This window comes from Candoia aspera, chromosome 6 (assembly GCF_035149785.1).
Source record: "Candoia aspera isolate rCanAsp1 chromosome 6, rCanAsp1.hap2, whole genome shotgun sequence".
NCBI classification, from domain to species: Eukaryota; Metazoa; Chordata; class Lepidosauria; order Squamata; family Boidae; genus Candoia; species Candoia aspera.
In genome coordinates this window covers 45,693,777-45,982,134 of record NC_086158.1, presented here as the reverse complement: position 1 = coordinate 45,982,134, position 288,358 = coordinate 45,693,777, and the positions used below count along the sequence as shown (strand labels likewise).

The 288,358-nt window shown below is 41.6% G+C and overlaps 10 protein-coding genes and 1 long non-coding RNA gene across 17 annotated transcripts; 4 read left to right on the top strand and 7 right to left on the bottom strand.

Annotated features, from left to right (window-relative positions):
• Positions 1-22,915: 22,915 nt before the first annotated feature.
• Positions 22,916-30,266, bottom strand: LOC134500006 (uncharacterized). Its single transcript, XR_010068189.1, has 3 exons — positions 29,854-30,266; positions 25,040-25,098; positions 22,916-23,372 (listed from the first exon to the last, which is right to left on the bottom strand). It is a non-coding gene; the product is annotated as an uncharacterized LOC134500006 (long non-coding RNA).
• Positions 30,267-32,498: 2,232 nt separating this feature from the next.
• NKX2-3 (NK2 homeobox 3) lies at positions 32,499-35,685 on the top strand. Its single transcript, XM_063306984.1, has 2 exons — positions 32,499-33,062; positions 34,952-35,685. Exons 1-2 carry the CDS (start codon positions 32,576-32,578, stop codon positions 35,578-35,580), a joined length of 1,116 nt encoding a protein of 371 aa, XP_063163054.1. The 5' UTR covers positions 32,499-32,575; the 3' UTR covers positions 35,581-35,685.
• Positions 35,686-46,226: 10,541 nt separating this feature from the next.
• Positions 46,227-50,138, bottom strand: SLC25A28 (solute carrier family 25 member 28). The gene is made up of 4 exons (XM_063306982.1): positions 49,759-50,138; positions 48,770-48,998; positions 47,675-47,731; positions 46,227-47,152 (listed from the first exon to the last, which is right to left on the bottom strand). The coding sequence occupies exons 1-4, from the start codon at positions 50,047-50,049 to the stop codon at positions 46,635-46,637; spliced, it is 1,095 nt and encodes a 364-aa protein (XP_063163052.1). The 5' UTR covers positions 50,050-50,138; the 3' UTR covers positions 46,227-46,634.
• A 402-nt stretch (positions 50,139-50,540) lies between these two features.
• ENTPD7 (ectonucleoside triphosphate diphosphohydrolase 7) lies at positions 50,541-62,525 on the top strand. Of its 2 annotated transcripts, XM_063306980.1 has the most exons (13): positions 50,541-50,931; positions 51,102-51,200; positions 52,812-52,991; positions 55,904-56,109; positions 56,550-56,700; positions 57,210-57,313; positions 57,656-57,712; positions 57,993-58,141; positions 58,224-58,390; positions 59,452-59,776; positions 59,858-59,943; positions 60,096-60,257; positions 61,264-62,525. In XM_063306980.1, exons 2-13 carry the CDS (start codon positions 51,193-51,195, stop codon positions 61,490-61,492), a joined length of 1,824 nt encoding a protein of 607 aa, XP_063163050.1. In that variant the 5' UTR covers positions 50,541-50,931; positions 51,102-51,192; the 3' UTR covers positions 61,493-62,525. The 2 variants fall into 2 exon arrangements, with proteins under 2 accessions (XP_063163050.1, XP_063163051.1); XM_063306981.1 differs by lacking the exon at positions 57,656-57,712 and having other exon boundaries at positions 50,542-50,931.
• A 178-nt stretch (positions 62,526-62,703) lies between these two features.
• ATP6V0E2 (ATPase H+ transporting V0 subunit e2) lies at positions 62,704-66,969 on the bottom strand. Its single transcript, XM_063306983.1, has 4 exons — positions 66,720-66,969; positions 65,692-65,739; positions 63,503-63,624; positions 62,704-63,160 (listed from the first exon to the last, which is right to left on the bottom strand). Exons 1-3 carry the CDS (start codon positions 66,821-66,823, stop codon positions 63,531-63,533), a joined length of 246 nt encoding a protein of 81 aa, XP_063163053.1. The 5' UTR covers positions 66,824-66,969; the 3' UTR covers positions 62,704-63,160; positions 63,503-63,530.
• Positions 66,970-71,396: 4,427 nt separating this feature from the next.
• LOC134499999 (cytochrome c oxidase assembly protein COX15 homolog) lies at positions 71,397-78,221 on the bottom strand. The gene is made up of 9 exons (XM_063306977.1): positions 78,124-78,221; positions 76,391-76,578; positions 75,659-75,781; positions 75,252-75,438; positions 74,130-74,297; positions 73,810-73,891; positions 73,374-73,528; positions 72,674-72,787; positions 71,397-72,077 (listed from the first exon to the last, which is right to left on the bottom strand). Exons 1-9 carry the CDS (start codon positions 78,193-78,195, stop codon positions 71,946-71,948), a joined length of 1,221 nt encoding a protein of 406 aa, XP_063163047.1. The 5' UTR covers positions 78,196-78,221; the 3' UTR covers positions 71,397-71,945.
• A 145-nt stretch (positions 78,222-78,366) lies between these two features.
• CUTC (cutC copper transporter) lies at positions 78,367-86,279 on the top strand. Of its 2 annotated transcripts, none has more exons than XM_063306978.1 (9): positions 78,367-78,461; positions 80,397-80,468; positions 80,969-81,028; positions 81,450-81,659; positions 82,882-82,917; positions 84,391-84,524; positions 84,705-84,732; positions 85,461-85,566; positions 85,885-86,279. In XM_063306978.1, exons 1-9 carry the CDS (start codon positions 78,416-78,418, stop codon positions 85,994-85,996), a joined length of 804 nt encoding a protein of 267 aa, XP_063163048.1. In that variant the 5' UTR covers positions 78,367-78,415; the 3' UTR covers positions 85,997-86,279. The 2 variants fall into 2 exon arrangements, with proteins under 2 accessions (XP_063163048.1, XP_063163049.1); XM_063306979.1 differs by lacking the exon at positions 78,367-78,461 and adding an exon at positions 78,577-78,776.
• Positions 86,280-88,597: 2,318 nt separating this feature from the next.
• ABCC2 (ATP binding cassette subfamily C member 2) lies at positions 88,598-127,734 on the top strand. 2 transcript variants are annotated; one of them, XM_063306972.1, is made up of 32 exons: positions 88,598-88,708; positions 92,254-92,427; positions 95,176-95,322; positions 96,086-96,220; positions 96,541-96,663; positions 96,946-97,001; positions 97,399-97,630; positions 97,853-98,019; positions 99,604-99,781; positions 100,252-100,506; positions 103,022-103,087; positions 103,845-103,982; positions 105,615-105,761; positions 106,873-106,957; positions 107,452-107,518; positions 107,748-107,874; positions 108,328-108,504; positions 109,631-109,798; positions 111,759-111,945; positions 112,127-112,253; positions 116,920-117,043; positions 117,281-117,500; positions 117,889-118,043; positions 119,477-119,632; positions 120,687-120,886; positions 121,528-121,654; positions 122,739-122,840; positions 122,964-123,107; positions 123,459-123,617; positions 124,485-124,651; positions 124,911-125,105; positions 127,078-127,734. In XM_063306972.1, exons 1-32 carry the CDS (start codon positions 88,664-88,666, stop codon positions 127,205-127,207), a joined length of 4,680 nt encoding a protein of 1,559 aa, XP_063163042.1. In that variant the 5' UTR covers positions 88,598-88,663; the 3' UTR covers positions 127,208-127,734. The 2 variants fall into 2 exon arrangements, with proteins under 2 accessions (XP_063163042.1, XP_063163041.1); XM_063306971.1 differs by having other exon boundaries at positions 97,844-98,019.
• Positions 127,735-127,927: 193 nt separating this feature from the next.
• Positions 127,928-190,867, bottom strand: DNMBP (dynamin binding protein). 3 transcript variants are annotated; one of them, XM_063306973.1, is made up of 17 exons: positions 190,778-190,867; positions 170,725-170,878; positions 161,341-161,463; positions 158,217-160,079; positions 138,394-138,587; positions 137,679-137,778; positions 135,540-135,687; positions 135,257-135,274; positions 134,531-134,730; positions 133,785-133,915; positions 133,566-133,670; positions 133,192-133,320; positions 131,763-132,095; positions 131,226-131,408; positions 130,508-130,706; positions 129,752-130,185; positions 127,928-129,262 (listed from the first exon to the last, which is right to left on the bottom strand). In XM_063306973.1, exons 2-17 carry the CDS (start codon positions 170,867-170,869, stop codon positions 129,077-129,079), a joined length of 4,491 nt encoding a protein of 1,496 aa, XP_063163043.1. In that variant the 5' UTR covers positions 170,870-170,878; positions 190,778-190,867; the 3' UTR covers positions 127,928-129,076. The 3 variants fall into 3 exon arrangements, with proteins under 3 accessions (XP_063163043.1, XP_063163044.1, XP_063163046.1); XM_063306974.1 differs by lacking the exon at positions 135,257-135,274; XM_063306976.1 differs by lacking the exon at positions 127,928-129,262 and having other exon boundaries at positions 130,090-130,225; positions 130,440-130,706.
• Positions 190,868-199,331: 8,464 nt separating this feature from the next.
• Positions 199,332-213,580, bottom strand: CPN1 (carboxypeptidase N subunit 1). The gene is made up of 9 exons (XM_063306970.1): positions 213,171-213,580; positions 210,788-210,984; positions 209,297-209,452; positions 207,541-207,720; positions 204,074-204,185; positions 203,381-203,520; positions 202,080-202,179; positions 200,641-200,759; positions 199,332-199,627 (listed from the first exon to the last, which is right to left on the bottom strand). The coding sequence occupies exons 1-9, from the start codon at positions 213,391-213,393 to the stop codon at positions 199,514-199,516; spliced, it is 1,341 nt and encodes a 446-aa protein (XP_063163040.1). The 5' UTR covers positions 213,394-213,580; the 3' UTR covers positions 199,332-199,513.
• Positions 213,581-217,216: 3,636 nt separating this feature from the next.
• On the bottom strand, positions 217,217-267,852 carry ENTPD1 (ectonucleoside triphosphate diphosphohydrolase 1). 2 transcript variants are annotated; one of them, XM_063306968.1, is made up of 10 exons: positions 267,672-267,852; positions 231,486-231,610; positions 229,842-229,959; positions 227,571-227,721; positions 226,578-226,737; positions 225,831-226,067; positions 223,784-224,041; positions 221,835-221,942; positions 221,394-221,531; positions 217,217-220,659 (listed from the first exon to the last, which is right to left on the bottom strand). In XM_063306968.1, the coding sequence occupies exons 1-10, from the start codon at positions 267,685-267,687 to the stop codon at positions 220,453-220,455; spliced, it is 1,518 nt and encodes a 505-aa protein (XP_063163038.1). In that variant the 5' UTR covers positions 267,688-267,852; the 3' UTR covers positions 217,217-220,452. The 2 variants fall into 2 exon arrangements, with proteins under 2 accessions (XP_063163038.1, XP_063163039.1); XM_063306969.1 differs by lacking the exon at positions 267,672-267,852 and having other exon boundaries at positions 229,842-230,006; positions 231,486-231,569.
• Between the last annotated feature and the right edge of the window lie 20,506 nt (positions 267,853-288,358).

Sequence of the window (288,358 nt, the reverse complement as noted above, 5' to 3'; positions counted from 1 at the left end):
AATGGGTGTAATTCTGGTATTTTATGTTAGTTTATGATCAAAATAAAGGATTGATTGATTGACTGATTGATTCAAGTGACATTATCTTTCTTTGGCCATGTACAAAACTCATTACTGTATGCCCAAAATAGGAAAAGAAATGATTTACAGTATATTCCGATGTGCCTATTACAAGTCGGATACATTATTTTGTAGATTTTAAGATGTCAAGGAAATGGGAGATGATGATGCTGAAACTCCCCCTTAGGTTCCTTCCTTGATCTTTTCACCTTTATCCAACCCTACCCATTACCATAAAGTCGTTTCCACTGGCCTTTCAGTAAATACACATGTACAAATGTGCAGGTAAGTATGCAGTACTGAGCCCCTCTTAATGCAATGACCAATCTCTCTTTTGCCACAACTTTATGGCATACCTTATGGGTGGTACTTAACATTAGAACAGTCAGATGATGGGCAGGAGGTGAGGGAAAAACATTGACCAGAGAAAGAATTTTTGGGAGAAGCTGTAATTTCCTAATTTATGTTCTCTTTGCTCATTGAATCTCTGATTCATAATCTGGGAATGTTTGAAGTACAGTTTACATTAAACATTACGGGACAGGCAGGGGGAATCTGTGCATGCAAAAGAAGAGAACAGAAATGATTCAGAAGTTCAGATGAAGATTAGAAAACTGCCACCAAGTCAGAAGCTGAAGAAAGAGATTTCTAGGATCAGTTGAAGCTGAGACAAGATGCAGCCTATTTAATATTTGTTAAAAATGTTCCTCTTGTTTAGGCAGAATCATCCCAAGTATTTAGTCATCTAGGAATTCAAACAAAAGCAGTTTTGCCCCAGCTAGGGGGTCAAGCAGTGGGTGGCCATTCCATTTTAAGCATTGGGATTTGTGTCACGGCATCACCAGTTATTTACTAGAAATGCTGAAGCAGGAAACGAGATAGAGTTAAGCTCGCAGCAGTGCCTGCCTCATTGAGGACATTTCTTTTTTAAAAATCTGAGGATAAAGATGGTTGATGCAGATAAGCAGTAAAAGAGTCTGTTGGAGCAAGCCTCTGGCAACAGCTGAAACCAGCCCCCATTTCCACTCAAGATTTGGGATAAAGTTGTTGCTACTTTTTAGTTAAGGATTCTTAATTGGTTGGGGGAGCCATGAAAGGGCAGCAAATGATTAAATATTACTGTACTATAGTATTTTTATCACCCAAAGTATGAGAAGAGGTGCTTGGAGAATGTTCTCCTTCAGGTATCAAATAGCTTGTACAAACTTGACCAAGGAAGGAGAGGACTTCAGGTTTTGCCCCAATTCTAGCAGCATGAGGGGTTGGGTGAATTCCAGCTGGCAGGATCCCTAACTGTGGGTTTCAAGGGCATGCATAGCAGTGCTAGTCAGGTGGATGCCTGGTCTCAAGTGAAATGCTTTGTGCTTGACATGTTCTGCAACCTTCCCTAATATACTACAGTGACATATGCTGCTCAGAAGTAATGGGAATAAGAAAGCCCAGTGCAACTGCAGGTTTCCAAGAGAATTGTCCTCCAGAATAAAGCTGAGGGTCATTCTCCACTGAGTGAGAATATTGCCTCCTGAAAAATTAAGAAACCCAGTGAGCAAGAGAGTGCAAACTCAGGATTGGGAAGGAATGAAGGAAACAGGCTAATCTGTGCGATGACATTGGTCTTCATTCAACTCCTCACACTTCCCTTTTGGGCGGGGTGGGGGGAAGTAACTACAGTGTGCCTCTGCCATTGCATGGAAGTTGAGTGTTTTGAGTGCAGGTTGGCTTCTTAGAGGTCTGTTCCTGTGTTTGCGAAAAACAAAGAGGTGTTCTCTGACCCAGGAAACCTGGTGAGATCCCTAGAGATAAACTCCAGCTTGGACACAAAAGCCCTGGCATTGTTCTTCCCCTAAGGCTGCCATATTCCCACGAGGGCAGCTCGGCTTTTCTGGCAAGAAAATATTACCCATGTCCCTGAAAGCCAAGGACTATTCATCCCCACAGCCCCTTTGCCACACGTATCCTGCTTCTGCTGGTCTCATTTTTATGTTAACGTTGGTTTAAAAAAAAATGCCAGCAGGAGCCACATGTCTCAGAACAGATGCAAGCCTGTTTATTGCTGAGGAGATTATTATTCTATTCCTTGGATGCTTGTCTGGAAGAGAGAAGTGCTGAACTGTTTCTTTATCAAATCCATTCCATGATGCTTCTTTGGAGATGAAGTCAGATAAGCAAGGGGAGGAGCTGGGCAGCGGGGGTGACAACGGGGCCAATTTGGATCAGAGTGAGGATGTGCAATGAGGTTTCTCGGTTGAGGGCAAAAGGTGCAAAACAGGAAACAGTTTAGAGACGAGGACTACAATTATATGGTCAGCTTAAATGTACCTGCTGCAAAGTGTGTAATTTGATTCAGAGTATTTTTAAAAATTACTGATTGTGGCCTGCCGCTCAATCCTTCAGCCACATTAAAAGTATATTTAAATGTAGTAGGAAATGTTCAGGTACAATGTTAGCATTTTTAAAATTCCCATTGGTTTCAATGAGTAAATCAAACACATGCTAAAATCCTGTTTAAATACATGGGCTTACAAAGTGCTTATCTTTGATTAGGTTGTGCTCAGATATGGAAAACTAAGTTATGAACAAAGCTATAATTATGATAGTCAAATTGGAAAAGGAAGGAACTTCTGCAAGTCAAGGATTTGTTATATAACTTTTAAGAGAACTGCATGCATGGCAAAGTGATGGGAAGCGTGAAAGAAAACAAGTTGCCAACATTTGTTTGGGAATACTGGTCTTCTAAAGTACCCTGTAATCATTCTTTTGCAATACCTCTAATGGGGAGTGGTAATATATTACAAGTAACCATACTTTCTGTTTCCCATCACAGTTATCACCATCTGTCAAGGAGAAATAGAATCAAAATACTGAAAATCTGCATCCAGAGAAGTGACATTAGGCAAAATTCAGATTAAATACAAAAACTGGCCATTCCTTCCTTGAAACAGATGGTCTGTCTTGGTTCCTTTTTCAAAACAGCATCCCTAAAGTTTAGGCTGGCTAGTTGGGAACGATTGGTGCTCCAGACACATTTATGGTCAGAGGGTAGAGTAGTCTTTTTTGTCTGTTTCAGCTACCATGCCAAATACATGTTTTTAAAAGGAGGGGTGAAACTGTTGCTTGATTGTAAAAAATGCTAAGAGAATTTTAATCTATCAATGTCATGTGTTCAACTGCTAGATCGATGACTCAACATTGTTTCAATCACAGAGTAAAGTTCATCACTATTTTAGTTTTATCACTGCCCATCTCCCTCCCAAGGAGGGACTCTGGGTGGGTTACAATATCATCCCTTAGGGAAATACTGTAAGAAGGTTATAGGGTTACAGGAGTTTCTCACAGATCCTTAACTATCTTTGCAGAACTTTGACCATAGAATTGAATTGCTTGGAAGATCCAAACATATAGATCTCTCAAACATAATTACTGAGCACAGGAATCTTGTCTTTTTTGCATGCCAGTCCAATCTAGGTGCTGCCAGGAGAGGCAGATTTATACTTCTAAAAGCCAGTCATCACTTGGTGAAAAGTCTGGATTCAAAATTATCAAATTAATCAATTTCATCTCTCTTACTTTCTATAAGAAAATTTAAATGGCAGTTAACTGTCTTTACTGACAATAAAGAACCTCAACTTTAGTTGAATCACACATTTTATTTTCAGCAAAAATGCAGTTAAAGAGAAGCTTAAAATTGAGGCACATGAGTCCAGGGCTTTTTCAGTGGATTTGTGACTTACAAGAGCAGAATTGCAACTCTGGTTCTCTGACGCACAGAATGACAGTGGAGATGTTCCAAACTCTCAGATACAGTATAAAACGTAAGGGGAAATATTCTTGTTGTTGTTGTTGTTGTTGTTGTTTTTGCTTTCTCTGCATCTGGGGAGGTGGGAATCGATTACTCATGTTTATTTATACATGAAAACCACAGTAATATGCAACAATAGCAATAAGATGCCAATTTAATCAAACACTATACAGTGCTTAATGAAATTTAGAGCTGAAAGGGTGATTAGCCTTTTGAATCTCAGCCAAAGAATACAGATCTGTACAAATGGCCTTTTGAAATTCTCTACCCTACTTGTAGGCAGAGAAATCAAGGAGAATATTAAACTGAAAAAGTTATCACACAGTATTTCAGGGTTATGACTTGCCTTAGCACCTTTCTTTTTCCTAAAGTTATTTTTTCCATCTTTTTTTCTATGTTTGCAAGCAACAGACATGTATTAGAAGCCTAGTTGCTGTTTTGTGTCTTCTGTGAAACTTTAGAGCTAGTATTAGTTTCAGGCATTTTGGGATGATGGTGGGGGTAGTTATCATTACCATTATCCCCCCCATAGTGCTAAATATTAGGATGCAATTCTACAAAGAGAGCTTTTTCTACAAAGATAGAAAAAAAATCAACAATTTTCTCTAGAATTTCCCTTCCCTTCCCTTCCCTTCCCTTCCCTTCCCTTCCCTTCCCTTCCCTTCCCTTCCCTTCCCTTCCCTTCCCTTCCCTTCCCTTCCCTTTGGCATATGGATGATAACTGGGAATCTGAAGAGAAAGTGACACTCTGCCAGCTGATAGGATCAGTTTGAATGCACATAGGCAAGAGAACCGTAGGGAATTGACAGAGTCTATCCGTATAGAGAGAGTTCTGTTGTTTTATAAAAGTATATTTTGCTTCTGCTTATGTTCTGTCTGAATATTTGAAAGTAAAGAAAATATTACATAAGATGTGTGAATCCCACCTAATTCTCTTGTTCAAAGGAAACTAAATTCCAAAACCTTCCTCCTAGAAATTTTTCTGAATGAAATGGCCAGTATGAAACCATACGAATCTTAACAGAAAGTAAGTAGAAGCCAAATCCCCATCAGACCAAGATTCAAGCATGTTCTACAAGGCTGATAGTTGTGGGAGATGGTGAGCCAGATGGTGACTGTCTGAATTTTCTTTGTGTCCCCTAATAAAATCACGTCACAAATATTTGGGAAGGATCTCTGTAAACATCAAGAGAAAAATGAAACCATGAACCATAAGCAGGATGGGGACTGTAAATAAGATGCCTGGCCAAAGAAAACAAGTGGTGACTGTTTGGGAGATAATGTCAAGATTAGTGAGGAAAGGGGACCCACCAGATGCCTGGGACAAGGCCCAGTTCATACTGAACATACACCCCAGCTCCAAGTTCTGTCTGCTCAATAGCCTGCATTGGCTCCAAAGATGATTTATTGGTTGGTGGTAAATATAACAGAATTACATTTCCAATAGCACATATCTTTCACAGAGCATAAAGGTAGCTCTGAATAATTAGCCAACTTTTCCCTTAACATTACACATATGGGTTTAATGGAACAACAAAGGTAAAACACGATTCTTCCACAATTCTCCAGTTTTAAGATTGCAATCCATATACAAGTTTTGTGTGTGATTTTAAGCCAGAACACATTTTAAAATCTATCCTTAGGGCCTTTCCTCACTGTTGAGTTGAAGTGCTATCTACCCATTTTTCACTGAAAATAATAGCTGAAAATAATACCGGCATGAAATCTGCTGTCCCCATAGATGATCCTTATCTTGCCTCTGTTGCCTCTTTTCCCAGTCCCTCCTGGTCACTTGACTTTCCTTGGAGCTAATCTTGAGCTGCCCTTGAATGATGCTGGAAGGAGGGGGAAAATACTACCTTAATAGCAGTACAGCTAAGAACAATTTGAGCCTGTCTCATTCATATGATTATCCTATGTTCATTATAGGTTTTCTGCCTATCTGAAGACTGACAAACCTTGAACTGAGCTTTTTAAACAACCACCACCATCCCCCATTAAAGGTAGCTATTATGTCCATTTTATAGGTTAATCCTATCCCACAATTGTATCCCTCTCCAGAAATACAGCCTATAGAGACAGAGATAGAGTGGAGGCCTTTTTACCTAGGATTTTGTACAGCACATGTAGTTTGAACGTTGCACTTAAGGTATCTTGCACCAAGCTTATTACAGTAAATCTGTCTAAGTGTACTTGGAATTTATCTATAGTTGAACAGTGTATTTTTTTAATGTTATTTTCTTCCATCTGCCATCCTCTTCTATTGCTTGTCTTCCATGCATTTACAGCGTTTCTCAACCTCAGCAACTTTAAGATGTGTGGACTTCAGCTCCTAGAAATCCCCAGCCAGCATACATTAATGGGTTGGAAATGAAGCCAGCTTAAATTATCCCCTTCCAATTTTCAACCCCTTACCTGGCAACCCAGCACTCCAGGATGACATGGTCCTACAGGATGGGAGGATTCATTCCCCTTGGATGGGAGGGGCATTCCCACTCCAGCACACAGTAGCGAATCAGAGTGGAAGATGGCCCAGAATGGAAGACAGGTCATGGGCAGAGGGTAGAGTACAATGTCATCTGTTCCTCCCCTCATGGGTGGCCTCTGTTGGCAGTGGGGCAGACAGAAAATGCAGATGTGGCCTAAGCATAAGAAAAACTCTGATATGAGATCCCTTAATCTAATCAGAATATTAAAAACATGTTTTGTTGCTTTGTGACTGTTTATTTATTTATCACATTTGTATAGCGGCACACATAATAAAACAAAGTACATAAAAAACCATTAAAAACTGCAGTTTAAATTAAAATAAAATAAAAATAAGGTAAAAAATGATAAAAGACAGAATGGGGGCAAAGCATACAAAGAATGCATCCGGTTAATTATCACACAGCCATCTAACAGGCTCCACTCTATCATGGGATCCCCAAACTTGTTGGCAAAACCATGTTTTGAGGGCCTTCCAGAAGGCCAGCAGGGTTGGGGCCAGCCTCACCTCTGGGGGGGGGGATGATGTTCCATGGCGTGGGGGACTTTTTTTCCTTTTTTTTTTTTTGCTGCTGCTGCTACATTTGTTTAAAACCAGTCCAGTTGGAAGCTTGCCTTTACAGACAACAAACCTGACACTATTTCCAGTGATATAAATTTTACTATTTAACTCCTCCATACAAATTAATGCAAACTTCTCACCAAAAGTTCACGAAAAAAAGCAGATTATTCTGATTACAGCAACAGAGATAGGTTGTTTCTATATCATATTCTACTCCAGAAAAAATACTGGGAAAGGAAAGCATTTTAGGAGCATCATCAGAGAAGCTCTGCCAGGATTAGCATGCTGTTGTAACTTCAAGAGGCAGGGAAAGGCTATTAGTGTACCATCGGCAGGCAAAACTCTGTCTATCCAGTTAACTTTACAGTTCAACCTAACTGCTACAGGATCCACTTTCAAAAGCCTCTCTTGCAGGTGGAGCTGAGGCTCTACTACAGTGCCTGCGCCTACATCAGTCAAGTGACTCAGTCTCATACCTAGAGCTTCACTCAGCATGCCTCATCCTTGTGAAGGAAACACCCATGTCTTCTCTTTGTCTACCGAAACAAGCGGCTGCTTTGGGCCAATCACTGGCAGAGATTGACAGGAGAATGTGAGCAAGCCCAACATCTCATTCCACCACAGGAGAGCAACCTCCGGGCTATCATCCCAGACAAGCAGAGTCATGCCCCACTGTTACTACTAAAGTTTGTTCACTGATATCTACCATGTTCCTGGGGAACATCTGCAGGCGAGTAATATTTACCACTGAGTGGGGGAAATAAAGAAGCACATCTATTTTCATTGGCAACCAAAACAACTTACAGGGGAAAACCTGTGTACTGCTAACTGTCATAGTAAGTCCCTCTGTCAGTATAGCACATACTGTTGCCAAGAAAACAACATGGACATGGATATGGAGTCACCAGGACTCAAACTTGATTCAAAGGAGACTGTATCTTTAAGTTAGCTTCTGACAGGACAGTAGAAGTGCAGAAGGTCTCCAAAACTGCTATCTGAGACTTTAGCAGGGGAAATGGAATAACAGAGGTTATACTAGCTAAATGAAATAATCCTGGTCAGAATGCCTAGAGTGTGCAAACATTACCCATTTGCAGTATGATCTTCTGTTCACTGCATCTCTATTTTTGTTAAAATGGGATAGGGGGAACCAGGGTTCTGAATTCAAAGAAGTTGATGTAAGGGAACTGTCCAGAAGTCCACATCAGTGAAAGACTTGTGGTAGGAGTAGCTATGAGTAGTAAGATGATGTGGACAGATTTGGGGGCAGGGAGAATATTACAGCTCTGATACAAAATACTACTGTGACCCACAGTAGTAGTTAATTCCATTACTAACAAAACAGTTGAATACTATATCTAGGCTTGAATCTCAAGAAGGCGGAATCACTATATGATAAACGTTTTAAAATAACAAAGGTAGCTTAAAAGCCTAACACAAATTCTAGAATACACATTTGTGGATTACAATCACTTTATCGAATGCACGGAATATATTCTGAGATGAGGTCAGATGTATATGCACGCACTCACATACACACACCCACACACACACCCTTGGAAGGAAGCAGAGATGATAGTGAATTTAGAAATAAAAGATAGTGACAATGATAATTACTTTATTGATAGTGACAGTTCACAACCATTTTTAAAATGTTAATTGCTCCGTTTTATAAATGGCCACTATCAGTAAAGTTGTTTTTTTTTTAATCCATTCAATTGTGTCTGATTGAATGGATTAAATTCAGAGACTGCCTGGACAAGTCCCTGCAGTTTTCTTGTAAAGATTTTCAGAAGTGGTTTGCCATTGCCTTCTTCCTAGGGCTGAGAGAGAGTGACTGGCCCAAGGTCACCCTGCTGGCTTCGTGCCTAAGATAAGACTAGAACTCATGGCCTTGAGGTTTCCAGCCTGGTGCCTTAACCACTACACCAAACTGGCTCTCTATCAGTAAAGTAAGTATCTTTTAATGCGGCTTCTCTGTAAACTGTTCTAAAATATAGGGTTAGAAAAACATTCAAGAATAAAACCATACAATTGTATTAAACAAATCAAGATGATCCTTGCTCAAATATTATGGTACTATAGGATGGGAGGATTGAGTCAATTCTGCCAACAAGGCATTGTGACATGAGGTTGAATTTGATACCCAGATGACTATCTTCCTGAGGTGCTACACTAACAGCAGAAAGGTAGATAGATAGATAGATAGATAGATAGATAGATAGATAGATAGATAGATAGATAGATAGATAGATAGATAGAGATAGAACTACTTGCTTGGAAATTTCTAGCCAATCAATGGAAATTCAGATAGGATCTCATATGCAAAACTCACAGTGGAATAGCACAGTGATTTCTCATCCCACTGAGTTGCAGAAAATCACAAGATGAGCCACAAGACAATTTAGGGAGCAGGGTGGATATCCTAAATTCAGGACTACAATCCTATGCTTACGCTTTTCAGAAATAAGACCAACTAAACAAAGATGGGACATCCAATTAGATATGCACAAAATCAGGCTATTCAGCAGGTACAATTATCAGTAACAGTAGTTACTGCACTTCCTCTCAAAGGAAATTCTATAAATTCAGTGAATGAACATTAGCCTTAATGATATTACAGTAGTGCTTCCTGATAACTATTTGCTGGGCTTGGTTCTGTTTTATACATACTGTGCTTGAATATAGTTGTATTATTACTGCAAGCCCCTTTGGGGAAGTGGAGGAGGAAGCAGATATATTGTTTTAAGATAAGTCAAAATCTGGATGTGCAGTTTACAGTTAGTAGTAAAACTGACACAAAGACTCAGAGTAAAGTGAAGCGCTGGTCAGGCCCCATAAAACTTTCCTCCTTAAAAGGCTGGAGTAAAGTGGCTAGAGGGAGAGAAGACATCACCTGGATTCTACCTAGAGACTTGAGTAACTGCTCTGAGTGTCTTTTAACTACTAGAACAGTCTCCTTTCACTTGGAGGAGGAGATGGAAGATGGAGTTAGGGCAATGGATTGAAGCTCTAGCAGATGTGCAGAGCCCGGTAATTGCACTCCTTCCTCCTCACCATTCCCAACCCAAACAAAAACAAAATCTCAGCAGAAATTCTAGCTTCATTCAGTTCTCTAAACGTAGATGCCAAATAGCATCAAATGCAGCTTGTAGCAGAATGATTGGAGAAAGCAAGTTAATAAATGTAAAAGATAATTGAGCACCAGCAAAATGTATAAGGATTGAGACAATTAATTTATAGCAAAAACATTTGCATTGTAGAACTATGAATTACCGAGGCTCTATTAGGGAAACAAGTAAGTAAACTACGGTCTAAGGCAACAAATTAACCATGCTAATACTGTACAAAGAATTCTAGACAGAATAGGGAAAGCAAAAAAGGAAATCCAGCCTCAAGTCAGAAGTGGGGCATCTCCTGGGACAATTTAATCTCATTGCAGCGGCTTGCTTTATAAATTATAGCAATGATGTAGTAACTGGGAAAAATAATCTTTTGTGTTATGGGAGTCTCCCACAGTAGCCCTTAATGTGTTTCCTGAAATGCCCCCAAATCTCCAAACTTGCCAAGAGATCAAGTCCTCTATGAAATGGGATGGGGTTTAATTGAAGTCAGTTTATTCTGGGATGGTAAACTTATTGTTAGCTGCTCTAGCTGAAGTCCGAGGGTGCCCTCAAAGGATCTACCAGAACCAGTTCTTAGAAATCTTTATAGTATTTAGATTTAGGAAGGAAATGGTGAATTAATTAGTTGTTCTGTGGTCTCAGATAACAGTGGTTTATGTGTGCTCTGTGCTTTCATAATTAAGAGTGTGTGGAAAGATACTTGATATAATGCACTGCTATAAGATGCACAGCAGTTGCTGTTCTTGCCTGCTGAGCAGGCTCAGCCTAGGTTAGGACAGAGGAGGAGAAGGGCAGGGCAATGCAATGTCTGCCCCCTTCAAGGCAAAATCCATCTTCTGGTTTCCTTGACAGTTGAACTCTGTCCACTATATCAGGTCTCAGGTTCTCCATTTGCAATGGGATAAGACAGAAGAGCAATACACTGGGGAGGTATTGTCACCAACAAGCATTAAACAATAGACATTATTGGTTATTTATCTTCTAAATAAATCAGCCAGCCCTGGAAAGAGGCAGTTTAGAAGAGGCCCTCCCTGAATCCTGGCTCAGCCTTCAGCTGCCATCAGGGAGGCAGAAACAGGGAGAAACAGCAGCAAACTCTCACGCAAACAGCCTATTAAGAAGGCCTGTCAGAGGCACCTTGACCTGAAGGTTTGCTCTCGTCTTCAGCTCCCAAGCAGCCCTCCCCTCACATGATGTATTTCCCCTGCCATTTTTAGAGCTGCATTATGTTCACTCCAGGAAACAGCCTCTTCCTTCTTATAAACACAGGCCTGGCTAACTGACCAGCAGCCCTGCCACTCTGCAGCCATGTTCAGTCCATCCATCACAACTTGCTGTCACCCTAGCAACATTTCCCTCAAACTGGTCCAGCTCCAGGAATGGTGGGGAGGGGGAAGCAGCCCGATTCCAGCCTGCTGACTAATTCTTTGGAAACTCCTAGACAACACAATGAGAAATTCTTTCCAATGGCTTCCAGAATGTCCCTGAAAGGTCACCCAAAGGTTGGTACAAGGACACAGCATTTCTTCTTTCCATGTTGTCAGCAGGATTGGGTGAAGTGCATACGTGTGTAAGCTGTCTTGATCTTGTGGTGAACATCAGTCCCTTTTCTATAAAAATAGCCAGGGGTAGGACTCTCAGGGAGAGTGAACAAAAAGGTCAGAGGAAAAAAAGTTTATTCTACTATACACTTATTGATAGAGTGTATGTACTGCAATACCAATAGCAGTACTCCATATATTGCTTATTTTGTAGAATGAAAATATGCTTTTGCTGTACGATAAAATATGGACCATTTCAAAATAGGTCATACTCAGCAATGAAAGTTTTAATTATGATTTTGATGAGGTATATTACTTAAAATAGATATTTAAAATTTAATTTATTAAATATAATGTATTTAATATAAATAATTAATAATACCTAATTTTATTATGGCGGTATTGCTGCGTATGTTCCTCTCACATGGACTGGTATTTTCTAACTCTTTCCCTCCTGATATGTTGGACTACAATTCCCAGCATTCCCTGCTGATTGTCTAGCACATCTGCAGGGCATCATGTTGGAAATGCTAGCCTAGGTGGTAGAGTGACTCAGAAGTTTAATAAGTAAACTTAAATCAATTTACAAACACATGTTTCCCCTTACCTTTACTGTTTATATTGCCTGTGGAATGCTTTCTTGAAAAGATTCCCAAGAAGTGATACATAAAGTTAGTCTATTTATATTCTAAATTAAAGTGAGCTACCGACCCATTCTAGCCTGACAAACTATTCGGCATGTTTTGAAATCTAACAGACTGAGAGCCAAACTGTACTCAGGATCTCCCAATCTTCATCATTTAAAATAAACATATTAATAACAGCTGCCCAGTGCCTCAGTTTGGACTGGGGCTGTGCACCAGGGATCTGGGCTTAATGTTTCGTCCCTGCGCTATTTCCTCCTAGGAATCCCCTCCTGCCACAACAAAATGCTTTGCTTGGGGAAACTTGTACAGTTTTCTCCATATGGTAAAGGAATTTGGATCATGAAAATGGCACATAGGAACACTTCTCTCCAAATCCCAGCATCTGAGGCTGCTATTAGTTTATCCATACAGATCTCTCTACAGATCTCTTAATCTTAGTCCCTGGCCCAAGTAGAATGCTAGTAGCTTTTAGCAATTCAAACTTATAGCAATTTCTGAATTCTCCCCATGTAAAAAAACAACACAAAATCCATGCACACACATACACACGCACACACTCAAGCACATAGGAAACTACCACATCTGGAAAGAGAGATGTTTTAGCTCAGTCTTTTGGCCTTTTAAATTCTTTCTCTTATGTTTCTTTGAGCACTAAATAATGTTACTCCTTTCTCTAGGATCTGAAGCCCTTCTACAATCTCAATATATTCAAGCCCAAGTTAAGCAACCTGTGGTCTCCAGATGTTGCTAAACTGCAATTCCCAATACTCCTTAACATTGGCTGGTCATTGTTTGGGGATGTTTAGAATTGTAGTTCAGCGACTACAAGCGTAGGACAAGTTTATAATGCTAAGAGAAACTGGTCCAACAAAATATATCATTTCTAATGTAATTTATTTTTTCCTCCTGGGCCAAGAAAACAGCAGCCCTAGGTACCAAAGTGTTGATTTTTACAAGACCAAATATATTAGACAGAGTATTGTAAAAGCCTCAATGGAAGCTTATGCCTGTGAGGCAGTCAATGTTTTTTTCTGATCCAAGCAACTAATATAATTAGGAAAAATTCTCCACCTGAAAAAGCATGATTTCAAAAATGTCCTCACTCATCCTGGTCTATATCTAATAATTTCTAAAATAGGGGGACTCTATAATGTCAAAGTTCTGCTGTTTGCCACCGAATCAAGCACCAGTCTCTATATATTTCACATTCAGGTCCACTATTTATCTCAATTATCTCAAACTTTCTGTACTTTGATATGGAGAAAAAGAAATTTCATTCAAAAATATAATTATTGTTTCAAGCCATGCTTGCACATAAAATTATCTTCTTGTTTTTGAAAGGGCTTTGAGTCATGTATAAGTATACACAAGGCATACTTCACTGGGTGCAGACCTCATCATCACTATTCTTTTCAAAGGCAGGATCCTCATTAATGATTGTACATTTCCTAGAGCCATCCAACAATTGCTTTGCCAAGGTAAGAGTAATTCTATTGCCTCAGTGATGGTTAGCTGGTACTATACTGTATGTCTTCGGTGGGGAAAGGGCCTAAGTACCTTATGTTCAGGAGGCTAAAGCACAACTGCTTGCCCAGAAACAAAAGACCCATGTATGATTCATAATGTAGCAGGAACATTCAGTGGTATATTGTTTATTTTATCATATATTCGGATCTTCAAAAACCTAGGAGTGACTACAATGTACGCTATCCCAGGTTGCCTTCACAACAGTCAGATGAGGTATGTACAGCTTAAAACACATAAAAAACAAGTGGAGCTTCGATCACATCATAGTGGCTGCCGTTTGACTTTTTTGATAAAAAGTCAGGATGATAAACTGGATGATAAATTGATTAGGGAACAAATAATGAGCTTTATGCCTGAATGCTTAAACCAACACTTCTCGATAGCTGTATTACACTGTGAATAGATCATAGCTAAGGTTACAATACTGTATGTTTTGCTTAAACTAAATTTTGATTGGTAAACATTTAGGACCAGGCAATTTCTGTTAAATTAAATCTATTTATATTAACCTGATCAAAATGTTTTGTTGTTTCTGCTGCAAAAAATCAATACAACTATCTCTTTGGAGGATATGGGTATACACACAGGCACATATACCTATTAAACCCTGTTCATTTTAGTTATTCTAACTGGGAGCGGATCTGTGTCTCCAATCTGTGTTTGCATATGCACAATTCATAATAATGTCTTTTAGAAGTGGTTATGTGGTGAATAATATCTGTATATTTTGATCAGTTAAGAAATATATTCTAGATAATTTCCTAAACAATATCTTAACTGATTGTGTTGTTATTCTGAGGCAAGCTTATTCTTACCCATGAACATTTTCCAATGTCTGCTTTCACTTACATGTGTGTGTGTGTGTGTTTGTTTTAATAGCACAAGAATAGAGCTGGTATATAGTCGGTAAATCTTTTCTGCTGCAATCTGACCTAATCAGTATAATGCACATAATGGCTTGAAATTTTCTGGCATATATTAGATTAATGTACTGTGCTCTGTGTGGGACTGCCTTTGAAAGAGACCCAAAACTATAACATCCAGCAACAACATAATCTAAGTGGTGCTACAGCTATTAGCATGAACAATAATATGTGGTTAACTGCACTGACTCTCACACACTACTGCTCAAATGGGAAAGCAACATCCATGGATGAGGGCAAGAGAGTACATTATAAAATTCACAACATTTTGCGTTGTGATGTCATCATGTCATGGGCATCTGTTGGACTATTGAGCATCTTCTGCTGCCTCATTTCAGTAATCAGTAGAAATCCTTTCCTTCATTCCCACCCACAGAAATAAGTGAGTATATAGGATAGGTTCTTTCCTCCCTCCCTCCCTCCCTCCCTCCTCCTCCTCCTCCTCCTCCTCCTCCAGCTTTGGAACTCTGAATCCTGGAGAAGTTTTTGGCTTTCTGATATTTCTAAGACTACCTCAGGTTGAGCTTGATTCCTGATAATTAATGGGGATGTTTACATTGTTTCCTTGGCAACAATACAAATCACATTAACATTTTCCAGGACATTTTTTAAACTTCCAAGCCTAGATCATAGTTCTGGACTGTTTGGTAGTCTCCAATCCTAGGATTAAGAGCCAACTCTGCTTAGCTTTTTCAAGATCAGCTAGATACTGCCACCTGCTAAGGACACCTGGTCTTTCTACTTTATGACAAATATGTCATCGTTTAAGAAGGCTTTGGGAACAAAAGTTTAATTTTACCTTGCTGCACAATCTCTTATTTTTGTTACTGCTTCTTTATCAATTCTATTTTTCTTACCTAGAAAATTTGTAAGGTGCTTTGGATATGTATTTTATAAACAGAAAACAAGTTAAAAATATTTTAAAAATAAAAATAAAGAAATAAAAACCTAATCTGGTGCTTGTTTTTTCACATGCTCCCCTAGAGAACTTGCATTTAAAAGCTCAGAGTCAATTTTAGAAAATTACTATGTTCTTGATATACTTACCAATGGTTAACTTAATCACAGTTTGTTAAAGGGTAAAGATCCCCCTGAGCTGAGTTTGGCTCCTGCTAACTATGTTTCCATATAATTTTCTTGGCAGCAATATGGAAGTGGTTTGCCATTGCCTTCCTCCAGCATGTTTTTTCAGCTTTTCAATCTAGCCCACAGCCCTGGTAATTCTCAGTGGTTTCCCAAGATACATACATAACACACACTAATCAGATTTACTTCATATCAGTGAAAGATGACTTTATCATCTGCTGTAGTTCCAAACCCCAAGCCAATTTTCTTGGTTTGTACAACACAGGAACTTTGTCTGTATAATGCACTGAACCACAAAGCAGTCAACATTTTAGCATACCATTTTGTGCAACTCCAGAATATCTGATTAGTTCAGTGTATCAGATAGAACCAGAAGTTGGGTTAACTAAATAAATTATGATTAAATTAACCATGGTTGCACATACCTTGCTAATGTAGTCACCAAATTATAAGCTAACCACACTGACTGGGTTTGAATAATATACTGGTTAACCAACCACATTTAGGATGATGTGCTGTGCAAACCTAGACACAATTACCTCTCACACTTTCTAGTTGCACTGTAGGAAAGAGGGATGGACAGAGGGATCAAGTGGGTAGCAAAGTACCATTGCTCTATAATCCAGCTTCAAGCTTCTTAAAAAGAGCATGGGCAAATTCTCTCAAGCGCTACCTTGCAATGAGTTGTTATTGTTTATTTGTTTGCTTCCGACTCTTCGTGACTTCATGGACCAGCCCATGCCAGAGCTTCCTGTCGGTCGTCAACACCCCCAGCTCCCCCAGGGACGAATCCATCACCTCTCGAATATCATCTATCCATCTTGCCCTTGGTCGGCCCCTCTTCCTTTTGCCTTCCACTCTCCCTAGCATCAGCATCTTCTCCAGGGTGTCCTGTCTTCTCATTATGTGGCCAAAGTATTTCAGTTTTGCCTTTAATATCATTCCCTCAAGTGAACACTCTGGCTTTATTTCCTGGAGGATGGACTGGTTTGATCTTCTTGCAGTCCAAGGCACTCTCAGAACTTTCCTCCAACACCACAGTTCCAAAGCATCTATCTTCCTTCTCTCAGCCTTCCTTATGGTCCAGCTCTCGCATCCATATGTTACTACTGGGAATACCATTGCTTTAACTTTGCGTACCTTTGTTGTCAGTGTGATGTCTCTGCTCTTAACTATTTTATTGAGATTTGTCATTGCTCTTCTCCCAAGGATTAAATGTCTTCTATTTCCTGACTGCAGTCAGCATCTGCAGTAATCTTTGCACCTAGAAATACAAAGTCTTTCACTGCTTCTATGTTTTCTCCCTCTATTTGCCAGTTATCAATCAAGCTGGTTGCCATAATCTTGGTTTTTTTGAGGTTTAGCTGCAAGCCAGCTTTTGCACTTTTGCAATGAGTAGGATTCCGTTATCTAATGCATGTGTAACAAACCATGTTTTACTGGACACTAAAACATGCATCAGGACAATTTGGTTTTTATTGGTTGAAATGCTATTTTCCCTCCATCTTTTCCTTTAACACATGCCACCTCTGTTTCCCCAATAGCATTCGTTTCATTAATTCTGCACTAGCCAATCTCATGGGTATGGTACAATTCAGGCTATAATACTGTGGGTCGGCATGTAATGAGAGAAGCAGGCTGACACCTTTATCCAGTCTATGTAGGTTGCAGGGCACCTTTGGCTCACTGGGACATCTCCACTATAGGATGCATGCACAGTTACATGAATGGTGTAGGTCAAGAAGATGTTTTTTGTTGTACTTTATTTGTTTTAAAAATTTCTATACTGCTTCACTTTAAAAGACCCTTGAAATTTACAATTAAAAATTATATTTATAATTTAAAACAATAGGTTCAAGCAATGACTTAAACATACATTAAGACAATTTATTTGAAAAACAATGCAGTGCAAAATATAAAATAAAATCAGCAAGATAATAATTAAAACAATTAACAGAAAGTAAAAGCAACAATTAAAAAATAAGTGTCACAGCAATGTTAACACAGTATTAAAAAATGTGAGGTGAAAGGTCCCCTGTGCAAGCACCGAGTCATGTCTGACCCTTTGGGGGGATGCTGCCGCTTTTGCAACGTTTTCTTGGCAGACTATAGCGGGGTGGTTTGCCATTGCCTTCCCCAGTCGTCACCTTCCCCAGCAAGCTGGGTACTCATTTTACTGACCTTGGAAGGATGGAAGGCTGAGTTGACCTGAGCTGGCTACCTGAGAATCCAGCTTCTGCTGGGATCGAACTCGGGTCATGGGGAGAGTTTTGGTTGCAATGCTGCCGCCTACCACTCTGCGCCACACAAGGCTCTTATTAAAAAAATAGGGGAGAATAAAAATGTCTTTGCCTGGCACTGAAAGAAGGAAGAAAAGTGTAACATATACTTCATCGGGGAGAGTATTTCAGAGTTCGGGAACTACCGCTGAAGGATCTGCTCTCAGGATCTGCTAAAACCAAGCCTAAACCACATTTGAAATGTATCTAGAAAATCCATTCATCTAAGAGTGTCTGAATCTGATTAGCCAGTATATGCTCAGGCATCTTACCAAAGAAAGGAATACTTATTTATTTATTTATTTTTCAAATTTGTATTACTGTCCATCTCTCCCAAAAGGGGGACTCTGGGCAGTTTACAATAAAATCAAAATTAAAAGCATATAAATTACATTTAAGAGACCAATAAATAAAGATAAATAACTAAATATAATTTATTATCTTCTGGGTCCAATGAAGTTTTTTTCAGGAGTGGTCTCACTACATTGTCCCTTAAAGATCCTGAGACTTCTCATTGAAAGGAGCAATTTATAACATCCTGGACTCAGCTGAACACCTCATTTCTACAAGATATAATAAGCCATGAGGAGCAAGTGAGAACCAAGCACCTCATTCACTTCATCAAATCTTAAAAAATGCTGAATTCCATCCAAAAGAAGAATCTGGTTAGACAGGGCCCTGAGCACTAGCACAAGCTGAACTGCCCAAACTTAGACTTAGAGTCTAAGTCATTACAAATTTGATTGCCTTTGCCCTCAAAGTGCCTAGCCTGCACATCACTGAAAACTACTTTTTGCCTATACAGACCAATGTGGAAAGCTGACTCAATTTTCTGCATGTAACAAATGCCAGATTATGTTGACAACTATATCTTGTCCTGCATCAGTGATTTGGCCATCTGTATATCAGTTTATGGGCAGCCCAATGGATGGCTAATCAGATTGTTAGTTGAACTGTTCACCTGTTATAGGTGATGATAACCCAGGGAATTACATCCTTCCTTCTCTTACTAAGCTCCTCACTAATGCAGAAGCATTAAATCTGAAGTTCAAGAAGGTGATTTCAGCTGTTACTTTTTTTTCCTAGAGAGAGACTGTGTTTTTCTGAGCTATGTGGTCAGAAAATGTTTAACCAAGGGAGCTTCTTCATGGTGGAAAAGAATTATGGTTGTTGAATTTCTGCCAACCATGAAGTTCTAAAAGGTACAGACTCCCTCCATCAGTGAAATGACAGCAGCATTAATATACCGTAAATATGCCCATTACCTAGTTCTGACTTTTCTCACCTGCCATAACTACAGCATAGTGATCTCTGTTAAAAGTTCATATGATTCATAATTTACCATTGCAAGAATGGATGGGGCATACAGTTGTGTCACAGTTTGGGGTATCACACATTGTATCTCACAAACCTTTCAAATGCAACCCTATAGCAAAGGCAAGGAGCTTGTAGGTAACTCAGTATGAACAGCAGTTGGGTCCCTACCCTAAGTTGAGCTGGGCCTCAGACACTGGAAAGCTGTGGTCTAACACGCTGTTCAGATGTGATTTATGAGCAATACTAGTTCAGAAGAGGAACAGTTTAACTGTCTCCTTTAACAGCCTGTAGCTTGATGGCTCTGTGCAGCTTAAATACACAACTGGCATGAAATATTCCATATAAAATCAGCCAGCAGCGGCTCTGTGTTGAAGCATTTCCTACCCTGCTCTGACTCAGTGACAATATGACCTTTTCACACTCCTGCAATTTGATTCTGTGCATTGCTTTTACACATTAGATCTACCCACTGCTCCTAAAACGACTGCAACCATTAAGAGCTCCCAGCTTAAAACCTCTTTAAAAAGGTCTAAAAATAAACAATTAAAAGTAAGGACTATTGCAAAATTGGATTCAATTTGGGATGAATTACATCTCCTACAAATTGGCTATTACAAATTAAATTTTTGCTTAGCCAGTGAGAACTTTTGTGCTGCTGAAAGGCTGATTACAAAAATCCCTTGCTTGACCCTCCAAATGAAGAGTTGGCAGATTTTATCTTTGAACAGGTTTTCTTCCCATAATTCCTCTCTATTTTTCATTATCCCATTCTTCTTTCTTGTTCTTTTTTTTCTGTTGCTTTTTGCAGGGTGGAAAAGAGATAGTTACCTTAGATTTATGTCTGCACTGAATAAATAGTACAGGTCCCACAAATGGTTTCTGCTTGGAAGAAAACAGTTTAGAGTATGGTAAGGCAAATGGATAAGATAATGTTTTTTTTATTTATTTATTTATTTATTTATTTATTTATTTATTTATTTTTCAAATTTAATTACTGCCCATCTTCCCCAAAAGAGTTTCTGGTATTTGTACTAAAACCATTATTCCCCCTTCAATAAACATTAATTTTTAAATATAAGGTTATCTAGGAAGCATAGTGAATGACTTTTGCACAGTCTATCTCTCACTATCTTGTTGTGAATATATGTGTGTCATCCATAACACATTGGGATAGGTTGAGAGATGCATGTAAATCACCATCCTCATCTTCTCTGACAGCTGAATGGCCCATTTCATTGCTTCATATTATTCCATTATAATATTATATCAGCTGTACATCACAATCCAATGCATGGTTGCCTAGGAGTAATGTCCTTTTAATACAATAGGGATTACTTCTGAATCAACACACATACAACTTTATTTATTTATTTATTATTCAAATTTCTACTACCGCCCATCTCCCCACAAAGACAATCACCCAAGAAGCTGAAAGCAGCTTAAGAAATTGGGCAGAACTACTGTGTTTTACTTTGCTTTGTCTATAGATGATCACATCTTGGTTGGTGGTGGGGAAATCCGTGTATTAAAGTATGTGTATGAATAAGTCTGTATGTATGTGCACCTGCAGAATAGAGTGGACACATAAATGGGTCCAAAATTGCATGGATTGACAGTTTGTATGTGGATGTGTCCCTGATAGCAATTGCAGAACAGTACAAGAATGCTTATAGGTACACATGCAGGTACAGCACAGATGAATCCTGAGTACTACTCTTTTGGGATCTACAGTCCCTCTTTCAAGTGGGGGTGCACTCATCAGGGGCATAAGGAAAGAATTCACACTGTTAACAAAGGATTGCTTGAGAATGTATGTACCTTAATTCAATCCTTGCCTGTATTAGTCTTGAGGTATATTTTACTCTCTGCCAGTCAAAGTCTTACAGTCTAGCAATTCTTGAATCTGGCCTTAAGTTCTTCACAATCAGATCAGCCCTAACACCTAATTTTGCATAGCAAAAACCATGATGGAGATGCACCATCATCCTCAGTGAAGAAGATCCACTGAGCCCTCTACAAGACAATGCAGTGGGTTCAGTTTTAAGTTACTTGATGTTGCCCAGTTGGGAGTAGATAAGAAGAATTAGATTTTCCTACCAGTGTACACAACTCTGAGGCATTTTAATTTGGCATTGCTTGTCCTAATCATTACAAGCACACAACACACACACATTTCTTGAACAAATCATAAATAAATCTTATTTATTAATTTTATTAATGTGCTCAAAAGCTGTATGGACAGCAACAGTTATCTGAGAATGAGCTTTCTCCCCCAGCTGTATTTCTCCCAACAGTTGCATTGTGTTGCAGCTTCTTAGAGTGTAGTCCCCCAGAAAGGGGAATTCTTCCAAAAATTAAGCAAAGATGATATTAAAACAGTAGGCAGATTTAGGCATGTGGTAACTGCTGCTAATCCTTTTTTATATATAATTTTTATTATATATATATATATATATATATGAAGAAAAGTTAAGAAAAGGAAAAAAGAAAAAAGAAAAAGTACAAGGAACAATATTCTCTTTCAGATAGAAAGAGAAAAAAAGAAAAAGTTATTTAAAGAAGTGATTTCCAATCTTCTTTACAGCAGTTACAAATTTATTATATCTCCTCCCTCTTTAAGATTACATTACTGTACATGATTCCATTCTTCCCATATTCAACCCTTTTTAATCAGCAGATCCAAAAATTACCATTTCATTTTTTTTCCATTTTCAGCAAAAAGTTCATAAAAGATCTTTTAAAGTCTTTTATAAAGTACCTGCTGCTAATCCTAAAGACTGAAAAATCATTCATCTCACTTCACTCATTGTACTTCTCTAATTATTTTCTTTAAAAAATGCAGGAACCAGTTTGGTGATTTTTCTAAGTAGTGATCTTTAATTAGCCAGATCACACATGCAGCCAATGTGTCATAGTGGTCAAAGCATCAGACTAGATTTTTGTGAAAGTAAGTAGAAATGAAAGACCCATATGTACCTTTTTGAGTTTTTGCAGCAAAATTAAGATATTACTCAAATGTACGTGCTCCAGGCCACTTTTTTACATCTCCCAAGAAGATTTGTTTCATTGATACAGCCTGTCAATTAATTCCAGAAACCTTGAGGGTGATGTTCTAGCTCTGCTGTTTCTTCAATTAAAATACATATCTGATTTATTCCTAGGGGCAGGATGAGAGCATGGTGTGTTTAGGGGAGTCTCAATTTGCAAACCACGAGCCCCTCTAAGCAATTTAGAGATTACTGTGATACCAGACTAGTCTCTCTCTCTCTCTCTCTCTCTCTCTCACACACACACACACACACAGATAAATACACTAGATGAGCAAAAAAATCTGTAGGATTACTAAGGTAAGGCTTTTTTATCATTTCCTCCCTTAGTATTACAGTTCTTCTGTCTTAAATCCAGCAGATTGGACCATTATAGTGATAAATACATTTCCTTAAATAAATTAACTTTTAATGAAATTCAAAAGTTAAAAAAATAGATTGCCCATTTTAGCTTGGTCTTCACTTCAAGCTAACAAGCAGCTTATGGAGACTGCATAAAAGCATTCATAAGCTCAGTGGTAGAGCCCATGCTTTGCATGCAGAAGGTGTCCATCACCAGGTAAGGCTGGGAAACTCCTGCATGGGAGCATCGATAATACTGAGGGACATGGAGAAATGCTTTGCTGCACTTTCTTAGCTTCTTCTCCATGGTATGCTGACAGACAACCTGTTACACAATTTAAGGACATTTTCACTGGTAGAGCTCAAATAATGATTCCAATAAGTCCAATAAACTCTCTCTTAGTCCGAATGTTCATTGACATCTGCACGCAAACTCGAGAGGGTCAAGAAGGTTTAAAGAGTTTTAAAGATATAAAAAGAGCCCTCGCTGAGAAGCGTCGTGGGGTAGAGACTGTAAGGCCAAGATGGACGAGACCAACTTTTGAATCGCCACGTAATCAGAAAGCTGAGAGGGTGGACGACGGCGATTCAGTGACTAAGTCTTCGTGGTGCAGTACTCGCCTTGCAAGACTGTAGGGAACATAAAACGGTAGGGAGGGGCTTGCCATAAAGACGATTCCCTTGAGACAAGTAGTCCCTAATGCTCCACACCAGTGTGGATAAAAGGGGGAAGATGATGTGCATCAGTTTTCCCCAACCTGGTGCCCCCCAGAAGCCCAGGACTTCAACACCAAAGGTTATGCTGATTGGGAAAAGGCGTGGGTGGGGTGGGGTGGGGTGGGGGCCAAAGCATCTGCAGAGCACTAGGTTAGGGACCATTCATAAGCATTCGACTGAGGTTTCGGGGGTGGGGACGAACTTAAAGAGGAATCAATAAAATAGCCCCCGGGGTGCCAGCCCTCTCCGTGGGGAAACGCCCAGGAGTCCTTCCCAGAGCTAAGACAGCCCCCTCCTCATTTGGACAGGCCAGACTCAGCCTGGCAGCCCAAGTGAAAGGCGCCCTTCGGCCGAGAAGGCAACCCCGGAGACCAGCAGGCGCCGATCGCCCAACGGGAGCCTTCCCGGGTTTTGCTCCTGCTCCAGCCTCCCGTAGGCGCATCCGCCCGGCAGCTCCGCATTCCCTCCGTGCGGTGGTTCCCACATAAATCAGTGCGGGCGATTCGCCGGGAAGGGCAGTTTCTCATCGGGCGTTGCTGACAGCCAACGACAAACAGACCCGGCCTGAGAATAACCACGGCCCGGGCTGAGTTTACACAAGGGCAGGCGCTATATAAATATGGAGCAAAGCGGGAAGGGAAACGGGGGGAGAGAACACCCGAGCTCCGGCTCCCCCTGCACCCCACTGACTTGGAAGGGGTGCGGCCCGGCCTGGTGAAAGCCCTTCGCTCGCCACGAAGAGAATGGAAAGAGAGGCGCATTAGAAGGGCAAGGTGGCCCCCGCTTTAGCATCTACAGACGCCCGGGCAAGAGTCCATTCTGTAAATAGCCAGTGAGACTCGTCCAACCAAAGGATGCGGTCCAACCTGCGCCTAGCTGGGGAAAATCGAAGGGCGGGAGCGTGACTCATTTTCCCTTACGCCTGTTTGAAGCGGCCCTTGAATTCCACCACCACCATCCTCAATTGAAATTAATTGCGGGGGTGGTGGTGGTGGAATTCAAGGGCCACTTAATTTCAATAGGCCGGGTTTCACTTGAATTGCCCCACAGAAATCAAAGGTAGGCTCCATCAAGCTCTGCGCGGGCGACGCGGCTTCCAGGGGTGAGTGAGTTTCAATTATTTGGCATCAACCTGGAATGAGGGAGCCCACCAAGCCTGCCTTCCTCCGCCAGGGCCAGGTAATTCCCGGCCAAGATGGCCGAAAATGGAGAGTGATGCTGCCCCAACACATCTAGAGCACCAGTTGGGGAACGCTGATTTAAGGCAAGGGGTCCAGAGACGCGGAAGCACTTGCTACGGCCCCTTTGCGAGGAAGTGGCTCAAGGAGAGGGGAGGCTCCGGCAAGCCGAGGCAAACAGAATCGTGATCCAGTAACTGGACCGGTTCAGCTTGGGAGTCCAAAATCAGGAGGTAGGGCCACGGAAATAGCAGACAGCTAGTGTTCGGATTTCCTTCAAAATGCCCCCCTCCCCTTCTGTCTATTCGTTTGTCTCGTCACAATATTCACACGTGCAGAGAAACTGCAGGCAAAGGAAGCTATCCCTGACCATTGGGCATCCCTTTTCCAGCGTAAGCTTACTCTCAAGTAGGATCGCATTGATTCCAGTGGGAGGCGTCTGGACATCTTCTTAAGGTTCGCTTTGAAATCAAGAAGAAATAAAAATGATTAATTTTGTTCAGGTCATGATCAGTGTTATATTTTTATTCGTTTTAAGGTTTAAAACGTATCAAGAAAGCAGCAAAATACCACAATAGCTCAAGAAATTCGTGGACCTAATTGCAAAGGGGAAGGTGCCATTCCCGCAGGTGGCCCCGACTGTGTCAGATGCCCAGGCCTTCGGGCAAAGAAGCTGATGAACTATCCTTGTCTGGGATCAACCAGCACTCAGCGGGCAACAGCCAGTGACTGAGCAGTTGGGTCGTTTAGTCCCCTGTTCATTCAATATCACAACCAGCGCGCCATTAGCGAACGCTACTATCGCGCAAGCGCACTTCGAACTTCTCAAAAGAATTCGGCCGAATTAATCTGCAGAGGCGAAGCTGTGCAAGTAATTTCTCCGCTCCTTCAAGCATGGACAAAGTCCCGATTCCCGTCAATAATTGACCAGAGATGGGCGTGTAACTATTGCTAATTTATTACATACATAGAATTAGAAATCTAGGAGACACTCCTTTCAGAAGTTGCCACAATTAAAAAAAAACCCGGCATACTTGCATTATTATACTTTTAAAAATCATATATATTAATGCAAGTAGGCCGTTTTTGAAAGATACATTCCTGCGGAGAAGAGGAGGTAATCCTTCTTTGAAATAAAACCTACTCAACACATTTTTCCTTTAGAATGATTACGTTTCGTAAGAGACAATTTTATGCAGGTAGGAATAGCTTGCTTACTCAGCTCACTGACAGAGCAATTGGCTAAGATTAAACAGATTAAGAACGGGGGGCTCGACGTCGGTCTCTTGGAGGAAAGTTGGAAACGCCCGCGCTCCAGCCTTGCTGCCCTCCTTGAGAAGCAAGACGAGGGAGACAAGCGGAAATCGGCCTACGGAGCCCTTTCGGCTGAGGATCGGCTCCCCTTCCGAGCTTCTGCCACGGAGACCGGCCAAGGCCTTCCTGGGTGGATTGCCGGGGTCCAGCTGGGACTAAGGTGGAGGCGTTTGCAGGTTTCCTTGGGTCTGTTCGCGACTCTAGCCGCCAGGCCTGGAGGCTGCGTGGTCTCACCTTGGACCGCGGGCTCATGGAGCTATTAGAGGCCATAAGAGGGGTGCCTTCTGCGGTGAAGGGGCTTCCTGCTCCGGTCACTCCTCGGATTCCCATCCCCCTCGTTCAGAAGGGCTCCGGCCCCATCCATTACCTTAATCCCTTGTCTAAACAGTGTGCGGGGCGGCTGCGACAACAAGGCAGCGCTAAAACCCGAGAGGTCGGGTGGGCAACAAAAGAGGCTAATGGGCCCTGCGAGACAATAACCATTAACAACAGCAGCGCCTTTCGCCCTCCGGAGCGCGGGGTGGGTTAGAAAAGCCGAGAAGAGGGAACGGACGCGCAGTCACGCAAGGAGAGAGAGCTTCAGCTGGCGCCTGCGAAACGAACTCAGGGCTGTAACTTTGAAAGCTTTGTCTACCCCAAATCCGAGAGCTGCGGGCTTGGAAGCGGTCTCTTTCGGGTGCACTCGAGAACCATTCCAATCAATGGGAAGAATGGGCTCGCCCCACAATCAGCCGCTTAGGCGGCCGGGCGGTTAGGCAAACTTTTTTTTCAGTCGATATTAAACCCTGCTTCTGTATCTTTCCTCCTATGCAGAAAGCGCGCGTGTAACCTTCCTCTGGCTCTCCAAATGGTTCATATCTTCTAAATATGTCCCTCCTCCCCTCTTGTTTTAAATCCTAAGGCTGCTTTCCTAAGCGAACCTTTCTGGAAGTAAGTATGATAGTCTCCAGTTTGCATCCAGATCAACCAAACTTTACCCGGGAAAGTAAAGTAAAGATGGTTTCGATCAAGGTGGGAAAAGTAGACAGAGGTTCTTGGGCTAGCCAGTAGGGCGCAGTCTGGGCAGAAAGATTTCAACCACAGTTTAAAAAAAATTGCGATAGTAAACAGCAACCCGTTTTTCAAAGCGTGCAATCCTTAATGAGGATATGAGTGCAAGCGATGTTCAACCCTTTTGAAACGCTGTTTTCCTGCATTTCTTGCTAAAAGACCAAGGTTAGCAACCCCATTTTGCAGCCCTGAAGCTGAAGATGGAATAAAAGAGGCTTGCCAAGGATAACCTCAATTCAGGTGAGATTTACAAGAAACATTTTTCTGGTAATTTAAAGAGCAGAAGTGCCAAAAAAGCGCCGCTTTTCAGTTTCTGGAAGGGGAGAAAAGTCTTCTTCAGATGTCTCGGAGGTACTTACCACGTTTTCCGTTTCTCTTGGTTTATTTGAAACCACAGAAGAAGCTCTAGACAAGCCAGCCAGAGAAGAATCCCGGGAGTGGGACTTCGGGGAGGGGGGGGGGAGGGAGGGAGGAAGGAGCCTGCGACCAACCCTGGAATGGAAGACAGTTTGTGCTCGAGAGGCAGTTCACTTTGATTCGACCGAGGCAGACGGAAGTAACTTCGCTCCATTGCCAGAGATCGCGGCAGGTTTTGGAGAGAAGGGATTTATACGCCGCAGTTTTTGTCCCAAGTCCGCGCGACTGGAGGAGTGGGAAGAGGGAAGGGTCGTGGCCTCACGGAGCCCCGCGGTTCCTGCGGCCTTTCGTGCGGTTCTCTCATGAATCTGTTCTAAATCTCCTTGCTCCTCAGAAATGCACAGCTTGATGCAATGCGTGGTTGCATCGAGGAAGCGCAGTCGGAACGGGAAGCCCGCTCGCTGGGCTAGATTCCGCACCGGCTCGGTTTGCTGAGCGTTCTAGCCTTTCCTTTCTAGAAACACTGTAACGCTTTGGTTTCGGGAGGGTGAAGGTGGTCAGGCATAGCGCAGTCTATCCGGCGGCCGACTGGCAAATTCCCCAATCCGAAAGAATCTACGTTGCAGTGTTTCCGAAAAATTGCATTTCAAGGTGGCCCAGCGAAAGATCCCAATCCTCGTACTTTTAGCCTCCTGGACTACGAGGTAGCCGATTCCCGCTTGCTCCGTTCTGAGAGAATCGTCTGTTTTCCCCCACGGCGGAATACCTTGCACTGCGCAGTCCGTAGATCTACGGAGGCATAGGCCCGGCTGTAAAAATGTGGCCACCGAGAGCCCGCAGTTCCGAAAAGTTGGCCTACAATTACGGGAAGAGGCAGGCTCCTCTTTGCGACTGCTGCGCTTCCCACTCGGCGGTCGTACCTTCTCAAGATTGCTGGCTTCCCCCCTGGACTCAGCCAGCCCGTCTTGCCAATGCAGGATCAGTAACCGGCCCCGGAGCTGGTCGAGCAGGGTCAGAAAGTCTGAGCAGGAGGCTAGCCGAGACTGAGAAAGGGCCCTATTCGGCGTCTCAGGCAGAGCAAAATAGCCGTGGAGGCCTTTGGTGGGATATATGAGGGCTGTCTTACAGTCAAGTAGAAACAGCGAATCTCCTGCTCTCTGATTAAACAGATATTTATTGAGGCACGCATTTTCCTGGGTCTGAATCCTTTTCCTAAAGGGCCACCTAAAATTAGTAAATTCGTATGTCTTGAGAGAGAAAGGGCAAATAAGCGGATTTTTCTTCATGTTAGAAAACAAATTGAGGCCTATAGATTGCGAGCCAGAAGGAGCAGTAAATTTCGCCCTGTAATATTCAGAGCACGATCTTGTTTCCTATTTATTGGGGAACCAAAGCCATGAAAAAGCAATCGCAACTCCTTCTTTGGCACATCTTTTAATCTATCAGAAAGTATGCCATGGTGCAAAACACAGAACTCCATGTGCAAGATCACTACATCGACACAAGTAAAAAAAGCTAACACTGGCAAACCAGCAGAGGCCAAACAAAACAAAACCCCACCACCCCAAACCTGACCGGAAAGGCCCAATCCACAGTTGGGCCAATAGCTTCATTAAGTCAGGCAAAATGTGTCCCCCCCCCAAAAGAGTAAACTTTCGAATTCTTCAGATAAAGGGGTAAAACATGGATGTGAGACTTTCAAAATTAGGTCACCGGGAAGCTTTGAAAACATTTCCATGCTCGGAAAAAAATCACAACAAAAGTTTCAACGCGAGATACCAGAGTGAAATCCGGCCCAAACCTGATAGCGACTGGCTTGGTTTACTTAAGGACAGTCCTCGGCTCTCGCCACTCCGAAAAAAGCCTTTTTACACGGTTGCTGGTGCTGAGTCTTTTCCTGCCTGTCCTAAATCGTCGGCTTTGCACTCCTCCTTCGATTAAAGTCCATCTCGGCAGGCTGCTCTGTGTGTGTGTGTGTGTGTGAGAGAGAGAGAGAGAGAGAGAGATGCGCCTACTGCCATTTCCTTTAAAAATTAAGTAAAAACCTCGCACAAACAAGCGTTGCCTCCATATTCCTAAACCCGCACCTACCCAGTAAGGTACCGACCTTTCCTGCAGCCGACAAAAAGAGCTTTACTCCAAAGTAGTAGGAAAACTTTTTTGACTTTTCCGAAGCAGGCTAATTTCTCTGGAGGTTGTCATTTAAAACAGCCTCTGGTCTCTCGGCTGTAACAAATTTTCAGCCCGATCCCAGACATGTTTACTGAAAAGGAAATCGCTCTGTTGTTTGCAGCGCCTGAGCTACCCTTCGGATTGCTATCCGAAGCAAAGTCGGCAGGAAATATTTCTCTTGAGGGTTGCTCGCCTGCAGATGGGACCATCTCCTTCCGAAAATGTGCTAGGAGTCTGGGGTTCGGGAGAAGATCGCCAGGCCCTACACTCTTCTCCCGACCAGCTCATTTACAAGACCAAGACCATTTACAAGCAGGCCTCACCGGGCTTTAGGGGAACGGATAAGTGCAGCGTATTGCAGACTCCGCTCCATCAGGATCTCAGTGTGTTCCCAAGCCCCTCCGACATGAGAGTGCTTCTATTCCTGATCGCAAAGAGAAAGCAACATGCAGTGTAAAAATCCGTAATGGGTGTCCGGGATGTTTGCGGCTAAGCCTGGCGAGTCTGCATGAAATGGTTTCGTGGCCATGCCGTGGGGACCGGGTTTTGTTTTTCGTTTTTAGCCTGCACCGCACCTTCCATGCCTCTCTGCTCGCCTGTTTATTTTTAATCTCTCTAGATTACCAGAAGAGTCTTCTGCAGTCCATTTGCTCTGTGAAATTACCGATATTACTGTTGACAAAATGGAGGTGCTGCTAAATGTCATATTTATATTGCACAGAGCCATAAGAAAGTGTTATAACGGCAAAGAATTGTTGCGAACTCCAGAATGAGTGGTTACGTCCATTTCCTATCGAGTTCACCTACCCCGACGGGGAAGTCCTCAGTATGGGACTTCCTCCTCCTGTCCCCTACTGAGGGTCCCGCAACCTAGTTATAAAGGACGTTTAAAATCTCAGCACCGTCAATTTCAAGGGGAAAGTTATGTCTATTGAACTCTGTGGATCCATTTTAAGTAATGGCTGACGCAAAGAATGCAGGAAGTCGTCAGTATAGTCGCCCCTCGTACATGTCAACTCGTTGGGTAGTCTTTGGGCATCTAGGAGGCTGTTATCTCCAATAAACTGACATTGCAATTTGGGGGCGGAGAACCCTGCTTTAACCTGTATTTACAGAGAACTGGTACAGGAACTTTGCGACTTTCTACGTTTGGGATTCTCTCCGTTGCTGCCCCCCCCCCCGCCTCCCAAAGAAGGGAAGGGAAGGGAAGGGAAGGGAAGGGAAGGGAAGGGAAGGGAAGGGAAGGGAGGGGAAGAGAAGGGAAGTGGGGAAGGAAGGAAGGAAGGAAGGAAGGAAGGAAGGAAGGAAGGAAGGAAGGAAGGAAGGAAGGAAGGAAGGAAGGAAGGAAGGAAGGGCAAGCTAGCTGTCCTGGCTGTGGAAAGGGGCCGGCTGGGCGGAGCTGTGAAGGAGTAGTTAGGAATAGAGCCTGGGAAGAGTTTTCGCTACCAAGCACTCACCGGGCCAGGCTGCAGAGCCTCCCATTCCTTCCCTTCCCTTCTTCTCGCGAATTCTGCAGCGGCAAGAACTCCCAGGAGAGAACAGCAGAGCCAACAAGAAGGAAATTAAGAAGCTTCGCACGAATTTCTCCCATCGGTAGTGACGTCATTGAATAGCCACACAAAATCATCCTAATAAGTTGATTTGAAAATAGTCCTCATGAATAAGGTGACTTTCAGAATTGTCTACATACTCCGGACACCTTCCTCCCATCTCTCTCATAGACTCGCCCTCCCCCACCCATCCGAGGCAAAGGAAAGGAAAGGAAAGGAAAGGAAAAAGAAACTTGGAGCTTTTTACTCATTTTGGGCAGACAATAGGATAAATTCTGATCATCACGGCTTATTGTGGAACACAAGATTACAACAGCTATCATGACTTGTTTTCCTTACATATCTTATAAATAATAATATTATTATTACGAATAATAAAAATATAGCATTCCGGTTCCTCAATCGGGCAGACAACCAGAGTAAAAAACTCGTAGCTCTTGCCAATCGCTTTATATCAGCCTTATTCACATACCCACAGGTACACTGCTTCTGAGACAGGAGATGCATTTGATCATGCTGAAGAGCCGTCTCTGCAATTACGTTCTGATCTTTTAAAAAACCGTCCAACGAGCCAAGCGACCCCTTTTAAGAACCATACATACACTGACTATACAGTATAGTGTTGCCAGCTATTGCCGTCGTTGTTGTGACTACGATTATTATGCTGTCATCATTCTTTTTAGTGTATTGCTTAAAATGATGAGGAAGAAGAGCCGCGACTCAGGTGACAAAGAGCAGAAGGCCGCTGCCCTCCTTCCTTAAGAAAACTGCTAGGAAATCTGCCTTTCCTCTTTCCGGAATAATCCTTAATGGCTATCAAGGTTCAGAGGCGCAGGCTGTTCGCTCCTCCGCCCACCGCCGCAGCAGCCCCTTGACTCGCCAAGAGAGCCCCCGCTTACCCAGCCGAGGAGGGGGAAAGCGCCGGCGGGGCCCCTCCTCGCCCTTTTCTTCCGCGAGTCCCCTTTTGGTCTTCTCGGAAAAGCAAAGCAAAGCGATTCCAAGCAAATTCCCGAGGGACGAGCGGGAGTTCTCCGGACTCGAGCCTCAGGACAGGAAGGGAGTGGCGGCGTGGCCGGCCAAGAAGGGGTGCAGCTGGGCCAGGTCGGGCCGGCGCGGGAGTTCTTCATTTCAGCCGTCCCTACCCGCTCTCCATTAAGCCTGGCCCAGGCGGCGGCCTTGGTGGTGCCAAGCCTCCCGCGCCCGGGCGCAAGGCTTCTCGCCCCTGGCCTCGAGGCGCCCGCTGGGCCACCCTCTGACCCGAAGCCTTGGCGGCCCGGCCCGTCCAGCCTCTTCCTCGCCGCCGGTTCACCTTTGGGCAGGTTCCCTCAGAGGGCCGGCTCCCGCTCCAGCTCCCGCTCCCCGCCTTCCAATGGGGGCCCGGCCCGGCCCCTCCTCGCTGTGACGCGCCCTGCCCGGCCGAAGAGGCGGCTCCGAGTCCAGAGCGGGCTGCTGGTCCGCGCCGAGGCGGGACTGGCAGAGGCGGCGCCGCGTTCGCATGGACGCCACTTCGCCTGGCTTCGCTCCCGGGCGCGGCCCTTCTGTCCCAACCGGGCCAGCCGTCTCCCTCTCTCCCTCCTCCCTGCCCAGGATGCTCCCCAGCCCCGCCACCTCCACCCCGTTCTCCGTCAAGGACATCCTGAAACTGGAGCAGCAGCAGCAGCAGCAGCGGCGGCGGCGGCAGCAGCAGCAGCAGCAGCAGCAGCAGCAACGTCTTGGGGGCCCCCTCGAGCCTCCTTTCCCCCCGGCCGCCGCCGCCGCCGCCGCCACGGGTTCCTCCTGCCTGCTGAGTTGCCGCTTCTCAGACGGGGAGGACGACGAAGAGAACGAGGAGCAGCAGCCCTTCCTCACCTCCATGGCGGCGGCAAAGAGCCAAGGGGACGGGGGCTTCTCCCCCGGCAGCTACGTGCAGGCGGTGCTGCGGGGCACCTGCGAGCCCAAAGGCCTGGTGGAGGAGGCAGAGCCGGAGCGGGACTCGGTAACCGGTGAGTTCAGGGAGAACGTGGCCAGGGCGCCGAGCCTCCGGAGCCTGGGAGGCTTTGGAGCTCTAGCAGACCCCGCCTAAACCCCGTGGAGGGCTTCGGCCAAGTCCCTCCAGCAGAGCTTGCCCTCCCCTGGAGTGGGCCGGACAATTTCTCTGTCACCCGGCGCAGACCGGGATGCTTGAGCGGGGATCGCACCTTCCTGGCAGACTTTTTCCGAGCTGTTCGTTCTCGCTCTGCAGGCCCGCTTCAGTCCGCTCTAAACCTCTTTCCTTGGGCCCTCAAGGCGGTCTCCGCTTTATCACCCCCATCGTTTAGCTTGCACGGTCTGGTGGGTATGGTGGGAAAGTGATGGAGGCTGCTCTGGAGAGTAAATTGCCTTCGTTCCGCTGGAAAAGGCTGACTGCTGAGGAAGCACTCTGAGTTATGATCTCCATCGTCGAAATAATGAGACCACATGCATCGAACTGTGTCCCTAAAAGGCCGTCCATCCGTCTCTTGTTGTGGGGCAGGGGTGATTTTTAATTATGAAGTAAGATTGGTTTATTTGAATGGGAAAGCATCCCAGGCTAACTTTGCAACCCTGTAACCGTCATTTGGGGAGTCAGTCCTATTACAGTTACTTGCCAGAAAACCGGGCTGTAAGCTAAGCAGAACAGCAACTTCTATTTTCCGTCAGGCCGATCCAGCCCCTCTTCCTTGCGTCGGGGATAGGTCAGCTTTAGAGGCGGCGGCGCTCTCCCAGGCCCTCATGGAAAGGCATCCAAAGGGGAGAGAATCTGGCAGCCAGACTTGACTCGGGAGTGCACAAAGCAGTTTATCCCTTTGGGGTCTAGAACGGGCCAGCCGGGCCTGGAATTGGCGATGGGGAAGAGAAGAGCGCTGTTGGATTTGCAGAGGAGTGGCGGGGCGTATTGCAACTGCCCTTGCCTTATCCCACGGGCAAGGGTCCTTCTTCCAGCTCCCACTTCTTTCGAGCAGCCAACCCCTTTATATGCCGAGGAGTAATCCGTCCCCGGAGTGTTGATCTCGGTTCAGTTCGACTCCAGGCGCCCTGAGGGCTGCTCTCTCATTTCCAAGCCCGGGAGCTAGAGCTGCCTGCAGTCAGAGACCCAGCGTGTGGACCTGGCTGGTCTCCTAATTCGAAAGCGGTGGGTCTTCTTGTTGCACTTCCCATCAAATCAAGATACTATTCTGCTCGCAGCTTGTTTTTGCATAGTAAAACAAAAACAAAAAACCCCAGAAGTTATTTTGAGCCTCTTGCTTCTTGTGGCATCTTCAGGCTGTAATCATTGAGACTTGACTGTAAGTCCTATAAAATAGAGTCTAACCCAGAAGGTGGTTTGTTTCAGATTGGTGTATTATGTAAATTCAACCACAGTGGTTTGTAGTTTGTAGTTAGTTGGAAGCATGATCTCAGTCAGATTTGGATTCTTCATGGGATTTACACTAAAACCTGCACAGCAACTCACTATAGGGATTTACTGCATTGTGGCCTGACTGCATCAATAGGGACTTTGGCTGCATCAATAGGGACTTTGGGACAAATCCAAAGCCCCACTCAGTAGAAGAAACGGGAGGCTTCCCAACGAGGGAGATTCCTTCCATGCCCATTCATTCCAGAGGACAGTTGATGCCCCATTCCCATTATCTTCATCGTGCTGGCAGGGATTGTAGGCATTCGTGTCCCAAAACATGGAAAGGGCGTCAGACTGGGCAGGTGTGCAGAAGTCCGGAAAGGGCCTCCCATACAGTAAGGCGTTTCCCCAGGCGCTGGCTGCACCGAAATCGATGGCTTCAGGGCAACCACAGCGGGCAGAGGCGGCTGCCTCCCCCTTAATCCCAGCGGGTTCTTGCTCGATCACTCCTCTCCCCTTTCGCTCTTTCTGCAGGCAAGGAGCCCGCGGAGGAGGCGTCGGAGCGTCCCAAGGCGCGCAGCCGGAGGAAGCCGCGGGTGCTCTTCTCGCAGGCGCAGGTATTTGAGCTGGAGAGGCGCTTCCAGCAGCAGCGCTACCTTTCCGCTCCTGAGCGGGAGCTCCTGGCCAGCAGCCTCAAGCTCACCTCCACGCAGGTCAAGATCTGGTTCCAGAACCGGCGCTACAAGTGCAAGCGGCAGCGGCAGGACAAGGCCCTGGAACTGGGCGGCCCGGCGTCTGGGGCGGCCCAGCAGCCTTCAGCGCCGCCACCGCCACCGCCCCCGCCACGCAGGGTGGCGGTGCCGGTGCTGGTGAGGGACGGCAAGCCATGCCTCGGTGGCTCGCAGGCCTACAGCGCACCCTACAACGCTTCCGCCGCCTCCTACACGTACAACGGCTTCCCCAATTATGCCTACAGCAGTTCCTCCGTTGCAGCCTACGGCACCAGCTACAGCTGCAGCTATCCCGCGGGCAACAGCGTGAGCCCCTCGGTGCAGCCGCCGGCGGGGCCATACATGAACATGGGCGCCTTCCCCAGCGGAGCTCAGCCCTTGCACCAGGGGGCCGCCGGCTCTTCCTGCACTCAGGGCATCCGGGCCTGGTAGGCAGCGCAGCTCCTGGAATGTCGCGGGCCGGAGGGCCGCTGATCCTCCGCAGCCACTCGGCGGCCTGGCTGGGACCCTTTGGGGAGAAAGTGAGCGACGCCTGGGGAAGCGGCCTCCCAGAGAAGTGGGAGGTTGGCCTTCGTCTGCGGCTGGTCTCCAGCACCTCGTTCGCTCTCGAGGCGTAGCCGGTTGCCGGGATCGCCGCGACCGACAAGGACAGATCCTCTACTTGGACTCCCCCAGGGGAGAGAGCCCACCGGCCTCCACAAGGGCCCGAAGCTCTCCGACGGAGCGGGGTCAGGTGCAGCCCCCGGAGACCCCACGCTCCGCACCTGGGCGGTAGTGGGGAAACGGAGGTCAGGCGCCGCCAAAAGCTGCTTCGCTTGTACAAAGCAAAGGCCGCCTCCCTCGACCCACTCCCCCTATCAGTTTATTAAGTGTATCGATGTAGCCACCACTGCGAGGAGTTAAAGGATCCAATAATAAACCAGGTGCAATATCGAGATCTGGCGATCTCTGCTGGCGCGGGCGGATGGAGGAGACGCGAGTGCGCGTGAGGTCTGGCCCGGTTCCACCCCAGGCAGAACGATTAAGTCGGTGCCAGCCCCTGTCCCGTGCGCAAGCTTAGCCACCCGCCCAACCCCCATGACTAATTGTGACACGCCCATTGCACCTCGCTGCCCAGACCGGGGATGATATGGGGAAGCGGGTACTGTATAGGGAGATGCTTCGGCAACGCGGACCCCTCCAAGTGTATTCGACCCCTACAATTCCGTGAGTCTCTCCTGCTGGGAACTGTAGTTCCACACCTTTCGGGGGCGCCGTGTTGGCGAAGGCAACCAGCCTATCCCCTCCACCTCATCCTTTCCGCTTTGCTCGAAGAGACCTTCTGCCTTCAACCCCTAACGAGCTAGGGGCAGGTTTAGTCCACGAGTCTATAGCATTTTCCTGGGGGTGAATTCACCTGCATGAGCCTCATGTTAATTATTGTTTTTTTTATCCATTCAATCCTGTCCGATTCTCGGAGACTGCCAGGATAAGTCCCTGCAGTTTTCTTGGCAAAGTTTTTCAGAAGTGGTTTGACTTTGCCTCCTTCCTAGGGCTGAGAGAGAGTGACTGGCCCAAGTTGATCCAGCTGGCTTGTGCCTAAGGCGGGACTAGAACTCACCGTCTCCCGGTTTCTAGCCTGGTGCCCTAACTGCTACACCAGACTGGCTCACTAACTAATCTTAAGCCAGGGGAAATCAGCCTTGCATTACATCGAGCAGAACCTCAGAAAGGCTACTGAAGGGAAGGAACCCGCATTAAAGCGTCGCCTTAGAAGCCCACTGGCTTTGGCGAGCAGCGGTCGAAGTCGCTCGAGCCAACGCCCGCTAGTACGCTTAACCAAATGAGGCTGTGCTTTGTCGCTGCTGCTGGTGCGGATGCCGACCCTCTGGAGCCAAAAGTTCCCCCTTCGGCAGCCGGCCACTGTAATCCCCTTGTCCCGGGCAAGGAGAGGGTGCCAAGGCACTGAATGGAGGGCGCGCTGCGCAGAGCTGCCCATTGTGGCGGCAGGGCCGGCTCTGAAAGGAACCGTCGGGAAGGGGGCTGAGAAGCGGCATTTATTGGATTGGGGAACAAAAAGGGGGGCCGGGACAAAGGCGTGAGATTGACGGCCCGCGCTGCCCCCACGCTGGGCTCGGACGGGCAAACGAGAGGCGTTTTTGTTTCCCCCGTTTTTAAGCCTGCAGGCCGAGAGCGAGGATTGGGGGGGGGGAGCGGGGGACGCAGCTCAGTGCCGGACCCGCCTTAGTTGGGGTCTGAAATGGAAAGGGTACCGAAGGACAGAGAGGAGCGATGGGGAAGCTATCGAAGCAAACACGTTATCTACCTATTCCGCCTCCCTCCCCAATCCCCTGATTGACTTAACACATTTTCAGAAGGATAAAAAGCGGTTGTGCACGTGCTATAACAAGAGAGACCCTCTTACGTACATTCTAAGGTTGAGCCTCGGCGCTACAAATCACGAGTATGAAGTTCTCATCTCTCCCCGTGGCCTTGAGATCTCCGCGTAGCACTGCCCCGATGTCGCCAGCGGGAGACACGGAAGAATTGAGCAGAGGCAACAACGGCCCGCTGGTTGAGAAGCAGACGGACAGGCTTCTGAAAACCTTTCGCCTGGATCTGACTACAAAGGGCTCTGAAAGCTCCACCTGAAAAATCTCTGAATGCAGACCAGTAATTGAATACAGGCATTGCTACCACTTTTTAAATGTGGAGCTAAAATACATGTGAATGAATTATGGTGGAGTTGGCAAGATTCATTGTGCCATGTCCATTGCAGGTGTTAATCTTTTTGGGGGGAGGCTGGGGGGGGAACCAACTTCTTAAGCATATCTGTTCTTAAATATTGCTCTGCCTCTTCATACAAGAACCCACTGCAGCACATAAACTACAAACAACAACTACAATGATCAAACAATGCAATTTAAAAGGCGAGGAGGAGGAGGAGGAGGAACTCATGCTAGCTTCTGAGATACAGGGGTGGCTCTCTGTCACTGGCCTGCAGTCTAGTGGTTTTGCCCCCAGGCCCAAGGGCTTGATCTCTACCTGCAGTGGAATGAGGCTGCACAACAAACTACAGTATAGTAATTTAAGGACAGATTGCAGTTGTATTAGGTAAAGTAAAGGTTTCCCTTGACATTAAGTGCAGTCGTGTCCAACTCTAGGGGGCGGTGCTCATCTCCGTTTCAAGGCCGAAGAGCCGGCGTTTGTCGGTAGACACTTCCGTGGTCATGTAGCCGGCATGACTACACGGAATGCCATTATCTGCCCGCCGAAGCGGTACCTATTAATCTATTCACATTTGCATGTTTTCGAACTGCTAGGTTGGCAGGAGCTGGGACTAGCAACGGGAGCTCACCCTGTCATGCGGATTCGAACCGCCAACCTTCTGATCGGTGAGCTCAGCAGCTCAGCGGTTTAACCTGCAGCGTTACTCCTCCACAATATCCCCACCCCACCCCGAAAATAGAAACCTTTTCAGGATGGGACCATACAGAAGTTAACATGTTGTCTTTCCATTTGCATGGAGTTATTTCTTTTAACTAGAGCAGTCAACCTGGTGATTTCCAGATGTGTTTCACTGCAGCTCTGAGTCAGTACCCCCTAATTCCAGCAGTCAGGGTTGTAGACTCAGCTGGAGAAGTGCAGACATCGTGAGAAAAACTGTAATGTTTCAAACCCAGATTAACTTCTGAGTGGAGATGTTACACAACCCCACATAGGATCATGAATCAGAAATCGGAGAATAGTAGCTGTTCTAGGTCCCTTAATTCTGAAAGGCTGTGATTGCAACTTCTCTGAATATTTAAAAATAAATTCCTAGCAGAAGAAACTACCACTCTAAATGAATGAAAAGACTGTGGGAGAGTCAAATAATTAATATTTAATAATCCCATGTGCTTGTCACTTGTGGGAAAAGTTCATTACAAATTAAGCTGCCCTCCACTGCCGAATGGATCTGGGAGGCTCCACAAATTATAAATATTTACATTCAAATGTTAAGGCAGCCTAGTTCCCTCCAAATCCTTTGAATCTGTAACCCCTCTGGAGAAGATGGCCTTAAGGGAACCTTTGGGGATGCCAGTAACTGTAGGAGTGTCAAATCCTTGAGGTCCTCAGAGATTTAGGAGAAGGGAAAGATTCTCCACTGATGAACATCTCATTCTGCGAGCTAGATGGCAGGCAACCTGACTCTGGCCCACCTTTATGGCACCTGATGCCAATGAATTGGTTTGTGTAGAATCATTATTGATTCTCTCAGTCCACATTGACCTGTTATTTAGAATCATAATAATTAGAATATAGGGTCATACCAAAAGCCTATCTGGTCCAGTTTTCTCTTCTTTTCCCAAGTCTTCTAGGAAATCATAGCATCCTGCCACTCAGGTTCTCAAAGAGCTACTGTTCAGAGCACAGTAACACTTTTCGCAGAAATGTTTTCAAGCTATACCCAGCTTTTGCTAGAGTAGATTATCAAGCAAATATTTGGAGGAGAATCCTAGAAATTGGAAGACCCTAAGTTCTAGTCTCACTTTAGGCACAAAGCCATCTGCGTGACCTTGGGCCAGTCACTCTCTCTCAGCCCTAGGAAGGAGGCAATGGCAAACCACTTCTGAAATCTTGCCAAGAAAACTGCCGGGACTTGTCCAGGCAGTCACAGGAATCAAAACTGACTCAAAGGCACACACACATACAATTGGCCTGCACTATCATTACTATCTGAAATCTGTTGTCTTTTGTTGCATTAGGGGCAGTGGTCTTATGCTCGCAAAGTTCAGATCATGATTGGTCAAAACTATAAAGTCATGGAACTCCAACCTCTTTCCCTTCTGGTCACTTCTTTTGGAGCTGAGCAAGCCAAGAGAAGAAGTGACTAACGCTAGCAGTTTTCCCTTCCCACTCCCACTCCCTCTTTAGAACTTGGCTTGATATTTTACAATTGATCTTGTAAAGATCTGGAACAGGAAGAGAAGGTAATTGACACAGCAAAGCAATCTTGTGAAAGATGGACATAGAGCCGAGGACTAGCAAAGTTATAGCTAAAATCTGAGGGCCGGGGAAACATTAATCCACCGGACCCTAACAGAAGACCCACCCTTCAGGAAAGGAGAAAGGTTAGGGTATTTGGAAAATGCCACAAGTGGATTTCTTGTTTCATGAGCAGGAGGAAAAGCAACAGAGGTTTTAATCACAGGTAAGGCATGACTTGGAGGCTGCCTTAGACAGATGGTGTAAAATGGGGCTAAGGAAGCACCTGCCACAATAACCCACTTGTGTGGAAAGGCTTGCTGTCTTTGAAACTGGGGGCAGGATGTATTTGCACAGACTCCTAGAAGGATAGCCTTGCTCACCATGAAACTGTTCAATCCTCATTTACAGTAAAGTCTTCATAGTTGGTAGCCATCACTATACCTTTTGGCAATGAATCTCACAGCTGGACGAGGAACTGTAGGAAGACAGACTATGTTAGCTGTGCTGAATTTCCCTCCATTCAGCTTCATTAGATGGTCCCGATTCCCAGCATTGTGGCGCGCAGGGGTGGGAGACCTTCGGACTCTCATTGTAGTGAAAGCGCCTATATAGAGAGCAAAGGGAAGGACAGCTATCTGCGTTACGCACTCCTGGATTTAAAGGGAATAATTGCATCCAAAGCATTTCTAGTTTTAACAAAGAAGAGGAGGAGCACCTCAGCCCAGGATGACTGTGCTGTCACCTGCCACTGCCCTTTCCCACGGAGCCATGATAAACACCCTTTTAATGAATAACACACCGAAATCGTCTATTTCCATAGGGTTCCGCTTTTCGCCTGACACATGGAAGTAATTTACAGAAAGTTGTTTTCATTCTACGTCCTTGCACCCCTATCCTTTACTCCCCCGAGGAAGGGATCCTTATTTGAAGATAATTCCATATGGTGTCACACGACCTCCCTCCAGCTTCTCACTTCCCTTCCGGAAGCAATTTGATTCACCTATTTTTCGTCATCTATTAGAAGATTGATTCATCTATAATATCACCTGTTAGAGGTGTGCACCATTCTTGATGGAGCCAAAATGACAGCATGCACCCGGAGAAGCCCAGAGATATGTAAAAACTATGCAAACAAATACATGGGAGGGCGGAGCGGGGCGCTAAGGGGAAGCCTTTTAATAGCCCGTGGAGGATTCTGGTTAGCACTCGCGATTACTTGGAGTAGCCTGAATGCAAGCAGTGCAACGTTTTGTTGAAGATCCCGTTTGTGGAACCAGAGAATGATCACCTCCTCCCACCCATCCACGGGGAATACAGTAGCGAGAATTCCACAAGTGATCTTGTGTTCGGCGTGCTAAGGCAAGCCAAGAATAACTTTACTGCCACAAGACAGCGGTACTAAGGCCAGCTTCCTTTCAAGCCAGCTCAGTGGTTTCCTTAGCAACGCATAGATAGATGCCAGATAATGGAGCAGCAACAGCAACTCGGACTTTTCTTGGCGTGCAATCCACCGGCACGCGCGTGCTGCGCATCGAAAGGGCGGCTCTGTCGCGATTCCACCAACCCAAGCAGTCGCCATATAGGACAGCGCTGTATTCTCCAGGCAGCAGCAGCACAAAGGCAGAACGACCGGAGCGGCGCCTTTGGCAGCATCCCCACCTATTGGCCGGCATGATAAATTGCACCTTTGATGGCTTTACTGCTATAGTAGATTTGTTCAGGCTTAGTATCGAAGTTGTTCCGTGCTTTTCTGTGGGGAAATTAAGCGTTGTAGCCGGGAATATTCATGTTTGGATTTAATCGTTTTTATGCTCTCTCCTTAAGCAGAGGAGACTGTTGTTTCGATTCGTCCTGTAGCACACAACTACCATTTCCCTTTTCTGCCCCACCATCACTGAAACCTTTAGGGGTGGTTTTACGTTTAGGCTATCTTTGTACAAAACCAACCAACCAACCAAATTAGCAGTAACGGAAACATAGTATCCAGCAGGTAACATTTTGTATTTTATACAAAATATTAAGAAGCCTAGCACCATAATTATTACAGCAGGAATGATTCTCCTGATGCTAAATATATATATCAAACAGTTCCAACAGAAGAGAGTATCTGTAGCTCAGGGTTGAACTGTGCATCCTTGGTGCTCTCTGAGCTTGGTGGTTTGCTTGCAGATGTTTCGTTGCCCAGCCAGGTAATATCATCAGGGCACTGAAGGTGTTACCTTGTCTGGTAATGAAATGTCTGCAAGCAAACCACCAAGCTCAGAGAGCACCAAGGACTCCACATATCAAACAGTAGTGAGAAAAGGTAATACTCATTTCAAGAGTAAATAGAATAAAATCAGCACCAGTTGACTATTGATACCCAGCTGGCTTCTCTCCAGCTATAACATTTCTTTAAAAATATAAAAAGATATTACAGTTACCAGCTTCAGTCCTGGGGGCCTCCCAATATCCATCTGGGAAGGCCTTCATGTTCCTCTGCCAGCTAGCTGCTGATACCAAAACTGCCTGCTGCTACTTCCATAACCCTCCATTCTCTGAGCACACCAGGCCAGAATATTCATACACTTTGGTTTCAAGATCCAGCCTAACTCCATCACTGCTGTGAATATTCCCATACCTGAAATCAGGGAAGTGGGGAAGAGAGAGAGGTGGGAAACTACCCTGACCTTGGGATTCTGAGGAAAAGCTAAAAAGTATGCTGCTGAATTGGAACACTTCCATCCCACACTTGGGCAGAGACCAAGCAGACAGGATGCCTACAGAATGTATAGCTGGGGGAAATATCTAAAAAGATTTAGTCTCATTCTTCCAAAACTTCTCACCGGAATATAAACTGGCTGAACCTGTGAACAACCAAGCAAAAAGTTCTGGACTTGGAGTGCATCTGGCAGCTGCATGCATGGGACCTCCCTTTAACTTCTAAAGATTCATATCCTTGTTTAGAGAGACCTCTGATAAGGAGTCATTTTACCCAGGCTTTATGAGAGGAAGAGGGAACTCCTATCCCCATCCCTATTAATCTGTTCAGATGATGCTGGCAGGGAGTGTGGCTAAAGCCAACTGTGGATGAGATCAGTAATTTCCAGGTTTTTTCCCCCTGCCCCTCCTAATCTTTTCTCCCTACCTAGTAAAACTACTCATGCCAGTGGGATTTGCTCATCTCCAATGTAGATAGAAGCATGGAATTTATATGATTTGAGGAAGATCATCTAAAATCTAACTTTTTCTGATCTGATGTCATCCAGATGTGCTGTGATTGCAATTCACAGATATCCCAAACTGCTATAGAATCATCTTAAGATTCTCAAGGAAAGGCTAGAAAGATGTTGTTAGAAAAGTTTAGATACATACAGCAAGCAAGCAGCTTCCACAAAAGTTGAAAAAAAGTGGAGGGATTCAGTGATCTCATCCCAACATGTGGTTATTTCCCTATAAAGCAAGTTATTTCTTTCTAAATTGTCTTTCTGGTGAGCTGCTTATGGAAATATATCCATAGCTGGCAATGAGTAATTCCCCAAAGTTGTGCTGATATCACAAAAATGTGGTTCAGATAGCAGAAGCTACCAAGAGTTTCTCCTATCTAATACAGAGCAACATGCTCAAAATCCACCCCAAATACTTTATCTACAGCAGCCCTCCTCAAAGTGGTAAGGTAAAGGTAAAGGTTTCCCTTGACATTAAGTCCAGTCGTGTCCGACTCTAGGGGCGGTGCTCATCTCCGTTTCAAAGCCGAAGAGCCGGCGTTTGTCCGTAGACACTTCCGTGGTCATGTGGCCAGCATGACAGTCACAGAACGCCATTACCTGCCTGCCGAAGCGGTACCTATTCATCTACTCACATTTGCATGTTTTCGAACTGCTAGGTTGGCAGGCCTCAAAGTGGTATGTTCCAAATATTAAACTGCAGTTCCTAGAATATCCAGTCAGCATGATAAGGAGACACTGAGGCATCTGCCACTAGATCTAGCTCTACTTTGGACTAGAAGTAGAGTTCCATTTGGACTAGAAGTGTCTGTTCCACAACTGATATTACAAGAAACTCAGAAAAAAAAATCAAAACAAATGAGACTTCCAGGGGATTTCCTGTATGTTCTGATCACTTCTCTCTCTCTCTCTCTCTCTCTAGCTAATGGAGGTGAATCAACAAAGTTCTCTAGCCCACACATTTGTGTGTTTCTGTGTGGGTGGACATTTATGACTAAGAGGGGACAGGAATGAAAATGTTCATTTAGATCCTAAAAATTATCTTTAAAAAAATCTGAATCAGCACAGATGTTGTGAAACTGGTTGATATGTGCAAATAACTGTATTTTTTGCAGGGACATATGAAAGATCCTAAGATTAATTTCTATGAGGGAGGGTGACACCAAAGTAAAGCTGAAGCTGAGAACAAATGCAAAATGCACTTTCCTAACAATGGACATTGCTATAGTAAGAATGGACATATGATTGCATTGGTGTTCCCAAGTGGTGAAATTTTTCCTACATTTCTGTAAGAGAATTCCATCTGGCGGGGTCCAGGAAGCAGGCCTTCTCTGCAGTGGCTCCCGCCCTCTGGAACATCCTTCCCCCAGAGATAAAACAGATTCCATCTCTTGTGGCCTTCCAAAAAATAAATAAATGAAGACCTGGTTTTGCCACCTCATTTGGGGCGGGAAGGGAAGTAATTACTCCTGGAGATGGCTGGTGCCCTAAAATGGCCCTTTAGATATACATGAGTGGTACCACAACTATCATCGGCATCTGGATTTTATACCATATTTGTGCTTTACATTATATTTGTATCTGATATCTATTTATGTTTATGATATTTTAAGGCTTTTATCTTTATTGTAAACCACCCAGAGTCCACCCTTTGGGGGGAGATGGGCAGTGGCAAAATTTAGTAAAATAAATAATTTTCTAGGAGGACAAGGCTTTCTAGCAAAGGCTAAAAGATAAGTCAGTAGAAGATAAATTAAGATGCAGCAAGGCAGCTATGCATGAACAAAAGGGCACTTCGAAGAGAAAATATTTTACTTCCTATTTTGGTTCAGCTTATGGCTGAGGAATGTGTTTTCTCTCTTCCCCCACCCTGTCTCTTATCACCTACTGATGCATTACTAGGAATGTAAAACTGGGGCATACTCACCTGAAGCAAAGACAGAGAGCCATACTGTACAAAGATTTACTGTATGCAATGTTGCATTTTGATAGATGTGTTAACAGCATACTAAAAAAGACTGGCTTAACTGCATTGCTATATTTATTGCCCCTATATATTCCCCCTCTTCTAAAATGTCAGCTTTGAAGCCTTGAGATGAAGAAAGAAAGCTAATCACAACTCATTCCTAATAATGGCAAATCCATTATCAATGTCAAAAGTTCTGTATCTCTGAAGTTAAGCCTGTTCTTATTAGGCCACTCCTTGTTAAATGCTAACAATTACAGAATGACTATCCCTCTTTTAAATTTGTATTTCATTGGCTGAGACTGAAAAAAGGCCTTATTGTTACAAATACAAGCTAATGCAGAGCTGCATATTTTACAAGTGTTAATGGAGAAATATGTTCTACAAAAGCACCTGTCCCTGATCTTCAATTGCAGTTTGGCATGCACATGTCTATTCTTCCCTATCAGCTTTGTGTATATGCTATGTGAACAAATTATACCATGTGCACAGATGTTATATAACATTTTCCATCACAGTATATTTTAATATAAGGCCTCGCAAGCCAGCCGAAGGATACAAGTTAAAACAGTGTCACTTCTCACTATTCCCATACACGTTGGGATTAAGTAGAATGGCAAGAATAGTGCTGAATAGACTGTGCTAGGCTGTTGAAAAGACACAAATGCTTTATCAGTGGCATCCAACAAAAAACAGACCTTTCATGGATCTCAATATACATCATACAACATTCAGCATTATGTAAGTCAGTCTTACTTTTCTTCCATCTCTTCAAATCAGAAAACAAAACAAATCTTGTCATACAAGTACAATGAATCTATCTTATCTGTAAGAAGGAAAGGACTGCTGGGACTAATGAATGTTGGAATCCAACCCCATCAGGAAAGCTACAAGTTCCCTACCCTCTTCCATAGAGAGATGCTTAGAATCATCTGGCAAGAAAGAGACAAGGCCTATGACAATAAAGCAGACTTTATTGGAGGTGCCAAGGGCCACAACAATCAAAGCCTTCTCAAAGAGCATGAGGTCTGTGTGAGTGCTAATAGACAACAGCTTAGCTAACACTTCTTCTGCCTCTACTCACTCTTACCTGCAATCGTTTCTGAGAATGCAGGCTATCACCCCAATTTCCAATATGCTCACAGTAATTCCTGGTAGCCACCCTGATCTTTATAGGTATCCAACAACTGGGGCATGCTTGTTAGGTGATAAGCTAAAAGCAGGTGAAGTTGCTGTTTGCTGTATACTTTCCATTAAGAGAACAATGGGCTGTGCAAAATGCAGCAGCAGGCAAGAGGCGGCATCAGTATTCCAAAGTCTTGTTTGTCATCTGAGTTTGGCACCAGCCAGTCTGAAAACGCATTTCACTTCCCAGACAACCGTTCCTCCTTTCGCTTTGTTAAGATGTACTTGAAGAACTCATACACAGACCATGCAATAGCTGTGGAGGGCATCTGGTAAATGACACGTGCCTGAACTCCACGGAAATAGGCAGTTAGCCCGCCCACGCGGTACACCGTCCTGAATGCGTGAGCCATGCCTGTAATGTGCCCACTGATGTTGGTATTCAGTGCCAAGGCTTCCTGGGTATTCAGCAATGTTTTGCAAACGTCCAAAGGTGTGGTGGCAGCAGCAGCAATGGCACCTGCACAGGCACCTGCCACCATGTGGGAACTAGGGTTGTACTGTCTATGGGGATTGAGGTGTTCCTGTAGGGATTCATATGCCATGAAATGGATAGCCTGAAAGGGGATGTTCATGGTCAGTTGAGTGGTATAGCTTCGGTAGAAAGCTCCTGCCCCTTCGTTGCACCACACAGCACGCACACAGTCTGTTACTCGCTGGTACGGAGAGTTGTACATCTGCATTCTTTGTTTTACCACTGGAAATGGATAACAGCAGTCCAGCCATAATGAAAGTGGGGAAAGAAAGGAAAAAACCCTAATGAATAAAGATATATAAACAGTATGCATTCAGTGTAGACACACACATGGACTCTTATGCCTCTGTATTCCGTGCAGCCCTCATACATGCCTCAGTACTGGAATATACTATCAATCCAGCAAGCCTTACATAATTGCATAAATCAGCAGACCCGGATGCCCTCTTCCTAGATTGTGGGAAAAATTGGGGTCCACTGAAATGTGTTTTGATTTTCCTACAAAAAGCAGGGAACATGAAAGCCATGTTACAATATGATTTTCATTCACTTTTTCACATTTATAACAGGACAAGAGCACAAGGCTCTTCTTCACTCCAGCCAATGCAATCCATCATTCAAATAAAATTTGTAGGAATAATTGCTCTGTCTCCCTTTCTTCTCACAAGCATGAGAGCGTTTCCTGGTGATAAGAAAAGAGCAATGATCTTCATGAAAGATGGAGCATATAAGAAAGAGTATTACCTTCTGCTGGATTCATGGCTGCATCGTGAAGCAATGTTGCCACACAGCCTGCTGCACCTGCAAGACAAGGACTATTACATGCGAAGAAAAGTTGAGATGAGACCCATGAGGGTCCTAGAGAGATCCCAGACTATGCCATCAAAGTATTATATATGTGAAAATAGGGACATAAGCCATTCCTCCCAAGAGACAAGTAGTTTATGCAGAAGCAAGCCTCAATTTTCAATAACAGCAGCAGAAATAAGCAAGGTTCTGATACAGTGTTTTCTCCAAATTAATTTCAATCACATCCTGGAAAAAGGAGGAAACAAAGTATCTTCCAGATATTTTAAACAAGGTCTTTATAATATCTGAAGCAGAGAAAAACTAAGACTATTCCGCACCTATTTAGTAGGCTGTGCAGCATTTCCAATTTGATCTTCTACAAGTGTTTCAGAGAGTGCAGGAGCACAAACAGCACCTTTCTGCTGCACTTTGAAGCACCAAACCCTTTCCCAGTATCACATGGGCAGGAAGGGTATGAACCCAGAAAAAAGAAACAGCTATTTTACAATGTTGCAGGCAGGTGCTAATTTCACACTCCTTCTCCTTCTGATGCACCTTTTGGATCCTGAATCTGAAGTGTTGCATAAACCTACTATATACATCTTTCTGCTAAAAAACTCAACCAGCTCCAGGGGATGATGAGTTATGTCTTAGAGTTTAGGAGATAGAATGATGTATCTTTAGGACATCCCTCTGTAAAGAACACTTTTTAAAAACAGAACTACATGCAAACAGAATCACAGCCATTCTTCTACTATATCACATTCTTACATCATAATAAGAAGCAAAAACACATGCCAGAAACCTTATTTGCTCAGCCCATTTTATTCCCTTAATCCCCTCCAGGCCACATATTGCTCAAAAAGACTGCTAACATACTGTTTTGCTGTAAGCAGAACACAGCATTATGAAAGAATCTCCATAACCACGAGGGTTCAGAGAATACTAATGCCAGAACAATAGGAACAAATCTGGCATCCTCTCACTCTGAGCCCCAACTGGTGCAACTGGAACCCCAGGATGGGGTTAGAAGGCAGGAAGGGATAATACCGTTGGCCACGTGACTATTGCCCCCAGCATGGATAAGGTTGGTAAGTGTCTTTTTCAATTTTTCGTAGGAGGCGAAATACAAGGCATGGGCAGGACCAGCCCCTGTAGCTGTGATGTTCAATCCACGCATAGGTCGCCAGATCCCTTCAGTCCGCACAATCCGCCACAAGGCCTCCAGCACATTCCGGTAACGAGCAGCAGGTTCTGGTTGCAGGCTTTGCATCCTTGTCTAACAGCACGGGGGGCGGGGGGGGGAGGGAGCAGGTTAGATATTACTCAAATAAGTTTTCCCAGCCAAGCTCTCTCCACCACTTTCTTTTTACAAACCTTCAGCATTTGAGTCTCTGTTACAGTTCTGCTGTACACCCTCTCCCTACTTACATGTGATTTTTGCAGACCATATGGTTCAGTGAGAGGTGTCTGGCAGTATAAAAAACTTCCAATCTACCCAAGGCCACCTAACATCTCCTATGCAATGGCTGAGCCCAATCTGTTTTGCTGGCAAAAGTAACGGACTAGTCTGAGGTGGAAGAAACAGATCCCACTTCTCAGCCCCTGGCAGCAAATGCTTAACTGTCATTTATTTGTCAAATTTCTCTGCCGCCCATCTCGTACACAACGACTCTGGGCTGCTCAAGATCAGGATCATCTCAAGTTCAGGACTCAGGAGACTGCACGTTGCCACTTCCGCTGCCAACCGCAAATGGCACAAGCACTTGTTGCTCCCTCTTCTTCTTGGCCTAATTCGTAATAACCACCCCGAGACATACATCCCTTTGACCTTCTGTCAAATTACTTTTCGCTTATCTGGACACTTCGGATCGAACAGAATGATCCCCCGCCAACGATACCAACGTCCAACATTACGGAGCAACGTGTAGCCGTGCGTGATCCTGCTCCAGCCCTGCTCGAGGACATCACCCGGCAGCGTTCCTAGCCCACCCGGCCGCCCCTCTGAGGCACGAACACAGCTCCCCGCCTGTCCTCACCTTGACACAGTCCACCGGGTACATGAGGCTGTGCTCCAGCACCCCAGCCACAGCCCCTGCGAGCATGTGGGTGGAGGCGGCGGAGCCGCGGGGCAGGGCCTCGTAGTCCGGCTCCGGGCCGGCTTCCGTGTCTGTTCCTGTCCCCCGCTCCCCGCCGCCCCCCGAGGGCCACGGCCACACCCAACCCGACCCTCCCCCGCCATCCCCACCCAGCAGCAAGAGGAGCAGGCGGCCCGGCGCCGCCGCGCCCCGCTGACCGGGCCCCGTCGCGCCGCCTGCCCCCAGCTCCATGGCGCCTCCGTCGAGTCCGTTACGGGATACCCCACTCGGTGCTGCGGCTCCCGCTCAGTCCATCCCGCCTACTGGCACTGCTGATTGGTCGCGGTCCATATTCGCGCCGCCCTAGGCCAACGTGAATTGGTCGATTGGCAAAGGCCGGCCTTGAGCCCCGCCTATCAAGAAAAGATATTTAGCAATGCCTCTTTGACCTTTTGTTCTATCATCACTCCATTGGACACCTTTCCGTTGTACGCGCTGTACGTGGCAGAAAGGAAATAGTCATTGGCTACACTGCCTGTCAGGCTGGTAGTCAGCCTGGTAATACGGGATCGGAGCTTTCTATGGCGCGTGTGGTTTGTTTGGAGAAGCTGGTTGGTTTGACTTTAACGGTGACGTTGCCGTGGGTAGCATGTGTCTTTGTGGCTCGCGAGGGAGGGCCGTGGAATGCGGGATCCTTGGAAATGCCGTGGTGTTGCCATCTTCTGGCTTACAGAGAAACCAATCAAGTTGAACTTTTTAAAGTCTCTCCTTCAGGCCCACGAATTGGGCAATGTTCTCGTGACGTAATTCCATGAAACTGGAACATCCGCCCTCAGCCGGGACCGGCCCTGCATTGGCCCAGACCTCGTGACGTTTCAGATACCAGAATTGCTTAACGACGTTTCGGAATTGTGTCCCGGGAACTAAAAATCTCCTCTGAATTGCGAGCTGATTGGATACAAGGTCAGAAGGCGGGGCCATGACTGCCGAGCTGCTCAAAGTAGCCGCACTGGGTCCGCTACGTCAACCCCATCCTGGTCCTCATTGGCTGTCTCTTCCGAGCTCGATCGTCCTGGGGACGTGGCTGGAAAGCGATCTCTTGACAGGCTCGGACAGAGAAAAAGAGCGGCAGCGGTAGGTCCCTCCTGTGAGTGCCGGTGAAGAGGGATGCCCTGGGAGCGCGGGGGAGACGCGGGGGCCCTCCCAGTTTGGAGGCGCGAAGTGGCCGGAGAGTCTTGTGGCCGTTTCGGGAGAGGGGGGTCGGGACTCACTGGCGATCTCTTACTCGCTTTGTCCCTTATAAGCTTCGGGATCCTGTTACGGAGGAAAAGAGATGCAACTCCCTTCTGGAGACCGTAGACGGCGCTAACAGAATCTGGGCAGTGGGGTGACCATATGGCCAGGTGAGGTGATGGGAATGCGAAGTCTCGCCAGTGATCCTCTTACATTTCTTCCTTGTGCTTGGCCCTTCCCTCCCTCCCGATTCAGATATGCTAGACTGCATCATCCCCAGACTGCATGGCTGTTGGGAGCTGTGATTGAGCATGTTAAACGGTGATATCACAGCTGCTGCTAGGTTAGAGTGGGAAATGGTCTTATGTCTGAAGTTTCACAGAAAATATGCTTGTTTTTCCACCCCACCCCTCCTGGTTCTGCTTACTCCGTGCCTGTGTGTTCTTAAAAACTGGCACAGCAGAGTCTGGCTAGCAGCCAGGGCAGTTCAAGGATCACACTCAGTGCCAGCTAAGCAGAGAAGAAGGGTGACTATGATTCCTGTGGGTATGGAAAGTGGGAGAAGAGCTTCCTCCTTGGTATTCAGTTCTGAAAGACATAGCTGGCACAGAGGGACGGTGAGACTTCCCTGAGAAAGGGCCCAGGAAAGAGATATGGAAAAGGCCCAGGAAAGAGATATGATATAATGCAGCATTACATAGATATATCAAAACAAAATTCTTATTATCTGTATGCTGGTGGGGATTCTGAAAGCTGTTGTTCAGTCCACTGGAGGGAATTGGGCTGAGGGAGGCAGATGGAAGTCATTGATTGCAGTTGTATGCATAGAAGTTTTTGTTTATTTGTTTAGTCCCTTCTGACTCTTCGTGACTTCATGGATCAGCTCACGCCAGAGCTTCCTGTCAGTCGTCAACACCCCCAGCTCCCCCAGCGATGAGTCCGTCACCTCTAGAATATCATCCATCCATCTTGCCCTTGGTCGGCCCCTCTTCCTTTTGCCCTCCACTGTCCCTAGCATCATCATCTTCTCCAGGGTGTCCTGTCTTCTCATTATGTGGCCATAGAAGTAAGCCCCAATAAATACAAGATGAGGAACTGCAGTATAATAATGCACAGGGCTGTAGTATAGGTGAAAACGTTGAAGTCTTGCTCATTTATTTAAAGGATTTATACGCCATATTTCAGGTGGCAGGTTTAAGATTTACTAATCAATGCAATCCTTCTTCTCCTCTGTTCTCTTGCTCCCAATGTAAAAAGACTTGACCCCAAAAGAAAACAGGGGTGGAAACAAGAATATTCAGGTACCAATTCTTACTATTATAAGAATTTTAATCTCTCTTTCTGCCATAGTCTGATGGAATGACTCTTGGCTCACAGCTGGGGAGAGTCCAGACCCTGTGAGTGGGCTTCCTAGGATATCTGAAAGTGGTTCTGCTTTTGTTGTCTTTCTCTTCTGTCATGTGGGAGAATGGCTGTCATAAGACCACTGAGGAGTGGGTGAAGAAGCTTCCCAGGGCTGCCGATGGCAAAAGAACCAGTGCTGCAGACCTAAACGTTCTTACTTATCTGTGAAGCACATATGTTCCCTGTTACATTCTATGTTATTTCCGAGCCTTCTTGGAAGATTTCTTCGTATTCCAAGCTTTGAGCTGCACTGATTTTTCTGTGGCTACTAGAAACATCTGCACTTGGCTCTGTACTGCACAGTCATTGTACTGATAAACAGCAGGGGCTGAGGCTACGTCCCAGTCTTTAAAAAGCCACTCCTTTTCTTTTTCCAGGATCAGTTTTTCCTGCCTGTGTCCAACATCTTGGCACTTCACTTTGCCTTCCGTGAGCCTTTGTCTCCGTCAGCGTTTGGCCCTGATCCTCCTGTTATTTGCAGTCTCTTTACTGCTACTTGTGGCAAATACGAATCTGTTGCATTGGAAAACCGATTCTCAGGATAGACAGTTTGAAAGGTAGGTAAGTGGGACATTGGGTTGAAATGAGGTGTGCTAAGATAAAACAAATAACGCCTTCCAATCTTGTTGTGGAGGTTACATTGAGAAGGGGCAGGAAGCTGCAGCCTTGGGCCTAATTCCAAAAGCTCTCTGCAAGCCAAAGGTTTTGATTTATAAGAATGACCTATCTGTTTCTTCTCCAGCTGCTTGCTGAACAGAGAGAAAAAAATGGGATGGTGGTCATAGGAGTGGGGCTTTGACCATTATTCCCTTCATCTCTTCTTGCCATTGGCAAGTTATCACAAACAGATTACTTCTGAGAAAATACAGTTCTCCACAGGAAAAAAAAAACATTCCCTGCCCTTAGAGAGAACTTTTATGGTTTTAAATCCAAATCACATGGATTTATTTGTTATAGAAGATCTCTATTCATTGTACACAGCAATTCTATATCTATGCAGAAGTAAGTCCTGTTGTAGTCAATGCAATTTATTTCCTAGTAGGTATGCTTAGGACTAAAGTCAGATCTGAGTGCAAAGCCTATTTGAGAGAAAAGGAGTTGGGCCCAATCAATTTATTGTCTCCGTTTACAAATTAGCTGATCATCAAAATACATTGTAAAAGGAGTTTAAGAGGAAAAAAACTAAGCACAATATTGCTCTAATGGAGCACAAGACCTCCAGAAAGGAGATATAAACAATAAGCCCTAAAACAAAAGGTTATCATACTGAGCACAGAAGCTACTGCATGCTTGTAACCAAATTCTGAAGATCATATGTACAGTATGCACAAGATAGATTCAGAATTGTAGATTCTACCTTAGAGAATAGAATCTGATTTCCTATAAAAATTAACGGGGGAAGAAAATGATCACAACTTGTGTCATATAAAATCCTTCTGCCTGATCTTTGTCTAATCTTATCAGGCAGAAAGTTATCCTAATGTAAACAGTAATTGAAATCTAAAAAAATCAGAAGAGATTGCAGTGCTTTTTTGCCAGTCCACATTCCCCTATTGATAGAAGTTAGCATTTGTTCTCTCCCAGATGATGGGAAGGAGCTGTCTGGACTGAATTCTGCTTGTATTTTCCCACTAGCAAAAGTGATCATGCTCTAATAATGCTGCTTTTTTGGGGGGAGGAATGTGGCTGTGTTGGTTCTTCAGTTAATGGAATGTGGGAAAGAGCATCAGCATTAAGGGCACAAGGTATGTGCTGGAATTTCTGCAATGCAATACAGTACAGCACTAGTGTTTATCTTCTGTACAGGCCATGGGAAGTATGTTATTTATAAGATGTAGTGTATTTGTTTCATAATAAAAATAAATGAAATGTTATATATCTTTATACAAGGTCTTGTGCATTCTGATAAAATCTCTTTTTTTTTGTCTTGTGCTTCCAAAGTTCTATATCTACTGCAAGATATTTTATGCCATGTTTATATGCTCCTATAGAGAAAGTGACAATGATGTGTTTTGATGTAGATATATTCCTGATGAAATGTTGCTGGCTTCCCTCCAGTCTTACTATACTCTGTTACCCCATGTTTTCCTATACTAAAAATGTCACTAGCAGCAACATACATAAGAGATGTACAATGAACAACACATATTAAAATTAGTCATTTTGACATTAAATTTTAACTCCCTGTGGTAAAGTAATCAACAAATTCAACAATAAATGAAACTCCTATCAAAATTTCAAGCAATGCTTTTATCAATATAAGCATCAAGCACGAAAGGCTCTGGAGAACAATTCTGTCTTCATTTAAGTCTTGTTCCGATATCTAGAGGCTCTTAGGGTCTGGATGGAATAAAACAGGCTGAAACTGAACCTTAGCAAGATGGAGCTGCTGTTTGTTCATTATGATTCCAGTCAGTCTCAGTGTTGTCTCTTGGAGTAGCACTGCCTTTAAGAGAACAGCTATTGCTAAATGGACAGGTGGAGGCCAGGACGTTTGCCAAACTCTGGCTGATGTGCCAGATGCAGCTGTTCCTGGAACAGGAGGACCTGCCTAGAGTGATTCATGCCCTTATTACCACATCCTTAGATTTCTGCAGTGAGGTTGTCTTTGAAGACCAGTCAGAAACTACAGTTAGTACAGAACACAGTACCCTCTGTATTGACTGGTACCAGTTGTTTTGGTCATATTACATCCATTTTGCAGCCCCTCCATAAGTTACCAATTAGTTTTGGGATACAATTCCAAGTGATAGTTTTAACATATAAAGCCCTACACAGTTAGGCATTTAGATACTTTCAGGTCTGGTTAATTCCAATAACATTGACCTCCTAGGAGAATCTGTTCATGATTCCCTGTTTTTTTGAGGTCAGGGTAGTGGGAGCCAGAAAACACAATTTTTCATCATGGTTCCATAATCTGGAACAGCCTCCCTCCAGAAACTAGGTCGATCCCCTCAGTGATGATCTTCTGGAAGGTAGTGAAGACTATACTCTTCCAGAAAGTCTTTGGGGATTGATTGAGTGCCATTTGATTTAGGTATTATTTATTATTTCATCAATATTGTGTTTTATTTATTGTAATTTGTTTATTTTGGTCTGCTGGTATTATAGCAGTTTTACTTTATTTTGTTGTTAGCTGCTGGGAATTTGTTATGATTTGATGGCATAGAAATTTGATAAATATATAGTCCAGGGACAACAGGAATAAAGAAAGATGGTTTCTAGCGAGAATATTCTGTATGCTACTTTTTTGCTAACAAATGTAATGAAATAGGCTTTGCTAGCTACACTGTTCAGATAGATGGTCCTCTTACAACTAAGGATATTCCAGTCCCTGGATAATTGTCTTTTGAGGATATCTAGAACCATAGAAAAATCTTCTATGAAAAGTCAGCTTGTCTTCTGTGCTGCAGATTCAGTGTTTACTCTTACATCATCACACAATGCTAAATCACCTTTCTACTTGCAGGTACTTAGCACGATACCGAGCCTTGGAGGCAACAGACACAAAGAATCCAGCTCTGAGTTATGGAGTGGTTATTGACTGTGGGAGCAGTGGGTCCCGGGTCTTTGTATATTATTGGCCACCACACAATGGAAATCCCCATGACCTGCTGGACATCCAGCAAATGCGAGATCACAGCAGTGAACCTGTGGTCAAGAAGATCAAACCAGGTTGGGAATTTTCTGATTACCTTCTGTTACGGTAGGCATGTGTCCATGGAAAGCAAATGGGAGATCCCATAGTTGTCCTTGAGGCACTGGTGTACATCTGTACTTTGGCAAGGAATGGTGTTGATATTACCCTGGCCAGTCACTTTTTATCTGTTTCTTAATTATATTTTTTTAGATTTTCACATACCTTAAGAAACTGGTATTAGAAACTCTGTTTTATAAAATTCTCTTCTAAAACCATCTGGTGCAGGGGCTTGACCTTTTCTCAAAGAAGAACATTTGCCAATTCATATTCTGTAACAGGAGCAATTGACAATGCTCTGTCCTCATCAGTCAACTGTGGAAATTTGAAATGAGATACATGATTATAATTTTTCAGTATGTCTAAATTATTTGATCTATGTAAAGGAGACTAAAGAGCCAATTCTTTTCTTGAACAGGGATCTCTACACTGGCAAAAACTCCAGAGAAAGCTAATGAATATATGAAGCCACTGCTTGCCTTTGCTGCCACCTATGTGCCCAAGGTCAAGCACAAGGAGACACCACTCTACATTATGTGTACTGCAGGCATGAGGCTGTTGCCTGACAAGTGGGTGATCAACAACATTCTTAGACTTGAACCAAGCTGGCTTGGGGCTTAGAAGCAGGAAGTACCGGGCTATTAGAAACCAGAGCGGGGAGTGGAAAGGGAAAGACTTCTCAAACCACAGGACTCTTGTATGACAAAATTTCAGTAGGGTTTTAGCTATTCCTTCTTTCTTTGGCTGGATGGATATTTTAAAGACAACATGATTTCCCAATTTTGTGTACTGTGAAGCAATTCTTGTTTTCTTCATTTAGCTATAGTCAGTGGAACTCCGTTTCCACCACTACCCCTGACCCAACTTCCCTGTAGCTATATGTTAAAGCTTAAAGGTTTGCAAATTCATAACTGAAAAGAGTCCCAACAGAAAAAGATGGGACTCCTGCACCAAGGAGAAAACAGACAGGTTTTCAAATTGGGGGAGAGCCTGCTATGCTCCCTGGGAAGGTAAATAGAGCAGGGTGGGTGAATATATTAGGGGGAGATATTCCTCATTTGCTTGTGGATCTTTGCAGGCAGCAGGAGGCTATCCTGAAGGACTTGATGAGGGACATACCCTTGGAATTTGATTTCCTCTTCTCGGAATCTCAGGCAGAAGTGATTTCAGGGAAACAAGAAGGTGCGGATATGAGTTTAATCTCTTCATGTTTCAGAGTGATTCAACATAAAGGACAGATCGAAGGTGTATGTAGTGAAAGCAAATTTGGCTGGAATTTTTTGAGTGGGTGGATTTGGCCTTGGCTAATTGCTTTCTGGCCCATTGTGAACTGTCCTTTGACTTGCATTATGTTGGGGACTTGTAGATAGTTGCAGTCAGTACGCTGCTCCACCTGCTGTTGATGAACCTGCCCCTATGAGGGGGTCCCCTTTTTTAAGCCTTACAGAAATGTTGCTGGGGCACCAAAGCTTCTCTGCCTCTTCAGTGGGACTAACGGTGCATTTCGTGTTCTTTCTCTTCCAGGTGTCTATGCTTGGATAGGCATCAACTTTGTCCTAGGGAGGTTTGATCATGAGGAAGGTGAGGCTTAGAGAAAGGTCTGTTGGAATATGGGCCCCAGTTAGTGGGTAGTTATTTTCTTACTGATGCATGAAATGGGGAATGTCCTATGCAGTTCTTCATTCCTAGCAGGAGCAAAGAATTGGCTGTCGCATCTCATTTATTCCCTTATGTCTCCTCGATTGAGCAGGAACAGAAATAAAGTGTAAGAGGCATAAGCTCCCTTTCCCTTTCCCTGTTTTCCCTTTTTCTACAAGTAGTAATTCATTCTCTCTCTCTTCTCTTTCTGTCTGTGCTACAGAGGAAGATGCGCTGATTTCTGTGACCCTGTCAGGTCAGGAAGAGCCTCTGGTACGAAAAAGGACAGTTGGGATCCTCGATATGGGAGGTGCTTCCCTGCAGATAGCCTATGAGGTGCCTAGCTTGACCTCCTTTTCTTCCCCCCAGCAGGTATGGCTCTTGAATAGGGAGCTGTCTGGGGGCGCTGGGCTGGGTTTAGCTTTTTACCACTTCTCTCTCCCTTCTACTGTAGGAGGAAGCGGCCAAAAGTTTCCTTGCTGACTTCAACTTGGGATGTGATGTGCAACACACAAAACATGTGTATCGGGTCTATGTCAATACTTACTTGGGCTTTGGAGGCAACTTTGCCCGGCAACGGTATGAAGAACTGATGATGAATCAGACCATCGCTCACAACAGGTAGCTTGCCCTTGTTTTGCTGAGTCTGAAATGACTTTCCAAGGCAATTCTAGGTCATAATAAGGTCTTCTAGGGCTAGCAGATCCTCTTGCTTTTCCCCACACAAAGGAGAGCCCAAAATGGGGTTGAGAAACTACAAGGTGTCAATGAAGACAAGGTGGAAACTGCCTAGAATCCAATTACATACACAGAAAAAGGTGCCTCTGGCATGCGGGATAGTGGTTAATCAGAAGACCTATTCTGTCTTCCTCTGTGAAGTCAAAGATTTAAAAATTATTACTGCCCCATGTTAACAATTCCACCTTTTCTTGCTAAACTATTCCAGTTTAGTCCCACACCAAAGTTGGAATCAGAGACTGCAAGAAATGATTCAAAAAGAGTCCAGGGTATTTGATATATAAAATGTAAATTGAGGAGAGGTGTTCTGGCATGTGTGATTCTAAGGTTTGGTGACTAAATCTCATTTTTTAAAAACACCCTGTAATCCATCCAGTCTTCCAGGGAAGTTTGTTTGCATAAAAGCCTTTAATACAAAAATCACAATATACAGTTTATGCACAGTAGTGGATATGCCAAAAATCAGTCCATGTTATTCTTCAATCTGCAATTGAGGATCTGATCTTTGCTGTTTCTCTCCTTGCCAGATCATAATGATTGATTGATTGTGTTTCTCTACTACTGAACTTAAAGTAATGACTCCCAGTAGTGTATGTCATAAAGAATAAAAACCAAGGAAAGCACAAAAGTGCCATTTTACCCCCTTGTGCTCAATAGCAAGCCAACTCTGGAGATAGTACTCCTATTGCAGCCACAGTTGGTCATGTCTCTGAAGGTCAGGTTGCATGCTGTTGTTGATCGTTGTTGTTACATATCGCATTAATAGGGTACCCCTATTAAAGTGTGTGTGTGTGTTTGTTTTAGGGAAAATCTGGGAAGTAATGAGCTAGGCACCTGAATGAGGACATGGAAAAAGGTTGTGTTCTGACTTGGTTGGTGCCATGAATTGGGAATGCTGTCTTAATTTTTCCAGATTTATTCATTTATACACTTATTTATTGTAGGTTGCATAGTGTACAGATGGGCATGAATCCTGAGGTGCCAGTCTTAGACCCATGCTTGCCAATGGGTCTAGAGGATGTTGTGGATAAAGGTGGCCAGGCAATACATGTCAGGGGCCAGGGAGATTGGCAGAGCTGTGCAGAACAACTGCACCCCCTGTTGGCTGGAGACAACAGTAGCAGAAAGTCTTTGAGCAATGCCTATCAGGCACCTATTGATTTTACTAACAGTGAATTCTATGGGTTCTCTGAATTCTACTACTGCACTGACGATGTGCTGCGTCTCGGAGGAGCATATCAAAGCAGTACCTTCACACGTGCTGCCCAAGTGAGTACGACTTTTGCCTTGATAATTTTCCTGGTGTGTCTTTTTTCTACGCTAATCTCCCTTTGCTTTACTGCCTTCCAGGATTATTGTAGCCTGAACTGGCCAGTATTGCTACAGAGATTCCAGGACAAGCTTTACTCACTGCATGCAGACCTGCACCGTGTTAAGTAAGAAGCCATTCTTGTCTTTTGTAGGAGAAGAACTGGGGGTAGAAGATGTACTGCTTTTGCAGTGTTGGGGCAAGAGCCTTAGAAATCACTGAGTAAGGTGAGTCCCAGGTTTGCATCTTTGTAATGAAACTGATATGTTCTACTTGCAGGTACCAGTGCTTCAAATCAGCTTGGATGCACGAGGTTCTGCATGAAGGGTTCCATTTCCCCAAGGATTACAGTAGCCTGCATACAGTCCAGTTGGTATATGACCGAGAAGTGCAATGGACATTGGGAGCCATTCTTTATAAAACCCGCTTCTTACCTCTCAGGTATTATAAGCTGCTATTTCCTGGGTCTTCTCTAGGAGTAAAGTCTTCTTGGGAACTCCAACATCAGCCTTTTTGGAAAAAAGTGTTTCTCCAGAAAAATTGGTCTTCCAGGATTGTGGCCTTCAGACATTGTGTTTTGTGACAGTCCATACCTCCTCACACTCAGTTCTGTGTTGTAGAATTTTTTTTAAAGCTGAAGGTTAAAGCAATTTTTTTGACAGAAAACATGAAACTAGAGCCAAAAACCCCTAGGATGTGTTGAATCTTTAAAAAGAAGGTGAGAGATATAATGTATTCTCCACAAATTTGATGGATAAAAGTAAAATACTAATTTTAGGAGATATTTCCCTTCCATTCATAAATTGTGTGGGACTTGAACTAACACAAGCCAAAACCTTTAGGTATCGAGGACTTAAATGTTCTTCCTGCATTTGAAGGTTTGCTTATCTTCCATTTTCAGTAGCTGAAGTCTTGTCACTTGACTTTCAGGCCAAATTCAGGATATATAAACTGATGTGGAGGTTAGATAGGAGTGCACTCGTCTCCCACTGAATGGGTCCCTAAAGGGTATGAGTCTATGGGAAGGCAGGTGATGCAATACGGGGAAGCATTGAGAAGGGGGGCCTCAACACAAGGTAGATGAGTGGGAGCTGTACATCACAGTCCTTGCACCTCTCAGGAAGTAAAAGACACTATAAGGAATAAGTACAGAGTGTCAAAATCCCCATTAAACAGCATCACACAGTAGAGGGTACAGGATAATGTATGATTAAATAGGCTATTAAGACTCAATTTCAAATCCCTGCTCAGTTGTAAACCATAGGAGAAGACTTTGGACCAACTGCTTCCTAACCTCTCTCAAGGCTATTGTAATGATAACATTGGAGGGGAGTGGGTGGGTTGCAGGGTTTAGGGCAAGGACTTTACATATAACACTCTGAGCTCTATGGAGAATGTGATATACATGAAATGTGTGTAACAGTAGCCAGTTTCTGTTCTGTTTCAGGGACATCCGCCGGGAGAGCTTCCATCAGTCACACAGCTCTTGGTTCCATCTCTCCTTTGTCTACAATCACTACCTGTTCTTCGGATGTATTCTTGTGGTGACGCTTGCAATCGGGCTGTACCTCCTCCATCTGCGCCATATCCACCGGCAGCCGTTGCAGTCGGCCCCCCTTGATCTGCTGTGGCTAGCAGAAGTTGTACCACTGCCAGCCCAGGAACAAGGCTCCTGACAAAAGGATGCTCTCAGGACTATCTCAGTGACTGTCCAGCACTTCCCTGTTGGCACTGGTTTTTAATGGACCAAAAGCTGTGATTCCCTGTTTTTTTTCAGTCCAGAATACTGTAGTACTCCTCATTAGCCTCAGGATGGCTGCTCAATGTTACTCTACCCCAAGGGTGATGGCTGCTAGGGCACTTCAGGCTGTTGTTGGTGTCTGAGGTTCCTAGCTAGGGTAGGACAATCATGTTGCAGGTGTTACAGGGTAAGGACCAAAGGTGTTCGCTCCCATTCCCTATTGGTGATGGAAACAGTATCAATGCAAATGACCAAAGAAAACTATTTGCTCAGGAAAAGGTGGGTGGGAGATATTTTTAGGACTGAGCAGCTCTTCTGAGACATCCTCTGCAAAGGAAAGTGAAGAGTTCATACTGGTGCTTCAACTCTGTTTTGAATAGAGGCTTGTCCTTGTACCATTGGCTGTGAGAGGACAACATTTTAAAAGGTAGGATCCATTGGGTAAAGAAACACTCTTTTAAAACAAGAAGAAAATGAAGATATCATTAGCTGCTGTTTCCTGCCTCCTTTTTCCACTTGTGGTTTTCGAGGAATTGAATTTTGCACATACAGAGTATGGGGATTTCTGTCAGATTCCCTATTACGTACATCGTGAAGGATGGCTCATTGGTGATGCTCCTTCCTTGGGAGTTTCATCTATTTTTAGTATTGCAGAAGACTGTCTTGAAATATAAACCATTCTGGACAACTCAATTTGTTTTAACACTGACTATCTGAATCAACTGTGGGCTACATTTCATAATGTATTTGTTATAATACTTGAAATCCAGTAACTGTAACAATAAATCACATTAAGCTATGTAACCAGAGTTTCTTGAAACATCCTTGATGCTTATTTTCTATAGCCCAAGGGGCTGTGCAAGCCATTATTCCTCACGTGCCTTCCTACTTGGTCATAGATCTAAAGGGAAAAAAATGTCTTCTAAAGTTTGAATGCTTGCACAGAATAAACTTCTGCATGGCTTGTATTGTCCCATTTCTATTTTTGGAAGGGAGGGAGTTCTTTATTGGCTTCAATCATCTGGGTAGCTATACTGAAATCTCCCTTGGCAACAAAATCTCCATCCAAAATTTGATTTTGGTAAAGCTGTTATTTAAAATGATACAACTGATATCAGCAGTTTCATTGCAGATAAGCTCTTCTGAGCCTGACAATAGGACCCTACCAACAGTAAGTCACAAAGAGTAATTTTATTTTCACAATACAAGTTTATACCATATTTACATTTACAACTGGTAGTTAACATGGACAACTAGAGATGTCTAGGCAAATGTACTCTGACAGAAGAGCCTTTATATGCAAAGATCAAGATGTGGAGAGACCTACAAATCTAGCACACCATTTGAAATGGAGAAAAGTTCTTTGTCTTACTAAGAAGGATGTTGCAAAACTCTGTCAACAGTGATTTAATCTTCAGGCTACAACTACTTACTGTATTTTCTGCAGCTCTCAAGGGAGGGTCATTAATAAAAACATTACATTAAGATGATATATGCCAACGTATCAATTAAAATCAGGAGGTAGGGGATGGTCACCGCAGTGGAAACATCAGGCTGTAAAAGATCCATCACATTCCCAACTGGAAAGGGCATGGGGTGAAGCCTGAAGGAGAAAGATGATCAGCATAAACTTTCCCAAGACAGAGAGAACCTGTACCAATCAAAGCGAGAACCTGTCCTGGAACTATAAAACTGCTTGCTCACCCCACCCACCACCCACCCTTACACAGACAGAAAGAATAACAGCTGTTTTATGGATTCATAAATTCTGGTCCTATCCATGCAGGCCTAGGACAAGTAAAGGGCCAAACCCAGGATCTTTTGCAAATAATAATGAAAGTCTTTTTTCTTTCCAGTTGTTAGTTGGTCACAACCAACAGAGTACATGTGGGTAAGAGGCTAGTCACCTCTGCGCTTTTATTAGTAAGGATAGGTGGGTATATACCTGTTTAATTGGTCTGTAACAGCCCAGGTCACTCCCACTGAAAGAGCACATACCAGATGGTATCATTCTTCAGCTGAGGTCCAAAGAGAGGATTGACTTGAGCCAGAATTGCTATAAGCCAACTGCAAGAAAAAGGATAAAATCACATTGGCTGAGTCACAACTCAGAGCAAAGAAATTAATCTAAAAGCATGATTTGTAAAATTGTTTGTGATGAAAGATAAGAATTAGTGAAGGATACAAGGGTGATACGAGAGTCTGAATGTAAGACAAATTACTTGGTACTGTGAAGAAGGGAAATTAGGAAAAAATAGACATAGATGAAGTGAAAGAAACTAATGAAAGCAAAACAAACTTATGAAATGAAAGTACAAATCTTTTGTGTGAAAAAGTATTAGAAAACAGATTAATCTCCCAACAGAATTAATGGGAAGAAGACATAAGTAAAGAAGATACGGAAGCTCTCTGAAATAAGGTGAAAGGAATTATGTTACAAGAGCTACGCTTATGAGAAAAGATGCTAGGTGGAATGATGTTGAAAGAAGCTGTGGATGACAAAAAGTGCCTACAATAAAATGAATAAATGAATAAAAAATACTCAATGAAGTTTTCATCATTGAGCAAGGAATAGGAGAAGGATGTGTAATGCCCCATTGATCGTTTGATGTATTTAGAGAAAAGCATATGAGGAATGCATCTGAAAACAACAGAACTGTGTTAGTTGGGGACATGAATGTGCATGCACTTTTGTATGATTATATTGACACCTTGTTGCCTGAGAAGCCAAATGATGTCACAAATATAAAATTGCATAATGCAACAAGGAGTATGGATCTGAAAAATAATGTATCAAAGAGCAAGGTAGTTGTGCTTGACAAAGAAACCAGAAAGAACATTTGCAATCTGTAAATAAATGGTGACATATTATAGTTTGTAGAATGGTTACTGAAAGTGGGAAAACACATGAAGAAATTTCATAACATGCAAATGCTGGGAAGTAAAGGGAATCACATGGTCAGTTGGGAGGAAGTTAACATGGACAACTAGAGAACAGTTTGCCAACAGAAGCAAAATGGGTTTGTGTAAGACTCTGCTTCTGCCTACTTCATTTTATGGAAGTACATGTCGATGTGTCAAAAGAAACATAAAAAGTAAGTTGAATGCATTGAGAATGAGATATTTAAGAAGTGAGTGGTAACGTCAGAGTTATGAGCGGGTGATGAATGAATTGAAATTGAATACAAAAGTGAGTGATCAATATGAAAGAAGTGAGGTGATTTGGTCATGCAGAGAGAATGAGTAAGGACTGACTTACAAAACACCTATATGAAGAAAAGTGAAAGTGTTAAAATAAATGGAAAAACCAAGAAAGTTGTGATTGGATGGAGTTGATGAGAAAAAAAAGCCAGTGAGAAGTTTAAAGAACAGACAGCAATGTATGAATCAGTTTGTAGATGTGGTGGAAGCAATTGTGGTTTGTAGCAAGGACAGAACGGTATGGAGAAGTATAATTAATAATGTTGGTTAAACTCAATTTCAATAGATTTTCTGCTTTTTCTCTTTTTGCTTTTAATTTCTTTTGGTTATCACCTCTTAGGCTTTTCCCTTGCATAACTGTACTGCCAGATTAGGATAGTACAAAGGTATGTGATTGGGATATAAGAGTGTAGATATTCAGTGGAACAAATGCCTTAAATGTCATGTTAAAACAAAACTTTAAGCCAAAACATATGCTTATAACATGTTAGTTAGGTTCACATATTAGACTTGAATTTACCAATTTTTTAGATACACACAATACACTGAACCATAAACTACTGAAAGAGGTTGGGTTTTCACAACACATTAAGTGCTAAAAAACAAGCTATAATACAAACTAACCAGGTTTGGCATGTTATACACCCACAGTTGTTAGGTTTTTACCAACCTAGTTAAGCATGTTGTGTGACTGCAGCCTAACAGAGGAAATGTCCAGTGGCATTGCAGAGTGAGATCATCCTACCAGCAAGATAAGAATGAAGTATCTTAATATAGCCTCTTCTCTCCTGGATTACCATTTATTTTCCCAGTATCCAGGAAGGATGAATTGGGATCATACTGCTACAGTATATCATCCTCAGTTACAAAAGCACACATCTTTTCTAGAAACAGCCCCAGCTATCTCCTTCTTATTATGCATGATTTACTTACAAAAGATAGCAACAAACAGCAGTAGTCACCAGCATGGTAATAATTACTCTAAAGAAAAAAGAAGAAAAAGTTGGAGGAGAATATAAGGGAATGTAAGGATAACAGATGCAAGAGTTATAGCCTAGACTGCTGTACAAGTAAAGTAACTGTACTATAAGCTATTATTCTTTTGAATGTCCCTCACGTAAATAATTTCCTGCCAACAGAATCCTAATAGATGATCTAGCTCAGCCTTTTGGTAGCTATATTTTATTTATTTGTTTGTTTGTTTTCTATCCTGCCTTTATTATTATTATAAATAACTCAAGGTGGCGAACATGCCAAATACTCCTTCCTCCTCCTATTTTCCTCACAACAACCCTGTGAGGTGGGTTGGGCCAAGAGAAAGTGACTGGCCCAAGGTCACCCAGCCAGCTTTCATGCCTCAGGCAGGACTAGAACTCTCAGTCTCCTGGTTTCTAGCCCGTTGACTTAACCACTACACCAAACTGGCTCTATTGATTATATCTATTGATTATCTATTGATTAGCTCTACTGATTTTCTATTTACAGGGTTTTTTAAAGAAACCAGCAAAATAACAAAGCAAAGCATAAATTAACATTCCCCCCTCCCCCTTGGTGAACTGATAACCCTATTCTACACCAAGCATTGATCTGTGTTGGCGCAGCCTCGGAAAAAGGATGCATCACCTACATCTCCTGCCCTCCTACTGGCTGGAGATTCTGGGAGTTTCAACACAGCTGGAGGGCACTGGAGGGAGCACGCTAAATCAGTGTTTTGCAACCTTGGCGGCTTGAAGATGTGTGGACTTCAACTCCCAGAATTCCCCAGCCAGCATGCTAGTTGGGGAATTCTAGGAGTTGAAATCCACACATCTTCAGGTTGCCAGGGTAGAGAAACACCGGGCTAGATTAAGGACTAAGGTCTTGAACACATCCTGGGTGTCAATACCCTGGAATGACAGACCGGGTGAATTGAGATTGTGTGAAAAGGAAGGGGAGGAGAGAGAGGGAGGAAAGAACCTTACCCGCGGTTGGGCCCCTTCGGCACAAGCCACGGCCCGGCGAATCCCACGAGCCCCCAGAAGATGGAGAAGAGTACCATCGGCAACGCGAAGCCGTGCGCGGTCATAGCGAAGCCGCTTTGAATCGACGAGAGGAGCTGTCCACTGCTGCAAGAGCAAGGCTCCGCCCCCTCTCCCTGGTTCCCGTATTCATTGGTCCCCTGGACAACCTCTCCAGCTTGCTTCCGGATCAATTCAGCAGGCGTCGCGGTGATTGGCTGGCGCCTGGTCTTTCATTGCCCCTTCTTTTGGAATTTGGGCTCAGCGCAAAGATTATCCAGTACCGGCCTAATGGCCTCTGCCCAAATCCCCTCTAAAGAGGCTTGACACTTGCAGCATAGAATAGACCAAGGGTGCCAAACCTGTAGCTTTCTGGATGGGCCAAAATACAGTCTCTACAGTATTTGGGTGAATGCTGGCTGGCAGTATATTATCAACAACGTCAGTAAGGAACCTATTTTTGCAGGAACTGGATGAAATTGGTGTTATTTAGGGATTTCTGAAATAATGAGAGTCGATGTCCTGTTCTGATAATTACAAGAACCACCCACTGGTTTAAATAAAATTAGTTTCCTTTTATCTTAGAACGAGGTTCATACAACAACAAAAATGTATACAGCTTAGTGGATGCCTCAGAGAATGTTTAATAAGGGTTGGTTACAACTGCTTTGATTTTGGAGGTGCTATTTAAAAGATATCTTTAACTCTCATGATCTGGACTTGTATTATGGCCACTTTGGGGATTGAAATCAATAGGAATGCTAATGGCTCTGGATCCATGGCTGTGTTAAGATGCATGAAATGTATAAAGATATTTAAGGCTTAACTTTCTGAACAAAGGGACTACCTAAAAATAGAAGGAGAAATCTCTATCTGGTCTTCAGCGATAGATTGTCATATGTATTGTTGATATCTGAATTAGGGTTTTTGCAATAAACGAGTAAGGAAGACTTTCACACAAAATGATTGAATTTGGGGGATTGCTCTGTTTATAATACTAAAAAAAGAAAAAGCTCAGATAATTGTATTAGGAATATTGATCTTGATATTGCATTATATTATTAATGCTGTTATATTGTTACTATAACAAGTATTTTTGTTAATGTGAAATAGTAAAATATATATTTTTAAAAATCTGGAATGATACAGGTTACCTGCTCCTTTCAACTGAGGGGGTTCTTTTGAGAAATGGTACAGACCATCAACAATCCAACGGTTATCTTCCCTCCATTTCCAGGGAGGCTTTTATTACGTAAAAGTTTATCAAACATATTTTCCTAACTTCTGCCTTAACACTTATCAGTCAGCCTATGCTGTATTATACTATACTTATACTAGCATCTACTGTATGTCTAGGCCTATGTATAGATTTTATTCCTAAACAGTCTTATGAACAATTCTATTCTCCTTTGTTGCCTGAGCTTATAACGAAGTCTTTAGCCACCTTCAAGTTAGTTCTATTGTGGTCAGCTGCTGTTCTGAACTGCTGCTGAAGAGTTGGCTGTGTAGTTTCTCAGCCTGTGCTGGGGTGGGAAAAGCAGCTTTACCACCTGCCGCTGCTGGCAGCTAGCTGTAACTCTCAGCATCTCTGTTGGGGTGGTGAGGCTACCTCTCTGCTCTTCCACACACACAACACAAACCTTCCTCCAAAACACACCTACACACCCACACTCTGGAGCTATCAGCATTTTCTTTTTATAATATTATAAGGTATGGCCCAGTGGGTCTTCAGGCTCCCTCAAAGTCCCAGGGGAGAAAACAAAGTGAAGGAAGAGCTTCTGCTGGCCGTTGCAAGGCTTTTCTTCCACATTTCACCATCGATTTATCAAGTCCATTCAACCACGATAAAGAGTATCTCCTACTAGCAGAAATCGGCCCCATGCATTTACTCTTCCCATAATATAGTTGGAATAATTCTCTGGCATATGTAAATTGGGCTCAGTGGAACAGAGTCCAGGCAGCTAACTGCAAGGGGCGAGAAGTGCTGTGTTCTACAGCATGAACCCATTGCATAGAAATGGGAAACTGAAGTATGCAAGCTAGTAGCAAGATGAAGTGTGCAAAGTAAAATTTTGGAGATGGCTATTTGACACATCTAACCAAAAACATTCATATTTTCTCTGCTCTGGTTATGTTATTATGAGAGCAAAGCAAAATTTTGGATTGTTCAGAAGAAATAGCAAAGGATTCTCTTTAAAAGCAAGATTTTCCAGTCCAGTAAGGACCATTATAAAGTGAAAAAATGGGGAAATATCTAAAGTAATGGACTTAATAAAGCTTTCCCCCCCCCCAAAACAAATTGCTGAAATCCCATTCTAGATTTTTCCCACTCACGCAACTGTCGGTTAAAAAAATAATTTCCCATATTAAAAAGCAAGGGTATTCTGGGTTTTCTGTCTAGTCTTTGTATTCTGAACTGTCTAAAGCACAAAAAGTTAAATTCATTCTGATTCGTTGGCACTCTTAACTTATTGAGCAGCATGGATTGGAAGTATCAGTAATCAGAGAAATGTAAGGAGGCCAAGGCTGTCCATTTGTATGTTGACAACCCACCCAAGATGTGAACCAAAGAGTGAAAGACTCTTCCTTTAACAGTCTAGGCCAGCCTTTCTCAACTTTTTGACCCTGGAGGAACCCTTGAAATAGTTTTCAGGCCTTGGAGAACCCCTGCACTTTCAAGCTCAAATATAAGCCTGAAGTTACAAAATTATTATTTTTGTTTCATGTGTAGGTCTGTATATACACATTAACAGTGTTCTTAAACTAAAAATAAAGAATGAAACTTAACTCTTCAATGTGAAGTTGCCTGAATTTGAAATAATTTTTTAAATGAATCATGATCTCCTAGGGAACTCCTAATGACCTCTTGCAGAACTCTAGGGTTCCACGAAACCCTGGTTGAGAAACCCTGATCTAGGCTATAGGCTCAATATAGTAATGGTACATGATGAGGGGCAGTGAACTTTTTAAAGTTTATATTCTCAAACTGTGTTTGGCTTCTTTATTGATTTATGATAGCAAGCAATAAACAAACAAATAAATCAGCAGTTACAATTCTCAGCATGAACAAATAACTAAACAGATTGCAGATTAAAAATCTGCAAGTAAAAAACAGATGATCTGTTTCATATCAACGTGCGCAGGAGATGAGTAGCGTGAATATGAACTTAATGCAACAAGTATAGTAAATGAGTCAATGGAGTAAAACTGACTATGGTATATTCCTGACTCAATGGCAGCATCTAAACAAACACAGAAAGGCATTAGAGCTTGCTAGTATGAGTGATTGTATTGTGGCAAAGTAATGCTATAGAGATAGTTGGAGGTCTCAAAAGGGCTTTGAAAAAGGTTGAGGGACTAGGTGGGAATTTTAGATGTATTGCTCTGTACAGTATATCCAAATCAAGGACCCTCTGTTTGATTTCCTGTATACAAATCCAAATGTTATTAAGTGTGGCCAAAAAAGTGTGGCCTCAAATCCAAATGTTATTAAGTGTGGCCAAAAAAGAAAAAGTATTTGACAATAATCACAAATAAGATTAGGCAGTGACTCACCTCAAGAAGAAGTTTTTCTTAGCCAATTTCAGGCAGCGGATTATAATTCAAGCTGCTACAGAAGAGACATCATAATCCTAACCAAAGGAAGGTGTTTGTAGTGGAGCAAGGGACTTGAAATAGATTACTAGTAAAGTTTGACTGAGTGGCTTTAACATGTGGTAGATCAGAGTAAGCATAAAACTGGGCATAAAAGATTCAAAATATTTGCATTGAATAGTTTGATTGCAGTAGAAACTGATAGGTTCCTGTTGCAGCTGGGAAATTTAATAATTGCTTAATAATCGCAGCTGTTTGAGCCTGGGCTGTGACCGTATGAATTCGATGTGTCCAGGGAATGCAGATTGGAAGAAAATACCGAAATATTTGAACACCTTTACCTGCACAAGTTGAAAACAATTAATTTCCTACTAATACTGACAGTATCTCTTACTAGAGAAGAGCACCTTTGTTTTGGAGTAATTTCTCTCCAAAACCTGCTCTAGGTTTTGCATAGGACAGCATTTAAAAGGCAGACAAATCAACTACGATCACATACTGTATCACATCAAGCAATTGTTTGTTGAGTAGGGATATAGTGACCCAGTTCACACATAATACTAAAACATAAATCAGGATTTACAGGCCACAATGGCTGAGATCACACATCATTTTAAGACAAAAGCAATAAAAGTATATGATAGTTTACCAAAGCTAAACTATTAGTGTTTTCAGATGACTTGGCTACACATCTGCTAAATGTATGGGTTAGAAGTGGTTGCTGAATGTATACAATTGCCGTTCAGATAGGAAACATGCACCCAGAATGCCTAATAATTAAAGCAAACAATGGTGAGGATGACTTGCTCTTGGAAGACCAAATAAATTGGATGGTGAATATATAACTTAGCTTTTGTTTTCCCACTGTAGAGGGCATTGCCCTGCTTACATAATTCCCTGAGTTTCATTGTTTACTACTATTTTAGGAGTTTACGCTTAATCCTGTACAATTTCAAGTCATAAAATATAATATGGCTTTCTCTTTTAACATCATATTAAAAAATAGGTTGTATAAGGACATAAGAACACCAGTGGATGAAAAAAGCTATGATTATCATGTTTATTTAGAAATCTGATAATACACTATATGTTATTATTTAAAAAATGAACAAGATTCCATTCAAAGAAACATGAGAACACACAGTTACATACAATTCAGGATATACACTTTGCATTTTCCCATCCATCACATAATACAAATGCTTCCAAATTTCCAAGGCCATTCATTCCATAATCCTTTGCTGTATCCTGTCTTGTCATTTTTATACACAGAATTTAAGGGCAGAGACTACTGACATTGTTTGTGGTTATAGCTTCGATAAATTGTGTTGCAGGACATGAGGAACAGCTAAAACAATCCTTCATTCTTGCCACAGATACTGTCTCAGTAATTTTATACCATGAAAAAAGGCCAGCAAAAAAGATGATGATTTGTATTCATTTTGAAGCAATGTACTCCACATCAATGAAGCTAAGGTACCTCTCTATACAGTCCTTTTCTTCAATTCGAATTTAGACCTCAGGCAGAGGATCTCATGGTACTTACTGCAAAGGCATGAATTCTGAACCTTCAGTGCTTGGGCTAAGAGAGTAAGACTATTTAGGAATCCCTCTGAGTTCATGAATCAGCCACACAGCCATACTGAGCAACATCAAAGAACCTGATTGATGAGCAGCTGCTAAAGGAGTTGGGACATACAGAAGTAGTGTGCTGATACCCAGGGTGACCTGCAAAGGAGCAATGTATCAGTGCTATATCAGAAATAACCTGAATGCACAGCACACTTCAGAAGTGTTCAGAAGACCTCTACATCTGTTGATCTTACCTCTGTACACTATATAGACAGCATTACAAAACAACCTTATAACTAATTAGGTGTTAATTAGTTTCTGTGATTCATTCTCTTATACTTTTTAACCCACATGCAAGTAAAAGGGACAACTGCAATAGTAATTTACCCTGTTCTTCATGAAGTAATGCTTATATAGCTTTACCTTCTCTGGCAGTTTCTCCCAATTATGACATGGCACAGTCTCATTGCAGCTCCATCCATCCATCCATCCATCCATCCATCCATCCATCCATCCATCCATCCATCCATCCATCCAAACTTTTAGCTCAAAGTTATATGAAAAAAGCTGGGCTGTATAGGGTCATGGTTGCTATAACTCTACTTTAAAGTCCCTGATTCAATTATCCAAGATAAATCAGTTTGCTATAAGTGCAAGTTCTCTGGAAGAAGGGCAGTTTATCATTCAGCTCAGAGAACACTACTTCCCTGCTAGCTGGAATTTAAATGGGTGTATTAATGAGAAAACAATACCTGAAGATATGCTACCGTCAGTAAGGAAGCAAAGGCCATTCTAGTTCTACGTGGGAGTGCGATCTTCCTGGAAAGTAGGTAGACAGTTGTGATGGCTGCAACTGAGGCAATGCCCTAAAGGAAGAAAAAAACATATTAAAACATCTTCCAACAACCCCACAAAAGCCTCGGAAAGGTCCCATTTTGCAAGGCAAGCAGTCCTGCTTTCAATGGGAAGCAAATGGGTAGGAGAACAAGCATTAGATACACTGATCCATTCTGAGCAACTTTCAAGCCCTGTCTTCTCCTATACCTTTTACTAGGTCAACAGCAGTTCTTCAGGCTCAGGTTATAGTCTCCACTAGGCTCTTCTCTTATAGCCTTATTAACTCTTTCATAATTTTTATATTCAAATCCTCCTAATGGGTGAGTTTTCCAAAGATCATGGTGGTATTTGTAATAATGTCGTTTTAAGGGATCATGCAAGCCATACAACTGAGCCATCAGTTTTACTATCTTTGCAAAGATGGTCTTTCCAAGAATTATACCTGATATTTTTTTAATTACAGATGGCAGGAACTGAAATTAGTATTGTTGGTATGTAAAAGCTAATGCTCCATCCAGACTGGTACAATTCATTCCCATAACCCCAGTTTGTCATTTAAAAAACTAATCAGCTAATAGAACTATTAGTTCATAGCATAAAGGCCGTGAAGCATACCAGGATTCTATGATCAAATTGCACTGTTGTGGGATTCTCAAATATGTTCTTTGCCATTGGGGAAAAAGCAAGGAGATCATCAGGAATCCAGCGTTCTCCCATCTTAGGAAAGGAATTATATACAAGACCAGCATCCAGTCCAGCCACAAATGCTCCTACAGTTTCAGAGAAGAGAGGTTGATATACCTGAAGGCAGATTTTCAGTAAGACTAACTATATGAGATTTAAAGTCCTCGAGATGATAAGTTTTTATCCCTAGACCATGTAACATTTCCCAGCTCTGTAATACTGTCCTTCAGGAGAAGGCATTTAAGGACTTTTGTGTCAGAGAAAGTGCAAATCTTATCATGGACCTGAAGAAAGTCCTCACAGTAGATGCTTTTCCCTATCTCTCCCCCTTCCCCCCAAATTTAGTGTATCAGTAACAGAGATTTACCTGAGAGCGCAGTGAGAAAGATGAGTCCTGATGTTCCATAAGCAAATCTTCTCAGGCGTAGCAGTTGATGGATTTTAGGTAGCTATCAAAACACAAGTACTGTAGGTATACGGAGTAATCCTTTCATATATTCTACAGAAAAGATCTTACAAAAGCCACTTACCTTCTGATTACATTCCCCACATCTGCCTCCTGGCTAAGCCTGTATAGGACATACTTGCCATATCTCTTCCCCATTCCAGGTACAACTGTTGCTTAGGATTATGATGCCCAACCAGTATTCAAGATACAAGCCTTTTCCAGTCCCATATTTTACACACCTTGTATTGCGGTAGCAACAATGATAGCCCAGTCCACAAGCTGTAGCAGTAAAGAACAAGAGCAGATCCCAGATGCGCAGTTAGACGGTACTGACTGACCCGAGGGATATCGTAAGAATCTGGCTTTTCCTCTAATCCACTTTTGACCATGTACCAGCCCAAAAGACCCTGCAAAAATAACAAAATAATTAAACTGAAACAAAATTCATTTCTTTTCCTGCTAGTATCATATATGTTACATGCAAAGGAACATCATCTGACAATTTCAAAACAGAGATCCAGGTAATTAACCATCTCATCTTTCCCCATACTAATCAGGAAAGGAAGTCCTTCAACTTATAGCAAGAAGCTACAGCTGGTCCAGAATGTGGTGGCACAGCCAGAGATGACAGTGTCACAGTATATGCACATGTCCCCACTGCTTCATGAGTTGCACTGGTTACCAGCTGGCTTACTACCGGTAAAACCCTTCATGGCACAGGGCCTCCTACATGAGGGACTGCTTGTCTCCAAAATTTTTATGCCCATCTGGTGAAATCAGGCAGAGTGGGCATGCTTTGGATCATGTTGATTAAACAATGTCATCTTGTGCAACCCAGGAAATGTGCTTTCTCTGTTGCCTGCCCTCTGAAATGACCTTCCATCAGAGATCCATACAGCTCCTACCTTAATGATTTTCAGGAAAGTATTAAAAACTTGGCTGTTCTCCCAGCCCTTGAGATAGGATGGTTGTGGAGTCCCTAATTTTTTGAGGTTTTGCTATTGAGTTAGCCTTCCAGTCAGTTGTGTTTTCTTGATATATGTTATTGTTCTCTTTTGATTGTAAGCTACCCAGAGTCATAAAGGAGTTGGGCAAGTTTCAAAATCTTCGAATTTAAATAAGTAAATAACAGGAGAAAGAATCATCTTCACAGCCTGACTCCTTTCTTCCTTTACAGCATAATCATCTCAAGCACAACTGTCTCAAGCTTCTGCAAGGCTACCATACATCACAGTCCTTGGCTCACATAGAGATCAGCACCAGCTCTTCGAATGTTCAGATATAACTACTTTTCATTGCCTGTCTCAGTTATTTTAAGAACACCCACAATCATTTATTTCTAAATAAATGGCTATTCCTACCTGAAAGCAGACAAGCCCACAGAGAGCTACGACATGACCCTTCAAGGATTGGCTCAAGTAGCCCTTTCTCCAGAAGTAGGCTGCTGGAAGGATGTAAACCAACCCCACCAGTCGCCCCCACATACGATGTGAGTACTCCATGTACCAGATGAATTTGAACTCCGTCAGCGTCATGTCATGGTTCAGGCTGTTGCATCAAGGATTTTTTTTTCAAAAATAGGGGGAAAAAACAGCAACAAAGTTTAATACTTTATCTCTAATTTTCAGCTCAACTTCCCTCAAAAAACAGCTGCCAAAGTCCCCCTTGCCCCCCAACTTGTCTGTTGCTGAAAGAGAGCCAAGCTAATGGTAGAATTCCTCTTAATTGAAATTTAGTTTATAGGAACCTTAACACAAATCATACTTACATTTTAAACTCTGGAAATTGCTGGTATTTTTGGAATTCTGCTTCCCATTCTTCCTGTGTTTGAGGAGGCTTCATCTCCCGCACTAAGTGCCAGTCAACCATTGAAAGCCCAGATTCTGTCAACCTTAGAAAGAGAGCAACTCTTTTATTTCCCCTGATAAAACTATTTATCACGGAAGAAGCTCCTTTCAAGTTGAAATATAATAGACGTGCCTACCTAGAAAAGCAGAGTTAGAACATAACACAACAACTTAGAAATTGATGCAGAGACACGGATAGATGCAATGCAGATGGGGGAATGTACACACACATATTAGTGATTAAAAAAAATGGGTAAGATATGTATACGTATCAAAAAAATAATGAACATACTTCACAGGTTTTCCAGGGAAAAAAGAAACAAGAATACTACTTTAAACTCTCTGGAGGAAGGGTGATATAAAAATGCAGTACATTTAGTTTGCATTTATAAATGACATGTTCAGCTCAAACACTATGACAAAGAACTCCTATCTCAATAAGCAAAGACATAAAAAGAATGACACAAGGACCCAAAGGGCAGGGATTTTTTTTAACACTCACTAAAAGACACTTAGAGTACATAGCAAAGCTACGAGGAAGTACCAAACAGATATTTTGTTGGATGTAGAAAGATCCATTGAATGTGGTGCATATATTGTGAGAAAAAGATGGGGAGGGGGAGGGTTGAGGATGAGAAATTAAGTCTCCTCACCTAGTTATGCCACCAAGCACCACAGCTCCAGCCACAGCACCGCTGCAGATTATGAGCCAACGCCCTATTGTTCGGTCTGTCACAGCATTGGGTACAGGTGGTACTGCCACTCTGGAATGTGAAGCTGCTTTTGAAACTGCACTGTGTTTTGCCCGTCTCTGCAAGAGCTGCCACCACCTGAGACATTGCTAAAGACAAAGAAATGAGACACATATTAACAATTCAAGCAACCCTTAATACAAATACTTGGTATGTAATATTCCATTACTGGACTGAAAGGATTACTGTTCATATAAGAATGAGAACCACTGCCATTGGAAAGATGTACTTCACAGTAAGAAATTCATTAATCTTTGCTGTATCACTAAAGGTGTCCTTAATGGAGAAACTATTGTACTTTTAAAAAAGCTCAAGAAAAAACACATTCACAAGAATTCTAACAAAAAAAGGGACACTAGAATGTCAATTGATATTAACAAAGAAGCTTAGTGCAACTTCTTATATTTTTATTGTAGAAGCTCAGTTGAGCAGCTTTTTCACAAAGAGTAGCATCCACAGCAAACAATGATGATGGCAAATTAGCAACACAAGTGCAGTAATGTCATCATGCAAATGTAAAACTTAACCATTGTGTCCCAACATCTGATCAAGTATGTAAGTCAGGGCATTTGTATAATGATATATGTACACGTGTGTTATCATTTGTCCCCTCTGGGGATGACCAAATTCACAAGTCCCTCAAGAAGAAAAGAAGCTGACAGCAAGGAACTATCATCTCTATCAGCTTCCCCAGGGGTCTTGTTGTTTTCTGAGCTTGCTTCTTGCAGACGCTTCATTACAGGGCACTGATGAGGTTGCCTTGCCTGGTAATGAAATGTCTGTAAGAAGAAAAGCAAATTCAGAGAAAAACAATAACCCAGCAATTCAATCATGAGCTACATATATTCTCGACTATCTGCCTCTCCTATTAGCAGCTGGCCAGGCGAGTCCTTCTCCTTCAAGATGGTCTACATTATAAGGCAGATCAGCTAAACCATCTATTTTGGAGATGCTGATGTTATCCAGGTTTCCTAAGCATCCTATTTCTATCACAGCCAGCCATTTTAGGAATTATAAAATGCTAAGAACTGGTAAATTTTCTTTTTCATTCGTACTCCATTTCAGCTCCGTGTTGTACCTTTTTGGATCAAAAACCTAAGACCAGGTTCTGTCTTGTTTTTGCTATCTGATAAGCTGCTTTCAGTGTTGAAGAGCAGAGAAATAAACACTTTAAATAAGTAAAAAAAATTTTGGTTTACTGAAGTAAAGCTTTTTCTCTTGTTTTTTTACAACAGTGAAAACCCAGTGACAAAGGAAGTGCAGGTCCCATCCAAAGGATGTGTTTGAATAAATCAAGGCTGTCTATTCTCCTGGGAAACAGCAGTACATGAACTGTAACAGCAAGCAAGCCTCCCTGCATTCCCTTAGTCTACTTACATTGAACAATATATTAAGGACCCGTATGTCACCCTAAGTATCATAGAATCGTGAGCCCATGCTGCTTTACAAATTATTAATTTTACTAGAGCTACCATATCTGGGTGTAAGACTCCATATGACCACAAAATTGCAGGACAGAGAATTTTCTCTTTGCTATTATTTAATTTTCGTCCGGATGTTTGCAGCCCAGATGTGACAGCCCTAGATTATCACATTTTAAGAGATCAGGAAATCATATTCTATTGTGCAAGTACCTGGCCAGAAGAATTTCCTTTACGAGGTGCCAGCAAAAATCGAGTGCCTCCTAGTACCGTCCGTAAAAGCATTGCTTCAAGTTACGAGGAAGTGGCTTTCCTCTACCCGGAAATAATACAACTTTCCCCGGAAACAGTGAAGTACGTTGCATTGTATCACGTGACAGTTAGTACGCGCTTCCCCGCGTGCACGACCGGGACAGGTGAGAAATGGGGGCGTGGCTTTCTTCCTTTCCCATCAGTCCCGTCAACCTCGAAATCGCCTCCGGAGCTCCCGTGTGTCGGACGTGGAATGAGGAAATGGGACCGGAAGCGGGACCCGGTGGGAGGGTGCGAGGGTGAGTGGGTGGAGGCGAAACCAGGAACGGAGGCTGGAAGGGATCATACGGGCTTGGGAAGGCGGAGTTAAAAACAGATACCGCGCATACACGCCCTTTAGTTTCTGAGTCGAAAGAAGCGAATAATGAGGTGGAGAGGTTTTGCTGGTGTCCCACTTCCGCCTGGATTTTGCTCGCTGCACTTAGTTACATCCACTCAAGAAAATTAAACGGAAAAGGCGCAGCAGATAAGGGGGCTGATGGTTTTTTTTAGAATAATCCGTTGTGTGTCTACTCAGGAATAAGTTCACTGAATTCAGTGGTTTTTGATCCCAGGTACACGCGTAACTGTGAGCAAGTTCTGCCGGGCTTGGTGGGATTTACGTATATAGGATATTACTCTATTTGAAATGATCCTTAGATGTAGAAGAGCATGATGTAGAGTAGATCAGGTTAAGTCTTTCTGCTTGGCATACTTTAAATCTTCGGAAGTGGGTATGTATCCGCACAGGTAAACCGGCATCAGCACACGTGCTGTGGGATCAGAGTTGCAAAGTGATGGAGTTGGGCGCTTCTTTCCCCCATCGCGGCTGTAGTGAAAACCACCCTCCCAATCTGCTTTCATTGAGAAAACTCACACATAGTAAAGACCTTCACTATTTTTCTACTGAATAAATAAATTGGTCTCCAGTTTCCCCGTCTGTTAAAATAATACGGTAACAATAAGGTCATATAAATAATGTTATATTTAGTTCAGGCTTGAGGTTTAGCCATGTAACTTCTAAATTACTTTTGTTTTGTCCTACAACTATTAGTATATTTCAGAGATTTTTTACCTTTTCCATAATGCAAGGCATTGCAGCATATTGTTTATGTAAAATAGTATAAATAATTAACGATATAATGCCAGAATAGTGTAGTTAAATGGCATTATATATTTCAGATGAACACAGGGATCCTAGTGCTCCAAGATTAAGAGCAGTTGTAAAATAAGCATGATTCCTATGCATCCTAAGTACATATCCTTAGACTATTGTATACTTCTTTAAAATTGAAAGAGATTTATTTTGGACTAAGCATCGAATGATCTACACAGGAAGTTAGAGATGTCTTGTGGATCACCAAGCTCATGTGGGAATTTTTCCTTACCAGTCAAAAAGTTGATCATAGACAACTTTGTGAGAAACACAAAATACTTCATCAAAGTCTTGGTTGATGTTGTTGCATCACTTGTTAGCAGTCAGAGGTCAGTCTTTATGGATCTAAAATCTTTCTGCATCAGCCAAGGATGCTATGTTCATAACTTCTGTAGATGTCGGGTCTTTCCTCAACTTTGCAATTCCTGTAAAACAGCCACAATACTTCCAATTATCTGAAAAAAAAGTGAGAGAGGAACCAAAATTAGTTTTGCTTATTGTAGTAAAAACTTCTTACATGGAGAAAAATGTGGATCTTTAATAAGCAAATTATTATTGGTATTCGCTGCCCCCCGGCGCCCCCATCCTAATTCTTTTTTTTGTGCTTTAGGAAAATCTTTCAGCATTACCTTTCTATATGTAATTATCTTAATTATTACATGTAATCACTTACATGAGCATGTTGAGGTATTTTCTTCAGAGGTTCATATTCATTCTACCTTCAGAAGTGAGGTGGCTGAAGATAGAGTCTTCTATTAAACTTTTAGCTTTTCAGTAATAATCTCAGTCTGTTGTTCTAACTAATAATGTGGACAGAATTTGACTAGTAAATGGAAATCTAGGAACCTTCTCGTTCTGAGTTAATGCCTGGGTTAATTACATAGATTATATGCCTGGATTAATTACATGGAAGAAACACTGAAACCTACAGCAAGGACTGGATCTTGAGATATATCATCTTTTTCATAAATAGTCTTACCCTTTTCTCAAAGGCAGAGTCCAGTTGCCCCATAACTCCTGCTTTATATTTCTCTTCTAGGAATGGCCAATGGTTTTCTCATGGAAGTATGTGTTGATTCAGTGGAATCTGCCATTAATGCTGAAAGAGGAGGTAATCCCATAAAAATAGAAGTTGAAGATACTGAAGAGTCAAAGAGGAGACCTACCTCTGGGGGACATTGGCTAAATGCATTGCAAAAAGCTGTAGGAAGCTGTTTTGGAAATCCTTTTGGAGAGAAGGGCAAGATGTGTAATATTTTAAAGTGTGAAGCTATGTATTCTTTTTAATATCTTCAATTCGTTTATGTGCTCTATAAGACAGGCAAGATGCAAATTTATATGAATTGATGACAATTCATATATGGCTATTTTACAGTTTCTGACTTGTTCTGCTTTAATGTGTTGAATCAGTTCCACAGCAAATCATATAGAATACATATTCACTTTTTGAAATTACACATTAATACTTAGAAGTCCAAATGTGGAAATTAAATAGGGTCTTTCCTTCTAACTGCTGGTTTAGGAATGCCCAGAAACACCCCTATCTGTTATAGCAAACAATGTATTGCTCTTAACATCTGCTTTCAAACAGTAGATCTGTATCTTTTGCAGGTGCTGGTCGCCTTGAATTATGTGCCAATCTGATGGAGGGAGGAACTACACCAAGTATAGGTGAGTTGGCAAGCTGAATCTAGTCCCTCAGACTTTACAGTGATGAAAATTGATCAGTGCTATAAAATGTTGTAAACTAGACCTTGGTCTATAGCTCTCCAACCCTCAGATAAAAAGACAGAGATTACTTTTGTAACTGAAACAGGATTGTTACAACATTAGCGGTGTTTTACCTTTTTCAAGGCAGGCTAACACTTTTTTATTTTTGTTTGTATACTGTTCTTCAACATCCCTTTTACTTCTCAACCTCTTCAGGAAAAGGTCAGAACTTCCTTTTTTTCTTCTGAAGCAGAATTGAGGATCTAGCTCTGTCGGGTTGGCATAATTCTTTTTGTGATACTGTGGTTTACTTTTTTGTCATATTCATAGACTGCCCCAGCTCTTAACTGATATTGTACCTTACATCTTTTACCGCTTATAGGTCTTTTGCAAGTAGTGAAGCAGTGCACAAGGGTCCCCATATTTGTGATGATCCGCCCCCGTGGTGGGGATTTCCTCTATTCTGACCGGGAAACTGAGGTCATGAAAGCTGACATCCAGCTTGCCAAGCAGCATGGCGCCGATGGGCTGGTATTTGGAGCGTTGACTGAGGATGGGTATGTGGACACAGAACTCTGCACAGCATTGCTTGGTGAGAGTCTTGCTTTCCTTAGGATTTAAATCCTTAGGATTTGATTGCTGTGACCATAACTGTAGTAAATCCAAGGCTCAGACAGGAAAAAACAATTGTCTCTTATAGGTACAGTAGATGTTATGACCCCCATACCTTATTGCTTGGTAGAAGCAGCCTCTTCTTTTGAGCTGTGATGGATGTATAGTTGAAGTATGATTATAGGAAAATGAGAATAATGTACTTAATAACCTCCCTGTTCACTTTGGGAAGGGGGTATCCTTTATTATTGGAATTAACCCATTTTTCAATTCTTTCTCATCTTCTTTATTGTACAAGATGGATTGCACTATTGTGTTTTTTCTATTGTTGTTTAATCCAAGGTCTCATATTTTCAGAGAAAAATAAGTATTGTATATTTCCCAATTGCTCATAGCCCTGAAAGACTTTTCAGCTGGCAGCTTTCAACACCTTTAATGAACTCTGCTTATTTCATTTAGTTTTATGTTCATAATTTCTAGACTGCTCTGCATCAAAATGGATTCTGCAAATTTATACAGAACAAAAGTTCAAATATAGTACTTAAGCATAGTACCAATAAAAATAAACATCATATTAACTATAAAACAGAGAGAGTATGAACAATGAAGCAAAAGCAAGGCAGTTAGTTACAATGCATGGATGAATTAAAATATATTGATCTGACACTGAAAATTTGGTAATGTCATATAGTAAAGTATAGTAAAGTAATATAGTAATCCTTTAGGGGGAGTGTCACAGAATTGGTTTGATACAAAGAAGAGGCCTCTTTTTTGTGTCTAAAATTATACTGTATCTACTGTAAGAGGCAGTCCTTCAGTTATTTGGTTCTAAAGTCATTTCAAGTACTAAAACAAATGCTGATTTAATTCTGTGAATGATTAATTTACATGCTAAGGAGAAGAGTAGATGCTTCTTTGAAAATAAGATTGCTTTTCAATAGGTACATAAGCAAAATAGTTGTAAGGGATTTGATATACAAAAACTAGAGAGAAGTCTGCTATGAAAAGATGTCTTGGTAGATAAAATTAGGTACTAAAATGAAGAGTGAATACAGATTGTAGAAACAGTCTCAGGGTAGCATCAGGGTAGCATGGCTGAACTATCTGTAGGACTTGCCTTTTTAAGAAGTGTCTTTTGTGAGAACAGGGCATGTTTTCACCTCAGCATGAGAATGTTAACTATATGAGTCTTTCCTTTGCAGCTGCTTCTCGCCCTTTGCCAGTCACCTTCCACAGAGGTGAGTTTCATAGCTCAGAATGAGGACTGGGAAAGTGTAGGCACAGGCATTGTGGCCATGCCAGTTGGGATTTGTGAGGATGTGGTCTGGGGTTGCATGTCAGTGCTGTCTCCTTTCAGCCTTGCTTTGAGCCTCTAATACCTAGATCATAAATCATTTATTTATTTATTTATTTAGTCATATTCATTCATTCATTCCAAAAATGGTTGTGCTTCCTAAGTGGTTAGACTTTTCTTATTAGATGATTTTTCTATACAGACTGATATGTTCCAATGCAGCTTTTTTTCTTTTGAACATTAAAGTAATTATTTTAAAACGTTTAAGGAATAAAATAAATGACTACATAAATTAAAAAGGAAGAAAGTGAAAAAGGACCTAATGGATGGAAAATAAAATATCAGTAAATAAACAGAAAATGTATAATTGTTATAAAATTTAAAATTCATTATTTCATTGCTTAAATAATTAATTGAATATATAAAACTAGACTCATTATATCGAGAAATAATTGAAAATCACTACAAAACTCTAAACATTAATTATATGATTTATCTGTCTTTGCAATTATGGACAGAGTTGTATATCATCTGTAATTCTGTACCAATTTTCTCTTATAGTTTGGGGTAAAATTTATTGAATTTTTCCATAAGTTCTCCCATTGTAATGTAATTTTTGTTTTAAAATTTTGCAACCACTTTGTCATGCAGTCTTTTACTTATCCTGTCTCCATGTCATATTTTAATTGCAATTTATATATATACATCCTGATAGATGGTCTTGGTTCTGTATATGTGTTTCAGATTCTGTCATTTATTTTAAAACCTTCTTTCTTGAGGTTGTTTGTTGTTCTTCCACCAATCTGTAAATACATCAGCCACGCTAAATTTTGGCCTTCACCAAATAATTCTCGCCGTGTCTTTAGTCTTTCTAGAGTCTTGATACACCATATCCCCATACATAATTATACTTTTTGTACAGTAATTATCTCCAGAATAAAAGACATTTCAGAATAAGGCTAAAGGCAAGATCGTTGGACTTATTATTGGACTTATTATTGTGTTTCTGGAATTCCATGTTTTTATCAAGTTCTCTCTGATTATATGTCCTTTCAAGTTTTTATTTTTTTATATCCTTATACCTAATATCTGTGAAGTTCGTTGGCTAAACCAGCACCTTCTGATATGCTATTCAGGGATGTTACCCATTTGACTATCCATGACAAACAGCTTGCATGGTAAAATTTGGGAGAGCAGGTCCACCTCTATCTTTTGAATCTTATAAAAAAATTTATTTTACTCTAGGTTTTTTTTTCCCTTTCCAGATACATTTGTTCAGTGTTCTTTGTTAACCTTGCATTTTTTTATTCTGGAATTAAGATTGGCACCATTCAAAATTAAAAAGTTACCTTAGCTAATACATTCATTTTAACAGCGGCATTTGATCTTTACTGGGAGAGTTTTAATTCCCCTGCAGCTTTTGACATGGTCTGTGATCCTGTAAGAGCCATGGAAACACTGATATCAATAGGTTTTGAGCGGGTGCTGACCAGTGGTTGTGACAGCTCTGCCCTGGAGGGGCTGCCCTTGATAAAGCGGCTGATAGAACAGGTGAGCTTTCATTTCTCCCATTTTGTAATTCTGCTGATAATTTATCCTTGTTTTCTGGTAGTCCAGAATAGAGAAAATGCCAGTCAGCTGTCAGTCTGGCCTCAGATATCCGAGGATTCTATGGAAGTGGGTTATATTTTCTTTTACAAGTAAGGTTACTAATCCTCTTTTTCTTTACAGGCAAAAGGCAGGATTGTTATTGTACCAGGTAAGGTCTGTTGTGAATACCATTAGCTGATACAGGCTCAGCTTCAAGAATATATCTCCCCCATTGGGGGAGATGGGCGGTGATATAAATTTAATAAATAAATAAATAAGTAAATATGTCAATAGGACTATATTAGTTTTTGGATGAGAGTCTACTGGACTTCATTTTTTAATGAAATGCTAATTTCTTTGGAATGAGAATCTACTGGAGACATATGGTATCTTTTAAATAGCCATTTTATTTGCAAATATTCAAACAGCATAAATGGTCTTCTACAAACAAGCAACACAGCAGTTAAAGTAGCATCAGATTCCCAAAGCATCTAATAATGCAACCTCTTTCTTCTGTCTGCTTTAACTAAACTGATCGCTTGGATTCCTTCCCTCTCTTTCAATGGGAATTCTACTGGAAACTGCTTTCTATTCCTTCTCTAAACACTGGTAGGCATGGTGTATTGAATATTTCAAGCATTATTATTCTATTGTATCTCTATCATCAAGAAAAACAACAGCGATTGGTCCTTGAGGAAGAATGCTATCTAGAAGGTTTACTTGCTGGCGAGTTGCAAGTGCATCATCCATTGACATTGGTACCTGAGGTGTTCTTGAGAAATAATCCCAGGTTCAGAGCAGAGATGCCCTCTAATGCCTATAGAAAATTGGCTCTGTTTTGTGAACAGTTATGCTTAACTTCACATTTGTGACTCAGAAATGGATTATCTTGTACAGGGGGAGGCATAACTGAGAGAAACCTACAAAGAATTTTAGAAGGCTCTGGTGCTTCTGAGTTTCACTGCTCAGCTCGCTCAGCCAAGGACTCAGGCATGAAGTTCAGGTAATAGAGCAAGATCTTCCCTGCCTTAATCTCGTTTGTACTACTTAGTGTAACTTTACAGTTTGTGATCTGAATAAAAGCATCAGGAGTGTTGGACTAAGATTCATCTGTGGTTCCTAACTTCAAGTACTGTAACAAGGTAGTGTCCATTAAGCAACCATTGGCATTTTTGATATTTCAATAATGTAGCAACAGGTGGTGTTCTGATAAATACTGTGCATTGACCAAAATAAGAATAGGTTTGATGCTGTTCTTTTCCTGACTTCTTCTGGGTACACTTTCTAGATAGCATTTAATGACTTGTTGCTTTTCTTTTAGAAACTCCAGTGTTAAGATGGGAACCTCCCTCTCTACACCTGAGCATTCTATCATGGTGGCAGATGTGACTAAAGTGAGGACCCTGAATGCAATTGCAAAGAATATCCTGTAGAAGAAGAGCATATAGGACAGGAAGACCTACTGTCCTCTGACTTCCCCATTCCTTAACTATAGACATTTCAGTACTGTTTGGGTCAGTCAAACGAAGATGCCAGCGTGTGTTTTTCTCTTCTTCCCACTGCCTAGTCTTCATTCAAGGAGTCTTTTCTTTAAATATTGTGACACCATTTGTGAGCAAACTCTAGGGAGGCATGATATTAGGTAAAGATGCATTCACCACTGGGTAAAACTCCTTTTGACTTCTACTTTTCAAATAAATGCTGAAGCTGATCCACCTCACTGTAGCTCTTCTTCACGCCATGCATTTTGTCCAGCTTGGGTAGGGACTCTGGTGTTTGTTCCAGGCAGGCAAGAGAGGTGAGTATATTACGCTTCCCTTCTTAGTTCACTTTGACAGAAATTGGGATCTCTGCTTCTGTGGAATACAGGACTCAGATGGAATGTAGCAGTGGGTGAGAGATCATTCTCTTCATTTAGGGAATGGATGGATAAAGAAGCAAGAACAGCATGGGAAAACAGTGCAGTGCCTTGTAACCGACTGCAGGTTGTGATGATTTAAAGGGCTTAGATTGGTAGGGGGTTTAACTGTGTCCCATCCTTTGGGGAGGGTAGCAAAGAACCAGGAAGGCAGGAGCTAGTAGTACAACGTATACCATGTCCAGTTTCACGGGCACATTGACTTCATCTGTCACAAATGAGGAGGAAATTGGTAGGAGTCAATATCTCCATTCTAGCATGGCACTGGGAAGAGTGCAGAATTTTTTATGAAGTTTGTCTCCATTTTTCCTTGAAATGTTAGTTACAAGGGTAAACTGCCCAATAACTATATTCTCTACATGGTATAGAAATATTTTAGAAAAATACAAAATAAAAGAAAGTCAATCATAGTGAATACTGGACTAAAAAAATGAAATGGCCAAGAAAACAAAAACATCTTCTCTTGCTTCTGTAAAGACCACAGTGTGTGCCAAGCAAAGAATTCAAGGAGGAACATTCCATAAGTGAGGAGTTATCACTGAAAAGACTGTCTTTCCTACAGCCACTAGATTTGCCTTATTTAGCTAGGGAAACTGAAGGAGGGTTTGATACAATGGTCATAGGACCCAGGTTGGTAATATGGGAGATGGTCCTGTCAAATAACCTGGCCTTAAGTCATGTTGAACTTTCAAATATGAATGGACATTTTTTTTAATCTGAAGGGTTATTGATGTTTGTATTTTGATGTGTATATGTTGCCCACTAACTCCATATGCACATACATCCCATTAAAATTATTTTATCAGTTGGGTCTAGAAATGAACTGTCAGCTTGTGCAGATGCCCAAATACCAATATAATAGCATAATATAAATAAAACACAGCAAACAGTGTTCTGCAAGAATAATACTTGGAGCAAAACAAAGTCAGAAAAGTTCAATTAATAATTGTGTTTTCGTTTAACCAAGGTCACAAGAGTTTAGGAGACTCTGAGCCAAATGCTAGATTGTGCAAGTCATGCACTGTAAAAGATGTTGATAGGCTACTTGGTGCATAAAATCAACTCCTCCCTTCCCTTCAAACACAGAAGAATACATGGGGAAAGGATCATCCTCAGTGCAATGGCTTCACATTCATAGGAAATTGTCTCAAAGGAATTACACTCCACTGGACAGCCAGTTACTGATTGTGCCTTATGTCTCACCCTGAAACTGAATGCCAGCCTGTAGAATAGACATTTTTCAAAAAGATGTTGACTTTTATTTAACTAATAATTAACCAAGGGATATATTGCCTGTCCTGTGAACTCTGAACGCTTTCTTAAGAATTAAATAATGGTTTGCTCTAGGTTTAGTGATTTTATACAGAAAGAAAATCTATTTCACTGTGTTTAGTTTTTTCTGTGGTTTCTGGAGAGTGGAGAACACTGAAGTCAGTATCGCCACTGCTGGCTAGAAATAAATGCGGGGAGGGAGTGGGTAAGGAGAGAAAGAGAGCCAGTTTGGTGTAGTGGTTAAGGGCACCAGGCTAGGAACTGGAAGACTGTGAGTTTTAGTCCTGCCTTAGGCACAAAGCCAGCTGGGTGACTGTGGGCCAGTCAATTTCTCTCAGCCCTAGGAAGGAGGCAGTTGCAAACCACTTCCAAAAATCTTGCCAAGGAAACTGCAGGGACTTGTCCAGGGAGTCGCCAGGAGTCAACACTGACTCAAAGGCACAACAACAAGGAAAGAAAAAAATCCATTGCAAGTTTTTGTCTTTTTACTCTCACAGCCCCCACTCCCCATCTAATTTCCTTTGTCTTGGTCTTGAAGACATAACAGTCTTCAAACTGGATTCCCAGTGCAGAACTAATCTGCTAAAAGAGTTGTCTTTCTGTGTACATTTCAACCATATTGTCATTGGAGAAGGGGGATTTAAAAAAAAAATTATATATCTTGAGGAATTTCATCTGGGACACTTGGTTACTCTCCACTCAGATCCATTCATTTTCTGTCTCCCAAGTCTTAGGAAAATGCCAGCCAGCTCTTTTCCATAGTTCATGAGTTTGATTATAGAGTTAAAGATTAATGGCCTTTTGTTAGGTTCCTAACACTGCTTAGTTGAACATTTGGGACTTTTGTCCTGCCTGGTTTCCTGGGTTGGACAGAATAGTTGGGCAACAGTTGGAAGAGAGAACGTCAGTCATGGCAGCAGCAGCTTTGGAACGTTTCTGTGGCTCTGTTTTCTGGGTAAGTGGCAGCAGCTTCTCCCAGAGTTATTTGCTCATCAATTAGCCAGGGTGACACTGAATGACGGAATGTAGTCATGAATTGTGAGAAGATGGTTAGATAATGATAAAGCAGTTTAACTTGTGGTTTGGGATGGTGTGTATAAATTACTGATGTATAGACATAGTAAAAGACAAATGGGCACAAATGAGAGTACAGTTGAGGCATCAACAAACTCACCATATTTCCATTTTGAAACATTCATTGACCTTTCCTTATCAGTTGTTTTAATTTACAGTCTTAGATGGTGGGGGCTTCAAAACCTAGTTGCAGAAAATGTTTACACTATTCTCAACGCACATTGTAACAGTCTTTTATAAATAAGTTCATTCTAAAGAAGAGAAATTCTTTATACTTTTATTAAAATTAAAATGCTTTTGAGTACACAAAGAGGAAGAAAATGGGTGATCTATTTGAGCAGAAATACAGGTGCACGTGGATGGTTGAATGTTTGATTACACACACAAAAATTCACTCTTGTAAAGATAGCATTTCAGAAAAGAGGGTTTTGCTTAACTCCAAGACGTGCTAGCTTCCTAAAGCATTTTTGATGGAGGCTGTGTTCAGATATGTTGTTCTCCTTTTATATTCTGAAATGTTATATCACACGATTGTTATGGAAGCTGCTGTGAGTTACTTTTGTGACTGAGGTAGCATACATAAATAAATGGATAATTCTGATTATTTCATGTAACTCTCAGCTTCAGGAATATTGGGAGGAGTATACCACTGTTGTATTTTGTAGTCATCCAGATTTATAGTTCAGTTTTACAAGCCCAGACTAAGTAACAAAAAATCTCCTCTGATTTACTGCATTGGGATTGGCATAAAGTTGCCTCTATATAAAATCCCCCCCCCCCCCAGTATTTTTAAGACATTGCTAGGATATAGTGTACATCACAACCCAGTCATGGACATTTCAACTAAGGTTGTTTGCACCATTCCCAGATCAATTCTACATTTTTATGATTCCACACAATCTGGCCTCTTCAGTAGAGCCAATTTACGGATCAGCTGTCAGGCAAGAGGAATGGCTGTTTGTTTTCTTGTCTAGGAACCTGAATGTGATCTTGAAAGGAGCTGTAAGGACAATGCTGCCCTGCCAACTTTGGCAGCTTTGCCCCTATCCCCTACCCCCAGCTTAGACAAGGAAGCTGGGATGCAATTTACAAGTTTTTATTAGTTTTGTGCTTAGGACTTCTGTTGCTGCAGATTTGCAGCAGCTTATGCAGAGCAGTGATTTTCAGTTCTTATTCTCAACATATCTGAGTTAGCTAAATTGAAGATGAACAATCTCAGATAATTTTCAAATTGTTTTTGAGGGGCTGGGAAGTGGTAAACAGTAATGATGTAGAAGTGCTACATCATGGAGGTCAACCCTCAGATGTTCAATATTGGGCTGTCTCTCTTTGTCCCTATGTTGTGAACATTCACATCCTTCCCTCTGCTGAGCCTTGGAGCACTTGTCTATGCTTTCCAATGCTGTACTGCTGCTGTGAATGTGTAATGGTGGTTCCTCTTGTAATGTCTTGGTGAGTCTGTCTGTCTTGGGATGAGTCTTGATCTCTTGTCCCAACTGAAAGCAATGTAAATGCTATGTTATATGAGGACATTACTTTGTGTGCATCCCAAGGTTTTAACTCTTGCCTGGGGAAATGGCTGAGGACTCAAAGGAGTAGAGTTGCTGTGTCAGAGAGGATGCTGTGGAATTATTCTGATGTTTTACATTATGAGGTAGGCTGTGTATGCTGAGGTGACCAGTTATTATCATACATATTTGTTTATATTTCAAATTTTGTCACCACCCATCTCACTCAAAGGCAAATATACCTTGCCTTTCTGTATAAACGCTCAAGGTAGCTTAAAACAATAACACATATCCTATTGTAGTGAATTCATTCTCTCTCTAGTAATGTGAGTGGCTTGTCTTCATCACAAGGAGTAATCGTATGTGAATTATAATATTGTTCTGGGGGCATGTCTGCCATTTTTATGGCTCCTTTTTATAGTTCTATGTCTCTCCCCCCACCCAAAATAGTTATTTTGCTCACATTATTAATGGCTTCCCCCACACCATAATTGGACCAGGAAGATTTGTGATCCCATGCAATATGATTGTTTGTTGGTCTGCCTTGTTGGAATTATTGTATTCATTTTTATCATAGTTTATAGTTTGTGTTTGTTCTCTCTGCGTTTTAGTTGTACTCTTCCCTGAGTTGTTTTGAGAGGGTGGCTATACAAGCCAATTAAATAAATAAATAAATAAATTATAATTTTTGTACCAGATTGCTTTGATAATCTAAACCACATGGTGAAAACAAACAAAAAAGACAAATATAAGGCTTTCCCCTCTAGCATTAGGATGAGATTGGCATGGGATGAATGTGGTATGGGCTGCATGGGAAAGTTTAACTGTGGTGCCAGGTCTTTTTTGTTTTAATGTTTTTATTTTATGGTTGATATATATTGTTTTTATTTTGGGGTTGTGAGCCGCCCAGAGTTTGGTTCAAGATGGGAGGCAATATAAATGTAGGTGGGTAGGTAGGTAGGTAGGGTTCCCACTTTATTTTGAAGATGTCTTTTATTCTGAATATGTTTTATATTTTGATTATTTTTAAGGAAGAGAATTTTACTTGGATAAAAATTATCTCCTTAAAATAATTAAAATGTAAAATAAAATATTGCCAGTGTCACAATCTTATAAACTCTAGTAGATCTTTTGCTTTAGATACTGATTTAGAAATGGTTGTGATAGACTTCCTGAATTCATCACATGGAATGCTATTTTGGACTGCTGCTGGCTATAGCAAATACTGCTATCTTCTGCCCATTTACATGCCACAGTGCCATTTAAGGAAAAAAATAAAGTCAGGTTTAGTTCAGGAGTTAAGCATAATGGATTGGATCCAATCTAAAGTTATTGAATTTTGGCCCAATTAAAATCAGTGGGACTTGACAAATGAGTTCCACTGATTTTAATGATATTTAAATATTGTCAGTTACTGTAAATTATTACCTTAATAATCATTGTATAGTAATGTCTAATTGATAAATAAGAATGAGAACTGCTGTTAGCTGCTATTTGCCAAATAAGTCCAACCCAGTGTCAGTAATGGTGTTAAGCATCTATGTTTAGAAAAGTACAAACTTAAAAAGTTCTCCAGTGTTACTTCCGAACATGAGTTTACAATTCAGTCATACTGTTTGATATAAAGGGCAAATACAAGAGGATGTGAACCAGTGAAGAATTCTGAAAAGATGTTGTAGGAAATGGAAATCAATGTTGAAATATTGTTCAGCTACATTATGCTGAGTTGTAAATCCTTATTGTTATTGACTTATTACCTGAATAGCCAAATCTAGACTGCAGTAATTGCCATATTTATTGTCAGAGCAGAGACATAATGGAACCTTGGGAAGAGGTGCAAGGGACAGACTTTTTTAATACATTGCCTAACAATGTATAATAGCATCAACTTACTTTGCTTCTCTCTTGTTACTCCCAGAATTCCTCTTTCCTGGACCACAATGACGCTGATCTGCCCCTTTGCTTTGAGCAGACAGTTCTTGTCTGGATCCCTCTGGGCTTCCTTTGGCTCTTTGGCCCGTGGAAACTTCTTCCCATGTGCAAATCTCAGCTGAAGAAATCATCTGTCACAAGGCTGTATCTCATAAAGCAGGTAGGAGAGAAGATCATTTCCCAGAGTTTTTCAAACAGTAGAAGGGAAGCAGACTCAATTTAAAGAGCACCGTAATTCCCCTGAAATAGATGAGGTGTTAGAGATATGAGAAAACTCCAAAAGATCACTTAAAATGTTATATGTCTCTCTAACATTATAGTTGTATGTATATATGTTGCCAAATTATTGTTCTTGTTTTAAAAATGTCTTCTATATAGGTAATTGATCTACTGCATGTGTATGGATGTCTGTGATGATGAAATATAGATCTAAATGTAACTGGAAAAAAAAAGGAGGAAGAACAAAAAAAAATTAGAGATGTGATATATCTAGAGTTGCCCTTAAACCAGCATTCTTTGATTTGCTAATTAATGTTAAGTGTTTTCACAAAAAAATGTTACTAAAATGTATCTTATTGAAATGACTTGTTCTATGGCTTTACTTAATTCAGTTTTGTAACAGCCTTGACTGTAATGGAATACAGCTGTAATTACATGTTTTTGAGTGGTTTTTAAAAAGCAAAAGCAATGAAAGGTTAATTTATACATTGCGCTTAACTGTGTCTGATGGAATGAAACCTAGTTACTGGAAGCTAGCCAAAAGTACAAGTTGTATAGTATTTTTAAAAATTGCTGTCTATAATAACGAATGACATTTGCTGAAACTGAAGTCTAGTAACTGCCTTTCTAAGGATTGGCTCTATTATATTCACATTCAACTTTAGCTTTATTAAGTGCATTCCAAGGGGCAATGTTATTTTGTGTGGCTTTAGAAAGATTTCTTTGAGTAAAACATCTCAAATCCTGTTCTTAAAAAGCTAGGGTTAGGGTTCAATTTAACTCTAACATTATTACATTTGCTGCTTGCTGAAAATTTTTGGACCCTGTTTTGAAGAGGAAATCTCTCTGGCCTGATTCCCATAAAATTTAATATTTAATTAGTTTACCTAAGGAGAAAACATTGTGGAAGCTGACAAGCTTTGCTTGAGCAGCTACTAAACAGAAAAAGGAGGCTGTGTGGACCTGGATGGGGAAGAACCATTTGCAGTTCAATACTACCAATACTGAGTAGCTATGAATGTTAGGGCCTCCTGCATCTGAGGACTTTCCACCTATAGTCTTTGATGGAGTAGTGCTTCCCCATTCAAGAGTCTTGTACAATCTGAGGATTCTCTTGGACTCACAGCTCCTACTCAAAGAGCAGGTGGAAGCTGTGGCCAAGGGGGCCTCTGCAGTCCATCTGGTGTGCCAGTTGCACCTCTTGCTGAATTGGAAGGCCCTTTAGACAGTCATTCATGCCCTGGTCACCTCACTACCACAATGTGCTTTACTTGGGGCTGCCCTTGAAAAGCACTCAGAAGCTTCAGTTGGTCCATAATGCAGCAATGCAGGCAGTGATGTGACACCTCTGCTTCACAAGCTGCACTGGTTGCCAGTATGCTTTTGGGTGCAATTCAAGGTGCTAGTCATCACCTACAAAGCCTTACATAGCATAGGACCAGGTTATTTGAGGAACTGCCTATCTCCCATGGTTTCTGCCTGACTGGCATGTGCCAGCAGAGTTGGTGTGCTTCAGGTTCCTTCGATCAAACAGTGCCATCTATTGGGACCCAAGACACATGCCTTCCCTGTTATGACACCTACTCTCTGGAATGAGATCTGTATGGCTTCCACCCTGTTGGCCTTCCATAAAGCCTTGAAGACCTGCTTGTTCTCCCAGGCCTTGGGTTAGGATGGATGGACCCCCTTGTTGGATATGTTTTTGTATAGAACAAGTAGATCCCATCTTGTTTTGTTTTGTTGTTGGGTTTTTATGGTTTAATATATTGTGGTTTAATATATTGTGAGTTGCTCAGAGTCAGTTTGAAGTAGGGTGGTGCCTAAATAGAAATAAATAAATATTTACACAGCTGCTGTATTAGGCTGTTTAACTTTCATTTTAATTACGTTTGACTACCATCTTACCTAGAATTTGTATTGTTAGTCATGACTTATAGTTGGAACAAAACAGACTGACTGACTGACTAAAGCCTAATTGGCTGGCTTCATGCAACATTAAGCAAAACCAGACAAAATCACATTGTGGCTTAGTTTGATGTATAGACACACCAAGTCTTGTGTTAGTTTTCACCAACCAGGTGTCATATTGAGCTTTTACTGCCCAGCATCTCTATCTATATAGTCAGTAGATAAGACTGTTGAGGATGTTGGTGAACTTACTCTCATGCATCTGAAGATACAAGTTGGAGTTTTTGTCGGAGCAATTATAGAACATGTTATACAAATAAGCTAATTAACTCTCCAGTGGACAAGACACATTGAGGTACTGCTGGAAAAACCAGTGGGCCGTAATATACTTTCTGGTTTGTACTAGCTGTCCAGTTTTGGTTGCAGTTAGCAGATTTTTGACTAATCTCAGAAAAGCTACATAGGGTTGGACCTGGTTAGTATTGGATTTCTTGGACCACCGTGAATTCTCAGGACTGTAGGTTAGACTGGGAAGTTTTTTAAAAAAAATATAGAAAAAGGCAATTGCAATACAAAGCTGTTTTGTTGTCAGCTATCTGAACATGCCTGTGGTAGTCACCAAGAACCAAGCTCAACACACAGCAATCTTTAAGTTTGCTTTTATGTAGCAACTTCCTCTCTTTGATGCTTTGTAAACTTTTTGAAAACTTGTTCCTTTGCAACCTAATGGGCAGCAATCATTAATGAGTAGTAATTTGTGTCACTCTTTTCCTTTAATCAGGTGCTGACTCTGCTGCTCTTACTTACTGCATTAACTGAAGTGGTTTTCATCATTGTTGAAGACTCAGGGAAGCTGCAGTACTCGACCTTTAGTAATGGAAGACCTGCTGTCCAGTACACAAATCCTGTACTCTATTCCATCACTTGGGTGAGAGTCACTTCTTGCCAAACCTTTACTCTCTGTGAGGACAAAAGCGTTCTTTATTTAGTTTTCTCCCCAAGTTGCCAACTCCAGACTGACAAATTCAGCCCCAGTCTATTTCCATTGTCTTAGACTTGTACTCATTAAAAGTTTTGGGAGTGGATTTTCATTAGGCCAATGTTCCCCAGTGTGGTCATTTGTATCATGATGGAAGTTTTGATCCAGCACATTTAATGGCATGACATTAGACAAGACTGCATTAGAGGAAAGGGCAGGGGAGGAAGAGTCAAACACTTTTCCCCAAAGTATTGCATTTGAAATTCTCAATCAGTTTTCTGGGTCTGGTCATTTTCCTTTACGATATTTAATAAAAAGACACCTCTGATTAAGAACGCATAAATAAGGTTTCACTTGCCCTTGAAGATGCTACTTTTATATTTTCACCTGTAGATCAAATAACAGCTTTGGGGTTTGCCCTGAATATATTTAAAAGGAAACAGAATAATGGGGGCAAAGCTTATTCTCCCTTCATCATTAACTTCATCAAGTCTGCCCTTTGCTTCACCCTCCTTGCAATTTCTGTTAAATGCTACTAATTAGGCATTGTACTGCTGAGCTTGTCTCAATGGAGTGTGTTTGGTGGCCCAAGAAAGTTAATCTTCAACCTGCTCTACATTAACAAGCTCCTGAGTTTATGGGGCATTTCTTTCTACTGAAGGGCTTAAGTCAATTTAGACTGATAATCTTCCTGCTTTTCTCTACACTGCAGATCCTTCTTTTGCTGATCCATGATAGCCGTCGCTTCACTGTGTGCAGAGATTCAGGGATTCTTTTCCTTTTCCTCATCTTTTCTTTGATCTGTGGTGTGTTTCAGCTCCAGACTCTTGTCCGACAAGCAGTGCAGGTGAGAAGCACAGGTAAAGAGAGAGAAAGAAAAATGGGGCAATAAAGCCTCTTTGGCAGCAGTTTTTCCTTTAGCCATGTTTCCACTGCAAGTGAATAAAATTAGTAGTCACAATCAGTTCAGCTATCCATCTATCAACTGTAGCTTATCCCATCACATGCACAGATGCTGCAGGGGTAGAGATTGGGGAAATAACATCTGTGTGAAAAAAAGGCCCAACTTGTGTTTTTCCAAGTTCTCTAGTTACCAGGAAAGATGCAAGGCAGTTTCCTTTTTTGGCACTTCCACACATAATTCCCATTTGCTTTCCTCTCTTGCAGGGCTCCATTACAGATGTTCCACATTTCAGCTTCCTCCTTGTGTCCTATGGGCTTCAACTCCTCTTACTGTCTATTTCGGTTATTTCTGACATTGCCCCTGAAATGAAGGAAGCTGCAAAGAAAGTGAGCAACATTAGTCAAATGTTTCAATTTGCAGAGTAATTGTCAAGGTGGGGAATAGTCATGGAAATTCTACAGAGGATACCTGCTTTGATGCAGCTTCCAGGAGAATAGAAATCATTTCTCCTCCAGTTCTACTGGAGCCTTAATTGCAGTTTGCCATATAACCCACCTGATGCATTGCAGGGTGGAAGTGACTTTGAAGTTCTTCTTTGGAAAATCAGTCTGCATCACTTTGTTCCCTGAATGTTTAACCTTGAGAGTTCTGCCTCCCTTACTTCACAGAACCCAGAGATCACAGCCTCCTTCCTGAGTTCCATCACTTTCCATTGGTATAACAGGTATGCAGCTCTGCTTGGAAAAAGACATGAGATGGACAGCAACAATAGGCCTGGGTGTGTGTTTTGATCTGAGGCACTGGGCAGTTCATGTCATTACAGTGTTACCCATGGTTGCAGAGACAAGGGGGTGAGTATGGATGCTGCCATTGATCAGCTACGTAGTGACTGTGGTGAAGAGTGGAGAACAATACAGTATTTCTCAAACCTCTTATCAGTTGTATGATCATGGTGGGGATGTGGATGCAGAACTTTAGCAAGATGGAAAATAGGGAAGATTCTTATTATTGCTTAGGACTGACATCCCTTGTGCCTCATAGTTGCTTGCTAAAGCTATGCAGAGTAAGCAAGATCTGCAAAGGCTGGATTTTACAGTCACAGAATTTGCTATATCTTTCAGAATGGTGGTAAAAGGATATCAGAAACCATTAGAGATTGATGACCTCTGGGACATGAGGGATTCAGATAAGACACAGCAGGTTTTTAGCACATTTGAGAAAAATATGAAGGCTGGAGTCAGAAAGGCTCAGCGAGAACTGGAGATCTGGCATCGGAAGAGGAAACTGCATTTAGCAGCCACTGACCTCACAAATGGCTTGAGCAAGGCCCAGATTCAAGATGCGTTAGTTCTGGTAAATATTACTACTCTGTGGGAAGTCTTACATTGTACTTCTGAAAAACAGCAGTGATGGAAGTGGGAGAAATCTAGCACATGAAATTTTGTACTATTTGCTGTATCTCAGTTTTAGAGGGCCTGGTGACAATAAGATTGGTTCTGCATGGGTGGTCTGGCTGGGGGACTGGAGTAGGTAGGTGCTTGATACCAAATTTTGCTTGGAACTTAGGAAGAGAAGGAGAAAAAGCACAAGAAAATGGTGATCACCGGAGAATCCAAAGACAACTCTGTTAAGCACTGGTTAATTGTTGCTATGATTCAAACCTATGCTGGAAACCTTCTGAAATCTGTGGCACTGAAGGTGGTACATGATCTTCTGGAGTTTGTGAATCCACAACTGGTGAAGTAAGTCCTTATTACAGATTTTATTTTAAGCCTCACTGATCCCATGGATGAATGGAGACTGAAGATTACTGGGATGGCACTAACAAAGTTGTGGTGTAAGATTATTGTGTCAAATACTGCTAAAGAAGGTAGATAAAAATTAGAAAATAAAATACCTTAAATATTTCCATAGTTTTTAAGGCATATCTTTATGTTGCCATTATCTTACTATTGTCAAATTCATTAGACAAAGACTAAGTGTTATTCTACGATGTCTCTTCTGCTTTTTCCAGTATTTTTGCTAAAGTATGTGATATGCTGACTAGCTCTTTCTAATACTACCCCAAGCCACCAAGCTCATATCCAATATTCCCTTTCCACCTAGGAGGTGAATTGTCATGTATTCATCATATGTTAAATAGTTCTGCCAGTAGGTGGCAAGGAGGGGCAACCTTGTAGCCCTTCAGTCTCCTTTTTAGTGCCCTCAGAGTCCCCCCTTTGCCATGACTGCTGAAAACCTAATAGCACAATTTCTCCTACCGTGATGTAGAAAACACATGAAAACTATGGGGTAAGCCCTGAAATACACACACTATAGGTATGAAAAGGAGATAAAACAAAACTTGACCCAATCCATTTCACAGCCTTCAGCCCCCAATTAACTGCAACTTTCAGCCATTAAAAAGTTGCCAATGCCTGTTACAGACTTTAAGCCTACAAAACAAATAATTTGGACACATTCCTGCTTTAAAATGTGTTCTAGGATAGCTTTGTAAGTAAGTGATTATTTCTCAGTATGTTGCTTATCTATGGTTGGAATTTGAAAACAAGTTTGTCCCAAGTTTTATAATGCAGCAATCCCATATTAATTATTTGTAGGGAATGTTTTGGGTAAGCAACCCAAGGCCATAGGGCTCCTTGTGGGCCCTACCAGCATGACTCACCTGCCTACTCTCCCTCTCTTCCTAGAAACCTCTCTGTGTTCCTGAATTTTGGTGTCAGGGTTTCTGTATGTAGGGGCCTGATTTCTCACCATTCTGAGTCAGGAAACATAGGCTTAACAAAGTTTAGAAAACAAAGAAACAACCCAACCTCTTTAAATCTCAGAAAAATAAAAAATAAAAATTGCACCTTCATCCATGTAAGTGATGTAATCTGACCCACTTTGAGTCATCACCTCGCAACACCTACTGAGGGTGTGGCCTCAGTCACTAAAAGGCTAGCCACCTTTGGTAATAGACCATGTTCCCAGAAGAAATTAAATTGGTTCCTGTATGATTTTCAGCATTAATGGGTTAATCTTTAAACTGTTTCCTGTATTAGCTAATTTGTAAGGAGGTCCCTCTGAGCTTAATGGAGTCTGTTTCTGAGCACCATGGAATATATAGTGTAGAATCAGAGATGAAGGAGTCTTGTGGGCCATTTAACCCAAAACCTTCCTTGATGCAGTTCTATGTGGGATGCTCATTGCTTGCCCTGCACAAGCCTGATTGAGGACTCCATGAAGGACAAAGCTGGCGTAGAGTCAGTAGGAAGCATTCTTGGAATGTGATCTCTGGAAGTGTATGGCATTTGGGGTGATGCTCAGGTTATCTTTTCTCACAGGCTGATGATCAACTTTGTATCTGATCCAAAGGCCTACCTTTGGCAGGGCTATGTGTTTGCAGTGCTGCTTTTTGTGACTGCATTGGTGAAGTCTTTCTGCCTGCAGCAGTATTTCCAGCTGTGTTTTGAACTTGGAATGAATTTACGCACTTCCCTTATGGCTGCCATCTACAAAAAGGTCAGCTGGGTTCTTGAATTGGTGGTGGTGGTTGATTTTCCTAATGCTGGCCAATCTCTGCTAATAGGATGCTTCCTTCTCATTGGGTCTGTGTGTAGAAAGCTGGGTTTGTTCCGCACTGCTGTAGAACTGCTGCTTGTGGCTCTTTATTCTGACTTGCCAGTCTACTTTGAGATCGGCTGAGTAAAATATGTTCCCATCTCATACATTAAAATAGCCTCCTCCAACCTTGTAACTTTCAAATGTTTTATGCTTCAATTTCCCTTCATTCCCAGCTCTCCTGGCCAATGACTTGTCTGGTTAGGGATGGTAAGAGTTTTGATCAAAGCAATTTGGAAAGCATCAGGATGCAGATTAATGCATTTGAACAACATTCTGTTTCAAAATGTCTTTGCCTCCAGAGTAAATGCTGTGCGCCCTGGTTTCTCATGGTCCCTGCATTGTCTATTAATTATTGATTTTGCCCTCAGGCACTTATGGTCTCCAATGTTACACGGAAGGAATCAACAGTGGGCGAGACAGTGAATCTGATGTCAGTAGATGCCCAGCGCTTCATGGATTTCACAGTCTATATGCATCAACTGTGGTCATCTCCGCTGCAGATTATTCTATCTCTTGTCTTTCTATGGGCTGAGCTGGGACCCTCTGTGCTTGCTGGGATTGGTGTGATGGTGCTACTTATCCCCATAAATGGTGTGCTGGTTGCTAAGTCCAGGGTTATTCAGGTAAGTACAGGTTTGCTTTTTCAGATGCTGTCATGAAGGGTCACTATAATTTGGAATTTGCCAAGGGCCCATGTTTCACCAGGGCCCATCCGAGAAATGCCTCCCAGGGAAGCTCTTCCTTTTCATCACTGCAGTTTGCTTATTCAGCTTTCTGGCTCAGAAAACAATGCTAGTCTGAAGGAGGAGCAGTAAATGCAACTGTTTACGTGTTCCTTGGCTTTTCAACTGGAAGTAAGCAGATGGTAGCCCTGAAAGGGGGGTGTGTGGGGAAACCAGCAAAGTTGGCAGCAGTGCTGATAAGAAGGAGAAGAGTTATAGAGGCTGTATTTCCTGGGAACCTTCCAGTTCCTGGAGGCAGCACTGCAAATCCAGATCCTGGTTGAAATTTCAGAATCTTCCTCCCTTCACTCTAGACTTTGAATCTTATGGAGGTAGTCCCCAAAATAAGGGCAGATTGCATCCTAGGATATTGAAGGTACCAGTTGATGTCTGGCTGAATTGTTTCAGAAATCCTGGAGAAATCAATATCTAGGAAGAGTATAGAATAGGTCACAAAGAGATTATTTGTAAACATCTTGGAAATAATATGGTAATTACCAGAACTCAACATGGATTTATTTAGAACTTAACTTTATTTAGAATTTATTTGCCAGACTAATTATATCTCATTTCTTGAATAGATTGAGGGATTGCTGTAACTTGACATCAGCAGTACATTTCACAAAGTACCCCATGACATGCTGATTTGCAGACTAGTTAAGTGTGAGATGGATGTCATGACAATTTAGTGAATTGGCTAGAAAAATCATGCTCAAACACCAATATCTCTTCATCAGATTGGAAAGATGTATCACATAGGGTGCTATAAGGATAAGTCCTCTATTCTTCAATATTTTCATTAATTTGGATGATAAAGTGGATGCAATGTTTATCAAACTAGCAGATGATTAATTAAACTATACAGAAAAGTAGATTTCAATTGAATGTTAGAAAAAACTTCCCCAAAGAGCAATTTGATAGTGGAATCAATTGCCAAGCGAAGTGATGGGCTTTCCTTCATTGGATGTGTTCAAGAGGAAGCTAGGCACCCATTTTGTTTGGGATGCTTTAATGTGGATTTTGCTCTGAGCGGGGGTGGGTGGGTTGACTCACTGAACTAAGTGGCCTCTTCCATTTCAGTGATTCTAGGCCATATCTGCTGCTGCATCTTCGTTTTTATTATCCCATGATAAAATAATCATTTTTATTTGTGGGACAGAGGGGTGAGGTAGAAATCTGTAATTTCTCCTCTTGCCTAGTTAGTTTCCTAATTTCTTCTCTGCCTGGATATTAAGTTTGACTGAACTGGTCACCCTCAGTTTACAATTCTAATTCACAATTAACTGATAGGCAGTTCAGTTTTTACTGGAATCAATTTGGATAAGAGTCAAAACTTTTACCTGTGGGCAGACAGCAGCATAACATTCCTTGCTTTGCATCCCATCCCACCGCCTATGAAGTTTCTCTGCTTCTTCCACAAATCATTTAACTGAAACAGAAGAAGCTGGAGTCAATCTCCTCTTCCAGCATGGGCCCTGATCAGCATTTTTCTTATGAAAATCCCACTTACTTTTACTGAAAAGGAGAAATAAAGCAAGCCTTTTCACTGTCCCTGAAATAATGCTGTTAGTTAACAGTGCAGGTTTTAAAAATTGTTTTTCTGTAACTGTTTTAAAGTCTTAATACTATTATACTAATGTTATTTGTCTTATATGAAATTTTGTTAGAACAAAAATTGTGCTTTTTTTTTTTAAACAAAGGCAAAATTAGTGGTGAGTGCCATTGGTATATGCCATAGATATATGGCATCAGTATACAATTGACATGTTAATGACAATTCCCCCCCTGTATTGGTCTCACCCAGTGCCTGGCTGGAAATAACAAAGAGTTGTAGTCCCAACATATCTAAAGGCTCCTGCTTGAGAAAGGCCAAGTTAGATGATAAAAAGTATAGGAAATGAATAATCATCCAGAACCTGTTACTGTCAACATGTGTAACCCTACTATTTGCATCATTTTCAACCAGCACAGTTGGAATTACAGTATAATGCCTTTGGAAGTTGCTGCCCCCAGAACCATTGCTATGCAATATGCTCCGTAGGACAAAGCTACAGTCCCTCATTTTCCTTTCAGAAATAGCAGCAAATCCCTTTGATTGTCTAACGCAGTGGTTGTTAAACTGGTGGTAATTTGGGCCTATCCTGGGGATAATGGAGCATTTGTAATTGCTTGTTTGTGAGTCAAGGATTTAGTTTGGGACTGCCACTGCTGAGATGCTTGTGTAAAACATCAAAGTCTGAGGTTTTGGGTTTTTTTTTTCTGAGACTGGGAAAAGGAATAATTGGGCCAAATAGTTTAAGAACTGCTGGTCTAAGGCAAAACAAGACTAATCAACCAGTGAAGGTGTCCTCATATGTCGCAATATTTTATATGATTCTGTTCTTGGCTCTGATATGTACTTCATTTATTTTATCAGGTGAAAAACATGAAGAACAAGGATGAACGCATGAAAATAATGAATGAAATTCTTAATGGCATCAAGGTGAGCAATAAGCTGGTTGCCATCAATGAGGTGTTATTGCTATATCTTGCATTGATCAGAATAGGGGTTAGACTAGGATTCTTTTTCCTGTTGGGGTACACATTTCCTCACTTGCTGTCTGGTCTGTAACCATCACTGGATAGGGCCAAAGGCAAAAGTGGTGGAGCTCAAAATAAAAATAAGCCTAAAGCCACAGTAGGCCCAAGATTGTAGATTTTTCCAGTCATGGTGTAAATCAGAGTGGACAACCTTCTGAAGGCCAGAGATCATAGGTTTTTTATTCCTCTGTATATTTGGGACGGGTGATCTGAGGCTGCAGTGGACGGGGTGGGGTTTTTAGGATTGGGATATTGGGGAATTTGAAAATGTTTTAAGTCTGTTTCAAGGCTTGAACAACTTTTGTGTGTGTGTGTTCTGCCTAAAACAGCAGAAAACCACAGTACTGATTTGCAGTTAGGGGGGTTCCAGGGGCCACAAAAAAGTGTCTTAAGATTTGTGAATTGTCTGTCTCAGCTTAGACAGGCAAGTTATGTGGCAGTTGTGATTTACCTAAAGTCTCTCTTAGATGCCATGCTGAAGCAAACGTGTGATAGCATCTATGTTTCCTTTGAGTGTTATCAATGTACATATTGGTCCAATGGGCTGGGTGTTGCCCACCTTAAAATTGGAAACAGCGTGGAATGAAGCCATCCCGTTTGTTTTGAATTGTTGGAGACCTCTAGATGACTGAGCCCCATATTTGATTAATATCTTTCAGATCCTGAAGCTCTTTGCTTGGGAGCCCTCATTTCAGAAGCAAGTTCAAAAGATCCGGGCCTGGGAACTGAAGGGGCTGCTGCATTTTTTCCATCTACAATCAGTTGCCATTTTCATCTTCGCCTGTGCACCTTTTCTAGTAAGACAATCCAGGGAATGGGAGGGGCATTAAGAACAGGCAAGCAAGTAAATGAAATGGCAGACACAAATAGAAATTTTGGAATATCTCTCAGTATGATTCTGATCATACTGATAGATATTAGTGAGGATGAGCCCTGCAGCAACTTAGCAATTTCCCACATGGCCTTGACATTCTGGGTTCTGGTCTGAACACATCTGGAGGGCAGCAGGTTAGGGAAGGCTGGCCTATGGCTTGGCTAATTTTAATTAAGATGGATGGCCAAAGTCTTGGTGATTTAGAGCAAGGCAAAACTATGAAGATGCCTGTCTTGAGTTAAAACATTGGCTTAAAACAAAACACTACATTATGTGCTTGGATTGAAGACTGCAGAAGCTGGATGTACTCAGTGCAAGTCCATGAGCATCCTAGCTACAAAAAAAAGGAAGGCTCAAGGACTGAAGGTTAGCTGTATGTCTGACTCAGAAAGCAGCACAGCTGAAGTCATTTTAGAGATTACTCAGTTCAAGCTTCCCATATTTGTTGTACTCTAGCTACCCCTGTCAGCACTGGAATCAGACATGAATGGAGTTTCATATAAACATAATAAAAATGAATAAAATATATTCTCAAGCCAATGCTAGCTATAAATAATGAGTTTGATAGGCAGCTGGAGAGCCAGATTGAGAAAGGCTGATTTAGACTAAAGAGTCTAAAACGCAAGCAGGAGTAGACTGCCAGTTATAGCTGTACAGTTGACGCATTTCTTTTGAGTTAAGCCTATAAAAACAGGCTGATCATTTTCAGAAATAATTATTTTTCTGTTGTATCTAGCTTAGTTATAACTATGTGGAAGTAATTAGCAAAGGATTAATTTGTAGTTGTTTTAGAGAAGAACACTAAATAACTTCATAACTTTATTTGCAATCATTTTTAATGACCAACAATATCTATATGTTTAAGCATGGATTAGAGAAAGAAGCCATTTTAGGTTTTATTGCTGGTGAGGCTTGATATATTTGGTGTAGAAGGATAATCCTCATGGCACAAAATCAGAGATGGATGGGAAAATTCTTCATTAAGATGTTTAAATAAATATTCCTGTTTGGATCTACTGAATATATAGGATGACTCAGAACATATGCACATACTGAAACGTGTACTTTCCTGAATTCTGCAATGCAGTTTACAGCATAAAAGCTAGGTACCAAAATGCATAGAATAAATCAACATATGCATAAATATACAGTATGTTGCAGAAAAGTCTAAATATCCTAATACATGTATTATAGAAATATATGAATAGGCATTTCCTATGGAAAGATTTGTTTGCAAGTAATGTGCACACTAAGAAAAGTATGTACAAAAACGTATTTATTAGAAATGCCCACCAATTGAGTTCAGATATTTGTGCAATTAAAAAAAAAACCCAGAGCAGAACAGATCTTTGTATGGGGGAAAAAGTAGAAAAATTTGCTTGGCAGAATCTCTCCCTCATATTCTAAATCTCTTTCTAGCTTGCATTCTTTCCTAGGTAGGCATTTCTCCAAACTCTGATGCTTGGATGCTGAATCACCCCAACTCAACCATTTTTAATTCCCCTTTTTCACTTCTCTTGCTGTACATATCACCACTTGCCTCTTTAACTCCTAGGTCTCTGTAGCTACCTTTGCCGTATATGTGATGGTGGATGAGAACAACATCTTGGATGCACAGAAGGCCTTTACTTCTATAGCACTCTTCAATATCCTGCGCTTCCCACTTAGCATGTTTCCACTGACACTGTCCTCCTTGGTGCAGGTGAGAAGCCTTACAAGGAATATATATCAGGGGAGAAAGAGCCTGACTTACAGAATTAGTGCTGAGCTCTTTCCCAAATTTATTTTGTACCATTAGCAAAGTAGTTCCATTAGAACGTGTGGAGGGGGTGAGATGTTACAAATTTAAGTTCAGTCATCTGTATGATTGATGTTCCTCAATCAGATTTGGAACATGTTAAATAAATAAATCAAATAAAAATTAAATAAAGGCCTGCATAGTTTTGCACAAGTCTAGATTTGTGCATGTGTCACCTCTTGTGGGAGCTGCATGGGTTGCTGATTTGCTTCCAGGTCCAATTCAAGGTGCTGGTTATCACCTTTAAAGTCCTATATGTCTTGGAGCCTGGTTATGTGAAGGACCGCCTTTCCCCAGTTACATCTACCCAGCCCACCAGAGCAGGGAGGCAGGGCTTGTTGTGGGTCCCATCTGTGAGGGAAGTACATCCAATTGGACCACGAAAAAGGGCCTTCTCTGTGGTGGCTCCCTCCTTATGGAATATGCCCTTGGAGAAAAGATTGGCCCCCACCTTGATACTTTTCTGGAAGGCCCTGAGGACCCTGGGTTGATATGCAGCCGATCAAGTGACTGATTTGATTGTGTTTGTAGCTGCTGTGGCGGGTGGGGGGTTGATGGGTATTGTGGATTTTCATTCTGTAAGCTGCCTGGAGTCATAGTGTGTGAGTTGGGCGGCCATATAAATTCGTTTAATAAATAAAATAAAATAAACATTAAATGCTATCAAGTAGTTCCTTGCCTTAAAGCCAGCTCCAGATTTCAGCAGATACTCTGGTGACTGCTGAATATCTAAAGTTTCCTTTGAAGCCTTATTAGCACTATCACTGTCTGGGAGTCAACATTTTAATTTCCTGCAGTAGTCCAGTGTGACTTTAAATTAGAGCCATTGTAGAAAATTTTAATGGTGGGTTCTACATCCAGCAACCTGTAATTGATTGGAACCATAACAAATGTTCAAAGTAAGATCCAGGACAAACACTGATGTTGTGCTTTACTGGGATTCTAAGAACTATCCAACAATCCTGCCTGGTGGCTCTGGGGCTGCCATGCCTGACTTTGCCTTTAAATTTTACAGATGAAAGTATCTGCTGAGCGGCTAGAACGGTACCTGAGTAGTGAAGACCTGAACACTTCAGCTATATGGCATAACCCCATCCCTGGTAAATTAAGTTTAGGGTTCAGGCTTGGGTGATCAGAGCAGGCAGAGTTCTGGAGAAAATGTGCAAGAAGACAGGTATGCCTGTGTACTAACTGGGCTGAGCAGTTCCTAGGTAAAGGTAAAGGTTTCCCTTGACGTAAAGTCCAGTTGTATCCGACTCTAGGGGGTGGTGCTCATCTCCGTTTCTAAGCCGCTGAGCCGGCGTTGTCCGTAGACCCCTCCGTGGTCATGTGGCCAGCATGACTACACGGAACGCTGTTACCTTCCCGCCGAAGCGGTACCTATTAATCTACTCACATTTGCATGTTTTTGAACTGCTAGGTGAGCAGGAGCTGGGACTAGCAACGGGAGCTCACCCCGTCACGCGGATTCGAGCCGCCGACCTTCCGATCGGCAAGCTCAACAGCTCAGCGGTTTAACCCGCAGAGCCACCGCGTCCCTGAGCAGTTCCTACTCTGCCTTTAATGTTGATGCTTCCCTTTCTTTCTCTTCCAGGTTGTGCTGTGAAATTCCATGAGGCCTCTTTTGCCTGGGAACAGGATTTTGATGCCACTGTGAAAGAGTGAGTCACCATGAGCAGCACCAGTTGTGTTGTGGGTGGAATGGGGGTCCTTTTTATTCAGTGACAATGAAAAGTTGGGCAAGGAAAAATAAACAAATTCCCTTGTTCTTGGAGGACATCTGGCACTGCTTCATTGGAGACCATTCTCTTTAGGGACTGACAACAACCATTTTTTAAACTGCCTCCAGGCATTACTTCTCATCTGTTTATATGGCACTCTTCTCTACAGCATCAACTTGGAAATTCCACATGGAAACCTCGTAGCTGTAGTGGGGTCTGTGGGATCAGGAAAATCCTCACTGATATCTGCCATGTTGGGTGAGATGGAGAACATCAAGGGACACATCAATATTCAGGTGATAGAGGAAAAGCCTTTTTCCTATATTCAAGTATAGACTATGTAATAAATAGAACAAAGCAGTAGCATCCTGAAGTGAGGCCACTGTTCTGAAGTTCACCTCTGTTTAAAAAAAAAGAATAAAACATCCCACTCCATTCCCAGTAAATAAAGGAATAGTTCTACCAGGGAAATAGTTATATGCCAGCTTATTCCCTCACAGAGATTTTCCACATAGCTGAGCCTTCAAAAATGTGATTTGCTGCTTGCAGTCTGAAGTGATCCAGTCCAATCTGTCACCTGATTGCTTTAAACATGCTACTCTGCCACATATGTGGGCCAGACTTAAGTCCTCTCCTCCATGGATATCATTTGCTTTTCCCTACACTCCTCCTTGATCCAGATCACTGACTTAAGATAATAGTTCTTTTCAGCTATTATCTTAAGTAGTTGGATTTTTTTTCTCCTTCAGGGCTCTATGGCCTATGTGCCTCAGCAAGCATGGATACAAAATGCCACTTTGAAAGACAACATCCTTTTTGGGTCACCCCTTGATGAAGCTCGATATCAACAAGTCCTAGAGGCCTGTGCTTTGCTTCCAGACCTACAACTGCTTCCAGGAGGAGACCTAACTGAGATTGGAGAGAAGGTACCGACTATGAGCTCAGTGGTCAAAGAAGCAGTGAGGGGTAGATGAGATAGAGCCAGTGTGTCAGTTCAATAAAATGTAATGTCTGCCAAATTTATCAGGAAAATTATGTTCATGCCTTAACCAGTCTTTCTTATTACAAGAGGTAAGAAGTAGCAATTAAAAGGCTGTTCAGCAACAGGGAGACAGTTACTAGCTTGTCAACCATAGTTTCCAACTTTTCCTTGCCATCTGCTTATACAAATGCTGTGTTCTAGCATCCCTGGGAGAAGAACAGTGATGTTTAGTTCTGAGAGGACATGCATAGATCTGACTTTCTGGTTTTTACTGACATTCTGGTTCAACTCTGCTTCTGTTTTTCCTGAAGCAGTATTTGGATCCAAATTAGGAATCACTAAGCTGTTATAAATGACCCTGCTTCTCTGGATTGTTTTCTTTTTATTCCCATGAGAATTAGAAATAGTTGTGTTCCTATTTTTTATGTTTAGTCCTACTTCCTAGCCGTTCAAATTAGTGAGAAATCTGAAATATTAAAAGAGAGGGACTGTATAAGCCTCCGAAATCTACAGTATATCAGAGCAATACCTTCATTTGGCAAGTCAGAGGTCATAAAATAGTATGTAAGCTTTTATCAAACTATACAGTAAGCAAAGGAAGAAGGAAGGAAGTACCTCAGCCTTCCAGATCTGTTGAACTTCAGTTCTGATGGAGTTTGTCATCTGTAGATCTATCCCGTTTCATTTATTTAGCCACAATCTTAAGATGGAATATAGAAGAAGATGTAGACATTCCCATCAAGCAAAAGGCTGCAAACAGATAGAAAAGATTAAACTTGATCCTTCACTTCCCCAATACCCAGAATTGTTTTTCAAAATCATAGTCCTTCAGTTGATTAGCAAGTATTCTCCTATCTTGAATGACTGGCTTGCTGGATTTGTCTGTCTCCATCTCTCTAATTGTACCAACAACAAAATCTAAGTCTAGCAAACAAACAAGTACTTTAGGATGCATGATTTAATCATCCTTGATCTAAATAGTCCTGCAATTAGGCTCCTGTGCAAACTATGCCACTGGTGTGGATCATAGAGAGGGTTCGAGTGGTCTTGCCATCTACTTTCTTCTGTAGGGAATTAACCTGAGTGGAGGTCAGAAACAACGCATTAGCCTGGCTAGAGCTGTATACAGCAATGCTGATATCTACTTATTAGATGATCCCCTCTCAGCTGTGGATTCCCATGTAGGACGGCATATTTTTGAAAAAGTGCTTGGGCCAGAAGGACTGCTACAGAATAAGGTAAATTTGCACTATGGTTCTTATTTTGTGTATAATATGTAGATACTTTTACTTGTTATTGCTATAAAATTAACATACGTTTCTTCCAAAGAAAATTATAAACAGACCAGAACCTAGCCAGAGACTAATATTACTGATCCCCATCCTTAAAATATATTGGCTGATTTGACTGCAAAGATTTTTTAGGATCTGCTTTTTCAGCTGGTTTAAAAAAATCAGACTATTCAAAATGGCAGTTCACTAACCCTTACCCTAACCCTGCAAGAAGATCCAACCAGTCCATCCTCCAGGAAATAAAGCCAGACTGCTCACTTGAGGGAATGATATTCAAGGCAAAACTGAAATACTGTGGCCACATAATGAGAAGACAGGACACCCTGGAGAAGATGCTGATGCTAGGGAGAGTGGAGGGCAAAAGGAAGAGGGGCCGACCAAGGGCAAGATGGATGGATGATATTCTAGAGGTGACGGACTCATCCCTGGGGGAGCTGGGGGTGTTGACCGACAGGAAGCTCTGGCGTGGGCTGGTCCATGAAGTCACGAAGAGTCGGAAGTGACTAAACAAATAAACAACAACAAACCCTAACCCTAACCTTTTCCTCAGCTTGTACTCCTAAGAAGAGTGCTTGCTAGTGAATGACATGAGGCTCTGGTAGATGGCTCCTGTCCCTTGCAACAAAGGGCAGGAAAAAGAGTGGACTTGATGGCCTAAATCATCAGTTCTCAGCAGGGGGCCCTAGGGTATTTCAAGATGGCCACTGGTGAAAAACATAAGAGGGAGATCATGGTATGTGCTGAGGGGGCCACAGAAAAGCAAAGTGTATTATACTGCAAAGACTGGTTTGGGGATGCCAGAAAACTCACAAGTTACTGTCCCATGTCCACATCTGGTAATGCAGGGTTGCTCAGCCAGGGATCCATGGAACCCTAGGGTTCTGTAAGAGGTCACTAGGGGTTCCCTGGGAGATCACAAACAGAATCCTGTTCCACAAGCAAAAAGTAGTTGAGAAACACTGGCCTAAATGGCCCTTTCCAAATACATAATTATAAGAAGGTCCACCGGTAACATTACCAGTTCTCCAGTGCCTCTCTAAAAAAACACATTTTAACAATATAGTAAAAGATAAATCGTGAAGATGCCTTAAGAGGACATTCCATAACAAAAGTGTAATATTTAAAAATTTTGCATACTGAAATTCAGATGGTTGAAGAATGTAGGGGAGGGGTAAAGAGTTCAGAAGCAGAACACATCTAATCATGAAAGGAGTTAAATATCTGAGAAATTTAGTAGGACTGCTTTGGCAAAAATGCCCTATTTTTGAGGAGCCATGGTTATATCGGGCCTAGGAATTGTTTTGAGAAATGGAAAAGTAGTAGCATTTCTGGTATTAAGGATTTGATTCAAGAGATGTGTAATTTATCTGTTTTTGAAAAGGCAATTTTATTCACTGATCAGAAAATAACACAATACGTTCTCCTTTTCATCGTCATGGAGAAAATCTATCTATGTGGTTGCTTGGAGTCCAAAACATCTTGATGGCACATAAACAATCAGAAAATGTTCTCCTTTGGTATTGATTTTATGACACTTTGTAACAATGGAGAACTATAATTTATTTTCTTTACTTTAGATTTAGAAGTGTTTTAGTATTGTTTGATATATGATGGATACGTGATATGTATAGCTTTCCCCTTTTTATTGTTTGTTACTATTTTCTTTTGTTGTTTTTATATATTTTCCTTTTTTCCCATTTCTGTATATTTCTTCACATAACATTTGTTAAGATAAATAAATAAACTCTATTTAAAAAATGTCCTTTGAAAAGAGAAAAAGAAAAAAAATACTAAGGGCATTGAATGCTTTGTAGAATCACTGTTAATTTAATGACATAAATCCAGGGTAGTGTGACTAGGAATACTAAACTGTTCTTTGAATTTGTTACACTTGTTTGTGCTACAGACACGGATCCTAGTGACTCATAGCTTAAGCTTCCTTGCACAAGTTGATGATATTGTAGTAGTAGAGGCTGGAACTGTCATGGAACGTGGTTCCTACAGCACCTTACTGGCGAATAGTGGGTCATTTGCTCAGTTGCTCAACACGTATGGGAACCAGCAGGATAATATACATGAAGAAGAAGCTACAGGTAAGGAGATAAAAATAAAGAGACAGCATCTAGAATTAATCTTGTTTTGAGATATATTCACTAAGATGAAGCTATAGTAAAATATGGCAATAAGATGTAATATGATGAACCCCAGATCTGCTCACTCTAGAGTTGTTTCCATCCTGCTGTTCAAATATCCTATGTTCTTGGTTATTTTTAGTGAGTATAGGTGAGGAGCTGGAACTGGATGAATATCCTGAACTTGTAACTGAAGAGGTTCCAGCTGACGTTGTGACTATGGCACAGAAGAATGAGGCCAGTGTCCACCAAAAAATCTTCAACCACAGGTCAGTTCTTTTACCAGCCTACTGTTCCTTCTCTGTCCCCTCTCTGTCTCCCTATTCTCTATTTGTTCTCTTCTGCTCTTTTCAGTCACTGGTTTTTCCACTTCTTTTTCTTCTTCCTCTGGTTCTTTTGTGATTTTTGCAGATCTCCTGACCCTTGTCTGGTTATCTTTCTTCATAAATTATTGAAGTGTCACTGGAACAGCTCAGCAACCTAAATTTTATCTTTGTCCTCATGATGCTGGTTTTGTGTCATCCACAGACCATAATTTACAGAGCTTTATTCTATTGTTTTCCATGCTGCAAAACATCCACTAGCCACAAATACAAAGGATAGAAAAGGGATTTGGGGCAATTTATTATTATAGTGCCAACTCTTTCTATAACCATATAGCAGTGCCTGGTTTCCACTAAAGTTTGCAGGTAAGGAAAAGTTCTCAAAATGAAGCAGTAGGAAACTCTCCAAAGTATGCAGTTTCAAGGAACTGTTCCTTTCTAATGTGTTGTCCCCCAGAAACAACTAATAATGACACTCAGCCCCAGTGTACCCAGTATATAATTGTCTTCACGCTCGTCCTATAGCTTACCCTAATCTGGGCATCTTTTAGGTATATGGAATATTTATTTATTTTTCCTACCTTGATCCTAACATGCTGTGTGTGAGTAACAAGATAAAACATACAACACAAAAAACAGAGAAAAAAAGTAAAACACATAACAAGGCACCAAATACAGCTAAGGACCAAAGCAAATTCAATCAAACCTTTTGCAAAGTAGGGTTGGGGCCATCCATCCATCGACACATCTTGATAGCACCCAGATTTGAGAAGACTTCCCTTTCAACTTGCTTGGATGCATTCAGAGCTCAGAACATTTTTCACTCACCCATTTTTGCAAAGCTGATCTTTGTGGAATTCTCCACCACCTTTGCTCTGGTGCTATACCTTGTTATATTGTGGACCACAGCTTCACTATGGCACACTACATAGCCTAGTTCATCTCAGCCACATCTATTGCTAAGCAAAGCCAAGTTGGATGCTCCAGGACAAGGTGATGAAATGTAGTTATTTGCAAAGGTATATACCATTAACCAAATTTATGAAGAAAAATTATGTGGATAGCTGCACTTTCAAAATTGGACAGGACCAAGACAAAAAGTGGGTGAAGCCCAGTCTAAAACTGTTGTTGTTTATTCGTTTAGTCACTTCCGACTCTTCATGACTTCATGGACCAGCCCACACCAGAGCTTCCTGTCGGTCATCAACACCCCCAGCTCCCCCAGGGACGAGTCCATCACCTCTAGAATATCATCCATCCACCTTGCCCTTGGTTGGCCCCTCTTCCTTTTGCCCTCCACTCTCCCTAGCATCAGCATCTTCTCCAGGGTGTCCTGTCTTCTCATTATGTGGCCAAAGTATTTCAGTTTTGCCTTTAATATTGTTCCCTCAAGTGAGCAATCTGGCTTTATTTCCTGGAGGATGGACTGGTTTGATCTTCTTGCAGTCCAAGGCACTCTCAGAATTTTCCTCCAACACCACAGTTCAAAAGCATCTATCTTCCTTCTCTCAGCCTTCTTTATGGTCCAGCTCTCGCAGCCATATGTTACTACAGGGAACACCATTGCTTTAACTATGCGGATCTTTGTTGTCAGTGTGATGTCTCTGCTCTTAACTATTTTATCAAGATTTGTGATTGCTCTTCTCCCAAGGATTAAGCGTCTTCTGATTTCCGGACTGCAGTCAGCATCTGCAGTAATCTTCGCACCTAGGAATACAAAGTCTTTCACTGCTTCTACATATTCTCCCTCTATTTGCCAGTTATCAATCAAGCTGGTTGCCATAATCTTGGTTTTTTTGAGGTTTAGCTGCAAGCCAGCTTTTGCACTTTCTTCTTTCACCTTCATCATTAGGCTCCTCAGTTCCTCTTCGCTTTCAGCCATCAAAGTGGTATCATCTGCATATCTGAGATCGTTAATGTTTCTTCCAGTGATTTTAACTCCAGCCTTGGATTCCTCAAGCCCAGCATGTCGCATGATGTGTTCTGCGTATGAGGTGAATAGGTAGGGTGAGAGTATATAGCCCTGCCGTACTCCTTTCCCAATCTTAAACCAGTCCATTCCGTGGTCTGTTCTTACTGTTGCTACTTGGTCGTTATACAGATTCTTCAGGAGGCAGACAAGATGACTTGGTATCCCCATACCACTAAGAACTTGCCACAATTTGTTATGGTCCACCCAGTCAAAGGCTTTAGAATAGTCAATAAAACAGAAATAGATGTTTTTCTGAAACTCCCTGGCTTTTTCCATTATCCAGCGGATATTGGCAATTTGGTCCCTAGTTCCTCTGCCTTTTCTAAACCCAGCTTGTACATCTGGCAATTCTCGCTCCATGAATTGCTGAAGTCTACCTTGCAGGATCTTGAGCATTACCTTACTGGCATGTGAAATGAGTGCCACTGTTCGATAGTTCGAACATTCTTTAGTGTTTCCCTTTTTTGGTATGGGGATATAAGTTGATTTTTTCCAATCTGATGGCCATTCTTGTGTTTTCCAAATTTGCTGGCATATAGCATGCATTACCTTGACAGCATCATCTTGCAAGATTTTGAACAGTTCAGCTGGGATGCCGTCGTCTCCTGCTGCCTTGTTATTAGCAATGCTTCTTAAGGCCCACTCAACCTCACTCTTCAGGATGTCTGGCTCTAGCTCACTGACCACACTGTCAAAGCTATCCCTGATAATGTTATCCTTCCTATACAGGTCTTCTGTATATTCTTGCCACCTTTTCTTGATCTCTTCTTCTGTTAGGTCCTTGCCATCTTTGTTTTTGATCATGCCCATTTTTGCCTGGAATTTACCTCCGATGCTTCTAATTTTCTGGAAGAGGTCTCTTGTCCTTCCTATTCTATTGTCTTCTTCCACTTCCACACATTGTTTGGTCCTTATCTCTTCTGGCTAACCTCTGGAATTTTGCATTTAATTGGGCATATCTCCCCCTATCACTGTTGCCTTTTGCTTTCCTTCTTTCTTGGGCTACTTCTGGTATCTCAGCAGACAGCCATTTTGCCTTCTTGGTTTTCTCTTTCTTTGGGATGTATTTTGTTGCCGTCTCCTGAACAATGTTGTGAACTTCTGTCCATAGTTCTTCCGGGACCCTATCTACTAAGTCCAGTCCCTTAAATCTATTCTTCACCTCCACTGCATATTCCTTAGGAATATTAGTGAGCTCCTATCTAGCTGATCTGTGGGTCTTCCCTAATCTCTTTAGTTTGATCCTAAATTGTGCAATAAGAAGTTCGTGATCTGAACTACAGTCAGCTCCAGGTCTTGTTTTTACCGACTGTATAGATGTCCGCCACCTTTGGCTGCAAAGGATGTCAATCTGATTTCAGTGTTGTCCATCTGGTGAAGTCCATGTATAAATCCGTCTCTTAGGTTGTTGGAAGAGAGTGTTTGTTATGCAGAGTGAGTTGTCTTGGCAAAACTCTATCAGCCTATGTCCTGCTTCGTTTTGTTCTCCCAGGCCATGCTTACCTGTAATTCCAGGTGTCATTTGACTGCCCACCTTAGCATTCCAGTCTCCCGTGATGAAAATAACATCTCTTTTAGGCGTGTTGTCCAGTAGGTGATGCAGATCCTCATAGAACTGCTCTACTTCAGTATTTGGTTTAATTTAATTTAATTCAAATTTTAATTGAAATTAAGTTAAATACTATTAATATAATTCTCCCAACTTTCTCCCATATTAGTTCCCAATATGTCATATTAAAACTTCGTAGTGGTAACTTATAATGAGCTTCTTGGAACTAAATCCAAGACTTGGAATAAAGGTGCTCATGTCATTCTCTGGCCTTGTATTATGAGCCCAACAACATTATGGATCAATTTCTTGAATACCTGCATTCCTTACACTCTATTCCCCTGGTTGCATATCACAGCCTGGTTTTGGGCTGGGTAGAACATGAAAAACACCATCAAGCAAGTAGGATCTTCCATACAACATTGTAGTCGGTACTACTTCCAACCATGCTGGCAAGGAATTCTGAGAGTTACAGTCCCACTATATCTACACAATAAAATGTTAGAGCCCCCCCCTCGAATTTGGTGTTGTCCATCTCTGGGCAGCTCACCATATAATAAAAACACAATACAAAATAGATAAACAAGATGGGAATCTGACCACTTAGCACAAAAAGCATGTACAAAACATCCAATAAGGGGGTCCATCCATCCTAACCTGGGAGAACATTCAGGTCTTTTAGGCATTCCAGAATGACATCAGGGTGGGAGCCACCCATATTTCAGGGGGGGGGTCTCATTCCAGAGGACAGGTGCTGCAATAGAGAAGGGGTGTGTCCTGAGTCCTGATATTAAGCATTGTTTAATTGAAGGGACCCCAAGCACACCAACTCCATTAGCAAATATTGGCTGGGCAGAAACTATGGGAGATAGGCATCAAATAACCTGGCCCTATTTATCTCTATTAGCCAACTTAGAATTCCATGGCTGGGGTCCTTTCTGAGCTAGGAAGGGTACACAGGAAGTGGCATTCTGAACCCTTTAGGAGGATTATTCTTTTTCAGAAACGGTTTTAAAGAGCAGGGCAGTGTAGTGCCAGAGCAGCCAAGTTCTAGAAACTCTGCCTTTCACCACCAACACTTCCTATTCTAGCTGCAGTACCAGCAGTAACATATCTGTCAAGAAGGCTCATCAAGGGCATTTGAATGAGAAGAAACCAATGCCAGAGTTTAAAGGACAGAGACTGATTGATAAGGAAGCCATGGAAACTGGCAAGGTAAGATATGAAGACATGGGAATTTTTGCATCCTTCTCAAAGAGCTAGATGGAGATTATATATGGGGGTTAGTGAAGGAGTAAAGCCTTGTGGGGGATTCTTTTTGTGATGACTGGACACACTATGATAACTTTACTCAACGGTTTACTGGAATGTAAGGAGTCTGCAGGATCTGATATTGTATAAGCGCAAAACCATTATGCAGTGTATGGTTGATAACAATGTTGTACTATGCAGGTGAAACTAGTCATGTATCTGCGATACTTTCATGCTGTTGGTTGGGGCCTCTCATTAAGCATCCTCATCAGCCATATTGGACAAGCTGCATCTTTACTTGGTTCCAACCTTTGGCTTAGTGACTGGACAAATGATGCTTCACTCTATCAGAATAAGACTTATCCAGCTGCCCAACGTGATTTGCGTGTTGGAATCTATGGAACACTGGGTGCAAGCCACAGTAAGTCTCCCCAGAATAGAACCACTTGCTATTATCTGCCTCCCTTCCCCGCTCCTCAGGCTGGAAGAGAGCTTACTTTGTCTCTGGAGGGACAGAGAATTATCACAATTATCACCAGCACAGAAAACTAGTTAGACCACCCAAGTCCGATCATCAGCATGATAACTTAGGCTATACAAGAACATTGGTAGATTCTTTCAGGAGGTTTGAATTCTGTGTGTCAGAACAGAATGAATTGGGAGAACATAGCAGAGGACTGAATTGCCTGTGTATGATGTCATCAGGGCGCAACACCAAGACAGAAGAAGCCAAATGTATTTTATCTAGAGTATCCTCACCAACGTCCCCACCTGCACCAGGGTCTCAACAGTGCCTGTATTTGTTCTAGGTCTCTTCCTGCTGAGTTCAACTGTTCTTGTTTCTTTCGGTGCTATCCGAGCTTCCCGGGTCCTGCATGAACAGCTCCTCAGTAACATCCTGCGGGTGCCTATGAGTTTCTTTGACTCAACGCCAACCGGCCGCATATTGAACAGATTTGCCAAGGTCAAAACTCAGGTTTTATGGGGACCTTATAATTGATACAGCCTAAGGACTGATCATGAGGAATGGACCTTGAATTTGGGGGTCCTTCTGGTTATAGTACAGCTAATTCTAATGTGCCAGTTATAGCCATTTCTGGATCAGGAAGCCCTGCTCACAGTCTCTCATGCCCTAGTCATTTCCCGTTTGGATTACTGTAATGTAGTCTACATGAGGTGGTCCTTGAAAAGCATTTGGAAGCTACAGCTAGTACAAAATGGAGCAGCCCAGGTGGTATTGGTGTTTCCTATTATACTTGTGTGACCAGTTGCTCAGGAGCTGCATTGGTTGCTGGTTGGCTTCTGGATGTGATTCAAGGTGCTGATTGTTACTTTTAAGGCCCTATGTGGCTCTGACCTGGTTATCTTCAGGACTGCCTTCTCCCATAGTGATCTGCTTGTCTGATCAAATCAAATAGGGTAAGCTCCCTTCAAGTCCTGTCTCTTTGATAATGCCAACTGACAGGACCTAGGAAACAGGCATTTTTGTCACTGCCCCTAGGCTTTGGGCCTCCCTCCATGCAGATACCTTGTTTCCACTTTCCCTCCTGGTTCCCTTCTCTGCTAGGCCTCCCTCTCTGCAGAGATCTGGCTTCCACCTTCCCTGGTTTCAGAAGAGTCTTTCCTATATATTTTCTCTTAGGCTATCTGGTCCATGAAGTCATGAAGAGTCGGAAGCGACTGAACTAATAAACAACAAAATGCACTTTGCCTTACTTTGATCTGTTTCCTATCACCAGTCAAGGATTTGGGAATTATACTTTCACACATGTTCTTTGCTCAGTCATATCAACACTTGTTTCTAATATCCTTCATTCTGGGCCAATTTGTGTTTCATGCTAAGCTGTTTTCGTGCACCCCCAGTTGCTCCATTTTCAAGAGAGTATAGTAATGAACCATCTATAACTTAGTTAGCCAACCTTCCTCCATCTGAAGAAACCAAAAAGTAAAGCCATCACTAAAAAGAAAATTAGCCATGGATGCATTTTATGGTATCTTCTACATGGATGAAGCTGGATTCCTGAGTTTGCACATTGCATATCTGCTTTAAATTAGTCCTTTTGTAAGCTCACTGACCAGCCCTGATGCCTAATAGTGCCTTTAATGTTTTGTATTGTGAGATCCATCAACTTAATGCAGAAAACTATTTTTTATAACCCAAGAACAGTTATGAGATATCCTCACCACTGCAACAGAGTTATTTTAAAACACTAACATCATGGGAAAGAGGGCATACAGTGTGAAAAGTTAAGACAAGATAATTAATATTTTAAAAGTTGACTAAAGACAGGGCACTACTTGAATTCAGTATAAAAGTACAGTAGCTTTACATCACATGATGGTTCCTACTGACTATTCTTAACTTATTAATGTTTATTTTCATCCTCATTTCTACAGGATATTTTCACCGTGGATGAGACTATCCCAATGTCATTTCGCTCCTGGATAAGCTGCTTCTTTATGATTCTCAGTACTCTGGTGATAATTTGCTTAGCTACTCCTTATTTTGCAATTATCATCCTGCCTCTGGGGATCCTCTACTACTTCATTCTAGTGAGTTGTCAATAGTGCTGGGAGTGGATGTTCTTACAACGAAGCATTCAGAGTTCTTACTAATACCCAGAGATTCATTTTCAAGATTGCTGCTGCCCATTTAGACCTACTTCTGTGATGGCTTGTAGAATGTGAATGGGAAACAGAAGATAGCGAACGCCCTGTATATTCGGCTCAAAAAATTTCATATGGAATGTCATTGACTGGAAAAAACTACGTCCCCTGATATCTCCAAAAAATGACAAGAGGAAGAATTAATCATACTCAACATTTTTATTAATGCTGTTCATTTCTTAAGAACTTCCTTTCTTTTCTATAGTACCAATATTTTTTAAAATTATTTTTGTAATGATATAAAACTGACAGCATAAAATTAATAGTTATATATTAAGGTCTCTTTAGAAAATGATATTTAGCAGGCTTCAAAACAAGGCAGATGCAAGAATATTCAATATCAGTATTCTTAAGTACATTTGACTCTTGAATTTGTCAGAAAATTTTGATCCCCACAAATCTTAGAAAAAAACCCCCTAACCTTAACCCTGTTATGGATTTTCTGATGAATTTTGATGATCATGAAAATGCTGTAGATGGAATAATTAGTTGTTTGAGCCGTGGTAGAAAACAAAACATAAATTAAAACACACATTCCTAAAATTGGATAGTCCTCTTTTCCTCTCATAATGCAGACTTGTTCTAGTGTTTGCTTTATTAGTTTCTAAAGTGATATTCCCCTATAGCTATAACATCTTCTGGAGTGATAAGATAGCAAAGAAGTTGATAGAGCATGGCCAGATTCTGAGGTGGCTTGTATGCAAACACACACAACTGTGCTGTGGGGAAGTAGATTTTTGCTTTAGGAACACTAATTGGAAAAAAAAATGCTCAAATACAAGAACTATGTGCCAGAATAATGTGCATTTGAAGCTACAAAATGTCACAACTTTGCTTTATCCTTGTAAGAACGTTAGCTAAAACTGAGAAAAGCAAGCTCCTAGATGATGTGGCTTAATATAGTTTCATGGATCTTACTGAGCTATTTCCGTCTTCCTAGCAATTCTATGTAGCCACATCCCGCCAGCTACGACGTTTGGACGCTGTCACCCGGTCTCCCATCTATTCCCATTTTGGTGAGACAGTATCAGGTCTCTCTGTCATCCGGGCCTTTGGGCACCAGGAGCGCTTCCTGCAACACAATGAGAAGATTGTGGATATCAATCAGAAGTCTGTATACTCTTGGATTGTTTCCAACAGGTGAGTCTCTCCTGTAGAAGAGAGAACTCTATGACATAGGCTGCCAGTTTTTTTCCAGTGCCATCATGAAAGATGGTCAAACTCCCCCACCCCACAATTGCTGAATTCTCCCCTTATCTTACGACATTTCAGAATATTCTAGTGCAGATGGGAGCATGGTCTGATAGGCACATCTAGCCAATTTCTGGCCTTTACTCTAATATGGGTCATTCCTCCTCAGGTAACGTTAGTAGACAGTCTTCCTTAGGTTAGCCTTCCTTAGGTTAGCCTTCTCAACCTGGTGTCTTCCTGATGAATCGGACCATCTTGAATTTCCAGATAGCATCTGGGAGGACATGAAATTGGGAAGGCTGGCTTTAGTGTTGTTGTAAAGATTGAAACAATACACAGTTTCGGTTGGCTATTTAGCAGGAACTTATCTGGTATTTAAAAGTAACTTACCTTCCCTCTTGAATGACTGAGTGATACAGTATGAACCAGGTGTTTAGGAGGTCAAGAAAAGGTATATAGGGGCCATCTCTGTGGCAAGCCAGTAATAGATTAAGTGGAAATCAGTTGTTCTGAAATAACCTCTCCTTTACAAAGCAGTACAGATTGCTTATGAGATGTCATAGACTCCCATTATCTCTCCCTTTCTATAGGTGGCTTGCTGTGCGACTAGAATTGGTAGGGAATTTGATAGTTTTCTTTGCAGCAATTCTGGCCGTCTTTGCTAAAGATTCTTTGGACAATGGCATTGTGGGACTCTCAATCTCCTCAGCTCTGAATGTGAGTGACTGTGGCTCATACTCGCAGACAAAGAGGCGGCTGAATTGGGGCTTGCTGTGTATGTGCACTGACAAGCCTGATGTATCAGTTCTGGCTGTAAATCTATCTGGCTGCAATCCTCCAGCACTGGCCTTACGGCACCATTTTTATTGCAAGTATATTGTAATAGTGTGGTAGTACTAACAATAAGAGAAATATCAGGGAGATAAATTTTAAATGAATTACTAAATTGACTATATGATTAATTCTGATTGTGAAATTCATAGATTAGAAATTATACATTCTCAGATGAAATCAGTGGATTTACAAACCAGTTCATAATCACGTTAATGTGGAATTCAGATTGGATGCCATCTTTTGGTTCTGTGCTATAAATATTTTTGAAAACACTGCATTTATTTTGTTTTACATGCACACAAAGCAAAAAGGTGCTGAGAATAATCCAGTTTGAAAAGTTGAGACAATGGAATGCATGAGAGGCATTGGAAAGCGATGTGACAATACTGCTTGCATGATTATGTCATGCGCTTTGTGTGGACAGAACATAATGGGATGCACATTCTAAAAAAGCATTAAATACCTGTAGTATAGGCAGACTATTTTAGTTCTACTGTAGTTTACAGTGGAACAGTAGTGACTAGGAGTACCAGCAGACTCATTTGGAATATATTCAATCTGTTCAAAAGAAAGTGGAGTGAGATGAATAAGACCTTTTCTTGGGAAGTTTGGTAACCAACCCTGACTGGTATGCAACTGAGGCCCTCCAGATGTTCTGAATTTGAATTCCCAGCAGCCCAATCTAACCCAATCACTGAATAGTGAAAAGTGCTGAGAATTCTAGTTCAGGAACATTTGGAAAGTCACAGATTCCCCATCCTTGCATTGCCCAGTAAGTTATCCTGTGTGGAGCCTTAGAAGAAGGAATTATGATGCTCATAGTAAAGTAAGTGTATATGGAAATTGCCATCTTGTTGTGGCCTGTACATTGCATCCAAATGGAATATATTCAATGTAAGTATTTGATCAGAGAGAGTGGACTGAAGAAGCAGGATGATTATAGTGATACTTCCATTAATTCATTCAGGTAACTCAAACTCTGAACTGGTTGGTGCGGATGACTTCAGAGCTGGAGACAAACATTGTGGCTGTAGAGAGAGTGCACGAATACATAGAGGTGGCAAATGAGGTACCGGAAGTGGAGCTGTGGCAAATAATAAAAATATACTTATATGCTGTTCGTATGTGAGATGAAGAGATGTATGAAATTGTTCTAAGCAACTTCTTCTAATGGCCATCTCCCCTTGTATAGGCACCATGGGTGACAACACAGAGACCACCCTCTCAATGGCCCAACAATGGAGAGATCACTTTTATGGACTACAAGGTTCGGTATCGGCCTGAGCTAGGGCTAGTTCTAGATGGGATCAGGTGTGATATCAAGGGCACTGAGAAGGTGAGATGTCTTGGAAAAGTTAATGAAGCTTTCAAGGTTTTATTGAGAATGGGTATGGTCCAGAAGAGAAAACAAGAGTGGAGTCGAGTGGGGATAAAATGGGAAAAGGCATGGCCTTCTTTCAGTGGGCCAACGTTCTATATACTCGAAACTGCTGAACTGCTCTGACCCCAAGAATGACCTTGTTTGCTGAAAGCAAAGTTAACAATTAATGATCAATCCACCATGGAGTTGCTTGACAAGAGCAGGAAAGGAGGTTGTAAACTGAATTGGATCACAGAAGCAGGCCACAAGAAGAAGGAAACGAAAGCTTTGTTAAAACACTTAATTCTTGGAATACTGCCTCCTCAGGTTGGTGTGGTGGGCCGAACAGGAGCTGGAAAATCGTCTCTCACAAATTGCCTCTTTCGCATCCTGGAAGCAGCCGGAGGAAAGATCTTAATTGATGGGCTTGATATAGCAACGCTTGGCCTTCATGACCTGCGTCAGAAACTCACTATCATCCCACAGGTAAAAGCAACCCTACTGCATCAGACTGAAAATGCTGAGGTACAGAATTTGGCTGTTTGGTTGCATGAATACTGTACCAAACTCCATCTGGAGAATACAGTAACAGGCAGAGGGAACAAGGAGGGATTCCTTTCTTACCAACTTGCTATTCCTACTTCCTTTGGAGTAGGTGCTGACATTGGATCTAGGCAACTTAAAACTATGCTTTTGAATTCCAGAAGTGGGTGAAGAGGTCTGAAGGGCTGAAGAAACTTAACAGTTTCATCCTTTAAGCTAAAACTATTGCTATCTCTTCTACCTATAGGCTAGGTTTACACAAGATGGCTTATCAGGGCAGTTAAAGACCTAGCACGTGTGTCTATGTGATAGTTTGTTCTGCAAACCCAGGCCATTTGGTTAACTTATGGTACAATGTATTGTGAAAAGAATCACAAAATAGGCTAATTTAATACTGTAAATTATATTATCTGAATCCAGCCTTGCAAAATAGTCCAGACAAGGAGTACTGTACTTACAGTATCTTTACTGTAAGGTTACATTAACAGAATCTTGCAAGCCTTGCAAAGTACATCTCACCCCACTTGTCTTTACAGTCCAAGAAACTAGGGAGGGTTCCTTCTGAGATATTTGCCACCCCTCCCATTCCTTCTTTGGGCTCAGCTGCCTCTTATCTGACCGTTGCCTAATCTGCAGCTCTTCCTCCTGTCTCCCAAGGTCATTCCTACATAGCATTACAGTAGCTGAAAGCAAGTTCAGCTGGTTGAATGCTAATACTTCGCTACCTCTACTCTCTCACCTCAACCTATCTCAGCCACAGTTCTCTATCCAACTAGCCCTGATTAAATTGTCTTGTATCCACATCTTCAGGATCCTGTTCTCTTTTCGGGGAGCTTGCGTATGAATCTGGATCCATTTGATCAGTATTCAGATGAAGACATCTGGCATGTTCTAGAATTGGCACACCTGAAGACTTACGTGCATGCTCTGCCTGAAGGGTTGTCTTCTCCAGTGAGTGAAGCAGGAGAGAACTTGAGGTATAGGAAATTAATGGAAACTGCCAAAGGCTGGTGTCATCTTAAGATACCATACATGCATGCTTGAGCTATTCAAGTATCTCCTATTTGACTGAACTCTAGTTCAGTCACAGCCTGGCTTGACTGATGGAGAATATTACCTGGGCTAATGTTCACTTCAGTCCCCTGCAATTAATTGCATTTATTTTGGGAGTAGCATCAATAATCAATTTTGTATGTATGTGTGTCCCTCCCTCCCTCCCTCCCTCCCACCCTGAAGTGTGGGGCAGAGGCAGCTTGTATGTCTGGCACGGGCCCTGCTTCGTAAAACCAAAATCTTGATTCTGGATGAAGCAACAGCTGCTGTGGATATGGAAACGGATCACCTAATCCAAGAGACAATCCGGAGTGAGTTTGCCAACTGCACCGTACTCACCATTGCCCATCGGTTACACACCATCATGGACAGCCATAGGTAAAAGTGTGTGTGTCTGTGTGTCAGTGAGTGAACAGGAACACAGTCAGGAGTGAGGTATTTCTATAATGCACAACCAAAAGTCCAAACCTTCATGCAGATCAGCAGTGAGAGGCAGCAAAGCAATCCATCATAGAGGAAATACAGGGAGGAAAGTTCTGCAAGAACAGGACTGTGTGGAGTATACCAAAACATTCTGTAGCAAAATCAGTTAAAATATACCTTTCCATATGCATGCTCCTAAAATAAATAAAAATATAATATAGAGATCTAAAAATAACACTAAAATCCAAGGAATTGTAATCCATTTCAAATGTACATATATTGAAGTAGGACCCAAAACAAAAACAGGATTTGAGCTCCATTAGTGTGATTTTTTTAAGCTGGATAGCTTTCTGAGATAAGCCAGCAGAGAAACACTTTGGCAGGCAGAATATACATTATGATCTTTTAGAAAAAGAGTCTATACCGTTAGCAGGACAACAAAAAAGTACTTGACAGCCTGCTCAAACCAGGTATTTTTCCTCCTTGAGGAAAGCTCTTCAGGTTGGCTTCTTGCCACAAATTCACAAAAAATAAAAGAATTATGGATTTCTCTGAAGCAGTTTAACTCTATTTTGTATTCAAGGCAAGATGCTGCTACAAAAGAAGTATTGGAAAACACGCTATTATCTCATTAAATCTATTTTACAACAACCAGTGCTCATAAGTAGAATGCAATAAAGAAGGCAAACAGAAGCCTTCAGAGCTCCATCAACTCAACAGTTCACCACCACCACTGAGCTGGTGCCTCCCACTTAGTCATTATTCCTCAACTAAGATAGATGGATGATTAGATAGATACATGATAGATAGATGATAAATAAAAAAGTAATGCCTTTGTATATTCCTGACCTTATAAATTAACATAAATCAATGTATAAAATCTTGCATGCAAGTCAATACTCATATTCACTGACATGATGAAGTATAAATCAACTATAGAAATGTCTGTTCCATTGCAAACAAAAACTTTTAAAAAACAGGAAGGAAATGGCCAGCTTAAGACGCCTGGAAAGACATTAAGAAATGTGTAGGCCAAGAGACTACATAAAATTTTACATCATATGGATACTGTTGGTTCTCAGTAATAAAAAGACCCAAGAACATCCAAAGAAATTGAATGGTGGAAGATTCAGTGTAGATTAAAAAAAAAAACTAGTTGAGCTATGCAGTTTTCTACCATCTGATGCAACAATGGCCATCAAATAACTTTAAAAGGGGATTAGACAGACTCTTAGGGGATAAAGCTATCACTGGTAATCAGTCATGATAATTACACAACGTCCCAGATAGTATGCCTCTCAGTGCCACTTGTTGAAGAACATCAGCAAGAGAGTAGTAGGTTGGCTTTCCATAGGCATCTGCTGGGCAACCTGGTGAATGTTTGCTCTGATCCAAAACAGTTCTACATTTTAAAATTTTGCTGGCTCTTAGGCTATGTAGGGATAATTTAGAAGAAAGGAAATAAACTACTTCCCACTTTCTATTTAATTGTGTCCTCTTCTTTCTTTCCTTCCTGCTATTATCTAACAAAACCAATCTGGGGACTGGCATCTAGTGAAAGAAAGATCAACACAATACTTTGGAGAGTTCCCAAAACTATTCCAGTGTTGTTGACTTCACCACAAAGCTCCAGTTTCTTGCTGGGACTGTGAGCAGGAGCAGTTAGATGGCTAGAATACTCTACAATGTCTTGTTGCACACTTCACTTGGTTCTTCTTTATCATTTTGGTTCATAAATCTATACTTTCCTGCTGAAACTGGATTGACAGTATCCAATTAACTCCTCTGGTTACCCTTCTAAAAGTTATATGAATTATAGTAGATGATGCATGTTAGTATTTAAAAATTCTCAAATTCATATTGTTCTTTCTGTTCTAGAGTGATGGTACTTCAAATTCTCAAATTCATATTGTTCTTTCTGTTCTAGAGTGATGGTACTTCAGGCAGGAAAGATTGTGGAATTTGACAGCCCTGAACAGCTACTTCAACAGCAAGGCATCTTTGCAAGGATGGCCAGGGAAGCTGGCATAACAAGAATTCAGAACACTGCACTTTAGAGTTGGAAGCTCAAGACAGAAAGATCACAGGCAACTTCCATGGCATTGCAATTTTCCTTGATCTGCCACTTGCACTGTATGAAAAACGTTACCAGTGTGCTAGTGCCATTTACACTTGGGACACAATAGTTTTACTGAGCATTTCCTGGTAATTAATGGCAGCTTAGTTCCTTTTTGGTCATTAAGCCAAAATACCAGCTATAACACAAGCTTGGTTATGTTAAGTTGGTGCAGTTTTACTGATACCCCTCAAGCCTGTTCCTTGGTTTCAAGATCCAGCTCAAAAGACTCTCTTGGATCATTTTCACATAATTCCCTACACTCTGAAGAGGTTGAAGGGATCATGACTGTTTTTTGTTTTTGGTATTTAGTCTATAACGTACACAGCCCTCTAATTAATGATAATTTTACACTACTAGATCAGCATGTGTTTACCTGGAAAGAACCTGAGTTTAGGCATCATGCTAAAATGTTACCACAGGTCACTGTTAAAATAAGTAATAAATGTGGGAAACCATTCTAAGCAATCCAGGTTTCATACCCTTCTTGTATGTATGGTGTGTATAGTTTTTGAAGGATGGGTTTTATTCTTAGAGGCACCCTACTCCAATCTGGTGTCTTCAAGATGTGCTGAGTTATTGTCCTCCATGCTGGCTGAAAATCTAGGAGATGCAACCCAACAGTGGGAAATACCATAGTGAAGCAGGCTACTAAGAGATTATTTTCAACCTTTTGGTCTTTCTTTAAAAAATGGTCATAAAGGTTCCGGAATTATTTTGGACTTATCAAAATGCCTAGAGTCTTTGTCAGATAAGTTTCTTTTGTTTAGTTTTTGATATATACTGTTACCAGTCATCACTGGACCTATAAGTAAACTTTTATAATCATTCCCAATAGCCTCGAGTAAAATTTCCTGAACACGGAAAATAAATTTGTATACGAGGAGAAGGAGCATTGTTTCTGTCCAAAATAAATACAAGTAATTTGAGAAATATGTTTTATTTACACAACAGCAACTCAAGCATGTTACTCAGGAATCAAGATGCAGCCTTTACACTCTGCTGTTTCTCCCAGAACAGAAATGCTCCCCCTCCAGTTCTGACCTGAGACAGGGGACAAAAGAACGGCAGATTCTTGCCCTTGCTCAGATACTGCAGCATACAAGATGAGCACCAAACCTGTCTAAGGCTGAGCAAAAGAACTATTTTGCCCAACAGCAAACAATGTCAACTAATATTGAGACAGGGAAATAACTCATGGAATACTTGCTTCTTGGTGGTCAATATCCAGCAGGCTTCTCTGGAGAAAAGCAAATGTGAAGCCTGACTTTCTGTTAGGCTCACTCCTTACAGGACTGAAGATACATGGTTTCACAAAGGGCAGAAATACCAACAGCTATTTGCTGTAACTATTAGTAGGTTCAGCTGTACTACACCTTTGAACACCAGCTGCTGGGGGATAACAGTAAGGCTGGGCCTTAAGGGCCTACTGGTAAGCCTCCTGAAATACTGGACTAATAAGACTCCCATTATCTTAATTGGCTCCCTTTGCATGCTCTTGTACCACTTGTCAGATTCCTCTCTCGGTTGCATGGTCTCCAGCTAGTTTACAATCCAGTTAGTCAAAGTGGACTAAATGTCTACCTCAAATGGAAATGAGCTCCACACAGCACTGCTAAGAGGAAGACGGCTGTCGCTCGGGCTGCACAATGAGAGCATGGGAGTGTTACATTTCAACTTTGTTAGAAACCAGATCCAACTCCCCACAGAAATATATCGAAATCTAAACCTTCAGAGGAATGCAGTGGACGCAATAGTATGCCCTTGCATGGTAGTGATAAAAGCACCAGTTTATGACATATCCAGCATCTCACGTGTACTCAGTCTTGCGAATGTAACTGGATGGTACATAGCCCCGTTTCCCATGTGCCTCTGCTAGCCACCATTCCTGATTGCCAGTTATGTCTTCAAATTGCAGGATCTTTAGTCTTTGATTGGCTGTTACACTCAGTTCATTTGAATTGCGGCCCTTAAAGGTATAAAGAGCATAATAGACCTGGAAGCAGAAAGTATAGGAAGGAAGTGAGAAAGAACACAGGACAAAATCAATCGCAATCTTCACTCTGTACCAATCAGAGCCACCATACATCTCCCAAATTATTGTTTTCATTTTGCTTACAAAATGCTTTGGGATCTCTTTTTTTTAAAGAAGTGGAATATCTGTTTCTAGAGGAAATACATATATATATAAATTTGCATTTCTTTAAGCAAAGTATTGGGCTATGTTAAATTCTTCCTAGTCATCCAAAACACTGAATTTCTGAGATGTTAGCTATAGAAACTAGCTAGCCAATTCAGAACTGACAAACCGGTCTTGTTCAAACTCTAAAGCAGAATGTGGTTTGTCTTGTTTTGGCTTTGTCCAATGTGTGAATCCAGTCAATTCTGGCTTTTGGTCAGCCATGATTAAACAAAGTTTAAAATACATGAATGAGGCCATTAAGAGCAAAAAGCATGTGTCTACACATACTTCTGTCCCACTCACCTGATTTCCCATGCACTCACTGCTCTTCAGCCTAGAGTTACCATTGTCCACTGATGGGGTTGGCCTTGCCTTGTACTGGGCTTGGTGCCCATTTTGTGCATCTGGATTACTATATCGCCGGGATGATGGAGGATTGCGGGATGGTTGTGCAGATTCCACAGTGGGACCCATCTGGAGCTGGCAAACAGCATCCACCTCTGAGAGAGTCTGAACAGAATTAATGAAATTGCTTTGGAAGCCAGAGTCCTGTGGAGCTTTCTGTGAGCTATTAACAGATGTGCTCAGGATGCTGTTGGGTGTACTGATTCCATAGGATGAGGAAGAACCACTGTGTTCAGATTCACCAGATGAATGACTGCCCACAGAGACATCTGAGTGGCTGCATCGTGGATTGTAAGGTTTCAGAAAGGAGCTGTACACAAAGCCCTTGGTCACTGTAGAAATGGGGCAAGGAAGAAAACATTTATTTATTTGCTTATTTTTATCCCTTTATTATTTTTATAAATAACTTAAGGCAGGGAACATACCTTCCTTCTCCGCTTTTCCCAACAACAACAACAACCCTGTGAGGTGAGTTGGGCTGAGAGTGACTGGCCCAAGGTCACCCATCCAGCTTTCATGCCTAAGGTGGGACTAGAACTTTCAGTCTCCTAGTTTCTAGCCCAGCACCTTAACCACTAGACCAAACAAGCATAATGAAGTTGGGAACGGGTCCTAGGTAAGAGATGGCTGAGGCTCAGGCAGATTTCCACTCACCTCCATTGTCAATAAGCCAGCGATTCTGACTGCCCATAGGATCCTTTTTCTTGAGAACACCCACAAGATCCCCTTCCAATAGTGACACATCCAGCTCTTGAGCTGCATTGAAGTTACGCTCAGCCTGAAATAGCTTTTCAGGAGGATAATGGGCCAGGAGGGCTGCACGCAGTTCATCTGATTGTAGCATGTAGCCGGGCTATAAGGGAAACAACAGCTCCAATGAAGGGGAAGGGAATGCACCCAGGTATCTGTAGTTCTTCGCTGAGACTCATCTTTAAAACATGACAGCCATGTTAAATCAGACAAAGAGCTTCATGTAGTCCAATATACAGCTGGAGCATTGCATTTTGAAAGCTCACAGACTGAAGGGCTGGGATGACAGAACTTTCTGCTGTTGCTCCCAACAGTGAGTTTTTAAAGTATACTACTTGTGATTTGAAAGGTATTGGGCAGCCAGTGACTAACCACTGATAGCCTGAACCTCCATGAATTTATCTAACCCTCTTTTAAAACCTTCTACATTGGTGGCTATTATCATATCTGATGGCAATGAATTCCACAGATTCTCTGCTTATTACGTACATTCAAGAGCAGGAAGAATCCATGAATGCATCAAGCCCCCAACCAGTCTCTACTCTGATCAAACTGAAGTTAATGATATAATTCCACCTCTAGAGGACAGCCTTCCACCTCTTGTTACTCCCACAGAGCTCACCATGCCCAGAAGGGGTTGCTTTCGCACTGACTGCCGCTCCAGGCTTTTTCTTTCAAAAGGTTTTTTAGTAGCAGCAACACTCTCTGGAAAGAAGGTGAAGACCTGCAGTTGCTGAAGGACTCTGCTATGCTCTTCCTGGAAGATGGCAACAAGATTCCCTTCCCTACCAACCACTTGCAGCAGCTGAGACAGAGGAAAGTGATATTAGCCACAAGCCAGAAAAGGACAACCTTAGGTACATTCTGCTCAAGAACAACCCGCTATATTCAAGGTAATCATGAAGATGACGCTACCGTTCCAAATCAGCAAGGACTACTTTTCCTCCCTTCCATGCTAGTGAGAGGTAATCGGTATTAGTAATTGTAGCATGGATCTCCCCCAAGGAGCATTTCATTTTAGAGGTCTGTATGCTCAGAGAAAACGTGCCATACATCTGAAAGAGCTGGGGAAGGAAACCAGGAAGCATCACGCGCTTTCCTTCCATCCTCATGGAAAGCACCAGCGATGCTGAGCTACTCACAGCTTCTGTGTACTTACTGAGAGCAAAGGCTGCAGCTCCTGCAGCGCTAGGTGTACAAAGTCACAGTGGGCCTCAGCATAGCTGCGCAGGCAGCTAGTGAAAAGTTCCTTGGCACAGCATTGAAATTTGGGCAGCTCATCCAGCAGCTGGGTGTTCAAGGCCTCGTAATTGTTGCGTGCGGACTGTAATTCTTCCAAGGTCCGTTTGTCCTTCAGCCTCTCAGCACGCTCTGTGCACGTGTGGAAATCCAGGAGCTTATCGAAGCGTTTCTGCACCAGTTTGTGAGGCCCAGCAAACATGTTCAGCAGCTGATTCAGAGGAGTAATCACTAGACGCTCAGCGCGCTTCTTCTGCAAGGCAGAGAGCAACAATCATACCTATGTATCATACTGCAGCCTTTCCCACCCTGCCAGATTACTTTGCTTGCTTCAGTATAAGTTACACCAAGAGTAGGATGATGAGCAAGGGTTTATCCATCCTGCTGCAGAAAAATCCTTCCATTAACAAAAGTAAGCCCTTTCATTTATACTGTCATTATGACCAAAGGCATCTGCATTTCCCATATCGTTTTTAACGGGAAATATTTCTTCCCATGTCCTTTCTATCCTTAATCCCTAAATGCAAGATCTCCTACATTTACCAGAAATGTTGTCACCATGAAATATTTTCTCCTCCCCACTTTCCACCGTATCACTTGTCCCAGTAAACTGTGAGCCAGCCGCTGTCAAAAGTGTTTTATTTATTTATTTGATTTTTCTCCCGCCTTTGCTATTTTTATAAATAACTCAAGGCAGTGAACTCCTTCCTCCTCCTATTTTCCCCACAACAGCAACCCTGTGAGGTGAGTTGGGCTGAGAGAGAGTGACTGGCCCAAGGTCACCCAGCCGGCTTTCATGCCCGAGGCGGGACTAGAGCTCTCATACCACGCCTGATTGGCTCTTGGGCTGAGAGAGAGGGACTGGCCCAAGGTCACCCAGCCGGCTTTCATGCCTAAGGCGACACTAGAACTCACAGACTCCTGGTTTCTAGCCTGTTGCCTTAACCACTAGACCAAACTGGCTCTTAGGGATTTTATGTTTTTTTTTAAGGAACATTTAAATATTTCTAGGAATTCTGTAATCTGCCTGTAGTGGTGGTGGTGGTGGTAGTAGTAGTAACTTAGTGCCCTCCAGATGTTTTGGATTATAACTCCCATCAGTCCCAACCAAAATGACCAGGGAATTGGGAAAAGGGGGCCTGTCATCTAAAGACTTCGGAGGGCAGCAGTAGGCTGAGGAAGGATGATTAGATGACACTTTATTACAGCCAAAGGCCAGTTAGGTCAACTGCTTAACGAAAGAAGAATGTTTAATCTCTTCCAAACAGAACTCGCTTCCAAATGTCTCTTGATAGTAGATATTTTACCTAAGTATTCATGTGGAAGAAAGGAAGAAATATCTTACTCACAAAATCAGAGAACAGCTGATCACTGATGAAACGATGAACCTTGTGGAACTGCTCCAACTCAGCACCACCCTTCTCCATGCACAGGTCCCACATACTCAATGCTGCTGTCACTTTGACACAAGCTGACTCCTGAGGGCCAAGAAATATAAGCATAAGCTGGTTTGAGGCATGCTCCATAGCAACCAGCTCTAGAAGCAGACGGTCTTGAACTGTGGCCCTGGTACTATTACACAAGCCTAGCCAAGGCAGGGTCTTCCAATCCATTACTTTGCCAGTCCTCAGCCTTTTCAGATGGCTGATATCACAATCCTTCTCAAGGTATTCTTTCCCCTCCACACAGACACATAGATACGCATGCACAAAGACTTATTTACCCGGACATGTTGAAGGTAAAGGGAAAGATCCCGGATGAAAGATTTAATCAGACGCTCCTGCATCCTGAAATTCTTTTCAGTCTCCTCAAAAGCCTCATCTTTGAGCTGTCAAACAGAGGTGAGGGGAGGGAGAGAGGTTATGAACACTGCAAAGGTTCCTACAGTGCCAAATCCTTGCCATAACCATAAGGCATGTGAGCAGAGTCAACTCTTATTCACCTGGGGAGCAAAGCCTGTGAGATGTTTGAGGTGGCTGCTGACCCGATTGGATTTCTTGATGATAGAGTGGAAGTTAAGTTTGGAGATCTTCTCAATTAGGCTGTCATCATCAGTCTTCCTGTACTTCAGCACTGAAAAATAATGAGGTAGGAGACAGAATTAGCCCCATGCTGGGCAGTTGCTAGCTGGCCTTAGGACTGTGCTTTCCTGGGTTTTTTCCTACAGATCCCAGGTACTAATTCCTGGTTAACTCATTCTAATTCCTCCCGAGCACTACTTCTAAACCAGAACATAATCAAAGCTAGTGAGCACAACTTCTTCCTGACAGTTAAGAGCACCTATCTCTCTTTCACAGGACACAGTTGCATTAACAACTCTGCTAATTAAGCATAGTTATATTAAAGTTTAGTGGACTTTCTGTTTTACTCCCAACACCCACAGGAATAGCCTTTCCCAACCCAGGCACCCTTTAGATGTGTGGACTTCAATGCACACAAGTCTCAGTTTGACCCAGCCTTCCCAACTTGGTGCCCATTTCATGTCTGCTAAAAATGCAACTCAAAGCTACAATCCCAGGCTGGCTGAGAACTGCTGTGGGGAAAGCAAGTCTTTTTTCACAGCAGCCACACCTTGTGCAGACAATCTTCAAACGCAGCGTCGCACAGCGATGATGATCCCTTCCCACTTTTCCACATTGATTGTATTACCCCTCCCATTCCTCCTGTGCTGGCTGCCCTGCAGCTCACCTAGATCCTTCCGACGCTTGTACTCATTGAGGTTACCATTTATCTCCTTGACAGCTAAGACAGCAGCTGCCAAAGGAGCACGATCAGGGTGAGACTCAGGAGTAGCACTCAGGAGTTCCATCAGCAGCAATGGATAGCGCATCACGCGCTGAACAGGCTTGATCAGGAAGGAGCCCAGGTCGATATAGTTGGTGCCACCCCTGACAGTATCCGAATACAAAGGATCACACAGAATCAGGTGACATCCAGACTCCATTGCTAAAAATACCACTCTCTCGTAATCACCCACTTTCAAAATCAACTTCTGTCTATATTCTAAACTGTTGCATCCAAGTCATTCCACATCTATCAAGCTATTTTCTTGCTAAAAAAACCCAAAAAACAAACAGTCCTTCCCAGCAACAATGTGGCACCAGCAATCCCATCCACACCAAATTCCGAAAATCTTTACATGCATCTTCCTTCAGCTAAAGTAACAATACCCACTTGTTGACTAGTTGCATCCGCTCAACAGCTACACTATTCATCTTGCCACCCCCAACCCTATCTCACTGTCCTCAGTCTAAGCAGGCTAATATGGCTGCAGCTTTGAATCCCGAGTGTGCAAATGATTCCTGCAGTTCTTTCCTGCTCCTGCAAATGGCTCACCCCCATTACATTTCCAAATCCCTTGCTGCTGCTTCAAACACATAAACAAGTAAGCCAATAGTATAAAAAGCTGCTTACCATTGAGTGTATAGACTCCTGGCAGGCCCACAGCAGGAAGAAAAAGCAAGAAAGAGTAGATGATGAGAGTGCAGTTATTCTCTTATTGTCCTGCAGCTACTAAATTACAGTCAAATGAACGGATGAAATCCCAAGCAGCCACTGTATGCACCCCCCCCCTTCAATCCATAGAGTCACAATCATGCCAGGAGGAAGTATACTCATGAGGCAGAGTCTCAAATACCACACAAGCACAAATCAGTAGTTTGTCTAAGCAGCTCAGAAGCCCACATTGCTCTTTTACCTGAGGATTTCCAGAGATTCCAGGAGAAGTTTCTGCACCCTTTCATCCTTTTCATAGGCTTCCAGAAGTGCAATAGCTTCATCGTGGTTCTGGCAGTATACCTTATACACAGCCTCTAGCTCTGCCCGCAGCTCCAGAAAGACTGGTCCTTAGGGACAGAAGTAAATTGTTAATATAGGCTGTACCACATGGCTTATATTAAAGAACCAAAAGGCTTATATTTATAAAACACTGATTTAAAGACTTATCTAAGCTTCAAACATTAAATTCAGTGATAAAACAATAAAAATCTTTTAAAAACAGTAAAGCAAAATATTGCAATATATAAACAGATGTACAAGCCAGTATAAATATCAGCTAAATATAAATCCAGTAATCCAGGAAATCATAAAACATTATGAACCAGGCCATATCTAAAATGCAAGTTGGTCTGTCTTGAGATTGTTCCTGTTTCAAAAAGATTGTTGTGTGGAGTTCTTCATCACACACAATTTCAGTTGCAAAATTTGCATTCCAAGCTATACAGATTTGTAAGCAATTTCTACAAAAATGTTAAGAAGTGTTGATTATTTTAGTACTCTTCTTCAAAACATTATAAGGAAAATGTATTCTTGATGGGTTGTTTTCTACCTTTAGTGCCCCCATTGTACTGTATGAATCATACTTGTTTTCAGAATTTTAGGGACTATGGATTATTAGTAAATATAAATGCTGATTTCTTTGGAAGAAAAATGCAGAAAGCCAATCTTTTGTTTCTTGATGTAACAGACATGGTAGGAAACAACCCGAAAGGTCAATGAAGAGCACTATTAATATTGTCTAAGAACATTGTACCAGGCAACACATTCTTTAATTATGGGCCACCAGAATCAGGATGGGACTTTAGATGGGATTTCTCCTATCTCAAAATATGCTGCTTTCCCCTCCTCATCTTGGACATGACAAAATACAACTCAGATGAAGCCTGGACAACTGCCATATATAAAGTCAAGAATTATTCTAGCTTGATTTATTTTCTCAAGTCATCTGAAGTTACCCAATTCACAGGCAGTTCCTTATAAAAAGAAACAAGTTCTGTGCCTATTATTTGCTCTGTAATGCAGCTTCCACTCAAATTAATGGAGGGGGAAGCCAAACACTGACATAAGAAAAGCCCTGTTGGAAGAAACTAAGAATCCCTCCAGTTCAGAATTCTTTTTACAACAAATAAAATTTTTGAAAAAGAAGTCCTGCTTGACAGATGGATTAGAATTAGCAACACTATGCCAGTTCAAGGATGTTAAACCCCACTGACGTCAGCAGGCTGGACCAGCCTTTCCCAGCCCAGTCCTATGTGGAATTTAGGGGGTGCCATTCAGAGGTGTAAACTTGAACTCCCAGAGGTCTTAGCAGGGACCTTTGATGGCTGGATGTTCTGGTAACTGGAAACCACACATCTAGAGCAGTTTCTGAACCTGAGGAACTCTAAGGTGGGTGGACTTCAACTCCCATGGCTGGCTGGGAGAATTCTGGGAGTTGATGTCCACCCATCTTGAAGTTCCTGAGGTTAAGAAACACTGATCTAGAGGATTCCAGGTTAGGGAAGACTGGCTTAGGCACCCCCTAAATTCCACATATGACTAGGCTGCAGGTGATGGCTTTTTTCTAGCCCAATCATATAGAAGCTTACAAAGCATCTCAGAGAAGGTATCTGGCTACTACTTTCCAAAATAAAGGCAGGCAACTGGGGCCTGAACCTTTATTTTTTTTCCTGATGGCTTCAAATGGATCTACTCCAAAGGACTGAAGGTAAAATATTCTATCCTTCTGGAAGGGCTTGGGAGCAGTGTTAAGTGAAACAGGTGTGTTAAGTCTACTTATTTTGCTCTGTGTTATGGGAAGAGATGTTCCAGGGCCACAGAAAAGGAATTGGCCCTGTGCACAGCATATCCCTGCTCTAGAAGGAAGAAACAAAGAAGTGCAACTCAAGCCTGGGCAGTGTTAGAAACTTGATTCAATACCCATGGTACCTGGGGAGTGTTGGAAGTCGATGTCCCACACACCTGGTAGGAAGGCTTGTCTTTGCCTCTGCTAATCACTCTCCTTCCTTCCAGTCTAGTGTTCAGATATCCCACAAATACCAACAGGTAAAACACATACCAACAGCATCTGCAGCTTCCAGGGAGCTCAGCAACTGCTTTGAGAAAGCAATTACCCCACAGATGTTCCCAAACAGCAGTTCACAATCTACATGTGGCACCTAGGAGGAAGCAAAGGGCTATTTGTCCTGGGGCACACTGTTTTCTTCTGAAAGTTCATCTTGGTGACTTTTCCCCCATGAACATAAAGCAGTGCCACAGAACAGTAATAAATCCTGCTTGAGCACCAAGAATAACACCCCTAAAAAATACACAGACTGGTACCATCATTGCTGGTATAGATACTTAGAACAGCTGAAAATGGCCCTTCCAACTCTGTACCAAAGTATTTCCTTTCGCAGAAGTACTGCTATCTGGACCTCTGTTTCTATACAATATTATACAAATACAATTAATTCAGTTCCAGTTAGCATACTTATGCCCTTTGTCTCTTCCCCAAACCTGCAAATGATCTGGTTCAGGATTACCCAATAAGCTTTGATTAAAGTTTTTAACGTTTGTCTCTTTTTATGGTTTGTTTTTTATTGTACGCCACCCAGAGTCATATTCATGAGATGGGCGGCTATATAAATAGGATGGATGGATGGAGCAAGCTTGGGTTTCGTCTTATGTATTCCCCAAAAAAGTGCTGCCTAGTGCTCTAACCACTATACTCAATGGCTCAGTAAGATTCAGTTATGTTCTGTTCCTGGTAAAATGCAACACATCACTCTCACCTGTGCCTCCTGTAATGGCACCAGGACCTTCTGGACACACATATCAAGATCTCGAATATAATCCCGTTCAGTCTGCAACAGTTCTTTAATGACTTTTGCTCTCTTCTCCAGCATTCTTTGTTCTGGGTTTGGTGTGGTGGCTGCAGGAGCTGCTGACTCCAGTGATGCTGGCTGGGAAGTCAGCAGGGTCATTTCTGAAAGAGAGGGAGGGCCATCAGGACAGAGACTCAGAACCAGCAGCTCAATATAAAGCAGCAATAGGTAAATGGAAGGCTCTCAGCCAAATCCAACTCACACAAGACCATCAGCTGGCATTTAGCAGATAAAAGGGTCTTTTAGTCCTGCACAGCCTCTTCACACAGGCTGCACCACCCACATATTTCCTGCATTCTCCCTCTTGTGATTAGTCTGAGGATTTCGGTAAGTGATGATTGTGCTAGTAGAAGCAATTAAATAGGAAAGAAAAAGGAAGTTGTCCTCTAGTTCTTGAAATTGGCAAAGAGCCAAGTATCAGAGACAGTTTGACAAGATTTATGCCTGGAAGGTGGTACAAGGTTTTCTAAGGTCTGTAGATAACAAATATATTTTAAATCAAGAGTATTTATTTATTTATTTATTTATTTATTTCATTTATATAGCCTCCCATCTTCTTTCAAACTCTGGGAGGCTCACAACCAAAAAATAAAACAACATCTATTTACAATAAAAATATTTAGACCAAAGGACCTGGCACCAAAGCGAAACTTTCCTATGCAGTCCACAACACGTTCATCTCATCAATCTCACTCTGTTCCAGTGCTTGGGGGAATAGCCAAGTCTTAAGTGCTTTTCAGAAGGTTAAAAAGGTGGGGATCTGCCAAACTTCAGGGGGAAGGGTGTTCCATAGGGCAGGGGCTGCCACGGGAAAGGCTGGCTTCCTGGACCCTACAAGATGGCAACTATTAAGGGAGGGGACTAGGAGCGTGCCCACCGTATCCAATCTGGTAAGATGAGCAGATATCCTTAAGGACAGTCGGTCCTGCAAATAACCTGGTCCTGAGCCATCTATGGCTTTAAAGGTAATAACCAGCACCTTGAAGGAAATTGGAAGCCAGTGCAGCTCACGCAGCAGGGGTATAACGTGGATGAACCTAGAGGCACCCATCACTGCATGTGCTGCCGCATTCTGGACCAGCTGTAACTTCCAGGTGGCTTTCAAGGGTATCCTCATGGAGAGTGTGTTGCAGTAATCCACACAGGAAGTGACCGAGGCATGGTTGATCATGAGCAAGGCCTCCTGGTCCAGGAAAGGGCACAAAAGGCACACAAGACAAATCTGTGCAAAGGACCCCCTAGCCACAGCTGCCACCGGCTCCTTGAGCATGAGCCATAAGTCTAGGAGGACCCTCAAATTGCACACCAACTCAGTCTGATGGAGTGCCAGCCTGTCCAGAGTCAAAGATGACATATCACCTGACCCTGGGGCAGCAAAAAACCCAGAGCCATTCCATCTTGCCAGGGTTGAGCTGAAGCTGGTTTCTCTCCATCCAGACCTTTACAGCCTCCAGGCACTCAGCCTAGAGTATCACCTGCCTGGCAAGGGGTGGAGATATATAGCTGTGTATCATCAGCATACTGATGATACCATACCCTGTGTATTGAAGAGGAGAGGGGAAAGACTCAAGCCCTGAAGCACCCCACATAGCAGGGGCCTAGGGCTTGAAGAGGGGCCGACCAAGGGCAAGATGGATGGATGATATTCTAGAGGTGACGGACTCGTCCTTGGGGGAGCTGGGGGTGGCAACGACTGACAGGAAGCTCTGGCGTGGGCTGGTCCGTGAAGTCACGAAGAGTCGGAAGCGACTGAACGAATAAACAACAGGGCTCGACCTCCCCCCGACACCCTGACTGGAACCAGCATGGAGGAAGGAGGAGAACCACTGCAAAACACACATCCGCGTACTTAATTAACATAGAAAATACAGGTTTGTGTGGAAAACAACGGAAGTGACTCTCTAATCACTATAAAATCCTCTGGATGCATGGAATCTGATAATGGGTAGTACCAGACTGAATACTGCATGTCACCCCAATTTTTTTCATAAACCTGGATATAATTTACTTTAATTTTAATTAAAATTTTAGTTTAATAACCTGCAGCTACTGAAGTGCAAGTAGAATGTTATAAACTATTTGAAAATTTAAAAAACAACCTCTCCACCTACCTACATTTTGTCCATTCCATGCCCCACTGACTGTAAGTAACCAAGAAGTATTTCAAGAACTGTATACAATAATTGTTAAACAAAAAGGAAATTGAGGAAAGGATTACAGTGTGATTAAATAGATCCACTTATTAACTCAGCAGGAGTTATTTTTCAATCCTGGGTTCACATTAGATGGAACTGGGCTATGGATGGTAATGACCATCTGTAGTAACAAAATAAATACATAAATAAATATGTAAAAGGATCAAGAAGTATTAATGGTGTTCAATTCCTCCTCCTTCATTCTTGCTAAAATTTTCATGCCAAAAACTGGAATCAGGCACTGGGAGGATATCCTAAGTTTTGATCAAATGGAAGCAACCCAATCATTATCTATTACTATCCCGGAGTGGAACAGATGGATCGCTATTGTGTCGACTTTTGCTTGTCTAGACCTAATGAAACTGTTGCCAAGGAGACTTGAGATAATGGGAAAGTGTAGACATGAATACCCTTTTCGTAGCAACGCACTAAACAGAATACCACCTCAACTCCGAAACTGCCTGGCAGTCCCTCGTTTAATTTTTTAAGCAATCAGTGCACAATGGGCATTAAAAGAATGCAAACCCATCCTATTACCACCCTGAGAACAACGGTTAATAGTTGTTGAAAGGCTTGAGTGGAGCAATTAATGTTTAGGGATTTTTGAGTACAGCAAGAAGCTTCTCTGTTGAAGAAACAAAGAAGTAAAACAGAGCGTATGCAAATACGCCCGAGCAAATGAACTTTCACAGGACGCGGCCCATTTCGAAAGTTGCGCGGGGCGCTTTGAACGCGTGGAGCTTGTATTAGAGCATGAACGAGGGAATCGCGCTCAGTGCCGCGGCTACGAACAAAATACGAGTTGTTCCTCTCCTCGAACGCCTCCAGGGCTCCCGACCTCCCATCACTGGCTTTTCCTTCAACGGAGGGTGCTACAAACTCGAGCAGCTCCTTCGCGCACTTACAGTACGCAGCGCTCAGGCTGCAGCCCTTTTTCCCGGGACGGCTCGGAAGAGGGGAGAAAGGGAGGCGTGGCCTCGCCTAGAAGGAGCGCGCAGCGGTTCTGCGGACGGCTTGGGCAACTTCAGCCCCCGAGGGCAGAGCCCTGATCCAGCGATACGCCTCACCCGATCCTACCTGCCATCACCTCCCCAAACTTCTCACCAAGCCGAACGCAGAAGCCATCCTTGTCCCCACTTGCTGCTCCAAACTGGAGCGGGTCTTTGATAAGAAATCGGGGGTAGACAGACAAAGCTGACCCGCAGCCGGAACTCTTCGCTCTTAGGATATTAGCATCTCAATGGCCCGGGGAGGGAGGCTATCCAGATCCGAGCAACAACAAAGCCCGGAGCTGGGAATATCAGCCCTGGAGACGACCATCCCAGTTCTTCAAATCCGATTCTCCTCCCCTCTGAAACAAGGCCCCGGAGATTCTAGGATAACAAGTTTTGCTTGCCACCCAGCGGGCAGTGCTGGGCGGATCCAAACCCAAACAGGAAAGACCTAAGGGCCATATCCTTGCACAACTTAACCCATCTGGGGCGCGGCTGGCCAAACCAATAAGAGAACAATTTTTCCTAACCCAGACTCAAGTTTTGCCGTCAAGTCAATCAATGCCAAATCTGGGTCAAAAGGCGAAGCTACTTTTGCAGCCGTGAGAAGCAACGGTTTGCCCTGGACTTTGAAGACATAGAGAAGATGTCGTCCAATCCAGGTTGGCTCCTGGTAGTTCGGCCTGAAACGGTTCCTGGTTTTCTAATGCACCTGCTGTTGTCTAATTCAAGCCAGCCCCCTGGCTCAGGTTCACAAGGAGATTCCTGGGTCCCAGAATACCACCACAGCCCGCAAATCCCAGGCATTGACTCTTTTAAAAAGGAGGAAAAAAAAAAAGGCACGTGCTCCTCCCCGCAGCATTCCTGCGTGACCCTCCCGGGGCTCCTCCTTTTAACTCCACCCTATACATACAGTTGTGTAAAATTAAAGGAAGAAGTTGCTGCCCTGGCATGATAGCAACCAAACACTTCCAGAAATCCTAACAGAGTGCATTTCCCTCAAGTTTTACATTCATTAGAAAAATGTATCAGTAACTAAATCAAAGCAAACTCTGCCATCCCTCCTCAATAGTTCTCCAAATGACACTTGCAAAACAGCCTCCTCTCTCTTGGAAAATCTACCAACAGCATTTTACAATAAATGCTATTATTTTCAAAGGCCATCAAAAAACGCAGACCCACTGGGTAGAGATCAGTGCATTAGCTGGCACAACAGCAGGTTTGTTTTCCTTGGTACCAGATCTCACTATTTTGATCAAGTGGGCTGAATTTCAATGAGGCTGGCAGCTGCTGCCCTCTTGTTTTCCATTACTGGAAGTTGACTGGCATGCCGTTTGTATCTCACACCCACTGCCAGTGACCAATATTGATGGCAGAGACCCATGCATATAGATGTGCATCAAGATTTTGCTGTATGCAAGGAGGCAGAAGACAACATAGGGCAGTGAGAACACCACAGTTCGGGTGACTTCACACAGGCCTATCCTTCGCTCAGTGGCATTTGTCTTTTCGTCAACAACTTTCTTGCCCCAGTTGGTCCTTCTACCAGACCTGGCATCTGCAAATGGCCACAGCCTCAGTCCATAGTTTTATACCTTACCAAAATATCTTGTATCTTGCTTGGGAGGTTTTAAATCAGGCCAATATGTAACTCTATGATGACCCTGAATTCTTACTGCATATCAACTCTGACTAGGATGCTAAATGCTTTTCGCGTAGCCTCTTGTGGCAGGGGCCCTTTTCTTTCATTATCCTTTTCCTCTGCTGCCACCACCACTACTAACCCCCTTTGAAGGTTTAGAAACTCCTTAATTCTCTAAGGTAAGATAACCTGGTGGAATATGGGGAAGATACAGGATACCATAGACACTTGATTAACAAAGGAACAAATTGGCCTTGATTAAACAACTTTTTAAAAGGGGGGGTTAAACAGATCCACTTATCCCTGTTCTGATAATACCAGCTAAAATTCTTCTTACGCTGTCTCCCTGGGCAAGGGAAGGTATTCCCAGATTTGGACTCTGAGCCTCCCTCATAACTGTCCTTCTGTCCATACCTCCCAAATCCTTCTCCCTTAGTGCCCTCCTCTTGCCGGAATGTAACCTGGGAGGATGGACCAAGTATTGCTATCCTTTGCTGTTCCACTACTCAGACATCACAAAGCTGCTAGTCCAATAGCATGTAGAAGATGTTGCCTACCTCTGCAAATCTTGCCCAATGTTGGTCCTATTCACATTACTTTTTCCCTCAATGCCTGGGTTCTTTATTAATGGCATGCTCTTAAAATGCAGAAATTACACAAATTGCACAAAATGGAACTGTCACTTTTTTTCTTGGCAGTTCCTGCACCTTTAACAGCTGTCTGATAGAGAAACTTAGTAGGTGCATTAGTTCCATGTTCACACAACTTGAAGGAATCACCAGCTGTAAAGCTGTGAACCTAAATATGGTCTTTGTTGTGTAGCTAGACATTGGATTGTAGTCCTTTCACAGAAGATTAAGCAAAGAATTAACCTGTTCAATTTATAGAAACAAAAATTCCTGTTAGCAAACTTTTTCTGACAAAAACACTGTTCTCACAAGAGCTGTATGACAGATAGGAATGCAAAAGTGCATGTTCCCCATCACAGTCTAAGCTTGATAGGGAACATGCATAAATACCTTGCCAGAAAAACTAGACCCCAATACATATGTTCCTAGCTCATAGTTACCACAAGAAACAAATGCAACCTAGAAGCAAAATGTATCTGCATTTGTTTATTTAATTATTATTGGAATTTATAGGCTGCTTAATTCCAAAAGGGCTCTGAGCATCTTAAACAATAATACAAAAGGTGTGGTAGGGGGGAATAACCCATGTCCCAAGCATAAAACCTCCTAGCCATTAACACATGAAAACAGACTGAACAGGAACAATTGCCTACTGTAGGGAGAGGACCAGCCATGCTATCAGATTTCCAGAACATCCAGGTCTTGGTGGTATGTATTTTTTTATTTATTTGTTCATTTATATGCCCATTCCAATAGCAGAATGTGATTCCAGGCAGCTAATGTCAGGTTAAAATGAGAATAACAAAATACCCACAAAACAACATAGGTTAAAACAATAATAACAAAAGACTCCGCAAAATGTAGCGTGTCTGAGGCCAATCTCATTCAAAGCAATAACCCCTAAAGATGGGCTCACCTAGCATCTTGGACCAATGCCTGAGGGAAAAGCCAAGTTTTCAATGCCTTACAAAAGGCCTGCAGAGTCGGAGCCATCCCAACCTCCCACTATATCAGATCTTGTGAGATGGGTAGAAATAATCAGAGATAGGTACTGTTGCAAATAACCCAGCCCTGCACCAAGACAGACTTTATAGATGATAACCAGCACCTTGAATTGCACTTGGAAGCTGACTGGGAATCAATGCAGCTTGCAAAACAGTGGTGTTAATGAGGGCATGCTGTGATGTGCCCATAATTACCCACATTGCTGAATTCTGGACCAGTTGTAACTTTTAAGTGATCTTCAAGGGTAGCCCCATGTAGAGCATGTTGCAACAGTCCAAATGGGAGGGAACCAAGGTATGGTGCAATTAATGCACAAGATTGATTTGTGCACAGGCCCTCCTGGCCACTGCTATTACCTGCTCCTCACACAGAAGCCAGGAGTCCAGAAAGACTCAAAAATTGCATACTGGTTCTGTCTGGTCAAGTGCTATCCCTTCCAGAACTAATGATGGGAGGTGCCCAGATCTGGGAACACCTAAAACTCAAAGCCATTTGGTCTTGCTAGGGTTAAGCTGAATCCCATCCAGATCCCACAGTCTTCTGAGCATAGGAAAGAATCTTGACAGCATCACTTCATCAGCCACAGTTAGAGATGTATAGCTGAGTATCATTATATTGATGGTACTTCAACCCAAGCTGAAGGCCTCAACCAGCAGCTTCATGTAGATATTAAACAGAGCCAGGCAGAGAATCGAGCCCCAAGGCCCCTATCAACACCAATTGGAACCAAATCCTGGATAAGTTGTCAAAGATGTATAAAGGGGCACCAAATGTCTGTTGGAAATGCTCCCAAGGTGAAGGAACTTTTATTATCTTTGGTGGACTTGTGGGAAGGCCAGGAAATTTTGGGAACAATATGTATTATAATTCAAAAGATCCTTAAAGTCAATATACAACTGAAACCAGAACTTTTTCATTTGAGCTTGATGGACCAACAACTTGAAAGAAAAGTTGGGATTTTGCTTTTGTATATGATAACAGCAGCAAGACTTTTATATGCACAAAGGTGGATAGATGCACAAATTTCCACAGTGGATGAATGGATGGTGAAGTTGATGGAATTGACGCAGATGGCAAAATTGACAGCACTGATAAGAGAAAATACTGTGACTGGATTTGTTTCTACTTGGGAACCACTTTTGGGCTATTTGCTTGAAACTGAAAAAAATGAAGTTTTGATTTTGGGTTTTGACAATTAAATTGTTATTTTTCTATAATGTTAATTAGGGTTTAATTAACAGTAAAAGATTAAGCTATTATAATATGCATTTATATCTGTGTTGGAGAAGGTTGGAAGTTACCTTCTTTCTATTTTTTCTTGCTATTCTTGCACTTTTTAGTTTTTCTTTTTTCTTTCAATTTTATATTCAAGTTTTTCTGTACTTTGTATTTTAACTGTATTTTGAAATCTTAATAAAGTTCTATAAAAAAAACCACCAGCTGGAACTAGGGCTGGAGGAAGGAGTATCACCACAACACCATGTCCCCACTCCTAACTGCTTAAGCCAGTGCAGAAGGATACTATGATCAATGGCACTGAAAGCCACTGAGAGATCCAGGAAGGCCAGGATGGATGCATCACCACCATCCTGATCCCACCAGAGATTATCAACAAGTGCAATCAGTAATTTTTCAGTACCGAATGTTGATCCCGAATGTCAACAGGTTTGGTACTCATCTGACCTTAGCTGGACTGCTGTTCCAAAGGAGAGGCACAGCTACAGAAAAGACACAACACCATGGTCCCTGAAGGATGGGACTCAAAGGGCGCCTCCCCTACTAGATCTGATCAGATGGGCACAAACTACTGGGAGAAGACAGTCTCTGTGTTAAAAATGTCCTGCAACAACATTGTAATCTGGCAGCAGTTTCCGAAGGCAGTCTTGAGTGTAGGCTCCACACCCAGTGTAGGGTTTCTTTAATGAAAAAGTCTTGGAAAGATTCCATCAATTAAAGACAAGACAGAAACACCCAACCTGGTATGTGAACTTGGAAGGCCAAATGGAAGCAGCCTTCTGCACTGTCTTCCAAGCAATAGACTACTAGCATTTGCTGTTCTGTGCATATACCTCCCCTTCTCAGGGATCCAATAGCAAATGCACTGTATAAGAAATTCAGGCAAAGAAGGTGTGGTCCACACTAGAATGTACACACAATGTGAGGCATCAGGAAACAAACAATGGCGCAACCCAATAGAGTAACTCCTGCATCTGCAGGGGAAAAAAAAAATTCCCAGGGCTTCAGCCCAGTGTAGGAAAACTACAACCCAGAGAACATTCCATTGGCATGACATGCACACTGGCACAATATCTAATTGAAAGCAAGTTTCTGTTTCAAGCTTCACTGCTTTTTGCCTCAAAGCAGCAGAGCAAACAAGAAGACAAAGCAGCAGCCTCCGCCGAAGCTGAGGCACAGGCGCGAGAGGGGGTGGGCACCCAGAAGAATCAATAGATTGTAGCTCTCAAGATGTAATTCTGGGCCCCTGAAACTGGAATCTGCAACAAATATTGCAAGGTTAGCCCACAACATTCTCTTCCAGGATATTGTATTTTATTCCTCCCCATTCCCCCAATTCCCCACCCTACTGATTCATTCTTAGGATTTCCCCTTCCTCCACTATTTTTCTACTTCTGCAAAACTATGGGTTCCTTCACACTTGTTAATACCCTTCCTCGTGGTATTCTTTCAGCTACAAAAGGAATCGTACTCACAGGACGACTGGGCTCATACAGTATTTGGCCATAGCATGATTTGTTTTTGGCTTGCTGTGTTGTACGCAGATGACCATAGTGGTTTACAAAGCCATGGTTTATATAGCCTTGTGTGTGCTTGAACTTGGTCCCAACCTAGCCACTTGTGGTTAACTGAATAAACCACAGTTTATTCAATAACTATGATTAATGAAACCGTTCCCCTGTTTGGGGAAGTGCAGTTCTCCCCAGTGCTGCATCCCACCCCTGGAGGGCACGAGGTTGGGTAAGGCAGGCTTGGTGTAACCTGTGAATCCAGGCAGTGTTTGCTCTCCTCAGCTGCAACGACAGGGAATATTTTTTATGCCAATGGCCATTCTCCCTTAGAAACCTGTCAGGAACCCCACTCAAGCGAAGCAGGGGAAAGGCCAAAGCTGTTAGCGAGCAGAGCTTTAACAGGATTTTCTGAGCTGGGGGTCATGCATAGTTATGAGGTGGGCTCAGTAATTTTAGGAGCACCTTTTTCCTAGAAAATCCTTCACCAAGGAAATTATCAGAAATTATCTTGCATCACATCCCCCTATTCACAGGCAAGGTTTCTGAGCATGCATGGGTGCATTCTTTCACAGCTCCTCAGCAAAATTCTTCGTTCAACCTTGCAAACCAACTTTAGAACGATATAGAAACAGGGCAGACATACCAGACAGGCTTACAGTAATTTCTCATAAAGGATCAATATGCCATTAGTAGACTGTGAATCTTAAGTATTTCATTGGATGAACTGTTCCATAATTCAATATTTATATTTAAAAGTTTTAATTTACATATCATATGCCTCTAAAAAGACTGCAGAGTGGTTTATAGCATATTAAAAATGCAAATCAATCTTAAAGAACAAAGACCCATACTAAGCTATGGTTTGTTTAATCAGTGTTTATGCTGTAAACTGGTTTATAAACTACAGTGATTGTGTTCACATAGCATGTTATGGTTTAGGTTCAGCGCAATGTATGAGCTGGCAATATGGGAAGACGTGATTTGCTCTGTAGAATTTTTTATATTGGGGTATTGGAAAATTTGTTTTTACCCCATTTTTTCCAAAACATAAATGAATCACCTTCTCCTAAAAGGTGGTGTTTACTCCCATCTTAAATAATTCTCCCCATCCTACCCCAAAATTAGCCAGATCTTGCAAGCAAATTAGTGATAACTTGCAAGTCTCAAACTCTCATGTAATAGTCACACCTATTTATTGGCTACATCCCAATTCTTCAGGTTATATTATCTGAAACTAATCCAGACAAATATGACACATCTGACAAACAGAAACCATGGATACTTCTTGCAAAATTGTTTTCGTATGTATGAATATGACGGTCTGGAATACTCTGACTGTGTAGGTGCCGGGCAACTAATGGTTAGTCAAAAACTGTATTAAAAATCCAAGGTGGCTAAAACATGCAGAACATGGCTTTTGGATTTTTTCCAATCCCTTGTATGTGTGTATGTGCTCTGGGTCACATGACAAGAAGGAAGCTTAGAATGGACCGACTGCCTACATTTCAAGCCACTGCCCACCTGCGTCTCCCACAGGGACTGGGATAACTTTTCAGGATATTTGTTTCCTTCACAGTCCCAGTTTGATCTGGCCTTTTTCAAACCTGATCTTTTCTTTTGCTGTTGTCTCCTTCCATACCAAATTTGGTTCTGTACTATTCTGTTTTCAGAGTGTTATCACAGTGATAGGTAAACAGAGAAAATCCCGACCCCCTTGAAACAATTCCTTTGGGTTGGAAAGAATAACATTTCTTGATATTGGAAATCTCTCTCCCTGAACTTTGGAAGGGAGACCTTTCAGATAGTAGAAGGAACAATATTTGAATTTCTGGGAAACAGTAAAAAAGAATTAGAGCTGGAGGGAACCTTTAGCTGGATGGAACCTTCAGAAATCTGCATATTTGTTCTCAAAGTCTAATGTAGGATTAGTACTTGGGCCATCCATATTTTTAAGAAGTCTGTTTATACTTAAATTCCTTTTCAAATGACAGGCTTCTAGCTAAAATTGTAGTACTGAATAAATAATTTAGGAGTTAACTTATTTTATACTCCTTAGAGAAAACAGAAATATTAGAAATTAAACCTATTCAATAAATTAGCTTCATTTGTATCATTAATACCAGTTGCATAATTCAGTTTTTTTGCTATTTGTGGACCTTGGATCAGAATTGTGATTAAATGATTTATTTTGTAGTATATATTTTTCTATCACCTTAAAACTGAGTTTTTTTCTCTCTAATTAGGATTTAGTTTACAAATACAATGTAAGTGTCAATGTTCTATGTTATTCCAGCAGAAACTAAGCTCTGAAATGCTGCCTCTGGAATGCTGCATGGGGGGAAGTGGGGAGATTCATTAGTCATTTTCAGCCTTTTAGCTGCTGTGAACTATGAAAATCTGAGACAGGTTTAAACAGCACAGAGGCAGATGGACAAACAGATATAGGAGGATTAAATGTCAGTTTGAGAAAAGATTAAGGGCAATAACTTACATCAGGTTGTCCAGAAAGGAACCAATAAGGGTAATATTCATATGCTCACAAAGAAAATCAAGCACAATTCTTTTCTTGTGCTCAGATGAGAGATGACTAAGGTGTGACCAAACACTTTGCAATCTAAAACATTAGAAGAGCCAGAACAGTATTTCAAGCCACAGCTACCTTTTTCTTGGGCTAAAGAAAATCAAGAAATACATGACAGAGAAATGTAAAAGGAAAGACAAATTAAAGGCATAATAACCACAACAATAATCATAATAATGAACTACAGAGAAAGTAAAGCAGATACTCCATTGTGTCAGAATGAAGCAGAATTCCAAGAAAAATCACTGGTCCAGGTCAAAGGCTGCAGATTTCACTCTGGGCAGACTAACAGGATGTGGTCCCAATACATTCCCTGTATTGGAAGGTAAGCAATTTTTTTTGGTAGCCTGAAGCACATACTGAGGCCACTGTCTACACAGCAATGTATAACTGACAGTAAAGGCAGAAGCAAGAGATGAGTATTAAGAGGCGGTAATAATCTATCATACAGTGGAATGAGATAATAGGAGTGTGTGTGTGTGTCTAGTAGCAGATGAACATAGGCAACGTAAATTACTGCTTTTAGATCCCTGAAGTCACACAGTTATAAGATGTATAGGTTGGAAGCATGGGTGTCTATGCGGCAGGTGGCAAAGGATGCAACGTATTACAACATGATCAAACAATTGCCATGACTTACCTACATGTGTCAGAAGTCAAGATGCAAGTGTATAAGCACAACATTTGCCATCATGTGCATGTCATCAGTTTGGTGTCATCATAGTTTGCTGGTTGGAAGGTACCTTGGGAATCATTAAGGTCAATCCTCTGCCCAGTACAGGAATCCTTTACTACAACATCCCTGACAGATGGCCATCCAGCCTCTGTTTAATTAGATTCAGTGATGGAGAATTCACCACCTCCTGAGGCAAGTCTGTTCCATTGTTGAATAGCTCTTAATATTTAGAAATTTTTCTCATTATCCAACCAAAATCTACTTTCTTATAATTTAAGCTCACTTCTTGTTTTCTGGAACAGCACTGAACAGGTCCATCTCATCTTCTACATGATAGTCCTTCAGATATTTGAAGTCAGCTATCATGTCTCCCCACAATTTTCTCTTTCCATGATGGAAAAGGGGACTGAAGAAACCTACCAATTCCGTCCTCTAGAGGTTAATGTTATAGCTACTTCTTCCATATACAGACTGGGTTTATACAACACTATTAACCAGGCAACTTAAAATACAGCTACCAAACTGCAAAAATTGGGACAGCTAAGAGAAACAGAAAACCTAACTCTTGGCTTTCACCTTGTGGTCATCTGGTTTGTATTTCACAGCCTAGATATGGTTTATTGTTCAAACACTTGTGATTGTGACCCAATGGACATTGTTTCATCAGGATTGATTGCAGTAACTGCTTCTCTGAGTTTCTGTAAACTTATGCTTGGTCATCAGTAATCACATCTGGTTACTTTGCCTTTTCTCCCCCTCTTTTTCTATTCTCTTTTATGTTTCCAAGCATCGAGGTCTTCTCCAGTAACTCTTGCTTTTGTATTATGTGTACAAAGTATTGGTGGTCCTACTTAAAACCTTCCCCAATATGATGCCCTTCATATGTAAACTCCAGAGGATTATGAGAGTTGAGTACAATATATATGGAGGGCACCATGTTGAGGAAGACTGGTTTAATCCATTTTATACAGGAGATACGTTTGCTACTTGCCTATTGGGTGTCTATTCAAGGCAAGACCAATAACTTCCCAAAGTATATATAATTACTGGATTTGCAAACATAGCATTCACAAGGAAACTCAAGTTGCAAGTTGCAAACTTGTCTTCTAAATAAATTGTGAATCAGACTTAGGGATCAGAGATTCAGAAACAAAAGCAAGTTAGATTTCCTGCCCGTCTGTTCACTGTCAGGTTTGGGGGTTAGAATGGACAAGGGAAAAAATAGTGATAGTAGTCTTCCTCAACAGGGTGCCCTCCAAAGGCTGTGCAGACTGAGAAATGATGGAAAAAATCATTCAGTATATCAGAGAACACCAGTTAAAGAAGGCAGGATTAAGGCTTAGTTCTCCATACCTGATTTTTTCAGCTATCTTATTAGCACTGATCAGTTTAGTTTATCTGGTGGCAAGAATTCCTATTTTCCATGTTTTCTCTAACCATTAAGAATGCCAGGAGTCAACTTTGGTTCCCAGCTCTGGTTGGAGAAAAATAGCTATGGTAAGCTGAACATCTGTACTGGATATCACTATCCACCCAATAATTCACTACCCATCTATCTACTTGTTAATACTATAGCCATCTTTTCCCTGCCACAACCACTGAAGATGGGTCCATGCTAGTCAGACTTATTCTGCAATGGCAATTTGGTACAGTTGTAAAATATACAGAGAATTTCCATCTTCCATTTAAAATTCCTTTTACAAGCACATTTCTAGAGCCAATGGCTTCTGAAATGTCCTTTTGTGTAAATTTTGAAATAGGAGCAGGAGCTTCCATGCTTTTCATACCTATTTAGCCCTTTCAATAATTAGCAGAAACTGTGTCAATTTAGACCAAAAATGGTGCTTAATTTGAACTGCTGAATTTGCAACATCTTTGCTTAAGAAATAATTTTTTTCCTTAGTGCTGATTATTCCTCAAAATTAATTCTGCTTTTATTTATTTATTTATTTATTTATTTATTATTTTATTAATCAAATTTATCACCGCCCATCTCCCAAAAGGGACTCTGGGCGGTTTACAATAAACATAAATAAAAATATAGAACTATAAAACACTGTAATACATAATAAAATAAATATAATAAAAAGCTTTTTAATAAAAAGCTTTTCCTTTTCTAATCTGAGATCTGGTTGATAATAAGCAGTTTTGGAACACTTTGCCATGTTCTTAGTGCACAACTCTGCCTTCAAACCTGAACCCATGCCTTGTTACACTCATATTCCAAAGGAGCCTGTATAAGAGGATTTAAGATAAAGAAGGCCAGAAGTTAAGGACTAGCCTTTTGCTTGAGTATGCACACTGATGGCAATAAAAGAACAATAACATTTGCTTACAGCACTACACATGGCATGCATCCAGCACAATGGCTGAACAGGAAAACTGGGCTGGTTTCTAGCACAGAACACAGAAAAGCTACCAACTTTGATCAGACATGACTTCCATGTAGCTTAAAGATGCTGCTAGCTTTAAAGGCAAAGGAAAACTCAATGGAAGCCATTTCTCAATGCAAGTAAACATAACTTCCTTATAGCTAACCCAAACAAACTGCACCAAAGTGAATGGACATGCTGTAAGTCAGTTTTTTTTTTCCCTGTTCAATCATGTCCCATTCTCAGAGACTGCCTGGACAAATCCCTGCAGTTATCTTGGCAAGGTTTTTCAGAAGTGGTTTGCCATTGCCTCCTTCTCAAGGCTGAGAGAAAGTGACTGGCCCACAGTCACCCAGCTGGCTTTGTGCCTCAGGCAGGACTAGAACTCACCATCTCCTGGTTTCCAGCCTGGTGCCTTAACCACTACACCAGACTGGCTCTCGTAAGACAGGTATGCAAGTGCTATTGTTGCAAAGAACAAGCTCAAAGCAGCAGGCAAAGCAAGCTTCAAAGCAAGGGAAATTAAATGCTTCACCAGTAAATGAGAAACCAAGCTAATTAATTTTCTCAAGTAAATTGGCTTAAAATTATGGGGGTTGCATACCAAAACATCCAAAAGGCACCAGTTTGGGGAAGGACAAACTAAGGTAAGATTGCAGCCAAAAGGGATATTGGTTGGTTTACACTTGGTCCTAAAATATAATGTGTTTGTGGTTTAGCACAATCTGTTAACACGCTGTGATTTATTCAACGAGTCCCGGTTAACAAAACTGTTAACCAAACATTATGTATGAACCAGGTAATTGTTCTATGTCATAACTGATTTAACATTTCCTTAGCACTAATTTTATATTTTAAAATGTAAGTTGTCTGGAATTGTCTGAGAGTTGATTGATTGATTATGTGCCATAAAGTTGTTTTCAACTCCTAGTGACCGCATAGATAAATTTTCTCCATGACAGTTGGAGAGTTCTTCATGACAGTCTGAGAGTTGGGCAGCCTCTAAATCCAAGACAGATAAATAGTCACACACACACACACACACACACACTCATGGAATACAAACAAACTGCAAGAATCTCACAGCCCAAAACTTCCAAGAAGTTCTGCAGGAAATTTATCGTATGTATTGCTTAGATTTAGAACCCAACAATTCAAGAAACTTCACATACAGCTCTCTTTTTATTTTATCCCCACAACAACAGCCCTGAGAGGGAGATTGAACTGAGAAGGAGTGGTCCAAATATCCCAGTGAGGTCCATGGCTGAGGAGGGACTAGATCCTGCATCTCCCCAATCTTTGTCCAATACCTTAACTACTAAATCAATAAACGAGATGCAAAGTTAGTTTCAAAGGACTGCCTAGGATCCAGTCCTGAGCTGAAAGATTATTTTGGAGGCCAGTCCATACCTAGAAAGGGAGCTTAGCAGGCAACTTTGCTAATGCTGGGAGTATTAATTTGTAGCTCCCTACCCCAACCAGGAAAAAGAAAGAGCAGGCTCAAAGGAAACCAGGCCCAGTGTACAAAAATTACTGTTTACAGTGGAAGAAACAATTTTCTAATTTCTATTAAATTGCTGATGAATTACAGGAGGTACTTCATTTTCCAGTGCTGTGGTATACGCAGGTGTTTGTTTTGGGGCTGCCTGGCTGGTTGGGAAAGGTGTAGACATCTAAATAATGTAGTCTTTGCCCCACAATCCTTTGCCCCCCATCACTTACCTTGGGTTTCTTTTATATGGTGCCTTAGGGCGCTGGGAGCTGTACGCCGGTAACAGCTGTTCCGTTGCCAGGCTTCTGTGCCACCTGCCCATCCAACTTCATCCTCCCAGTCCAGACTCCAGTCTGACCGTCCTGCACGTGTCCTTGGACACCCACCCTTCCAGACCTGTACATCTGCTGCAGTTTCAATCCTTTTGGTATCTGCCACATATTGTGACCTGGCAATTTCACATCCAGGGTCCAACTCCTGATTGCCATTCTCATGTCTCAAGGACCAAGGTGGAGGATCTTCTAGGGCAGAGTGATTTATAACATCCATGGTGCAGCTCCCAGAAACCAGCCCTGAATGTTGGGTATTGTGGGAGACTTCACATAACATAAATAAGCCTTCTGGCTTCTCAAAGTACTTCCACTCAGTGCTGTAGTCCACATACCTGTCATTTCCCTTCATATCACGCCCATCCAAGTTATGGCTACCTGTGTTCCAATCTTCTTTTGGACAGTCACTGAAATTCCAGTTTCCTTTCCAATGGTTTTTATCCAAATGTTCTGCATTTCTGGAGAATCTAAAGTCCGCGTCCTGGCCACCCTTATGCACGACAAAAGGCTTCTTGTGAACCACTCTGGTCTCACTCTCACCGTCTGTATAGTAGCCGTCTTCTTCCTGATAATCATTGCTTCCTGTCTCATGCTCCAAATACAGATTCATCTTCCTCTGGTCCACAGATTGTTTACCGTCCTCCACATAGTCCTTGCAGTCTCTGGTCACATCGTGGACCCTGTACCCACTATCTCCCTTCTTGAAATGGCCACAGACTCTGTTCACAGGTCTGATGACACCATACAGGTCCCTGATTTTATATTTGTTGTTCCAGTTTTTGCTGCCACCATCTTGCCCATGTCCCTCAGCAATCTTTCCCCTCCTTACAGAGTTGTAGCCTTTGTACTCACGGTTGAGGAACTGTGAGAGACAGGCCTGCTGTCCCGGAGAGATTATCTGACTTCTGGACTCAGAATAAATGCTCATATTCTTCCTGGTGTGCCCCTACCTTACCCCACCCCCTTCCCTTCCTCAGAAGGTTACCATTCCTTCATAACTACCCTTTCCTTGCACCTCACCCCTGAGGCAGCGCTGACTAACTGCCAGCAACAGAGAAGCCGTGCAACCTTCGTACTCAATAGGCAGCAAGTTCCGACAGCCTCTCCTTGCTGCTGGCAGGTAATGAGTAACAAGAGTACCACACTGGTGGATTGGAGCAGTGCCCTGCCCAAACCGGCTTCTCTGCTTTGTAATGCGGAAGGCAGGAGCAAGTGACCTCTCTTTAGGGCTCCCTGGTTTAGGAAAACTAAGCATGCGGTTTATGTGTTTGTATCACATGAGGACCTCTGGGTATGGGAATACATTTTAAAAAAAGGCAACAGCTTTGGGGAATTACCAAATCTGGACCTTTAGCTGTCTCTGGTCTTCTTGTAGGAGAAACATAGGCAGTTTTGGCTAAGTCACCCTGCATCAACCGTTACTCACAAATGCAACTGACAGTCATAAACATTCACCCCTTTGACAGCATTAAGTCCGCAGATGTATGTCATATCCCGTTTTCCAATGAACCATTCTATTCCGTCCAAGAAGCCCAAACACATGCATAATATTACAGCACTGGGTCTGAATGCTCTTCATATCTCAGAGCTCAGTTAATTCACATGCTCAGTCTCAAACCTATAAAACCCTAGATAGCTACTCCATGTCCCTGATAGTCCCCTGCAGTTTAATCATGGGAATGATTAAACTGCAGAAAATAAATTGTGGCATCTAATGCAGAATTCAACAGCTTGTATAGGAGGCCAATTCACTTCACAGGATTGCAAAGAAAAACATGAGAACACCTAATTAGCAGGTTTTCTAAGAAGATAACAGGAAGGGGGTGTTTCTGTCTTTCTATGGTCACTAACGTTTTTACCAGCCCGTGTCTACTTTTCTCAAGTCTCTCTGCTCCATAAAAATGATCAAAATCACAGAATGAACCATTATAGATGGCGGGGGCAGGAAGAAGAAAACACCAAGAAACAATTACGCAGTTATGCAAAGCACCCAAATGAGCCCAGTAGCTTATTCACTCAGTGGATCTGAGGCAGTACAGTAGGCATTTTTAAAGTGTATCTTTCCAAAGATCCAAGCACTAATGGCTTTCCACAAATGAATTTTATAGTTGCAACATCAGTGAAAATGGAAAGTATTTGCACATCATACTTTATGCACACAGTGATTGGCAGCAAGTCATGCTCCTGAGATTCAGAACAACTTCATTATTTTCATTCTTTCCCCAACCCCAACCCCCTCATTTACTTGCTATTGGTACTGATCCTCCTGCAACAATGAACCATCGTTTTTGCATAAATCCATTCCATTCTGCTTCACACTGAGTTGTAGGATATATATAAGAACTCATATGGACATTTAGCCTAAATATACATTTTGGTGAGTTGTTTGCATGCTCTTTACTTATTTGCATTCTCTGTACAGGGTTTCACTGTTAACAGACAGAATCAGAGTAAAAGGGACCAGGAGTAAAAGGAGGGTGCATTCCCATTATTCTTACCTATTTTTTATTTTTGAACACCTGAAGAAAGTTAAGTGGGTCTGTGATAATAACAGCATGCCATGGTGGTTGCGCAGAAACACCCAGCGAGTGAACAACATGCTCAGAAGCCAACGGGTAGCTAGAAAAACTTTTTATAACTAATGCGTTACATAATACCACTGCTCAAGTTAACAGTTTGACCTGATGAAAGTTGTGAGCAGAAAATGTAGACATCTAGGCTGTATTTTCCACCAGAGTATCCCAGTAGACACACAAATTGTGTGTCTACTGGGATACTTTGGTGGAAAATACAGTCTTCCACAGCCTGAGGCCTCATTTGGAAAGACACTATGGGACATTGAGCATAAAAATCCTTTCTGTAAATACTTGCCCCATCCAAAGTTCCTGGAAGAGCAAGAGGCAGTTTAGATTACTGTGCCCCTTAAAAACCAGTAAGATGTTGTGAGAGAATGGGGCGTTTAACATAATCTCCTGTTACTTTCTCTTTCTTTATTCCACCTATGCAAAAGGCAGCTGGGGGGAGGGTCCTGTCCTCTCCATCCACCCTCACCAAGACTGACTATACTCACCCTTCAGCTCCTGTAGCTCCAGGCACAGAGTTGACATTTTACAGTCACAGAAGTCCAGGTTCTCTAGTGTTTCAGCTTGTCCAGCCTCATCCTGTGGTTGTTCCAGTGTTGCACTGATCTCTGTGTGGGTCTTCCTGTAAAAATCTAGTTCTTGCTCTAATTCCTGGATGCGATTCAGCAGGAAAGGACATGGAGATGCTCTTCCAGACTCAACAGTGTTCCCTTGTCTCTCTTTGCTCCCCAGCTGCTGCTTAACTGCAGCTGGACTCTTCCTTTGGCTCCCTGGAGGTGGAAGTGGTGCTGGCCTGGAGGGCCGCATAGAAGTTGGAATACCCTGTGAAAGAGGTGCAGCGTTGAGGATGGGCCTTACTGGCAAATGTGAGGCAGAGACAGGGGTAGCAGGTCGAGGAGGTGGTGGCCGTAGCACCTTTCTTCTCTGTGAAGTATTCTCTACTGTACCACGTACAATATCTTTCTCACAGCTGAAATCCAGAATGGAAAAATGCCGGGCAACATTGTCCTGCTCAAAAGTGTCACAGCCACCATGGCCTATGGGATTTGTCAGGCTCTGTTCAAACTGAGCCAACTGCTCTGTCAGTTTGGAGTCAAGGTCCCCACAGATCTCCCCATGGATCACACCTTGAGGGTGTTCAGCCTGAGTACCTTGACAGACAGGCCAAATGTCCAGGTTCTCATGAATCCCACTGAAGCTGGAAGAATGGGATTTAGGTTTCTGCTCCTGACCATCCATGCAAACAACCAAGTCCTCACAAAGAATGTTCTCATGGATCAGACTGTGAGCTTCTCCATCCCACTCTAAGTGTTTGCAGTCTTTCAAGTGGCCCCATGACATTTGGGGACTTTGGATGGGCTCTGACTTATCCAACTGGTCACAGTGTTGAGTTTTTACCTGAAGTGGAGAATGAGGTATGGAAGAAAGTCCATTTACAGCTTTGTCAGAATCTAGGGAGGAAGAGCCTGACACTTCTAAAGGAACAGATCCAATGCAATCTTCCTTCTGGTGGTTTGGTATTTCATTCTGTTTTAGTTCTGAGTCCAAAGAATTCCTTTGTATCAGAGGAAGTTGACAAATCTTTTCCTCAGTATGGTCTGAGCTCCATCTAGGCTCCTCCCACATGCCAGGGGGACCTGCTTTGTGAAGACTGGCTGTATCAGAATCTACCCCCTTTGGCAAGTATTCAGATTTCCATTGCTCCCTAGACTGTAGGCTGTTCTCCAACCTCACAAACCGGTGAGGGAAGATGCCACGTTTCCCTCGAACTTCCCCCTCTAGCCAGCCATCTTCCAGAACCCCCAGAATTTGGATCCGTTCCCCCACCTCAAAGTCTAGTTCTGCTGATTCCAGGGCTTGGAACTGATAGAGGGCAATCCCATAAGGTCCTGGCAATGCCACCTCATCGCTCCACAGCTTCTCCTTTTCCTGGGGATATGTGTCTTTTGCTCCATTTAACTTTGTAATCTCTGATGAAGTTGGCTCATCTGGGTTGCTCTTGGCTTTTAGGGGACCCAAAAGCTCCACAAATCCCTCTGGGACGATGCCTCGGCGACCTTGAATCTCCCCTTCAAACCACCCAGGCTCTGGAATTCCAACAATGATAATCACATCCCCTTCCCGGAAATCAAGTTCCTCCTCCATCTGGGCTGAAAGGCCCATCAGTGCTCGGGCCTGACCCAGGGCGTAGGATGGCATCTCCAGTGTTGTGCCAGGTGGGAATGGGGGGCTAAAACCTGAGAGGCTGAGTTCTCGAACACACGATGATGGGAAGAAGCCACTGGCTCCCCAACTGCTTCGACCTTTGAGCCAAGGAGAGGCTACAGGATCATTCAAAATCACCAGGTCTCCTGCAGAGACAAGGAACACATGTTCAAAGAATAGCTCAGGCAACCCCTGTTCACCTGCCCTTATAGTCCTACTTGAGATTTCAACTCAAAAAATGGGCAAAATTTTTTGGATACAATATAACGCTTGATCAATGGGAGAACATGTGGAGTAAAGGATTGAAATTTACATTGAATTATAATCTGAAAGAGAATTTTTATAAGATGATGTATCATTGGTATTTAACACCTAATAAACTGTCAAAGATGTACAAGGGAGTGTCAAATATATGTTGGAAATGTAATCAGTGTGAAGGTACTTTTTATCATCTTTGGTGGACATGTAAGAAAGCTAAGAAATATTGGGATCACATATGTACTTTAATTCAGAGAATTCTCAGAATAAATGTACAATTGAAACCAGAGGTTTTCCTTTTAGGTTTGATGGATAAATGATAGAATGAAAACATGGGACTTTGTTCTTATATATGATAACAGCAGTGACTATTATATGCACAGAGGTGGAAGGACTTACAAGTATCTACAATAGAAAAATGGATGGTGAAGTTAATGGAACTGGCTGAGATGGCAAAACTGATTAAAGAAAATACTTTGTCTAGCTACATTTCTACTTTGAAACCACTTTTGGACTTTTTGCTTGAAACTGAAAGAAATGAAACTTTAATTTTGGGATTTGATTATTAGAATTGTTTATGATTATAGAAATATTGTATACTATTGTTAATTATAGATTAAGAGGTTAATGTATCTTATATTTGTACCAAAAAATTTGGAAGCTATTCTTTTTCTTTTTCTTTTCTGCATTCTTAATTTTGCTTTCTTTCTGATCTTTTCTTCTCAACTCTTTTTTTTCTGTTTTTTATAGTTTATATTTATTTTTATGTTTTTTGTTTGAAGTTAATAAAGTTTTATAACAAAAAAAAGAGAGAGAGAGAGAGATTTCAACTCAAAGCAGTCAGAAAGATGTGCTATATTCTCAATGGCATCTGGCAAACAACTTTAGTCCCAGTGCTGGAAAATGTGGCCTCTTGCAACTATCCTAGTGACTGTAGAGGTTATCAGACTTCTGTTCCCAGGACAGCAAGCCTACTAAGGTACAGATGTACTGGAAGCAAAAGGCCGTGGACCACTATCACTGGAGCTATAAGGGAGAAAGGACACAGAATTGAATCCCTTTTGATGGACTGACATAGAGATCTACAGGAGAGCAGAGCATTACAGATCTCTTTTGCCAAAGCAAGGAAGGCATGGAATGCCCCAGTACCTCTCTGCAGGGCCAAGCTGCCAGGCTCTTGGGAAGTAAAGTTGCTGATACAAACAAATAGCTTCTCTCCTTGCTTCATAACAGGAACATCCACAGACTCTACAAAGCTGCTGGGGAACTGACCTAAAATGGATAAGAATGAAGAGCATTTTCAATAGAACAGAAGAATTCCTAAATAGCAAAGATGATAGACGTGCTACTATCTCCTGACATGCACTTCATTCTTCACCCATGACATACAAGCACCACAAATCTTTCTCCTGCTGTCAGAGGTATCCACCCTTTTCGTCAGGATTCTCCCAGCCTTTTACACTGAAGATATGGTGGGAGGTGCAGCAGTATATAAAAATCGTTAATAAACAAACAAACAATATTTTGTGCTAACTATTCTGTCGTCAAATCTGTAAAACTGAGGGATTTATACATTGGTTTCCTCATTTAATATATGCTTGCTAAGATAAAGAAACTCTACAGTGTACATTGCTGGAAACCCCAAACCTGACTTGTAAATTGAGTTTTGCTACATGAGAATTGATAAACTTTGAAAACTCCCATTGGTAACACCAACAATAAGCAAATATAAGGAAAATGTTTTATGGTTAACCAGACCATTGGTCCACCTTACTTAGTATTGTCTACTATCACAACTGTACAGTTAAGTAAAATTAAAACTTGTTAATTGAAATATTGAAATAGAAAATTCCATAGAAGCACCAAGTGAGTTTGTGTTGGCAGATTGCTAGGAAAACATTTGGCCCAGGAGAGATCAGAAAAGTCACACACCAGGCATTTCTATAAAAACTATTTTATTTACAGAAAACAAACATATTTAAAGGCTGTTTGCTGAGAGGAGAGATTTCTCTCAGCTGCATATTCTCTGCAAGCCTACACAGAAGGGAAACTGAAACTAAAACAAGTTCAGGCAAGTTCCTCCCTTAGGCAATGCAACCATTAACACGTGAAAAAGGGGACAATTAAATACAACCTCTTCACCCAGCCAAAATGATTAGTTACCATAGTAACCTTAATCTGTAGTAGAAAACATATTAACACTCCCTTTTTTATACTACAGAATAAGACACAAACCAATTTTCTTTGACAACTCTGTATGTCTTTCCATTCACATTATTTTAACATTATCTCCCCTTTGGTTGAACAGAAAGCTACCATCCTTCTTCCTGTGTATTTCCAGACCTAGGTAATTTGTTAGAGTTCCAAAGCTTTTTAATGTGAAATGGCTTTTCATGCAGGCTTCAAAATCAAGCCTTTGTTTTTCTGTTGATGTAAACAGCAGCAAATCATCAACATAAATGCACAGATACATACAGCCTTGTTTGTCTTTCTTCATATATACACATGGATCTGCTTTTCCTTTTCCAAAACCAAAATTCTGCAGTTTTCATCTAATTTTTGGTTCCAGGATCTAGCAGCTTGTTTTAACCCATAGATTGACTTCTGCAGTTCACAGATCAGATTCTCCCCTTTTTCATAGCCAGGGGGTTGCTGCATCTATAATTTGTGGTTTAAATCACCATAGAGAAATGCAGTTTGAATGTCATAGTGGTTAACTGACATTCCTTTGAGTGCAGCAATTTTTAACAGTAATCTAATTGATTCACCTTTAGTAACTGGTGCAAAAGTCTTGTCAAAGTCTAAATCTTTCCTTTGAGTGAACCCTTTTGCAACTAACCTTGCTTTATATTTTTGGATTTTGCCATCAGCATCCCTTTTCAGTTTGAAAACCCACCTACAACCTAAACAGCGTTCATTGGGAGGTAGATTTACCAGTTTCCATGTTTTATTTTCTTTCAAGGATGCTAACTCCTGTTGCATGGCAGAATGCCAATTTTGTGCAATCTCAGGTGGTAAAGCATTCACTTGTTCTAAAGACTCAGGTTCTGTGAATATGTGAAAAGCCTTTACTGTTTCAGCCTGAAAACGTGATGGAGGAATGCCTTTATTACTCCTCTGAGATCTGCGAGGTAATACAGGGCTTAATTTTTGACTCCTATCACTTTCCTGAGAAGCATCTGTCTCATCAGACAGATCTTCAGTTTGCTTTTCTGGTTTAATGTCCTCATCAGGCAAAAGATCACCATCAGCAAGTCCTTGCTGTTCTCTTGTGGTGGTCAGATCAACTGGAGAGCTAGAATTTAATCTCCCCCAGTTTTGTTCAGCAAAAGAAGCGCTTTTGCTAATTATCAGTTTCTCTCCCACTATGAACCTGTAGCTCCTCTGGCTTTGTTCATAGCCAACAAAGATGGCTTTCTTTGTTGTGGGGCCTCCTTTCCTTCTCTGTTGTTTTGGAATATGAACCCAAGCAGTGCTACCAAACACTCTAAGATGGCTTACCTTTGGTTTCACACCATAAAACAAATGGAATGGAGTGTCCTGAATCACAGAGTTATACAATCTGTTTTGTACCTAACAGGCAGTAGATATTGCCTCTCCCCAATACTTAAAAGATAAATGTAAATCTTTAAGCATGCATTCCATCGCATTTTGCAAGGTTCTGCCCTTTCTTTCAGCAACACCATTTTGCTGTGGGGTGTAAGGGTTAGAAAGAATTTGTTCTATCCCCTTTTCAGCTGGGAACCTTTTGAATGTGTGAGAAAGGTACTCTCCTCCTCTATCACATTGGAGTGCAGATACAGGCCTAGGGAATTTTCCATTTGCCCATGTCACAAAACTTTTAAATTTCTCAAATGCCTCATCTTTATGTTTTAAGATGTAGATAAATGTGTATCTTGAGAAATCATCAATGATTGTCATTGCATACCTTGCTTGTCCAAGACTTGGAGCAAAAGGACCAATAAGGCCAGAGTGTACAATTTCCAAAGGTCTATTTGTAACTCTGTCACTGTGCTTACTCACAGGAGCTTTTAGTGTTTTGCATTCTTTGCAAACTACACAATCTAAGTATTTATCACAGGGTTTTATCTTTAGGTCAGCAGACAGCTGTGGCATTTGTGCTATATACTTGAAATTAGCATGACCAAATCTCCTGTGCATCAGGTGTACACATTGGTCATGGTATGGCGTGTTGCCAACTGCAGCCTTGCAGCTTGGCTTCCTTGCATTTTGCACAATGTACAAGGAGTCTTTTAATATACCAGCAGCACACAATTTTCCATTTTTACGTATCTCACAACCATTTTTCTTAAATGTTATGACATACCCTGTTGCAGCCAATTGTGCCACAGATAAAAGGTTTGATTGTAAATTTGGCACATACAACACACCTTTTACAGTTTCTCCCAAGCAGGATAAATACAAGTCACCTTGTCCCATAATTTGGGTCACAGACCCATCAGCCAAAGATACACTTTGTCTTTCAGTTTTAGACAGTGACACAAAAGAGCTTTTACAATTACATAAATGACAACTGGCCCCAGAATCTAACATCCATACATCAGAATTACCCTTCTCAGCAACCTGTGCAATTTGGGTTGTCTGAAGAGCCTTCTTCTGTGTTGCCCTTGTATTCTTCTTCTCTGTCTTTCTACTCTTGGGTCTCAAGGCACAGTCTTTCTGCAAATGTCCAGCTGAACCACAAGTGAAGCATCGCTGGCTGGCTAGTGCTGTGGCCTCAGCTTCTGTTCCCTTCCTTTCCCTTGTTTTCTGGTACTGCAGCTTTCCAGAAGAGATGGGGGGGATCTTTCCTCTCTCTTCTCCCATTCAGCGAGTAAGCGTATGTGTAACATACGATGGGGTGAGGTCTGCTTCAGGCATAGCCTCCAGGGTACAAATCCGTGTGTCCCACGTTTCATTCAGTGAGGACAGGAGGATATAGGATTTTGTGAGAGGTGTAAATTCCATTCCTCTTTCCTGCAACTCAACAAACAGCTGCTGAATATAATGCAGGTGCTCAGGAAGGCTATCTCCTTCTGCAAGGTAGGCTTTGTACAGCTTTTTTGTCAGGGTAACTTTACTCCCTGCTGTTGCCTTTACATACAAGTCTCTCAAAGCGTCCCAAAGTTGCTTTGCAAACTGCATACCTCGCACGTGGACTAGCTGATTGTCCTCAACTCCCAGGATAATGGTGGCTCTAGCTCACTTATCCTGTCTCAGCCATTCAGCACTGGGATTTTGGGGGGGTTGCTCACCAATTGGCAGCCAAAGATTCTCTCTGCGATGATATATCTCCATCTTCAGGGCCCAATTCAAATAGTTGGTCTCTGATAGGTGCTCCAGAGGCATCGCTGAGGGCTGGGAGGTAGCCATGGCTTCTTCCTTCTTTTGCAAGTCACCTCAGCTGGCTTCTTTGTCCTGTAGACCGGCAGTTGCTGGAAAATCTCCAGGTGGCTCCAAAGAAAATCTTCACAGATCTTTGCTACCTGCCTTTAAATTGTGCATGAGGTGTGGAGCTGATCTCTCTATTCTCTCTGGGGTTTTACTGGGCTTACTAGGTTTACTGGGCTGCTTACTGGGCCCATAACCTGTTGGCAGATTGCTAGAAAAGCATTTGACCCAGGAGAGATCAGAAAAGTCACACACCAGGCATTTCTATAAAAACTATTTTATTTACAGAAAACAAACATATTTAAAGGCTGTTTGCTGAGAGGAGAGATTTCTCTCAGCTGCATATTCTCTGCAAGCCTACACAGAAGGGAAACTGAAACTAAAACAAGTTCAGGCAAGTTCCTCCCTTAGGCAATGCAACCATTAACACGTGAAAAAGGGGACAATTAAATTCAACCTCTTCACCCGGCCAAAATGATTAGTTGCCATAGTAACCTTAATCTGTAGTAGAAAACATATTAACAGTTTGTATATTAATACTCTTCTTTCTTAAAATAGCAAGCATTTGTAACTGGATGACAAACTGGAAATGCTTAGTATGGCTTCTATTTTGCTTGGATCTAATCCATCCTTCATGATGGAATTATTTTCCAGCATCTTCTCAGCAAAAATGGGAGTCTAATTTCATAAGTCAGATCCAGTCTGGCATAAGAAAAGACAAACAAAAAGATCCATGGAAGGAGTGAAATATAGCTAAACAAAGGATTTGATTCCTAATATCCTTCCAGAAAATATCCAACCTTTCTTCCAGTGCTTCTTCAACGGAATGGTTATCATACAAGAGAGAGACAATACGTTGTTTTTCCTTTGTATGGGACAGTCTCTTCACTCCATCCATATCAGGTTGTTCTTTTTACTAGAAATGTGATTTCCATTATTCATCTAGATGATAATTGTATCTAGGATTTTTGTCCTTTAAGGAGCAGTGATATTTTCTGTATAGATATGGGACTGCAAGGACATCAACTGCACATGCTGTACTTGTCAATATCTCTAGTGATGATTCTCTTAGTTCTAATAGGGGCAGGAACAGATTCTGGAATACGTGTATTTAATCAAGTGGTTCGGGAGAGGGTTAACTCTCCCCATCTATTAGTGGCAGAAGGCAAAGTATGTCTTAGATATTTTTTCTGTTCTGTGATGTAGGATGAGCCATATGATTGAGCAGTCAAGGATTGCAGAGGGTTGAGAATGGCTCCCTCTCCTGGTAGCTTCAAGTTTTCTTTCTTATGTTCTCAATTAAATGGTAGTTGCTAGACTGCTGTACAGCTTGATTGAAATGGGAAAGCTATTTCAAAATGGCCTTCTTATGGGCACAGTTCATTTCAGCCAATTAATGTGACATCCAGAGGTTACCATTTTTGTTCACTCTGTTTAACTCCTTTTCCTCTGTTCTCTTTCTGACATACACACGTGGCCATGCACACACACAGTGGGAGTAATCATTGTTGGCAGAAAGGCCTGGTACAGAAACAGAAATGTCCAAAGTTCCACAAAACTTCATTCTGTAGGCCAGCGTTTCTCAATCCCAGCAACTTTAAGATCTACGGACTTCAACTCTCAGAATTCCCCAGCCAGCATGGCTGTCTGTAACGGTTCTGATATGGTTTCAGTATAAATCAATACATCATCCAAGTATACCAGTACCCCCTTAAATAAGTGGTCATGCAAGACCTCATTGATTAGTTGCATAAAGACCCCAGGTGCTCCGGATAACCCAAAGGGTAAGACTTTGTATTGGAAAGCCCCAAGAGGACAGTTAAATGCTGTTTAAGTGCCCACAAAAAGTCATCGAAGTCCTCTAACTCAGTTGCCTCTGCCTGGCATAGTTGCACATACCAATCAGCTGCCCTTCCTCTCAGCTTGTTGGCAATGAAATTGATCTTGCCATGTTCTGACCGAAAGTTCCGGCCCCAATCTTCTATATAATGCTTGGCATTAGTGATAAAGAAGGAGAGCGTTGTGGGATCCCCATCGAATTTCACTCCAAATGGTGGGAAGTTTCTTGCCGGCTCAGCTGGCTGTGGCGGTTCCGTGAATGTCAGCGTACGCCGAGCCCCCATGGGTGGTCGATCCCTAGGAGGTCTTGCCTCTCGCCCACCCCCTTGACGGGCTGATCGAGTCTTGCTTCTCCCCCTGGTTGATAGGGTACTATGCCTGGGGTACTGTGACGGCTCTTCCTCCCAATCCTCCGGGGTGGGCTCTGCCTCTCTGGGTAGATCCTTAAGGATTGTCACTATTAAATCCATTTTATCCTCTAATGCCCTCATACGAGCTGGAGTGACCGGCTCTTCCGGGGGTTGGTTGGTTACCACCACCCTCGGTGACAAGGGGACTTCGGGCTCCCAGGACAATTGTGGAGACCCCCTCCCCGGTGCTCTTTCCATAATGGTTCTATGTTCACTCCTGAGGCTCTCCTGCATGGATATCAGCAGCTCATCTAATTGGATATCCTGCAACTCCCGACGTGCTGCTCTTTGCGCTCTCGAGGTTAGCACTGGCCGGATTCTGGCCGCCTCCCGCTCCTCCTCGCTTCCATCACTTGCGCGAAGCTGAGGTTCTGTCATCGCTAGCGTTCCCTCTTATCCAACGATTGGATGGGGCTAGCGGAAAATGGATGAAATGATTCTCAGCTTTATGTAACGGTTGCCTAATCCCAAATACTCAGTCTCACAAGCTCGGGCTTAAAAATAACTGATTTATTAAAGGAATAGTATGCAAATACAGAGAAAGCTGAGAATGAGCAAAAGCGCGCCAAATACAAACTTAAAAGCCTTGCCTGTGAGCAAGTTCCGCCCCATCCCTCGTCAGGCAAGGCGCTCCCCCTCCCAGGTGCTAGAAGCCGTTAGACGCGCCTGGGAAAGTAACCTTGAGCAGGAGCGCAAACCCAAACATACATTCCAAGCCCTCAAAACAACGGAGGGCGAAGGAATGGAAAAACCCCGGGTGAAGGAACACGGAACAGAAGAGGACATGTGAAACGTTACAATGTTAACAGCACATTGAAATGAGAACATGACACTGTCTGGGAAATTCTGGGAGTTGAAGTCTAACACATCTTAAAGTTGCTGAGGTTGAGAAACACAGCTGTAGGCTTTTGGAGGGGTAGCTTTAATGTCAATAATGACACATATTCTACATCCTTCCCCTACTTTTCCAGTACTCAGTTCTTGAGCAGTAACAATTATTGTGAGTGCACATGTTGCTGTTTCATAACATGAACACCTGTGCATGCATCTTTTTGTAAATAACTTTTATACACCAAATCTCAAAATAATACAACACTACCATTTTAGAATTATCTCCACATTTTAGGATTAATTTTCATGATTCAATTCACCCATCTTTGTAGAAGCAACAAGCCAGAGGCACCTGCAGCAAGTTGTGATTTCATCAAATTCATAAAATATGTGTTGTGATGTCACAGGAAAACTCTGTTACTAACTTCTTTTCTTGTGACATCGTGACGCAAATACAAAAAGCTTGCATCACAATGTACATTTTGTCATTTGTCCCCTTCCATTCCAACCCCCCTCCCCCCCATTTGCATGTGAACCCTATATATTGGCAGTTCAAAGCAGGTTTAGGGAAAAAGAAGCCTGTCTCTTCTGAGAAGGCAGGCCAGCTTGCTCCTTTATCAGCATGGATGTGAAAATTCCATCTCATAATAAAAGTCTTTTGCAATTAACAATATTTTTCATTGCTACAAAAGACAGGATTTCTGATATTAAAAGAAGAAGGACTCAAAAATGGATGCTGACATTTCAGAATTCCTACATGTGTATGTATGCACACATGCACTAGTGGTATTGTTCCTGAATGCATGCATGCTCACTATTTGATGGCGTTAACAGAGCAGGGTAGGTTAAAAGAGAAGCTAAGGTAGGCAGGTCAAATATTCCAGTATATCCCATCAGAATATACTACAAATGAAGATCCATGTATGGGCATAGCTTAAGGCAGCCTTCCTCAACCTCCTGACTTCTCAGTTACCATAACCAATAGCAACAACATATCTGAAAGGCAACAGGTTGGGGAAGATTATTACAAGGACTAACAGAAGTAAAATTTTTAGATTCTGATAGAAATCATACCCTACCTCCTCTACCTTTACGAGAGGCCATCACCTTTAATCATGCCATAATGTGAATGTGACCAGGAGTCTTTCTCTCAGGTTTGCACAGAAAACAAGGGGTTGCTTTAATGAAAGGTAGAGAGATACTGTGCCTGTACCAGGTATGAAGCACTCATTCTGAGTAATTTTCAAAGCAGGCACAGCCCTAAAAACTATCCCAAATTGTTCTGATCCCACTTCATGAAGCACTGAGTATATTAAGACTTATATTCTTTGCTGGACCATTTGGCTGGTTGAGGAAACAAAACAATGGTAAAAAGAAAAAGGGAAGCAAGCTTCTGATATATTAATAGCTATCTTATTTCTCTAATTGCAAGACCAAAAAGTACAACATGGAGGTACCAGGAAGTGTGTGGGAGCCCAAACATTTACAGAAGTCCAAAAAAGTACTAAATAAAGAAACTAAAACACCCCCCCCCAAAAAGGGGTGGGAGGGGATGAAAAATTTCCCCTGAACAGCCCCACAGAGACTATGGGCTCATCCACACAGTTACTTTGCTGAGCTTTCCTCCTGTCCTGGAGCCAGAAGGAGCTTGTGTCAGCATAAATTGCACAGCATACCTTTAAGGCATATCCAGAATGGGGTTGTGCTGCATTGCTGGTTGCCATGATCTACCATGTGACACTTATAAAGGCAGGGATTGGTGGTTTCCTCAGCTAAAATTTCAGTCCCATCCCATGGAACCACAGGAAAAGTTACCACTAATTACAGTGCAGAAAGTGTGTTCGGATGGAGCTTATATATATCCAATCACATCTATTTCTAATTTTTTGTAAAAAGAGTTACTGACTTATCAAACACTAGATAGCAGCAAAGAAAGACTTAGAGTTTTTTATTCTTTAGTTAGGCCCAGGATGAAATTTCCTTTTTCTTTACTTAGCTTCAGCTCCTGAAGTACTTCTAACCCAACCAACTTCATGAACTGCCCCAGACCTTTTTGATGTACCTGTGACTCCTTCCTTCTTCCCAAAGAGCCAGAACTCATCTATGACTGCCAGCACTTCAATGATATCCCCCACAAACAGTGGCAGCTCCTCAGATACGCTGGGACAGAAATCAAAGACAGCCCGCACAAGAGACCCTGCCTCCATCTTTGGAATCTGCAAGAAAGGGATACAGAATCAGAGTTAGGACAACAATGGCACAATGTTACAAACTGCAAAAGGCATGTAACTAGTGGCAGAAATGCAAGAACATCAGCTCATTCCAGAAATCATGCAAAGGCTTGTGCCAGCTACTCTTCTGTAGAATACAAATCTTATTCTCACATCCCACTAACCATAGCATGACTATTTATTCATTCATTCATTCATTCATTCATTCATTCATTCATTCATTCAATTAATATTGCCGCCCATCTCAAACTAGTGACTCTGGGAGGCTAACAACAATGAAAACAGCCATAATATAAAACAATAAAAACAATAACAAAAATTAAAAATAAATATAAATATAGCCGAGTTATCTAAAAGCCATGGTGTTAACATAACCATAAAATGGGGCCCTTCCCACACTCAGGGCCCCAGGCCCTGGCACAAAGCCAGGTCTTCAAGGCCTTCCTGAAAGCCAATGGCGTCGGGGCCATCTTAATATCAGGAGGGAAGATGTTCCAGAGGGCAGGTGCCAGAGCAGAAAAGGCACGCTTCCTGGTCCCTGCCAGCTGACATTCCTTGGCTGACAGGACCCAGAGCATGCCCATCCTGCTGGACCGGATTGGACAGGCAGAACTGACTGGGAAAAGACGGTCCCTAAGTAACCTGGTCCCAAGCCATGAAGGGCTTTAAAAGTCACAACCAGCACCTTGAATTGCACCTGGAAACATACCGGCAACCAATGCAGCTCCTGAAGCACAGGTGTTATGTGTGCCAAGTAAGGTAAAGGTAAAGGTTTCCCTTGACGTAAAGTCCAGTCGTGTCCGACTCTAGGGGGCGGTGCTCATCTCCGTTTCAAAGCCTTGGAGCCGGCGTTGTCATAGACACTTCCGGGTCATGTGGCCAGCATGACTCACGGAACGCCGTTACCTTCCCGCCGAAGCGGTACCAATTAATCTACTCACATTTGCATGTTTTCGAACTGCTTGGTGTGCAGAAGCTGGGACGAGCAACGGGAGCTCACCCCGCCGCGCGGTTTCAAACCGCCGACCTTCCGATCGACAGCTCAGCGGTTTAACCCGCAGCGCCACCGCGTCCCGTGTGCCAAGTAGCCGACACTATTTACAACCCAGGCAGCTGCATTTTGTACCAGCTTCTGAATGTTCTTCAAGGGCAGCCCCACATAGAGCACATTGCAATAGTCCAAATAGGGGGTCACGAGGGCATGAGTGACAGTGAGTAGTGCCTCCTGGTCCAGGAATGGGCACAACTGGTGCACAACCCGAAGATGTGTAAAGGCCCTCTTAGCCACAGCTGCCACCTGCTCTTCCAGTAGGAGCCCAAGAGGACCCCAAATTGTGCACCGGGTCTGTCTGGGGCAGTGCCACCCCATCCAGGACCAAAGATGGAAGAACCTTGGTACCAGGTGGCCTAAACACCCAAAGACACCCAGTCTTGCTTGGGTTGAGCTGGAGCCCATTGCGCCCCATCCAGGCCCCCACAGCCTCCAGGCACTGAGATAGGACATCCACAGCATCACTCAGACAGCCCGCAGTGGAGATATAAAGCTGGGTATCATCAGCATACTGATAATATCTCACCCCAGACTGTCAGCTCACCTCACCCAGCGGCCTCATGTAGATGTTAAACAAGAGGGGTGAGAGAACCAAGCCCTGTGGCACCCCACACAGTAGGAGCCATGGACTGGACCTCTCCGCTCCCACCAACACTGACTGGAACTGACCCCGGAGGAAGGAAGAGAACCAACGCAACACTGTGCCGCCCACCCCCAACTCCCGAAGCTGGTCCAGAAGGATACCATGATCGATGGCAATGCCTTGCTAACCATTTTTAAATAACATTTCAAAGGTAGATCAGGCAATCTCCCACCAACCTGTTAGGCTATTTTGGGACATGGGTTTAAGTGTTCAGAAGAATACCAGTTCCATGTGGAGAAACAGCCTAAGGACAGGCCACCAGTGCAGAAATTCTCTGTGCTGGCAACCAATCACTTGGCAACAAGAAAATGGTTTAAGCCTCCATCCCAGGCACTTGCCCACAGTTACTCAATCCAGTCTACCTTACTTTAAGGACAGTGATGGGCAATTGGTTTTCCTGATGGCAGGTGAGGCTGAGAAGGAAGGGAAGGGAAATGCAACCCCGGGATCCACCAATCACTGCCTTTAAAATGTCCTGCATTAACACTTTAAGGGCAGCACCACCCATGTCCAATTAAGTCCACTCACCACTTCAGTCCAATCATGCAATTTATTTCAGCATATATTCCTGATTGCTCAAGGACAACATTATCATGCTGGGCCTATAGATTTACAGTACTAAATTATATTTGTTGCACCTCAAGCCTACGTGATCCAAACCAGCACAAGGGATTTCAGTTTGTATGTCATCTCAGCCAGATCGGATTCAGATCAGATCAATAGGGCTGGCAACTCTGATTCAGCATCTAAGTCAAATAAATAAAAGATAAATAAAATTCATCTGTCTTTTCCCACAAACTTCTGTCCCTCTCTCTAGTTTAGTGATTAGTTGCTCATTCCTATTTTCTTTAAAAGTTGCCCTCTATCATCCTGGCCTTATTTTCTGCTTTACTTCCTCCTCATGTAATCTGGCTCCTGACCTTCTGGCCTCCTCTGTTCCCTAGCTTGCTTTCAGATATTATTATTTTCAATCCAGTCCTTCCTTTAGCCCTTTCCTGTTTCATTTTGAACTTGGATGGATTTCATAGAAGGCTCCACGTCAATCTTGTACATCCAAAGACAGGGATGGGGAGAAGATGAATTCACTGGTAGAATATCTGCTCTGTATCCAATAAATCTGAGATTCAAGCTCTAGCACCTGTAGTTACTGATATGTAAGACACCTGCTTGATACACCATGAAACTAACCCTATTAGGTTAAATGGAGAAGTGCTGGCCTGGTATGAGGAAGGAATTACTAGGCGCATGTACACAACTGTACAGTAATCTGGCACAACCCCTACCTTGTCCTAAACCAGCCTTCCGTAGCCTTCCAGGTGTGTTGGACTAGAATTCCCTGACAGTCAGCAGTTTCTGAGAAAAATAGAAGTTTTAGCCAAAATATTTTGAGAGTGAAGATTGGGAAAGGCTTCTGAAAATATTTCACATACAACTGCAATCTCGATCCTGCACAGCTTGCTACACATTACCATACAATTTAGCTCTCAAACTCTTTGGTAAATGTCATTAGTTAGACAGACTGATAAGCCCCATGACAGTAAGAGCCACGTAGACCTTGGGACTAGATAAACTGTTCTGCTCAGTCCCAAGCAATCTTGTTTTTCATGCATAAACAGGTCATGGGGGAAAGCTGACATGAAACTACTAGTGAAGGAAGAAGTCTGTGGGAGCCATCCCATTTGGGAAATTGTTACTAATTCGCATACAGCTCTAAACCAGAAAGGAATCAGCTTCAGGGAATCAAGAACTGCAGTGTGTAGAGCAGTGTTTCTCAACCTTGGCAACTTTAAGGTGTGTGGACTTCAACTCCCAGAATTCCCCAGCCAGCAGGGTGGAGAAACACTGGTGTAGAGCAATTGTACAAATTGGGCAGGGCCAGGTTTTCATTTTTTCCACTGGGCTTTTGTCAGATTTTCAAGTCTTCCTTTGGTCTTAAAGGTATGTTGAGGGGTTGCAGTATAGCTGTGGTGCAAGATGGTAGAAAATCACACTTTGGATATTCAGAAGTGACAGCCAGGGGTGGCTCCAGAGCCAAGAAAAAGGGTTTGGGGACTGTATCCTTGAACTAAGCTATCACTTAGCGCAGTAGATTGTGTGAGCCCAACTGACATTTATTCAGTAAACCCTATTTTAAAAAACCATAGCACTGCAACATATGAATCAAGTTGAAATGGGTGGGCCATGCCCTCTGGCTGAGGATTATGCAAATGAAATTCAATACACATGGAAGGCTTCGGATTAGAGAAATCTAGTCTAAACGGTGCATTAGGTACAGAAATCACAAAACTATTAGGACTTTCATGTTATTAAAAAAAATGTATAGGTAGGTTTTAAATATAATCTGTAAAGGATGAAAAGACAGAAGCTTGTGTATGGAAAAGTGGGCATAGCATACATACAGCAACCCAAGCAGATAGTGACTGGATGCTCACGTTGCGCTGTGCTGTGATGTGATTTACTTCGTACCATTTTCCTGCAAAGGGCTGGGGTTCTGGCTCCCTGATGCACTGCTTCTCCCTTTACCAAAGCAGTCTGAAGGTGAAGATGTCCCACAATCAGAGGCTCATCTGTTTGGTATGTCTTTCTCTGGGTCACTCCCAGGGTAAGGAATGCATTCCCTCAAATGAAATGTTTTTTCATTTTTAAAACATACTTCTAATAAACATTTTTTTTTATGAATCCAGCCATTTATGATTTTGAGCTGTGGCTTATGGCTTAGCATGTTGCATGAACCCCGCCAATTCAATAAACCGTGATAACAAACCATGGCTTAATGCTATTGGTGAGCTCAGTCAGAAAGTTAACAGAGCTACCTCAGCCATATCACAGAATATGTGGAGAATGAACAGTTCTACTGAAGGGGCAGATGTACAGTATATGGGAAATTTCCAAATGCTCATACAGCCAGGTACTTGTGTCTTTGTAAAGGAAAGGAACTGAAGAGGCCTCCAGCTCAACAGACATTTCCCAAATTCCAAAATTACCCAGCTTTTATGAAGGAAACGGAGGATAAGGAGGAGGTACAACCAGCAGGAAAGAAGGGCAAGATGACACGGAAGCTTAGCACTTCCCTGACGCACAGGACTGTGGGCTGGTGTGAATAGATTCAACTATATATAATCCATTTGAATAGACATGAAAAAGGAAAAACCCACCTGGTTATCATAAATTTTCTACCTTTCCAATAATTTTGTTCCTGTCTCTTTAATATTAGCTTGCTTGGAAAATAACAGGAGATGATAAAATTTATCCCAATACTATAAACAGTTTTACTATACCATGAAAAGCTTTCTTTCTCCTGATGCTTCTGGAAGGTTGACAATTCTATTCTTTCAGCTTCATTTTAGTCTCTATAGCTTCTTCATTTAGATAGTGAAAAAGCCTGTATGCCAGGAATGGTTTGGTATTAAGAGGCTGCACTGCATGGGTGGGTTTCCAGGGTTGTTTTTCCTAGGTTTTGGGGGGAGGTCTTTCTCTTTTTCTGTGTTAAACCAATTTTGGGGCTTACAATTTTTGCATATTTCTTTCCTCTATGGCAGGAAAACACATCACCAATTTTCAGCAGAAGGATTTCCAAAGAGTCTCAAAAAAGGGGTTATGGGACTACATGTGTGCCAAACCCTTTGCTGTATGCCATGAGATTTATATGACAGTTCCCCATAGTCCCATGCCTTCAGCATTAGAAATCAATAGGGAGAAAGCACATACTTTCACAAGGTGACACACTTGCTTCCTCTCAGGCAATACATGAGGTATGTGTCCCCCATCCCCAGCCAGGGGATAAACATGCTGCTGTGCCTGGGAAGTGTCCATTTGCACATGCAGAACTCTGGCGGTATAGTTCTCAAAAGAAATAACTGGATGCGCATTGATAGAAGTGTGTATCAAAACCCATAATACAGGATGAAATAAGTTTGAATGCAGAGAACAATATGCTGTTTTGATGGCACTGCTTTATTATCAGGCATGGGTTGCCACATGGCAACAATGTGAAGCTTGCCTTTTTCAGAAATGCTGCCTTGGCAATTCGCAGCTTTTATACTGCTAATAGACGGAGAACAATGTCACCAGCTGTCTTTCAAATATGACCCCAGCTGCAACATGCAGTATATAAAACAAATCCTTCCTTATGATTTTCTGGATTGGATTGTATCAAATCAATATCTGCTGCCTCATCAAGTTTAAGGGGGTAACTTCATCCAATAAAATAGGACAGATGTTAATAAAAATATAAAAATTGTTGGGAAATTCAATAAACATATTTAGAAACAAAACATCAGACTCACAAGAGATCCTGAGGCCACGTATTTTGCCTCTTTGCAAGACCCAATGAATCAGCCCTCTCCATAGATATGTTACGATTACCCAGACCACAACACAGAAAAGACAGGCCAGGTAAGCCCATGCTGAGATAATTATAATGCAGTCTGTGTGGGACTATCCTTGCTTTTAATCTGGGAAGTCGTAGTGGACAGGTTACTGAGTGGGGAACCTGCTCATGCACAAGGTACCCCTATACTGTACTGCACTGGCTGCCAGATTCAAAGACCTGGTTTTAACAACTTAGGACCAAGACCCCAATTAGATGCTTTTCCCATTATAGCCCTGCTTGGTTAACTGAAGATCTTGCTACATGTACCAAGGGCTGCTGAATGTCATTTGGTAGCTGGGCTCAGGCAGGCCTTCTTTGTGGTGGTGCCCACACTTTGGAATGCTCTTCCCCAAAATTCAGGAGGCAGCCACCAGACTGGAGTTTTTCAAACTATATTCTACAGAACCCTGGCATTCCAAAAGAACTCAATGCAGCTCTGTAAAAGAGTAAGGGGGGGGAAAGTTCACTTGAATGTAGCCAATTTTCCATCACTAGAGCTCTGCTTTTTGATCAGCAGTTTAATTAATTAATTAATTTTCTATCCTGTTTTTATTATTTTTATAAATAACTCAAGGTGGGGAAGATACCTATTACTCCTTCTTCCTCCTATTTTCCTCACAACAACCCTGTGAGGTGAGTTGGGCTGAGAGAGAGTCACTGGCCCAAGGTTACCCAACTGGCTTTAGTTCCAGGATCTTTTTTAAAACTAACTGGTTTAACTAACTGGAAAAAGATTGAACACCCATGCACTGAAGGATATTTTGGCACCTGTTGAAAACTCTACCAAGGCCTGGTATGAAAGTTAAATGAATGTTTTTAAAATCTTCCCCTTCTTGATTTTTAAAAGAGTATATTTTATTGAATATTGTTCTTACGTTGTTGTTTAATATTGTTCAAAGTATTCATTGATTATGCTTTTACTATAAACTGCCTTGGGATGCTTTGGTGTATGAAGCGATATATAACCCAGCTATTTTTTTTCAATAAACCATGATTTAAAAACCCATGAGCATTACAAATGTGTAACTGTTACAAGGATAAAAGAAAGGTTGGGATTCTCTCTCTCTCTCTCTCTCTCTCATATTAGGTGAAGGGCTTAGGTGCTCTATATTTCTGGTAGAAAGGAAGCAGCTAGGCACGAGGGATTTAGAGCAGGGGTCCCCAAACACTTCAGCTCATCGACCCCTTCATGAAATTTCAGATTGTTCATTAACCTCCAAACATTATATGAAAATAATTTAATAAATATTACTTTAATAGCAACAACAACAACAACATCGACCCCTTGCATAGTCCCATTGACCCTTGGGGGTCAATATTGTATATACCACTTTGGAGAACTCTGAACCCTAAAAGGCTCTGGGACGAAAGGATCTGTTACATTAAGAATTGCTTTTCAAGCCAAAGTGTGTAGCAATGAGGAAAAACTACATTTGGCAGCATCCTACTGACCTTGAACTGCCCAGATGACTGCCAGCTGCAGGATGTTAATCTAGAACAGCACCACTGTTTTCTTCAGAGATCATGTGGAATATTCTTCAAATTATAAAATAAGGCCTTTTAGCACACCCTTCTTGAATAGAAGCTCTCTCTGGCCTTGCCACCTAACACACTGAACAGCGCATTTCTCCCTGCCTACCTGGCTGTCATATTGATCTGCTATCTCTAGCTTTGTTGGCATTCTTTGGTTCCTGAGCTAGCCCTGCCTTTGCACCCCAGAAACTTAATCCCTGCACATAACTGGCATAATGCCATCCATAGGCAACCACACGCCACTTCCAACACTTACAGCCAGACAGAAAGAGCTGGATTACTGGAGAAGCTTTGAGCTGAAAGTTAACAATTCATTCTGTTTTTTTTTTACTCTTTGTGTAAAAGAGCCACAATGGAGTGCAGCAATGGCTTGTTACCCTGAAAAGTGTAAAAGCGCTGAAAGAGGTGCAAATTCACAGTGACAATGTGGACAAGCTAATGATGGAAAGATGACTAAAATGTATGGCAATTTCTTCACATATCCCAACCTTATAGAATACTCTGCCTCTGATGGAGATCTACAAACAATCTAACAATCTTAACATGGAATACAAGGCCAATAAATAATATTAAATTTGAAATGGTGCCTAAAGATAAGAAAAGAAGCATATGGCCCCACCACTTTGGGGAAAAAGCAAACTGGCACATTATATGGAAGGGCTAAAATTCTGTGGTGGATTCTATGCTTTGCTTGCAAAGTTTCAGGTTCAATTCCTTGGGAACTCCAGGAAGGGTTCAACTCCATCTGAGGCTCTGAGGAACCAATGCCAGTGAGTGCAGACAATATTGAATGAGATTTGATTCAGCAGAAGGCTGCTCTGGTATTGCAAACTGCCCATGACATACCCCTTTCTTAGGACAGGATTTCTTGTGATGCCAGAAGAAGAGGAGGAGGGCTCAAAAGTGGGCAGGGAACTATAACTAAAGATTTGGAATTTGGAAGAGTTCCCAACTCACAAAAATTGATAATCAAGGACAGAAGCTACTGCCTTCCAAAAGTTGTAAGAATGCAGGTCAAGGTGGCCTTGAATCATAGAGTGGCCATTGTGCAAACCCCTTCTTTGTGCAAGAATCCAAAATAAACCATTGATGACAGCGTTAGTTTACTATTTTGACATCAGCCAACCTGTCAAGTCTAGATTGGAAAAAACTGCACTATTGTGACCCTGCTGAAAAAAGAAGGGAAGGGCATAAGAAGGGTGAGCAATAACAACCAAAAATGGCGTAACAGGTGAATATAAGGAATGCCAATGGCAGAACAATCCTCTAGTTACTGCATACACAATTTAAAAGATTGCCCAAAGAGCTCCAAACTTTATACTAATTATGCAGATATGCACATACAAAAGGAGAATAATAATATGTGCATACTACAAATACATCTTTTCCAGCACTGTAGCTTGATGAGTTTATAAGCGGGCTGGAACTTGGGATTTTTTTAATTGTATAGGATTGTCTTCTGCAGCCAGCCCTCTCTCATGTTCGGCGGGCTGGCTCAAAAGAGTGTAGTTTATTCCATTATAAAACATCAGCAGATTGCTGTCTCCTCAGGAACATCTGTTTGCCAATCCTTATTCCAAAATTATGCCTAGAGGGAGGAAACAACTTTGCAGCTTCATCCGGCTGCCTCATTAGAGAACCCAGTCTTCTGTCCTAAACAGCAAACTGTTCCCAGATTTCTTGCCTCCAGCTTCCTTCTCTTGACCAGCAATATTCAGTCCAAGTATAACAGGCCAGTGTGCTGCAGGAGGAGGCAATCCAGGGGACAGGGGGTGGGGAAGCATGTTATGTACCCAAGCCTTGGCTCATGGCTGAGTCACCAGCTTTAACTGCCTGCCAGTACCACTCCCCTCTTATTTCAGGGAAATTCATAAATGGACAGAGATGATAGAAGGAATCCCCATCAACTTTCTACCACATCACTGCCGGGAAGTTTACCGTACATGCAAGATGACTAGATTCCTCTAGTCTTCAGAAGACTCTGATAGACAAGACTTCATTGAATTTAATTCTCCACAGTTCTCTCAGTATCGTAACAGGTTTAGGTTATCCTGCGCAGTGCTTCCACTTCTCTTGCTAAAAGTGTCCCTCACTGAAAATAACACAGGGCACCCGGCTAACCCCACCCTTAGAGGTAGACATTTACTTGGGCCAGTCACTCTCAGTTCGGCCTACCTCTGAGGGTTGCTGTTGCAAGGATAAAATGAAGGGAGATTCCTCACGTAAGCCACCTTCAGCTCCTGGAGGAAAAGCAGGTTATAAATCTAACAAATAAATGAAAATAAATAAAACACATCGGTAGAGCACCAGATTGAGAAAGGTTGTAAGCTAGAGTTGCTAGCCCTGACATTTCAAAGTGTATGAGCATTTCCACACAAAGACTGTGACCATTTTGAACCAGCCTCAGACCTGTGCAGTCACACAACATCAGCTGGTTTAGGAACTGAATCAGTTTTTTTCTGGCTATGAAACCTGCTGGTGTCTTCTTGGAAACCCTGCAGTTCTGTGGAGCTTGTGTGCAGCAACCATTGCATTACCCAGGCTCCTGGCACCCAGACTCCAGCTGCCTTAGCAGGTCTTTCAAGGGGAAAGGTGGCTTTTGTTTTTCCAAGACCTATGGAAGTTCAGAGGAAGCATCTTTTTTCCTTATCTTCAACAGTCATGGGCTGAACAACACTAAAGACAATCTTGACTTTTGGACATCACCTTAACCACAATTAGCTCTCACCAGACCTTCCATAATTCTTAGTCTACAGTTTGGGAAAGGCTGCATCAGTGTAATAATGTAACATACCTCAGGGAAGAACAGAATAGAAAATATGCCTTTTATCCCTTTCCCACTTCTAAAACTTGCCCTAGCCATGGCCCTGAAGAACAACCTGCTCCAACTCTTGCTCCTGTCCCCCTACGTACTCTTCTTAGGTATCAGGAGATACTATAACGTAGGCCTCTGCAACTAGAGTTCAGCCTGCTTCTGTGAAGTTTAAAACTGGAGAAAGAATGCCTAACACCATCCTCATTCTTGTCACTTCAGTCAGTCCTTCCAAATTAAAAAAAAGGTCTATGGGGGCTCTTACTCAAACTGAATGCACGCTGAACCTGCCATATGGCTGGCAAACCTGGTAAAATGGCATGAGATGCTCCCCCTCAGACTTTGCTCTTAAATACAAGAAGGTCTGAGACCAAGAGGACAGGAATATTGACAGCAGGACTAGCATCCAAACCCTCATGCAAGCCCTTTTACATAGGGCTACTATGTCACGGCCTTATTTGAATACTTCCACATTTCCAAATAAAGCCTTCTGGAAACTTGACTGAAACATAAAAGAGCAATGGAGATTGTACTTTATTCTGGTTAAACTCTAGATAAAAGTTCACAGATAATGAGGATGCTTATCAAGCACTAAACCTGACAGGCACTGGACAATAATTAACATTAACACAATTTGACGTAGGGGATTGAAATTAATTAATAGAAACTTATTCCTAATATGTCATAATGAACAGAGATGACATGTCCAGAAGAACCACTGGCAAAACCATCCCCAGAAAGATGTTATTCTTCAGTAATGCTAATAATGCAATCTTCGGACCAAATTATAGCTGGAATACAAATCCAGCAACATTTAAAAAGCTACAATAGCTGCTTGATTATTAATTTTCCCCAAAAGCAGAGATAACATGGTGGGCAGCATGTGGAGGGATTAGACCAATTAAGGTTTTAAGGAAGGCTCTAATCACCTATTTTCCTAGACAAAAGATCCATCTTTCCTTCAATGAACTACCTCCATAAATTAGCACATACACACAGTTCCCATGTATATGTATATGTATATGTATATGTATATGTATATGTATATGTATATGTATTTATCATATTTTTATCACCACCCATCTCCCCCACATGGGGGACCCTGGGTGGTTAATTCTGCATGTGCATGCAGAATTTAAACACCATGAGAGACAGAAATTCAGTGCGTAATAAATCACACACAGTTCTTTAATATCAGAGGTTAAAACAAATGGTAAGAACTAATAACAAGAGGTTGCCAGGGGACCTTGGACTTGAAAAGGAACTGTGACTTCCTTGTCAGAGACTGTATCGATAATCTGTCTCCCAATTGTGTCATGATAAGCTATCAGTTTTTCTCCAGAGTGTTCCACATTTGGAAAACAGCATTATGTTAGCATAAATATAGAATGATAGACAAAAAAAAGGCTTGCTGTGATCTTAGTCACAAATTAAATAAATGACTAAATGTGGTCAGCAAATTTCAGTAAAGCATATTAGCCATCTGCACACTAGACATAATCCAAAACCCATTATCACAACTGCTTATGTATTTTCAGCAAAGGTGTAAGGCACCTGGGATTTGCTGCATTACTAACCCAAATATGAATAACACAATTCCTTATATGGGCAAAAAAAGCTGTCTCTGGTGTGTGTCCTTCCAAATGCTTTCAATTTCAACACCTTCCCTACCAGCTGTCTTCCAAACAGTTGGCAACTGAACTCCAATGCATCAGGAGGGCATTGAAGTGGGGAACTTCCATCACCCTGACCATCAATTAGATTGGCTGGGGCTAAAGGGAGTTGTAGTCCAAACATCTGGAATTCATGCTGGGGAAGGACAGTTTAACCTATCAATACACCAAAGATATGCTCAGTATTCTGGATTTGATAATGGCTAGATGTGTGGATGTATGGAACAGGATATACAGAGCATCTTACAACACCACATAAAGTCTTTTAGCCCTGATATTAATTCCCATATCAAAGCAGCTTGAGGTTTAGAAACTTTTTCTTCACTAAGTGGAAAATGCATTTCTCTCATCATTTTGTCTCAAGTCAACTTTTCAAATCCAGTTTATAGCACTTGCTAACAAACTGCAAAGAAGGAATAATAATTATACTCACCATCTGGCTGAGCCCACCCCACTGACCCCATTAGGAGGCACTGGTTTGAGGGCAGAAAAGAGAGGTGCCTGGTCCACAGCAAGGAAACCCAAGTCGGAACCAACCTCCACTTGGGGAAACAAAAGAGTTTTCCCTCAGTAATCATAATAAGCATCCCAAACTTCAGGGGCAGTTCTTATTTAGAAACACAATTGCAAGAATGCCTCCCAGCAGGCCTGTGCCTTAAAATTAATACCAGCGAGTATGGTAAAGAACAGAATTGCTGAAGTGCCAAAGCCAAAGGTTTCACTGGTTATGAACAGTGAAGCAACAGTTAATGTGTTTATTCTTCCTGGATACTTAGATCTGCACAACTGGATCTAGTTTCTCATAAGCCAAGGACACAAACTTAAAAACAGAGTTACTAGAAGCAGATAAGCCAGGTAAGCACATAAATAAGAAATGTTCTGATGGATTAACACAGAGGTCAATAGAGAGATGTACTGCCTCCGATACAGGAGGTAATATAAAGCCATCAGGACTAGTGAATATCCTTAGCAGCTGGAAGAAAGGAAAAAAAATACAAGAAGGAACTGTGTATCAGTTCTGTGTCATTTCAACTCATTTGCAGAGACTGTACCCAAAAGGCATAACCTGAGCGTATGCTATGAAAGCCAGTAAACGTACATTATTGAGGCATCTGCCTCTTTTGGCCACCTCACTGTGTCTTTCTAATACTCTTAAGCAGAATGTTCCAAAGACCCAAGATTTGGTCTCACTTTTCCATATCCATTTCTGAGCATGCAACAGAGTATTTGCCTACTCAGTGACCCTACTGTGTGAGAAAGACTTACTTCTGGAAAGTGTGCATAGCATTATAACCTGAGTTTGAAGAATTAGTTCACTTTGTAGCATCTAGCAAAAAAGTATCTCAATTTAACCACCTATAGAAAGCAACTTCCAAGCAGGACAGTTAGAGAAAGAACCGATGGCATGTTAGAAACCACCAACGTGATGTAAAATAGGTGTTTATAAATACTGTTTTTACAATATACAGAAAGTAGCTTCACATATTGTTACATTTCTTAATAAATGAAAAAAATTAAGTGGTGGTGGTGGTGGAAAGAGAGAACTGGGCACCAGAAGGGAAGAGACATGAACATGGGCATTTTAAACTGGTTCATTTGGAGAAAAACAGCCAAGTAACTTGCTTCCTACTAAGTGTGCTTAGAGGCTGCAGTGTTGGGGAAATAAGCAAGTCATTCAGTTCTATCAACTGTGACTTGCTAATTATATCAGACTTCTTTTTTGGTGGGGGGAGATAAGGGGAATAAAATAAACCTTCTAATATGTGAAGACAAACTTTATCTTTGTGCTTCTAAGGACTTCGATAGTTGAGATCTGAAAGCCGTGATGGAGAATCACAGAATACAAGACTCTGGTGGGTATGGCCTGGCCCCAGAAGTTTGGATTACAATTTACATAGATCAGAAAATACCATCATGCAGTAAAAAAGAGAAATTCCAACTCAGGCTGTCAGGCTCTTCCATACGGTTGTCTGAATAGCAGCAGTAAAGTGTTATCATCCAGTGCAGGAGCCAGCAGAAAACAATGCTAGCTCAAACCAGTGCTCACTGTACCTCAAGCCCATATTCTGCCCTGACCATAAAGAAGAACTGGGTTTCTGGCTGGGTGGGGTGGTGTGTGGTGTGGTATACTTCCTTTGGTGCCAAGTCACTGGCAACAGAAAACTTAGGAGTCAGTTCTGTGATCCCATGAAGGGACCTCTTGGTGGGGCTGGAGGACTGGCACTACCGATCCATTCTCTGCCTGCTCTCTCCCCACGGCAAGAAAGTGGGTGGGGTGGAGGAGAGAAAAAGAGGGGCAGGTCTTCTGCGGTCTGTTCTCCAACCCTCATTCCACAGGACTGGGCACCTGGCAGCAAAGGAGCCGTTATCACTAACTTCTCCTGTTTTCCTGCTACCCAGAAAAGGGAGTAGGGCTTCTTCTCTGATCTCACAAAGTGGCTGATCCAGAGGGTTATCAAGGTGATTGTGGAAAACCTACATCCCCTCTTCTCCCCACAGAGTAGAAAGAAAATGGTTCTTCCACTGAAACTCAGTGGGCAAAGTGGGTCTTTTTAGGTGTACGTGCAAAGCTGCTGTTCTTCTGCTAGCACCCCTGTGGTGAAGTTGTGAGGACCCTGGTAGTAGGCAGCTTTACCATAGCTTTGCAGTACAGTTGCTCCCCACCCCCAGGCTCAGATGCTGCTGCAATTAAGCTCCAGGGGAGTGTTTTATACCTGTGTCCAGCAGCTGTGGTAAAGCTCTTGTAATGCTGTATGGGAATGGGAGTGGGGAAAGTCTCTCTTCGGCCACCAGTTCATGGGGGAAAGGACTCTTCTTGATGCTGGGCCATATACAGGTTATCAAGAAAAGTGGGAGATATGGGGTTTGGACCTTAATTCCCCTGCAGCCCAAAAGGAATGCCTAACAAAAGCAGTACCCAGGAACCAGATGGGTACATGATGTTTGCAACAGACTCAGATGGCAAATAATAGCAGGAAAAGCCCCCACCTCTAACTTTTCCTCTGAATGATGCACGTCAGATGGACTAGACAGCATGGTTTGTGCCAGGGTTAACACTGGGTAAAAAATTACTTCAGGCTGCCTTCTCCATGAGAGAGTTGACTATAAGGCTGTCCATTCATATCCAGAGTATCTGTTTGCTGAAGCATTTCTGGGCCATGCTTAGCAGGTCATGCAGAAGGCTGTAACGTATTCTCTCATTCTGATTTATCTTGCTGGGTTGTGATTAACAGTAAGTGGAATAAATAAGTGAAGTAAGGGTTATAATATAAGAATAAATATAGCCAATGTCATGCAGTGCTTAAGCTGTTGAACAGAAAGCAAGGAGGCCCACGCAGAAGTTCCCCTGGGCAGCCACAGAGCTTTTATGTACACGACCTTCAGCTCCCAAAGAAAAGCTAGAATATAAACATATATAATAATAAATATTAATGTGTTCTACATATTAAACACAGACACAATGAATCATAATGACACTGATAAATGACATTTAAGAATTAAACTGAATGAAGTAAAAAGAATAATATCCCACATAAGTTAACAATTATATATTAGGAGACAACTGGTTTAGAGATTGGCTCCAGAAGAGAACTCTTTACATTCTGGCTTATGTTATCTCTTTTTGTCCCAGGAGGTATTTTGCCAGCCTCAGAATTATGGCTTATATTTACTTTAAAAATGCTAAAAACGAATACATAGTTTTCCATACAGCAATAGTGCTTATAACCATCTGCAAAAAAGGGGGATAAAAGGAACAAAACTGAAAATATAGAATAAGCCTGGTCCCTCAAAAAACAGAAACCATCTAATTTGTCCTCAGAAAGAGAAGACAGGATCATATATTGCTGTAGTAAGATGTCTGGAGTAAATGAATGGATGTACTGTATGCAAAAATACACGGTGTGTTAAAAGTTCAGGGATGAAGGAAGCCAGCGGTAACATAATACAGTAGCCAAGACGAAAGATACTATGTAGCATTTGTCCAAGACAATCAAGTAGCATTGCAGGAAGCTGTAGTGTCTATTTAACAGAGCACTAAGAGACGGATTACGTGATAAAATTGGGATACCATCTCTGATATTTTCAGATACACATCATATAAAAGTGACATGCCTGTACACCGTCTTGACAAGGGAGCTGCTAAAAATGTGTGGAGTGTATAAGAACTTGAATAAGTTACATAACTTCCAGTGCTGAAAGTTACTGTTTATTTTGAGATCAATCAGCAAAACGACTATTACCAGGGCATATGAAATAACGGTGCAGCTGTTCCCAGCACTGATGTGAACCATCCCTCTAGAATGAACATCTGGTCTTCATGTTGCACCATAGGCAGAAATGCCTTCAAGCTCTTTTAAAACCACTTGAGCAAAGAAAGGCTGATCGCCAGCTAAAGCTACAAGCAAACACTGAGAGATGTTGTCATGACCTTGTTGCAAGGCACAAAGAGCCTCACAACGTAGATCATGATCATCAAGGAATAGAGGAAGAAGATAATTAAACCAGGGATTAAAACAAGCACCCAAAGCACCCACACCCATGGACCCATATACAGCTGAAAAGAAGGACATCGGATGAGCAGAGATAAGCCGCACCTGGTGCCCTGGAGGACACACCAGAATCGAGAGGACAAGAGGAGACACCGGGAAAACGCCCATGCAGCCATCAAGGATCCCATCAAGAGGGATTGGGACAATAGAGGGTGGAGGAGCCCGGGGCCCTACAAGAGGGTATAAAATGGGCACCTCCACACCACACACACCCCCGTTCCCGTTTTTCGTTCTGTCAGCCACCATTCCAATAAACCAGAAATCCTTAATACCCATTAAGTGAGTCTGTGTCTTATTGCAAAGCGAGACTGACCCTGACAGATGTCCTTTAAAGGGGTGCAAGTGACACCGTTCACATTCATAAGCCTTCAGCAGATAGAAAATTGTTCTAGAAAATATGCATAGTAAGACTTTGTGGAGATATCTATTCCTATTTACAACCCCAAAGAGGCTCCTGTCTATGAAGCGTAAGTTGAAGAAAATGTAATTCCCTTTTCTGTCATCCTACAGTATACAGTATGCTACTGTTAGCCCTATGAAGGATGAATTCAGAAACGCTGAATAAGCAACAACCCAGGTCTAGAAACTCTCACAAATTCTCCCCTAATTTGCAGATGAACTGATATCTATAAAGGAATAGCTACAAAAAAGCATTAGAGGAAGTGAAAAACTTAAGCCAGTTAGGATCAGTTCACTGCCTAACAAATTTCTTCATGGGAATTGCAAGTCATACAAATGCAAAAGCCCAATGCTTAGCATCCACCAAGCCCCACTGGTGGGGCCTTCCGCACCAGCTGGCATTTTGGCCTCCTTGTACTAACGTTGCTGCTCCCACCCACCCCCCTTCCCTAATATGCACACTTCCAAGCAAGCAGGCTTACCCAGCTGAATATTCACCATTATAAAGTTGCTGCCGCAGGGTAACATTTATCATACCATGGGAAGGAATTGGCTTAACTCAAGGTGATAAAAGCCCATAAAAGTGCCACCCCCAGGTACATTCATAAGGGAGTTTGAGTATCAAAAGTGAAAGAAAAATTAGTTGCTCCAGAATTGGCAGCACCACAAGGCCCAAATGATGGTAAGAAACAGAAATGAGGACCAGGAAGCCATCAGCCCAAGAGAGCCCTTGTAAAGCATGTGGATCATGACAATGCCTAAGTGTGCCCAGTCCAGGAATTTGACAATATGCAATGCAGTTTCAGTGAAGATGGGGATCTAAGGCCATTTCCCATTTGCACCTAATAACAGCATAAATATGCCATGGCAACATCTTTTTTATGCTTTGCCTGTGTAATATTGCCTTCATCTCATCCCCCAGCCCACAGATGAAACAAGCTTAAGTCATCTTCAGTTGTAAAATCTATTAGATTCCACCTCCTATTATTTTGGAGGGAGTCAGGACAGGAATAAGCAATAAGGGTAGTGAATTGTATGCTGGCATTGTTTACCACTGACTCAATGGTGAGTGGGTGGCACTTTAACTTGGTAATGGAGAAAGGCCTTAAGTAATTCTCACGGTATCACCAAGACACAACATAATATTTGTACTAAGGTTATAATTCGTAGAACTTTCTGGACATTCACTGGGGTTGGACTGTGAACCTAGAAAATATGAACTGAAATCTAAATTTCAACATCACTTTCACAGATATTTGTTCAAAGGCCCTGAGGTACGAAGAAAGAAAAATCACATGGTTCAAGAGACTTCAAACACATCCCTGATTTAGGAAGGTTCTGAATGAATCTATGTTAATCGGGTACTATTATCTCAAGGGAAAAAGTATTTCTGAAAAGTTTAGCTTGCTCCAGTCTAGTTTTGAGATACTTATTGAACTAAAAACAAAAAAATGCATAAAGTATCAAACCAAAATCAAACAAGGAAATATTCCTAATGGCAATAATTCTTTGCAGCATTTCCCCCTTTTCATTACAGGTTATTTTTTTTATAGGAAACTAGGTATCTTAAAGAAATTTCACACACATGTATTATACTCTTTTACCTTATTCATATGCAGGAGTTATCTTTAACTAAGGCGTGTGATAGTGATTCTATTAGTTACATCAGGTAAAATTAGCATTTCTTTAGTCAATAACCAATTCCTTTCTGCTCTAATATTTTATTATTGCTTAACATGTAGGCTGGATTCACACAGTACACTAAACCAAATTTGGTTTATTTGTTTGCATTTTACTGTGTTATGTGGATCAAGCCAATATATTTTTGTTAACCAGGGTTTATGGTTTAAGTATCATGTGAAACCAGGCAGTTGTGATTTGTTCACTAAATCATGATTAAGCAAATCATGGATTAATGCATTTTCAAACTTAAATTTACAGTTTCATAGCAGGAATACCGGATTTTACTTCCAAGTTCAATCCTCAGAAAATGCAGACAACTATGACACAACTTTTGAATCTTGCTCACAATTTACAGTGCTGGGCAAGCATCAACAATTATGATGCTGGAATTAACCTTTCAAAGTGCAGGATGAATGTCAGCTGTAGGTTGCGTCTTGGGTAAAGGCAGTGTTTCTCAGCCTTGGCAAGTTGAAGACGTGTGGACTTCAACTCCCAGAATTCCCCGGCAGAAGTCTACACCTCTTCAAGTGGCCAAGGTTGAGAAACACTGAATTAAGGAATGAGCTATACTGACTAACCCCGTCAACGCCAAGGAAAAGGAAAGTGGAGAGATACAGTCACCTCTCTCGAGCTGCCTCTTGAGTCTACATTCTTAGAGTAACTCCTGTATCGGCTGGAGTCACGTAAGAGAAGCGGTAAAGCAAAATCTCCGGTCGATGGAACCAAAACCGAGTGACAGAAAGTCGTATTCCCACCCTTCCTGGGAGAGGGCTGGTTACCAGGTTGGGCACCGGCACCAGCGAACTGTGGGAAAATACGATGTCCGGAGAATGAGCGTGTGTTCGTGAGCGACGAATCGACAGAAAGCGGATCCAACGTGTCCTTCTGAAGCCTGCAGGACGCGATGGGGAGGGGGGGAGGGGACGAGGGGAGATGGCGGGGTCTCCCACCTCAGAGGAGGCACTGAGGTGACCGAGGCAGCGCCGCGCCGCTCAATGGGACCAGGAGAAGCCGTGAAGTGAGAGTTGGGGCCCCATCGAAGGAGTTTCCACGCGAGAACCTTTTTGGACGCGAGCGAAGTTGAACCGCCAGAGAAACCTGAGGGCGGACGCGGAAAGGGGCATCCCCGTCGTATCCTTCCCCCTCCGCCGTGCCCTGCAGCCCCTACCTGTTGCGCGGTCCCTTCGGCCGCTCCAGCCCGCAGATCTCCCTCTCGCTTGGCCCCCGGGAGCAGCCGCGGCCCGGAGCTCAGCCTCGCCCACCCCGAGTCGCCGCCCTCTCCAGCCTGCTGCGTTCTCAGCGCCCCCTTTCCGCCACCGAGCGTACTCAGGGCTGGAGTTGGCCAGGCGGCACCAAAGTCTAATTCCGACGTGTTGCGGCGGGTAAAGCTGCTACCCTCCGGGCTCGTGCCAGAGGCGAGGGAATGGAACTGCTCACGGGCATCAAAGCGCTGAAAACTAACTCCGAGTCTCCGGACTCTCCTGTAGCCCCGGATGCATCGCAGATGGCCTCCTTTTAGCACCAGCCTTTACTATCACCTTTGATACTTCCACCACCTTTCTCAAAATAACTTGCCACAAAAAAAGCATAATTCTCAGAGAGTCGAGATATGTAACTCTGGCCGGAATCATCTGGTAAAGTGTTCCCAAGAGGGCCTTTAATTTGGACTATTTTCTTTGACCTGCAGACTCCCCTCACACACACACCCCACCATCACAAACTCAACTTGCTTTTGAAAGCCCTCTCAGTATGGGAAAGAATTGGCACAGAGAGCTGCTGTTTGAAAAACACCAAACCCTGTAGCATGAAGAATTGGCCAAGACATACTTCAGTTTTTTAGAGACCAAAATCAAAGCAACCTTATTATAGCTTAGTGGGATGTATGAAATCACCCTGTGTAAAAATAGGCAGCATGGAGATGGAACAGTAAAGGTATTGAGCCATTATTTCAGGCTTAAATAGCTGCCACATGTAAATGTTTCATATTATTTATTCAGAAAAAAATCCCACTTTTCTAAGCAAAAACCAGTTCAGGCCTCAATAATGGCAGGATATTGTAAACCCTATAAAGTTCCCAAACAGAAAAGCTTTTACAGTTCTTGCTCAGGCAATGGGGTTGGGGTGGGGGGAAGAGGGGGAAAATGTGGCTGATCTTGGAGTCAGTTTACATGCTTACATGGGCAGATAGAGTGAAGGAGAGCCCTCAGACCAGCCTTATCCATAAAATGAGGTAGGGATAAGGACTCTTCCAAAGATTTCTGGGAAGCAGCAGCAAATAGTTACAAATTTTCCATTTGGAGGTTCCAGATTTCCTCCTTTTTTAGTTCTGGATGGGGCAGCATTCCCCCTGAAAGTGTGCAGTTTGGAGGTTCTAGACTCATGGCTCCTGCCAGGGCTTTTTCTCAGCTTTGGCAGGGGCACCATTTACAACCATTTCTGGCTCAGGAGGTTCTGGCATCAGCAACTCTTGCCCTTGCCATTTCACATTTGGATTATTGCAATTCACTCTACATAGAGTTGCCCTTGAAGGCAATTTGGAAGCTAGAATTAGTCAGAATGCATCTGCCAACCTGCTGATTGGACAACACTGGTACAGCTCAATAAAACCAACCTTATGGGAACTGCACTGGTTATAAGTAGGCTTCTGGGTCCAATTCAAGATACTGTACTGGTTATCACCTATTAAAGCCCACTGTGGTTCAGGTCCTTGTTGAAGCCATTAGTGGACAGCTAGGACCACTGAATGGAGCAGAGCTTAACACAGCGAAAGATGTGCACAGAAAAAAATTATTATCTTAAATAGTATTAATGAGCACATTAGAGAAATATAGGTTATTGATCTTACACACTTAGCCCACCAGTCCTAACAGTCAGAAATCACGCTGAGACGAGTAGGTCTCTAGTGGTTATTACTGCTACATAAAACAGAATCCTAACAAACTGAAGAAGCGTGGGAAAAACCCAGACAGATAAACCCCAAAAGTTAAGGTGGGTCTGATCTGTGTCTCTTTGAATGGCTGCTTAATTCCTCAGTACTACGCATGCGTTTTCCCCCCTGGATAGAGGCCCCCTCCTGCTCGCCATCAGTACTCATGACACCACCCAAGCATAAAGAATTACACACTTAGACAAAGTGGGTTCAAAAGTAAGTAAAAGAGTCTTACTGATTTATTTGGTCCAGTTACATCCATTCCAGAAGTAAATGATTCTTCTTTCTTCTTTCTTCCCTAAACTGAATTGACTCTTAGCCCTCATTGCTGCTAAGAGCTGCATGCAGAACGGGGGGAAACTCCTGAATTCTAGGCCCACTGCATGGCCCAAAAGAGATGGAAGGAGCTGCAGCCGCATGCTCCCTTCCCAGAAGGAGGAAGTGAGAAATGTGGGAGGGGCAACAAACAGCTTCCTCCAGAAGCACATAGAGAATTTGCATCCTAGAGCAAACTCACCCACATGCTAATGAGGCATGCTGATTTCCTGGGACTTCCAGCACTTGTAACCTTTGGAACTGTTTGATTCAGGCAGAGTCTGTCTACTTTGCACAAGGGAAGAACAGGGGCTGAAAGTCCCTCTTCTGTGACAAGGGAGAAAGAGACAAGGGAACAGGCCTTCTCAGTAGCAGCCCCTTGGCTATGGAACAGCTTGTGAATATGGCCCCTTTCCTATTTTCTTTCAGAAACCAGCCAAAGCATTTTTTTTTCCAACTAGCATTAAGGGCAGAGAATGCAACTTAGCTGGAAATAACCAACCCAAAGAGGAAGTATCATGTAGATAATTTTATTTTGTTGGTTTTAAGGTTGATAAGAGTCCTAGGAGAAGGCAGTATATGAATTACTATAAAATGAAAATAAATTCCAGCACTTAGTGTCAAAACTGTTCTCATCCCATTGAGATACACAAATCCATTTGCTGGTGAAAATCAGAAGAGAATTCAAGTAGATAATCTTTATGTTACAAGCTAGATATAATCTATGGTAGTCTTTCACCAGGACTAGTGAGAATCTGTTTTCCTCCACCACTATGTAGTTCTCCCAAAGTTGTCTTTTAACTTTTGTTACTTAAAATAATCACCCAAAATGCTCTTCCTTTCTAAGCTGTTTGCTGCTGAATTTCAGTGACAATTTCTGGAGACTCATGGCTGGAAGAAAAAAAAAGGATTGAGGACAGTAAGCAGGTCACAGATTGCCCACTGTGCTACAAAATGTAATTCTGAGGATCTCCCTTTCCCATTGCTCTGAATCTAAGTTTAAATAGTTTTCTTCTGCTGCTGTGCATTGAGAATGCTAGGAAAGATTGTAAAGGCTATCCACTTTCTTTCACTAATTATTTATGAAGTATTACTCCCAGCTAAGCAAAGGTCTTCTACTGTACTGTAATGTCCCATTACATTATTTGTATGTTTAGATTAACACTATGCATCCCTTTTAGTAATGTAACAATAGGAGTTTTGTCAGAAAGCATGTGCTGCAGAGAGAGATACAATTTGCTGTGGGAACAAATTGTGTTGTTTCTTTTATTAGGGATAGATCCAATACATAAGATTATGTACAGTGTGTACTTTTCATAAATGTTTTTGTATCTTGTTCTTATTTGTGTGAAACTATTACAAATGTGTAAAAAAAACAGTAAGGAGAATAATTCTTTGCATCAGTCTTCTCTGTTTCCACTGACCAATTTCCAAAGCAAATTGGCCTGCAAATTCTTTATAATATGGCAATAAAATGCAATAATCTTGGGAACAAGAACATAGTTTTTGTTGATAGACAGAATTGGCCCAATTGGCAGAAAGTTTTTAGAAGTCATTTCAAATTAAGCTAAATTCCAAAATAGTTGGGAGAAATGCCAGAGAACCAGAAGGTAAGTTTTATAAGTCTGGCCTATATTTCATGTATTCATAACCTTAACTTTAATGCTACTTGTCTTAAATACAGTGTTTCCAAAGCAGTGTTCATCTGGAGTGAATTAACATAAACAGCTACACTGGCCATGCGGAAAATAAGATTTTCATTAAGACAAATTTATTAGCAAATTCAACGTTCACAAAACAATTTGCAAGCTTTGATAATTGTTTTGCAAAACTTGGACTGACTTTATGAAAGCCAATTCCATATGGAATATGGATGTTTATCTTCTCAGGGATATTTAACTTGGAAATTCTGAACTGTCAAAAATGCGAATCAAATTGTATATGGTTTATGGGCTCAGATATCAAACAAAAATATATGCTAAACCGTGTGATCCAGTCAAAGCTAGTCCAAGACATTTTGCTGCCTGAGGTGTAGGAGAGTATGTATATAATGCAAGCTCCTCCTTGCATTCCATATACAAAATTAAACTGCAATCATAGCTGATTTTTTTCTCCAACAGTGGTACTGTGAGACTATCTCTGCATGTGTACCTGGCCCACTTGGACCTGGGTATAGTACCAACATGCCCTGGCAACATCTTTTTTCTTCTGTTTTACTATGATGTTGTGTTTATCTTGTCTCCTCTCTATGAGTGAGATAGGCATAAGTTCTTTCCCTTACACCAACAGCTTTCAACGGCAGCCCAACGTGTGTAAAATCTGTTATACTTCAACCTTTACACTGCAAGTGAAGTCAAGTAATCAACAGCAGATGGAAAGTGCTTATTTGTCATTCCAGGTGGATGTGGGTAAACCCTCTTCCTTCTGGTCCCCAGCCGTCATTTTGCAGTCATCTTTGTCATATAGCTGTATATGGCATCATTGTGCTGCTGGTTGATCAGAACTGCACAATAGTTCTAGACTACTTAATTAGCAGTAAGTGCTTTAACCCTACAGTATGACCCTTACTGGATTAGTGCAAGGCTGGAGTAGCAAAACAGTGGAATTGTGTACCAGTGAAATAGAATAGTAAGCTCAACTAGTGTAATGTTGAAATGATGGATCTCCTCCACCATTGCATTCTAAACAGAACCCAGAGAAATGTGGAAGTCTGCAAGGAAAGAAAATGAAGGGAAGAGAAATTCAGAGTAAAGGTGTTGCTTGTGACTCAACTCCCTTCATAACTCTGATCTGTTTTGGTTTTTACTTTATTGAACTTGGGTTATGACAAAATGGACCATGGGAAGAGGAGCATAGGAAAACAAGCCTAGAAATTATAGACAGAATCCTGCCACAGTGCTCTGATGGGCAGATGGTTTTCCTTCCAACTGGTGGCACACTGAAAGGAAGAATGCAAAGCCAGAAGTATGCATTGCAGACACATAATCAGGGTAGCACCATCTGGCAGTAACTTGAAATGGTCACTATAGAGTCAGGAGAGGGGACAATTTTTGCTGATTCAAAGATAGGTGAATAGCATTAACTCAGCAGGCCCAATGATGTATAGAAAGGCTGGGATCTGGGCCCTCACTTCTGAATAAACTCATATTGGGCTGGCTTGAGCAGGCACATAAGGTTAGTATCTATAATTCAGAATACTAGAGTTGTGCCACAAATATTTAACAGTTATTGTTTTGTATGTGATTTTTTTTTCAATGAAATGCACTGGAAATTTTTTCAATATTCATGTGCACAACTGATTAAAAACATCTAATTATAACTTTTTTTCCCCATGATTACTCTCCAATGCCCAGAAGAGGGCAATGTAGGCTCTTGCAATCTACAGTAACGTTCTTGAGCTTGTAAGTGTTACTCTTCTAATCTCAAGATGCTTCCAGACAAGACTTTTATTGTGTAGTCACCTTGAACGGAATTACTGGATTTTATGAAGGTTGACAGGAAGGGGAATTTTCCTCTTGGAACCCTTTATGGTTTTCATACCTCCTGTTCCATCATTTCTCCCACCAAAAAGGCAATCACTAAAGAGGCAAAGACAGATCAGCTGCATTAACTTTTGAATGGTAAGACCCTCAGTTTCTGGGAAGCAAACATGGTTATACTGCCTGCCTATATTTGGGTCTCTGCACATGATCATGCTTAATGCTCAAAACTTTCTTCTCCCCCTGCCCCTACTGTATACTGTTTAGCAGCTGCATCACTAAATAACTACCTTATTCACTGGATCATCTACAACCATGGATAATATTAAAGATTTGTTGTAGCTATGCTATGCATGGTATGAAATGGCCTTTATTACAAACCTAGGTGTGGTATTTCTGGAGCAGATACTGTTATGTACTACTTACTTTCTATCATGATTTTTCCATGAGTATATCAAGAAACCAGTGCTCAGAACCATACTAAATGGTCTTGGACTCATCTTAAAATGTCTTCATTTTCCCATCTTTAATAAATATACTACCAAGATCCATCTACTTGCTCTGTTTTTTCACCATTTATGTATAACTTACAACCATTCATTCATTTTTCTGCAGAGACACACCTTTCCTTGTTGCATCATACCGGCTATCTAACTTTTTTAACCAACACTGCATGTCTGCATAAAAAAGTACACACACATTCATGTCCTCAACCAACAAATGTCTAACTTCATCACAAGCATTCTTTATATGTTTGCCTATAAATATATAACCAGCCAAGGGGACATCCTATTTCCTTACTTCTTGCTCAAACTGAACCATTCAAGAAACATTCCATTTATTCTCTCATACACTATTTACTTCCATTACATATAGCTCATTGCATTCAGCAACCAACCTTCAACTTCATAATTGTTCAAAGCATTCCATAATTCAGTCTATTTGTCACATGCTTTCTCTAGATCAACAAAAGTGCAATAAACATTCCTTTTCACATTCATACATTTCTCAGTGACTTGCTGAAGAGCAAAAATCTGGTCTGCACACACATAAATCTGCATGTTCCTCCTAAATTTTGCGCAATGTCACATCTATGCTTCCTCATTTTTGCAGCGATTGTTTTTTTATCCATTTTTTCTCTCATCTACTTTTTTCACTTCATCATTCTACCGAGAATCCTTTTTCATTTTTCCCATTAGCATAGCACCACACACTTCTGTGGTACATCAGAATTTCCCATCACCCTCTCTCAATCTTTCAGCATAAACAATCCAATCATGTTTTTATATTCATTCCTTTGCCATGAATATGCATGAACTGACTTAGACCATGTACTCAAAACACACAGATCTTTTTTTAAGGAAATAAATCACTAATTACCACTGTCATTTATTCTTGGATCTCCAAATGACCCAACCAGTCTTTCTGTGTTCTTTGTCTCATTCCCACCCATCCATTCATGTCTCCCAACAGAATATTTTTCCCCTGGTTCACATTCATTCAGAACTCTGCAGTTTTTTCCAAAATTCACCTTCAGTTATCACCATTCACTGCAGAATACTGTAACATGCAAATACCACTACCCAATGAAGCCCTACTTTCATATGTACCTACCTATAGCAATCTGAATGATACAATCCATATATTTCAGGCCTTTCATGCAGCTTCTATTTTACTTTCTTTCATTTAATTTCTTCATTCACACTTTTTACCATTTACTCCTCCCAAATTCAAAACTGCAATTTTCCATATGCCATATGTCACTAGATAGATCAATAAAAATTGCCCTCTGCCACCCATCATGGTTTTGGTCAATCAAAGTTTTCACATAATGCTCCATTAACATATGAAGGACTAGATTAGATTACCAGGTATAATTGTACGTGCAACATTCCTTTTAAACAGCAAGGACAGTAGTGGTCAGTTTTGGCATATTTTGGGCAGTATGCCACAAGCACAACCAAGGCTCAGTTTTGGCCAAGGCATGCTCCTGAAAGTATAGTTCTTTACTCTAGAAACTAGGACTGTGCAGTGATTTGGATTCAAAAGGGAAAGCCAATTTAGAGCATTTGTAATACCTTATGTACATAATACCTTTCAGAACCTCCTTAATTCAGATATGTCACACGAGCTCAGGAAAAGTATACAGTTCCTTTAACTGTCATGTTGGTGACAAGTGTTACATGAGCATCCATGTGGGCTCTGAATGACATTTACTGCTTCAGATCTGGAACACTGCTCAGGGTGCTGCCACCTTTTCTGCATTATTTGCATGGACATCCAGAGTCCTGCAGTAAATGCATATGTATGTACAGAGATAGTTGCTAATGTTTATCACCTTTATAAAAACTCTGATGTGGCTACATATCAATAGTAACACAAGTGGCAAATGAGATAAAGGACACTTTGGATTTATCTTCTGTGCCACTGGTTTTGCAACTCAAACGCCCAGCAAACCTTGGGCCAATACCCAAGTGTCCATAAAGCCTGCTTGTTTGCGTAGACAGCATTTTCTCCAGACAACCAATGGGGAGAACAACAAAACAACAAAAACTGGAGGCTCCTCACTGTTCTTGCTGCATTAGGGGAAAGTAGGGTCATAGCCACTCCTCTGTTCAGCAGGATAGGATGTGGAAGAAAGAAGCTGTCATGGTCTTCACTTCTGGAGATTTGGGGCAGGGGGTGGGGGAGTGGAATCCCAGAGGCAGAAAGCAGGATGAGGTAACATAGGAGCTCCCACCAGGGGAAGATGACTACCTCTGCAGCTCAACAGGAACTGCTGTAAAACTGTCATGCAACATTTTCTCTAGAGCAGGAATGGAGCTGATTTACATGTGGAGTTAATTGGCTCAGTCTTCAAGACTGATAGGCACTCCACAGCATAAGAAGGGGCATAAGCCAAAAGGCAGACAAGAAATTAAAACACAGGACTGATTAGAATATCATGGAACAGAAGCGTCCAATGCCCGTCCTCATTCAGAAAGAGTTTTAAGTCCACATTGCAGTTAAATATATATTTAATAAGCAGGAAGCTCTAGATGCATTTCATGACTGTGAGGGTCATCAGAGGGCTGGGTGCTTCTTAGGAAGTTTATGTGCCACTATTGTTGACCCTGCATGTCAGACATGGCTCCTTCAGCTTTTATCTAGAGAAGGACTGTCTCCATTGCGGTGTCTCCTGTCAGGCAGCCCGTGGGACAATTTTCTTATGCAGAGCTTTACAGTGGAAGCTTTTCTCATATGCCTTTGGTACAGGAGGACTGTCCAAAGGTTTCTGTCTGAGTTGGAAATGAACCTGAAAGAGAAAAAAATCACTGAAATGCCATCCAGTGAAAAGTGACAGTACATATTGTATCATCTCTGCCAGATGGAAGCTTGTCATATTCCCCTTTTTCCCATTTGGAAACACAATAATTAGACAAGGTCTTGTGGACAAATTCAAAAAGAAACACAAAACTAGCAGTAAAACAACAAGGGAGAACATATATTTGCCAACTTTCCATCAGTGAGTCAGGAGGACTGCATTCCAGGAAAGTCATCAATATATTTTGTTGATTGATTGATTGATCATATTTGTATAGCTGCTCGTCTCACAAGAAAGTGACTCTGGGCGGTGTACAACACTCAATTGAAAGAACCAAGAAATACATATAAAACCATCATTAAAACTATAAAAACTATAAAAACACACAAAACAGGAAAGAATGATGTTTTTTTATTTATTGATGCATATAAGTTATTATATAGGTTTTTTTAGAAGAGCTTAATGATCTCTAGATTGATAGTGCATTATTTTTGTTTACAAAACTATACACTTAGCGCTAAGATTTAGATTTTGATGTAACTAAAAAATACATTTATAGTCTTTTATCAGAAAGAGACTGGACCAATAAAAGATGTAAGAGACATTTCATTCTTTGGGACAAGTAATGATAGTAAAACTTATTTCCAGATTTGGGCATATTGCTGATAAAATGGGAAACAGCAACAGATTTCCAAATGCTCTGATAAGTGCCAGGAAGCTGGACCTAGGTGTAACATTAAGTATAAAGATAATTGATACGTAAGAGAAATGTAGGGAGGATTCTCACGTTAGATTTTTTTCCCCCTTCCAGTATGGAAAAAGGGTACCCTTCTTTTGGGCTGGAAAGATATTGCCCATTTCCACAATATTTCCACTAATCAAGATTCCAAGACCTGTTGCAGTTGAGGAAATACAGATACTTTCCTCTTTTTCCTTCCCTACTGTACTTCATGCTTAATACTGGAAGTGGGAGAATTGTATTTTCTCTTTCCTTCAGTACTCACCAGTGAGGGCTCAGCTGGGCCAACAGTCACCATCATGGTCTGGGGTTGGTAACCATCTGCTGATGCAGTAACTTTATAGTTACCAGGCAATAGCAACCTAAAGTAGTCACCATGTTCACCTACAAGAAAGAAGAGGATGCTGAAACATGCAGATGATAAAGGCTCAGTTTGAAGATGAGGAAGCCTAGAAGAACAAAATTCTGGCTAGTACCATAATTTAGCCAGTGGAACTGGAATGAGTGAATTACTGATCCATCCACTGATACTCACTCATGTGGTAATTTTTTAGTCAGTGACCAAGTGTCATTGGATGGTAAGTTATCAGAAGAACAACTAAACCAACATCTTGATTAGTTGGTTGAATCACACAAGAAGATGCTTCTAAGGAAACCATGGCTCTGTTCAAATATTCAGCCTGAATGCAGAGGAGCACAAACATGGAGGTGGCTAAGGGCACACATGGAAATCCTATGTTTTATGGACATCTTCCCCATTCATGCTTCATCATATGAAGGTCTAAATGTCTTCAGTTCAACATCCATGGAATTCTTGGATGCCATTTGAGCTTTCACGTGTTCAAGCTGAATACAGCATATGTCAGTGGTTGTAAAGACCAGATGAGTAAACAATCCCAGGGGTGAAGCAAGCTTTTCCTTGCCCTTCATGGCTCACAAATCCACTCAAACACTAGGCAGTGTATCTTTTGGAAAGACACAAACACAGTAACCAAGAAAAGCAAGATCTGTACACAAAGTTTCTCAGGAAAAAAAACCCTGACCTGGTTAAAACTCAAGTGTGTGTGTGTGTGTGTACATGTACATACATACACACCTATATATATGCATGCTGCATTGGAAGTCAAGCAGTTGGCCTTTGAAGAAATAGAAAAGGAAAAAACTCCTACAGCTGTGTGGGTTCTAGATAGTGAAATGCAACTTAGGGGAGTCAGAACCCTTCAGCCACATTTTTTTAAGGTTAACTCTTGGCTTAGATGCCTAAACATTAATAAAAATACCACAAATTCCAAAGTGGGACAGAAGAAGCTCCTGACTACTCACATGTATACTTCACACAAAACACATATAGTATATACTCTAAGGCTAATGGTGCAATACTGCAATATTAGACATTCCCTGTATTGGAACTATGCCAGACAAGAACAGTGAGCTTTCCTCAACTTGATGCCCTCCTATGGTGTTAGGACTACAACTTTCAGAATCTCCAGAACGGGACTTCTGACTGCAAAAGTCCTCCCAACACATCTGGCAGGCACCAGTTTGGGAAGGGCTTTCATAGGTTTAGGTCTAATTTCTGACCTTGTTTACTAAATTCTAGCAAATTATTTTTTCGTTCAAATTACAGCTGTGGTAAATGCCAATGAAATCAATTTAAGCACCTTTAAGAAAAGAGCTCTAGCTTGTGTTAGGCTGAGTACCAACCTGTAGTGACATCATGACCAATTCCTTCCACAGAAATGACAGCTCCTGCAAGTTTGTTGTTGTTCTCATCTGACACCAGGCCTTTGATGCCCTGGTGAATCTGCACAACAGAAACACTGAATAGTCTTAGGACTGTTGTTGTTGTTGTTAGTTGCCATCAAGTCGTTTATGACTCATGGCGACCCTATGTATAACAGAACAAAATGCTGTTTGGTCTTGCGCCATACTCCTGACTGTTCCAATACTAGGACTACGGTATTTAGGAAGAGTACAGCAACAAATCTTTTTGTCTCGAGCTTCAGCAGTGACGGGGCTTCTTTAGTGTCTTCTCCCACTCTCACAACGATGAGCCCAGTGATAAAACACAGATGTGGTCTGTGCAGAAGCTCCCAGGTTCATTCCCCAGCAGTTCCAGAATAGACAGATTGGGAAATACCTCTGTCTGAAACTCTGGACAGAATTCCAGAGTTTCCACATACAATATTCTAGATTCACTTATTGATCCCTTTGGATGAACAAGAAAAAAATTGAGTCCACACATCTCTGCATCAACATAATGAAAAAGCATATCTAATCAGGGTTGTATTATCTCTAGAAAGAGTTAAGAAAAATTGGGAGAGGTGCTAGGAGAATTGGGGGATGTGCATGGGCCAGTGGGAAGGAATTGGTAAGATTGGGAGTGGTGCAGCAGTGGTGGGAAGGCACTGGGAGGTTTGGAGCAGTGTAAGAGCTAACAGGAAAGCACTGGGAAGACTGGTGGAAGTGTGCAGCAGTGACAAGAAAGCACTGAAAAGGTGGGAGTGCAAGGTCTGGTGAGAAACATACTTTTGCGCATATTCAAAATGGTAAATAGGCTTTTTTATGCATATTCAAAAGTACCTTAAGATTTAATGGACAATTAGGTTTAACAGAGGCCCCTTCCCCCACCCAAAGAGTAGTGGTATACATAGCAAATTTGACACTGGGAGCAGATCATTTTTAACACCCCCCTCCTCCAACACTGCTGTACTGCACTGCTGACTGCCAAACAGCTGATCGATGTGCCAGCAGCAGCAACCCAACTGCACACCCACCACTGGCCCTCCAGATAGCCTCCTTGTCATCCCCAGGTTGCCAGAAAATGCACCCACTTATTGCCTGTACCTAGGGCTGACCAGCCCCATTGCCCTACCCTTGGTATGCCACTGCCAAATAGCCCACTAAATCAAGGGTAGCATCTTACAAGCATGGGAGGAAGAAGTGGTCAACTTTAAAAAAGGCTTGCCAAAAATCAGGATGACATTGTGGCTTAATTTTGTTACCTCCTCTATGTAGGTGATAAGGGCCTCCCGATTTGCCAGCCATTCAAATTCCAGCTCCTCCTGTGGTGGGAATTTGTTGCAGCTCAGTTCAAGGGTAATTTCAAAGCAGTTGGTGTGCAGGTAGTTGAAATCCTGCATCCCTAAAATACAGAGAAAGCTGGAGATATATAATATTTAATCTGCAATGTAATTCCTAACCAGACGAGTCTTCAGAATGGTTCACAAATCAACTAAGTAAAATAATAAAACAATAAAGTATTGATTTTGAGGAAGCAGCAAACCAAGGTGCATTAGAAACAAAACAATAGAAACCTAACAAATAGCAGGCCATCACAGAAACCTGAAGGGCTAGGAAAAATGCATTGAAACTAAACTGTTTTTATAATTCAGTTGAATGTATTCAAAGAACTGAGTATCTTTGGCCAGGGAACCCCTGATAAAAAGTCTTAAGCATCCCTTTGAGCAATATGACGCCAACTGAAAGGATGTAGAAAAGGGCCTCTCCTGATGACTTGATATCTGAGTATGGGGACTGGAGATAGGCATCAAATACTATAGAAGGGCACCAAACTGGGGAACTTTTGTAATCATTCTGCAGGCCATTCCTCTTACACAATGGGATATTTCGAAGTCTTCTCTCCAAAATATACCTCCTACTCTTATTCTCTTGTGTTATCACCCCCTTTGCCTTACCCTTGCTGAGTGAGTACCAGGACGCCCCATTAGTGATGCCATCAGTGAAGAAGTCTCCACAGTTTGTACCCCGATGCATCCATCCGTGGGCATAGGAATAACCTTTGGCCAACTGGAAAGAAAGTGTCAAGCTGGTCATATATTTTCACCTGTCCCAGTTCACTCACATTGCAAGGTAGAAATAGACTCTAGATCTAAACAGGGAAAAAAGAAGACCTTAATATCACCTTTGCAATATTAGTGTCCTTGTTTCTCATTAAGAAAACCAGTCCCTTTATATTGTGTGGCAGACTCAATGCTGTTCACAGCAAAAGAAGAAACAAACATAAACACAGCATACAGTGAAAGAGCCAAAGTGTTAGAAGATAAGAAATTGCTTTGCTCAGTGGAAAATGTTAGTTTTCGAAGAGATATTTATTTATTTATTTTCTATCCCGCCTTTATTATTATTATAAATAACTCAAGGTGGCGAACATGCCAAATACTCCTTCCTCCTCCTATTTTCCCCAGAACAACAATCCTGTGAGGTGGGTTGGCTGACAGAGAGTGACTGGCCCAAGGTCACCCAGCCAGCTTTTCTTAGCCCTTTTAAAAACCATTCAAGCTGGTTATCATTATTATGCTTGTGAAATTAAATTTTAAAAAGTATTATTTGTATACGTTCTGAACCTCCTGCCCTTCACATTATTTATTTATTTATTTATTCATTAAACCAATTTATATAGCTGCCCATCTCACCACAAGCAACTCTGGGCAGCATACAACAAAGTAAAAAACAGTCAATAAATACATTAAAAAACAAAAAACAAACTAAAACAAAAATAAAGATGTTAACAATAATAAATATTAATAAAATAAATAAATATTAAATCATCCTGGGTTACAGCATTTTGAGAAATGGAAGAAAAAGTATATTTTCTCAATCTTTTATATTCCTCTGTTTTTTCCCCTGCTTAACTTAAAGAAACCAAAATGTAATTTTTCAACTTTTGGGGGAGCTATTCCAACAACTTGTTGATTTGGGTCGTACTTTTCTACTTCTACAACTCTCAATTATTATTTTCAGATGCATAAGATCAAAATTATATACAACTGTACAAATGTATAACTTTGTATGGAGGAATTATACCACCAGGTTTATCTTTACTTCTTTTCCTAGCGATAGCCCAGAACTTCCATTTTGAAATCTGCCTTTTTTGCAGCTTCCTGGTTATCCACTGCCAGTTCAGGGTCCATCAAACTATAGTTATTATTTATTTAAAACAGTTTTATTCCACTATGCTCCACAGAGCTCTACATAGCACATAGCAAATAAAAATAAAAGCAAAAATATAAAACAAAAAACAGCATCTGATAAGCTTAACAGCAGCAGAATAATAATACTTAACATTAAAAATAGCAATTAATAGAATCAGGGGGAATATACTGAAAGCTCTCCTAAAAAAGAAAAGTCTGCACTACATTGAGGAAGGTTGTACATGAAACAATCCTAATTCTTTCTACTGCGTAGGAGTTGGTTTCCTTGCATTTTTTTTTCCTCTTGAAGTTTGTCCTCTGTCTTTCTCCTGGTAGAGCTCCAGGACTGGAAGTGATCCACTCTGAGAGAAGAACTGGTGATGAGTAAGAGTTTCATTATTGCAAAAAAGCACAATTCAGTGCTGTACTACACAAGATATATTGCAATACTAGTCATCTGGCCTGAGGATCAAGTTGAGAGCTTCCAAAGCAAATTGGACAAACACTCTTAGTACTAAATATATACAATGTCTTTGGTATTATTATTTACAACAGAACTAGTTGCTTCATACCAATTCCAGAAAAAGAATCAGGGAATCAGAACTAAAACACAGAACTGATCATTGGTCATCTCTGGGATGTGATATAAAGTGTATACCACAGTATTCACAGCAGCCGCACACAATTTGCATTTTAAGCTTTCCCCCCATCTTATTAGAGTTTCTTCACTGGTCATGTTGTTGTTCAGAACACATCCTCTTTGTAATTCTAATTTTACTATCCAATTGGACACCTCAGTTACAATACTAGGGATTCATCCACATGTCTGATTGCCACAGTGTAAAGATAGCCCATTAACTATTAATTGACATGAACACATGATGCCTCAACCAGTCTCCAGCCTTCCATGAAGACCACCTCCACTCATCTTTCTGTGTTTCAGTTCAGAAGTGGCATTTTTCTGTTTCTCCCAGCATAAGCTGTGCTGGTAGTCTGCCACAAATTGTTCTGAGATAAGTTTAGGGAAGGAGGCTGGCCTGCTGCTGTTGGTCACCTGGGGCTATTGCAGGCATGCCTCAGTGTGGTTGCTGACCACTGAGTTTTAGGGGCATTGCCTTGCTCTCCCACAGTGCCAAAAGCCATATCTCCCATTTCTGTTTCAACCCATGGGTGGCAGGGAAAGTGGGAAGAGGAAGAGGAAGAGAGAAGCAGGGTTTTTTGGATGCCAGTTCTCCAGGCACTAAAATGACCCACTTTTCCCTAAGAAAGGTACAAAGGGGGAAGTTCTATGGGATCAGAGAACAGGCAGAAAAGGAGTCATTTTCCTCCTCTTTCCTTCATACCACCCATGGACAGAGAAGGAGAAGTGGTCTTTTGGTGCCAGTTTCTCCTGGACCCATTTTTGGATTCACTCTCACCATGGAAGTTCTGCTCTACCACAGTGATGCCACCTGAAGAGGCACTTCCCCTCATCTCCTAGTTGTCCATTTCTCCATGTACTGGCACTGCAGTGCCAAAGCTGCAAAGAGACCATCTTATACATACTGTATCCAGCAATCTTTTGGAAGACTGCTGGACATGTATAAATACAACTAGATAAATATTTTAAATGCCTCACAGTGGTTTTGGCACCATAGCATTGAAGCCATGGGGAAGGAGGGTGTTTTAAGCAGTGTACAGCATGTACCTGGGAGAAGCAGTTCTGTCACATGCATTCACACAGGAAAGGGTAAAAAGACCCACTTTTCTTCCTCTACTCCCTCATGGCAAGTGGTCAGGAGAATGGGTGGAAAGAAGGAGGGGCTAGCTCTCTTCTCTCCTCCTCCTACGACTTCTCTTGCCATGAGTGGCAGGAGAACAAGGGGGAGAAATAGGGGAGGTTGGCTTACTTGCTGCCAGTTCTTTGACCCTATCCATGGTCAAAGATAACTAGCAACAGAAGAGGCATTACCATCCTAATTCTCTCCTCCCCCAGGATCTCAGTGTGGATAGAACCCCTATTCTGCTTCATTCCCAAGACAAGATATTTGTCCAAAGTATAGTCACTCTTAAGCTGGTATACTTTTCTGTCATTTCTACACTGGTCATGTTGTTGTGCAGAACAGCCTGAGGTCAGTTTAGATGTGAGGGTAGCTAGCATCAAATGATCTCCTAAAAGAGAACCTATGTTTTGTACATACCTTGATTTGGGTTCATCACATCTTGCTTTTATCTCCCCTGGCATTTCTCACCTTTCTGAAGAGGATATCATCAGGTGTGGGGGTGCTATTTGTACGCCAGCCACGACTTCTCTGTTCACTGAATTTGTCATAGGGATAATTGGCAACTACAGCTCCACCATGAAGATTGGCTGAGAGAATAAAATTGTAACTCTTCATCCACTGAATTACAGCCAATGTCTCTGGTTCCACCTGTGAGAGATACAGAAAATACCAAGCCAGATGCGCAACCTGATTCTCAGTACTCCTAATTTGCTCCAGACTCACAGCACTGTCCTCCTGGGAACATACCCAGAATGCAGATGTAGAAATGCATAAATGAGTGCATTCTCAATCTCAGAACTCTCTGGCCTTGGAAATTATTATGGAAATTATCAAGTGCCCATTTACAGAATCCTGTAAATCCATCTCTTTATGCTTGCACTGATTGCCAGTTGGTTTCTGGGCACAGTTCAATGGGTTGGTGATTACCTTGAAAGCCCCAAATGGCCAGTCCAGAATGTCTGAGGCATTGCCTCCTCAACCACCAGCCTTGCCTGCCTGCTTATTAAGATCAAGATGGGAAATCCTTTTCTTGGTTTCACATATCATAGAAACGTTCTTGATCAGAATGAGACACAAAGAACACCTCTGAAGCAGGAATGTCCTCCATCCACGTTAAAAAAATGTTGGCAGAATTTTAATCTGCCAGACCAAATTAGCTTTATTGGAGAAGAGTGGGTTATCTGACTTTGTCTTGCTCATGTTTTCTCTCTTAATGTTGCAATGTTAATATTGTAAAACACCTTGAATATCTATTAAATATTCAACACATGAGTATCTAACTAATAAGCAGTGGGGAAAGATCTTAAGTGCACACTAACTCATAATCTGACTTCCTTCCTTCCTTCCTCCCTCCCTCCCTCCCTTTCTCTGGTTATTGGAGTCTATTAGTAGTTAAAATTACATGTTGCATGAATCCAACCACCACTATGGTCTGCAAACTTAATGGCTTAGCATGGCTAACCGATTGTGGTTTATTTAGTGAATTATGCCTAAACAAACCATGGCTTAGTACAACATGTGAACCTAGTCATGAATTTGCGTTTTAGAAACTGGGAGACTGTGAGTTCTAGTCCTGCCTTAGGCACAAAAGCCAGCTGGGTGACCTTGGGCCACTCGCTCTCTCTCAGCCCCAGGAAGGAGACAATGGTAAGCCACTTCTGAAATCTTGCCCAGAAAACTGCAGGGACTAGCCTAGGCAGTCACCAGGAGTCAACACTGACTCGAAGGGATGCATGCGCATGAGCACACACACACACATAATGGCAAAAGCAAGTTCAGATGTGCAAAATTTATATTCATCCTAGTCCTATTTAATGCACATAGGACTTCACATGACCAGCATCAGAAGTGATGGCCCTGCTAGGTTCCTAGCAGTTGTTTAAGAATTTGGGAACCAAATCTGAATATGTTAGTTTTACATATCTAAGTATACAGGTAGAGACCCAGACAAAATGTGACTCTTCTTCCTGTGTTCCAAAGGAGTATGGTCCAGGGAGTATTAAACCACTTGTTTTTTCTCCAGATATAATTTGACTCTTAGAGAATAGTGAAGAGAATGACAAGAAAGTAGGAGGAAGTAAATTCCTGCAGTATTATAAGGAGCCAGTGACACACATTACAAAGTGATCACTAGTTTCTACAACCACATGACCAGGATGGATGAGTGGATGAAATGTAAGTGGATACACACATAACTTGAAAGGGGTGAAATGGCTGGTGTTACCTGGCTTTCCCAATTATCTGGCAAAGGGATGTGATGATTGGGTCCACCCTGTTTCTCATTGTAATACATGATGGTGTTGAGGTCAGGAAAATTACGGTTAAGGTCAACTCCATTGGCGTTGTTTCTCCCAGTGAGGTAGCCTAAGGAACTTTGGTTCTAGAAGGAGAATAATGCATTTTTGTGTAAGCTTTAGAGATGATTAAGTAAATACCAAGTTTTAGCTCAACTCTTGAGTCATCTGTGGGGGATAAGCATTTCAGAAAAAATAAGAAATCCTTCAGGAGTTTCTGGATTTCAGGATGCTAAGAATAGTTGCCAGATATTTATTGAGCAGGGTCTTCTGATACAGCTTAGCATAGTGAGAATTCAACAAGCAATCCTAATTTAAAGATGATTATTTTTTAAGTAGCATCCCTTTTTCCTAAACACAATTGCATTTAATGCAGCTATGGTGCACACACACAAAATGAAAGATTGAAATTCCCATATTTTTATGGTCCAAGAATCTTAAAGCCAGTCTGAATTATAGGAATCAATTTTCCCCTGGGCTGGGGAATTGGCTGTTGCCTTTACTAATCAATGTCCCTTGTCCTGCTCAAGATCCTTTGCTGAAAGGACTGAGAAGTACTCAAAGTATCAGAACTGAAACGATGATTTCCAAAATGATGAATGGTCAGAACAGTTTGGAACTGTTAAATGCACTATTATAAATTAGAAAGGCTGTAATCTAGAAGTCCCCCAGTTGCTATGACTTTCCTCCAGTGAAAGCACAGTCCATCCTTTCAAGTGCAAGAAAGTGAAAGCAAGTTGGGCAATGGCATTCACTGCAATGTAATGCCCATTTCCCAATCACTGGAAAATGTGGAAGAAGATTTAAATTTATTTTGAAGATTTATGCTTTATTTTGAATTAGATATTGCTCTGCTTAGGTAGGTATTGTTGACATCAACTGGCACAAGCCCTATTTTTTCTAATTCTATCAATAGATACCAACAACAGAAGATTTTCTGCATTCAAAATATATACTCTACTTGTTACTACATAGTACTGCAGAATGTATCCTGCTAAATCAGATCAAGATCCAACTCTCTCACCAATGAGTTCCTAATAGTGGCAAATTATGCTTCCCTGAAAGATCACAAACAAGCAGTGGTGATATGGTTATATTCTATATTTGTCACCTGCATCTATTCTTAAGTATGGATTACCTTTTAACATAGAAGTTTAATTCAGCTGTTGCAATGAATAAAGTTTGATTTAGACCTATTGTCTGTGACTTTGCCTTTCCCAATTTGGTGTCTCCAGAAGTGCTGGAACTGGTTAAACATTCTGGAAATTGCACTTCCAACACATCCGGAGAGCATCAAACTGGAGAAAACTGGTCTTATGTGTGTTTCCCTTTTCACCATTCCTCTCTGCCTTTGCTGCCATAAAACAAACTTTTGTTATTACCATGAGTACTGAAATATGAAAGGAATGCTTGCCTGGTACCTGGGCAGCTGCAACTTCATATCCATCAGGGTTCATTGAAGGTAAAAGGTGAATGCGTGTTTCATGGATGAGCTGTGTAATGCGTTGGTTACCATGGCGGTACTCTTCACATAGGAACTCTGCAAGCTGGAGCAACACTTCCCGGCCTAGTACCTCGTTCCCATGCATGTTTGCCACATACTTGAATTCCGGCTCCACTGAGAAAGGGAGAGATTTGCTGACATTGGAACAAAGTAGATAGATTCAACACAATGGGGTGCTGATCCAAAAACATTCAGGTCAAGCAGAAGGGGGAAGCAGCATAGATTCCAAATTGGCATTCTATGATGATGAAACTCTAGCTGTGGCCTTTTGTGTTATGGAAAGAAGGTCATTGTGGGGTTAGGTGCTTCTTTGGACCACACGTTCACTGTCTCATGCGTCAGCCAGGGAGGCAAATTGCTGTCCCTCACACAGGACTTGAAGTACGGGGCAATAGACAGGAATCTGCGCTTCAAGAAAATGGGAAGAAGCAGTGCATTGTGTAAGAATGGTATGTATCCTGGGGGCAAATCTTTTCCTGTGATATACAGTAGGGTCCAGTCACAACAGTACAGTCAGGGTCTCTATTTCCTTATTTCATACTGTACATCCAAAGGCCCCTTCCACTGTTCCTTCAGCTTGTCTCTTGGAATGTCACATTCCAGCCTTCCAAAGCCTTATGGGAGTTAAACTAAACTGTAAAATCAAATCAGCTTGGCTTGGCCTCAAATTCTTTTATGTAAAACTGCTTCCCCCATAGATGGCCCCCTTAACTCTACATGCACCCTGCAGGATGCATAAAAACAATTCTTAGGTTCTGAAAAGGCTCCTTCTTCTCAGTTCCCCACAAACAGCACTATGAGGAGAAAGCGATTAAATTATATACAGAAGATGTCTCTAGAAGGGTTTGCTTGCTATGCTTGCAAACCTAGGTAGTCCTATTTTACCCCCCAAAAAACAAATGTATTTGTGTGGATTATGGGGGGGGGAAATCCAAATATATGTATATATAATAGACATCCCCTAATCAAACATGCAACCGATCCCAGCCTCTTTTTTCCCTATCCATTCCTCATCGGCTCTTTGTTCCTCTTCTTGTATCCCTAAGAATCATTGAACCAGGTGGTCTATGGGATTTTTTTACATGAGCTATAATGGCTTACCTGCTGATCTTGGTGGTAAGAAATACAAGATCAAATCCATTATCACTTTACTAGTCATTAGTATTATCTCTCTTGTAGGGTCAATGCATAGAGTAATGCATATCATCCTGGCAAATGCTGAACTTTGCAAATCAGAGAAATGAATGTTTACTAAATTACGTAAAATACAAATACTGCTCTTTGAAATAGATTTTGGGGTGTACAAGTATAAAAGGCTATAAAGTATCATAAAAATAAAAAGGTAGAAGTAAAAGGATTGGCTAAAGAGCTTTCATTAGTTGATCTGCTTAATGTAACTGATGAATTAACATGAGTTACAATGCCTGGTTGAATAAAAATATTTTTGCCTGACATTCAATGGATAGTGGTGACCCGGTAGGCTAGTCTTTCCCAATCTGGTGCCCTGCAGATGTGTTGAACTTCAGCTTCTTTAATTCCTAAATACACTGCTATGGGGAAGGTATTCATTAACCAGGATGCTTCTGATTGAAAAAGCTCTTTGCTTTAGCTAGAGGAGGTATACCAAGGGCCTCAACAGATGATCTTTGATCTTAGAGTTCTTGCTGCCTAATTATGAGTCTGGTGCCTGTATTTCCCTCTGTCATGGCATCAGCATGATGCAATGTCCAGCTCGGCTCCACTTATTCAGAGGTCTAGTCTATCAAAGTTACAATTTGCAACAACAGCACAAAAAGCTATTTGGGGGGTGGGGGGGATAGTGCAGGGAGAACTAGTCAAGGTTTTGTCATCTTCCAAGGTTAAATATAAATCTTAATCTAATTAGCTATGGTATTTTGTAGAATTAAAGTACAGCAGTAGAAAAAGATAGTTGGTGCTGAATCTCTGGAATTGGAACTAAATTTTACCTTGACTACAAGCCTCAGATGGTTGCTAGTACATATCTCTCAGTGCTGCGTGTGAAATGGAACAGAACCCGCTGAAGGGTCATGAGGCTCAATAAATGTTAAAACAATTATTAAAGAAGTCAGTGTCAACCCAAACCCTAGTTCTGTCCTGTGCAGCCCTCTTCCCCTTGACTTGACCAAACTTCCTGCTAGGAATGCCATGGCACTGGCTTGATTCCATTAGGTACAGAGATACCAGCACCATATTGAACCCAACTGTGCATTGGTCAGGCAGAGCAAAAAAGAAGCAACTCTTCAGCTATACAAAAGAGTTATACCTCTGGGCACACTTACTGGGCTCATGGATGCCAGGAGCGTCGCTGAATTCCAGCACATAGAGGTTGCGGCCCTGGACACTGCGCCCAATGCTGTACAGCCTGGTAATATAGGGGCATGAGCCCCTTACGTCGAACAGGGCTTGCACCAGCTCCTCATAGCGGTGATGGAGAAAGTTAATTGAGGCAGCCCCTCTCACCAAGAGAAGAACTTTTCCAAGGAACCAAAGCCACTGATACATCTTTCTCTGGATGGCAAGCTGCTCTTTGCAGGAGATGAAAACTGTGCAAGCTTGCTTCGTAATAGCAACTAAAATGCAAACTCAAACCAGCTCTCTCCAGTTTTACAGTCAAGTGCCAGCCCACTCCACCTGTGGTGGTGATAGTGGTGGGAGGGGAAGAATTTTTAATGCTGAGCTCTTCTCTTTGTGCTCTCCATACAGACATATACCACAGAGTTCTTGGAGCCAGAATCATTCAAAACTGCATGCTGAGATAGTTGTGTTGATTTCTGTTCATTTATTAACTGGAGGGTAAACAGGGGCCTGAAACTTCCTGGCTCTTCATGGTAGGACAGAGACCTGATCAAAATCTCTCAGATAAGAAGGGATATTCGGGAACTGTGACATCTTTCACTGGGGGTTTGGTTTCTGCCAGGACTCACTAGATTTCAACCCAGGAGCCCATTTTCAGCCACATGCCACAGCCCTTGCATACACAAAATGTAACAAAGCAAGCACCTCTGAGCATGTGCAACATGCTCTTCCTCTCCATGGTCCCCCTACATTCAGAAGTTAGGAGCAGTAAGGAGCATGTTTTATGACTCCAAAGCAGACATGGTGTCTGGCAGCTGTCTTAAGAACTGGCATTGGAACTGAAAACACTTTGATACTATAAATTTCCATGAACTGATGATATCCCACAAAAACAGTGCTTTAAACTAAACAGGGGTGGGTTGCAGACTAAATGCAATCTGGGGCAAAGGGCAATGCAAATGGTGAAGCGTTAGATTGGCTCAGCTCTTGGTCCTATGCTCAGTTTTGCTCAGGATCCAAAGCTCAGCTTCACTGTGGCTCCTTTTTCAAGGTACATTACGAACAGAGCTATTATATCTGGGCTTAAAAATCTGGAAGACAGTTCGATGGCAGCAAAGAGGTTCAGGAATCTCTCATTCAGCTTAGATACAATATTCTTAATTATTCATAAAAGGCCTGACAGTGTATCTTGACAATCAGACTGGAGACAAATGAGGGCTTTCAGTTGGCCAAGTTTTAAGCCAGGTGCAGTCTGCACTCTGACAGTATCTTTTGTTTGCTTTCATTTTTAGCACCTGAAAAGACAGTATAATTTGTCTAAATAAAATAGATTACGGAGAGACCCAAAAATAAGATGGTGGCCATTCTGAACTGAAGGAAAAACCAAAAATTCCTTTAAACTCCTAATCAAATGTTCCTCCTCAGTAAATGTATCACCAAAGTACATCCATCCATCTACTTGCTATAGCTTTTCACCATTTATATATCTTATAATTGTTTATTTTTCCCTGTGAAACATAACTACTTGATTAATTTTTAGATCCATACTCTTTTTTGCAGCATATAATGTTATATTTAACATTCACGGCAAATCATTCAGATTCTCAGCTATCAACAGCATCCCATGCTTACAAAAGTATTTCACATTTCCAGTCGATGTGGGTCCAGCTCACTACAAGCCTTTTTATTATATTTACTTTATTAATGATATTATAACAAATCAGGATAATTCTCATGTTCCTTTGAGTGCCACTCAAGTATATCCTATCATTCATTTTGTAACATCTCAAATTCAGCACCTATCAAAACACATATACTGAAAATATGTCTTCACACTGCTTAATATAATTGTGCTTGTAATGTTGATTCTTCAGGCTCATCTTTGTCATTTATAGAAGCTTTTTCGGCCCAATCAGCACAGAGGGCATTATGCAGCCTAGAATTAAGGAGCCCAATCCTGCTTTAGCCTGCAAAGTGGCAGACAAGGCATCATGAGATAAAGATATAAGATGTGGATTATGGGAAAAGGTAAAGCTCAAACAATACATCTTCAAGAAGGGTAGGATGCAGATAGCAGAATAGCACTGACTCAGGCTGAAAGGCAGGGTTTGCAGAAGTAATAAAATGCATGGATTGGCTACTCCGTTTCAGTATAATAAAATCTATCACATCCCTTCTCCCCTCTCTACAACTTCCACCCCAGAACAAACTGATCCTTAATAGCCAGGCTGTACACTACAATTGTATTTGTTCTGACCTACTTGACAGAGATGCTCAATTGATGGAATTAAACCAGGCATTCAGGAGACTAGACTACCCATCCAATACATAAATCAGTAGAATCAGATTGATTCCCAGGTGGATCTGTTACAAGACAGATGACAAAAACAGAGTAACAGAACACCAGTAGTTGTCACCTACAGCTCACTGCTCAAGTCCCTCAAACATATTATTAATAAACTACAATCCATACTGGACAATGACATTGTACTTTCTCAGGCACTGGATGACAGACCTATACTTGCCTACAAACAACCACTTAGCCTGAAGCAGATTCTCACAAGGTAATAGTAATCTGTCTCACATGTAGCCGTTTTCCCTTCCCCTGCCTCATCCCATTTTAAATTCTACATCAATTTAGCTGCTCCCTGATTCTGATGAAGTGAACTGTAGTTCATGAAAGCTTACATCTTTTAATAAAATCTACCAGACTCCTGATTTTTCCTCTCCCCCTTGTTATTTTCATTTTTGGAAGAAAGAAGCAACAATATTAAGACTTGGCAAAGTCAGTCATCAATCTCTAAATCACTTTCAAATCTTTCCAACGTAATTTGAAGGCACCCAATTATATTATTTAATTTGTAAAACAATTCAAAGACGGGAGTTGACCAGATCTTGAACTGAATCACCCATCTATTCAGCTTCGATGCATCCCCATTTTGACTCAACTTTCTGATCTGCCTAAGGGGTAAAAGAAGATGTCTGAATCAGTGATGAGGACCAAAATGTAGAATAAAGGATTGGTTAAGGTTTGGTTTACATCTGACAACAAAATGAGACATAAGAATTTTTAAGGAATAAATATGGATAATAGTGGAGTTTTCAAATGTTCCCTTATCTCAGTAACCCATTTACAATGAGTCTACTGGGAAAGAGTAAGTCCTTAATAATCTCTGCTGTATCTGATTTCTTCTTGAAGAAATTTTTCCAGAAGAGCATTAAAACTGTGATTCTTGACTCCTGCAGTATGAAATAAACTATCTATTTTATCATCTCAATACTGCTTTGCTGCATATGAGGGCTAATCCTTAATTGTTGGTGTGCGTTATTGACACACATGCAGAGTATCAGAAAGCATTTTAGCCGTTGAGACCATTAACGACTCCAGGCATTTCAGCAATTCAATTGTAGTTATTTATGCAGGTATACAATATATACAGTTCTCTTCCAGCTCCCTGGAAGGGCTATAAATCTTTATAACAGCTACAAGCAAATAGTTTCAAAAGTTCTCAGACTCTTTACCATATGTCTTGAAGAACTTCCCACAGATTCTTTCCCATAGTAAGCGCACACAGGAACTGCTGCAAAAACACCTTTACACAAGTAACACCTTTACACACTGGACCGATAAATAACTGCTTTTATACCTGACTCACTGTGACTCAGCAGCCACCTTTTCTTTCTATTCGAGAGCACCTAATTCCTGCCCTTGGAGTGTGCAGGTGCTTAATCACTTTGTGACTTCCCCTGGCAAGCGTAATACACCAACATTAATCTCTCCTAATTCCCCCCTTAATTAAGCAGAGCAACCTCTCACAGGCTTTATGTCTCAGGGAAATGGAGCAGGAATTTTACTAAGGCAGTCTAGTTCCATCAGACTTGCATTTCTGGAATGTGTCAGGGAGATTTTAAAAGGTGGAGCTGCTAAAATCTTGTACTTGGGCATTCTTGCTATTTCTCTGTAGGTCAAATTGTTTCTCTTGCCATGCTATTCTCCCACTTCCTTTAAGAAATAATGGACAAACACCAGTGGAATTAATCAAAGCATATTTAATGTTCCATATAAATACAGAGAAGTACACGTGTACAAAGTAAATACTTGTTTCATTTGGACAGGAAAGCCAAGATGGGGTTTAAACTCTTTTCAGGAAGTATGTGACAGCATCCCAGGACCACCTTTCCTGGATTATTCTTTCTCCAAGCCTGCAGCAAGGAAGAGGGGCTACTGGGCACAGATGTTTAATAATATACATTCCTTGCTTTTAATTCCCTTCCCACCATATGTCTACAGTTGGGACTCTTGAAAATCAGCCTCTTGAAGAGTATAAATTCAGCAGCAACCCCAATAACAGGATAAGGGACCTGATATGTTGTGTAATTTGGACAGATTAGGTCACAAAGGAATAACAGGCACCCATTAACTGGGATCAATATGAAGAGGTAGACAAAGTTTCCCCAAGCATGGAGCCTTCCAGGAATATGGGACCATCAGTGCCACCATCCTTTCAGCTAGAGGATTGGGCACGCTAACAGGGATGATGGAGATTGTAGTCCAGCACATCTGGATAGTACCAGACTGGCAGAGATAAAGAGATTGTCACTTGTTCTAGTGACTATCTCAGTCCAAGTCTGATTTGCATCCTTTTCCTTCCTCCCTTCTTCTCTACAAACCTAACGTTCTCTATAAGGTTATTCTAAGGAATATGAATAGTCCATACTTCTATAATGTCCTATAGCTATGGTGGGAGAAGAATATTGAAGATCTCTAATGGTGGATAGTTCCTATCAGGAGTAAGGCATAAAGATACAGAAACTGATTTTTTTCCTATTAAGATTCTGAAGTAGCTGGGAAGTATGTAGGACATTGTTATTCATTTATTGTTATTCATTTATTCCATCTTTTGTCTAGGCAAGTTCCTGAATGGTCAAAGATGGGTCAGTTTAAATGCAACTCATCAAACATGGATGTATTTGGTGATTACTGAAAATTCTTTTTAAAAATCAGTACAAAATGAATTCTTATTTTGAGTAATCAGTGTGGGAATATGTAGCATGGTATATACTGCTCATTCTCACTAAACCAAGATTCCCAACAATTCTGACACATAAATGTGGTTAATACCTACCTGGCATAAATTGTTATATGTTGCATACTCTGAGTTAGCATTTCCCATTCAAGTTCTAATGGAGCATACTGTTTTTGTGCTTCTCATACATCAGATTTTAAGTTCTATTCTCTTTCCCTTCTTTGCAAACTCTTTTAAATGGTAAGCCATTTTATTACTTGTCAAAATTATGCTTGTTTGAAATAAAATTCCTGAGGTGGGGAATCTTATTGTTCAAAAACTTCCTGTGTTAAATAAGAAGGGCCGTGTAGAGTTCATGCTAACTCTAGAGTCACACATTGTACTAAGCCAAAACCAAACAAACCACATCATGACTTAGTGCAATGTGTGAACCCAGACACTGTAGTTTATAAAACATGGTTTATAGTTAATTAATGTACAAAACAAGCTACTATGGTTTAAGAAAAACATGCCCCAAACAGACCAATGCTTAACATGTATGAACCACCTCTCCATTATGCTAAACAATGTTTCTATAATCCTGAATATAAATATGTGCTAAAATAAAAACAGATTTCTTAGATTAGCCAACAGCATGAAAATTACCTGCATCAATCTTAACTGTTAAAAGTCACTTCAGTGCCAGTATCAGATGTCTGCTAGATCAACTATTAGCCTCTGGATCTGTGATTATCTCCCCACAATGTTTTCCCCTATGTGATTCTACCATCCTGAAGTTATTTAAACACTCAGACCTGATCTAATTTGGAATACAAGACACACTTAATCTGTTGAAGCCAGGAAAGCTGGTGGATGAAAGCCAGTTAATCTGTCTGAGACCAGCGGATTCCCTTCAAACTCTGCTTGACCACATGTATCAGCTCTGCCCACACGAATCTTCCCCAACTAAAACACAGCCATATTATTATTGCTGGATGACAGGATTATTCAACTGATCTGGTCCTCCAGAAGAGTTGAGATTGGCAGGGGCATTGCTAACCTGAAGCAAATGGCAAATAAGGCTTTCATAAGAGTGGCACAGATGTACAGATAGGTTGTCTGTTGATTAAGGATATGTTCAAATGTTGCTGGATCAACAATATTACCAGAGGATAGCTTAGGCTTGCTAATCAACAGACTGGCTCATTTGTCAGAGGAAGTCTGGAAATGCTTTGACTATATTAATTCCTAATTTTCAATAAAACCCCAGTGCAAATCAATTCACACTTTGTTTTTTTTTCCCTAGGAATATTCCTTCGGTACTTGAAAGAAGGGAGAAAGTCCACAGGTTCTGCTCTTGAGAACTTCCACATTGCAGGGATGTGAATTCTGTTGCAAAGGGACTGTGTACCTCTCCCCGAACACAAACACTTTTTGAAGGATAATAATACCAATGGCCTTTGTTAATATACATTGTGAAATCGAGCTTCAATGTTCAGAAACTATATAACTTACATAAGGCAGCTGATAATGAATCCAAACAGTTCACGAACAGTTCATCAGTGCAAGGCCTGTTACTCAGGTATCAACTGTTACACATCAGGAATAATTTACTGCTCCTTTTTCTGGTCAAGCTGCAAATTCATAAGTTGCATTTTGTTCTTCAGCTTTTAGTAGAGAGTACTTTGGGCTGTTCCTCCCTTCTTCTCCCAGCAATTGATAAGCTATTGTCAAAAGTTTTCACTTCCAACCTCTTTCACAGAGGACATACTACAAATCTGATAAAGGACTACTTCAGAACTGATAGAGTGGGGCCAGTAGGTAGTTATTTCTGCATACTTCTAGATCTTCCAGTAGAATGAAAGAAAATACACAATCCAAAGAACAGCTGCACCTACCAATCTAAGTTTGTCCTTGCAGTGTTCAGTCCATTATTTCTGGCTGGATGTTCCTGTGCTGTATTTCCAGGAACAAAGCAATATATGAAGTGGCATACCTGAGAAGCAGTCTTTGTTTCAATACAACGTGCAAGAACTTATTGTCAACCTTCACTTAGAGTAGGATGAGAAGTGAGTCTTCAGTCTGAGGGAGATGAACAGGGTGGTAACATGCTGTTGTTTTGGCATCTGTTAGTGCCAGAGTAAATGGCACAGAAAGCCCTCATATAAATTAGTTATTTCAGCAGAGCAGAGTGGGAAAGTACAACCCTCTGATCTTGACCACAGTGTTTCCACAGACATGCCAAGCTGCCTTCTGCACTCTAAATTATTTCCTTTCTAAGGCACTTTGGTTTGCGATAAATCATCCAGCCTATGAAGAGCAGAGACATCACTAGAGCAGAGCAGATGACTATGAAGCTGATAAAGCTTGTGTGGGATAATAGGTATGTGTAGGGTTGCTCTGCAGGGATCATGTTGGTAAGGTTTAGCATATAGCCCAGAGTCCATCCTGCATCACTCTTTTGAATCTGAAATGAAGGAAACAAGAAGAATCACTCAAGGAAATATTAAGCACCCCTGAGAAAAGTGGTACAAACACTACATATGCAATTCTCTCCAATAACTCAGTGGCTGGGTTTGCATAATAAGTTTAATCAAGTCAGTTAAAGATTTAGCAGCTGAATTCACACAATCTGCTAAGACTGGTTAGTTTTAAGCTTGGTTACTTTTTTGCAAATTCACAAAAATGGCCATTTTAGTTAGTTTATGATTCAATACATTGTGAAAATCCAGAAAATGGGTTAATTCAACAACCAAGATAAGCATGTTGTATGAATCCATTCAAAGTGTTGCTCCTGGCCTTCAAAGTCCTTAATGTTTTGTGCCCATGATACTGCACTTAGCCACCCTCCATATTGATCTACCTGCTTCATAAAATACCAGAAACCCCCCTCTGTATCCCACCTGAGTGAGATCCAGTTGGTGAGGGGTAAGGCCTTTTCAGTTGCGGCAACAACACTGTAGATTACCTTGCCTTATAAAATGTGGATATCCTTATCTCTAGATGTCTTTTGCAGATTTATGAAGATATTTATATTATGGCATGCATTTGTCTTTGGTTTCTGCCTGTATATTCTTACTGTAAAAGATTTTGAACCAAATGATTAATTTTAGATTGTACTGTGGTATAAAGTTTTTGTGAGCTTCTAGAGTAAATCCCCACCACCATTCCTTAATTTATGCCTCCAAATGTCAAAGATACCTTCTCCAGGAAGTGGATATTCTGCCATTTTTCCTTAGTGAAGTTGTATCTCTGGCCAAGCAGTGAGATAATATAAGTACTTGAGAAACAGTACTCACTCAAGTACTTCTCTTTTACCTTAGGAAATTCGACTTTCACCTAGACAGAGAAAAAGGAAACAAGTTTATTCCTTTGCCTTTCCCTCCTCCTTTCTACAGACTGAGGCACTCCACCTTCCAGATAAAATTAATCCTTGGAGCACCACAATCCATCTGTGTGTTTTCAAATGAACATCCTTTTCATGTTTGTAGGGTAAGTTGGATTTAGGGATTTTTCTTCCCCCAACTTGATTTTTGAGTTGAAGGTTCAAGCAGAACCAATCTCACACTATTAGCACTAATTGGAAGCCACTCGCTCTATGAGTCAAGATCCATGCTCCTTTTGTTTGAGAAAATGACATACCTCATTCCAGGATTTGGAGCAAAAGCTCTTCACTGTCTCTATCACTTGGTTCATAGGTTTTTGGGTCACATTCAGAAAATTCATTACATAGTAGAAAGCAGAAAATGCCTAAAATTCAAGCAATATGAAGTTATTCAGGAAAGAATCCTTAAAAGAAAGACGAGTGCTTTTTTATTGTTGTGTTTTGTAAGCCACCCAGAGTCATAACAGATTGAGGTACCCTATAAATTTCATAAATAAATAAATAAAAATAAAATATTGCTATCAGCAGTCTTTAGCATAAAGAAGGTAAAGTTTCTGAACAAATATTGTTCAAATTATTTATTCATCTAGCTCTCAATTGTCTGTTCTCAATGATTTGATTCAAACAGCACACTAATGTTAAACCTGGGTGAACAAAACACAGTTGCTGCATTCATGTAATATGATATGGCCAAACAAATAAACCATATTATGATATATGAAGACCTGGTTTACACAGGATGCAAGGTGCCAGACCATAAGCTATCTACCCTATTTTAGTCTGTTAAGAGTGTTGTGCAAACTCAGCCAATCATTCTGACTCACACCTCTCCAGGGCCTTGAGCAGAAGTCTTCAGCATCACCTGCTGCCTGTCCTTTGTAATACAGGTGACAGAGAGTGTGTGTGAGACTTTCCACCTGCAAATAGGTAGGGACTCTGCCACTGAGCTATGCTTCTTCTGTTCATGGCTGGGAGCTCCAATTCAGTACTATATGAAAGAAGAACAACAACCCAGCGGGTGCTCCTAGTGCTTCATGCCAACAGGTATTTTCTCTTAGTGCCTAGATCATTCCACATTGCAAAATTATTCCATGATTTTGCTGAACTGCTCTACTGAAATTACTATTTACTGACAGATCACTAGAACATTTATACTTTGTATGATAAACATTGTACTTTGGTACAATGGTAGTCAGAGCAGCAACATTCAGGGTGGAAGGGAGCAGAGTGATGGATCTAGAGTGATGAATCATCTGCCACTTCCAAAGCTCTGCTAGCTCATGCTGAACAGGGCAAAAGGTTGGAAAATGACTCTACCAAGATTTCAGCTCTTTACTGTTGGAAACAGATATGCCATTTCTATGGACTTTCAAGGGAATCCCTGCTGGGATCTTGTTTTGGAGTTTCCTGTCAGTGGAAATACACCCAGGGCTGCAACTAGGGGGGGCAAGCGGGGCATGTGCCCTGGGTTCCACGCTGGGGGGGGGCACCAAAATGGGCACGGAATCCATGCTTGCCCCAGGTGACATAGACCCTAGTTGTGGGCCTGTCTACACTTGCAGACTCTGAGTAGTGTCAGTTAAAATAATATTTGTGGCAACATAGTCATTAAAATAGTACCCTGGTAAGAATGTGTCTCCTACCTTAACACTGATCTGGAAAAAGGATTGGGAGGTTTTGCTTTATAACTTTTCCCTTAAATCAGTGTTTCTCAACCTTGGCAACTTAAGATGTGTGGACTTCAACTCCCAGAATTCCCAGCCAGTCTGGGAGTTAAAGTCCACATATCCTCAAATCGCCAAGGTTGAGAAACACTGCCTTAAATGAACAGGCAGCTATTTAGACTAAACACATGGTTGTATCTGGGGAATGTCAAGCAGGAGCAAATAATAATACTCATGTAATGATGCCATCACACAAATGCCACAATTTACGAACTCACACCAGACTTTGTGATGGCAGTATGTAATCATCATGTAATCATCATGCACATGTTGTCATTTTGACAACCTCACAGTTTGTTATAGATGCCACTGACTTCAGTGATTTGTTTAGACTGAATTGTCAGTGCTTCTATTCTTGCAGTTCCAACCTGGTTGAAGACTACTGCTGAAGATAATGGGGTTAGTTCTTTTTACAATAAGAAATAGTATCACGGAAATCTTTTTGTCTATTGCCAAGCTGTCAATTTCTTAAACCGACTCACCCCAAATTCTCCAGACACCTCAGGCAAGAAAATGCCATTGAATGAGCAGCTGGAGTAAACACAGTCTTGAGTATTAAAGATTCTCTGGATGCTTGCTAAGCATTTTTCATAATTCCCAACACCTTGAATTTGGATCTGAGAGTATGATACAGTGAAGTTACGTGCTGTGCAGGGATTTGTGGTCAGGTCAAAAACATTAAGTGTCCTTGCATATCCTTGGTGGAAACATGGGTCCTGGAGTCTGTCAGTTGTTGAAGACTAAAAAAGTTTAAAAATTCATCAGCAATCACACGAATCCCAGTATATTCACTTATCATATTACATCATAAACCATAGCTTACGACCCACAATGGTTGGATTAAACAAAAATCACACTAAGCCAAAACCAAATAAACCAAATTATATAGATGTAACATTATGTGTGACTCCAGTCACAGACCTGGACTGGAGCAGGGTGAGGCCTAGGTCAGAAAAGAAATGCCTGCACTGAATCTACATTTGCTCCCTTGAATCCTTACATATTTTTATATAAATATTTGAATTAAAAAAACTTAACAAATCCCAGAATGATGAAAAGAAGGAAATACTTTAGGAAGAAAAATTAACAATCCTATATGTATATACTGTACTATATTCTCACATGCAGTGCTCCTACAAATGTATATTTATAGTGAAGTGACCCTCAAGATCTAACATGGTATAATATTAGACTAAGAAGGTCTAAACTCTTAATCCGAGAATAAACATCATAAAATCATAGTTCTTCTATGCCTTTTTCTTTAAATTCAAATTACTACTGGAGCTGAGCCCTGTAATAAAAGCAACAGGGGCAGAAGATATGTTCTCTTGATTCTGTAGCGTGTGTTCCCCATCCTTATTACTCTCCAAATGTAGTCCATATCCAACCATTTGACCATCCTGATTGGGATGATGGAAGTTGTAGACCAACATATTTAGATGGCATCAGACAAGGAAAAGCTGCTTTAGTGGTATAATGTGGTTATGATGCTACTAAAAAATTATGAGGATAATTAGCAGCAGAAGTTGTTATCCACAGTTTTTTCCAATTCACAAAATAACTAGCTGGCCAGTATTCTGCAGGAATATTTTCTGACACTGCTGCTGTGCTTTTCTCTTACAATCACAACTATTGCATTCAAAAGAATATATCAGCCCTTCTCAACTTTTTAACCCTGGAGGAACCCTTAAAATATTTTTCAGGCCTTGGGGAACCTCTGCACATTCAGGCTCAAATATAGGCCAGAAGTTACAGAATTATTATATTCGTTTCATGTGTAGGCCTGTATGTATGCATTAACAGAGTTCTTAAACTAAAAATAAAGAATGAAACTTACTTCTTTAATGTGAAGTTGCCCGAATTTGAAATAATTTTTTAAATAAATCGTGATCTCCCGGAGGACCCCTAGTGACCTCTTATGGAACCCTAGGGTTCCACGAAACCCTGGCTGAGAAACCCTAGAATACACACTGGTATGTTCTATTTCACAGTTTGACAGGAGAAGGGGTAAAGCAACTGAAGCACAGCCACCTCTCACTAGCTTCAGCCAGTCAGAAGACAAGGCATCTGCAGAGTGGCTCAAGAGAGGGCAAACGATGAAAGCAGATATGTATTGTTGTGACACAAGCTCCATCCCATCTGTAATATACTGTAACATCCCACACATGTACAAAAAGGGTGAAGTTTGTGTGGCAATGGTGTGATGCTGCTTTCATTGGATCCTATCCTGTGGACACCACTAGTGGGAGGGGGTTGACAAGGTCAGAATTCTGAGGTTTCGTGAGTTGGATTCTCTGATCTGATGAGTTGGAGTTGGCTCACTGGCCAAAGTTCCCCATTTATCCTTAACAGATCTTACTTTCTGAGGATAAGGTGGAAGTTTCCAGAACAGTCAAAACTTCCCCACTTTATAAGGCTTAGGAATTACAATATAACTGCATTATTAAAATAAACAAGCCTATTGGATAAACAAGCAGTATCAGGTTCATCCCACACCATCTGAGGAACAGATGGATACCCATGACTTACAAGAACATCATGTAACAGTTTGAGGCGAAGAGCCTGGTCCTTCCCATAACATAAGAAGCTATGTGTATATACCACGTATTCCTTGCCATAGAGATGGAAGTTTACTATATCTGCTGTTGATTCAATCTTATCTGGGTCTGGTACAAAGGTAATCTGTGTAGATGCTCCTCCAAGATCCAGTGCTCCTGTCGTCCTACTCTTGAAGAAAGTATGGCCCAGTACTTTTGGCCAGATAGACTGCAAGAAGAACAAAACAGATGGCAGAAAATTGCAGAGCTAGACTGAGAGATATAACAGCCAGATCTGGGGGGCTACAACAGGACAGAAGATCTCAGAAAAAAAATGAAAGTAGCATCACATAGTCAGCCACATGGCCATTACCCCCTTTCTATTTTCCAGAATAAAGAACTTAGAATAAAGGTCTTAAATTTTAGGAAGGCAAATTCCAATGGAATATTATGAAAACTTTGCAACAGTAAGAGCAATGGAACAAATTACCAAATACTAGGCTCCCCTTTGCTAGATGAGTTTGAAGCTGAAGTGGAGAGCACTCTTAACAGTCATGCTTTAATATGGGGTTGGGGTCAGTATCCTTCCAACCCTATGATAACCCTGTGAAATTGTTAGCTTACATTACATTTTAATAATCTCCTAGAGCTCTGAATAGAAGACCACAAAGACTCTTAGAAATCCAAGCCAAGCCAGAATTCCTGCTCCATCATTTGCCTTTTTGACATGTCATATTACCTCTGTGAATTTGCCCAGCAAGTAATTGAGGGTGATCCAGCCATAGGCACCTTCTTCACCACCACTGAGAATCCTGGCACCCTGGAACTTGAAGGGATATATATGCAATGTTTCCTCTACTGCAGAAAGGACCCTTCTAGCAGCATCCTTATTTTTCAAACTGTATGTAGAAAGATGGGGGAATTATATAGGATTCCTCAGGGACAGTTCTCATGTTTTATTTCTTTCTTGAAAATGCATTCTGGAAAATGGCCAGAAAATAAGTACTAGTGTCCAACATGAATTTTTGGAAGATGGGAGAAGAAGGGAAACTTATATACAACTGGCCCACTGTTCCATTAAAACCTTCAGACATTTCCTGGTTACTTTCATATTGGTATTCTTAAAATAAGAGTTATGTAACACCAAAAAGAGCTTTCAAGCAATTCTACATCTGTTTTCTGGATATGAGCTGAAGATGAGAGTCTTCCCAAAAGGTTTGTCTCCAAGGCCTTGATTAACTATGGCAACATTGGCATAGAAAGAAAGCAGGTGGTCTGTGGAATAGGTACCTAAATCAATGGCCCATCCTAATTTAGCAGTGGCTTATGGCAGAATTCTAGATATCACAGTTTAAAGATGGAGAGATACCTTCTCTTCCCACCCTCACTGGCTTTTTTTAGCTAAGAATTCTAACCCACAAAGACAGTGAAGCCGAAAGAATATGGGAGAGCGGAATCCATGCAACATTGTCGTGCCAGATGCAGAGATACATGCTAAACTGAACTGCCTGTTAGTCATACAGTTGGACACTAAAATACATTCACATGTAACCAAATGCACAAATAGTGGGCTTGTGAAATGCAAGCATCTCATGGGGAACAGATGAAAAATTTCCATCATGTCCAATCCAAATAAACTTTTAAAAGCCTGTTTTCTCTGACCTCATCCCTAGGAGATAATAGCCTTTCAAAAAAAAAAAAGAGAGAGTGCAGACTGCATTTCATAGGGTACCTCAGCAGCCGCATGCCAGCTGTTGCCCCTAGATAAACAGGAGTCTCCTGATGCTTTCCCTGTGGCACAATCTCCTTCGCTGAATCCATACAGTGCTTTAGGGGAGCACTGGCATTTTCCACAGCATTGGCATATGATGAGATTCCTGGACCTGAAAGAAGAAAAGCAGAATATTTTCAATATTTTGGTTCAGAGCTGGGTATTCTGTGAAATATTTTTTTCCCTAAGTAATCCAAATTCTTTCCAAAATAAAAGCTGAATTAGCCAACCCCTTCCACTGTTGCATCTGTAGTTGGTGCATACCTTTATGTAAATAATATTGACATTAACTTGGTGTCCATTAATTTTAAAAGAGATACTTCTGTTTATTGTTCAGCTGTAACCATGCACATACTTCATGATGTCCTTTTTTGGCAAACACTGTGTCCATTCCTACATATGGTCTTGAAAAGTATATCATATAATCATTTGATTTAAAGTGGTCCATTTCAGTCCACTTATTCCTAAAACATCTGGTATAGTATGCTCCATTTCTTTTCGACAATATCAGCTTTTTCTTGCTTCATGCTTCTCACATTCCCTGCTCCAGTTGAATGTGTCCTTGTAAAATAAGAAACTCATCTTTCAGTAGTGGCACTATCAGTGTCCAGCAGAGGCATACCCAGGATCAAAAGTTTTTGTCAAAATGATAAAAGCAGCATTTGCAGTGTGAGCTTTACCCCTTTCATATGTGTGTGCAACATCATAATGCAAGCATAAAAGGGTGGAGTTTGCACTGTGGCAGTGCAATGCTGTTTTCATCATTTGCCCCTCTTGACTGCACTCCCCCCCATCCCCTCTCCCATCCCCTCTGGTAACCAGACTTCCCTGTGGTTTTGGTCTGGCCACATGATCATCTCCAGATCTACTTGTGAAAAGTTTGGTGCTTTTACCTATAGTCCCCTAGTAACTATAGGAACACCTTTCAATCTGGGAACTCATCATCTGGCACGCAAACGTGTCCAGATACTTTATTTACATCTTAAAATTCACTTGGCAACTGTCAAGGTTTACAGGAGGCATGGCTGTAAATCTTGACTCTGTCCACTTAATCCCTTTTTTAGGTCTTAGCCTACTTGGCAGAAGGCACACAGACATGACTTAGAAAGATTAGTCTCTTTAGTGCAGACATAAGTGAAGTCATATAAATACATAATATTACTCCACTGCAGTACACAGAAATCAAAGCCCTTATACAGAATTTTACTCAAAGGTCTAAATTCTAGGCTTTTTCACCTCACCTTTACATCCCACCCTTTGAAAGATATCTGATCTATGTTGCTATAAACAGTTTCTTTGAGCCTAGGAACAGTTTCTGCCTCACTAGCCTTATTCCTTACTCCAATATAACAGAAGTAGTTTTTCAGTGCTATCTTCTAGGTATTCTTTTGGAGTTTTTCCTCCTAAGTGGACTGGTGTCCCTCATGCCTGAAGAGCCCGGCTACCATCACTTCTGCTGTGGATTACTCTTAGCTTTACCTTCCCTCTGTGATCTTACTGACAAGGGTGACCCTATCAAGAAGTCTTACTCCAGATGGCATTGCTATCAGGGATACTAAAGATATCAAGCCCTCCTGCTAAACCAAGATGGTAATTCCCAGGGAGGATAACAATGGTCAGCTCAAACTAAGAATAGTCAGTATCTACACGCACAGATTCAAGTTAGCTGAAAATAGCAGTAAGTCTGTGCAAGAGTATAAACTGCATCCTTTGGCATAGTTTAGGATTCACTCCAAGGAACACAAATTACAATTTTTAATGTGGTGCTTTTCAGCAGTGAAAGATTGTTCAGGGCTACAGTGAGCAAGTGCTTTTTCCTTCCCTTCTCCTATCTCACATATACACTACTTCCATTGAATTGATGGACATGACTGCTTAAATTCAGCAGTCTACAGTCATCTTAACTCTTAAATTATGTTGAAGGACTAAAAGACAGAATCTTAAGCAGGTGTTTATGTATTAAACCATAATTTATTTTATCCATTGTTGATTCTGAATCAGTTTTTCCACAAGAGTTGAGTAGGGTTACTAGAAAGACGCGATACCGCTTTTAAGTGAAAATAACAGAACTTTAACATTTTAATGTTTTTTTGTACATGTTATTTTCTGTACTCCTTCACTCACTTATAACATCAGTGGTCACACTGGCTAGGAATTCTGGGAGTTGAAGTCCCACACCTCTGGAGGCCAGCAATTTGGAGATGGCTGATTTATTACAAAACATTTCCTTACCTTCTACTTCACATACATGAATCTGTTGTACCACTCCTGTGTTATTCTCTTTCTCAGCTGGCCATTTATACACATACACATTAGTGTGGGAAGAACCAGCATCCAACACAATCCCATACTGCAGGAGAGACAAATCCACAATTTTGCTTTGTAAATTTCAGCGTACTGTATTGGGAGAAGATAATAAAATGTACTTTTGCTAACAGTGTCACATAGTGGATTTCTCTTACAAACTGAATCACAATTGCAAGGGGGCATTTATACTATTGAACCCAACCTTCTACTCTGGAAAAATTTCCCTGACAAATGACTATCCAGCATTGGCCAGAAGACCTTTAGTGAAGAGGAATTCATCACCCACCTTGGTAATTAGTTCCACCATTAAAGTGTGCTTACTTTTAGGAAGGTTTTTTTACCTAAAACAAAAGCTAACTTCTTTAACACTGTGTTTGTTTAAAAAAGCAAATCTTCTGTTCTCCTTTCAATTTCCTTTATCTCAGGAGAAAATGATAGCATCCTGTAAAATATGAGTACTAAAAAGAGTTGTTCCTTTGGATTAACAAATATGGGGGCTTTTATATGCTCCAGGTTTCCTGGTTGTTTATTTCTAAACTTGAATAAAGATCCATGTATATCAGATATAAGAAAGTTCAGGTCTATAAGAACACATAGATGGTACTTCAAGATCCACCTGACTCAGATATGACATAGGATGCAATATGGGATTGCATCTTAAAACAGAAAAAAGTGTCATTTTATCATGTACTGCATATAGATTTTTTTTTTCTTTACACCTAAACAAGGACCCTTTGCCTCTGTGAGCTTTGAGTGCAGCTTTCCTGAAATCTGTTGCTATTTGGGGCCACTCCCCACAACTACTTCTAGATTATGATCCTACCTACACATTCTTCAACCAGCAGAAAAATATACTGGCATGAAATCTGCTGCCCCCATTGCTGCTCCCTGTCCTGCCTCCATTGCAGGGCCGCAACTAGGGCGGGGGCAAGCAGGGCATGTGCCCTGGGCGCCACACTGGGGGGGGGGCGCCAAAATGGGCGTGGAATCCATGTTTGTCTCCAGTGACACAGACCCTAGTTGCAGGCCTGCTCCATCGCCTCTATTCCCAGGCATTTTCAGATACCAAATTTCCTTCCAAGGTAATGGGGGAGAAAGCCTAACAGATTTTGTACACCTTGAAGCTACCCTTGGAAATGGTCAGAATAAAAGGGAAATACTAATTTAAAAGTGATACAACTAAGGAAGCCCAAGACTGTTACTTATGGGCAGGGGACAAGATATATTGGACCTGAGAGCATTCTTTGTGCTGTGGGAAATCCTTTTGGGATTCTATTGGGAGAGAAAGGGAGATATTAGTGTTGCCTGGAGCCTCCAACAAAAAGAGGCATGGGACAGCAAATGCATTCAACACACATCTGATTTTAGTTTTCATGTGGGCTCTTCCGGTACATCATTTGAATCTAATGGGATTAGAGCAGTGTTTCTCAATGTTGACAACTTTAAGATGTTTGGATTTCAACTCCCAGAATTCTGGGAGTTGAAGTCCACACATCTTAAAGTTGCCAAGGTTGGGAAACACTGGATTAGAGGCATAGCGCTTCAGCAGGTGAGTTTTCTGTAACTTACTTTACTGTTCCTGGTGGAAGATAAATTCTGTGTGATAGCCACAGCGATTAAAGTAATAAGAGCCACCACCAAGAATAAGCCTATGATAATGTATTTGAGGTGACAATATTTTCTCAGCTTGGTACCTGTAATCACAACAAAGGAAAAAACAGCATTAGAAACAATACAATACAACTATACAAAATGTCGCAACACGTCCCACGCACAAGAACACCCTTTCCACAGATATTTCTTATTGTTAATCCTCAGTTATGGGCCAGGTCTAATTGGGCTGTGCTATAAAAAAGATGAGAAGATCTAAAGCAATCCCATTGATGCTGCAGTCTAGCACTGCAGGCATTTACTGTCACTCACCACTGTCTTAATCTAGAGGGAAGATCACAGCCCAGCTGCACAATCCCTTCTTCCTGTGCTTTTATTTTTGGTTTCTGCATATCTATTCCTGGATCAATGCAGCTGGAGTTCTAAAATTCCAAAACAAATTATTTCTGGCCTTTTTCCTGGCTCAGGCTTCACTATACTGTTGCCAGCAGTTTGAAATGGTTGCAGTTCTGTCAAAATGTCTTTTAGGGACTGATGTATATTCAGTGAATACAGTGTTTTTGAGCCATTATTAGACCTTTGTTACTTTCCTGAAGTTGCCAGTTTTACTATTCCCAGATTATTTCATGTTAATATACTCCACACATACTTGAATCTTTCTATGAGCTCTAGTTTAAAGGTGGGAAGAATTATTTCCCTTTCTTGCTTTGATGCCAACTTCTCTGACATCACTGTACAGCAGCTCAAAATATCAAAGTTCAAGATCTTGTACAATAGAATATAACAACTGCACTTACGTTAGAGATTCTGGCAAAGGGAGAGAAATAACAAAAGAGAATTCAGTCTCCCAAGCTTTAGGCTAGGGATCAAAGGGCATTAAGGTCCCAAAGTTAATACAGAAATATACTGTAATGACAATAGCCACCTAATCGAGCTTTTAAGATGAGAAATGAAATGCAATTCAATACAATCATAGTTAATTAATCTAGATCCTACGGGATAAGGATTATAGTTTGGCCTCCTTCCCTTAGATGGGTGACTTTAAATCTTCTGTCTACCTCCATTGAAACTCATCACTAAATGAGAGAAACAACTGTGATTTACAGAGTGTCAACAAATATTTTGCTAGAGTAAATACAGTAGTATCCTGGAATTTGTTTTACCTAATGTTATCTTAACGTTTTAAGAATATGAAATGTTACTGTCATTTGCTTCAGCAAAGGATCGTTACCTTGTTGTGGTGCTGGAGCTTGAGCACCTCAATGATGCCATGAGCTAAACCGTGAAGGGCCACCCAAGACGGGAAGGTCATGACAGAGAGGTCTGACTAAATGCGATCCCTGGGGAAGGTAATGGCAACCCACCCCAGTATTCTTGCCGTGAAAACTAAATGGATCAGTACAACCAGAGATATGTCAGTATACCATCGGAAGATGAGACCCCCAGGTCGGAAGATGGTCAAAATGCTACTGGGGAGGAACAGAGGATGCATTCAACTAGCCCCAGACGTGATGACGCAGCTAGCTCAAAGCCGAAAGGACGGCTAGTGGCCGACGGTGCTGGTGCTGAACGGCGAATCCGATGTTCTAAGGATCAACACACCATTGGAACCTGGAATGTAAGATCTATGAGCCAGGGCAAATTGGATGTGGTTATTGGTGAGATGTCAAGATTAAAGATAGACATTTTGGGTGTCAGTGAACTGAAATGGACTGGAATGGGCCACTTCACTTCAAATGACCACCAGATCTACTACTGTGGGCAAGAGGACCACAGAAGAAATGGAGTAGCCTTCATAATTAATAGTAAAGTGGCTAAAGCAGTGCTTGGATACAATCCAAAAAATGATAGAATGATCTCAATTCGAATTCAGGGCAAGCCATCTAACATCACAGTGATCCAAATATATGCCCCAACCACAGATGCTGAAGAAGCTGAAGTAAAGCAGTTCTATGAGGATCTGCACCACCTACAGGACAACACGCCTAAAAGAGATGTTATTTTCATCACAGGAGACTGGAATGCTAAGGTGGGCAGTCAGATGACACCGGGAATTACAGGTAAGCATGGCCTGGGAGAACAAAACAAAGCAGGACATAGGTTGATAGAATTTTGCCAAGACAACTCACTCTGCATAACAAACACTCTCTTCCAACAACCTAAGAGACGGCTTTATACGTGGACTTCCCCAGATGGACAACACCGAAATCAGATTGACTACATCCTTTGCAGCCAAAGGTGGTGGACATCTATACAGTCAGTAAAAACAAGACCTGGAGCTGACTGTAGTTCAGATCATGAATTTCTTATTGCACAATTTAGGATCAGACTAAAGAGATTAAGGAAGACCCACAGATCAGCTAGATAGGAGCTCACTAATATTCCTAAGGAATATGCAGTGGAGGTGAAGAATCGATTTAAGGGACTGGACTTAGTAGATAGGGTCCCGGAAGAACTCTGGACAGAAGTTCGCAACATTGTTCAGGAGGCGGCAACAAAATACATCCCAAAGAAAGAGAAAACCAAGAAGGCAAAATGGCTGTCTGCCGAGACACTAGAAGTAGCCCAAGAAAGAAGGAAAGCAAAAGGCAACAGTGATAGGGGGAGATATGCCCAATTAAATGCAAAATTCCAGAGGTTAGCCAGAAGAGATAAGGAATTATTTTTAAACAAGCAATGCGCAGAAGTGGAAGAAGACAATAGAATAGGAAGGACAAGAGACCTCTTCCAGAAAATTAGAAACATCGGAGGTAAATTCCAGGCAAAAATAAGTATGATCAAAAACAAAGATGACAAGGACCTAACAGAAGAAGAAGAGATCAAGAAAAGGTGGCAAGAATATACAGAAGACCTGTATAGGAAGGATAACAATATCGGGGATAGCTTTGATGGTGTGGTCAGTGAGTTAGAGCCAGACATCCTGAAGAGTGAGGTTGAGTGGGCCTTAAGAAGCATTGCTAATAACAAGGCAGCAGGAGACGACGGCATCCCAGCTGAACTGTTCAAAATCTTGCAAGATGATGCTGTCAAGGTAATGCATACTATATGCCAGCAAATTTGGAAAACACAAGAATGGCCATCAGATTGGAAAAAATCAACTTATATCCCCATACCAAAAAAGGGGAACACTAAAGAATGTTCAAACTATCGAACAGTGGCACTCATTTCACATGCCAGTAAGGTAATGCTCAAAATCCTGCAAGGTAGACTTCAGCAGTTCATGGAGCGAGAATTGCCAGATGTACAAGCTGGGTTTAGAAAAGGCAGAGGAACTAGGGACCAAATTGCCAATATCCACTGGATAATGGAAAAAGCCAGGGAGTTTCAGAAAAACATCTATTTCTGTTTTATTGACTATTCTAAAGCCTTTGACTGTGTGGACCACAACAAATTGTGGCAAGTTCTTAGTGGTATGGGGATACCAAGTCATCTTGTCTGCCTCCTGAAGAATCTGTATAACGACCAAGTAGCAACGGTAAGAACAGACCACGGAACAACGGACTGGTTTAAGATTGGGAAAGGAGTACGGCAGGGCTGTATACTCTCACCCTACCTATTCAACTTGTACGCACAACACATCATGCAACAAGCTGGGCTTGAGGAATCCAAGGCTGGAGTTAAAATTGCTGGAGGAAACATTAACAATCTCAGATATGTTGAGGTTTTCCTACTAATAGATTAAGACTGCTATTGTAACAAATCATTTTGGCCAGGTGAAGGGGTTGTATTAGATTGTCTCCTCTGACGTGCTTCATGCAAATAGCCTGGGGGATGGGGAGGACCTGCCCGGACTTGTTCTCACTTCCTCTTTTTCTCACTGCCGATATGTAGCTCAGCAAGGCTTGCTCCAAAGGGAGCTACGTACTTTAAATGTTTTGCTTTTGTTTTTTGCTTTCTGTAAATAAATTATTTTTATAGAAATGCTTGGTGTGTGACTTTTTTGACCTCTCCTGGGCTAAAGGCTTTCCCAGCATCTGCCAACAGGTTATGGGCCCAGTAAAACAGCCCAGTAAAACCCAGAGAGAAAAGAGAGATCAACTCCACACCTCGTGCACAATTTAAAGGCAGGTAGCAAAGACCTGTGAAGATTTTCTTTGGAGCCACCTGGAGATTTTCCAGCAACTGCCGGTCTGCAGGACTTAGAAGCCAGCTGAGGTGACTTGCAAAAGAAGGAAGAAGCCATGGCTACCTCCCAGCCCTCAGCGATGCCTCTGGAGCGCCTATCAGAGACCAACTATTTGAATTGGGCCCTGAAGATGGAGATGTATCTTCGCAGAGAGGATCTTTGGCTGCCAATTGGTGAGCAAAACCCCCAAAATCCCAGTGCTGAATGGCTGAGACAGGATGAGCGGGCTAGAGCCACCATTATCTTGGGAGTTGAGGACAATCAGCTAGTCCACGTGTGAGGCATGCAGTCTGCAAAGCAACTTTGGGACGCTTTGAGAGACTTATATGTAAAGGCAACAGCAGTGAGTAAAGTTACTCTGACGAAAAAGCTGTACAGAGCCTACCTTGCAGAAGGAGATAGCCTTCCTGAGCACCTGCATTATATTCAGCAGCTGTTTGTTGAGTTGCAGGAGAGAGGAATGGAATTTACACCTCTCACAAAATCCTATATCCTCCTGTCCTCACTAAATGAAACGTGGGACACGCTGAATTGTACCCTGGAGGCTATGCCTGAAACAGACCTCACCCCATCGTATGTTACACAGCGCTTACTCGCTGAATGGGAGAAGAGAGAGGAAATATCCCCCCCCCCATCTCTTCTGGAAAGCTGCAAGACCAGAAAATGAGGGAAAAGAAGGGAAAGGAACCTGAGGGCACAGCGCTAGCAAGCCAGAGATGCTTCACTTGTGGTTCAGCTGGACATTTGCAAAGAGACTGTGCCATGAGACCCAAGAGTAGAAAGACAGAGCAGAAGAACACAATGGCAACACAGAAGAAGGCTCTTCAGACAACCCAAATTGCACAGGTTGCTGAGAAGGGTAATTCTGATGTATGGGTGTTAGATTCTGGGGCCAGTTGTCATTTATGTAATTGTAAAAGCTCTTTTGTGTCACTGTCTAAAACTGAAAGACAAAGTGTATCTTTGGCTGATGGGTCTGTCACCAAAATTATGGGACAAGGTGACTTGTATTTATCCTGCTTAGGAGAAACTGTAAAAGGTGTGTTGTATGTGCCAAATTTACAATCAAACCTTTTATCTGTGGCACAATTGGCTGCAACAGGGTATATCATAACATTTAAGAAAAATGGTTGTGAGATACGTAAAAATGGGAAATTGTGTGCTACTGGTATGTTAAAAGACTCCTTGTACATTGTGCAAAATGCAAGGAAGCCAAGCTGCAAGGCTGCAGTTGGCAACACTCCATATCATGACCAATGTGTACACCTGATGCACAGGAGATTTGGTCATGCTAATTTCAAGTATATAGCACAAATGCCACAGCTGTCTGCTGACCTAAAGATAAAACCCTGTAATAAATACTTAAGACTGTGTAGTTTGCAAAGAATGCAAAACACTAAAAGCTCCTGTGAGTAAGCACAGTGACAGAGTTACAACTAGACCTTTGGAAATTGTACACTCTGACATTATTGGTCCTTTTGCTCCAAGTCTTGGACAAGCAAGGTATGCAATGACCATCATTGATGATTTCTCAAGATACACATTTATCTACATCTTAAAACATAAAGATGAGGCATTTGAGAAATTTAAAAGTTTTGTGACATGGGCAAATGGAAAATTCCCTAGGCCTGTATCTGCACTCCAATGTGATAGAGGAGGAGAATACCTTTCTCACAAATTCAGAAGGTTCCTAGTGGAAAAGGGGATAGAACAAATTCTTTCTAACCCGTACACCCCTCAGCAAAATGGTGTTGCTGAAAGAAAGGGCAGAACCTTGCAAAATGCGATGGAATGCATGTTAAAAGATTCACGATTATGTTTTAAGTACTGGGGAGAAGCTTTATCGACTGCTTGTTATGTTCAGAACAGGTTGTATAACTCTATGATTCAGGACACTCCATTCCATTTGTTTTATGGTGTGAAACCAAAGGTAAGCCATCTTAGAGTGTTTGGTAGCACTGCATGGGTTCACATTCCAAAACAGCAGAGAAGGAAAGGAGGCCCCACAACAAAGAAAGCCATCTTTGTTGGCTATGAACAAAGCCAGAGGAGCTACAGGTTCATAATGGGAGAGAAATTAATAATTAGCAAAAGCGCTTCTTTTGCTGAACAAAACTGGGGGAGATTAAATTCTAGCTCTCCAGTTGAACTGACCACCACAAGAGAACAGCAAGGACTTGCTGATGGTGATCTTTTGCCTGATGAGGACATTAAACCAGAAAAGCAAACTGAAGATCTGTCTGATGAGACAGATGCTTCTCAGGAAAGTGATAGGAGTCAAAATTTAAGCCCTGTATTACCTCGCAGATCCCAGAGGAGTAATAAAGGCGTTCCTCCATCACGTTTTCAGGCTGAAACAGTAAAGGCTTTTCACATATTCACAGAACCTGAGTCTTTAGAACAAGTGAATGCTTTACCACCAGAGATTGCACAAAATTGGCATTCTGCCATGCAACAGGAATTAGCATCCTTGAAAGAAAATAAAACATGGAAACTGGTAAATCTACCTCCCAATGAACGCTGTCTGGGTTGTAGGTGGGTTTTCAAACTGAAAAGGGATGCTGATGGCAAAATCCAAAAATATAAAGCAAGGTTGGTTGCAAGAGGGTTCACTCAAAGGAAAGATTTAGACTTTGACAAGACTTTTGCACCAGTTACTAAAGGTGAATCAATTAGATTACTGTTAAAAGTTGCTGCACTCAAGGGAATGTCAGTTAACCACTATGACATTCAAACTGCATTTCTCTATGGTGATTTAGACCACAGATTATACATGCAGCAACCCCCTGGCTATGAAAAAGGGGAGAATCTAGTCTGTGAACTGCAGAAGTCAATCTATGGGTTAAAACAAGCTGCTAGATCCTGGAACCAAAAAGTAGATGAAAAACTGCAGAATTTTGGTTTTGAAAAAAGGAAAAGCAGATCCCTGTGTATATATGAAGAAGGACAAACAAGGCTGTATGTATCTGTGCATTTATGTTGATGATTTGCTGCTATTCACATCAACAGAAAAACAAAGGCTTGATTTTGAAGCCTGCATGAAAAGCCATTTCATATTAAAAAGCCTTGGAGTTGTGACCAATTACCTAGGTTTGGAAAAACACAGGAAGAAGGATGGTAGCTTTCTGTTAAACCAAAGGGGAGATAATGGTAAAGTAATGTGAATGGAAAGACATATAAAGGTGTCAGAGAAGATTGGTTATGCATCTTAATCTGTAGTGTAAAAAGGGGAGTGTTGAGGTTTTCCTACAAATAGATTAAGACTGCTATTGTAACAAATCATTTTGGCCAGGTGAAGGGGTTGTATTAGATTGTCTCCTCTGACGTGCTTCATGCAAATAGCCTGGGGGATGGGGAGGACCTGCCCGGACTTGTTCTCACTTCCTCTTTTTCTCACTGCCGATATGTAGCTCAGCAAGGCTTGCTCCAAAGGGAGCTACGTACTTTAAATGTTTTGCTTTTGTTTTTTGCTTTCTGTAAATAAATTATTTTTATAGAAATGCTTGGTGTGTGACTTTTTTGACCTCTCCTGGGCTAAAGGCTTTCCCAGCATCTGCCAACAAGATATGCAGATGATACCACTTTGATGGCTGAAAGCAAAGAGGAACTGAGGAGCCTAATGATGAAGGTGAAAGAAGATAGTGCAAAAGCTGGCTTGCAGCTAAACCTCAAAAAAACCAAGATTACAGCAACCAGCTTGATTGATAACTGGCAAATAGAGGGAGAAAATGTAGAAGCAGTGAAAGACTTTGTATTTCTAGGTGCGAAGATTACTGCAGATGCTGACTGCAGTCCGGAAATCAGAAGACGCTTAATCCTTGGGAGAAGAGCAATCACAAATCTTTTTAAAATAGTTAAGAGCAGAGACATCACACTGACAACAAAGGTCCACATAGTTAAAGCAATGGTGTTCCCCGTAGTAACATATGGCTGCGAGAGCTGGACCATAAGGAAGGCTGAGAGAAGGAAGATAGATGCTTTGGAACTGTGGTGTTGGAGGAAAATTCTGAGAGTGCCTTGGACTGCAAGAAGATCAAACCAGTCCATCCTCCAGGAAATAAAGCCAGACTGCTCACTTGAGGGAATGATATTAAAGGCCAAACTGAAATACTTTGGCCACATAATGAGAAGACAGGACACCCTGGAGAAGATGCTGATGCTAGGGAGAGTGGAAGGCAAAAGGAAGAAGGGCCGACCAAGGGCAAGATGGATAGATGATATTCTAGAGGTGATGGATTCATCCCTGGGGTTGCTGGGGGTGTTGACGACCGACAGGAAGCTCTGGCGTGGGCTGGTCCATGAAGTCACGAATAGTCGGAAGTGACTAAGCGAATAAACAACTGTCATTTGATTTTAAGATTAATCAATTAATAAAATTCAAGAAGTACAGTTGCCTGTGTTCTCTTTCCACTGTTCTCTCTCCAAGCCTCCTTATCCTAAGCAATGTAGGATAAGGCCTATGAGGTTCTAGGGAGAAGTGGGGTTATTTCTTTAACTTCTTTAACTGAAATAATATTTTAGGATTTCGGCTAGCTGTGGCTGATTCTGGCCTTCCTTAGCACCACTGGCACCCATGTTTCGTCTCTGCTGTTAGATTCTTCCCTCCCCCCCACAAACAATGAGGAACCCTTCAAGGTATACAAGGTTTTAAAATTATTATTAATAATAATAATAATTTATGGGAGAATCCCAGAAGAGGGCTACAAGCTTTCTTTCAGTTAATTGCTTTAAGGCTGAAATCCTATATCCAGCAGCTGAAGATTAACTTTCTGTAAGACTGTTTTCAGTCTATAAAATAATGTACAGGATTGTACATTTAATGTTTAAGGTGGAAAAAAATTATGTATAATTTCATATAATATATAATAATATTTATTACTCTGTTACTCTCTTTTAATGTTGCTTTTTATTATTTTATATGTAATTGTGCTTTTTTTTTAAAAAAATCTAGGTTAGTGTCTTTATTTTTACAAGATCCTCATGAGGGAAAAGAGGAATAAACACTTGCAACAAAGCCTAGAATATTTATGAAGTACTCATTCTTAAACTTTTATTCAAAACACAATTGAAAGGTGATGTTATTCCCTAAGATTCCAAATGTTCTTGCAAACAAGAACATTTATTTATTTCTAAAATGTCAACAAATATTTTGCTAAAGCACACTAATTCTTCTAGAATTTGCATTGCTCATAAAACGTAATCACTTTATGAATATTGAAAACTGACAATTGGAAGACAATATAAGCTAAAAGTTGAAATAATATTATGGCAAACAAAAAAGCAGTTATAGTTCCACACATGGGAAACACATACACATTTGCTTGTTTCTTTTCCCTAGCAAGCAGTGTCTTTAGTGAAACTTAACACCTCTCTGGGACTTTAGCTACTCGTACCTAACCATGATACAACGTGCGCTGGTATCAGCTCTTCATCGTAGACCAGATCTGGAAACAGACTCCACAGGAAGACTAGAACTATACTTTACTGAGATGGGCTATATCTCAGTAAAGGTGTTTTCCCTTTTCTCCTTCCTATACTCCAGGGAGTTGGGGCAGGTGCAAGGGGGGGGCAAATCTGAGTCCACCTCTCTGGACTTATGCCATGTTTCTTCTGCACCTGGTGTTTCCCGAATAGATTCTGGATTCTTTCTCCAAGGTAATCTCCCTAGCTATCTACAGCAGGCAACATCTTTTTCTGCCATGTCACCATGATGTTGTCCTCATTTCACCTCCAGCCCACAAATGAGAAAGCCTTATGCTATTCTGGTGCTAAAGAAGTGTTTTTCCTCTTAAACTGGTATTGTCAAATTGCAGCCGTAAGTTGTATAAAATCTATTATACTTTGCCACCCATTAATATCAACATGAAGCCAAGTGACCAGTGGCATGTGGGATCAGAGTGGCACTCATTAGCAGTTTCATCTACTGTTGCCCTGCCTCCTCATCTCCAGTTTCCAGCAAGTCTTGTCTGGCACCAATCTGAAATCCCCCTAAAGAGATGGACACCGAAATGCCACATCAATGGCCTATTCGAATTACTAGACCATTTAGATGGCAGTACTGTACAGAAAATGCTTTAACTCAATGGCCCTTACAATTTTCTGGAAGGCTGAACTAGTGACACAATGGAATGATAGGACCAACCCTCCCTTTCCCATTGTTTCTCAAACAGAACCAGAAGGAATCTGGAAGTTAGCATTTATTGCCTGTTTAAGAGATGAAAGAAAGAGAAGAGAAATTCTAAGTGCTGATTGTCACTGAGTCTCTTTCTGACTCAGAAAAATATTCCCCCTGGAGAAGAGCACAGGAAGAATCCTAGAGATGACTCATCCATTCCTGCTGTAGTGCTGTGATTGGCAGATGCTTTTCATGTTGATTGATGTGAAGAAAAGGAACATCAGCAAAGCTGAAGAAACCCCAAATCAATTTGCTTATCACATGCTGCATGTGCAAAATCAGGCCAACACCATAAAGTAGTGTGTCACAGTTAACACAACAGAGACAGAATGGGGATCAACAGTGGCAATAAATTTCATGTTAGTATAGTTTAATGCAGATGCAAATGATCTGCAATCTCTAATGATGAAAGTCAAGGAGCATAGTGAAAAAAATGGGACTAAGATTTAATATAAAGGAGACCAAACTCATGACAACAGTTACAGCAACCAGACTTAGAACTGACAATGAAGATATTGAAGTGGTGGATAGCTTCTGCTTTTTAGGAACCAGCAATCAAGAAATACACGGCAGACTAGCTCTTGATAAAGTAGCTATGAAGGCCTTGGAAAAGATATTCAGATGCTGGGATGTGTCTACGCCTACAAAGATCAGAATCATGCAGGCAGTAGTTTTTTCCATGACACCCTGTGAAAGCAAAAGATGAACTTTGTAGAAGCAGGATAGGAAGAATATTGGTTCTTTTGAACTTTGGTGTTGGAGAAGATTCCTTAGAATACCATGGATAGCCAAGAAACAAACCAATGGATCAGCAAACAAATTAACTCAGATTTCTCACTTGAGGCATAAAACGCCCAGGCTCAATTATCTTACCTTGGACTCATTATGCCAAAGACATAATGGAGAAGTCTGTAATGTTGGGAAAAGTGGAAAGGAAGAATGGAATCAGCAGCAAGTTGGATGGACTCAATTATAGCAATTACAGCAGAGATACGTGTGCTACTGGACAATCTGAAAGACCAGGTTGCAAACAAATCATCCTGGAGGAAAACTATCAATGTGGTCACTAAGAGTTGAATACTGTCCATGTCAGTTCAGCAAGCACTATGAGGGGTGCTTTCAAAGTGTAAAAAGAGAGCCTTAAAATTAAAATTTAAGAGATCACCATCATACATAGATATTGGAAATATGAATTCTGGAATTGCTTCTAGAAGAATGTTATACTGAAAGAGTTCGATCTTTCTTTTAAAAACAGAGTGGGGAATACCTGTTTGCCTTTATTAAGTTAGAGGTTCTGGCGCATGCATTTGCAGAAAAAGGTAAATATTTTAATTTTAAAAATTATTAAAAATATAGAGGGTACAACAATCCCTTTCAGGGTCTTTTGATATTTTAAGGTACTGTGATAATGTTGAACTCTAGTTGCAAATGTTTAGGGCTGATGGCCCATGGTCCCACCATGCTGAGTATTGATGCGTTCACTTTTTTTTCTCCATGAAGCCAAAGCATTTTTTTTAACAGAGTATGTGACAATTTGCTTTGGATCATATAAAACTACTTCTATTTTGTTTTAACTTTCTGGGCACTGGACCCATGTAGGAAAAATGATATCTGAAAGGTCAGATGTAAAATGAATAAAATATTTATTTTCTTGTTCTGCTGGGAAGCCATGAATAACTAAAATTTTGAACATACGAAGAGCAGATGTTATTGATAAAGGATTAGGACTTTGTTAGAAATGGTCTCTTGCTGATTTTGCATGCTAAGAGTGTGGAAGATCTGTCATTCCAAGCTGTGTGAAGGAATAACCAGGAGCTGAACCATCCACATACCCTTTTATCAGAGGGGTTCACGCAGCCCGGAAATGAGCACACAGAAACTTTGTACTTACCATGGAATCCCAGCTTTTGTTTGTGTTGGCAGTAAATTTATGGCTTATTTCTGGCAAAATGTCATCAGGGAGGTTACAGACAGGAATTCTTTGTGACCCAGGGTAACTCAGCCTGACAATGAGCCCATTCACCACATCAACACCAAACACATTCCTTCCATCTGGAGAAACTCCCACTGAGTTAGTCCCTATTCTGAGGAGAGGCAAGTAGCGACTTCCAGATGCATCATTTAAGCCATGTTTAACACAATGCCAGAAGAAAAGACAGCAGCCTTGGAACAGCCTCCAGAAATCCTGGCCCTTTCTAAAATATTCCGTCTTCTTTGTTTTGTGAGGTAAGTAATCCACTTTTGAAAGTCAAGTGGTTAACCCACGTAATCCAGATCCATTAGATTCACCACTATTATAGACTTACAACATACATCATGCTAAGTCTTAATGTGGTCTGCTTGTTTAGGACTTTGTCCAACATGTAAACCAACCCATCTATTTATTCTTTATAACATGGCCTGAGACTTTCTGTTAAATTACAATGACTCAGTCTATTTACAATAATAAAATATATAAACTACTAACAGCCCTTAGTCTGCTTTTTCTAGTAGAAGCCCTCACTCTCCAGCTAACTCCTGTTTCTATTTTTTCTGGGTTCTTGGGAGGACTGACACTGGCATGGCAGGAACCAAGGTTTCTCAGGTCAGACAGAACTGCATGTAAACATATCTCAGCTGCATCTCCCTCCCAGGGCCTTGAAGAAAGACCGCTGATTTATAAAGATGGGAGAAAAAAGCCCAAGGATTTAAACTATGGAGCACAGCATATACAGAGGCCTTGATGGCTGTTCACTGCAAGATACACATACAGCTTCTTTTTTGTCTGCGATAAATGTTATAAAATAGAATAAGAAACTCATAAAATAAACGCTGATAAAACTTATCAAGCCATGCTGAATCTTTGAAGGTACTTCTACGGCACTACAGAATGCAGAGTGGAGTTTTTGGAGAACAGATATTTATATGAAGTCTGATAGCAAGATCTATCTACTCTATTCCCAGCATTGCAGGAGGTGAACCTACACTCTGACCCTGAGATTAAAAAAAGGCTACAGATATTCTTGCAACTCTGCTGGCTGTGGTTTAGGTCATCAATGCAATGCAATGCAATGAGGTCTCCATTATCAAAATCTAATTGTGAATCAAATGGATCGGTTAACCCAGAAGATGAATTAGCTAACCCAGCAAGGATAGTAGAATCTCCCTTATCTGTCCAGCATTGCTGCTGCAGCAATGGTCCTCCTAAGCCAAGCACCTGCCTCCCTGCATAATGTTTGATGAGAATCCTGGCAAATTTGCTACATTTCTCACTCAGTATGAATTATCCACCTCCCTAAGACTGGAGGATTGTACCACAGACCAGTCTCCTATAGGATTTATAACCAGCCTAAAGACAGAGGGAGCATCTCTTTTTCCTTATCCATTAACATTATTATTATTATTTTTCATCCCACTGAATAGGCACATAGCTTTGGTCTGATCTTTGACTCCACCTCTCTGTCTTCTGTTCTCTTACATGTCTCCCTTGAAAACATTGCAAAAACACCATCTTTCCTCTCTCCTCTTGGAAAACATTCCGTTCTATATCTTGGAAATCTCTCACCTAGACAGATTATTGCAATCTTTTCTCATCTGGGATCTCTGATCTTTCTTTGTCTCATCCTGAGACTCTTACGTGTCCCTGGCACTTCGCTGACAAATTAATAACTTTTCTTTTTGCACAGATCATATACGTTTCCTCCCAAAATCCTTTCACCGGTCTCTGTTAGCTTATGGGTCAGTATGAATTCCTGTCCTTATCATAAAAATCAGCTATGTATTTGTTCCCTTCATTTCTCAGCTCTTTTATCGAAATACATCCCTGTTCATTTCCTTTGCTCCTGCAGTTCTAGCACCTAATCTCCAAAGATCATCTGTATACTAAAAAAACCTGTCCTTTTTTCCTTGCTTTCTGCTATACTTGGAACTGCCTTCTAGCATACTTGAATGATGCCACTTGTTTTACATGATTCAAATTTCCTTTTTTTAAGCTTCTCATGAAGTTTTTAACTCAATCCCCAGAGCAGCAGTGCATACCTCATGCCCTTCAAGCTTTAAATACAGCTACAAAACCTTTCTGACAGATGTCAATTAACAGAGCAGGAAAATTATTAAGTACATGGAGAGTTATAATGTTTACTATATTAACTGCCCAGTTCTTTCACCTAGATCTTTTAAAGTACTTTTAAAGTATGGCCCCAGCACATCAGTCAAAGGTCAAACATCACCCTTGGCCTGAAAAAAGTTAGAAACTGCTCCTCCCTTACATAGCCTGTGACTGAGCCTAAGTTCATACAATGAAGCAGCCATATGCTTTCTCCTCTGATCCTGCTCCTACTTCCTTTGTTGTCTCCCCTGCTGAACATTATACTACATGCAAACAATTTTTTAAAATTTATTTTTATCCCATCTTTTATTATTTTTTTATAAATAACTCAAGGCACGAACATTTATTTATTCATTCGTTCATCAAATTTTGCCACCGCCCATCTCTGCCCCCCCAGAAGAGATACCTAATACTCCTTCCTCCTTCCTATTTTCCCCACAACAACGACCCTGTGAGGTGGGTTGGGCTGAGAGAAGGTGACTGGCCCAAGGTCACCCAGCCAGCTTTCATGCCTCAGGCGGGACTGGAACTCTCAGTCTCCTGGTTTCTAGCCCAGCACGTTACCCACTAATTAATATAGTGGGTAGCCTTCTTTGGTAATGCATTGGAAGGATGGGAAAAATATATTATAAATAAATAAAGTTACATGGCAGCCACTAATTATAACTGAGGAAACATCAGAATCACATGCACAGAAAAATCTAGTTAGGTGTAGCCCATATAATTCCATTTCATATAATTCCATATAAGTCTGTGTGGCTGCATTATCAGGCATTGTTTTTGACCTTGAAAGCCCTACATGGCATGGGACCAGGCTATTTGAGGGACTGCCTCTTCCCTATTACATCTACCATCCCATCAGATCCAGCAGGAGGGGTTTGTTGCAGGTCCCATCTGCTTAGGAGTACCATCTGACAGACATGCCTCTGGCTGTAGCTCCTGCCCCCTGGAACATCATTCCCCCAAAGCTAGGGGTCAGCCCTACCCCTGCTAGCCTTCTGGAAAGCCCTTAAATCTTGGTTTTTCCAATGACCATGGGGATCCCATGGGAGGCCTGCAAGGTGGCTGTCTGTATTTACATGACTGTTATTCTCCCATAATCTTGGTTTTTATGTTTCTATTTGTTTAATTATTTTAATGGCTGTTACATTGTTTTAATTGTTGTTGTTTGTATACCACCCAGAGTCACATTCAGTGAGATGGGCAGCTATATAAATTTGCTTAATTAATAAATTAATTTCAGACCAAAAATATCAGTTAACAATAACTATCAAAAGCAATTTACCAATGTCATGATCTGCAAGTTTTTTTTTCTGAACAAGGATACCATCTTCATAGAAAATAGCTCACTGGAATAATTCATTGTAAGCTATTGGAGAAAATACTCTAAGAGGGAAGTCCCATTCCATCCCATTTGTGACTTAGAACTTTTTTTTCCCTTCTCAAGATGACGTTCATTTTGTCTATACAAGCAGGACACTAGCGTACTTCAGTCTCCAAACACTTTATTATGGGTTTGCAAAGCCAGGTCAGGCACACATGGACATGTTCAGCCATACTCTATGGGCAAGACCCTGATACAAAGGAAACAGGGGGTACTTATAATCAAGCAACAAGGAAATACAAGATTATAAATGTAATTGGTTACACATAAATTTTAAAATGACATTTTAAAATTGACCCAAGTCACTAAATTGTACCTGCTAAATGTACTTGCTAAATGTCAAATCAGCTAGCTCTAGCTAAACTGACCAACTTCCTCTTCAAACCTAACCACAGATACAATACAGAAACAATCTCATGCATCTAATGCTTCTAATGATTTCTAAATATCTGATTAAAACATTAATATCGAAATAGCTGAAATTCTTCCACAAAGCCAAATGGCAGTTTTGCACAGCACCAAGGGCATACCTGCATGCCACTTTGCCCATTGCAAGTATCAACCACCAACTATTTCTGGAGAGCAGGAATCAACAATGTTGTCTTCTATCCACTCTGCACCCACCACGAATTTGATCTCTGTGTTTTCCTGGTCCACATTTTTCAGCTTCTAACAGACGAGTGTTGAACTCCAGTTTGCCTGGTGTGCTTTACTTTCATCTATACAACTCCCTTTGATTGGCTACACACTGGCAGGAAGGCCCCCTCACCTAGATCTTTTCTATGTATTTGGCTCTCTGAAGCTTAGATGTGGTCTCCTAAAGTTTATTATCTACCATCAACCTTCATGGGATCATAAGAGGTTAATATAGGCTGCTTATTATGAATATCCTCCTTTGTTCTTCATCTTGCTTATATTTTATTCCAAGTAATAATGGACAAGGGATCCCATATTTTTTTTAAAAAAGAAGGAATTAAAAATTAGGACAAGAGTCTATTGTAGAACAGCAGATGAAAGTCTATATACAACTGTGCAAAGAATGCTCCAACACAGCAGCTCAAGAGTGGAAAGAAAAACAGATCTTGGGAAAATGTTGCCGAATTCATGAAGTGGGAAGATTTTCCTTCTTTGTTAATGAGCCCTTGCATAAAGCTCTATTTGTTGCCCATGTACAGCAGGTGGACTGATGACATTTTGAAGCACAGACTAGAAGCTACCAATTTTGAGCAACATTTCCAGCCATAGCAGATTACTTGATGAAATTTATAACCTGCTTTGTACTTGAAGGAGCTCTGGACAGTTGTGGTATCAGAGCTAAATGATACTTCCCAGGGTACCATTTATAAAGGTGTAAGATTCCATTTGGATACTATATAAGATACAGTTTATAAAGGTATGAGACTCCCAGGGTACCTTATAAAGGTGTACAATTCTTCAGGTTTACATGAAAGCCTCACTACTATAACTTGTTCAACAAACTATGATTTAGGCTATGCAGTGCTTTGGATTCAAAGGCAAATGAGTGCTTTGAATCACACGTGGGCACACACAGAGCACCTGTCTTCAGTTCCTTAAACCAAATACACTTTTTCTGGGATTGTGCTGCAATGTCATGTAATCCCAGGGGAAAAAAAACAGCTTCCTTAAGGAGTTGCGGACACATACTACATGAACAACCACATTTGCTCCAAAGCATCTTTTTGCCTAAAATGCTGCACAATTTAAGATTTACTGCAAAAGTACACAACTTCCATTGGACCTGAAGGTCACATCAGCCTTTTGTTGCACATTGAGGCCTACAATCCAAAGTAGGCAGTGCCGGGGCCCTTTTGGAAATAGCACCTCCCAGGCTTGTTGTTTATTGGTTCAGTCGCTTCCAACTCCTTGTGACTTCATGGACCAGCCCACGCCAGAGCTTCCTGTCGGTCGTCAACACCCCCAGGGATGAGTCCCTCCCTGGCTTAAAGCATCATATTTGCTCTTAATCCCCTCCCCCCAGCCATGCCAGAACTTGGGGGCCAGCCTCTTGGATATCTCAGCTCTCCACCAAATTATTTCCTTCATGGGGCAGAACACAGAAAGGATCACCTGGTGTCTTACTTTTAATATCTATTCAGCTGCTGTTATCTACACAAAAGGGATAAAGTTAAAATAACCAAAGCCTGCTCCCTCCATGCTAATTACCCACACTCTGGTTTCCTATGGCTTTAGGAAGTTTTGTCCTTTTATATCTAGAAATATAATATAAATACTTGCCTATTTATGTGTGTCTCTCTCTCCCTGCTTTTGCTTGCCTTGTGTCCCATTTTTGTCAGTTAAATGCTTTTGATGTTTACTGATATTCAATAAATAAACAAAAATCAAGCTACACTTTTGCTAGCTGAACTGAGTGATGTGTGTGTGTGCTCTGATCTGGAGACAGGGATTGACTGGGAGTGTGCTTGATGCAAACCAACTGGAAATTACTTACAGTACAGCAGTTTCTCTCCACCTCAGCAACTTTAAGTTGAGTGGACTTCAACTCCTAGAATTCCCCAGCCAGCATGCTGGCTGGGGAATTCTGGGAATTGAAGTCCACACATCTTAAAGTTGCTGAGGTGGAGAGACATTGCAGTACAGTAAACTTCCAACAGACACAAGACATCCTGGCAGGCCACATGCAATCCTGAGCTTCATTTTATGCAACTCTGACTTAATATACTGTATATAAATCTTGCATGTGAATAACAACATGAAAAATCAAAAGGATTCATTTTTTAAGGAAACCCTAAATGTGCAAATGGATTAGCTACACCTTATGATCTTCATGCATGATGTTTACAACTAGTGTATGTAGGAACAGTGAACAGGGGAAGTACAGAAGGATGAGTAATGTTCTTGCGGATAGTACTGGTACTCTGCCAAATCTTCAGGAACTTTCACACTTTTGAAGAATTGTACTTCTGTTCCAAATTTTCTGTTCCAAATTTTAAAAATCCTAAAAAGGGAAACAATATGGGCTGTTATCAAAAGGATGATGATCATTTTTAGATGGTTCATGAAGATACCATAATGAACTGTTACCAATGCATATTAATCAGAAAGCAAACTCAGGCCAACAGGCATTCCACGGGCAATTATAAATGTATATAACAAAAGGAAATAAATACTAAAAACTTTAATTCCTGCAGGACCAGGGAAAGTAGGATTGAGCTCTGACAGCAGTCCTGCTCAGGCAAAGCAGAAACGCTGTCAGAACTTGCTCTGGGCTTTCCATCTGCACAAGCCCTGGTGGGCAGCTGCTCTACCACAATGTTTGAGAACATTGTAATATAGAGAGTGACATTTAATCATTAAAAGGATGTGGCATATTTATTTCTGGCCCAATGATAATCCCAATGAAATCATTAGTATTATTCAAGCTTTGAGTACCACCCAAATTCATTTATCATTTTATCAACTGATTCATTGATTGCTTGAATGTACACTGCCTAACCCCAAATCATGTGACTCTGAGTGGCTCACAATGCAAGACACAAAAGCAAGAAAACATTTAGCATATTGTGGTACCACCAAGTTTAGAGCAGTGATATTTCCCAGATGTGTGGACTTCACTTCCTAAAATTCTCCAGCCAGCATGGCCAGTGCTAAGAATTCTAGGAGTTGAACCTCACACTTCTGGGAGTTTCCAGTCTGGAAACATTACATCAGTGCATGAACTGTATAGCTTGCTGTAAAGCTTTTCTAGGATTAAGTGCTAAAATGTCCAACACAGTAGATTCAAAGTTTATTTGTCTTTGATGTCTCAGCTCCTCCTCAGCCTAGAATCTTATTACTGTATACAAATTTCAAAGCTTCCTATAATGTGTTCAGTGAGGTTTTTTTGCAGATAAAAATCTCATATTCATGCAGGTGAGGGGGCCATCTTTGACACAGAGTCAACTGTGGGGTGTATAGAATTCCTCTTGTATAGTTAGACTAAATCAATTACAATTTGGAAATCCCAAGGATATACACAGGTTACTTGGAAAGGTGTGCTCTACCACTTGTTCTCTGAATCCTTGCTCAACTTGTCTTGTAACTGGGAAGTTATTAGAGACACCTTCATTAATATTCTAAATATTTCTCTAAGTGGGGATAGTCCTACAATGTCTCCTTGTTTAAAGGAGGCAATTGTTAGACCTCTCTTAAGAAGCCTGCTCTGGATCCCTCAGAAATAGATTATTATAGGCCAGTCTCTAATTTACCATCACTGAGCAAAGAGATGAAGAGTTCTCAATTGCAGGCAGTTCTGGAGGAAGCAGATTATCTTGATTATTATTACAAATTAGTTTCAGAATGATTACAGGATGGATACTACCTTGGTCAATCTGATGGGTGAACTGGAGACTGACCAACCTCTGGAATAATCCATTTTATGCTACATTTAACAAATACAAATGAATAAATGGTCAGGCTTGCACTGGAGATCACCATTTTCATTGCTTTTTTCGTGGTATATGCCTTCAAGACAGCCTTTGACTCTCAATGACTACATGGCAAGTCCATGCAGTTTTCCTGGCAACGTTTTTCAGAAGTGGTTTGCCACAGTCTTCATCTCTGTTTTAGGAGGGGTAATAGGCACTGAAGGGATAAATAATGCAGGATATTGATCATATGTACTTTGAGTTATAATAACACAGTAAAGTATTTGCCCATTGTAGCAACAGTACTATAAAACCTTAATTTAATGGACTATTCAGGGAATAAGTATTGTCTGTTAAACCCAAATTCTGTTAAATCTGAAGATTTCTTGAACATAATTGCCTTGACTACAGGCACTTACAAAGTCAGCATGCTAGGAGATGCCCCTGTTAATGCTTAGGGACTCCTGAAGGACCTTTTTTCTTCAACTGCTCTGTGTCATCAAGGAGGCATGATCTGGGCAGGAATGACCATTGCTGCCCCAAAATATACCTGCCTGCATATCCATTCCTTTTTCTATTACCTTCTCTCCCTCCCTCCCTCCCTCCCTCCCTCCTTTCAGCGGCTGCCTGCTCGCCTGCCTGCTCAATCTTCCCAGCACCTTCCCACCTCTCTTCCTTGACTCAGCGCCCGCCAACCCATCATGCTACCTACCCACCTGCCTGTTCTTCCTGGCACCTTCCCTCCACCTGGAACTGAAACATAAGGTGTGCACAAAAGCATATCACTTTTTAGGGGAAGCAGCAACCACTATCCAGACTGCTCCCCCAAATAATGGAGAAGTCTGTTATTTTATACTGCTGGCTGGATGCAAATTGTGTCTGCTGTATCCAAAATCTGTTAAACCAAAGTGTCATGTTACCCATTTCAGTGTTCTGTTAACATTGTAACGTTTCACATGTCATCTTCTGTTCCGTGTTACTTCGCCCATCCAGGCTTTTTCCATTCCTCCACACTTCATTGTTTTGAGGGCTTGGAATGTATGTTTGGGTTTGCGCTCCTGCTCAAGGTTACTTTCCCAGGCGTGTCTAACGGTTCCTAGCACCTGGGAGGGGGTGCGCACTGACGAGGGATTGGGGCGGAACTTGCTCACAGGCAATGCTTTTAAGTTTGTATTTGGCACGCTTTTGCTCATTCTCAGCTTTCTCTGTATTTGCATACTATTCCCTTTAATAAATCAGTTATCTTTAAGCCCGAGCTTGTGAGACTGAGTATTTGGGATTAGGCAACCATTACACAAAGTCTGTTAACCTAGGGCTTACTGTATTATAAAATGCTGTAGCTGAATATGGTTCTTTCAGGTGCTGAGCTGGAGCGAATACCAGAGATCCGCAATCAGAACATATATTGCATGACAGAAAGCCATGCGCACTCCAGTGTAGAATCCTATAGTCTAAATTGCTTTAATGACCTAAACACCTCAAAAAGTCATGGGTGGTCTAAAATGTTCTTATCCTTTTAAGGCCATTACTTTTCAAGTTGAGAATAATATTTAGACTCTTTTCTGGCTGCAACACCAGTCATCTTCGCAAATTTCATCTCACTGTGCTCCTTCCTTGGAAAATCATTAAGGAGCCATAAATCAGCTGTGCTCTAGTTGCATATTAGGATATTTCTTCCTCAGCCTTTTGTTATGGGACAGTATGCTGTGGAAGTTTCTATGCTTAAATAAAATACAAAGAAAAATAATCAGATTTCAATATACTCTCAACTGCTCTGTGGTGAGCCTGACAGTCAATCACACTATTTAATGTATGTCGGAATGGGACATTTTGAACAGCCAAGAATTCTCTGCTTTGATTCTAATAGTAGAAAGTTTGTAGGACTCCCTTTTTTGGACTTAAGACCAATTGCACTAGACCAATAAGGTAACATTCTAGTTTCTGTAAGGATTCCAGGCTGATTCATGTGGGCAGTCTTCCAATCCCCCAAAACAGAATCCATGAAATCCTTGCCTTCAGCAATGTTCCAGAGCCGAATAATAATGACCCAGCTCACACGCTCATTTTCAATGAAAAACAGGACTGCACATTTTAAGCCAGCCTTTTTCAACCTCCTGCCCTCCTTGTATTAGGACTAAAACTCCCAGAATCCTGTGATGACTGACAGAACAGCCCAGGCACCCCTGAACACTCACCATTTTAGAGACATTTGGAACATCTAATGGAATATAGCAGGCAGTGCCCAATATTGCCATTTATTGGGCCTTATGTGCACAGAGAGGGATCACAACTTTCCACTGTTATGGCTATTGTCCTGTGCTTACAATATTGTTTATTGCAGCCCTGGAAACAAGGCAATCTAAATCCAAACAATTATCCTTACTTCTTCTTCCACCCTCTCATTCTGGTGTCTACTGGAGAATGAATACACCTCCTTGCCTCTATCCATCTCTCAAGTCCTTCTCTCCTTTAAACTCCATTCCACATGCAAGGATCTCATTCCAAGATTCCCCAGTTCACAAGACATTGTACTCACAATACCTGTGGAATTGAAACCAAGCACGGTCACAGGAATGAGAGCCCTAACATATAACACTATCCACATCAGTTGAGAAAACTTCTCCTGGAAATGATCATCTGAGTTATTACCCTGCACTCTTTCTTCTACCTCTTTTCCTAGATCAATCTATTTTAACCCTTGGCAGTAAATCTCACAGCTGTTCACATGGGAAGTTTACATAGTTTCACACCAGTTTTTCCTTGTTTCTTATCCTTTACCTGAAGTTGCCTTTGTCTCTATGATCACACTGATAGAGAAAAAAAGCAAAAAATTGCCAGGTGAGATAATCCTCCAAGATAGTAATATTAGCCAGAATCAAGCAAAGCAAGTAGGGAATACAATAGTCCTAGCAGAGTTTCTGAAGGCCATATTATATTGAATATGTATTTAACAGAGAAATATGACCACTCTGCAGGAGGGAGGTCAGGACACACTATGAAGATATTTCCCCTCTATTTCAGTTATTCCAACATGCTTGGGGGCAAATTGCAAAAGGATGAGCATCACACCTTGGCATAGTAAGCTCAGTGCTTTAAAATTGCATTCATGTTAAATACTATAATGCATTTAGCATGAAGGTTGCCTTTTTTGATAGGCTGTCTTTAGTAGGGAGCAACAATAGCAGATCTGTCATCTCCCTCCGCTGTAGCAAATTAACCCAAACATCAGGGCAAAACTTGTTTCTGGGTTTGCCTAGAACAATCAATGTACCTTTCTCTGGGTTTCATGTAGGATTTAAAGGCCAAGGAACATTTTTTTTAGTTTTTTCAAACAAGCCCAAGCATTGTCTTTTTCTGAAAGCAATATTTTTTAAATTGACTTCTTCAAGAAAGAGCTGTTTGTCTTCTTTAAGTTAGGAATGTTATTTCTAAACCAGAAGCACATATTCTGACCAAGCACCCTTTAACTTAATAGGAGCATCACGGAGATTAAGATGCTGCCTACGTAGCAAGCTTATATAATTACATTTATGTCTGGTGAGAAAATGGGATTTGCTATAATCAGCTGCAGCTGTTAGACCTAGAGTACAAAAGGTTGGAAATAATCATCATGTCTGCACTAGAGGGTGATCTCAGTTCATTCTCTTCCATTTATGCAACCTTCTCCATATAATGTCCTTTAACAATAACTTGATTCCTATTAATATACAATATTTGAATTTACAGTCTTTTAGTTTATTTTAGCTCCCAGAGAATGCAAAGGAGAGCTTAGACAGGATTGAATCAGTAAATAGACTGAAAAGGAATCAAACCAGTTTACAACGTTAGGATTCAGTTAAGTTTAAAAAAACATGTGAAAGAGTTTGTTATTACTGGAGATAACTGTTTTAAATGAAATGCTAATGTTGGTAAAAGCAAATTTAAACAATCAGAATTTCAAACTATTTTTATAATTTAAAAAGGGATTAATTTTACCCAGATCGATGGGATATAAAAGATAAATAAATCTTCTCTTTTCTGTGATTCAGAGCACAAGCAATAATAACAGATAACTCTCCTCCCAGTGAGGATTTAACTGTTTTGCATTGATTGGTCCCCACACTTTTCATCATCTGCACCAACCAGCCATACAGTTATCCTGACAATATCACAAACTTCTACAGGGAGACCTGTTAACATTAGAGGTATGTCCAGACCTGAAGTTGGAAAAGTAGGCATGGGCTACTTCACCATACCTGTTGGGAGCTCTTTAAAGAGCCTGGATTTTTCTTGGCCTTGCATGATAACCACTTAGGCTCAGGAAAATATGCATTTCTGTTTAGGAAGTGTAATGGGGGCAACAGGCACAGCCTCTTTAAGGAGCCCTCAACAGGAACAGCAAGGGTGCCCACACAGATCCCAAGCACTTTTGCCCACTTTGAATATAAATACTGCACACATGTTCAGCTCCATGCGCTTGAGAATCCTTCTGTCTTTAAAAGTCACTTATAACCAAAAAGAAAGGTTTTCAAAGTTTTCTTTAACCTTTTTAATGTGTTGAAAGAGAAAAGGGAATTATGTTACAGAAATCTGGCAAATGGATGTATTTTCTTCACCATCCAATTTATCCGTAAGTTCATAGTGTGGAGCTGTCTTGAGCCTCTTGCAAACCACTTGTTGATGAATTGGAGAGGTGGCAACCGGTTTTTCTGGTAAGAGAAGAACATGCATATGTTCTATGTTTGTAAATTTATGAAATGCCATCCTCTTTCCTAAAGTTTGAGAAACCCATAACATCTATGCAATCAAACAAGTGTCTCAGTTTAAGAAGCTGTCACATTTGGGCAGCAAAAATTCAGATGACCATTAAATATCAGCATGCGGTTAGAGTTTTTTGTAATTATAGTGGTCATCTGGATTCTTGCAGCCAAAATCTGATACTGCAGTTCTATTCTCAATCACACAGAATCACTTCCTTTCAGAACTGTAAATTGTATCATTATACATGCTTTCACTCCCCACTAAGGCAACTGGCATGGTTCATGTGTGCTGAATTGCACTACCCCTAACATCTTCGGGAAGGGAGCCTCTCCATGAACATTTCTGTGTGTCAAGGCTTCCTGCTACTTCTACTTCCTCAACTAAATCTTCTCTATTAGTATCAAATCAAGGGTACGTGATCCTCCTGTATCTTTCTCCACTCCTTAAAGATGAAAACTTGTCAGCAAGACAAATCAGGAATTTCCTAGGAGGCCCATGCTTAGCAGAATTTGCCTCTCAGTAGATGTTGGGGCAATTTATTTATTTTATAAATTTATTCACAGCCCATCTCTCCCTCACAGGAGAGATTCTTCTCTCTCTCTTTCTTCACACATCACTATTATTTCATGCTTCTTTGAAAGATCTGCAGTTTGCTTTGGAAGGCATTGTCCACATCTTCTCCTTGGCTGAGAGGGCAATTCTAGATGCCAAAAACCATATTGCTTCTATTTGTTTTTATATTTATGTTAATGCAGTTGGTCTCTACAGTATAATCAAGTTCATTCATTAGAATTTCTGAGTGGGAATTGATTTAAAAAAAACATACATTGCAATTCCTCTTTCTTTTCTATTTCCTTTTGAACAAACAGCATCTTTCAGTTGCTATATTCTCAGACCTAGGAATCATCCCATCAAGTCTCCATTATATACTGTATATATTAAAACATATTTGTGTTTGTGTACTAACAGCTCAAGCTAATCTCATTTATTTTGCATACTTTGAGAATTAGGGTATAGTCAAGGAAGGCCATGAATATTTTTACTAATCCTTGTGAGGTGCAACCCATTTCATGTCATCCAGATAATTCAGAACTTGTTTCCAGCAAACAAATCTCTCTGTGGTATCCAAATGGTCAATACCATTTATGTTGTCATTCACTCACTTCTTTCCATTTCCAGACTGGAAGCAAAGATGAGTGCATCATTTGAGCCCCCATGGTCATGAGCTTCCTTCTTAAATCTGCAAAGTCTGTAGTGACATGCTTACAGATATTCTTTGCAGTATCATTTGGTCTACTTCTATTAGCAGAAAGGAATAATTATCAGGGAATTGAATAAATTTAGAAGTTGTTTTGTCACATCCCTAATCCTTCTCCATACAGATAATATGCTTCATAATTTAATTAACCAGATAAGTAAAGTAGAGAATGGCTGCTAGATGTGACCCCCAAGAAGACAAGCCATTGTGAATGAAGCCAGCTTGCTAGATTACCAACAGCTAATTTCAGATCATACTCAGCATCTCAAAAAGTGAGGTCTGTCATCTACACCCTCAGAATCCGATTGTTCCAGCCCCTCCTTCTGCTGGATATAAAAAAAGTACAGCTATTTAAAAAGAAAAGTGATCAAGCTCCACTCATCTGGGCAAGATCAAGGGAGCAAGAACTACACAGCTTTCAATAAGGCAACTTTAACATTAATCAGGGGTAAATAAAGAATCTTAGAAACTGTAAAAATAATCTCCCAGCCTTATCTATAGTGAGTTAATTAAGTCAGGATTTCTTTGAGCAATTTGAAATGCTTCTTCCCAGATCTTTGTCCACCTGAGCTAAGTTGCCACTGAGGTAAGCTGACAACTGACTCACCGTCTCTTGATTGTTTATGTCTGTGTTTTCTTTCATTTGTTTCCTAGCCTCTCCAGAAACTCACACAAAGAGAAAAACTCCATCAGTCCATGGGGAAAGAGTAGCAAAGGATGAGGTTTTCCCTCTCTACAGCAGTTTTGAGTACTATGTGGAATTCCCAAGATGCAGGGGAGGTCCAGGGAATTAAAGCAGAGAAACATATAGCTACAAGTAACTGCTATTTTTGTAGAAATAGATAAAACATCTGGCTGGGATTTTGCACTAAGTTTTTATTTCTGTTTCTGTATTGTGCTAAATCTAATTGCATCTTACTCTCTATACAAGTCAGAGAATTGGGTGTAAACGTAGCTTTTATTCATTCTTCTGACTGCGTTCATAAGATATAAAGTCTTGTATATAATATTCAGTGATCTGTAATTGTAATGAGTATAGAGGATGGCCTTGAAGGACAGAGGGAAGATCCTTTGCCAAGGCAACAAACAGATACACAAGGCTTGACTCCAAGGCAAGAAAATGGTTTACAAAAGCACCTCAGTCAGGCCCTCCCCTTAATTCATATGAAGATAAAAGAGGAAGGAAAGGGAAACACATTCAGAATTACAAGATTCTGTTACTACAGCTGTTTTAATAAATGTAGCTTTAGGCCTGCATGGTTTCTGTTCCTTAGTCTGGTCTGCTTTATAGGGCCAAAAGTAACAATGTTTGTAACTCTTCCCAGTTCCTTCATGGAAACTTGAAAAGAGAGCTCTCTCTTTGTAGCAGACCATTGCAATACCATCATCTTGTAGTCTGGACTATTGTATTTTCTTTTGGATTTTTTTCATTTTGAACAAGTTTGCCAGCTGAAATATACAATGATGTGAGCAGTTCTGTAATTTATCTTCTTCAAACTAAATGTTTGCCTTTTCATGTTTTATATTTTTTAAAATATTGTCTGATTTTATTCATCTCCTGTGAGATTGATTTATTTTGGTAGTGGGGAGCTAAATCCTCTAATCTCCTGTCGCTATGGGACTTAGCCAGGAGGTACATTATTGAAATTATTTCCATTTCCAGTTTTTGCACACACATTTCACATACCAGAGTTAGGGGGGCACCAAATGAGACATCCCCTGGAAGATAGGTAGTGGCAGCAGGAATTATCAAGCTGACACCTAAAAGCAGAAGGTGGGACCCGGTTGTGAAGACTCAGAGGTCTTCTGGGAGAGGAGCTTTGTGTTAGCCCTTTGAGGTAGACCAGGTCAGGAAACAGACACAGCAAAAACTACTGGAATTCTACTTTATTGTTATAAGGTGAAATAACAGAATCTTGAAAGCCTGGCAGAGTTTCTTTCCCTTTCCCCTTTATACAGTCAAGGCAGTGCAATCTTGAATTTCTTCCTCACTGTCTTTCCCGACTAAGCTGATGTTTTCATGATGGCTGTTGCATAACATCTTTAAGGTTATCTCCATATTCCTCTACAGTAGTTACCAAAGTGCTAAGCTATTAATGTATATGGTGTTCACAGGATTGATTACTGACTGATTATGTGCCATCAAGTCTGTGTTGACTATTAGCAACCACATAGATAGATTGTCAGGCTCTGCCTGCTACCCAATAAAATACAGACGCTAATTTAGGAGAAATCAGGTTCTGGTTTTATTTAAGTATAGTGCATGCCTAGTGAAAAGCTGAGAGTGGAGGGAGCGCGCCGGTACGGGATTTAAATAGCCCGCGCCGGTCAGCGCTCCCCCCTCTTTGGGTTGTGTAAGCCCCAAGCCCCGAATGTTCCGTTGCCGGTGGGTGAGGGGTCGCGGGGCCCCTGCTGTTGCCCCGGGCGTTTGCTTAATCCTCTTCCTCCAGCCGGTGATGACTTTCGCCAGGCGATGATCTTTCATGCTTCTTTGACAGCTCCAGGCGTGCCTCGTGCTCAGGCGTTGTCAGTTTCCCCCTTTGTTACAATGTATCTTTCTGAATGGCTTTTCCAGCTGGAGTCGTTACCTTGTTGCCAGTGTCTGTTGCTTGCCTTTGTCTTTGCTTTCATGTCTTTTTAATCCTTTGCCCCTGTTTCCTTGTATTGTTGTGTGTGCCGTTGTGCTGACACAATCAGCGCAACGGTGCTCATGACATACTGCCCCCCTTCCAAATGGTTAACCTGCGGGTTTGTCGGGGTAAGCAGTGTGGAATGTGCGCGTTAGGTCCGGTGCCTTGACGTGTCGGGCAGCAACCCATTCTGGGTGGGGGAAGTGTTTCCACTTCACCAGGTAGTGTAGAGTGCCACACTGCCTGCACGAGTCGAGTACTTCTGTCACTTCGAAATGTTGCTGGCCGTCTATCATCACTGGGGGGGAGGGGTGTGTGTGCTAGGGTGCCACTGGGAGGGACTTGCCAGCTTTAGCAGACTACAGTGGAATACCGGATGAAGTCTCTTTAAATTGTGTGGCAGGTCCAGGTGTACTGTGACCGGGTTAACTATTTGTGTTACCCAGAACGGCCCAATGTACTTGGGGCCCAGTTTCTTAGAGGGTTGGGGTGATTTTATGAATTTGGTAGAGAGATAGACCATATCTCCTACCTGGAAAGTCGGTTGCTGGCGCCGGTGCTTGTCTGCCTGCTCTTTGTAGGCTGTCTGCGCTTCTTTCAGCGCTTCTGTGATTACTGGCCACGAGTCTGCTATCTTCTGTCCCCAGTCGCTTGCGCCCATTGGGGGAGCCGGGGGTTGCGGCAGCTCTGGGATGGGGACGAATTTGCGGCCTGACACCACCTCGAATGGGGTTTTCCCCGTGCTCGTGTGAATGGCGTTATTGTAGGCAACCTCTGCGAATGGGAGTAGATCGACCCAGTCGTCCTGGTGGTAATTGATGTACGAGCGGAGGAATTGTTCTAGCGTGGCATTGAGGATCTCCGTGGCTCCGTCCGTCTGGGGATGCCAGGCTGTGGATAGCGCTTGTTGGGTCCCAATCAGTTTTAAAAAGGCCCGCCAGAACTTCAAGGTGAATTGTGTGCCCCTGTCGGTCACCAAGCATACGGGACATCCGTGTAACCTGTACATGTGTATAAGGAAGAGTTTAGCCAGTTGCTGGGCAGTCGGGATCGCTGCACAGGGGATGAAATGCGCCTGTTTGGAGAAGTAATCTTTCACCACCCAAATGGTTGTTTTCTTTTGGCTGGGTGGTAGATCAACTATAAAATCCATGGAGATCTCCTCCCATGGCCGGGAGGGCTCCGCCACCGCTTGCAGCAGTCCCTGGGGTTTTCCCGGTGGCAAGATGCCACATACTCCTTGATGTCCTTTCTCAAAGAGGGCCACCAGAACTGCCTCCGAGTTAGGTGCAGGGTTTTTAGAAATCCGAAGTGTCCAGCCTGCTTGCTGTCGTGCGATCTTTGCTTTCATGTCTTTTTAATCCTTTGCCCCTGTTTCCTTGTATTGTTGTGTGTGCCGTTGTGCTGACACAATCAGCGCAACGGTGCTCATGACATAGATCTTCGCATAATATGTCTGAAGTAGGAATAATTTGAGCCAGGTCATTTGCACCTTGAATGTGAACTCTGGGTTGATTTGTTTGTTGATCTGTTTGTTTGTTTTCTTGGCTGTCTATGGTATTCTCAGGAATTTTCTACAACACCAAATTTCAAAAGCATCAATGCTCTTTCTGTTCTCTATGGAAGCAAAAGTCCAACTTTTGCTTCCACGGAGTATCACAAGGAATACCATTGCTTGTACTATTCTGATCTTTGTAATTACAGACAACATCACAGCATCTGAATATCTTTTCCAAGACCTTCAGGGCTACTCTACCAAGTGTTAGTCTGTGGTATATTTCTTGACTGCATGTTCCTTTACTGTTGATGTTCACAGTTTAAGGAAGCTTTTATCAATAATGTACCATAATCAATAATAGCTGCAGTGAGCATCAGTGTATTTTCAGCATCTTCCAGTTTCCAATCAATCCTAGTTCTTTTTAAGAATCTGACACAGATAATCTGACAGTTGTTTGACTTGGCCAGCATATAAGTATATGTGTAACTGTATAATATTTTTCTAGTCAGACACAAATAATTAAGGAAATGCTTTGCCAAGCATTTAGCATTTGGAGTTCAGTTCTGTTTTGGGCAGGAGAGAGTTTTATGATCTCTAGAAATGTATCAGCTTCATACATGCAATGAAGCAATTTTTTTAAAAAAAATTCAATCAGAAACACAACACTCTTAAATTAATACCTGGAATAATGGTGCATTGTAGACTAGCCTCCTCATGGTGCACCCCAGGCAACGTGACTTGTCACGGCTAAATAGTCTACACATCTGGCTGCTGGACCTCACAAGGATTTCCCAGCAAGAAAAGCAGCATGAACACCAAACCACTATGCCATAATATTAAAAAAAAAAACTGGCATACATACTCTCTCCCAAGAGTTCTGGCAGAAAACAGCTTGAAGAAGCCCCAGGAAAAATGTCACATTATATATTATTTACTAAAGTATATCTGTTGTTGCAATACAAGTGGCTGTTCTTGTAACTAAAGATGCAGTCCCTCTTTATCTGTTACCCAGGATCCTTGCAAGATAGGTCAGGAGGTGCAGAATTAAAACAACTACATAGGCTGCCACCATTCCCTTTCAGCTTATAGTAGAGTGGAAAATACTCCAGACTAAGAGACACTTGGCTGCCTGGGAGGAGGGGCCATTTAGCTTGCCCCCACTCACTTCAGGCATACCTAGGTAACTACAATCAGTGTTTCAAGGTATATCAGTCTTGGAGGACACAGCCCTCAAAAGAAATCTGCAACGAAATCCAAGTTAACTCTTCTCCCCAAGGGAGTATAGAGTTAAAATAGGATAATTAAGAAACTGGTGAAGCATACAATTTGAATAGTAAATAAAATCAAAAAAGTTGGTCTAGCTGGTTCTTAATGCTGAGATAAGCTCCTTTAGCCAAGTGGGTTTTCTCAGAATTCCTGATTCAGCAACATCTTAGCAGGGGCAGTGAGTCAGTCAGGAACTGCCCAAGAACAGTGAGGAACAAGATAAAGGCATTTTGCCAGGTTTTATATTGTTCAGCTGAGTGACTTTAACATCTATTCTTCCTCTGGTCAGTGAACAAGATTACAGTGGGCATGGAAATTTTTGTCGGCATATACTTCCAGTAGGTGAGAATAGGTAGAACAGTTCCTGCCAGAAGCCTGGTACATTTGCAAAGGGAAGTAGCTGCGATATAACTAGAGAAGCTAAGAGATGGAACAGCCATCCTTGTCAGCTCTGAGGGGATTTTAAGAATGGCAAACAAATCAAAGCCAAGCTACCTGAGAGTTACTATTGCAGAGAAATGAATAGCCAAAGAACAGAGTGGGAGGGACTATGGACTGCCACTGCCAGGAGCAAAGCAAGAAGTTGTACAGAGGGTAGACACTGTTTGCTTAAAGTGGCATGGCCATACTGTGCCTACGCAGGGGCCTGTAGTATAGTGTGCCCATCATCTTTTATCTGTTTACTGGCAATGGTTGCCAATATATGGTACCAGGTCTATACTCAGCTGCTACGATACAGTAGGGCTAGGCAAATAACCTGGAGAGGGCTTTAATCACAGCAATGCTGCAAGCTAAGTCCTGTTCTGTGAAGCTGTGAAGTGGTCACGACCTCACAAAGTTCAAGAGAATCACTTTAAGGGGCTTTTCAGGCCATTTGTTTATACAGAAAACCCCTCCAGTTGGATAACTGCTGCCAAATAATTCACACAGCCCTACTATACAATATATACAACTGCTCATCCCATACTTGTGAAGGATTAGAGGTTTTTTGTGTGTGTGTGAAATAAAAATATGGGGAACACTGAAGGTCTCATAAACAAGAAGTAATAGAAGATTGATTAATCAAACCACTTATTCAGCATTTATGTTCATTCATAAGTTACCATGTGTATGGTATATAAGAGAAGAATCCAGTTCCAGATAAACTGTAGTTATCATGCTGGTATGTTTCTAACCTCCAGGCCATCTGTCAGGATTCAAGTCTGAACGTAGAGTTTTAAAGATTGAACTTGTCTTTCATCTTCAAGCACTGGGCAGGAAGACCAGTGTTCCTTCCTTCTCCTAGTGCTCCATTGGTATTTTTTGTATTATGTATTAAAGAGGGCAAAAGATTATACTACATGACAACAACCAGATAGAAGCCTAATAACAAATTTGGACAAATAGCCTATTGGCATGCTCCCTCTCTACACCATAAATGGTGCACTGGTGTGCTTGCTCTTTAGTCTGAACTAAGGAGCTGTCATTCCTTTTTTCAACTTCACAGCTTGTATCCATGTACTTATCCTGCTTTGCTCTCGAGGTATCCCTACTATTGACCTGTCAGGATTCCAGTCTGTTTCTGTTACAGTCTGTTACTTGATGTTCCATGGGGAATTATGATAAGTAAGGTTTCCAATCCAGTTGAAGCAGGAACCAGCAGATCAACTAATGTAACGGTATCATCTACCAAGCCTCACTGGCTTTTCCTACTAATCTTACACTGCTCCATCATCCATATAATATTTCTTTGGAGATGATATACAGCAACACCCAGAGAAACAACAACTCTTAGGGCAACTCTGGGGGGATCATACTCACTAGAACAGGGGAACCCCAAATGCAACAACATGTTAAACGATGCAGTAACATGGATTATCATCTAAGAGCCTCCCATCTGGCATATGAAGCCATTGAATCCAAAATGGAATCATGAGACCTCTAAAATAATGAGATGAGATAATGATGGCCAGCAACTCAGAGAGCTTTAAAAGGAAATAGACAAATTCAGAGAGAGAGGCTACAGTTTAAATGTGTATTAGTCACAGCCACCGTACATTATAAACAAGTAAATTCTCCTTTGAGTCAAACTTGATTCTTGGTGACTTCATAGACACATTCATGTAGTTTTCTTTCAACTTTCCATTCTAATCTACAGCCCTGCTTTTTCCTGATTTCCCTTCCAAGTATTATCTCTGCTTGGCATATTGAGATCAGCCAAAGTTGGCTAGGTCTTGCTACTTAACTCTACATTACCTCCAGTACTGCTGGACGGTACATGGGAGAGGATGCTATCCTGTTCATATCTTACATCTCACAACACTCTCCTGGGTTCATTTATAAGGGTGATTTCACATAAGTTTTGAATTTTCTCCAGATGCAGAGTAGCCTTCACTAGCTTGGTGTCTTCCAGATGTGTTGTGATTTCAGCTCTCAGAATTCCTAGAGACTATGGCCATTTGCTGGCTAGGAATGGACACAGTACATCTAGAGGGTATCAGTTTGGGGACAGCTTGATTTAATTGGTGATATACTGACATCTTAAATACATTAACATCCTTCCCCTCCCCCCATCTGAATCCAAATTTCCCATTAGGGTTGGACATACTAAAGCAGTGTTTCTCAATCTTGGCAAATTTAAGATATGTAGACTTCAACTCCCAGAATTTTGGGAGTTGAAATCCACACATCTTAAAGTTGCTAAGGTTGAAAAACACTATACTAAAGACATATTAGTGGTGTACTAGAAAAAGGAGGTTTGTTCTTTCTTTTTTGTCCAGAGTAGATGCGAGGTAGAGGTGGGAATAAGTGTAGCAACACATTGGTTTCACAGGCAACTATTTGCCTACAGAAAACCTTTTTTGTTTTTTTGTATGTGTGTGTGTTTTTGTTTTGTTTTTGCACTTCTCACCTAAAGCAGAACTGGAAGCCTGTAAATTGGGCTACCACAAAAAGCTTTCCCTGACAAAAATAGGTATACTTGCTACTTTAGACAATCCAGTAAGGTGTCAGAAATGTCACCCCAACATTGGCATGTGCAGGGGACAACAGCATCAAAATGGCAGGGCGTGACCAGGCATTTGAAGCCATGGCCTTTTAAAATGTGTGCTGCACACACTGCATGCATATAAAAAGGAGCAAGTCTTCTATCATGGCAATCACCCCTGCCCTTTTGATGCTATTGACATGCCCCCTCTTCCCACAGATGCTCCTAAACAGAAGATTATCTTGACCCAATCATGACTTGGGGAACAATTCTGTAAGCAACCATGCTAGTTATGGAGAACTTTTGCATCCCAGCCACTTAAAGTTTCTATCAGAACTACCCTGCTCCTATCAAAGCAGAATGCCACCACAGATTGTTGGTATACAAATTCCTGCTTGCGTATTTGCCCAGCAACTTAATTCACTTTTTTCCAGTGGCAAGACCAATGTTTTACACCAGCATCTCATTTTCTGCAAAAAATATTACTCTCCCCAACCAGAAGTTAAGCTAGAAATACCTTGGCTCTTTTGCATATTTTTCTTATACTACTCTTTTATTTACATGCACACATACACTCATACTGTCTACATGATGAAGCTTCCTTATTTGTCCAGAGTGACAGCATCTGCCTAGGATCTCAGGCAGAGGTTATTTCTATTATCTATCTGAGGGGCCCTGACAATCTGAGACTTCAGCACACAAAGCGTCTGCTCTAACCTGAGTTATGTTTGCTCACAATATAATGGTTTGCTCCTGGGTGCAGTGACACTAAACTGAGAGCTGCAAGGAAACTTTCATACCAAATACATAAAAGCATATGTGAGCCTCTCAGGCAGAATTTGTATCATTTGCCATTATTATTAAAAGCAGGAAATAATGCAAACATCCAAGGCAGCAAATATACAGTATGCAGGCTTAAACTTCTTGAGTGAAAAAAAAAGGTCCCAAACAGAACTTCACTGCCCTTCTCCTCCTACCAGGCCATGGTCATATATATGTCCATTACAACACTCTAATCCAAGATAACAACATGGCATGGGAAACCATTCTTTGCAGTCACCTTACATGTTCCAAAGATCATTAACAAGCACTACTGTTAATGATCTTTGGACCATGTAAGGTGACTACTGGCTTATCTTCCTCAAAACAGAATAGCTCTCCTGATCTCAATGGAACACACATACAAACTCTTTCACTGTACCCTTTCCATGTGATCCAACCTTAGAGCAGGTATCCATGCTAGCTCCACAGGCTATAATATATCTCCTTGACCGCAAATCCATCATCTCAGAAACAACACACACAGGAGTCCTCATTCAACAAGGACTTTCCTTCCAGTCAGTGAGGATTGGAAATACAGTCGGAAGCCGGTAGAAGGAACTCTGAACAAGTTCGCTCTTGAATGGCAAAACTGCCAATACACATTTCACATGAATATTCATGAGTTCTTCAACTTTTGTCTGTATCGAGGCTGACATTACAGCTGTTTTCAGCAGCCACAAATTCCGCCAAGCATTTCTCTTTCTCTCCCTCCCCTCCCCTGTCCTTCCTTTGGGTTGAAAGAAAGGAGGGAGGGAAAGTCTGCTTTTGCTGCTTAAATCCAGAGCAATTTCTCTTTTTTCTCTCTTACCCCTTGGTTCGTCCATCCCCCCTGCGCACGCCTGCTGCCCTTCCTTCTCCCGCTTCTTTGATCAGCTTCGGCTGCCTCCGAGAGGGGAACATGCAGCATGGTTATTTAACGGTCCAAGGCCGTGGGAGGGGTTATTCTATGACTCAGAAGGAGAAGCAGGTTAGATTGTCTGCTCCCCACCAACACCCTCCCCCCCCCCCCGCCTCCGCCAGTGGAAGTCTTCCTGCTCCACATCTCCTGCAGGGCAATTTTCACAAGTTCATCTTGGGCATTTGGTGACCCCTCATCCAAGTATATGCACTGTTTTCCTTTTCTTCCCAACTTTCAGAGTTGTAAACTGTAGTCAAATATATTTATCTTATTGTCCTGGCACTTTTCAGAGGGAACTTATGCCATTGCTATGTACACAACTATTTACATTCTTCTGAAGTTGCCTGACATTCAAGTCATTGCATCAGGATGGAGCAACCACTCATAGAAGAATATTTGTGTCCCCTCCTTCTTGCTACCTTTGGTGCTTCTGAATGCTAGACAAAGGCTGTCCTTTCCTGCTCCCCCATGGTTTGGAATTAGACCTTCTCTCCTTGGACATGTTGCATCTTATTTCCATTTTTATTTATTTTTTATTTATTTATTTTCTATCCCACCTTTATTATTTTTATAAATAACTCAAGGTGGGGAACATACCTAATACTCCCTCCTCCTCCTATTTTCCCCACAACAACCACCCTGTGAGGTGAGTTGGGCTGAGAGAGAGTGACCGGCCCAAGGTCAGCCAGCCGGCTTTCATGCCCTAGGCAGGACTAGAACTCTCAGGCTCCTGGTCTCTAGCCCAGCACCTTAACCACTTGACCAAACTGGCTCTCTTTTATTAAATTGGTATATTTCTACGGCTTGTAAATACCCTTGGCTATAAATAAATGAAACATGATATAAAAGAAATATGAAATATATGATCAGAGAATCACCGGTTTGGCTGAGGAGAAATGATTATATCCTCTCCAGAGACTTGTTCTTCCTAACAGCTGACCAGAACTACATCCTTAGCACCACTTATTTTTCATATACAATGTACTTTTATTTAAAGAAATGTAAAATATTCTGTTCAAAAGAAATGTATTTCTCTTTTCTCTCAATGTGGCAATACAGGGCTATGAAATCTGTAGGTGTAAGCAAGAATGAAATTAGTGTTCCATAATCAACTTTCCTTTTTTTTTTTAAAGTAATAGCAACATTATTTGGATAGAGGGTCTGGCAGGCATCAAATGTGATGTCTGCAGGCAAATTGATCCTCCATGATCATCATAGTGCAAACCTCTGATATACTGAGACTTAACTGTGGTTTTCTTACTCTATGCCTTGGTTTTATTTCTATCAATAGAATAATTTATTCACAGTTCTGAATGGCTGAATGTCTCCATCTTTGGTATGCATTCTCAAACCCTGTTTATCTTCTAAAATTATTTTAGAAATATATACAGCACCAATAAGCCAGGGATTTCTCCTGAAAAAAGTATTATGAGAACCATATGTACTGTGTTCAACTCCTGTTCAAAACAAATGCTGATAGGGTAGGGTGGGGATGTTTTGAATCAGATCTGCTTGCTTTTTCCTTAGGTTGTGTGAGAGGCATACGGTCAACTAGTTGGCAGTCCAATTGAAGTGGTTGCTGACATCCATGCAAAATGAACACAAATGGTACCATGTCTGTATGTGCTGATATAGCTTGGGTAATGTTGGTTGTATGTGGAACTCCATGTCTGGAGCTGTGTAGTAACAGGAGAATTTAAACATGTATCCATGGATCCTGACTAAACAGAATCCTAATGGGAGTTCTTCATATCAGGAGTCAGGAGTCAACCAGTAAACTACTCATACAATTTTTTTTGTTGTCTAAGGGAGAATGACATTGCAGTCTGATCTCCTGCACAGGCAAAACAAGAATGAGCAGTGGGCACAGTGTTCAGGAACTGGAGGGAAGAGGGCTTCCAGGACCACAGTAGCAAGCTAATAGGCGACATCAGTTCACTAATGCAAAAAATATCATGGCAACATGCTTCCTTCACACACATCGAGCCCCATTTTGACTTCATGGAATGCTTTAAGCTGCAATAAGATGGAAAACACCACTTGAGTAGGGGAGCACCTAAGCCTGACTTTGGATCGCTTCAGTCTCTGGTGAACCTTGAGATATAAGCAGGGATATGTGACCATGTGCTCAGGGAAGTCCTACTGGGGCATCCTCATGCCAGAGTAAAGAGATTAGGTGGATATGCTCTCAGTAACTAGCTAATAGCAGAACTTTCAAGGACTCAGTATGACTAGATAAAGACTTCATTGCAAATTAGAACATGTCGTATTGACATAGAATATTAACTATGGAATGCAGGAATCCAACTATACATACACATGTTTTTGTGTTTGTGTGTACATACGTTATGTGTATATTGGTCCCCAGGGTTTAAATTCTAGGCCTTTCTTCTAACGTTTTGTGGTAATGGACTTATCATTGCTTTTTTCCCAGACTGGAATTGGGAGGGCACCAGCATCCAATCCACTTAATGGTCTTCACCAGTCTGAGGCTCTTTGCTTCCTGCCTTCCCACCTTCAGTCCTCACATCAGGATACTTTCCACTCAGAAAACTGCAATATTTCTTCCCTAATAATTTATTTGTTGCCAGCTGGGGAGCACAGTTGCACAATTATGTTTTTAGAATCTTTTCATCTCATATTTTAATATACCCAGTGAATAACATAAAACTATAAAGTATTTATCATAGTGTAAGTCTTAAAACTGACAAAAGTAAAATGTCACAGACATGAAGTGGGGACATTTTATCCATTTTCTCCCCAAGATTAATTAAACTGGTTGCTCATTTATCTTATGCTATTTTATAGGTTTCTGTGTCTGTGTCTGTGTCTGTGTAGGTATAGGTATAGGTATAGGTATAGGTATAGGTATAGGTATAGGTACAGGTACAGGATGTGCGTGTTTTTACCCATTATAGTTTTCATGTTCAGAGTTTTCATGCACTTGACTTTATTGTACCTCACCCAGAGTTTGTTAGGATTGGGGTGGGTTATAAATATTGTAAAAGAAATAAAGTATAGGGGGATGTCCTGTCTAGCATGACTTTTTCTCCAAACAGAACAACACAATTATCTTCCATAGATCAGCACAAAAATCACATGTGCTCTTAAAAATATGTTTATTGAAATTACACTTTTGCAAGAATATCATGCCATAGTAAAAACATGGTTGATATTTTATACTATTTGAAAGATCATCTGGGTAGGTCCTCCCACTGACATTGATGTATATTCCTGTCTTAGATCAAATGTGCATTTACACATTTCCAGGAGTTCCAGCATGATAAGAGGTGCTTGAAGTTGTAGTTCAGCAATATCTGTAAGACTACAAATTCCCAGCTGCTGCTCTTGAATGTGTTACACACACGAGCTCCCAGGTTCAGCTTATGGTCAATCACTCACAGACTCACAGCCTGTTGAGGCACGTGGATCTTGTCAGCCCCCCTTGCTTTCTACCTGGGTTTTCCAGATAGGTGCAGCTTGCGCAGACAAGACACACAGCCCTGATCAACAGCCGGGAAGTAATTAGGGACACACACAAATAACTTTCAACGGAACACTGAGGCACAATAGGTTCTTTGAAATACACGGAGACCCAATTTTACTGGTTACAAGGTGCATTGCTCTTTCTCATGCGCGCAGGTGCACGCACGCGCACACACAGACACACCATCACACACACACACTCATCCACACTTAACCAACTAAGCCACCAGGCACTAGCTAGAGGGACGGAAGCTGCCAAGTCCAAACATGACTCAAGTGGGTGGGCTTTGGGACCCCTTTTATCCCCAAAAGTCCTTGCTTTGTTGATTTCACAAGTTTGGTAGCTGTAGATGGGATGGGGGGGGGAGGTTTCTCCATGTGCTCAGGCCCAACTTCCTTGGTCTGGTTCAGGTTACATTTTTCCTTTGTCTCCTTAACCACTTGCTTCCTTCTTATCTACCTCCCTGAAGGGATCTTTTAGACAAGATTATCTTTAGGTAATGGCAGATTCAGCCTAGTCTCACAAAGGTAGATTTTACTACAGAATTGCAAAACCTTTTACTGGTGTACATTGAAGCAATCTGAAAAACCAACTATGTTTGGATTACTAAACCTGTCACCTCTTGGAATCCATTTCAGACACTTCAACCATTTGATAGCAAATCTCCAACGTAAGTATTTCTGAATATGCAGCACGTTTACTATATTCAGTGGGTGGCAGTGTAATGGTGGGCGTGGTAAATTTGTTCCTGTTAATATAGTAATATTTGAGTCTTTCTCTGTCAGTCTGTTCTTATTTATGAAGTACATGATCATCTGTTACATTTTTAAACTTCCTAAAGGTGGTAAGATTCGTGTTTCCCATTATAAGTATTGTTGTGCAACAGACTGAGATGTTAGCCTGGCATACTACTGCCATGAGTTAAAACTTCTTCAGTGGTGAGGAATCACGAGAAAACCCTATTTTGTAGTTCCTTAAAAGAGTTCTTTGTGAGAAGACAAAAATGTGGAAGTGTAATAAAAATATTTTTTCCTAACACTATAGCATTGCCTTAAAGCATCATATTTTTAATTTTGCTTTTGTACATTCACATTCAGGTAAGCTCTGGTAATACATTTTCAGACTAACAATTTTACATAAGTTGTAGTTCATGAAAGCTTATATCTTAAATAAAACTGATAATTTCAAAAGGTGCTACCAGATTCTTTGTAAATTTGTGTTACCATAGACTAATATGGCTCTCCTCCTTTGATATTCAGGTAAAATTACCGAAAATTGAAAAATGAGGATCTGGAACACAGAGTACCTAAGGACTTGGTGCTAGGAAACAGATGCAAACTTTGTGGATCAGTTGCCCAGTTAAAGAATACTCACAGAGTACAAGAGGACTCAGTTATGGGTCGTTAGTTCAGGTTTTGTCTCTGGCATTCAGAATTAATTTTCTACAAACTATAATCATAGATTGGATTGCAGTTGAAATGATCTCTTCTACCTTACAGTCCTGGGTTGAATCTCAGTTCTTTACCACAGGATTCTTAGCTCAATCATTTTTTTGTGTTAAATTCCTTAGACATATTCTCTCCTTACCCCTTTACAGGATAATGCAAGCTTTTCTTTTAGTCACTTTTTAGCATTTTCTGCCAACTGCAGGTAGAATCGTAAAAAATGCATCATAACCTGTAATCTCTTGAGAGAATCCTTACCAAGACAGGCAATATGGTTTACTAAGCCAAATAGCATTTTCCTTAACCACAAATCCACCCAACCCTGAATCAACGTATATTAAGTTTTTTCTCTTCAAATATGCAGTATCCCCCATGAGAGAGGGACAGAGAGAGAGAGAGAGATAATAATTTTCTAGATTACAAACTTATGGTTTTTAGTTCCTCTTTGCTTCTAACTGGATGTGTTGTACTACCTCTTTCTATATAGCTGCATAAGGGTGGTGTAAATTTGCAGAGGAAGTCGCCACATGTTCTTCTTAGAAGCAAAGTTTTGGGGAAGTTGCCAAGCTTACTTAAATAAAAAAATACAGAACATCTCTGATGTCCATAGAGCAGGTCACAACCACATCATACTTTTCTTAGATATTTTATTCTAAGCAGCATTTCAAGATACATATTACAGGATTGGGGGTGGAGCAGGATGGTCTCCTGGAATCCCTTAAAACGTGGTTATTTATTTCTTTAAATATGAGATTGAGAGCCAGTTTGATGTAGTGGTTAAGGCCAGACACTGGGAGACTTTGAGCTCTAGTCCCGCCTTAGGCACGAAGCCAGCTGGGTGACATGGGCCAGTCACTTTCTCTCAGCCCTAGGAAGGAGGCAATGGCAAACCACTTCCAAAAATCTTGCTCAGGAAACTGCAGGGACTTGTCCAGGCAGTTTCCGAGAATCGGACCTGATTGAACGAATTAAAAAAAAGAGAGAGGTTATGGCATTCAAACTTCGTATGTTTGTGAAAACAGCCATATGGGAGAAAGATAGAAAGGTAGCTAGCTTAAGCTGAAGAAGCATCTTCAGAATGTAGTTTGTATTCCTTAGAAATCTTTAAACTTCTATCAGAAAGTTTGTAACAGGCACGGCTCCTGCTATCCTCTCTCTCCCTCTCTTTCTCATTCTCTCTTTTGCTGCATATGAAGACAAATTATGAGTTATCTAGTGATGTCATTCCAAAGGAAACTGTCATGTTCACATTCTAATGTCTCGTTAACATTGTAACGTTTCACATGTCATTCTCTCTTCCGTATCCCTTCACCCGGGGTTTTTCCATTCTGTTGCCCTCCCTTGTTTTGAGGGCTTGGAATGCATGTTTGGGTTTGCGCTCCTGTTCAAGGTTACTTTCCCAGGCGCGTCTAACGGCATTCAGCACCTGGGAGGGGGAGCGTCCTGACGGGCGACGGGGCGGGACCTGCCCACAAGCAAGGCTTTTAAGTTTGTATTTGGCGCGCTTTTGCTCATTCTCAGCTTTCTCTGTATTTGCATACTATTCCTTTAATAAATCAGTTATCTTTAAGCCCGAGCTTGTGAGACTGAGTATTTGGGTTTATGCAATCATTACATAAAGCTGAGAATCATTTTTTCCATTTTCCGCTGGCCCCATCCAATCCTTGGATAAGAGGGAACGCTAGCGATGACAGAACCTCAACTTCGCGTAAGTGAGGGAGGCGAAGAGGAGCGGGAGGTGGCCAAAAGCCGGCCAGCGCTAACCTCGAGAGCGCAAAGAGCAGCACGTCGGGAGTTGCGAGATACCCAATTGGACGAGCTGTTGACATCCATACAGGAGAGTCTCAGGAGTGAACAGAGATCTGTTATGGAAAGAACCACGGGGAGGGGGTCTCCCCAATTGGCCTGGGAGCACGAAGTCCCTCTGTCACCGAAGGTGGTGATAACCAACCAACCCCCGGAGGAGCCGGTCACTCCGGCCCGTATGAGGGCATTGGAAGATAAAATGGATTTAATAGTGACGATCCTCAAGGATCTACCCAGAGAGGATCAGCCCAGAGAGGCAGAGCCCACCCCGGAGGATTGGGAGGAAGAGCCGTCACAGTACCCCAGGCACAGCACCCTGTCGACCCGGGGGAGAAGTAAGACTCGATCAGCCCATCAAAGGGGAGAGCGAGAGGCAAGACCTCCTAGGGATCGACCACCTGTGGGGGCTCGGCGTACGCTGTCATTCGCGGCACCGCCACAGCCAGCTGAGCCGGTAAGAACCTTCCCACCATTTGGAGTGAAGTTTGATGGGGATCCCGCAACGCTCTCCTTCTTTATTACGAATGCCAAGCATTATATAGAAGATTGGGGTCGGAACTTTCGGTCTGAACACGGCAAGGTCAATTTCATTGCCAACAAGCTGAGAGGAAGGGCAGCGGATTGGTATGTGCAACTATGCCAAGCTGAGGCAACTGAGTTAGAGGACTTCGATGAATTTTTGTGGGCACTTAAAGAGCATTTCGAAGACCCCCTAGCTCAAGAAACGGCCAAAAATGACCTGCGGAAACTTTACCAAGGGTCCCTTTCAGTTGCCAAATATGCGTTGGAGTTTAAAGCTTTGGCAGGAAAAGTGGAAGACTGGTCTGAGCCAACAATCATCGAATTGTTCAAGCAGGGGCTTGAACCCGAAATCCTTCGATGGGCTCTGGGCAGAGATGATCCCAAAACGCTATATGGGTGGATTCAGTTGGCGGGAAGCGCAGAAAATGCCCTACGAACCTATGCCCATACCAAAGAGCTTAGACAAACACGTCTCGCTAGAGGAGCGCGCACATCTGGACTTGCCAGCCGCCCCAAACCGAAAACCTGGGAAGAAGAGAGGGAGCAACGGTTCTCCAAGGGTCAGTGCCTCCGATGTGGGAAAGAAGGGCATCGAGCCACGTCGTGCCCGAGACGCCGTCCAGAGGAACGACAGACGAAACCCGCGATAAAGACGCCTGCTCCTGCTCCACCGCGAAAACTGAAGGCAGCCCTCGCGGAACTGGACCCCCCAGACCTACCCTTCGGAGAAGAGGAGGAAGAGTTGCAATTCGAGCAGCCGGCGGGAAAAGCCTACCACCTGCCTTGAAGGGCGCCCTAGGGCAGGTGGAAGAAACCGGGCGTAACCATGATTCGGTGAGTGGAAACTTTCCCACACTGACTGTTAAAGTTAAACTGGGCTCACAAACCAAAACGGTGGAAGTGTGGGCCATGCTAGACTCGGGTTGCTCCCGTTCCCTAATGCACCCTGATGTCGTAGCGGCTCTAGAACTGCCCACGTTCCCTTTGCCAAGACCCATGATTTTCACCCAGTTGGATGGAACTATGGCGGGAGGGAAAGCAGTCAATCTTTCCACGGAACTGGTCGCCTTGCAGATGGGCTCCCATCAGGAAAAGCTGCCATTTGTGGTAGCTCCAGTGGGGGGTCCTCTGGTAATCTTGGGGATGCCTTGGTTTGTGCAACAAAACCCTTTCATCAACTGGCTGCATAGAACTGTGACGTTTGCGGATGGATTTTACAAAGTACCCGAAAAGGACCTATTGGAGGACATGGAGGGTGGAGGGGTAGCGTATACCACTGTGCAAACGCTTCAACCTCTTGAGGGGCTACCCAATCAGTACCAAGATTTTGCTGAAGTATTTGGGGAAAAGGAAGCAGATCGCTTGCCACCCCACCGAAAAACGGACTGTACCATTGAGTTTTTACCAAATGTAAAATTGCCTCACCCAAAAATATACCCCATGTCTCCCAAAGAGCTTACCACGCTAAGGGAGTTCATTGACAAAAATCTGGCTAGGGGTTTCATTGAGCCGGCTAATTCCCCGGTAGGAGCTCCTGTCCTATTCAGGCCAAAAAAGGATGGGTCATTAAGGCTTTGTACCGATTTCCGCGGGCTCAATGCGGTCTCAATATTAAATAAATATCCTTTGCCCCTGATCAAAGATATGTTATCACATCTGGCCAGAGGCAAAATTTTCTCAAAACTGGATTTGAGAGAAGCTTACTTTCGCATTCGCATAAGAGAGGGGGATGAGTGGAAAACAGCGTTCAACTGTCCTCTTGGGGCTTTCCAATATAAAGTTTTACCGTTCGGTTTATCTGGGGCACCCGGGGTTTTTATGCAGTTAATCAATGAGGTCTTGCATGACCACCTATTTAAGGGGGTACTAGTATATTTGGATGATGTATTGATTTATACTGAAACCATGTCAGAACATATCCACTTGGTGCGTCAGGTACTGGCTAAATTGGAAAAAGCAGAGTTATACGCAAAACTGTCAAAATGTGCGTTTCATCAGTCGCAAATTGATTACCTAGGCTACCGAATTTCAGCTCAGGGCATTGAAATGGACCCTGCAAAAGTAGAAGCTATTGTAGCATGGGAGCCTCCCCGTACCAGGAGACAATTACAAAGTTTCCTTGGATTCTCTAATTTCTATCGGGCATTCGCCCAAAATTTTGCAGAAATCGCCCTCCCCCTTACTGAACTGTTAAAAACCAAAGGACAGGGGGATACGCGACGTTCGAAGAACCCAGGCGCGCTCCTTAAATGGACTCCAGCCTGTCAGCAAGCGTTCCAAACGCTCAAACAACTTTTTACCACAGAACCAATTTTACAGCATCCAAACCCCTCTAAACCCTTCGTTGTACAAGTCGATGCTTCTGATTTTCCATAGGCGCAATTTTGTTACAATCTGACCAATCTGGCGCTTTAAAACCCTGTGCCTACCTCTCTCGCAAATTCACTGAAACAGAGAGACGATGGCACGTTTGGGAAAAGGAGGCTTTTGCTGTAAAAACGGCTTTAGAGACATGGCGACACCTATTGGAAGGTACTTCCAACCCTTTTGAAGTCTGGACTGACCACAAAAACCTGGAAGCTCTAAGCACCAGCCGAAAACTCAGTCCCAAACAGCTGCGCTGGGCTGAGTTCTTCAGCCGCTTTGACTTCACTCTTAAATTTATACCAGGCAAGAAAAACTTTTTGGCTGATGCACTCTCGCGCAGACCCCAAGATGATGGCCCAGGGCCAACGGTCCAAGGCACCGTCTGGACCGACAAACAATTAAGTCTGGCAGCAGTGACTCGCAGCCAGACCCGAGCACAATCGACTCCGCCTCCAGCCGCTCAGCCTTCCAGCAGCCCACCTCCCTTGTCAATTCCCTCCGTTTTGCAACAACAGTTGCTCTCCCACCTTAAAACAGATACTTGGTTGCAAGCCAACAGACACATGTTAACTTTCACCGATGATCTTGCCTGGCGCAACGATCGTCTCTATGTACCCGCAGCAATGCGAAAAACCATACTCCAGCGCTGCCACGATGACAAGCTAGCTGGGCATTTCGGCTACGTGAAAACTTTGCACCTCGTTCGCCGTCAATTCTGGTGGCCAACTTTACTCAAAGACTTAAAAGAATATGTCACTGCGTGCCCTGTATGTGCGGCGATAAAGCGCAAACCGGGCAAACCCCAGGGTCTCCTTCAACCCGTGGCCACTCCGTCTGTCCCTTGGCAGGATATCTCCATGGATTTTATCGTTGATCTACCCCCTAGTCAACGCAAAACTGTCATTTGGGTCGTCAAAGACTTTTTCTCCAAACAAGCCCACTTTATCCCATGCGCTTCTATCCCTACCGCACAACAGCTGGCACGCCTCTTCCTCATCCACGTGTACCGCCTCCACGGTATCCCCGCCCGTTTGGTGAGTGACAGAGGCACACAATTTACGTCACAATTTTGGCGGGCATTTTTGAAACTTCTGGGTACGAAACAATCACTTTCTACTGCTTGGCATCCGGAAACGGACGGATCTACAGAGGCGGTTAATTCTACCTTAGAGCAATACCTCCGAGCTTTTGTTAACTACCAGCAAGACAACTGGGTCGATTTGCTCCCATTTGCTGAGGTCGCTTACAACAATTCCATTCATCAAACCACTGGTCAAGTTCCCTTTAAAACAGTTTTTGGACGCGAATTTGTTCCAATTCCTGAACTTCCTCATCCTCAACCGCTCCCAGCCACCCTCGCTGGCTGGGCGGACTCTCTCAAAGACTCATGGTCTAATATTCTACTCGCCCTCCAACATGCCCAAGCTGCCTATAAACGCCATGCTGATGCAAAGCGTTCCCCAGAACCATCCTTTGCAGTCGGGGATAAAGTCTACTTATCAACTAAGTTTATCAAGTCCCCACAACCCTCTAAAAAACTTGGTCCTAAATTTGTCGGTCCTTTTTCAATTGTTGCTCAGCTCAACCCTGTTACGTTTAAACTCGATTTACCTCACAACCTTAAACGTTTACATCCTGTTTTCCATTGTAGCTTACTCAAACCCTGCCTGTCATCGGACCGTTGGCATCCGCAACCCACTCCTCCACCTCCCCTCATGATTGACAACCAGCAACACTTCGAGGTGGCATCTATTCTCGATTCCAGACGCCAGCGCTCTACTCTACAATACCTCGTCCGCTGGAAACATTTCCCTCATCCTGAATGGGTTGCTGCTCCAGACGTGCATTCTCCTCGTCTCGTAGCCCAATTTCACTCTGCCTATCCTGACAAACCGGCTCCCTAATTTCTTTTGGGGGGGCAATATGTCATGTTCACATTCTAATGTCTCGTTAACATTGTAACGTTTCACATGTCATTCTCTCTTCCGTATCCCTTCACCCGGGGTTTTTCCATTCTGTTGCCCTCCCTTGTTTTGAGGGCTTGGAATGCATGTTTGGGTTTGCGCTCCTGTTCAAGGTTACTTTCCCAGGCGCGTCTAACGGCATTCAGCACCTGGGAGGGGGAGCGTCCTGACGGGCGACGGGGCGGGACCTGCCCACAAGCAAGGCTTTTAAGTTTGTATTTGGCGCGCTTTTGCTCATTCTCAGCTTTCTCTGTATTTGCATACTATTCCTTTAATAAATCAGTTATCTTTAAGCCCGAGCTTGTGAGACTGAGTATTTGGGTTTAGGCAATCATTACAGAAACTAACCCAGAGAAAATGCTGAACTCCTGGAAAAGCCCGCTGTTCATATGAATGGGGTTATGTAACAGAGTATAAAGAGGCGTTATATATTGAAGTGGCAAGGAACATATTTACAAAATCTCATATATATTAATGATACCGATATGATTGAAAGCTGAGTCTGAGCTTGTTAATTCATCTCATAATGGATACTGAGACCCTGAACTGTTCTCCCCTCAACTGATTTTAATAATTTATTAAGGTAGCACACTTCTACCCTAGTTTTAGGATGCACAGCCTTGCAAGGTGAGCTACAGAAAAACAAAAACAAAAAAGTTTAGAACACAACAATATTGTAAAACACTATTTCAACATCAGACCAGCAGCACTTAAAATCTCCCAGCATTGCAAATTAATTATCTATGGACCATGCTAAAAATATAAACATTGACTTTATAATTAAAAGCCCAGTTTAGATAGCATTTTCCCAACAAATTAAGTAAAATTGATTGTACTAACATTCCAGCCACTGCATCATGCATGAAATGCAGTTTCCACGCCATTTTCAAAAGCAAACCCACATGAGGCACATTACAGTCATCCAGTTTCAATGTAATTAAAGCATGTATTATGAAAATCATCTCCAAATTCTCTAAAAACTGCTGCAACCTAAATTGATAAAAACACTAGCCATTCTAACCTGAGAGTTAAAAGCAGTTCAGCATTTAGTGAGGCTCCTTCCTCCACAGAATTCTTTCACAAAATGAGTGGTTTCTTGTGTAGTCAAGATAACAATGAAACTTCAAGGCAAGAATTACCTTACTTGGGATGTGCTGCCACAGTTGACTTTGTGCAAAATATATTCACCTTCTGTTCAAAGACCAGAATTTGAAATGTTCTCTTCATATTTTGAAAAAACCTATCACAATCCATTTTTTGGATTGTATCCCAGTCAGAAATGGAGTCAGCAAATTTTATATACAATTTATAAAGGATATCTTAAAATATACATATAAAAAGGGAACTGTGAGGAGGTTCAAAATATAATTCATGCCTGGATAAAGAATGAAACCTGGAAACAGGAAAAAAAAATTAATAAATTGCCCTTCAGGTTTCTTTCTCTGGGGCAACATAACTTACAAGGAGTGTTTCCTGTTCCCAGCTACAGACAATATGACAGCACAAAAGGCTGACTATGGAAAAATTCCATCAGCAAAATTAGCATCAAGCCACAATTGCTGTCTCGGCATCTTCAGTAGGATGTGTGTAATTTTAGTGAAGAAGTGGAACTGGGGCCAGTACTAAATTGTTCTACATCACCCAGAGTCACTTCTGTTGAGATGGGCAGCTATATAAATTTGATAAATAAACTTGATAAATAAATAAATAAATAATTCGGTGGATTTAATTTACTATGTACTATTAAATGCAATGTATTTAATTTAATACATTGAATTAACATTATGTGAAACTAGTTATAATTAATGGAATATTCCCCATGCATGTATTAATTTGCCATTTCTGTCACATTAAAAAATGATGTTATCATTTGGCCTTTAAAAATTTTTTGTGTATTCTTTATTTAAATTCATAATAAAATAAATTTTAAAAACCCTTCCAGATGTTTATATCATCCCCTTGTAGTCAGAAGATAGCAACTAAAAGTGCCTCAACTACCTCCCTTGTCATGATGCTAAATCCTACATTTAGAATTACAGAGGAAATAAAACGCCCATGCTTTATTACTGTGCATTTGCTTATGTAAATATTTTGTTTTATTCATATGTGTGGACCTAAACACACACACACACATACACATACACACTGTAAACAATAAAGACATCACCTTGTGTTCACCCCCACCCACCCTGCATGGGGCCTCATGGTGCATTTTCCTGCTCTGCTTTCAAAGTATTGTTTTCGTACTTCTGTTGGCTCAAGCTCTGCTTTCCGGTTTGCCTGCTGTGCTTTTCTTTCTTCTAGGCCAGCCCCTGCCCTTCAACAGACTATTTCACCTTTTTGTAGAGACCACTGCACCACATTTTCTCTGTTTTCCTGAAAAACACATGCTACAGATTCTATTATAGCAGGTTTTCTTTACTAGCTTAATTGTTCTAATACATGCCTTACCTGCAGAACATTCCTGATTTGAATCTCAGGAATATCATTCTTTAGGTTTGTTGGTTTGTTTGGCTGTTTCTAATTACTATTTTGCCTCTCTGAGCTACTTAATTTACTGCTGGGCAGTTGCTGTTTTTTTTTTTTTAAGTAAGTACACTGGTGCACCATTTCATTATTTTTCTAGTACTGTACTTTGTTCCTGTCTCAAGGCTGGGAGTAATGCATATTGATGGAATTATGTGGATAAGCCCTTAGTCACTGAGCTTCACCAGCTATCACTCATGAATGAATAGCACTTCCTTTTAAGATCATCAATGGTATAAATTAAGTTTTTCAGAGAGTAAAATGAAGTAGGAAAAACACCAGACATGGAATTCAGGTTAAATTGTGCTAGAACATTTATACAGAAGGATTTAGTTCTAACAAAATAGAGAATACACACTAACAAACAAGACTCTTCTTGCCTTTTAAATTGTGATGTTTATATATATAAAAAATTGATCCACCAGTTTCAGAGAATTAAGAAGGAACTTCATATACACAAGACGTTTGAGACTGAAGCCTGTGTGTGCTGATAGTAGCTGAATAAGCCACATAGATCTGTCAAATCAAACGACAGACAAAGAATCATGTCATTTCTCTCTATGCATCTGTATTTGCAAAGGGTCAGACTTGACTCGGTGCTTCCACAGGGGACCTTTCACCTTTCACATACAGTATGCACAGTGCCTCTTTTGGGGGAGATAGGTGGTAACAAATTTTGAATAATAAAATAAATAAATAAATAAATGTATATGTACTGTATATGTACTGTGTGTGTGTGTATTCTCTTGGGTATGAGCTTATTGAAATCAAACAGGATAATTTCTGATTAAGCTTGAATAGGATAGCACTAAAAGTAACCTTGCCTCAATCAAGGAGTGATGTCATGAGTAAGGATGGCGAGCAGGGGGCTCCCATCCAGACTGTTAAGCGGATGCGTAGCACTGAGGAATTGGGCAGCCATTCAAAGAGACACCGATCGGGACCGCCTTAACCTTTGGGGTTTATATGTCTGGGTTTTTCCCACGCTTCTTCAGTTTGTTAGGATTCCTGTTATGTACAAGCAATAAAACATTAGAGACCAGTTCCTTGTCTCAGCGTGGTTCCTGGCTGTTAGGACAAGTGGTATGATTCTTTTATCCAGAATAGATAAATGCCATGTTCAAGATTTGAACTTTTATGAGGACTTATAGTGGGGACATGGTGGACTAAACAGCTGTGTCTGCAGGCTCCGCAGACAGAACTGACAACACAGCAGTTTTTTGGGGCTCAGGCAGGTTTTTCCTGAAGCTCAGGAGCATTTTCACGGACAAAGAAAATGCTCGGAATCATCCCATCTGTCCTCCTGAGCAGCAACTTGCAGCCAGAGAATTGCAAACAGCATTCATGCTAATCTGGTAAGAGCCACTAGGAGGCTGGGATGTCACCATTTCCAAGCTGCACTTTAGCCTTAAAGGGACACTAAGACCAGCCACCCCATTTCTAAATCACCCAATTTATTTCTTTTTAAGTATTTGTACCCTAAGAGAGGCTTTTTACAGCAAGGAGAAGCGAGCTCTCTTGGTGCTTTTAAGTTTTGTTTTTTGCTTTCCATCCAAATACTGTATTAAGGAGGGTTGAGAATACATAATCATCCCCCTGTTATTATTTCTGCATTAAATTTGAAGATTTTACTATTTTCCTACATGTTGAATCTGCTGTTCTGAACTTTTAGCTTTCTGCTGCTATTTTCTCTGGGGAGCTGCCTGTTATCGTACTTTCACTTGTGTAAATTTTCCATCAACTCCTACTTTCATTAGTTAAGTACCTAGGGGATGCCATAATCTACTGCCTGAGACATGGAGGATTTCAAGCAGACTTTCTCAGATTTCTATTGTGAGCTTAAACAGATTATTTTTGATTCCTGTCAAATTATTATGCAAGATATTCAGGACATTGTAGAGAACATCAGTTCTAAAATGTGTCATCTGGTTGGGGATGTCACGGAAGAAATTGAAGAGCTCAATAATGATAGAAATGTTTCTACTAACAGTGAGACTGAGGCTTCTGTCGAAATGCCAGACAATTGGGTAGTCAACTTGAAGAAATTAAAGAGACAGAACGAATTGCAAGTCATAAGTGAGACTGACTTTCTGATGGAATGTTATGGAAAAGGAGGGGTTGTCATCTATTGGAGGTTTTCTGCTGAGAAGTCAAAAGGAGGCAGTTGAGCTGTCTGATTTCTTTATGAAAAATGCTTTGTGTGTATTGTGGACATATGTAAATGCTCTGTTTTATTTGGAAGTGGGGTATAGGTTTAGGAATAATTATCTGGATTGCTTTTAAGGCTTGTTTGACTTCATTTCTCTTTAATGATCTGGATTAAGTTTAATAAGATATAATAATAAATGCTTGGTTTTAGGTTTAATATGATTAAGATTATTATAATTGTTGTATTAACTATAATTAACTATAATGGCAGACAATTTATATGCTTTTTAGTTTGATCTCTATTATAGCAGACAGAAAAGTATAGAATAGTAGTAGGAAGGAAATAATTAAATAAATGTTATTTTGGGGGGGAAGTTGATTAGGAAGTTTATATTATTTCTTTTCTTTTAATATAAGCAGAAGGAGCAAATGTATTTAGTGATTTTTATAATGTGCTAATAGAATGATGTATAGAAATAATGTGATTTTGGTTTAATATAGAGTAAGGGATTGATTATGGAAAATTGTTGTATATTCTTGCTGTTAAAAGTCAGAAGTCACCTCTTTATGTAACCTTTAAATTTTTTCCCCTCTTTTTGTGTTTTCACACTGTTTTAGCTTTTTTCTTTTTGTAGTTTTTTTCTTTTTTGTAGTTTTTATCTTTGTTCTAAATCTAATAAAAACTCTTATAAAAAAAAGATTTGAACTTTTATGGCCAGTTTTTATTGCTGAACATTCCTGAGAAAAGATAGCTGCTCTGAATATGACATTTATCATACTTTTCCCCAAGATAGCCTAATTTTGGTTTCTTGTAGCACTATTTTTAAATGTGTAACAGAAGCTCTTAAAATGGAGAAGTAAACTCATGTGAGTCTTGAATGGTGTAATTTCCATCTTTCTCAATCCTTTATCCAGTTTTCACAGCTATACTCTTTCATGAGATTCAGACATGTAGCAAAAATGCATATTTTTTAGCATTCAGTTTCCCGGACAAAAAGCTCCACTCATTCAGACACCCATGCATATCTTCCCAGCTCAAAGTCTAGCTAGCCAGGTTAGGTCTGAGTTCTAGAAAAATAAAGTCAGGATGCCAACACAGGATGCTTGTTGTATGTGATGGCTCCCAAGGTACTCAAACTTGTTTATACTTTCCAGCAATGCTTGACTAGCCCATCAAAGTTTGGCCCATGCAACTTTAGCACTTTCCTCACATTTCCTGGCTTTTTTCCACCAGAGTACCTTGCCTTATCCGGTTCACCAGAGAACTATCTGTTGTTTTGGAAACCATCTTTTGTTATGTCTTATTCAGACTCTTCATTCTAGTGCTTCCCACATATTATGTAATCTGAAATCTTCCTGAGTAAACTTTTTTTGGCTTTTTGTACTGCTCTGAATAAGTCTCATAAGCTCCTTCTTTGACATATGTCCATTCACATGGCATAAAACTACACACTAACATGGTACTATGGCAGTATATAATTTGGTATTATATGCTAGTGCAATATACTGCTATTAATATACTGATATATGGTTCACAAATTAATGATTAATAATATATGGATAACACATTCTGATATTAATGTAGCCTAAACTGGTTTCATCCTTTGGTATCCCAGTAAAATATAGTTCATTCTTGAACAATTTCTTACACAGAAAACCAGAAATCAAAATATGTCCTGCATTTGCAGATAATGTTACAGAACATTACTTGCTAGTTTCATTACAGCAAGTCCCATTGGTGAGCTTTAAAAAAAAAGTATAGAGGTCAATTGAGCAAATTGTTAAAAACCAATCAAAACAGAAGCACATATTTTTCTCTTCCCCAATATCATGTCCCTTCTTTGGATCTGACCTTTATTCTTCTCAGAAATGTAACTGCCTAGCCAGTTATTTCCCATTTTGTAAGTTTATATTTACCCCTTTTCATTTTCGGTAATATTTATATTCCACCACCACCACCCTTGTTATATTTCTGCCTTCCTTTGCCTGCAGCCCAATTTGATGCATATTCACTCAAAAGTCAATTCACTATGTTTAGGGAGACTTACTTGGGATGCATCAACAGAGATATAATGTCAAGATCATGGGAAGTGATAGTTCCACTCTATGCTGCATTGGTCACTCTGCACCCGGAATACTGTGTCAAATTTTGGTTGCCACAATACAAGAAGGATGTTGAGGAACTGGAAAGAGTGCAGAGAAGAACAAAGATAGCAAAGGACATGGAGGCTAAATTCTATGAAGAAGAGTTAAAGGAACTGCTACGTTTAGCCTAAAGAAGAGAAGACTAAAGGAAGACATGATAGCAGTCTTCCTGTTCTTGAAGGGTTGTCACAGGTAAGAGAGTATGGATTTATTCTTCATAGTCCCTGAAGGTAGGACAAGAACCAATGGGTGGAATTTTACTGTGAGAGATCCAAACTTGAAATAAGGAGGAATTTCCTAATCGTGAGAGTTATTAAGCAGTGAAACAGCTTGCCTCCAGGAGCTGTAGGTGCTCCATCACTGGAGGTTTCACACAAAGATTGGACACCATTTGTTTGGAGTGGTCTGAAGATTCCTGCCCTGGGTAGCGGGTTAGATTACAAGACCACGAAGGTCCCATTCAACACTATGTTTCTGTGGTCTATGCCTAGAAGATAGAAAGTGCTTCCATTTGAGACTGTTGTTCTTACGTTATTCACAAAATTTTATGAGATTCCTGCTGTCTTCCATTTGTAACACATCCTTATTTTTCTTTATTTCTTACACAAAGAATGCTTCAAGATGGATAGCTCCTAGCGTGAATAATCAAAGAACATCATGGCAGCTCTTCCATTCTTTTACCTTTAACACATTTTCTCTACAAAAAATGTAAGAAATGAAGAGTTATAAATTGTGATAATAAAAAATTGGGAAAGATGCACAATGATCTTCATTTAAGGAGAGGTGGTGAGTGTATAATGTCTCTGACTGCTAATGATATGAAGCCCTTATAGCACCTTAATTAAGCATCACTTAATTCTGTCATAAGAGTGGATAGGACTGCAACCTAAAAAAAATTAATAAAATCAATCACACTATATAGGGATCTTTAGCACATGGCATAATAATGTTCCATTGTTTATCATAACTAATTTCTGGCATACAAGCACTTCTGAAATGAAGCAATTAGCAGAACTTTGGAATCATTTCCCCCTTCTGTAGAGACAGATTCTATGGCACAGAGAAGACACAGATGGCCAAAACTTGCCCAAAACTTGGCTGGGCTTAGGGTTACGAGATGTCCAGCAAAAGGAGGCCACGTCCTCCTTTTTGTCCTCATGTCCTCTGTCCAGCAGACATAGCCTTAAAATCAAATATTGGCCAACTTTTTATCTTTTTTTTTTAAAAAATTGGACTGTTTTCACAATAGTAGTCACTCACAATTTCATATGCTGTGACCTTGAAATAGTCTGCTTCTTTTCCTCATCCATCAGCAAACTAGATTTATGTTATTTAATTTTTTCCAAATTCCAGCAATTGGCTTCAATCCAGCCCTTCAAATCTATAGTCACCATAGTCAGTAGATCCCATGACTTGTCCTACATTTCTACGGTGAAATTTGAAAAGCATGTCATCATCGATTCTATATTATTGCTAGCGCCGCTGGAGGAAGACAAAGACTGAATCCGACTGAACACTGGTTAGAGCCGCCATTAAGGCCTACCTGGTGGCGATAAGAGTGGCGAAGTGCCAATACTTCTCCGTCCTTATTGTGTCTGCAGAATGCCGCCCAACAGCCCTGTTTAAAATTACTCAATCCCTTTTGGGAAAGGTGGGTGCAGTGACCCACCTACAGGGCCATGCAGAGGAGTTTTCGGAGCATCTGCAAGACAAAATTGCTCGGATCCGCTCTATGTTAGACTCCAAGTGTGACACATGGTCTGTGGAGAGACCAAGGGAGCATACTTACCATGTTATCTGGGAACAGTTTGATCCTGTTGGACCCGAGGAAGTGGACAGGATCCTCTGGACAGTAAATGCCACCACTTGTCATCTAGACCCATGTCTCTCCTGGATGGTGAAGGCAGCTTGGGAGGTGACGTGTGGCTGGGTCCAGGTGATGGTCAATACATCCCTGAGGGAGGGGGTGTTCCAAACTGCCTTTAAGGAGGTGCTGGTACAACCCCTCCTCAAGATACCATCGCTGGACCCTACTGTACTGGATAATTTTCATCCAGTCTCCCACCTCCCCTTTTTAAGGAAGGTGGTTGAGAAAGTGGTGGTATTACAGTTCCAGAGGGTTCTGGAGGAAACGGATTATCTAAACCCCTTTCAGTCAGGTTTCAGGCCCAGATATGGGACGGAAAC

Excerpts from the sequence above, each read along its gene's own strand:
- NKX2-3 (XM_063306984.1), top strand. The coding sequence starts at position 32,576 with ATGGACGCCACTTCGCCTGGCTTCGCTCCCGGGCGCGGCCCTTCTGTC. Across the intron at positions 33,063-34,951 it reads GGAGCGGGACTCGGTAACCG|GCAAGGAGCCCGCGGAGGAG; the intron begins GTGAGTTCAGGG and ends CTCTTTCTGCAG.
- SLC25A28 (XM_063306982.1), bottom strand. The coding sequence starts at position 50,049 with ATGGAGCTGGGGGCAGGCGGCGCGACGGGGCCCGGTCAGCGGGGCGCG. Across the intron at positions 47,732-48,769 it reads CAATAGTCACGTGGCCAACG|GTGCAGCAGGCTGTGTGGCA; the intron begins GTATTATCCCTT and ends CTTGTCTTGCAG. Across the intron at positions 47,153-47,674 it reads AGCCATGAATCCAGCAGAAG|TGGTAAAACAAAGAATGCAG; the intron begins GTAATACTCTTT and ends ATCCATTTCCAG.
- ENTPD7 (XM_063306980.1), top strand. Across the intron at positions 58,142-58,223 it reads CCTTTTCTTCCCCCCAGCAG|GAGGAAGCGGCCAAAAGTTT; the intron begins GTATGGCTCTTG and ends CTTCTACTGTAG. Across the intron at positions 60,258-61,263 it reads ACCCGCTTCTTACCTCTCAG|GGACATCCGCCGGGAGAGCT; the intron begins GTATTATAAGCT and ends GTTCTGTTTCAG.
- ATP6V0E2 (XM_063306983.1), bottom strand. The coding sequence starts at position 66,823 with ATGACCGCGCACGGCTTCGCGTTGCCGATGGTACTCTTCTCCATCTTC. Across the intron at positions 65,740-66,719 it reads CCGAAGGGGCCCAACCGCGG|AGTAATTATTACCATGCTGG; the intron begins GTAAGGTTCTTT and ends TTTTTTCTTTAG. Across the intron at positions 63,625-65,691 it reads GCTGTTTGTTGCTATCTTTT|TTGGCTTATAGCAATTCTGG; the intron begins GTAAGTAAATCA and ends TTTTTCTTGCAG.
- LOC134499999 (XM_063306977.1), bottom strand. The coding sequence starts at position 78,195 with ATGCTTTTACGGACGGTACTAGGAGGCACTCGATTTTTGCTGGCACCT. Across the intron at positions 74,298-75,251 it reads GTGGGCTTGTCTGCTTTCAG|GGTCTTTTGGGCTGGTACAT; the intron begins GTAGGAATAGCC and ends TTATTTTTGCAG. Across the intron at positions 73,892-74,129 it reads TGTTGCTACCGCAATACAAG|CTACCTAAAATCCATCAACT; the intron begins GTGTGTAAAATA and ends GTGTTTTGATAG.
- CUTC (XM_063306978.1), top strand. The coding sequence starts at position 78,416 with ATGAGGAAATGGGACCGGAAGCGGGACCCGGTGGGAGGGTGCGAGG. Across the intron at positions 80,469-80,968 it reads CATTAATGCTGAAAGAGGAG|GTGCTGGTCGCCTTGAATTA; the intron begins GTAATCCCATAA and ends TATCTTTTGCAG. Across the intron at positions 84,525-84,704 it reads TAAAGCGGCTGATAGAACAG|GCAAAAGGCAGGATTGTTAT; the intron begins GTGAGCTTTCAT and ends TTTTCTTTACAG.
- ABCC2 (XM_063306971.1), top strand. The coding sequence starts at position 88,664 with ATGGCAGCAGCAGCTTTGGAACGTTTCTGTGGCTCTGTTTTCTGG. Across the intron at positions 123,108-123,458 it reads ATATCAAGGGCACTGAGAAG|GTTGGTGTGGTGGGCCGAAC; the intron begins GTGAGATGTCTT and ends CTGCCTCCTCAG. Across the intron at positions 123,618-124,484 it reads AACTCACTATCATCCCACAG|GATCCTGTTCTCTTTTCGGG; the intron begins GTAAAAGCAACC and ends CCACATCTTCAG.
- DNMBP (XM_063306973.1), bottom strand. The coding sequence starts at position 170,869 with ATGGAGGCAGGGTCTCTTGTGCGGGCTGTCTTTGATTTCTGTCCCAGC. Across the intron at positions 133,321-133,565 it reads TTTACCTTCAACATGTCCGG|GAGTCAGCTTGTGTCAAAGT; the intron begins GTAAATAAGTCT and ends CTTGGCCCTCAG. Across the intron at positions 132,096-133,191 it reads ATCAGCTGTTCTCTGATTTT|AAGAAGCGCGCTGAGCGTCT; the intron begins GTGAGTAAGATA and ends TCTGCCTTGCAG.
- CPN1 (XM_063306970.1), bottom strand. The coding sequence starts at position 213,393 with ATGTATCAGTGGCTTTGGTTCCTTGGAAAAGTTCTTCTCTTGGTGAGA. Across the intron at positions 202,180-203,380 it reads TTATCACCTACATAGAGGAG|ATTCACCAGGGCATCAAAGG; the intron begins GTAACAAAATTA and ends TCTGTTGTGCAG. Across the intron at positions 200,760-202,079 it reads TGGTCATGATGTCACTACAG|GTGAACATGGTGACTACTTT; the intron begins GTTGGTACTCAG and ends TCTTTCTTGTAG.
- ENTPD1 (XM_063306968.1), bottom strand. Across the intron at positions 224,042-225,830 it reads AACTGTTACATGATGTTCTT|TCTTCAACAACTGACAGACT; the intron begins GTAAGTCATGGG and ends AAACTTTTTTAG. Across the intron at positions 221,943-223,783 it reads AGGTGTCTGGAGAATTTGGG|GCATTTTCTGCTTTCTACTA; the intron begins GTGAGTCGGTTT and ends CTTGAATTTTAG.